At 44.2% G+C, this 243,793-nt stretch overlaps 3 protein-coding genes and 1 pseudogene across 9 annotated transcripts; 2 read left to right on the top strand and 2 right to left on the bottom strand.

Moving 5' to 3' along the window:
• The first annotated feature begins 2,416 nt into the window (after nt 1-2,416).
• Nucleotides 2,417-56,710, top strand: LOC142208869 (CMP-N-acetylneuraminate-beta-galactosamide-alpha-2,3-sialyltransferase 2-like). 3 transcript variants are annotated; one of them, XM_075277667.1, is made up of 7 exons: nt 2,417-2,540; nt 32,784-33,645; nt 38,807-39,000; nt 47,613-47,792; nt 51,160-51,205; nt 54,066-54,185; nt 56,521-56,710. In XM_075277667.1, exons 2-7 carry the CDS (start codon nt 33,352-33,354, stop codon nt 56,686-56,688), a joined length of 1,002 nt encoding a protein of 333 aa, XP_075133768.1. In that variant the 5' UTR covers nt 2,417-2,540; nt 32,784-33,351; the 3' UTR covers nt 56,689-56,710. The 3 variants fall into 3 exon arrangements, with proteins under 3 accessions (XP_075133768.1, XP_075133771.1, XP_075133770.1); XM_075277669.1 differs by lacking the exon at nt 2,417-2,540 and adding an exon at nt 20,172-20,442; XM_075277670.1 differs by lacking the exon at nt 54,066-54,185.
• Nucleotides 56,711-76,529: 19,819 nt separating this feature from the next.
• LOC142209745 (uncharacterized) lies at nt 76,530-79,395 on the bottom strand (annotated as a pseudogene).
• Nucleotides 79,396-80,063: 668 nt separating this feature from the next.
• Nucleotides 80,064-95,579, top strand: ERGIC3 (ERGIC and golgi 3). 2 transcript variants are annotated; one of them, XM_075277582.1, is made up of 14 exons: nt 80,064-80,165; nt 83,974-84,044; nt 84,832-84,919; nt 86,149-86,268; nt 87,844-87,940; nt 88,011-88,176; nt 88,526-88,583; nt 90,175-90,189; nt 90,781-90,812; nt 91,771-91,867; nt 92,614-92,678; nt 93,139-93,275; nt 93,374-93,429; nt 94,343-95,579. In XM_075277582.1, exons 1-14 carry the CDS (start codon nt 80,078-80,080, stop codon nt 94,420-94,422), a joined length of 1,170 nt encoding a protein of 389 aa, XP_075133683.1. In that variant the 5' UTR covers nt 80,064-80,077; the 3' UTR covers nt 94,423-95,579. The 2 variants fall into 2 exon arrangements, with proteins under 2 accessions (XP_075133683.1, XP_075133684.1); XM_075277583.1 differs by lacking the exon at nt 90,175-90,189 and having other exon boundaries at nt 94,343-95,578.
• Nucleotides 95,580-98,545: 2,966 nt separating this feature from the next.
• LOC142208834 (deoxynucleoside triphosphate triphosphohydrolase SAMHD1-like) lies at nt 98,546-140,342 on the bottom strand. 4 transcript variants are annotated; one of them, XM_075277584.1, is made up of 16 exons: nt 140,266-140,342; nt 132,296-132,360; nt 129,871-130,031; nt 127,443-127,570; nt 126,727-126,797; nt 126,324-126,446; nt 119,956-120,075; nt 119,554-119,654; nt 118,134-118,242; nt 116,720-116,811; nt 115,444-115,559; nt 105,380-105,519; nt 103,298-103,372; nt 102,463-102,567; nt 100,306-100,441; nt 98,546-99,054 (listed from the first exon to the last, which is right to left on the bottom strand). In XM_075277584.1, the coding sequence occupies exons 2-16, from the start codon at nt 132,326-132,328 to the stop codon at nt 99,047-99,049; spliced, it is 1,518 nt and encodes a 505-aa protein (XP_075133685.1). In that variant the 5' UTR covers nt 132,329-132,360; nt 140,266-140,342; the 3' UTR covers nt 98,546-99,046. The 4 variants fall into 4 exon arrangements, with proteins under 4 accessions (XP_075133685.1, XP_075133687.1, XP_075133686.1 ...); XM_075277586.1 differs by having other exon boundaries at nt 119,956-120,072; XM_075277585.1 differs by lacking the exon at nt 140,266-140,342 and adding an exon at nt 135,885-135,954.
• Between the last annotated feature and the right edge of the window lie 103,451 nt (nt 140,343-243,793).

Genomic DNA, 243,793 nt, shown 5'->3' with positions numbered 1-243,793 from the left:
ATAGAAGCAGCGTATATTCAACGCTATGCGTGCTATAGAGGCAGGGTATATTTAAGGCTATGCATGCTATAGAGGCAGGGTATATTCAAGGGCTTGCATGCTATAGAGGCAGGGTATATTTAAGGCTATGCGTGCTATAGAGGCAGGGTATATTCAAGGCTATGCGTGCTATAGAGGCAGGGTATATTCAAGGGCTTGCGTGCTATAGAGGCAGGGTATATTCAAGGGCTTGCGTGCTATAGAGGCAGGGTATATTCAAGGCTATGCATGCTATATAGGCAGGGTATATTCAAGGGCTTGCGTGCTATAGAAGCAGCGTATATTCAAGAGCTTGCGTGCTATAGAGACAGGGTATATTCAAGGCTATGCATGCTATAGAAGCAGCGTATATTCAAGAGCTTGCGTGCTATAGAGGCAGGGTATATTCAAGGCTATGCGTGCTATAGAGGCAGGGTATATTCAAGGGCTTGCGTGCTATAGAGGCAGGGTATATTCAAGGCTATGCGTGCTATAGAGGCAGGGTATATTCAAGGCTATGCATGCTATAGAGGCAGGGTATATTCAAGGGCTATGCGTGCTATAGAGGCAGGGTATATTCAAGGCTATGCGTGCTATAGAGGCAGGGTATATTCAAGGGCTTGCGTGCTATAGAGGCAGGGTATATTCAAGGCTATGCGCGCTATAAAGGCAGGGTATATTCAAGGCTATGCGTGCTATAGAGGCAGGGTATATTCAAGGCTATGCGCGCTATAGAGGCCGTGTATATTCAAGTGTTTGCGTGCTATAGAGGCAGGGTATATTTCAGACTATGCGTACCATTGAGACGGTATATTTAAGGCTATGCGTGCTATAGAGGCAGGGTATATTCAAGGCTATGTATGCTATAGAGACAGGGTATATTCAAGGCTATGCGTGCCATAAAGGCAGGGTATATTCAAGAGTGTGCCTACCACGTAGGCAGGGTATATTTAAGAGAATGCAAGCCATGGAGGCAGTGTATATTCAAGGCTATGCGTGCTATAGAGGCAGGGTATATTTAAGGCTATGCATGCTATAGAGGCAGGGTATATTCAAGGCTATGCGCGCTATAGAGGCCGTGTATATTCAAGTGTTTGCGTGCTATAGAGGCAGGGTATATTTCAGACTATGCGTACCATTGAGACGGTATATTTAAGGCTATGCGTGCTATAGAGGCAGGGTATATTCAAGGCTATGTATGCTATAGAGACAGGGTATATTCAAGGCTATGCGTGCCATAAAGGCAGGGTATATTCAAGAGTGTGCCTACCACGTAGGCAGGGTATATTTAAGAGAATGTAAGCCATGGAGGCAGTGTATATTCAAGGCTATGCGTGCTATAGAGGCAGGGTATATTTAAGGCTATGCATGCTATAGAGGCAGGGTATAATCAAGGGCTTGCGTGCTATAGAAGCAGTGTATATTCAAGGCTATGCGCGCTATAGAGGCAGGGTATATTCAAGGGTTTGCGTGCTATAGAGGCAGGGTATATTCAAGGCTATGCGCGCTATAGAGGCAGGGTATATTTAAGGCTATGCATGCTATAGAGGCAGGGTATAATCAAGGGCTTGCGTGCTATAGAAGCAGGGTATATTCAAGGCTATGCGCGCTATAGAGGCAGGGTATATTCAAGGGCTTGCATGCTATAGAGGCAGGGTATATTCAAGGCTATGCGTGCTATAGAGGCAGGGTATATTTAAGGCTATGCGCGTTATAGAGGCAGGGTATATTCAAGGGTTTGCGTGCTATAGAGGCAGGGTATATTTAAGGCTATGCGCGTTATAGAGGCAGGGTATATTTAAGGCTATGCGCGTTATAGAGGCAGGGTATATTCAAGGCTATGCGTGCTATAGAGGCAGGGTATATTCAAGGGCTTGCGTGCTATAGAGGCAGGGTATATTCAAGGCTATGCATGCTATATAGGCAGGGTATATTCAAGAGCTTGCGTGCTATAGAAGCAGCGTATATTCAAGAGCTTGCGTGCTATAGAGACAGGGTATATTCAAGGCTGTACATCCCATAGAGTCCAGTCCTCTCTATTCATTGTATACCACTGAGTATACCCTTTACACACCCAAACCCAAGGACGGTCTCAGTTTTTTTTTCTCTAACATGTTTGTTCCGCCTTTGGCTGTTTATCTCTCTCCGATAACACGATTTCTAGCACCAGAACAATGCTGCCTTCCTGTATCGCTGCGTCAGGATGTTTTCTGGCTGGGAGTTTTGGTTGAGGTCAGCAGGTACGACAGCTGTAGAGGAAAGCGGGTTACAACGCCCCAGTATCTGTCCGTTACATCGACTTCCATGACTGTATGTAGCAAGTTCATTACTCTCCACACTCCAGCTAGCAAAACATCTGCTAACTATGCTGATGTTTCCTGTCTGACTGTGGGGGAGGTTCTAGCAGGGATGTAAGCAGTCGCTGGTCTCCTACACACAGTTCACATGTAACATTCAGCTGCCTCTTTATTCTGCAAACAGGACTGAACATCCAGGTTTTGGTGGCGGCGGGGACCCCCAAGGTAATTGCGATTGCAGCAGAACGCAGGATTTCAGGGTGTTGCAGTTTTACAATCGGCTCTGTACTTAGCACTTGGCATTTGTGTGAAGAGCAGAGATTTTATTAGCTGAGAACATGTCTAAGCTTCATTTTATGCCGTTTCTATGGCTATGGAGAGGCAAGATGAGACAGATGTGGCTTTGTACGAGACTGTACATAAAAGCACGTTACATAGGGGAGGATGCTATATCATGGCTATAATCACGACTCTGGTATATAATCTACTCCTTACAGGCACACCTAACCTTGTCATTGCAAAGTTTTACGTAAGTTGTGTTCGCTTGATGTTGTAACTGGAAGTGTCTGTATGTTTCTAAAGTTATAGTTTGTTACTTTATCCTAAATCTATGGCAGAACCCTATAAAGTATGTGCACCCCCTCTGGATCTCAAGCAGGCTTGCTATACAGTGAATATATCAGGGCTCCCTGGAGAGAGGAAGTTGTGCAGGAGACTGGTGGTCAGCGGGAGGGTATAGGCACACGAATGCAGAAAATCCGAAGATATATGCATGGAAATCTTCGCCATTTGCTGTGAATTGTCGTATGTGTACATGTGGATTCTCACAGGTACCTTATACCTATAGGGAAACCACCGGCGTTTCCGTAGGTCTAAGTGACATGCTGCTATTACCATAACCGCAACAGTTTTGGAAACCGCCGCATGTACACAGCACGTGGTTTCGCTAGAATCCAATCCACTTTACTGTGACTGTAAAACACCACTTCTTTTCTGATACGTTTCCACTGCAGGCATACCAGGACGTTTACACCACGTGGGGACCCGGATAAGGGTGAATTCATACATGGTAGGAATTTTTGTGTTTAAAAAACAAAAACAAAAAACCCCTAAAAGTAATTCCTTACATCTAAATTGGTTTGTTTCGGCGACATGTGCATGGAGGTCTGCCAGCGCTATCTAGAGGAATGACGTTTGCAGAGTTATTCCATTTTGATGAATAAGTTGGTAGCAACTTCTGCCAGGATTCTGCTGCATGTGAATAGACTCTTACAGTTATGTGTTATTCTAAGGCTATGTTCATACACGTTTTTGTTTTCCTCTGCTGCTTTCAGTTTCAGACATCCAACAGACCATTTTATAGTCAGTAGGTTCTATTGCGGTCCATATGTAACCACTATTTTAGCAGTTTGCCTGTCCATTGTTCTTGTCCTCCATCGGACCAGAACAACGGACGGCCAACGTTAGTATGAACCTAGTGTGAGTTGTCCAATATATCATATGTAAAGCTGCTCCATGACCCTATAATATAGCGCCATCATATTCCGCAGCGCTTTACAGACATTGTCGGTCACTGTCCCATATAGGGCTCACAATCTACATTCCCTAGCAGTATGTTTATGGAGTGTGGGAGGAAACCGGAGTACCCGGAGGAAACCCACACAAAGTCGGGGAGAACATACAGACTCCAGGAAGATGTTGTCCTTGGTCTCTCTAGGACTCCAGTGCTACAAGGATAACCACTGAGACCCCGTGCTGCCCACCCATAACATATCATCAATCACTTTTGTGGCAGTCATTAAGGGGATTCTACCATTAAAACCCTTTTTTTGTGGATAAGACGTTGGAATAGCCTTTAGAAAGACTATTTGTCTGTTACCTTTAGATGTGATCTCCGCAGTGGGGAAGCCCCATCGCATTTCCAGCGCTGGAGCCCGCCCCCATCGCTACGGGAGAACTAATTTGCATACCGGTAAAAAACGGTATTTATAAAGAACGGCGCGGCGGAGATCACATCTAAAGGTAAGAGACAAATAGCCTTTCTAAAGGCTATTCCAACGTCTTATCCACACAAAAAAAAGGGTTTTAATGGTAGAATCCCTTTAAAAAAAAAATCATTAAAAAATAAGCCTCCTGCTTGATCTGGCCACATAACCTACGGTACAATACAGTCAGCTGATCAGTCCTATTAACCCGGGACTGATCAGCGGCTGAAATGCACCGCTAGGAACCGGACGGGTGGAAAATGAGGAGGAATCCATTACTGACTTTGTCACTGTATTTGGCCTTTATTGTGCAGGGTCAAAATACAAATTTTGACAAATCAGGACGCTTATGTTTTCCGCTACTGCCTCCTATTGCAATAAATTTCAGTGTGGATTCCTTTTTCGAATTCAGCATCGAGTTCCTAGATGTGAACACCGCCTAAGGGTACACGCACACAATCAGTATTATATAAAGATTTTCCACCAAGATTTCAATGTGGATAATCCTCTCTATAACCCATTAGCCTTAACAATCAATGGGAAGGTCTATTGCTAATGCATATTAAGAGGAAATCTGCAGCATGGCGATTTTTTTTTTTTTTTACAGCATGAATTTCAAAAAAATAGTATGAGGGACCCTTAACGTAGTGTAGACGCCGCCGCAAAAACTGCAGCATTTTACATTAGATGCAAAGTGGATGGGATACTGGCTAATCCCATCCACATATTGCAGAAAAAAAAATCAGCAGCGGAAATACTGCGATTTCAAAAACATTCATGTTTTTTTGTAAATTGTAGCATGTCAATATACTGATGGAATCGCTAGTGTGTTCCGTCTGGGTATAATAGGGATAGAAAGTCTGCAAAGGAAAACTCTGTGGACTTTCTATGAAAAGCGCTGACGCGTTTTCACTGCGTTTCTTTCTGCCCCATTTTTTTGGCTGCGGCTCACCAGATAGCCTAAAATTCTGTATGTCAGAATCCAACCCAAAATCAGCATGTACATGTATGGACCTATGGAGCGGATTTTAGTATCGCCAACATTTCTTGAATTTTTTAAAAAATGGTTTCATAATGGAATAGGAAACCTCTGTAAACTTTCTGTGCAAAGCGGTGCCAGAAGAACCTCAATTCGTTGCCGCCTCGTTTTTTTTTCGCAGTGCTTTTTTGCGTTGCTTCCACATCATGTACATGGATTTCTGCAAACACTATCTTGAATAGTAAGACAGCTGCAGAAATTTCTGCTTTAAATCTGCCATGTGTGAATTTATGCTAATAGAGCTCGGTGCTACCCTGCGGTATATAACTTACTAGTATATCTGCTCACTTGGCCTGAATGCCTGATGGGTATTGTAGTTCTCATGTAACACAGCGCATTCCTTTCTGTCATATTATAAATGAATAAGCAGATACGCCGCAGGCCAAGGTTGTGCACACAGCAGAGTCCTGACCCCCGGGCTAATAACCGGTGAACGTGACTGCGTGGTGGGAAACCTTATGTTCCCTATTTTGTCCTAATACATTCTTATATATACATTTATAATACTGTGCAAATGTTTTAAGCAGGTGCTGCACAGTAAGAATGCTTTCAGAAATAGTAGGGTTAATAATTTATTTTTGTCAATTAATGAAATGAAGAAAAGAGAAATGTAAATTCCATCAATATTTGGTTTGACCTTTGCCCTTTGCCGTCCATCAGTTCTTGGTACTTGTAGACAGTTTTTGAAGGAACTCGGCAGGGAGATTGTTCCAGCCAACTTGGAGAACAAAGCCCAGGTCTTCTGTAGATGTAGGCTTGGTTCAATCCTTCTGTCTCTTCATTGAATCCCAGACAGACTGGATGATGATGACATCAGGTCTCTGTGGGGGCCATATCATCACTTCCAGCCTCAAATGGATCTTTCATACTGATAACCTATCCATAAGATAGGTCGTGATTGTGTGATTTTTTTGAGGTCCTACTCTCAGACCCCGCACAGATCAGCTGTTCCTGCAGCCTCCAGGTGCTAGAAGTTGCCAATGGAAGGAGAATGCATGCAGCTCTATTCCTATTCAAGTAATAGGAGAGGTACTGCAGCCCCCTCCCCTGCATAGTGGTGGTTCTGGGGAACTGCAGTGCCAATACTATTACTGGAATAGGAACGGTCTGCACATGCACCTTGTTCGCTGTACCAGAGTCCAGCGCCTGGAAGCTTCTGGAACAGCTGATCAGAGTGGGGTCCAGGTGTAGATCTGTAGATAAAAACTTCATTTGTGGCCATAAAACCCCATCAACCCGTTCCTTATTTTTTTCTGTCTTGCTTTTGCCATTAAAGGGGTTGTCCAGGCTAAAATTTTATTTTTTAATTAGGCCGGGGAAGGTGAAAAAAAAATAAAATAATGACCTTCACTGGTGCTCCAGTGTCCTCCCAGTGCGGCCCAATCCTGCTGCTCAGCTGTTTTCCCTCACCAACTATGACGTCCTGGGCCTAAGGTAGTCACAGGCAGTGATGTCCCATGTCCTTCTCTGAGGCCATTGATTGGCCTCAGCGGTCACGTGCTGTGGGGACTTCCACCAAAAGAAAAGAACAGATCTGCAGGACTGGACCGCGCTGGTAGGATCCGTAGCACCAGGGACAGGTCAGGTGAATTATACCTCCCCAGAATGATGACATTTTAGCCTGGACAACTCCTTTAATTTGGTATTTCCATGATCAGGCAAAATATAGGAAATGTCATAAAATAATAAGCCATGGTACTTGCCTGGTAAATCACCCTGCCATTACAGCGCCACGACCTCATTGCTCCCAGTCTGTTTACTTACCGCGGGGATGATGCAGCGACCCAGTGGAGAAGACCAGAGTGTGAGAGTAAAGCTGATACTGGCTGTGCCACCTGCTAGGACGGGAACGCTCCTTACACACTCCAAGGGCTGTACACAACTGAGGGGGGATCCTGTAGCACTACCTGATGGAGATGATAGTAGTCTTGTTTCCCCTGGGGCACTTCTAGTTGGGAGAGGGAACTTCTCCTAGCTGAGCCGGTGTGATGGTGTTCAGAAGGGCCCTTGATGATGATGCGGCAACGACTCAGGAGTCCAGCGCTGCAGGGTAAACCAATGAACTCTATATTTAACAGCTTTAACAGTTTCACCAGCAGCTTGCAGATGGGTTACAGATACTGTTCAATTCCTAAAGCCTTGGTCATAGGAGAATGGTCAGGGATAACACAGACTCTGCAGGAATATACTTCCACTCCTCCTCTCATACCACTCCCAGCATCAGTAGATAGGGGCTGTAGCAGGGCAAAGAGACCTGATAGGGACCTGGGTACCAAACGAAACACTCCTGTCAGGGTCCTCTGATGCTCCTACTGGCATGGCTGGCAGATGTCTCTCAGAGACGCACCAAATTTTATCTCTGTCTCTGGATGAACTTGGTACAAGAAGAATTCCTCCTAGGGGCTGAACTGGTGACGACTGGGGACCTGTCTGAGTTCTCCCTCTGACCAGCCCAGCATGACTTGTGCAGGATGGCTGCTCACCTAGGCTGCAGACACTAGACAGCAGAAACTTCACTGCAAACGCTACACTGGACTGACTCTCAACTGACATAGGGAGACTACTGTATATACCCTCTACAACCCCACCCAGTGGCCTGTGAGTGACCAGGACTAAACCAAGGTACCATTAGAACTGTAGTGGGGGAAAAATATATCAGAAGAACACAACACAAATTACAGTGAACACAGAACATATAAGACAAGACAAAGCAAGACAACCTGCAGGTACAAGGGACAAACACAAAAACATAGCAGTTCACTCCGGGATGCTGCAATGACACCTACAGCACATCACTGGCTTCAGGGGGATTTGCTAGGTGAGTACTGCGAGCACTGACTAAAACTGCACCAGAGTTTCCGATGCAGATGTGAACCTAGTCTAATACAGACAGGAAGTCTATAAAGAACAACCACGTATAGGGATGACAGTTCTGTGACTATCATCTGTAAATCCACTTTCTCGCTATACTACAGCACTGCCACCCTGTAAGGACATGTTCAGACATTGCAGATTTGCTATGGATTTGAAGCATGGATTCTGCACTGCAATAACCTTCCCCTCCCCCACATAGCGGAAATGAATGCTGTGGATGTTTTTTCTCATGCAGAAGTCAAGTGGGAGACTCGTCTGAGAGCAGTGTGAACACAGCCTTAATGGTTTGGAACAGTAAAGTTCTATAGTGGTCATATGGGATTGTCATCGATCTCCACAATCTAGATATCTTTAAATTGGTTGGAGCTTTGTGTTTCTGATACACATCTTAAATTTCCTGCAGAGGAAAATTTTTAAGGGATTTTCTGAATTTTTTTTTAATAGACGACTTATCCTTAGGTCACCAATTGAGGCTCTGTGTGGTCTGATATTCAAGACCTCCATGAATCAGCTGTTTGAAGCACCAGTTGTGCCTGCTGAGCACCTCATCCATATCACTGGCCATGTGACATCATGTTTGGTCACATGGCCTGATCGCAACGCAGACCCATTCCAGTGACTGGGTTGAGCGGTGATATGAAGCACAGCCGCTATACAGAGAAGAGGCCGCAGTGCTAACTCCACGGTCTTATCAGCCGACCGATCGATGAGAGGTCCGTGCCTAGGATAGGTCATCAATTAATAAACCTGAAAAACGATAAAATTTTGCTTGCCTATAGTCATCACTAGGGGGAGCCCACTGCACGTAAATTAATACAACTCCCATTGAAATCTGTACTATTTGTATAAATTTATATGGCAGCGCTCCCTGGTGGTTTCGGGCATTTTAACTCTTAAGATGTGAGTTTTAACTCCTAATTGTCTGGCTACTTTTCCTCTACATTGACATCTTATAATGTTCTGTTCCTGGGCTTGGTATCTTTACCACTCGGTGTTACATTATTTACGATGACCACAGCAGTGATACAGCGTTTTCCAACCACCGCAGGGCCACATGATGCAGTATACGCTTTTCTGCCAGAATGAATAGCATATTGAATAGATTGCTGTGCATCTGGACTCGGGCTAATGTCCTCGTGAACGAAGATTTGCAAATATTTCAGTCTGTCGTGTGCTAGTCATGAGTAAACAGTCTATTTAGGGCAACGGTGAAACATTTATTAGTAGGCCTTAAGGGACAGGACAAATGGGAAGCTAAGTGAGCAGGAAGATGGTATTTAACAGGCTACAATTAGTGTAAGAGATCTTCTGGTGCGCCCCGGCAGAGAGATCTCCAGCAAAACTTTATATTTAGAATGAGAAGCGAGTGGGTACGTGATAACACGTTTTCGAAACAGGAAATATTGCTATCTTTCACATGGGTAGAGAAGAACAATTTGTTACTTTTGCAGATTCTATAGGGATTAGCTTGTTTTTTAGGGTATGTTTTCGCTGTGGGCAAAATTCTATGTATTCGAAATGTGGGACCCAGGCTAAGGTCGGGGCCCAACGTGGTGTAAACGGAGACACTGTGATTTCCAAAAGCATTGCGGTACCGAACCCAGCAGTTTCATATGCACATTCACCGAACCCTTCTTTAGTGATAAATCAAATAGGATTTTTTTCCAAATTCAAGACATAGGTATATGTTTTTTTACTGGTACACAAAATGAACCGTGCATAGGGCCTAGGGTTCGAACAAACCCTGGTTAAGAACCACTGCCCTATAGGTATGATGGAGGCAGAAAGTCCGAAGAGGAAAACTCTAAGATACAGCTTTCCTTGTTATATGCTGTTTATTGCTGCATTTATAGAGAATGTTATGGATAAAAGGGAACAAGTGTAAGGGATGAAGGAGCCCTTGTCTTCTTTTCTCTGACACGGCGCCACATCCTCACAACATACCATATGTCACCCCATAGATAAGAGAACCACGATCCATTGAGCCCTATCTATCCTTGACGGGTGCATGTAAGGCCCTGATCTACTGAAGATATAAGGGGGAGGGGGGCGCTGTGTTGAGTCATTCAGGAGGAGCCATATACTGTACTATTCCCACTGCTGTCTGTGCCCTTCCATATATGTTACACACTGCCCCCTTAACGCTTTGTTAGGAATAGCAGTGCCCCAATACGAATAATCCAAGTGGTGTGTTTTCTAAACTGTCTATCAAAAGTTTGGCAGAATAAGCAACAGTGACGGAGGAGGGGTCACCTGGATGATGGGAATGCGTCTCATATCCGAATGCCATGCACATTAAATATTGCAACAAAATTTGATAACTGTTTCTGATCTAGGAGTTACTTCTTTCTCCAGGAGCCTCCTGGACATTGTGCGAAAGTTGGCAGGTTGTATTACCAGAATTCAGTATTACAGCATCCACTTGTATTATGGGAACCTGTAGTCCAAAGATATTCCTTCTAGGCATGCTCTGTGACCTGTGCAGGGGTCATTGTGATTGGGGAAATGAGCTGTGACCATCACCTATTGTGGGATCCCAATTTCACCTTTAATTGTCCTCCGGCCTGTAATGATAATGAGATGTGTACTGAAACGTGATCTCTAGAGAACAGGGAGTGTCCGCACATAATGAGGCTCAGTACCCAGAGGGAAAGGATTTTTTTTTTTTTTTAATATGGATGGAAAATAATCAAACGTCCTATGACACTATGTTTTTTATAGACTGATGTTGGGAGCCCTGGCTCGTGGTTTGCTCCAGGAAATAGAGTCCACCTGTGTGACACAAAACCTATAGCTTAGGGGCCACACGGTGGCTCAGTGGTTAGCACTGCAGCCTTGCAGCACTGGAGTCCTGGCGTTCAAATCCTGCCAAGGGCAAAAAACAATCTGCAAGGAGTTTGTATGTTCTCCCCGTGTTTGCATGGATTTCCATCCCATATTCCAAAAAGACATACTGCTAGGGATAAAATGTACATTGTGAGCTCTATGTGGGGCTCACAATCTATATTTAAAAAAAAACAAAACAAAAAAACCCTATAGCTAAAATACATATACCACCCTGGAGCCAGTTTTACCTTTGGTGCATATGAGCATTGGAGATATGGCAGAGTTATGGAGACAATGGAGCTGCTTAATAATTATGGCGCATCTCAAGCCAATGGAGAAATTAAAGGGCTTGTCCAGGACCTGAAGGTAATTGATACTATCCACAGGATAGGTAATTGATATCAGATCAGTTGGGGTCCAACACCAACCTGGAGAGTCTCCCGATCAGGTGTTTCAACTGCCAGAAGCCGTATACAAGGTATATTCAAGTGAATGGGAGTGGGGCTGCAGTTCCAGACACCACCTTTACAGTGTACTGAGCTCTGTACACTGTATACAGCGTCCAGTCCGTACAGTACAGTGGTGGCTTCTGGAGCTGCAGCCCCGCTCCTACTCACTTGTATAGAAGAAGGGCTGTATACCTAATTTATGGATTGGAAACACCTAATTGGGATGGGGTCTGGGTTTTCGGACCCCAACCAATCTGATACTCATAGCCTTTCCTGTATCAATTACCTTTAGGTTCTGGACAACACCTTTAAGACTGGAGTAGGAATGCCAATCTTTAAGTTGTTTTACCAGGCGTTACTAGTTGATGACCTATCCTTAGGATAGGGGTCTGACACCCAGGTTCCCAGCTGATCAGCTGTTTGAAGCCTATTTAGTACTAACCAAGCATAGCACCGTACATGTGTAGCATATCGCAGCTCACCCCATTAACTTGACTAGGATTGAGCTGCAGTCAGACCATGTCACTGATGAATGTGATAGTGAAAATAGATTTTGCTGCACACACTGTTTTGTGATCGAAGGAATAGAGATGTATTTTACAATATAGTTAACGCCTTTTGACACAATGCAAAAAATTGGCATAGAAAGACAGGCTAGATCAATTGGATATGACGTTTCGGTCCTTAGACCTTCATGCCTTGAAACTTATACTGATCCTGCTACCACACTAGATCGCTTCTGATGAAGGTCTAAGGACCGAAACATCATATCCTATTGATCTAGCCTGTCTTTCTATGCCAATTTTTTGCATTGTGTCAAAAGGCGTTAACTAGATTGTAAAATAAATCTCTATTCCTTCGATCACAAAACAGTGTGTGCAGCAAAATCTATTTTCACTAGTATATTTGGGTCGAAGGACCTTTTTTCGCTAGCACCACATATAATTTTAGAGTGTGCGGTACCATTGACTTTTTTGCTACTGATGAATGTGATGGCCTGTGAAGTAGATGCCGAGTTCAAGGAGCTGATTTGTATAGGTCCCAGGTGCTGGACCCCCACAGATCTTCAATCGATGACCTATCCTCCAGAAAACCCCTTTAAATATCCCAAACCCTCCATGTACAGAGCTGCGGTTGTCTCAGTGCTTGTTCTGGAGCACCACGTCCACTTCAATCAGCCGATCCGTAGGGGTGTCCGGAGTTGGACCCCAATCTAATATTGATGACCTATCCTCCAGAAAACCCCTTTATTTTTCCCATCTCCCCAATGTAGTTATTTCAGTGCTTGTTCTGGACCGCCACGGCGACTTCAATCAGCTGATCCGTGGGGGTTTCCTGAGATAGACCCCCCCAATCTAATATTGATCATCTATCCTAAGAATAGATCATCAATACTAAAGTCCCTGAGAACCCATTTCATTAGGAACTATTTGCCAACTTTCTCTTTTCTTGTTTTAGAGGAGCCCTCGTAAATCTCTGCCTAGGTGGACGTATCCTGAGCTCGGCCTACGGTAATTTATGTGCTCCCTTTCTGGCAGAAGCAGGTTAAGTGTTTTGTTACGCAATGTAACCATTGAGTTCACGAGCTGTGCATTATCCGTCTGCTAATGAGCTGCAGAGCTGAACTTCTCTCCATAGCCTCATCCTCACATTACCATGTCTTGTGATACAGCTGGAGCAGAACTTATTTCCAACATTTCTTCATCGAGTAAGTCTCATACAAGTTCTCCGGCATTGATAAGATTTATGGACTTCAATGTGTCTGCCTGCTTTTGCTGGTGCTTTGTAGTCGCATTGACCTTTAGTTGTTTTTCCATGTTCTGTCAGTGTTGTGGGTTTTCAGATGTTAGGACATTGCAAGGTTATTCTTTGTCTCTAGAGGTTTGATCAGCAAGGCGGCAAATGTATTCGGGTTTTCTGACTTGCAGAATTAGGTGGAAAGCTGATATGGCGGTGGAGACGGATTCAATCAATGCAGATGACATTGCTTTTACTTGTATATAGGGCCGTAAACTCTTGGAATCACACTAGTATCATGGACGCTGCATTAGAACCGAGCCAGGACGGATATAATAGATACACTTGTACATTAGGGTCTGTTGGGGGTTATGTGTTTTTGGAGAATGTTTTGCAGAATGTACTATTAAAGCTTGATAAAACCCAAGTGCGCAGGTGAATTGATGCGCTTCGGTCCGGCCTTCCATCAACTTTGACAGGAAGCTGCACCATTGGCAGTCAAAATATTGGCAACCACAATAGAACCTTGACGGACCACATTATAACTGGATGGGGTCTGTGTTGATCCCTGTCATAGTGGTATGGGTTCAGTTATAAATGGAACCATGATACTAGGATGAGCATCGCCATACAATATTGGCTGTGGTGTAAACCTAATAGGGCACATGCATCAAAAACATTAAAGGGGTTCTGACATTTGCATTGGCCCGTATATATTTTTTTTCTCAGATAGTAAGTTTAATAAACCCTTCGACTGCACTGCTTACCACGGATGTCCATTGGAATCAGTTTTTAGCACTATAGACTTGGCTATAATCCACAATCATTGTAAATTTGTTTGCATCATTAATGATAATTATGTTTTTGGTCAGTTTAAAGGGAGCCTGATACCAGATCCCAGCAGAACCCAACCTTGCAGATAGATAGGTTATGGTGGCCAGAACCAGCATATCACCCACCCCAGTCCTACATATAGATAGGTTATGGTCGCCATAACCAGCATATCATCCACCCCAGTCCTACAGATAGATAGGTTATGGTCACCAGAACCAGCATATCACCCACCCCAGTCCTACATATAGATAGGTGGTTATGGTCACCAGAACCAGCATATCACCCACACCAGTCCTACAGATCGATAGGTTATGTTGCCAGAAACAGCATATCACCCACCCCAGTCCTACAAATAGATAGGTTATGGTCACCAGAACCAGCATATCACCCACCCCAGTTCAACAGATAGATAGGTTATGGTCGCCAGAACCAGCATATCACCCACCCCAGTCCTACAGATCAATAGGTTAGAGTCCCCTGAATCACACAGTGTTTCCCCATGTGAATCGCTGTCTCCATTGCTGAGATATCACTGTTTTTGTCAATATGCAAATTAGTTCTTCGGAGCAATGAGAACATTGCCATTGCTCCACAGCAGTAAATGACAACACCCTTGTTGCTCCATTGACAAAATCAGCAATATCTTGGCAACAGAGGCCACAATTCACAAAGGGCAAAACACCATCTGATTCTGGTGATGTAAACTGTAATCTGCGGGGCTGGGTGCTTGTGACACTCCCTTTAAGACGTATAATAAGGAATCAAGTCTATGTAATAAAATTATAACCTGGTAAGGATATACCTTACCCCAGTTCTTCTATGACACTTTTCGGTTGTGAATAAATTTACTGCACCATTTCCAACCATGCACAGGTAAACGTTCTAGATGAGGTGGATGTGGTGCCTTTTGGTCAAAATGTCAAAATGTCTAAGGCTGGGTTCACATCTGTGCCAGACTCTGTTTCATATAGGACTTTTCTCTCCACTTCTTTTAGATTTGAAATTACAGACACCCAGCGGACCCCCACTATACTCAATGGGGTTCACTGCTGTAACATGGTTCACACACGTGTTGTATAGACAAATCTGTCATGTAGGCCTCATCCCTTATTCTGAGTCTGAGGCCTTTCCTTACAGACTCCCAATTTTATTCATCAATATTATACCTATTAACCCCTTAGCGACCCTTGACGTAACTGTACGTCATGGGTCGCATGGGGATGTATGGAGCGAGCTCACACGCTGAGCTCGCTCCATACACGGCAGATGCCGGCTGTATAATACAGCCAGGACCTGCCACTAACAGCAGCGGTCGGTGCCCGAGCTGATCGCTGCTGTTAACCCTTTACACACTGCGGTCAAACGTGACCGCGGTGTGTAAACGGCGCCGGCGGCATGGGCGCCGCCATGTTTTGCCGATCGCCGCCCTCCTGAACGTCACATGAGGGCGGTGATCGGTTGCTATGACAGCCGGAAGCCTATTGAAGGCTTCCAGGCTTGTCTCTGCACTAGATCTATTAGGCGATGCCAGAGGCCTTGTCTAATAGAAGTGCTGGGATTTTCCTATTCACTGCAATACTGTAGTATTGCAGTGAATAGTATGAGCGATCAGACTCCCTAGGTTTCAAGGTACCTAAGGGGTCTGATCATAAATGTAACAGAAGAAAAAAAAAAGTTTTTAAAAGTATTAAAAAAATAAAAAAAATATAAAAGTTCAAATCACCCCCCTTTCCCTAGATTAGCTATAAAAGTAATTAAAGAACATTAAACATAAACATATTAGGTATCCCCACGCTCCAAAATGCCCGAACTATTAGAATATTAAAACATTTATCCCGTACTGCGAACGGCGTAGCGGCAAAAAAAATAAAAACAGCCAAAAAGCGTTTTTTTCAACACTTTGCCTCCTATAAAAAATTGAATAAAAAGTGATCAAACCATCGGATCTTTCCCCAAATGGTATCAATAGAAACGTCATCTTGTCCCGCATAAAAAGACACCACAACCAGCTCCATACATGGAAATATGAAAAAGTTACAGGTGTTAGAACATGATGACACAAATTTTTTTTTCTATTTTGCAAAGTTTATCATTTTTTTAAAAGTATCAAAAAATTTCAAATACTATATAAATTTGGTATCACCGCGTTCGTACTGACACGTAGAACACAGGTAACATGTCATTTGTACCAAACAGTGAATGCTGTAAAAATTAAACCCATAAGAAAATGGCGCAAATGCATTTTTTCTCCAATTGCGCCTCATTCTGAATTTTTTTCCAGCTTCCCAGTACATTGCACAGCATATTGAATGGTGCCATTACAAAGTACAATTTGTCCCGCAAACAATAAGCTATCATGTGACTCTGTGAACTGAAAAATGAAAAAGTTATGGCTCTTGAAATGTGAGGAGGGAAAAACGAAAATGCGAAACCAAAAAATGGCCTGGTCCTTAAGGGGTTAATATTCACTTGGCCCATCTACTACTTTTTGGGTTTGGAATGATACTGTCCAGTAAGGAGTCCTATATGGAGTTTGGGCATGTCTCAGTATAGTTAAGTCTAATATTCGCCCCATCTTATGACATGTCAAAAATCCAGCTTGACTTAACATTAAAGCTGGGGTCAAAGGATATCGCAACCTAGGCCTTGAAGCAATGTATGTAAACAAAGTAGTATACAGCACCAAGGTGATAAGGATCTGAAAACCAATATTAGCATGACAGTGGGGTTTCCTAGTGACATTAGCCCTTCGGTCTGTATTTGCAACACTCAGGAGGGCCAGGACTGATGTCATGGGTACTATGTCAGAGGTGGCCGGCTTGTAGAAAGGCCCTCGATCGCAAATGTGCACAAAGCCTTTTTGATGTCCCCGACTACCCGCCCCCATGTGGTACCTGGCAATGACAACAGACAACCAGGTCTCAGGGGAAGTCATTGCTCTTTTTACTAGAAGGACGAGGCAATACAAATATACAGATGGAGTAATTCTTCACTTACAATACTGTGATCCCTGCAGGTAGTGTCCAGTTAAGCAGGTGATGGAGAATGGAGCAAAAATAGTAGTTTAACTAGTAGTTGCTTGAGTAGTTTAGCTTGGATATGCTTGTAAAGATGGCCTGTATCCAGGGGGTTAGTCCTCAACAAATTGGGTACACGTATGTAGGAGAGGAAATAGGGATGTTGACAGCGGGAGACCCTCAAGTTATGTCAGACTAGCTATGGGCTCCTTACATATAGATTAGTCCCAAAGACTTACTTGCAGAGAAATACGTGCGGAGTTCCCAGATGTATGGATAACAGGTCAGTAGACTTTAGTACTTGTATAGAGATACGTGCGGAGTTCCCAGATGTATGGATAACAGATCAGTATACCTTAGTACTTGTATAGAGATATGTGCAGAGTTCCCAGATATATGGATAACAGGTCAGTATACTTTAGTACTTGTACAGAGATATGTGCGGAGTTCCCAGATGTATGGATAACAGGCCAGTATACTTTAGTACTTGCAGACTTGGGGCTTCAGAGGAAAACACTCTCTGAGGAGAATCTTGAGCACAGAGGAAGAGACATCTCTGGTTGAAGTGCCCTGATGCTTGGCTAACATGTCCAACTCTGCTCCACATATCCAGATCTCTGCACACACACCGATCAACAGGGTTTCCAACATTCTCCAGAGAGGGCTGTAACTCAACTCCTCCTCCAGGCCAATCAAGGGAGCTTGATTGATTCTGAAGGTCACCTGATCATACTGGACACTCCTTTACATTAACACACTAGGATGATGCAATCACAGACATAAATTAAAATGAAAAGTATAGGCAGGTGCAGTTCACAAAACGTCCACAAGATGGTGAATTAATAGACCCCCGTGTGTGCTGGCTCTTGTGAAATAAATATATATATATTAAATATATAGGAAGGAATGGGGAGATATCTCTTTACCTTATATGCAAATGTCCATACAATCTTGGTCTACAAGGACTATTAAAGGGAATGGGACGAGCAGTACCGGGGCATTACATATTAGCTACCATTACCCTCAAGGCCCCAGTTTCCTAAAAACCTGAATACATGAGAAGCCTTACTATATACCAGGGCATACATACATACATGACAATATACACAACACAACTACACAATGGACACCGCCTAGAAGAGCCTGAAGAACATTACACATAAACAATTAACAAGCACATGAATTATAGAAGGCGTCTAAGAGCTGGTCCATAGCCCAGCCGTCCTCCAGACTCACAAATGTAATACAGACATTACATGCTTACATAGGGCGATGTATCGAAGACGTCTCGAAGAATATCATGTCCTGGTGTCCAATTGTATCTCCTTATTTAATAAGATATTGTAAGAAATTGTCAGGCACTATGGATTATAGGAAGGCCTATCAATATGTCCACGTTAGTCCATGCTAAAATAACAGATTAGTGGGTCTGATAGCTGAGACCCCCACCACATAGGAGTATAGGGTAACCTCGCAGCTCTGTCTGCATTGAGCAGTGGTCATGTCGCTTCATTAAAGGGGTTTTCCAGGCTAAATAATTGATGAGCTATCCTTATCAATTAAAGATTAGCAGCGGTCTGACACCCAGGACCCCCGGCCGATCACCTAGTTGAAAATACTGCAGCATTCAAGTAAGCACTGCATCCTCTTCAGTACTTACCAAGCACAACGCTGTACATCTGTTATAACTATGGTACATGGAGCTCAGACCATTAACTTGAATGGGACTGAGATGCGATCAGCCCATGGGACAGATGAACATGATTTCACATGGCCTGTGAAGACGCTACCAATTCAAATAATTGATCCATGGAGGGTCCCAGGTGTGGACCCCTACAAATCTTTAATTGATGACTTATCCTTGGACCTCAATGGAATAGTCCTGGAAGCCCCTTTCATTTTGGTAGGATTGCTTTAGTTATTGAGAAATCCCTATTCTCGTGATTGTGCGGTTCCTAGTAGCACAGGCCTAGTCGTGCAGTTATAGGGGTGCAAAGGTCACATTTGCTATCGTATACATGTGTAGAAGGTAGGATCCGCAATGAGCAAGAGTTGCGGATCCTACCTTCTACACGTGTATATGAACTTTTTCTTCTCCGAGTCCAGAAGAATCAGGTCGTGCACCTTGCATCGGGCGTTGAGTTTTTATACCACAATTTTTTCTTCTTTTTTGGTGCAATTTGCTATCGTACCCTGGAACCTAAGTGGGCCCCAAAGGTACCTCTGCCGCATAAAATATACCACTATTCTAAATGGTACATGCTAAGTAGGGGCCCTATAATAGATTTTGCATTGGAGCCCAGGAGCCTCAAGTTACACCTCTGCACGGGACTATACACATTGCAGTGATTTTGCCTGTTGTTGCAGCCAAATCTAGTGCTGCATATAACATTGAATGGGGCACCCTTGAAATTGATGATTTTCACCACAAAATTTTTTTCTAGGGACCTCCACCAACCTTAATCCTGTTCTTTTATTGGGGCCTGAATTTTCCTGGTATTAAGGGGTTAAGATGTTTCACAGAAAAAGCATGGCTATAAAGTTTTAGTCAATAGGGTACCCGACGTGTAACTAGAAGCTCCTTGGCAATATCTGTAACTTACTATGGGCATTGTATAATAATGATATCATCTTATGTTGTATAGATACTTTTGGGACCCCTCAGTCTTCAGGGCCCTCCACCGACTGCTACCTCTGCACCCCCTATAGCTATGCCCCTGTAGGACGTTAAGTGTTGCAAAGTCACATAGGGGCCAAATAAGGAGACTTTTTTGATCTGCATATGGGAGGGGTGTTTCCTGTTTTAATTAGGAGGGCGCCATCTCGCAACTAAAGAGAGCCAGGTTGGGTGTCTCTGTTTTTGGAAGGGGAGGGCGCCTTTCTATAGTTCGCCTCGGGCAGCAGGGAGGTTAGTTTCACCCCTGGGCCACATTGTGTAGTATAGGGTGTATCTGATCTAGATGGCAGAGTATATACAGAAGTCACCAGCCTGCAACCGTACACACAGCATAATGCAGGGTTTCGCTTCCTCTATTCTCACCGCCTGCTTCTAAATCCTCCTCATCTGGCACAACACTTCCCCATTACGACACAAGTTGAGATCAGAAACCACTGATCAGGTTTCTGTCTATTCCTCCCTTAGGCTACACATTCCTAAGAAGACAGGACTTGGCATTCCTCAGCATTGTTCATGATACATCAGCAACTTTTAGGTGGCGCTGCCACTGGAGGGTTACCCCGGCATCACTGGTGCTGGGCACCTCAGGGGAGTTCTGTGGGAACCCACAAGCAAGGCTTTCACCCGCAGCAGCATGCCACAGCTGTGTAGCAGGAATGGCAGATGTCTATGTTACGTCCTGAGAGCAGGTTAGTGCTCATTTATTAAACAGGAACATGTTTAACTCGGTTGTACGTAAAGAGATATATTAACCCCCTCCTGACTTACGCCCGCAGGTTCACGCTAAGTAATGTACTGTAGGCCTGCTCTGCCCAGGCACTGTGCCATCCATGTACTCCTATCTGCATTTCTAATACTTTTTATTATCTGGTAATTTATCTGTAGGACTTTGTGCGGTGAATGTTTTCAGTTTTATGGGACATCTACCCCGCAGTGCTCGGACGTACCAGTCGTAGTGCCAGACTCACTCATGTATTTATATCCTCCATTATGTAATGCGGTCCATGTCAGATTGGGGTTCCTTGGACCCAACAGTATGACAGATTCTGAGTGTTCACCATCAAGGTCTACAGAATCTGTTCACGTGCACCCCAAAATTCATTGCATAAGAAATAGACGCAGTTCCGAGCTGAATAGATTTCCTCTAGACTATGGATACCATGTTATATTACCGTTGGTTCACATCTGCATTTGGTAATCCGTTCGGGGAGTGCTCATGGGGACTCCCCGAACGGACTACCGAATGTATTTGCAGTACTTGCCTGTCTGCATGTTCCCTGGGGAGATCTCGCGGCAAACACATGGACCCCATTATAGTGTATGGGGTCCGTGTGCTTTCATTGCACACCACTTGCAAATGCGTTCGGAAGTCGGTTTGGGGGGTCCCCATGAGCACTCCCTCGAATGGATTACGGACGCAGAATGGAACAAGGCCTTAGAGGAACATCATTGCCCACAGGTCCGGATAGGAATTGGCCCTGTTCTGAGTTTTGTGGCATGAACTCTCCGCCCGCACATGGATTTGTGGAATATACGGTTGTGTACACGGACCCATAGAAAACCCTGATAGCACAGTGAACTGGCAATCACTTGTGTGCATGGGGCCTTATAATTGGGTTTTGGGTTTGATTAACATCTGTGTTGGAGACTCTGTTGCGGTTACTGCCTAAAATCAGTGGGGAGAAGACACCTGCAAAGACATTATAGTCTATGGCAGGGGTAGGGAACCTTTGGCTCTCCAGCTGCTGTGAAACTACAACTCCCAACATGCTCCATTCACTTCCATGGGAGTTCCAAGAACAGCAGAGCCAGTATGCATGCTGGGAGTTGTAGTTTTGCAACAGCTGGAGAGCCGTACGTTCCCTACCCCTGGTCTATGGAGTCCACGGGTTTCCACGGGTAACCACTTTTTAAGCAGACAGGGTTTCTGTCGTTCAGGTCCCCAAGCGAACCTGAACGTCAGAGACCCAAACGCTAGTGTGAACCTGAAGCCAGGAAAGAAATATGCCGAAAATGTAATTGTAACCTTGCCTTGACAGCTGTAAATACTTGTACGTCCCACCTGTATGTATATGAATGCCCAGAAGCGGACACGCGCACATTTCCAAGCTGCAGCTTGCACTTTTTTAGACGCTTTCCTTTTTCCGTGCCCACACTTCTCTGCGTGCTGCTATTTTTCCAACATTTCTAAACCCCAGAGGTTTGGCTGTCGTCCACTATAAATCAGGTGCTCTGTACAGGAAGATGGGGTGGCCTATATTTGGGGAACTTAGCTGTCAAAACAGACCGTTGTTTACTTTCATGATTTTTTTTTTTTTTTTACTGACGGGTTGTCAGGGTCGTCCATACAACCACAGCACGTACAGCTGCTATTTACTGAGCTATTTTAAAGCTCTGCAGCTTCTAGACATTTCTATGCGACTCTCAGGTATCAGAAGACAGTGAGCAGAAATTGGCTGTTAATATATCTCAGAAATGTACACCTTATAATACGGGTGGCGAGCTCACAAACAGGTGAATTGTCTGGGGAGTTTGCAGCGTGGCGGAGATCTAATTTTATCTTGTGGGTTTAGCTAAAGAGTCCCTCCTGGGAATACTTAAGTAGCATTAAAATAACTGAGCAAAAGACATAGTCTAACAACTCCAACATACTCCATTAGCAGGGTTACGTTCTGCAGCAGAAATCGCCTGAAATCTGCAACTAATAATACTCCAATGCAAATATAATATAGAAAAACTTGACCTTAAAGGGGTTATAAAAAAAAAAGGGATTGTCTATGATCGAACACTCCTGCAGCAATGGGGAAAAGTGTGATCCTTGCGTGTCTATCCCCTGGGACCCCCACTTATTATGGGAACAAGGGTTTGAAAGGAGCAGTGGTCCCACATCTGTGTGTTCTACTGCTCCATTTAACTCTATGGGACTGGTACAGATGGGCAAGCACAGTATTCTGCTATCTTCAATAGAGATGAGCGAACAGTGTTCTATCGAACACATGTTCGACCGGATATCAGGGTGTTCGATGTGTTCGATTCGAATCGAACATCACGTGGCAAACTCCAAAAAAATTTGATTCCCCTCCCACCTTCCCTGGCGCTTTTTTTGCACCAATAACAGCGCAGGGGAGGTGGGACAGGAACTACGACACCGGAGGCATCGAAAAAAATCGGAAAAATTCATTGGCTGCCGAAATCAGGTGACCTCCATTTTAGACGAATAGTGGATTTCAAATCCGGGTCATATGAGAATGTGAACTTTGTGACTAAGAGACAGGGATAGCTGTACAGGCAGGGATAGCTAGGGATAACCTTTATTTAGGTAGGAATGTTATTAAAAATAACTTTTTGGGGCTCTATCGGGTGTGTAATTGTGATTTTTGTGACATAAACTTTTTCCAATAGGAATGCATTGGACAGCGCTGATTGGCCAGAGTACGGAACTCGACCAATCAGCGCTGGCTCTGCTGGAGGAGGCGGAGTCTAAGATCGCTCCACACCAGTCTCCATTCAGGTCCGACCTTAGACTCCGCCTCCTCCGGCAGAGCCAGCGCTGATTGGTCGAATTCCGTACTCTGGCCAATCAGCTCTGGCCAATGCATTCCTATGGATTCCTATATTCACACTCGACTCTGCTACATCACACACTCGGCTCTGCTATATCAGATGGGCTGACCGGCACATCACATGTAGCAGAGCCGAGTGTGCACACTCGGCTCTGCTACATCACACACTCGGCTCTGCTATATCAGATGGGCTGACCGGCACATCAGATGTAGCAGAGCCGAGGGTGCACACTCGGCTCTGCTACATCACACACTCGGCTCTGCTATATCAGATGGGCTGACCGGCACATCAGATGTAGCAGAGCCGAGTGTGCACACTCGGCTCTGCTACATCACACACTCGGCTCTGCTATATCAGATGGGCTGACCGGCACATCAGATGTAGCAGAGCCGAGTGTGCACACTCGGCTCTGCTACATCACACACTCGGCTCTGCTATATCAGATGGGCTGACCGGCTCATCAGATGTAGCAGAGCCGAGGGTGCACTAGAACCCCTGTGCAAACTCAGCTCACGCTAATAGAATGCATTGGCCAGCGCTGATTGGCCAATGCATTCTATTAGCCAGATGAAGTAGAGCTGAATGTGTGTGCTAAGCACACACATTCAGCTCTACTTCATCAGGCTAATAGAATGCATTGGCCAGCGCTGATTGGTCGAATTCCGTACTCTGGCCAATCAGCGCTGGCTCTGCTGGAGGAGGCGGAGTCTAAGATCGCTCCACACCAGTCTCCATTCAGGTCCGACCTTAGACTCCGCCTCCTCTGGCAGAGCCAGCGCTGATTGGCCGAAGGCTGGCCAATGCATTCCTATTGGTAGCAGTGCTGAGCCAGTTCTGCTGAACTACACCGTGTGCCGGTCAGCCCATCTGATGTAGCAGAGCCGAGTGTGCACACTCGGCTCTGCTATATCAGATGGGCTGACTGGCACACGGTGTAGTTCAGCAGAACTGGCTCAGCACTGCTAAGTATCTGTATTTGCATAGGAATGCATTGGCCAGCCTTCGGCCAATCAGCGCTGGCTCTGCCGGAGGAGGCGGAGTCTAAGGTCGGACCTGAATGGAGACTGGTGTGTAGCGATATTAGACTCCGCCTCCTCCAGCAGAGCCAGCGCTGATTGGCCAGAGTACGGAATTCGACCAATCAGCGCTGGCCAATGCATTCTATTAGCCCGATGAAGTATTGCTGAATGTGTGTGCTTAGCACACACATTCAGCTCTACTTCATCGGGCTAATAAAATGCATTGGCCAATCAGCGCTGGCCAATGCATTCTATTAGCGTGAGCTGAGTTTGCACAGGGGTTCTAGTGCACCCTCGGCTCTGCTACATCTGATGTGCCGGTCAGCCCATCTGATATAGCAGAGCCGAGTGTGTGATGTAGCAGAGCCGAGTGTGCACACTCGGCTCTGCTACATCTGATGTGCCGGTCAGCCCATCTGATATAGCAGAGCCGAGTGTGTGATGTAGCAGAGCCGAGTGTGTGATGTAGCAGAGCCGAGTGTGCACACTCGGCTCTGCTACATCTGATGTGCCGGTCAGCCCATCTGATATAGCAGAGCCGAGTGTGTGATGTAGCAATGCCGAGTGTGCACACTCGGCTCTGCTACATCTGATGTGCCGGTCAGCCCATCTGATGTAGCAGAGCCGAGTGTGTGATGTAGCAGAGCCGAGTGTGAATATAGGAATCCATAGGAATGCGTTGGCCAGCGCTGATTGGCCAGAGTACGGAATTCGACCAATCAGCGCTGGCTCTGCCGGAGGAGGCGGAGTCTATGGTCGGACCTGAATGGAGACTGGTGTGGAGCGATCTTAGACTCCGCCTCCTCCAGCAGAGCCAGCGCTGATTGGTCGAATTCCGTACTCTGGCCAATCAGCGCTGGCCAATGCATTTCTATGGGGAAAAGTTAGCTTGCGAAAATCGCAAGCTAACAGGGATTTCCATGAAATAAAGTGACTTTTATGCCCCCAGACATGCTTCCCCTGCTGTCCCAGTGTCATTCCAGGGTGTTGGTATCATTTCCTGGGGTGTCATAGTGGACTTGGTGACTCTCCAGACACAGATTTGGGTTTCCCCCTTAACGAGTATATGTTCCCCATAGACTATAATGGGGTTCGAAACCCGTTCGAACACTCGAACAGTGAGCGGCTGTTCGAATCGAATTTCGAACCTCGAACATTTTAGTGTTCGCTCATCTCTAATCTTCAACTGTTCCATAAAGTTAACAGGTGTGGCAATTGACGTTTCAGTGGTCAGGGAGTATCCAAGCCTCGATATTGATCCTTAAGGCCGGGGCTCCACGGACCGGAAACGCCACGATTTGCCCGCAGCGGAGACGCTGCAAGAAAAATTGCGGTGTTGTACAGTGCAGGCAAAGTGAATCCCATCTCCACTTTGTGAAAGAAATCGCAGCGCAGACACGCTGCGATTTGCAAAGCCGTTGCAGCTTTGCAAATCGCAGCATGTCAATTATATCTACGGAAACGCTGGCGGCTTTCCCGTAGATATAATGTTAAGAGAAAGACTGCAGAGGAAAACTCTGTGAACTTTCTCTTAAAGGCGCTGCGGAAAGAACCGCAATGCATTCACGCAGCGGTTCTTCCCGCAGCACTTTAGTGCTGCGGATACGGCCCGTGGGGCCTTAGCCTAAGGGTGCATTCACATGGAGGAAAATGGTGAGGAATTTGGTGTGAAATCAATGGGAGGCTTTTTTTTTCCACACCAAATTCCTCACCATTTTCCTCCATGTGAATGCACCCTAAGAGAGGTCATCAATATCGGATTGGTGTGGTTCAACACCTGGAACCCCCTCAAGTAGCCAGTGAATGGAAGCTTTAGGGTAAGTTCACACGGAGTATTTTGGTCTGGAACCTGGGGCGGAGGCTGTCTCAGGTTCCGGACCAAAAGCCGGGTAGCCGCGACTGAAAGCCAGTGCATTAACCGGCATCCAGCCGCGCACTCCACTCCGGATTAGGCCCAATGAATGGGCCTAGTCCAGAGGAGGATGTGTCTTCAAGCTGAATCGCTAGGCGAAACGGCCTGAAGAATGAGGATGTCGCTACCTGAGCGGCTCCCATTAATTTCAATAGGAGCCGTCTTTTTGGTCAGGATTTTGAGGCAGATACGGCCTCAAAATCCTGACAAAAAAACTCTGTGTGAACTTACCCTTGGAGTATGTTCACCATGTGAACTCTCTGCGCTGCTAGCCGCGACAGGATGCCAGTGCAGTGCACCGGCATACCATCACAGCCTCCTGCTCCTGATTAGGCCCGAATGATTGGGCCTAATCAGGAGGGAGTCTCGCGCTGTGGACGCCGCGGCTGTCTCAGCAGTGGAATCTGCGGAAGAAAGGGCTTGTCGCTTCTTTGTCCCGCTACCTTAAAAAAATCACTAGCAGGAAAAAAAAGCGAGCGGCCCCCATTCAATTGAATGTGAGCAGATTTTGCCTCAAAATCCGTCTGCGAAAAACTCCGTGTGAACTAGTCCTTTGTGAGGCACGACACACTGTACAGAACAATTTGCTTCTGGCTCTCAACAGCAGTTTGTGTGGGGTTACTATGTATTGGACCCCCATCTATCTGACCCATCTTAAAGGGGTTGTGACACTTATCCCCTACCTATAGGCTAGATGTGTCACTTACCCCCAGTTACAGGATAGGGGAGTAGTCTCGGATCACTGGGGTCCACCCATTGGGATCCCCAGCAATCAGGACAATAGGGATCAAAGGTTTCCCTGAAGCCTCCCTGTGAATGAAGCGCCGGTGCCCGTGAGTAACCAGTGCTCGATTCACATCTATGACAGCTGGGACTGAAATCTCTGCCAGTGCCATAGAAGTGAATGTTTCATTGGACATGGAACTGGTATGTTATTCACAGGGGGCTTTAGGCCCAGGGATCTGACATTTAGCTCGTCTCCCTCACTTTCAATATTTCTAGTGACAGTAGCAGAGATAGCTGTCAGTCATTACGACCCAGGGCACAAGCCTCAGATCTCCAGGGGACCATGGACTCCCTTAGTATAAAGTGTTGCCTTATTGTTTTATTCATAGGACATTTCATTGATATGATATTATTCTGCAGCAATCACAAAAATACGCATTTCTTTATAAAACCTCTTTCCGTCTACGGCCAGCTTTACAGAGATGACAATACATTTAATCCATTTTGATGCTGATCACAATTTTCTCCATTAGATACATTACTATTGCAAGCTGTACTGCAGTTGGGTCAAACCCTTGAGAATTCCTCCAGACGTCTCTTAGACTTGCTGTCCCTGCCAACTATCCCATTTACTTTCATACACGGTCAGCAAAAACTCTACACCTGTCAAGTCCCACATAAACACTGCTGCACAATAAAATATACACGCAGATGATAGTAATGTATTTCATATTACAAATGGAATCTAAGTCTCCCGCAGCGCTGCACATTTCCATTTAATGGAAACTACTTCAGGCAGACAAAAGACATCACATGTCATTATTGCTCCAAAAAAGGAGAGAAAAGGGGATTGGTGTTAGCAAACCCTCGATGTAATATCAGCCTAGCTGCTGAATGTTGGCAGGGGTGTGTGCAGGAATTTTTAGAGGGGGGGGGGTTCACCTGGGAAAAGGGGGAAAAGAGAACTCCTCATACATAGTCTAATGCCTTAGTGACCCCACTCTGTATAATTCCTCCTCATTGAGCCCCACACAATATAATTACCCTCAGTGTCCCACACACAGTATAAGGCCACTCAGTGGCTCCCAAACAGTATAATGATCCCTCAATGATCCCCACACAGTATAATGCCCGCTCAATGATCCCCACACAGTATAATGCCCGCTCAATGATCCCCACACAGTATAATGCCCGCTCAATGATCCCCACACAGTATAATGCCCGCTCAATGATCCCCACACAGTATAATGCCCTCTCAGTGATCCCCAACACAGTATAATGCCCCGTTTGTGGCCCCCACACAGTATAATGCCCCCTCTCTGGCCCACACACAGTATAATGCTCCCTTTGTGACCCCCCACACAGTCTAATGCCCCTTCTGTGGCCACCACACAGTATAATGCCCCCTTTGTGACCCCCACACAGTCTAATGCCCATTCTGTGACCCCCACATGGTATAATGCCCCCACTGTGGCCCCCACACAGTATAGTGCTTTCTTAGTCACCTCACACAGTATATGATCCCCTCAGTGATCTCCTCACGTTATAATGCCACCTTAGTGATACTCACACAGTGTAATCCCTTCTTAATGACCCCACACAGTATACTACCCCCTCAGTAGTGCCAACACAGTATAATGCCCTCTCAGTAGCCCTCACACAGTATAATGCCCTCTCAGTAGCCCTCACACAGTATAATACTTTCTCAGTAGCCTCCACACAGTATAATGCCCTCTCAGTAGCCCTCACACAGTATAATACCCCCTCAGTAGCCCCCACACAGTATAATACCCCCTCAGTGGCCCCCACACTGTGATGCTCCCTCAGTAGCCCCCACACAGTATAATACCCCCTCAGTAGCCCCCACACAGTATAATACCCCTCAGTAGCCCCCACACAGTATAATACCCCCTCAGTAGCCCCCACACAGTATAATATCCCTCAGTAGCCCACACACAGTATAATACCCCTCAGTAGCCCCCACACAGTATAATACCCCCTCAGTAGCCCCCACACAGTATAATATTCCTCAGTAGCCCACACACAGTATAATACCCCCTCAGTAGCCCCCACACAGTATAATACCCCCTCAATGGCCCCCACACTGTGTTGCCCCCTCACCGCTTTTGGAGCTCTCCCTTCCTTCTCTGCTCTGGGTTTTAAAAAACTCCTGTGCCTTCTGCAGAAATGGCCGATCCACTTATATAAGATATAATATTTGTGCATTGCATGCAAGAATCAGGATAAAGCTTGAATAGACTGATATACTGTTCAAATATAGTAAAGTATACTGTATATATTATTTTTGTACTCCAGCTAGGATGGAGACCAATACATAGAATTTTTTCTTTTCATAGTAGTTTAGTATTGGTATAGTTCTAATCAGGTTCACATATTGCATATTTTTATACAATTTTATTTCCATAATGTGCATTGTAATTACACAACATAGCACCGCATAATGTACATGAATGAGAGTCTATACATGCTGAAGAAATGCTTTAGTTTGCTCTGAAGCCTGACCGGTTTATTCCATCAATACCAGCAGTATCCCTCTGGGGAATGAATATGTGCACTTTATGGCATGCTAGGGTTCATGTTATATAAACCAGACTATTTGTCTCTTTTTACTTGGTAATTCTCCTTTAAATGGTAAAGCTGTGACATATCAAACTGTTGTGAACGTCTCGGTGAATAGCCCCTAAATTGTATTTAATAGCAGGATGCCAGGAATGTAGAACATTACACAGCTCCGTCCTCCCACGTCGTGTGACACCAGAAAACTCTCTACCCTTCCCATTGTGGAGTCGGGGAAAGATACAGTAAATGGCTAGAATTCTACATCCACTTGTACAGTGGGGCTCCTCTAGGGGGTTGCCTGATTCTTACAATATCAGTTTGTTAAAAGGATCCTCTAAGACTAAGTGGGTCACTAAAACCCCAACAATCTACCTAGGGGCTCATGCACACTAGCCCAGTGCCTGTACGCCTCTTTTAGTACAGCCCTTCACATCTCCATGGATGTTGTATTCCATGTGTAGGGGAGAAAACACAATATAATATGAAATTGTAGGTCTCATGTAGCTCTATGGCTTCTCAATTTAGAACATGAGCATGACGGTGCAGAAAATGGTCCGAGTTATTTCAACTAGCCCGCGGTTATCTGATCACCATCATAAGGACAAATCACTTTACCTAAAATGATGCTATTGTGCTGAATAATTGTTTCAAACCACTGGTCACTAGATGTAATTCCTGGTACCTAACTTGCTGTCCGCTGCCTGTTAGTAAGTGAAGTCTGTCTCTAGCAACAGAGACACTGAGACGGATTACAGGAGGAGGAGGAGGAGGAGGGGCTTTGCTGTCATAGTACTACTGCACTGTGAATAAAGTGGTAGTGGGAAGACTTGACTATCAATCCATTCTATTATATGAGGCTGATGAAATGTTGTGTTCTGCCATCTGTCAGTCTTTTATAAGTGGATAGATTTGTGGTCGCTCATTTACAGGGAACTTGGTGATCCCTGTTCTCAGTGGTTGGATCCCCATACTTATCATCACCCCAAGACCATTAAAAATAAAATTGTCTTCAAGTTTTAGCCACACTTATCTGATCTTTCCTGGTACTGTAAAACAATTGTCGGCAATGTGGGGCCTTAGCCTAAGGACACCAATTTCTCATAATAAATGTAATACATACTTGTGGACTTGGTAGGTCATGGTCAGACAGAAGCAGTAAAGATTCAATAATTCAGGGGTGCTCAACTTGTTTTCACTGAGGGCCACATTAGCCTTATGGATGTCTTCAAAGGTCCATTAGTAATTCTGCGACTATATAAATGTAGCTCTGCCTGTTATGTGCAGTTACATTTATAGCCTGTGGAGGCGCCCATTAGGCTGATGTTAACATGTTATTAATACACATAGGTAATAGTGTCCTAATTACCCCCCCATAGGTAATAGTGCCCCCCACACATACATAATAGTGTCCTAATTATCCCTCCTCCATAGGTAACAGTGCTCCTCATGTATAGGCAATAGTGTCCTATTTATCTCCCCCCCTACAGGTAATAGTCCGCCCCCCACATAGGTATTGGTCACCCCACAGGTAATAGTCCTCCCACATCAAGTCACATACAATTCAGGCCACACAACTCTGGTGAATTTCCTACTCCCCTCTTTATTTTCTTTGTTGAGATGCCTTGCTGTGCATCTTTCTATTATCCTTCCAGCTACCCTGTCACCTACACCCTGTCACGATTGCAAGGGTGACCAGCGCCGCACCTCCCATGAGGTGACCTGAAGCGACCGCTTCAGGGGGCGCTATGCCAGGGCCCCGGGGGGGGGGGGGGGGAGGGGGCGGCATTTTTGCTTACCTAAAACCAGTCCAGGACAAGCTGTCCTGGACTGGCTTAGCGTCACCGAGTGGTGGATTGGGGAGGCCCTGTGGACGCAGCGCTGCTCCAGCGGTCTCCACTCACGCTCAGGCAGAGAGCAGGTCCTCTCCCTGCCTGCTAACGCCGCGCTGCCACGCCTCCCTTCGCTCCACCCCCTCCGCTCCGCCCCCTCCTCCTGGGGGGGGGGGGGCGGCTTTCTGTCGTCCGCCTTGGGCGGCAAAAAAGGTAGGTTCATCCCTGAGGGTGACTGCTGTGACCCCTATAGCTGTGTGTTGTATCTTTGGCCAGAAGGTCTACAGCACTCCCCAGCTACAGAACAAACTGCCATGTTACTTACAGGACCCCAGTACAGCTGCACTCTTTGCCCTATGATTAAAGCGACCCCAGACCACAAAAAACAAGCTACAGGCTCTAATTCATTAAAATACATAGTGCTTGATTCCTATGAAAGTAAATATGTGACAAATGATGAATCTAATTAACTATAGAATATCAATAATTCTAGAATATACCCGTATATACTCGAGTATAAGCCGACCTGAATATAAGCCGACCCCCCTAATTATACCACAAAAAAACAGGGAAAACTTATTGACTCGAGTATAAGCCTAGGGGGGGGGGGGGGGATGCAGCAGCTACTGGAAAATTTCAAAAATTAAAATGGTCGGAGTTGTTGGGTGTTTTGGTCATCTGTCTGCCCCTTCCCTGAGCTTGAGGACTGTTTCTTTTTTCCCCCACTTGGAATTCAGCCTGGCTGAATTTAGGGTATCTGCAGTGCTCCTATTAACCCCTTCCCGACAGAACAGGAGCACTGCAGATCCCCTATATTCAGTAGACCGGGAACTTTCAGACACAGGGATACATAATGTGTTTGTGTTTCACAGTCATTTTCTACTTTTGTATCTATTCTAGGGAAAGGAGGGATTTAGAACTTTTAATTTTTTTTATTTTTTTTAAAGCTTTTTTTTCCCCACTATTTTATGGGAGATTCTATACATTGATATTGCGGCTGGTCATAGACACACACCCCCTAAAAAAAACATATATATATTTTTTTTGTTGCTGACTCGAGTATAAGCCGAGGGGGGCTTTTTCAGCACAAAAACTGTGCTGAAAAATTCGGCTTATACTCGAGTATATACGGTAATTTAGAATAATTAATCATTTGATTTTGATGTCCGAGTTGGTAACTTTTTTTCCGACTCCTCAGCCCTGATATAAATAAAACCCAAAGGAGTGATATTTTTTTTTATTGTTTTTCTATTATTGTATAATACACGGACAGTGTTTTATGCCTACACAATGAAGCGGCTAAATCATCCTGTTTGTTTTCATTAACCTTCCCTTACGCCCGTCTTTATTTCCGTGATTACACCCTTCTAAATGATAGGTCTCGATTTTTTTTTTTCCAGGAGTTCCAAGAAAATAACAGAGTCCACATCAAGACATGAAGGATCTCAACTCAGGACTCGAAAATTCTTTGTAGCTCAAGAACTTGGGGCCATTATAGGCTATTACTCTCGATGGTCTGCTGATCCCATATGGAATAAGTTATTAGTTTTATTTTCCATCTGACCTCTCTTCTTCAGTCTTCGGGGTTTTTTTTGTATTTATTGCACAATACATTCATTGCAAGATATTTCTGGAGCAAAGTTACTTCAATGTTTCTTTTCTATGCTGGGTACATAGAACAAGGCGTGAATTTTTGGCTGTATTATGGATTGTTCCCTTTGGAAGCTCTTGAGTAATGTTCCTCATACCTCACATGGCATAATAAGTATTGTTCACCTATATAGTACTTATAGAAGGTGGAGCGTCATTTGAGAAACTTATCAAGTAACGTGACAAGTTCATCGGGACACCTACAGTCATCGCTGGCGCATCGCACACCATTCATGGCTACAATAGATGGGTTATGTTACCCTATAATGCTATATGTTTAGCATCTTCCTGGAATCGTAGAGGACTATTGTTGTTACTATGATGCACTGTCTACGTGGGCAGTGGCGACTTGCTCACCAGAGAAGGACAGTATGGATCCCGTCACTGCTCTGTGGGGTTGCCTTCTTGATCTATTTCATCTATTTTTGCCCAGACAATCCAAATCCAGTGGATGCCATTGATGTATTTGATAAAAATGTCTGCACGTGTGGACTATGCAAGCCAAAGTCTTTAAGGACTCCATGGTTTGAGCAACATTTTAATGGATCTATTGAGCCTTTACTTGTAAGAAAGGATCAGGTCCTGCCTGACCATGTTCTGAAATGGTGGTTGGTGAGTATAACTGAATGCTATTAAAGGGGTTGTCCAGGATTTAAAGGGGTTGTCCAGGATTAGACAACATGGCTGCTTTCTTCTCAGGAAGTGACATCATGTGTGGTCACACGGCCATGTACAGTTTGAAGAGGATTGAGCTGTAGCATTGCCATGTGACCAACAGAATTGATGTCACTTCCTGAGATGTAGAAGCAGCCATGTTTTCTAATCCTGGATAACCCCTTTAATAAGTAAAAATGTACTGTGATATGGCTAGCGGAGACCCTGAGGAAGCAGAATATGACACAAGGATTGTCCTAGATGTTTTTGTAGAATACCCATACAACCATTCCCTGAGAATTTGCTTTAGACATACCGTAACTTGATGTTTTATCTGGAGTGCTACTTTAACCTCTTAAAGGGTCATTCCCATCTAGGTAAATTCTGGCAGAGACAGAGGTAACTGAGCACCAGGGCAAGACTTATGGATATAGACAATGTAACTGCTGTACACAGCTTCCATATAACTCCCTGAGGGCGGGTTCACACCAGCGTCCGGGTTTCCGTTTTCTGCTCTGAAAATTGGACAGGGAACAGAAACCCAGAAGTCAGTTTTCAAACCCATTCACTTGAAAGGGTTTGCAAGGTGACCGCCTGTGTGCGTCTTTTGCCTGACCGCGGCAAAACCGTTTTTTTAACCAGACATAAAGTCAGACATGCATGTGTGTCTGGTTAAAAAAGAAGCAGTTTTGCCACGGACAGGCACAGAATGGTGATGCATTCCCTTTAAAACAAGCCGATGGAGAAGTTCCCCTTTCTCAGGTTCATTTCCTCAATAAGTGCGGAATTACCTGATATCTATTCTATATGTCTAAATCACTGTATTTCTATCATTCTGTCCTTTCCATTATGTAAGACCCCCTGACATTTTGGGTGGACTGCACTTTAAAACTGAAACCGCTGAATGTGGCATTTTTTGAGCGCACACCCTGACTGAGTTTCAAGTGGAGACTCCAATGCAGATTTGAATGTAGCCTTTTAAGAACATACAGGAAACTCAGCACGTTCACTTTTGAAATGCAAAGAATTTTTAGTTAAGCCTGGTTCACATAAGCGTTCCGTACTTTGCTTGGGGTTCGCCCAAACGGAATACCGAACGCATTGACAAGCGGTGAGCAATGAAAGCACGGGGGGTTATGATGCAGACTCCCCGAATGCAATACCGAAAGCAGATGTGAACTAGGCATAAGGAATTGGATTATTCATAGTGGGGTGTCTATCTGGCTGGTGCAGATCATTGCTTTTGGATGTTTCTTGGAATGGGAACACAAGATAGCTCATAGTAAGCAAATTGGAAATGCGCCACTTTTGTGTTCGCTCTCTTCCTGGCCCATGTCTACTGATATGACCCCGTCATATGCTGGGATACATATTACGTGTTTCTTGTCATCTTTATTCCATTATATTTTTTATTAAAGGGGCCATCCAGCTTCTGCCAGTGAGAGCCTATCCTAATGAGGCCATCAATATTAAATCTGTAGGATCTGATAACCGGGACCCTTGCAGATCAGCTGTACTGAGATGGCTCCTGGTATTGTGTACATGTTGCTCACTCACATTGAATATGGCAACACCGCAGTACCAAAACCCACCTCTACAGTTTGTATGGCGAGAGAGCAACACGATTACAAAACCGGGAGCTGCGCTGTCTCAGAGTGCCGGACCCACGCAGATCTAATATTAATGGCCTATCCTAAGGATACAGCATCAATAGCAGAAACCGAACCTTTATTAGAATTGTGTTTCTTCATTTACTAGGCCTATTATATTTATTCAAAGTTATGTTTAAAGTATTTTTTCGCCTTCGCTGAATACGCTATGACTTGGAGCTAGACGAAAGGACGTGGCAGAGTTTTTATATTATGGAGCCTTCAATTATTTAGTTAGACATATTGGGAAAGGTTAGTACGAGAGTCTCGTAAGACGCGATGTGAACACTTTCATTAGATATTGTAATGTCACAAAATACTGAAGAGATTAATGAACTAACAGTCGCGGCTGTCGCCAAGTTCAGAGCTGAAAGAAAGTCTCAGAATAATAAGTAAGCGCTTTTAGAAGAAATACCTTTAGATTTGTTCTCTAAAGCTCTCCACGTAGCTCTGCCATGGCCAGCAAGCTTCAATAATTCATATCTGAATAGAGGAACATGGTGAGCACAATACAATAGAAACTGGGGCAGGCCTGAAGAAGGATAGATTTAGTAGCGGAACATAAAAGTCCCACAATATTGGCTTTTTAGGGTTTATTGATGAAGCTTTCTCTCTCTGCTTGGTTGTAGCAGTCCGTAAAGGGATTATTCATGTTTCCCTGCACTGATTCAACTTTATTACTAATATATACATCGGTTCTCCATTTATTACTTGTACGGAGGGCAGCTGGGGAGGCCGCAACTCTCGTTCTTCTGTCTCCCCCGCAGCCGCTCCAACTCATAGTCACATGACCAACTCCACTCTACTACTGAATGGTGCTATGGGCAGTGGCGTACCTACCATTATGGATTCTGGATGAGGGAAGGGGGCCCGGAACTGATCATCTTCTTTTGCTTCCCAACCCTGATTCAGTGCAATTTGCTGCAACCACCATTAGGGTTTAATGGTAGCTGTATTAATTTCTATACAATGAGCTCCCCCTAATGGTGGCTGCAGGTAACAAGTTGTATCACTCTTTAAGGGTATGTTCACACAGTATAATTTGGCGCTGATTTTAAAGTAGAACTATACATCAGTCTTATCAGCCCCATAATGTTCACAGTGACCACCATATGAATAAAGCATCTGCCCCAGACATAGGAAGTAACTGGGGCTCCAAGGCGCTGGGATGTATATTAGTAATAAAGTTTAACCCATACAAGGAATGGACTGCTAAACTTTATTACTCCCCGGACTGGGGAGTTTTCTTCGGTCAACCACAGGACATGATACTGAGGGCCCATCCCTCCATCTATACAGAGCACGTGCATGTCCATTTGCAATTTCATTGTAAATTGTTACCTTTGCACACACAAGAGCGCCAGTCCAACCCTGATTCCTGCTCCGTACAATGTAGTTTTTCAGTCTGTATACACAGGTGGAAAGTTAAAGCAACTGTGGTAAAGAAGATTGACTGTGCATTAGATATGTGTAGTGTACTTACCTGATGCCCTCCATGCACCTACCATTTCTTCCATTCTCCCAATCGGCTGCACCTCTGTTCCACGATAAAATGGCCACTGACTTCCTCTGTAGCCCTCTCTGTAAGACATGAGCCTGCTCCTCTGACCTGTGATACAACAGTGTCTGTGATAGAGGATATCAGTGGCCATGTTATCACAGAATAGATGCCACCCCCCCCCCCCATACATGGGAACATCATGGAAGCCACGAGTTGAGTACAATATACAGATTTTACATACCGTATTTATTATAGCAGGGTGGGGGTTTCTTTAAGAATGCTACTACATACAGCCCCTAATGATATATAATGAACCACTAGAAGCCACCAGAGACTGCGGCCTAGGCTGTCTACCGTCTGAACTCCCTGAGGGAGCCAATAATTGGATCTCATCACTGTCTCGAGGTGAGACAAAAATAAATTGTATCTACCGGTGCAAAAAATATTTCTGTAGATTCTCCTGAACATTCCTTAATAACCTATCCCAGGGTAGACGTGCACTTTATCATCCGGACTGGACACTTCAAGGGGTTGTCCAGTTTCAGGTAATAAATATTATTGTTTATAATTAGTGTTGATTCGAATACCTCGCTCCATAGGAATGCGTGTGACGCTGGGTTCACACCTGCGTCTGGGGTCTCCGTTCTATGGTTTCCGTCTTCTGCATGCCAGAAGATGGAAACCATAGACCGGGTCCGGCCGTGCGCGGCGGTGAGCGTTTTGCGCTCTCCGCCGCGAAACCGGATTTTTTTTATCCGGACACAGAGTACTGCATGTCCGACTCTGTGTCCGGATTATAAAACCCGGTTTCGCGGCGGAGAGCGCAAAACGCTCACCGCCGCGCACGGCCGGACAGCTTTCTCACCCATTCAAATGAATGGGTGAGAAAGTCTCCTGCAGGTTTCCGTATCCTGCCTGTGTTTTAGGCAGGAAACGGAAACCTAAGTACGGAGACCGGGCCGCAGATGTGAACGAGCCCTCAGCGGCCGGCGGTTAACCCCTTGGTGTTCGGCCGCTTATATGCATTCCTATGGGAGCGAGGTATTCGAAACTATTTGTTGAATACTATTCGCTCATCTCTATTTATAATCCAAAGATTGTGCAATTTTTCCATTATAGCTTTTGTATCAATTCCTCATGGTTTTCTAGATCTCTGTTTACTGTAATTCATTGTTTATTACCAGCAGGTAAAAATCAGTCCATGGTCATGTGATATACAGTCCATGGTCATGTGATATGCAGTCCATGGTCATGTTGTATACCGTCCATAGTCATGTGATATGCAGTCCATGGTCATGTTGTATACCGTCCATGGTCATGTGATATATAGTCCATGGTCATGTGGTGGACACAGAGTTGCCCAGCTTATTACAAGATGGGTGTCCTATTACTGAACTGATTGTAACAAACTGTGCTCTTGTGTGTCCATCAAATGCCCATGGACTGTAATATCACATAACCATGGATCAATTTTTATTCCTAATTCACTCCATTACATGGAGTGAATTAGAAATAGGAACCTCTTGGTCTCTTTAGAGACCAAGAGGTTCAAGCCTGGAAGCTAGTAAATGTGGCAGGGGGGTTGGGGGGGTCAGGTGGGCTTTTTGTAGTCTGCTTTAGTATATTCACTTGAACTTTTTGAGCTTTTTTTGCTATTTTACAGTTACTCCTGGCAGAATAGCATGCAAAGAAAGCAGTAGTAGTAATAATAGACGGGAAGCAGACTGCGCGGACTACCCCGCCTCAGAGAGAAATGCAAAATGTGCTACAGTTATTAATATAAAAAAAAACCTGATAGGTTGCCATATATGGAGACTTACACAGCCAGGGTATACATCGTCCATTACCTTGCAGATATTTCAACTTGAAAACTCACGTACCCTTCAACTTCCTTCTCTGCAATTGCACTATGTACTTAGTGTGTGTGTATAGAACTGTAATCATCTTTTATTATTTACATTTTTTCCAGAAACTTCAGGGGATAAACAACGCTAGTGATATCCCGGGGGTGCTAGAGCAGCTGTTTAAAGTTGTTCCAAGTGGGAACCCCTATGAAGAACAGTATAACAGGCCTTGCCGAAGCTGTGCTGTTGTGGGAAATTCTGGCAACCTCAAAGGATCGCGTCATGGAGAAAAAATTGATGCACATAATATAATTATCAGGTAGCTTCATGTTTCTTATACTGTGATATGTGTATATATAAAGGCACATAGTTATTGACAAAGAGCAAATGTCTCGATATATACAGTAAAATAATACTGATCAATAATCGCATCGTATGATTGTTGCTATGTCTTGTAACATATATCCTGGTTTGGATGTTTGTTACACAATCACGCAAAAACGGCCGAATGGATTTGAATGAAGTTCGGCACATAGATAGATTGTAACCTCGATTAACAAATAGGCTACTTTTTATCCCGGTAAATGACATGGCTTTGCGACTGTTATGAATTTATGTTCATGTACTATATTACATTGCTCTTATCTCAGTTTCTGAGTAAGCCAGGGCTGTTATCTCACTGTGTAAACACACGCTAACCCTCAGTGATTTGTGTACACACATTTGCATATTATCTGATCTGCTCCAGGCACTGCAGGCAGCTTGACATGGGCAAACACCTTTAATCCAAATTGGCAGTTTGTCAATTTTAAACATGCCTGGAAAAAGAAATTCTGATTTGTCGCAAACAACGAGAGCTATGAAGGAAGCCAGAAGTCAACAGAGTTCTCAAGCGGAACTGAGGAGGATCATCGATGCCAACAACACATGCATTACATGGCATCGCAGTGAGCTGCTGAGATGCCGCAACAATTACAGGCACAGCGCGAGGAACGAGTTCAGCAGCAGGCCAGCTTGAGAGTTGCTGAATCGCAGGAGCAGGTGGATCATCAACTCCAACAACATGCTTATTATATGGTGTCCCAGCAAGCTGCTGAGATGCTGCAACAATCATGGGCACAGCGCCAGGAAGGAATTCAGCAACAGGCCAGCTGTCAAAAACGCCAGAGCATGCATATCATCAATGCTAACAACACGCTCATTATATGGCGTCCCAGCGAGCTCCTGAGATGCTGGAACAATCCCGGGCACAGCGCGAGGAACGCGTTCAGCAACAGGCCAGCTTGACAGCTGTCAAAATACCGGAGCAGGTGGATCATCAACACCAACAACACGCTCATTATATCGCGTCCCGGCGACCTGCTGAGATGCTGGAACAATCACAGGCACAGTGTGAGGAACAAGTCCAGCACCAGGACAGCTTGGGAGCTACCGAAACGCCGGAGCAGGCAAACCATCGACGGCAGCAATTTACTGAATATAGGCGGATCATCCACTCCAACAACCCGCAGACGAAGTTGCGGGCAGATATATATATATATATATATATATATATATATATATATATATTAGAACACAAAACTTTCCACAGTACTGTAAAGACAATGCAATGGTGTAACCTCTACCCTACTGCCCCCTATTGATGGACTTAAATATCTATAAACTCTTAGTCTAACTTCAGACCATAACCACTATTCCCTTTATAAATGGAGTCTATAAAGTCAAACACGCCTCCCAAAAAAATAATAGTGCCATGTAGAGACCTTTGGTAGAAGCAGATACTTTACCTTGTGGCCACAAACTAAGATAAGATAAGATAAAATAAGATAATCTTTTAATAATCCCACCTGAGGAAATTTCAGTGTGTTACAGATTGTAATACAGATACAGGATAATAAACAGTAATATATTACAGAAGTAGACACACATAAGCTGAGGAAAAATGCTATACTAGGAATCAATATCAGCTAAGCAAGAAAAGAAAGAAAGAAGACTTCAGGATCATTTAGTTCTCTGTGCGGACTGCTCTTTGCTTGGTCTAATGTATATTATGTAGCCTGACCACGGTTGGGAGGAAGGACCTCCGATAGCGCTCCTTCTCACACTTGGGGTGAAGCAGTCGGTCACTTACAGTGCTGCCAAGTCCCATCAAGCTCTCATACATGGGATGGGAGTTATTCTCCAGCATGGCGCTCACCATGGACAGTGTCCTTCTGTCACCCACCACCTCTACTGGGTGCAGGGGGCTCAGAGATAATAATCTCTTGCAAATGAGGCTGAAAGTTCAGTGGAGGCGGACCCATTTTCCCATAGTTGCTTCTAGACAGATGTGATGTCGACAAAGTCTGATGAGCTGCCATCGGAGGTGTATGGCTCCAGCTTCCTCCCCTCCAATTCAAAACACATGACTTTTCATCAACAATTGCAGACAATGGAGTATTCTACTAACAATGACAGACAATGGGAGATTCCTTCAATAATGGCAGGCAAATTAATATTTCATCAACAATGGCAGCCAATGGAAGGTTCTATCACCAGTTGCAGACAAAGGAAGGTTATATTAACAATGGCAGACAATGCAAGATTCAACCAACAGCTATTTAAGGCTCAGTTCACATCTGTGCCTGGTCTCCATATGGGGATTCTGTTCCCCTCTCCGCATGAAAAATGCAGAGAGAAATGCGCTGCAAGTAACACTTTTATCTCCGCATTTTTCACCCTTTTTGGGTGGAAACCGAACAGAAACCACGCGGACCCAGTTATAGTCTATGGGGTCCGTGGGATTTCTTAGGTAACTGATTTTTTATGTGGATTAGATTTCCATTTGGACCTCCCCAAACGGAGACCTGTGCACAGATGTGAACCAAGACTAATATGTATGGCCAGCCTAGGGATGAGACAGAGGGTACTGTCTGTCCTAAAACATTCTAGAATTTGATGATGACAGGACAGGGACGTTTCCCTAAAATTTGCGCTCCTGCCCCTAATGTAGTACAAGAACACTAAATGTAATGGAGGGCTCTGCTATTTGAGCAGTTCTGTAATGTGTTCTCATAAATCTTCCAGAAAAAGTAAATTAACCCTATGTTCACAGGGGCGGTGGATGAAGCAGTACTAAGATACTATATATAGCTACACTTCTGTTGAACTTGGTAGAATCCTATCTTGAATGTCAGAGAAGATGTTTTATTCAGCAGAGCAGGGCACACCCTAAACTGTCGCCAGATGATTCCTGCTGCGGATGTGCTGACAGATCTCCCCATGGACTACTATTGTAATTCCATGGAACAACAATACAATATACAGCAATGTTTGCCAATCTTTTCAGATTCTTGGTACCTCTGGAAAAAAATTCTCAAGATACTTAAAGGGATCCTATCATTAAAATGTTTTTTTTTCTGACTAACACATAGGATTAGCCTTAAGAAACGCTATTCTTCTCCGACCATCAGTAGAAGTCCCAGTTTTCTGCTGTATGCAAATGAGTTCTCTCACAGCCCTGGGGGCGGTCCTCAGTACTCAAACAGCACTGGGGGCATCCCCAATGCTGCGAGAGAACTCTCCAGTGACACCTCTATTTTTTTCTCGAAAGGCCTCTCTTCACGTCTTCTTCCAGCGCTGGCTTCAAACTTTTACACATGTGCAGTCAGCTCTTCCATAGGGCCTCGGGCAGAGCCGATTGCACATGTGCACGGCCATTTTCTTGATGCTGCTTACCCCAGAGCCGACTGTGCATGCCTAGAAGTTTGAAGCCAGCGCCAGAAGAAGACATGGGGAGAGGCCGATCCTGAAGAAGATAGATGCGGCACTGGAGAGTTCTCTCGCAACATTGGGCACGCCCCCAGTGCTGTTTGAGCGGTGAGGACTGCCCCCAGTGCTGTGAGAGAACTCAATTGCATACAGAAGAAAACTGGGATTTTTATTGAACGGCGGCGTGGAGAAGACATCTAAAGGTTAGAGAAGAATAGCCTTTCTTAAGGCTATTCCTACGTGTTATCGAGAAAAAATGTCATTTTAATGATAGGATCCCTTTAATAATTTTTACCAAAAGGAAGAAACGTGTTGATGTGGTTTTTGAGTCCATTTTTTTTATTTATAGGCGACTTGTTAAATAAATTTGTTTCCCTTGTAAAATTAGAAAATCTCACTGAAACCCCATCCAAGCTCCATGCACTTTTTCTGATGCACCATGAAACCTGCACTGTCCTATATCCCCTAACCAGACCCACCCAGCACATATACAGATTCACCATTTACCTTGCCATGCTCTCATAGTAGCCCCCACATAGTATCATGTGTATAACCAGTAATCCCCAGCTCCACAATATACAGGTGGAGTAGAGTTAACTCGATCTTCTACAATTGGTTAAACCGCTGTAGTGTGATATGTTACCAGAGAAGACAACAAAACCAATGAAACAATCAGTGGAAAAACATTTTTTGGTTGTGTTGTCGTCTAAGATAAGAAGACAACTAACATAACACGCTGCAGAAGTTTGACCATTTGCAGAAGTTGTGTTACATTACAAATTTTTGTTGTTGTTGTAGCATCCCCCAAACAGTATGACACTCCCCAGTGGCACCAAGATACTTGAAGAGAACCTTTCCCACCTCCACCAACTTCAGCTCTTAGTATCCTTTAATAGCTGCTGTTCCACTGATTTCAGCACATTTGGCATTTCTTCTCTAGCCCCCACCGTTCCTGAGCAATCAGTGCAGTTAGTTTCGATACCTAATAATGCTAACTAAACTCAGTACTGTCAAGTAGGTGGGGTCAAGCAGAAGCAGGCAAGGGGGTGTCTCGGCTTAATACCACCCACTTGACATTAGAGAGTCTATTTCACATGTGCTTTATTTTTTAATTCTGTGGTCACAAAGATGAATTGTGTGTGACAAATACTAACTTAGTTTTGTGTGATAAAACAAATCCCGCATGATAAATATTTTGTTTGAAAAATCAGTTTTGTCAAAATGCAAATAAAAATAAAACGGGAAAATGATAGAGTGCCACTGGAAATAATAGATTGCCAAAAAAAATGTCATATAAAATACAACTTTATTGGTTCCAAAGATAGTAAAAAGCCTTTTACTGTCTTTGGAACCAATAAAGTTACATTTTATATGACACTTTTGTTGGCAATCTATTATTTCCAGTGGCGCTTAATCATTTTCACGTTTTTTTATTTACGTTTTGGCAATTTTCACCACCTTGGATTAAAGGGATTCTATTACTAGAATTCCATTTTAAGCTAAACCCACGTTGGAATAGCATCGAGAAAGGCTATTCTTCCCCTACCTTTAGATGTCTTCTCCACACCGCCTTTCCTTAGATATCCCGATTTTCGTACATATGCTAATTCATTTTCTAGCAGCACTGGGGGCGGTCCCCAGTGCTCCAACAGCACTGTGGGTGTCTCCAGTGCTGGGAGAAAACTATTCAGCGCCACCTTCTTCTTGTTCAACTCCTTTGCCTCTTCGTCCTTGGCCGTCACGTCTTCTTCAAAAAGCGCCAACTGCGCATGTCCGTAGGCCGAACGGGAGAGGCCACAGGAAAATGGCCAATGGACATGCACAGTGGGCACAGTCGGCCATTTTCCTGTGGACAAACAGGAAAGAAGAGGTGGAGGCAGTGAACAAGAAGAAGGCGGCGCTGGATAGTTTTCTCGTAGCACAGGGGACGCCTCCAGTGCTGTTTGAGCGCTGGGGACCGCCCCCAGTGCTGCAAGAAAACTAATTAGCATATGGACAAATACTGGGATATCTAAGGAATGGCACCCTGGAAAAGACATTTAAAGGTAGGGGAAGAATAACCTTTCTTAAGGCTATTCCAACGTGGGTTTAGCTTAAAACGGGATTCTAATGATAGAATCCATTTAAGTTGGTGTCCGGGTAAGAACTGCAACTGAGTAAAGTGGATTTTCCACTACAAGGTATCACTATGGGCGCCAGGTATTCCTCTCTGCAAATCAGTTTGTGACACAAATAGGTTTTATGACACAAGATAGATTCTGTACACCCAAACTAAACAGCTTCATAAAATGATTTCACAAAATAAATTCTGTGCACACAAAATAAACTGCATCACAAAATGATTTTTGTGCATTTTGTGAAAAACAGATTTTTTTTTTTGTGCACAAAATGATTTCTGTAGTTACAAAATTAATTCTCAACAGATTTTTTTGATCAAAAAATGGATTCTATTGTCACAAAGATCAACTTTATGCCCGACCAAATAAATTGTATGATCACAAAATTCAGTATGTCACAAAACACAGTGCGGACAAATGGCACTCCACTGTATGTATAGCTGCAGGTTCTCGGGGGTCTTGATTTGTGAAAATACCTCACTTTGATGTGCTGTGGACTCCCTGCAGTAACTGTGTCCTCTATGAATCACTTCCTGGCTGGGTGATAGGTTTTTGTTGTGTTTTTTGTGTTATCCATCACAAGTCTGTACAAGGGGAATTCCTGTAATGAAAGGATTAAAGGTAATACATGAGTCACTATATGTGTACAAAACTCTAGAACCCATTCGCACTATATAAATACCTGACACGGAGGATTATAAGGTGTTAATAAAAGGGTAAATCCAACTCATAGCAAAAATAAGATTAGTAAGCGTGTAAAAAATATAGAACTCAAGTGTTATGTAGCTATATCAGGAAAAGGTTGCCTGACATTACAACGAATATTGTGCTGCCGAGCCTGCTGAGAGAACAAACAGGATTTGTAGTTATAGGAAATCATTTTATTTTTTGTTCTGGATTGTGGGCATGCTTTATGGCACATGTCTAGTTCACTGTCCAGAGGGAGGGGGAACTAAGTTTGCCCATCATCTGTTGTTCATGGTGAGATCCTGTTTCATTTGTCTAAAGATTTTTTTAATAAAGGTGTTAACTTCCATTGTATTCCTGCCTTTTTGTGATAATGAGATGTCTTATATTTTTACATGGTGATTATCCTACTAATATTATAAATGTGAAAGTTTGTGTGTTTGGATGTTTGGATGTTTGTGAGTTTGGATGTTTGTTCCTCAATCACGCTAAAACGCCTGAACGGATTTGCGTGCAATTTTCCACAAACATAGTTTTCCCTTAGGATTGAGTCACAGGCTACTTTTGGTGCCACTAAACAACATGGCTTCCTAGCAGGAGACTCACAAAAGCAGGACTCCTAGCCCCAGCTATAGACTCACACACACTGCCTGGCATTTCCTGCCTCAACCTGCCTGCACACTCCTTACGGTCTCCTCAGGAGTAGCCCTCACTCTACTCACTCACATTTTACATATAGCTTTCCACTATATAACACATCACATTGTATCACGACATACACAATACAACACATCACATTGTCTGACACAATACAACACATCACATTGTCTGACACAATACAACACATCACATTGCCTGTATCACGACATACACAATACAACACATCACATTGTCTGTATCACGACATACACAATACAACACATCACATTGTATCACGACATACACAATACAACACATCACATTGTCTGTATCACGACATACACAATACAATACATCACATTGTCTGTATCACGACATACACAATACAACACATCACATTGTCTGTATCACGACATACACAATACAACACATCACATTGTCTGTATCACGACATACACAATACAACGCATCACATTGTCTGTATCACGACATACATAATACAACGCATCACATTGTCTGTATCACTACATACACAATATAACACTTCACATTGTCTGTATCACTAGATACACAATATAACACATCACATCACATTTGCTAGCCCACCAAACTTTTTAAAGCACTTTTACAGTTTCACACGTCTGTGTCCGCCCAATTCTCAATTCACCGCAGACGAAGTCGCGGGTAAAAGCTAGTCTGTATTAAAGGGGTATTCCCATGTCGCATACTCACCAGTCGTCGATGCTGTAAATTCTACTTTCTTCCGGCTTTGTTGCGTCATTGGTGGGCGGGGTTACATATGCAAAGCCAGCGGCGAGAAGTCATCGCTTCTATGCCGCTGGCCCTGCGTGTGCGCTCCCGATGCAGATAGGCATCGGACGTACAGCCTTCACAATGCAATACAGACCCGGCATCCGCTGTAATAGAGAGGTGGATGCTGGGGAGTGTAGATGCCGGCACAGGTTCCTGCAACATCGCTACGCTCCTGCCCTGCATGAAGCCAGCAGCAGCAGGAGCGATGCTGCTATTTCGCTCCTCCGCCCCCCTCCCCTCTGGAATAGCAGCATCGCTCCTGCCGCTGCTGGCTTCATGCAGGGCAGGAGCGTAGCGATGTTGCAGGCACTTGTGCCGGCGTCTACACTCCCCGGCATCCGCCTCTCTATTACAGCGGATGCCGGGTCTGTATTGGTGGCCCCTTCCGCCAAAGTGTAAACTACCTCCCCCTCCCCAGGCTCGCTCCCGTGCACTTAGCCCCTCCTCCCTCCCCCCTGAGAGCAGCAGATACATCACTTGACTTTTGACCAGATAAGTCAAGGGATGTGTCAACAGAGAAATGAATAGAGTAAGATAGTGGACAAATAAAGCAGTTTTGCTGAAGCAATGTATTTAGGAAAAGTCTTACATTCACATTATCAAGCAGTATAGATAGGATCCTTGTGATGGGACAACCCCTTTAAGGTAGAAGATTCTATTACAGGGGTTATACCATGAAAAATACTTAATCTCTATCTATAGAATAGAGGATTAATTGCTGAGCGTCTGACCATTGAATGTGGGGGTCAGATCCTGGGAACGTGTTGTAAATGCAGCCATGAAGGACGCAGTTGCACCCCACTCCATTAATTTCATATGGCACAGTAGAGCTAGTCAAAGTACAGAGTTTTTATTGTATTTTTTCTATTTTTGGCAATACTGCTTTATATTATGGCGCTCATACTAATGTTGAATCTCTTTACAGAATGAATGGGGCTCGCACCTCTGGCTTTGAGGCAGATGTTGGTTCCAAAACAACTCACCATTTTATGTACCCAGAAAGTGCTGTGCACCTTCTACCTGGAGTTCACTTGGTCTTGGTCCCCTTCAAACTCCAAGACCTACGGTGGATTACAAGTGCCCTTTCAACTGGAGAGATAAAGTTGTAAGTAACCATACATACAAGACATGTCGGGATATAGCTGGCCTGTAACATATGTGATTATTACATGTATTTATACACATACATTTAATATAACAGAGGGGATCATCCTGAATATGAGTAGTTAAAGCTAGCAAGCAATTATGCCATAAATATCTGATTAGATGCAGGACCCATATTTGGCATCTATAGAGGGGTCTCCTTGTTACAACTTGTACCACATATGCAGTGGATGGAGAAGTGGTCGCTTTTCCCATTCACTTCTATTGGAGTTCTGAGAACACTTGAACAAGTGTGTATGTGATGAGACTACCCATTTAAAAAGGACCTGTCACCTGTCTGAAAAGCCCAATGACATTCAACATCTGATCGGTGCTATCACCCTGAGTATTTTGGGGTTCTGTTTATCCAAATCTGTTGAGCTATTCCACAGATATAAGCCCTTGTATTATATAACCCAAGTGGGCAGTAACACTGTGGTTTCTTTGGGGGTGGGGTCTCTGTGCTGTATATCATGTAGTGTTACCGCCCACTTGGCTAGTATACCCTAATCTACATCACTACTAAAAGGGCTTATATCTTTAGAACAGCTGAACAGATTTGTATAAATAAGAAAGAAAAAGTCACCACCTAAATGTAACCATGAATAAAACAAACAATAAAAAGTAAAAGTGACTCCTTTATTGTAGCGGTGTCCTCCTACATCTAGCCTCTAGGTGTTTACCTAGCAATTGTAAGACATAGTAACCAGGTCTGCATTTATAAAGGGCGTCTACTGGCTTAATGTGGCCAAAAATAATAAAATGTACTAATGTTAAGTCTCACGCTTGTGCCAGGTATTGTTCCATCTCATAAACTATTATACAACCAATCTGGAGTTTTCTCTATTGTGTGTAAATGTTTATGCAGCAGATGATGAAGTTTAATGGCTCCGACTGCTGCCGGCCAAAGCCTAGAATAAAAGCTTTACCTAAGGCATATCATAAATGTAACAGCCACTGTACTTCATCACACTGTACTAGTTGTCGTAACCCGCAGGTCCTGGTATATTAGTGCTTGTATCAATATCGACTGGTACAACTGTATCCTGCACCTAGAAGGCACATTATGTAGCCAATACCAAGGCCGAACCCCACACTATGAAGCCAATACCAAGGCCGAACCCCACAATATGTAGCCAATAGCAAGGCCGAACCTCACGCTATGTAGCCAATAGCAAGGCCGAACCTCACGCTATGAAGCCAATACCAAGGCCGAACCTCACACTATGTAGCCAATAGCAAGGCCGAACCTCACACCATGAAACCAATACCAAGGCCGAACCCCACAATATGTAGCCAATAGCAAGGCCGAACCTCACACTATGTAGCCAATAGCAAGGCCGAACCTCACACCATGAAACCAATACCAAGGCCGAACCCCACAATATGTAGCCAATAGCAAGGCCGAACCTCACACTATGTAGCCAATAGCAAGGCCGAACCTCACGCTATGTAGCCAATAGCAAGGCCGAACCTCACACTATGCAGTCAATAGCAAGGCCGAACCTCACACTATGTAGGCAATACCAAGGCGAAACCCCACACTATGTAGCCAATACCAAGGCCGAACCTCACCCTATGTAGCCAATAGCAAGGATAAACCCCACACTATATAGCCAATACCAAGGCCGAACCCCACACTATGTAGCTAATACCAAGGCCGAACCCCACACTATGCAGTCAATAGCAAGGCCGAACCTCACACTATGTAGCCAATAGCAAGGCGGAACCCCACACTATGTAGCCAATAGCAAGGCTGAACCTCACGCTATGTAGCCAATAGCAAGGCCGAACCTCACACTATGAAGCCAATACCAAGGCCGAACCTCACCCTATGTAGCCAATAGCAAGGATGAACCTCACACTATATAGCCAATACCAAGGCCGAACCCCACACTATATAGCTAATACCAAGGCCGAACCCCACACTATGTAGCTAATACCAAGGCGGAACCCCACACTATGTAGCCAATAGCAAGGCGGAACCCCACACTATGTAGCCAATAGCAAGGCCAAACCTCACACTATGTAGCCAATAGCAAGGATGAACCCCACACTATATAGCCAATACCAAGGCCGAACCCCACACTATGTAGCTAATACCAAGGCCGAACCCCACACTATGCAGTCAATAGCAAGGCTGAACCTCACACTATGCAGTCAATAGCAAGGCTGAACCTCACACTATGTAGCCAATAGCAAGGCGGAACTCCACACTATGTAGCCAATAGCAAGGCCGAACCTCACCTATGTAGCCAATAGCAAGGCCGAACCTCACACTATGAAGCCAATACCAAGGCCGAACCTCACCCTATGTAGCCAATAGCAAGGATGAACCTCACACTATATAGCCAATACCAAGGCCGAACCCCACACTATATAGCCAATAGCAAGGCCAAACCTCACACTATGTAGCCAATAGCAAGGCCAAACCCCACACTATGTAGCCAATACCAAGGCCGAACCCCACACTATGTAGCAAATATCAAGGATGAACCCCACACTATGAAGCCAATACCTAGTCCAAACCCCTTTCCGCTGAAGGCATTTTTCAATTTTTGTTTTTAACTACCCGCCTTCCAAAAGCCATAGGTTATTATTTTTCCATTATCTTTACTGAGGGGCAAATTGTACTTCATAATGGTACCATTTAATGTTCCATACAATTTACTTGTTAGATGGAAAAAAAATTCACAATGGGGTGGAATTGGAGAACAACTGTGTTTGTGCAAATTTCTGGGCCTTCTTTTTACAGCATTCACTGTACAGTCAAAATGACATGTCACCTGTATTCTATTCTATGGGTTGGCAAGATTACAACGAAAAGAAATTTATATATATTTTTTTTACATTTCAACTTCTTAAACAGAAATCCAAAACTTTGCAAAAAAAAAATTTCACCATATTCTGACACCTATAACTTTTCTTTTTTTTTTATTTTTTTATTTTTATCCATGCACCGTGCATAAGGTGTCTTTTTTTTGTGGCGCCAGATGTACTTTTTATTTATTTCAGAAATGTCTATTGTTTCATCGCTTTTTATCAAAATTTTTATGAGAGGCAAAGCAGCAAAAAAATGGCGGTTCTGCTCTTTTTTTTTTTTTTTTTTTTCCTTGCTACAGCGTTCACTGCATGGGAAAAATATTTTTATAAATAAAGTTTGTAGACCCCCAAGAAAACTGATAATAACTTGTGGTCATAGGGGACTGTGGATGGGCAAGACTTTGTACGCAGTACCGTATACCTTCTATGTCCTGTCCCTAAAATTTTTATTATTTAACTGCATTTTGCATTTGGTAATTTGACTTGTGTCTTCTTTCCCCTTTCAGTACATACACCAGAGTGAAGCAGTACATCAAGGCGGATAAAGATAAGGTGAGATATGAAAGAACAATAATTCCTATTCTTGGATCTTGGTCTCATGTCAATCTAATCTAATCTGGACTGTTCTCTCACCATGAGGCCAGGGATAACACTACACCATGTAGCACTACTACTACATTTGCATATTATCTGATCTGCTCCAAGGAATGCAGACAAACTGACACGGGCAATCACCTTTAATCCAAATTGGCAGTTTGTCAATTTTAAACATGTCTGGAAAAAGAGAATCTAATTTGTCGCAAACAACGACAGCTATAAAGGTAGCCAGAAGTCAACAGAGTTCTCCTCAAGCGGAGCTGAGGGGGGATCATCGACACCAACAACACATGCATTATATTTCGTTGCAGCGAGCTGCTAAGATGCCAGAACAATTACGGGCACGGTGCGAAGAACAACTTCAGTGACAGGCCAACTTGAGAGCTGCCGAAACGCCGGAGCAGACAGATCATCACCGCCAACAACACACTCATTATATGGCATCCCAGCGAGCTGCTGAGACGCTGGAACAATCACAGCCACAGCCCGAGGAACGAGTTCAGTGGCAGGCCAGCTTGATAGTTAGTTGTCAATAATCAACAATGGTCCAAAAGGAAGCGAACTGGCAGGGCAATCCTCCGCTGACATCAGAGCGGACCCGCCAGCGGTCAGACCGCATCACCGCACATTTTGTTTATAACAGCAGTTTTTACTGCTATACGTATTTTTGTTATCAGCCCCTGATGATTCCATTTATTGGAAGAAACGCGTAGGAAAATTGGCCAGGAAACATAAGCTAGTGTGCGGGGTAATGCTCTTCTAGTGGCTGTTTCCTATTACTTCTCAGGTGGATTGTTCTCTCTTACATTCCCGTGTTGGAGTGGCACTAGTCCAGTAGCCTAGGGTCTGACAGTTGTGATCCTTGTTTTAGGTATTATGACATTTGTCCTTTGTGATGGATTTTAATTATTGAATTAAAAGTGAAGTTTTATCTTGTCATATACTGGTGTCACCCATAGCAATTATTAATTCCCTACTGTGAATTTATCTCGGGACCATACATCTATTTTGTGACAGTGAATAATATTCCTGAGGTTTCTAGATCTCTGCTTGCTGTCATTCATTCTGCTTACTGTCAATGGATATAAATCACTCCATGGTCATGTGATGGACAGTCCATGGTCATGTGATAGACAGTCCATGGTCATGTGATGGACACACAGGTGTACAGCTCGTTACCAGGCAGATATCTGTTTACTGTACTGTGACTGTAACAAGCCGTGCACCTGTGTGTACATCACATGACCATGGACTATATATTACATGACCTCGGACTGTGTGTCATGTGAACATGAACTAGTGCAAAGTGGATATGAAAGTGGATAACCTCTTTAATGGCAGATGTCAGGGGAGAAGGATTGAGCATGTTGGTTTTCAACATGATAATCTTGGATTTCAATGTTCGATAGACCCTCTCTCTCTATTAAAAATACATGCATGGGGATGGGGGAATAGGGAAGAATATTGTACAATGTTCATTTCATCACCTTTACCAAGTTCTACTCTTGGCATCCTTCAGTAGGTACCCTGCCTCTGATTCTGGCACCGTTTCAATTTTTTTCTCTAACCCCAAACTGTTCCTGTTCTCTATTAGTTTCAGCACACCTAAACTTAATAATAAACTGATACTTGCCAATTCAGTAGGGGTTTTCTTATCAGCAGTCACCTCATTTATATCACATCCTCAATCACGCAAAAATGGCTGAACGGATTTGAATGACGTTTGGCACATAGATAGATTGTAACCTCGATTAAAATATAGGCTACTTTTTATCCCGGTAAATGACATGGCTTCATGACTGTTATAAATTTAGGTTCACATACTATATTACACTGCTCCTGCAGCAGCCTTATCTCAGCCAGGGCTGTTATCTCTCTTTGTAAACACACTTAACCCTCAGTGTGTAGAAACCTTAGCATATTATCTGATCTGCTCCAGTGCTGACGAATATGGGCAAACACCTTCAGAGTTCTTCTCAAGCGCAGCTGAGGGGGATCATTGATGTCAACAACATGCTCATTATATGGTGTCCCAGCGAGGTGCTGAGATGCTGGAACAATCCCAGGCACAGTACAAGAACCAAGTTCAGCGGCAGGCCAGCTTGAGAGCTGCCGAAACTCCGGAGCATGCGGATCATCAACCCCAAGAACACACTCATTATATGGTGTCTCAGTGAGCTGCTGAGATGCCAGAACAATCACGGGCACAGCACCAGGAACGAGTTCAGCGGCAGGCTAGCTTGACAGCTGCCGAAACGCTGGAGCAGGCAGATCATCAACACCAACAACACGCTCATTATATGGTGTCCCAGTGAACTGCTGAGATGCTGAAACAATCCCAGGCACAGTGCCAGAAACAAGTTCAGCGGCAGGCCAGCTTGAGAGCTGCTGAAACGCCGGAGCATGCAGATCATCAATGCCAAGAACACGCTCATTAATATGGTGTCTCAGCAAGCTGCTGAGATGCCGGAACAATCACGGGCACGGTGTGAGGAAAAAGTTCAGCAGTGGGACAGCTTAACAGCTGCCGAAACGCTGGAGCAGGCAAACCCTCGACGGCAGCAATTTGCTAAATATAGGCAGATCATCGATGCCAACAACCCGCAGACAAAGTCGCAGGCAGAGGCTAGTAGAAGATAACACCTCTACAGATAAACCCACTGAGCCATCATCACATCTACTGACCATCACTGCTGATTATCTACTCCAAGCATAACTATCTACATATTTATATATACACATATACTGTATATAGTTAGACCCTCATCACATCATTTCCATGTATATTAATATGTCTGCTTTTTGCACATTTCAGGTATTAATATTTAATCCAGCCTTTTTTAAATACATTCATGATAACTGGACCAATCATCATGGAAAGTATCCGTCTACTGGAATGCTGGCGCTCTTCTTCGCGTTACATATATGTGATGACGTAAGTACTATAATACATGCATGCTTAATAGGACTGCTCAGGAGTTGGAGGAACCTGTGCAGCGGCGTGGGCTAAGTATACTTAGTTGTCCCAGGTGCTCCGTTGTCTAATGCCAGTGTCCATTCAGTCTTGTTATGGTTCTGTGTTGCCAGAAGTCCTGCCCCAGCAGATGCTGGTAAGGTGATATACATTGGTGAGGTCCCCAGTCCTTTTACAAAGACTAAGACCACTTAGTGGTCTCGGCGGTCACCTGACACTCAATGCAGCACCAGCACAAGACTGAATGGACATCAGCATTGGACAGTGGACAATAACACCTCCCCAGACATCCCACAGGTTTTTCCAATTCCTGAACACTCCCTTTAAATTTCTTTCTTAAACTCTAATAGCCTGAGGCTAGGTTCACACTATCATTATGATTGACTTCAATGAGATCTGAGCTGCAGTGAAAGTGCCAGGCCACGGCACAACAGATGGAGCATTCTGCTTCCAGCCCTCTCTTGTGTACTAGGTGGGCGCCAAAAGAGGCTCTGAACCGAGGATCAGTGTTGGCCCTCCATCGATAATATATTTATGGCCTGTCTTGAGGATAAGCCATCGAAAAATGATCCCGGACACCCCCTTTAATGAATGAGGTAAATCTACCCCAAAATAGCGCTATGACACTGCCAATTGTCTCGCAAACAAACATGCCCTACAGTGTTAATTTTTATACCCCTTATGTAAGCTTCCATTGTATTCAGGCTTAGTGGTCAGTGTGAAAATTATAAAATTTAAAGAAGTCACCAAAAGCTTTCAAAAATAAACATTTTCCTGGTGACACATCCATTAGAATCTGGCCACATAGTTCAGATAGCATTCAGTTGACGGCTTGCCCTCACATATATATGTATGATTGGCTGAGCATGCATATATTCAGAATGGCTAGCGTCCTGGACATAGACATAAGATAGTTGTCATCTGAAAGCTATCTCACCTGAGATCCTCCATATATATGCACACTATCATTCCCTACATGGTGAAAAGGAAGTTAAGTGTTGTTATACACCTATGGCAGCGGCTTACCTCCCTGAGAACGATTCATCTATCCAATCATCTCCCCTGACATTTGCTGTAGGAGTGGAGTGGTCATGGCCATTAAGGTACCGGTGCCATTTTCCTGGCCGTTTTGGGAAGGATTGCCAAAACAGTCAGGAGCCTACTGAAGGCTCCTTGGATTGTCTGGCATTAACTTCTATTACAGGCTGCTCTATACATCCTGCAATAGAACGCAATAGAATGCATTTGCATTACATTAGTGATTCGACCCTTGGGTTCAAGACCCATAGGAGAGTCTAATTATTTTTAATATTTAAAAAAAAACAAGCAAAAAAAACAAAAACAAACAAACATATCACCCCCCCCTTCCCTAGAACTCGTATAAAAGTTCAAAATTAATGTGAATGTATCCCATCGGATGAAAACACCCCAACAAACTTTTGTCCTATATGGTTAACACTGTAGCGGGGGGAAAAAAATCAAAAGAGCTGAAAACACAATTTTTTTTGGTTGTTATGCCTTTGTTAAAAATTTCCATAAAAAGCGATCAAAGCAATAGACATTCCCCAAAATAAAATAACTAAAAAGTGTATCAGGCCCCACAGAAAATGACTCCTTGTGAATTCCCATACTTGGAAAGAAGTTATGCCAGAATATGGCAAACATAAGAAATTTTTTGGGGGGGTTGAATTTTTTTTTTAAGGAGTTAAAACGTAAATAAAACTACATAAATTTGGTATCCCTGGAATCATACTGATCCATAGAATACAGGTAACATTTTGGCTGCACAGTGCTGTAAAAACCAAGCCCGTAAGAAACAAACACAAATTGTCTCCAATTACATCCCATTCTGAATATTTTTCCAGCTTTCCAGTAAATTGGACGAAATATTAAATGGTACAATCACAAAGTACAATTTGTCCCGCAAAAACTAAGGCCTCATATGGATCTATGAAAGGAAAAATAAAAAAGATATGGGGATTGGAAGGCAAAATGCCAACAACTAAAATCGAAAAAATGACTGTGGAGGGAAGGGGTTAATACATGTATGGTCACCTTAAGCAATGCAGTGTAATCTATTACTATGATGACAATGACCTTGAAAACATTCCAAGATAATAACATTTGGCCGCGCCCCATAAAGTAAAGACCTAGATAGTAAAAGTGTAGAATTTCTTGAAAGTAAGAATCAAGACTTCTGATAAACTAAGCCTACATGTTACATATAACCAGCTTTGCCAATAGTTGTGATATTGGGAATGATCTTGCCAAAAATTGGTTTGTGTTTATTTCCTAGATATCAGTATTTGGCTTCGGCGCGGACCAAAAAGGAAATTGGCACCACTACTGGGAAAATAACCGATTTGCAGGAGCTTTCAGATGGACTGGTGTTCACAATGCAGAGTTTGAGTCAAAGCTCATAGCAGCCTTAGCCCAGGAAGGAAGACTGAAATTCTACAAATAACTCGCACTTCTCCATGTCCATGAACACGTCATGTTTTCTACTTTGATAATATTAAAAAGAATTCTTCTCATGATGTATTTTATGATCGTTGTGATGTATTTTTGTTAAAGGGATCCTATCTTTTAAACACAATTTTTTCTCCCTAACTTGTCGGAATAGCCTTAAGAAAGGCTATTCGTCTCCTACCTTTCCTTTTCTTCTCCACGCCGTCGTTCGCCTGCAATCCCGGTTTTTCTCAGTATGAAGAAAATGAGCTCAAATGAGCTCTCTTGCAGCACTGGGGGCGTCCCCAATGCTGCCACAGAGCTCTCCAGCGCCGTCCCCATCTTCTTCTGCAATTTTAGCTCCGCCCACTTTCATGTTGACTCCCTCCATTCTCATTCATTTTTCATGTGCTCCCACACAGTATAGTCCTCCTACGGTCACCCGTAAATTATATTTCCCCTCTCCATCTCTCCCCCAGTTTCATGTCTCCCCTACATCTCTGCCCCCAGTTTCATGTCTCCCTTCCATCTGACCCCAGATGCAGTAGTTGCTGGGTGCTGGGAAAGGGGAGTGTTTTGGTTGTCTGTCTGCCCCTTCCCTGAGCTTGAGGACTGGGATTTTTTTTTTCCCCACTTGGAATTCAGCCTGGCTGAATATAGCGTATCTGCGGTGCTCCTATTAACCCCTGCAGATCCCCTATATTCAGTAGACCGGGCACTGTCAGACACAGGGATACCTAATGTGTTTGTGTTTCACAGTCATTTTCTACTTTTATATGTATTCTAGGGAAAGGAGGGATTTACAACTTCTATTTTTTTATTTTTTTTATTATATTTTTTAAAGCTTCTTTTTTCCCCCCCACTATTTTATGGGAGATTATATACATTACTATTGCGGCTGGTCATAGACTACCCCCCCCCCTTTTTTTTTTTTTTTCCTTTTGCTTGACTCGAGTATAAGCCGTGGACGGCTTTTTCAGCACAAAAACTGTGCTGAAAAACTCAGCTTATACTCCAGTATATACAGTACTTATATATTTTTTGGTTCTGTGACTCTCTAGCCAAGCCTCTCCCGATGTCATAGTTGTGTAGTGAATAGACGGCACATCTGGACAAGAGTAGAGACTGGACTATGGAGCCACAGAGGCAAAATCCAAGTATATGTATACAGTATAATGTAGTGAGAAATTGTATCACACTCTTCCTTCTTATCTGTATGCCAAACTGTGATGTGATGTGTCCGTGGCTTACAGATGGGTTGGTCCGAGGAGGTGCAAACAAATAAATGACTCCAGTACTTTATACGATAAGAGACATCATTCCACTGGTGTTTGGGTGCTTCAAGTAGGGGTCCATCCACTTGTCACTCCAATAGGGCGAGAAGCCAATAACTTACAGTTTATTGTATCATGCAATCCATGTAAGTCATAATGTTTAATACTATAACAAATTGCAAAAAAATAAATATAACATGCAATTGCAAAGTCTCAAATAACAAGAAAATAGTGGTACAAAAATCACGTATTCTAGGTAATTGGGAATCTATAAACAAGTGACTGCAGCATCACCTGCTTCCCATTACAACTTTACAGTATATAGTCACTTTATACAGGTAGTTCAAGGGTAAGAAACCATCCGTGGAATAATATGCGGATTGGGTTATAAACATATCTTGCAGTGCGGTAGAAGTCTAAGGTGAGGCCCAATAAAGTTTTTAACTCTATATAGAAGGATGGTGTCAAGGTAAATAAGGCAAACCAAGCCCTAGGTAAATGAGCGTATACAGTCATGGCCAAAAGTTTTGAGAATGACACAAATATTATATTTTTACATGATCTGCTCCCTCTGGTTTTTATGTGTGTTTGTCAGATGTTTTTATCACATACAGAAATAGAATTGCAATCATATTATGAGTAACAAAAGCTTATATTGACAGTTAGAATGAGTTAATGCAGCGTTGCAATATTTGCAGTGTTGACCCTTCTTCTTCAGGACCTCTGCAATTCTCCCTGGCATGCTCTCAATCAACTTCTGGACCAAATCCTGACTGATAGCAGTCCATTCTTGCACAATCAATGCTTGCATTTTGTCAGAATTTGTAGGTTTTTGTTTGTCCACCCATCTCTTGATGATTGACTACAAGTTCTCAATGGGATTAAGATCTGGGGAGTTTCCAGGCCATGGACCCAAAATCTCTCTGTGTTTTGTTCCGAGCTATTTAGTTATCACCTTTGCTTTATGGCAAGGTGCTCCATCATGCTGGAAAAGGCATTGTTGATCGCCAAACTGCTCTTGGACGGTTGGGAGAAGTTGATCTTGGAGGACATTCTGGTCCCATTCTTTATTCATGGCTGTGTTTTTAGGCAAGACTGTGAGAGAGCCAATTCCCTTGGCTGAGAAGCAACCCCACACATGAATGGTTTCAGAATGCTTTACAGTTGGCATGAGACAAGACTGGTGGTAGCGCTCACCTCGTCTTCTCCGAATAAGCTGTTTTCCAGATGTCCCAAACAATCGAAGAGGGGATTCATCAGAGAAAATGACTTTGCCCCAGTCTTCAGCAGTCCACTCCCTGTACCTTTTGCAGAATATCAGTCTGTCCCTGATGTTTTTTCTGGAGAGAAGTGGCTTCTTTGCTGCCCTCCTTGAGACCAGGCCTTGCTCCAAGAGTCTCCGCCTCACAGTGCGTGCAGATGCACTCACACCTGCCTGCTGCCATTCCTGAGCAAGCTCTGCACTGCTGGTAGCCCGATCCCGCAGCTGAAACACTTTTAAGAGACGGTCCTGGCGCTTGCTGGTCTTTCTTGGGCGCCCTGGAGCCTTTTTGCCAACAATGGATCCTCTCTCCTTGAAGTTCTTGATGATGCGATAGATTGTTGACTGAGGTGCAATCTTTCTATACTCTTCCCTGTTAGGCCATTTTTGTGCAGTGCAATGATGACTGCACGTGTTTCTTTAGAGATAACCATGGTTAACAGAAGAGAAAAAATGATGCCAAGCACCAGCCTCCTTTTAAAGTGTCCAATGGTGTCATTCTTACTTGATCATGACAGATTGTTCTCCAGCCCTGTGCTCATCAACACCCACACCTGTGTTAATGGAGCAATCACTGAAATGATGTTAGCTGGTCCTTTTAAGGCAGGGCTGCAATGATGTTGAAATGTGTTTTGGGGGATAAAGTTCATTTTATAGGCAAATATTGACTTTGCAAGTAATTGCTGTTAAGCTGATCACTCTTTATAACATTCTGGAGTATATGCAAATTGTCATTAGAAAAACTGAAGCAGTAGACTTTGTAAAAATTAATATTTGTATCATTCTCAAAACTTTTGGCCATGACTGTACATGGGGAAGGAGGGACTACAAAAAACAGACAGATCAATGCAGACGTATAGTAGGGTAGGGAGAGAGAACAGTAGTAGAGGGGCTGTTTGCAAGTAAATGTCACATTCCCATCCCATTGAAAAAAGTAAAGTTAAATCCAAAATGGCGGCTTTGCAGATGGTCATGGGCGTCACTCGGCCTCAAATATTTCCCCCCTCCCATTTACTAATATGCCTCAAACGGTGTGGTGATATCAGCAACCACTTCCATTTTATCTGGGTGTATCCATACTTGTGGCACACCCTATATAATGTGGTTAATGGTGTGTAAATAAGCAGCATAGGTATAGCACAAGTGTGAATAATGCATATTATACAAGTGAGTGGCTAACTATATGTGTGAACTGGAATGTAGGATCATATGGAAAGGGTAGACAATATGAAGGGTGTGATAATGTTGTATGTACATGGATGGTATAAATGATGGTATGGTACTTTTATTGGTATTTAACCTAACATATCATCTGCAGTTTTATGTAGTCCCTCCTTACCTATGTATACATTTATTTACCTAAGGCATGGTTTGCCTTATTTACCTTGACACCATTCTTCTTTATAGAGTTAAAAACTTTATTGGGCCTCACCTTAGACTTCTACCGCACTACAAGATATGTTTATAGCCCAATCGGCATGTTGTCTCACGGATGGTCCCTTATCCTCAAACTACATTTATACAGTCACTTGTTTATAGACTCCCATTTACATAGCACTTGTGATTTTTGTACCATTTTATTACTATGTTCACCATTAATTTTTGTGACCATTACTGTTGTATTTTCTTGTTATTTTTTATACGTAGATTGTGAGCCCCATATAGGGATCACAATATACATTTTCTTTTCCTATCAGTATGTCTTTGTAGTATGGGAGGAAATCCACACAAACACGGGGAGAACATAAAACTCCTTGCAGATGATTCGAACCCAGGACTCCAGCGCTGCAAGGCTACAGTGCAAACCACTGAGCCACCGTGTTGCCCCTTATATTTTCTTGTTATTTGAGACTATATGTATATTTTTTGCCATTTAGTATAGTCTGATGAAGAACTTACATGGATTGAAAATTTACAGGAAGTTATGGTCACTTCCACATACGATTACCGTATTTTTCGGACTATAAGACGCACTGGACTATAAGACGCACCTAGGTTTTAGAGGAGGAAAATAGGGAAAAAAAATTTTGAAGCAAAAACTGGTAAAATATTTAATATATGGGAGTTGTAGTTTTGCAACAGCTGCAAGGCCACATTGACAGGTGACCCTGCAGCTGTACGGGGATGTATAGGGCGTTTTTTTTGCGGGGCCAGCTGTACTTTTTAGTTATACCATTTTGGGGGATATCTATTGCTTAGATCACCTTGTATTGAAAAAAAAACAGGAGGTGATTTAGAACTTTTATTTATTTCATATTTTTAAAGCTTTTTTTTTTTTTTTTTACTATTTTATTCCCCCCCGGGGGCTTGAACCTGCGGTCACTTGATCGCAAGTCCCATAGACGGCAATACAACTGTATTGCCGTCTATGGGACATTCTGTGTATTAGTATTACGGCGGCTGGTCATAGAGACCAGCCGCAATACTAATACAACAGTGACAGGCCCGGGAGCCTCATTAGGCTTCCGGTTGTCACCCGAACAGGTCGGCTCCTGCGATATCGCCGCGCAGGAGCCGGCCTGCAACGTCACAGGTACGGGGCCGGTGGGGACCGGCCCCGGGGGAGAAGGGGCCACGGATACTGACCCGGCATCCGCTGTACTAGAGAGGCGGATGCCGGGGAGGGATAGACGCCGGGGCCTGAGACATCGCTACGATCCTCTGCCCTGCATGAAGCCAGCGGCGGGGGCACGGAGGAGCGGAATAGCATCACTCCTCCCGCTGCTGGCTTCATGCAGGGCAGAGGAGCGCAGCGATGTCTCAGGCCCCGGCACCTGTCATGGCGTCTATCACTTGCTGGCTTCCGCCTCTCTATTACAGCGGATGCCAGGCGCCACCTTCAGACTATAAGACGCACCCTTCTTTTCCCCCAAAATTTTGCGTCTTATAGTCCGAAAAATACGGTAATTTCTCTCTGCAACAAAGTCCGCACTCGCCGATGGGAATGGACTAGAAACTGGAGACAAAGTCCGACACGTAAGACCACATGCAATGTAGGACCGGACCAAATTTGGAGATTCAGAAAATAAGAAACCGCGCTCAATAGATTTTTTTTTTTTCCATCAACGACTTTATTGAGTGGTCTAGGCACAACGCGTCAACTCCGCCCTTCCTCAGGTGAAATTAATTCTAAAACAATGAAATAAAAACAAACCAAAGATCTGTGTTCAACAGCCCATTGTCAAAAAAAAAATATATATATTTTTTTAAATGTATAGCATATATATATATATATATACACAGTGGGGCAAAAAAGTATTTAGTCAGTCACCAATAGTGCAAGTTCCACCACTTAAAAAGATGAGAGGCGTCTGTAATTTACATCGTAGGTAGACCTCAACTATGAGAGACAAAATGAGAAAACAAATCCAGAAAATCACATTGTCTGATTTTGTAAGAATTTATTTGCAAATTATGGTGGAAAATAAGTATTTGGTCACCTACAAACAATCAAGATTTCTGGCTCTCACAGACCTGTAACTTCTTCTTTAAGAGGCTCCTCTTTCCTCCACTCATTACCTGTAGTAATGGCACCTGTTTAAACTTATCAGTATAAAAAGACACCTGTGCACACCCTCAAACAGTCAGACTCCAAACTCCACTACGGTGAAGACCAAAGAGCTGTCAAAGGACACCAGAAACAAAATTGTAGCCCTGCACCAGGCTGGGAAGACTGAATCTGCAATAGGCAACCAGCTTGGATTGAAGAAATCAACTGTGGGAGCAATAATTAGAAAATGGAAGACATACAAGACCACTGATAATCTCCCTCGATCTGGGGCTCCACGCAAAATCTCACCCTGTGGGGTCAAAATGATCACAAGAACAGTGAGCAAAAATCCCAGAACCACGCGGGGGGACCTAGTGAATGAACTGCAGAGAGCTGGGACAATGTTACAAAGCCTACCATCAGTAACACACTACGCCGCCAGGGACTCAGATCCTGCAGTGCCAGACGTGTCCCACTGCTTAAGCCAGTACATGTCCGGGCCCGTCTGAAGTTTGCTAGAGAGCATTTGGATGATCCAGAAGAGTATTGGGAGAATGTCCTATGGTCTGATGAAACCAAACTGGAACTGTTTGGTAGAAACACAACTTTTCGTGTTTGGAGGAAAAAGAATACTGAGTTGCATCCTTCAAACACCATACCTACTGTAAAGCATGGGGGTGGAAACCTCATGCTTTGGGGCTGTTTCTCTGCAAAGGGGCCAGGACGACTGATCCGGGTACATGAAAGAATGAATGGGGCCATGTATCGTGAGATTTTGAGTGCAAACCTCCTTCCATCAGCAAGGGCATTGAAGATGAAACGTGGCTGGGTCTTTCAACATGACAATGATCCAAAGCACACCGCCAGGGCAACGAAGGAGTGGCTTTGTAAGAAGCATTTCAAGGTCCTGGAGTGGCCTAGCCAGTCTCCAGATCTCAACCCTATAGAAAACCTTTGGAGGGAGTTGAAAGTCCGTGTTGCCAAGCGACAGCCCCAAAACATCACTGCTCTAGAGGAGATCTGCATGGAGGAATGGGCCAACATACCAACAACAGTGTGTGCCAACCTTGTGAAGACTTACAGAAAACGTTTGACCTCTGTCATTGCCAACAAAGGATATAGAACAAAGTATTGAGATGAAATTTTGTTACTGACCGAATACTTATTTTCCACCATAATTTGCAAATAAATTCTTACAAAATCAGACAATGTGATTTTCTGGATTTGTTTTCTCATTTTGTCTCTCATAGTTGAGGTCTACCTATGATGTAAATTACAGACGCCTCTCATCTTTTTAAGTGGTGGAACTTGCACTATTGGTGACTGACTAAATACTTTTTTGTCCCACTGTGTATATATATATATATATATATATATATATATATATATACAGTCCTATGAAAAAGTTTGGGCACCCCTATTAATCTTAATCATTTTTAGTTCTAAATATTTTGGTGTTTATAACAGCCATTTCAGTTTGATATATCTAATAACTGATGGACACAGTAATATTTCAGGATTGAAATGAGGTTTATTGTACTAACAGAAAATGCGCAATATGCATTAAACCAAAATTTGACCGGTGCAAAAATATGGGCACCTCAACAGAAAAGTGACATTAATATTTAGTAGATCCTCCTTTTGCAAAGATAACAGCCTCTAGTCGCTTCCTGTAGCTTTTAATCAGTTCCTGGATCCTGGATAAAGGTATTTTGGACCATTTCTTTCTACAAAACAATTCAAGTTCAGTTAAGTTTGATGGTCGCCGAACATGGACAGCCCGCTCTCAAATGATCTGAAAACAAAGATTGTTCAACATAGTTGTTCAGGGGAAGGATACAAAACGTTGTCTCAGAGATTTAACCTGTCAGTTTCCACTGTGAGGAACATAGTAAGGAAATGGAAGACCACAGGGACAGTTCTTGTTAAGCCCAGAAGTGGCAGGCCAAGAAAAATATCAGAAAGGCAGAGAAGAAGAATGGTGAGAACAGTCAAGGACAATCCACAGACCACCTCCAAAGAGCTGCAGCATCATCTTGCTGCAGATGGTGTCACTGTGCATCGGTCAACTATACAGCGCACTGTAACCATCCTGGATGACATTAAGACCCGTTTGGGGGAATACTTTGAGAGGGAGGAATTGTCGGGGATTGCTCCTCCAATGGTGTGGGAGGCTCACAAATGTTTTATCCGGGGTATCCTGTTGCAACATGGTTCCCGCTTAAACAAGGAACGCCGGGCTTGTATTGAATCTCTGCTGCAGCGGATCCGCTCATTGGAACTTCTTCATAAACGCCAAATCACTCCTGATGTTTATTCCCAGCTTGCCAGCGCCCGAGAAGAATTGCGTACGCTCGTCACTGATAGGGTGAAGGGTACTCTAGCTAAATGCAGACGTCATTTTTATGAGTTTGGAAATAAGAGCGGGCGTTCCCTAGCTAGGGCCCTTCGGGTTCAGCAGTCCTCCACCTACGTTCCATGCATCAGTTCCGCCCAGGGTACTCGATTACACATGCCCCTTGATATTGCAGCTGCCTTTCGGGACTACTATGCCTCTTTGTATTCTGTAAACTCTGGCCCTTCTCCTCTCCCTGAAGCGGAGTTCCGAGATCGCATTCGCTCTTATCTCTCCTCCTCTGGTCTCCCGTCGTTGTCTCTAGAGGAATTGACGGCCTTGGAATCTCCTATTGTTGAAGAGGAAATTTCTTTAGCTATCTCCAGTATGGCAACGGGTAAGGCCCCAGGCCCAGACGGCCTTACCTTGGTATACTATAAGAAACTTGGCCCTGAACTCCGCCCCAGACTGTTGAAAGTTTTCAATTCTCTCACCGATGGCTCGGCCCTTTGTCGTGACTCCCTGTGTGCTCACATAGCGGTTATCCCCAAACCTGGAAAGGACCCTCTTCTGTGCTCTAACTACCGCCCCATTTCGCTAATCAATGTTGACCTAAAAATTTTAGCCAAGATCCTTGCGACACGTTTATCGCCCTTGTTAGGAAATATTGTTCACCCGGATCAAGCTGGATTTTTACCCGGCCGTGAGGCTCGAGATAATACTACCAAAGCTATCAACCTCATGTATGGGGCTAAACAATCGGGCTCTCCTCTCATGCTTCTTTCAACTGATGCTGAGAAAGCCTTCGACAGGGTCAACTGGCGGTTCATGGAAGAGACCCTGTTACATATTGGTCTTGGAAATCGCATGATGAGTTGGATCATGGCTCTATACTCTCTCCCTACAGCGATGGTTAGGGTGAACGGTTTATTGTCCCAGTCCTTCCCTATCCGAAATGGCACTAGGCAAGGATGCCCCCTCTCGCCTCTCATTTTCGTTCTGACTCTTGAACCCTTCCTCCGCCAGGTTCGAGTCGACCCGAACATCTCAGGCGCTGCTCATTCTTCCTGTTTATACAAAGTGGCGGCTTATGCAGACGACTTGCTATTTTTTCTCTCCTCCCCTCATGTTTCTCTTCCAGCTCTGATGTCTGCCTTTCAGGTTTACTCGACCCTTTCGAATTTTAAAATCAACTTTTCGAAGTCGGAAGCCCTTAATGTGACCCTTTCCTCCTCGGCGGCCACCTCCTTGAGTCAATCTTTCCCTTTTCATTGGGCCCCCACTTCTCTCAAATATTTGGGGGTTTATCTTACTCCGGACCCGAAAGATCTCTTTCGTTGCAACTTCCCCCCACTTCTGGCGTCTATCAGGGCTGATTGTACTCGATGGTCCACTGGAGCCTTTACTTGGTTCGGGAGATGCGTGATTTTTAAAATGAACATTCTCCCTCGTCTTCTCTACTTGATGCAGGCGCTTCCCATTCACATCCCTCTGTCTTTTCTTAGATCCCTCACTTCCGTCCAACTGAAGTTCATCTGGTCGGGCAGACCCGCCCGAGTGAGCAAGGCTTTTCTCTTTCGTCCCAAGAGTTGCGGTGGTTTATCGCTTCCGGACCTGAAGTCCTATTACTTGGCTACCCACCTGACTCGTGTCGTGGACTGGTGTAGGCATGCTGTTTCTAAACCTTGGGTCTACATCGAACAGGCATTCTCTCCGATCCCTTTGCAGGTTGCCCCATGGCTGGACTCCTCCTCATTGTCATCTCTCTTTTCTCACCCTACCCTTGGTCCCACGCTTCGGATTTGCTCCAGGGGCCTTGTTCGCTCCACTCTCCTCCCTAAGGATTCCGCTCTTTTCCCAGTGCTGGGCAATCCTGCCTTTCCACCTGGAATGTTTGACCGAGTTTTTCGTAATTGGCGCCGTCATGGGATTTTCCGTGCCTGTCACTTCCAGGACGCTGGGGGATGGACTACACTTCAGAATTCCCAGGCCCCTCCTGAGCTGCCCCCTTTGGATGCTTGGCGGGGGATGCAACTTCGTCACTTTTTACATTCTCTCCCTGCTCCTACAGAGTTCCGCGTCGAACCTACCCCCTTGGAGAAGATTTGTGTTGGTGCTGGCCCCCTTCGCCACTCCCTCTCGCTCACTTACCGGATCCTGGTTGAACCTCCGGAGGACTTTGTTCCGCCGTTCTTGTTGAAATGGGAATCTGACTTATCCCTTTCCCTCTCTCAGGAGCAGCGTAGGCGCATTTTTCGCCTTTCTCATACTGCTTCCATCAGCTCTCGCCACCAGGAGGCCAGCTACAAAATCTTGTCCCGATGGTATAGGGTTCCTACGAGACTCCATGCTATGTTTCCTCAGGTCTCCCCATTATGTTGGCGCTGTGGCGACGAGGAAGGCACGCTGCTACACATTTTTTGGTCCTGTCCTGCCCTTTCGTCCTTCTGGGAGGGGGTCAAGCGGATAACCCTCCAGCTTACTGAAACTTCTCACCATTTGGGCCCTGCCCTGTTCCTCCTTAATCATTGTGAGTCTTCTGTAAAGGTCTTTAAGCGTTCCCTACTTAGATTCCTGATCCTCGCTGCCCGGGCTTGTATCCCCCTTTTTTGGAAACGAGTGGATCCTCCTCCTTTCTCCCTCTGGATTTCGAAGGTCAACGAGATAATGCGCATGGAAAATCTCACGTCTTTCCTGCATGGCACGACTGAGGCGTACATCAAAACCTGGTTCTACTGGTTCAGGTTTCAACAGTCTGCAGAGTACCGGACGCTTCTGGGCTCTGACCCCTCCTCTGATTGATACTCTTGTTGTTCGTCTCAGGTATTTGACCAGTGGTTGCTCCCGAGCCCTTCCCAACTGGCTGTGGTATGGATGACCTGGCGAGCGCTCTCACTGGTTTCCTGACTGCTCACACTCACCCCTACCTACCCTTTCACCCCCCACATTTAGTCCTCTCCCCCACTCATCTGTCCCACTAACCCCTCCCTCCTCCTCCCCCCCCTTTTTTCCTTTTTTTTCTATGTTGCTTTCTTGACTCATTGGACCCATCTATGTGTATAAAAACCCCTTTTTGGTGACTATTCACTAACAATAAAGACCATCAGAAACTTAAGTGTGGTATAAGTGGGGTAGGCCACAGCTTTATTTATACCTGATAACAGAAGGTAAATAAAAACCTCATAACGGGAACCAAAAGATAGACCGTCCATGCCCGCCTCCAGCTCTTCTTCTTCCTGTCTTCTTAATTCGCCCTGAATGCTCCGCTGCGATCCAGCGAGCATGTAGGTTACCATACTTCAAATTGGGCATGGACACCCCCGCCAGCTGTGACAACGAACCTGAAAGAAAAAGAAGACGAAACAACAAAAGAAAAAACCAGTCCACAAAACCAAAGCCAGAAGGGCAGGGTGGGCGGGTGTTCCTCTCACCACGCGTCCTGGTAGAAGGTGAGTGACCCGCCTACGTGCCCCCTTTTTATGGACTAATACTAAAAACGTCACCAATATTTTGTAAATAGAATAAGAAAACCAGCCAATGAGTCCAAAGCCCTTTCCTTAAACAGTCTAGGGCTATCTAGACTCATTGGACCCATCTATGTGTATAAAAACCCCTTTTTGGTGACTATTCACTAACAATAAAGACCATCAGAAACTTAAGTGTGGTATAAGTGGGGTAGGCCACAGCTTTATTTATACCTGATAACAGAAGGTAAATAAAAACCTCATAACGGGAACCAAAAGATAGACCGTCCATGCCCGCCTCCAGCTCTTCTTCTTCCTGTCTTCTTAATTCGCCCTGAATGCTCCGCTGCGATCCAGCGAGCATGTAGGTTACCATACTTCAAATTGGGCATGGACACCCCCGCCACACAACAGGCAGTGTACCGCTCCCTCCCTACACCTGCCTGTTGGCCCCCCCACCCAAAAGAACCAGGGCCCTCTCAAGCCCATCCTGCAGCCCAGAAAGAAAAATATCAGACCCTATGGGGTTGAGATGCACCCCGTCCCTCATTAACAACTTCTCGTTATCACCCTCCAAATCCAAGTGTCGTATGGTTACCCCACCCAAAGACCTAACAAATTTGGAGACCCGGATGTTCAGCACCCGCCGAGCCCTATCGATCGCGGCGACATCTCGCGCGCCTCTCCAACAAAGGCGAGGCACAACCTCCGACCACACCAGGACCACCTTACCGAAAAAGTCATATACTCGGCGGAGATCCTGCTTTACCATGGTAATGAGTTCGGCTAACTTCACATGACCCAGATCATTACCTCCGGCATGGACTAAAATAATTGCAGGACCTGCCGTCAAACGGCTTGCGGCCACAATTTCGGGCAGAACCTGCCTCCACTGCAGACCTCGACAACCTCTCCAACGAACGTCCACTCCGTCCAGGCCGAAATGTAGACCCCCAGGCCGAACCGCCGCTCTCCTCTCCGCCCAATACAGGAAAGAGTGGCCTATGAGCCACACCACCACCGGAACAGCCTCTACAGAGAAAACAGAGAACAACGGCACAAGACATAGAAGAAAAATGCAAGAAAAAGACATAAAGGCCCAGATCAGCACCCCATCGCACTCAGCGGACGCCGAGGCTTAGGGAGTCATCAGGTCGGGCCGAATGTAAGACCGGAAGCAGTCGGATCTCCAGCGCCCCAATCGTTTTACCGCCTCATCGCCCAAACCACAAGCATCGGCCGTCGTGGCGGCTCCGATGCGGAAGGAATGGGTGCCGAAGTCCCGAGGCTCCAGCCCCACAGCAACTAAACATGCACGAAAAACAGACAGGAATTGGAAACGAGTGAGAGGTGAACCAGATTCATGCAATAAGAGGACGTCCCCTGCGGGACGCCTAGCACAATAATCCCGAATCAAAACCACGGGGCAAAACTCAGACCCCGTGCGACCAATGGTAATCCACGTACCCCGCCCGAAAACATCCGTTTTCGAGCGGCGAAGACAAATTTTAACCTCTGCATCGGAAACAACCACATCACCCGCGCCCAAACCCCCGGGCCTAGTTTTACTGGGACTGACTAACTCCCCAATACGGAGGGCCGCGAAAAAGGCTAAAGCGAAAGCGGCCCTCAGCAAAACCAACTCAAAACCATCCGGACACACGACCTCCAGAACCCCAAACAAGCGAGTTAACAAACCAAAAGAGACCGGCCGCCGCCGATCCCCCCCACACTTCTCCTTCCTCCATCCCTTCAGAACCTGTCGGATAGCAAAGTGCTTTGTAACATCCAAACGACCAAATAACTTGAGCATAAATGCAAACCCAGCTAACCTTTTAACAACCGCGCAATAGGACAGCCCCTGGCTCCTCAGTTTGACTAAAAATTCCAAAGAAACATCTAACAACATCTGAGCGTCCGCGGGTACTGAACCGCCAGACACGGACAACCAAAGGACCCAGGCACTGTGGTGGCTCTTCCACGTAGACGCAGATACCGACCCCCGAATGAGCTCTAGCAGCTGTTCCCTACCAGGCTCCACAAGGAATCGGGGCAACTCCAACCCTCTGTCTTCGCCGACGGATGCAGGGCACGGAAGACCTGAAAACGTGAGCGAGACAAAGCATCAGCAATCCTATTCCGCACCCCAGGCACATGGCGCGCTTTAAACCAAATGTTACGCTGCAAACAAACCAGAACTAAATGCCGAAGCAGCGCCAGCACCGGGGGTGAGGAGGAAGACTGACTATTTATAACCTGCACTACCGAAAGGTTATCACACCAAAAAACTATCCTACGGTTGGACATCCCATCACCCCAAAGCTCTATCGCGGCCACAATCGGGAAAAATTCCAACAGGGCCATGTTCTTAACCAAGCCCAATTCAACCCACTGCGGAGGCCAAGACCCCCTGCACCACTCATCCCCGAAGACAGCCGCGAAACCGTCGCCCCCAGCCGCGTCCGTAAACAAAGATAGCTCTGCATTTGTAACCTCCTCCTGCTGACAAACCGCCCGACCGTTAAACTGAGAAAGAAAAACGCTCCAAACACGCAAATCCTCCTTCAGTGTACGCGTAATGCGAATAAAATGGTCGGGGTGGAGCACGCCCTTCGTAGCCAGCGACAGCCGGCGACAAAAGGCGCGCCCCATGGGCAGAACCCGGCATGCGAATGTCAGCAGGCCGAGGAGACACTGCATCTGGTGCAACGTAACTTTTTTGGCGAGAAGGAAATCCCCAATCATACCCATCAAACGGTCGAGCTTGTCAGGCGGGAGCCTGAACACCATGTCGACCGAGTCTATCTCGATGCCGAGAAAGGACAGCCGCGTACACGGGCCCTCCGTCTTCTCGGCAGAAAGGGGAACACCCAGCCGGGACATCAAGGACCTAAAGGTAGCTAACAAATATGCGCAAACAGGCGAACCGCCCGGACCAACAAACAAGAAATCGTCGAGATAGTGCAAAACTGATGGGATGCCCGATTCATAACGCAAAGACCACTCCAAAAAGGAGCTAAAAAGCTCGAAATAATAGCATGAAATAGAGCACCCCATAGGCAAGCACATGTCGACGAAAAAACTGTCCTTAACCCTACAACCTAACAAGTGGAAACAGTCGGGGTGCACCGGAAGCAGCCGGAAAGCCGACTCAATGTCGGACTTAGCCAACAGAGCCCCCGGCCCAGCCCTACCAACCAGAAAAACAGCCTTGTCGAAAGAGGTGTACGACACTGCCGCATCCTCTTTCGAAATGCCGTCGTTAACCGACGACCCAGGAGGGTAAGAGAGATGATGAATGAGCCGGAATTTGCCCGTCTCCTTCTTGGGCACCAGGCCCAAAGGGGAGACCCGTAAATTCAACAGCGGGGGATCCGAAAAGGGGCCGGCCATCCGGCCCAACATCACCTCCTTCATGACCTTCTCCCACGCCATCTCCTCATTATCCCTGACAGACTTCAAATTAGAGGAAAGAAACATAACCGAAGAAGGGGCGTGGGGAATATAAAAACCGTTGTAGAAACCCTCAAGAAGCAGGCTTGCCTCCCGCCTCCTGGGGTAGAGGGCGAGCCACCGTTCCAGCAGCCGCACGTTCACCGGCGTTCTCTGTGGTGCCGGTAGCACCCAGCTTGCCGCCTTGCCGATTACGGCGGAAGCAGCGCAAGGCAGAGTGCGACCCGCCACAGATCGAACACCCGTGCTTGAAGCGGCAGGAAGAGTGAAATCTGCAGTGGCCCTCATTGTAGAGCCAGCAGGTTCCACTCTGACGCTGTGCCGTCGCTGCGGGCTGCTGCCCCGCACCGGCGGCACCTGGCTGAAAAGGCCGCTGGGGGCGTTGGGAAAGGATCAACTGGATCCAAACGTCGGTAGCCTTAGAGGCCCAACCGACGGAGGGGGTCAGAGCCAGACGGCGACGGTACTCCTCATCGTACCGCCACCAGGCCGAACCCCCATGCAATTTATACGCACTGTAAACTGTATCCATATAAACGAAGAGCTCAGGGCCCTTCATCGGAGAAGCCTGACACGTAATATAAGCAAGAGTGGCGAAGGCCTGTAACCAGTTGCCAAAAGTTTTCGCCACTCTCTGCTTACGTTCCTAACCTTTTTCAAAAGTCCGCTCCTTATCGACGGCAATATGGTCTGCCGACAACAAGGACCAGATGTCTATGAACTCTCCCTTGACAATCTTCTCCCTAAGCTCCGCTGGGACGTGTGTCCCCAGTGGAGCGACTCCGCAGAACATAGTGTCCCGGAGCATGCAACTCGATGCCAAATCCGCGACCGGGGCAGGAGCAGCCCCCCCGGGTGCAGCGGCGGACACCGGGTCCGCCCTAACCTGAGAACTACCTGAAACTTCTAACAAATGCTTAATGAAGGAGGAAAGATCCTGGCCAGGTGCAAGTGTCGGTGTGGGTGTCGTGGTGTGAGGTGCCCAAGCCGTGCGGCAGGCGTACTCACCGGGTTGCGGCCCCGAATGGACCGGAAGAGGAGCCTGGACAGGAGCGGTCGGTAGAGGCTGTGCGTCTTGAAGTCGTAGTCCAGCCGCAGAAGATGTAGCCCTCTCCGGACGGCCGTCCACTGCAGAACCCCGACGACTCTCCCGATGCGAAGAGGCACGATGCGACCCGTCCCGCAGCCTTCGGTCTGAACGACTGTAGCTCCGCCTTGACCTGGAGGACGAACGACTGCGCGGGGTGCGATGTCTTGTACGGCTCCTGCGACTACGAGAACTCCTCCGGCTGCTGTGTCTTCGCGATGCATCCAAGTGACGCCCACTTCCGCGGCGGTACCTGTCGTCTTCTGATGAAGACTCAGAGAAAGACGAAATGTTAGAGCGATGACGCGAGCCCCTGCCCTCCCGCACCCAGTCCCCTACACCCGCAGACGCCCCGCTGCGAAGGAGGGCCGACCGAACCCCTCGGGTGACCACTTGACCCCTGTGACCTGCGGGACCCTCCCCCACCGCCGCAGAACGCGCCACCCCCACCGCACCGTCGGCCGCAACATCATGTAGGCCCGCCCCCCCGCCGACCCCGGAAGCCCCGCCCCCATGGCCCGCGCCATCCACACCCACCTGAACAATAGGAGCAGAGCCCGCAGGACGAGGAGGATCCATGCCGCCGCCCGAGGGGCCTGCGGCAGCAGCTGTGGCAGAAAAAACAGCCGGAGCTGCGTCTCCAGCAGCTCCGGCGAGGGAAACGCTAAGCCCCGCCCCTTCCGCCCCGTCTTTTCCGGCCGCTTCGGCGACGCGCGCCAGGGGCACGCCCCCCGGCGGCGCGTCATCAAAGAGCAGGGGGGAAGCACCACCCACAGCAGCCACGGCAGCGACCGTTGCTTCAGGCCGCGTGGCAGCGGCCATATTGGCATCAGAGGAGGCGCGCAGAGGCAACGCTGGGGACCCTCCCCCACCCCCCACCCGGGCACGCATAGAAGGTCTCCCGGAACGCTCACCTGTGCTGCCGCTGCCAGAGGCTGACTGCCGACCACGAACCCCGGCCTCCCTTCTCTGCCTCACAGCGCCGACACCCCCGCGCGCCGGCGGGCTGGGACTCAGCCGAGATGGAGGGTGAGATACCCTCAGCGGCCGCCCGTCCGCCCTGAAAGCCGATCCGCTGGCCCCCGACTCGCATGACCGCTGAAGGAGGCTAAGCAACCAGCCAGGGCCCTGGCTGGCCACCCTCTCCTGGATCAGTTGCTCCAAAGAGTCCGCCATCTGCAGGTCCTGTTCCTCTCACCACGCGTCCTGGTAGAAGGTGAGTGACCCGCCTACGTGCCCCCTTTTTATGGACTAATACTAAAAACGTCACCAATATTTTGTAAATAGAATAAGAAAACCAGCCAATGAGTCCAAAGCCCTTTCCTTAAACAGTCTAGGGCTATCTATGTCTTTAATTTTTTTTTTTTTTTTTTTTAATTCTTCTATGATTGTATTTTGTGTTGCACTGTGTGCTTTTTCTGTTCGCAGGGCGGGTGTTCGCCTTGTAACTTGTAATTGTTTTTTCTTTTCTTATTGTTTAAAAAAATTTTCAATAAAAATTTGAGTTATAAAAAAAAAAAAAAAAACAAACTATACAGCGCACTTTGCACAAATAGAAGCTGTATGGGAGAGTGATGAGAAAGAAGCTGTTTCTGCACGTACACCACAAACAGAGTTGCCTGAGGTATGAAAAAGCACATTTGGACAAGGCAGCTTCATTTTGGAAACAAAAATTGAGTTGTTTGGTTATAAAAAAAGGCGTTATGCATGGCGTCCAAAAAGAAACAGCATTCCAAGAAAAACACATGCTACCCACTGTAAAATTTGGTGGAGGTTCCATCATGCTTTGGGGCTGTGTGGCCAATGCCGGCATCGGGAATCTTGTTAAAGTTGAGAGTCGCATGGTTTCCACTCAGTATCAGCAGATTCTTGAGAATAATGTTCAAGAATCGGTGACGAAGTTGAAGTTACGCCGGGGATGGATATTTCAGCAAGACAATGATCCAAAACACCGCTCCAAATCCTCAGGCATTCATGCAGAGGAACAATTACAATGTTCTGGAATGGCCATCCCAGTCCCCAGACCTGAATATCATTGAACATCTGTGGGATGATTTGAAGCGGGCTGTCCATGCTCGGCGACCATCTAACTTAACTGAACTTGAATTGTTTGTCCAAAATACCTTTATCCAGGATCCAGGAACTGATTAAAAGCTACAGGAAGCGACTAGAGGCTGTTATCTTTGCAAAAGGAGGATCTACTAAATATTAATGTCACTTCTGTTGAGGTGCCCATACTTTTGCACCGGTCAAATTTTGGTTTAATGCATATTGCACATTTTCTGTTAGTACAATAAACCTCATTTCAATCCTGAAATATTACTGTGTCCATCAGTTATTAGATATATCAAACTGAAATGGCTGTTGCAAATACCAAAATATTTAGAACTAAAAATGATTAAGATTAATAGGGGTGCCCAAACTTTTTCATAGGACTGTATATATATATATATATATATATATATATATATATGTATAGGGATCACAATGTACATTTTTTCCCTAGCAGTATGTCTTTTTTGGAATTTGGGATGTAAATCCACACAAACACAGGGAGAACATACAAACTCCTTGTAGCTGGTTTTTTGCCCTTGGTGGGATTTGAACACCAGGATTCCAGCGCTGCAAGGCTGCAGTGCTAACCACTGAGCCACCGTGTGGCCCCGGTCCCTTTATAGTTGTAATGACACAAAAAACAAAACCATGAAGAGTGTGGTTTGTTTATGTGATTTGTTCATGGAACTTTTAGTAGAGCCTTTTGGTTGTGTAATCTGTTACTTTGGAGTTGTATTTTTTTACAATGGGCTGTTGAACACACATCTTTGGTTTGTTTTTATTTGTTTTAGAATTATTTTTACTTGAGGAAGGGCAGAGTTGGCGCCCAAAACGCGTTGTGCCTAGACCACTAATAAAGTCGTTGTTTTTTTCATCATCTGTTGAGCGCGGTTTCTTATTTATTGCATCTCCCAATTTGGTCCGGTACCAGTCCTACATTGCATGCTCATACACCCGCGGGGTGCCAGGAACCTAGCAGCTCTACCTACTACAGAGAGGGAGCCTCTGTTAATCATTCCCAGTGCCAGTGTAAAGTTGTATGATCACAACTTCCTAAGGTGAGCCTTCACTTGTCTTACACCATTGTTGTTTCTAGAATTACTACACCACGGGCCGCTCGGTGTCTCTCCTGTTTTTGTTTTTTGATACATAAGACCAGATGGCTTTGTCTCTGTTGCTCTAAAGCCCAACACTTTGGCAACTAGTAAGGCAGAACATAAGAGCAACTGACAAAAGATGGGTCCAGTCTATCATGGTTGTCCTGGTATGCTCTGATCTATCTGTGTGTTGAAAAAAAAATTAATTGGAAAATTAATATTTTTTTAAAATAAATAAAATTCTATAGATAACAATAACCATTTATTATGGAACACAAAAAATTCACACAATAATTTTGAATACCATTCAAAAATGAAAAACAAAAACAAGCAACATGAAAACTCCAGATATTAAAGAACAGTCCAAAAAAAAACAAAACAATTCAAATGATGTCCTCTTGCCAATCTACCCATCCAGCATCGGACAGGAAGAACTCAGCGAATTCATCTCTCATCTGGTTGACTGCAACAGTTGACCTAGGTCCACCTGAATCCAGGGTGTCTAGAGTCGAGTTCCTCTTCTTTGAGTGTATTGCATGAGGCTCTCTGGAAAGAAGGTAGTTGTGGAGGCAAACGGATGCCTTGACCACCTCATCCGCCCCCTCTGGTGTAAGGTCAATGGACGTATCAAAGACCCTCCACTTTGCAGTCAGGATGCCAAATGCAAACTCCACTTGTTGCCAGGCTTTGGAAATTCTATGGTTGAAGATGCGTTTCCGATAGTTCAAAGCACGGCCTGAATATGGCTTCAGCAAATTGCCACACATTTGGAAGGCCTTATTACCAACCAGAACAAAGGGCATTGGAGGCCCATCAGTTCCAGGAAATGATCGCGGTCCTGGAAGTCCTAATCGTCCGGAGTAAAGTTTCCTTCCCATATCAGAACTCCAGAAGGCGTCAGAGCAATTGGTTCGGCCGTATGACCCAATGCTCACAGCGAGGAAACGGTTCTTGGCATCAGCAACGCCCATGAGAACGATAGAGTAATAATTCTTGTTGTTTAAGAACTCTGACCCTGAAGGCTTTCGAATCTCTATGTGTTTCCCACCTACAGCGCCAACGCAGTTTGGGAATTGGGTCTCTTGAAAGAAGGTTTCTGCTGCATCATTCCACTGCTGGGTCGTTGGGTTAGGCATGACTTCACCTTGTAGGGCGTCCCACAGGGCTCTGCAAGTGTCTTGGACAATGCAGCGCATGGATGACTTTTCTAGCCTGAACTGAAAATGTAGAGAAGAAAATCTTTCTCCCGTTACTAGGTAACTAAAAAAAATAAAGATAGAAAAAAAAATTGAGATGACTGAAATTTAATTAGCGCACAGAATGAAATTAAATAAATCAAGAGAACTAATAAAATATAAACATAGACAATACACTATCCATTTACATTGTGGAACATATCTTTACATACAAAAATGTTACAAATAATTAAAAACATAAAAAATATTATATTCATAGCATTCAATAAAAAATTCAATAAAGCATATAATAAAAGTATGGATTAAAAGAATTCATAAAAAAATGATATGCTACTGAAGTCCTGAACAAAGTTATTTCACATCTTCCTTCCACAAGTATGTTTCAGTTTTCACTTCCGACCCCCTGCCTTCCAAGAGTCATAACTTTTTTATCGCGGCAGAATCAGCGCTGATAAAAAGACTCCCATTGACTTCAATGCGTTCCGCATGGAGAACGGAACCCATTGAAGTTAATGGGAGTCTTTTTATCAGCGCTGATTCTGCCGTGAGGTATCGTGGCCACAACTGGACCCGAAGGGGTACGGTGCTCATGGCCAGCTAGAGATGGCAGGGGCTGCAGAGCACCATGATAGCGATCGGAGAAAGCCTGATTGCCCGGCCACTATCCATAGTGTTAATTAATAAATGCATGTCCCTGGATCCCTTTCCAATAAATGCCAGCCCAGGGAAGGTGACTAAAAGTAAGAATACTTATACCTACCACTCCTGGGCTTCTGACAGTCCATAGCATCCTTTCCAGGGCTCTTCTGGCCCGCCACTGAGATCCGGCATAATAACATCAGCGCAAATCATGTGACCACTGAGACCCAATCACAGACATCTCGGGCATGGTGGCAGGTAGAAGAGGACTGAAGAAGATGCCGAAGAGAGCCAGACAGAGCAGGGGTCCCCAGGAGAGGTGAGGCAAGGTGTGTATAAGTGTGTGTTATTGTTAATCACTTACCCTGGGCCTCTACTTATTATACTCTGGGGTCTGAGGAGACCCAAGAGTACAATAATAGCAGTGAAACAGAGGGCCGAACCTTACTATTCATCGAATTTCGTGGGGTTCACTTGAAGCAGCTCTAGGGGAGAATTTTATACTGTTTTGGGGGCCACTGTGGAGTATATTATACTATGTGGGGTCCCATTACTATTCACATCACACACCATTTGTTTTATAGCAGCCATGCACTATTATTATAGGCTGTAAGAACATTACATAGTGATTATAAAACAGATTCTGTGCAATATAAATGATCAAGGAATCAGTTCTCACAAAAGCACCACGGTAGCTTCAAACCGGTGATCAGCAGGGGCAACGGGTGTCGATCTCTTACATATTTTAGACTGTTAGGATCCTGCAGATCACCTGTTTCGCACAGTACTCATCTCCCAATATTGTTGACATACCAGGTGCCGCTCACTCACTGTATTCTTGAGAACTGCAGTTGTGGGTATTACATCTGTATCCCTTTCAAGTATCTGAGATACCACTGAAGCCCCCATAACCTTGTTTCAGGGGCTGACGATCCATTCCAAAATGGTGGTCCCCATGTGTGCCAGAAAAATGGAGCAGGCGCGACTGTGGGCATTGCCCTTAGGGACCTGAGTGGGTGCCGTGTTTAAATACCCAACACCTGCAATACTATTACAGCAGAGGTCAGAATGGGTTAAAACAAAATGGAAAAATAGGAAACCCCAACAGGGCCTGAAGGGTTAAACGGATAAAGATTCCGGACTTACCGCAGCGTTAACATGAGCCGCTCTGTCGGGGACACTGATCTGCTGGAGCGGGTGTCCTGCCCCTGGATGGTGGGAGTGATGCGCTGCAGCAGATCATCAAAGCTAGAGACGGACATGTGAAAGTATTCATAGAACCAGTTCGGGTGGCGCCGCAGCTCCAGATAGAGGGTAAAGTAGACGCCATGTGACATCTGTAACGATGTGATGGGGGGTTCATCAAGCGTCGCCTTCGTCGCACTCTATCCCTTTGCCGCTGCTTTCTGTCCAGTCGCATTCGCAGGTTAAAGTACTCATACATGAAGGTGATATGAGCAGGCAGCATGGTGAGGAGGGCTACAAGCAGACAAGCACTGAATCCTGGGGTGGGTTATCCTTGGGCTGCTGCTTCCTGTTATGACATCATTTCCTGAAAAGAAAAAAAGAAAAGAAATAATTCCCCCCCCCCAAAAAAAATGAAATAAATAAATCCTCCAATCGCAGACGCCAATGAAACATTTCTAAACAATAGTCTTTAAAGGAAATGTAAAAAAACGGATTGGGGTATGCAGTGTGTAATCCGTTTTCCGTCCGTTTTTCTATAGTTCCTTTGTATTTTAAAACGGACAGCAAACGTATCCAGACGTGCACATAATGTACAATAACAATGTTAGCCACTAGGTGGCATCAGAGTCACGTTAGAGCTTAGAAGTAAACCAAAAAACCGCGCATGCGCTCTGGTCTTTCCTCCCAGCCGTCCTGAAAGCTGTGACGATTCCACTCTGGAGCTCAGGGACTTGTTCTGCTCAGCTGCGCACGCGCCAATCCAAATGCTGCGCTGTTATTGGCTGCACGTCTTGACCAATGAGGTTAGGACATATCGTAGATGGACCCGGAAGTGCAGTGCTGGTTGTCTGCTTCCGGTTGAGAAGATGGAGGCGTTTCACCGGCTCCGGCAATTTGATGCTTATCCCAAGACGTTAGAAGATTTTCGAGTGAAGACGTGCGGCGGAGCAGTGGGTGAGTGCACACAGGGAATTATAGCATGCAGTAGCGCATGGGGAGGCAGAGCTCCGTGCAGTGTGTAACAGCTGTGATATCTCCTGCATACTGACAGGCTCCCTGTCACTGACTGACAACACATAGGGATAGTGTGCTCAGGCTCCTCACAGTGAGACTCCCCCTGCAGGACACTCCAGGCAGTTACTATGCGTGGACTAGACCTAAAGTACTGACAACTACTCTGAATGAGTTACTGCAGATTTCTGTCTGACAACCTCTCTGTATGGGCTGACACTGTGTCCTCACTGACATCCACATATTACAGACTACTAGTCCTAATGTTCTCACTGACATCCACATATTACAGACTATCAGTCCTAATGTTCTCACTGACATCCACATATTACAGACTACTAGTCCTAATGTTCTCACTGACATCCACATATTACAGACTACTAGTCCTAATGTTCTCACTGACATCCACATATTACAGACTATCAGTCCTAATGTTCTCACTGACATCCACATATTACAGACTACTAGTCCTAATGTTCTCACTGACATCCACATATTACAGACTATCAGTCCTAATGTTCTCACTGACATCCACATATTACAGACTACTAGTCCTAATGTTCTCACTGACATCCACATATTACAGACTACTAGTCCTAATGTCCTCACTGACATCCACATATTACAGACTCAGTCCTAATGTCCTCACTGACATCCACATATTACAGACTATTAGTACTAATGTCCTCACTGACATCCACATATTACAGACTACCAGTTCTAATGTTCTCACTGACATCCGCATATTACAGACTACTAGTCCTAATATTCTCACTAACATCCACATATTACAGACTATTAGTCCTAATATTGCCACTGACATCCACATATTAACATATTACAGACTACTAGTCCTAATGTCCTCACTGACATCCACATACTACAGACTACTAGTCTTAATGGTCTCACTGACATCCACATACTACAGACTACTAGTCCTAATATTGTCACTGACATCCACATACTACAGACTACTAGTCCTAATATTGTCACTGACATCCACATATTACAGACTACTAGTCCTAATGTCCTCACTGACATCCACATATTACAGACTACTAGTCCTGCTATTGTCACTGACATCCACATATTACAGACTACTAGTCCTAATATTCTCACTGACAACCACATATTACAGACTACTAGTCCTAATATTCTCACTGACAACCACATATTACAGACTACTAGTCCTAATGTCCTCACTGACATCCACATATTACAGACTACTAGTCCTAATGTCCTCACTGACATCCACATATTACAGACTACTAGTCTTAATATTGTCACTGACATCCACATATTACAGACTACCAGTCCTAATGTTCTCACTGACATCCGCATATTACAGACTACTAGTCCTAATGTCCTCACTGACATCCACATATTACAGACTACCAGTCCTAATGTCCTCACTGACATCCACATATTACAGACTACCAGTCCTAATGTCCTCACTGACATCCACATATTACAGACAACTAGTCCTAATATTGCCACTGACATCCACATATTAACATATTACAGACTACTAGTCCTAATGTCCTCACTGACCTCCACATACTACAGACTACTAGTCCTAATATTGTCACTGACATCCACATATTACAGACTACTAGTCCTAATGTCCTCACTGACATCCACATATTACAGACTACTAGTCCTGATATTGTCACTGACATCCACATATTATAGACTACTAGTCCTAATGTCCTCACTGACATCCACATATTACAGACTACTAGTCCTGATATTGTCACTGACATCCACATATTATAGACTACTAGTCCTAATGTTCTCACTGACAACCACATACTACTACATACATAAATACTACTACATACTATAACTACATACTACTAGTAGTACAACCACTACTAGTCCTTGTTCCCTGACTGACAACCACAGATTATGGGCTAGCCGTCCTTTTGTCCTCATTTCTGTGGTGAGGACATGAACAAGAGCAGCACTGGCAGTATTTGTGTATTTGTATCGACACTTGTCCAGGTACACTCTCCTGCCTGGTCTGACATTGGATGGGGACAAACCCCACTTTGAGCCTTGCGGTCTGGTTGCCAAGACAGCTCTCCCACACTCTGCTAGTATTGTGCAAGGCTTCTATTCCAAATAGTCTAATATTAGGGGTGTGATATGTGGAATGTTGTCTATAAGGAACTTTGACAATTTTTGCACCATTCTTAATAAAGGGACCCGAGAGGCGCAGGGCACGGCTGATTTATGAAGAGGCTCTGGCCTTGGAAATCTCTGCACCAGAATGGAGGTTTATGGCAGTTAGGCCCTGGTGTAGTTGTCCATAATAACTCACTCCAGAAAACTGGCATGAGTTATAATGAATATGGTGGGCCAAGGTGTCCCACACCTGCTCGAGACCAAAAACAGGGGTTGGGGCACACGTTAGGTGTAAGCGAGAGCCTTAAGCCAAATGTGAGCCACAATATCATCCTTCTATGCCAGAACAGTGATGGAGAGGGATTGGTAAATTCCTTGCAGTGTCTCCTACTCCCCAGCTAAGTAAGAATATAAGTGTTTCACAAATACACAATATTGTACTAACAAAGACAAGTAGTGAGAGGGGATAGATCCTGTGTAAGGTGATACCGTACACGTACACCAGGAACAGGTAGTGTAACAAGCAGCTTACTGTGGTAAGGCGAGAACACTGCCACAAGTTCTGCTTTGTTGTCCAGTGTTTACATAAGCGAAGACTCTCCTGTATTGGATCCTGCTTATCAAATATTACGTTTTTCTTAAAGGAGCCTGTCCCTAGACCCCAGCGTATCATCCTGGCCCTGAATATAGATATTCTGGGTTCTGATGATCCTAACCTATCACCACAGCCTCATAGATGGATAGGTTAGTACAGGGTTAGGGAACGTACGGCTCTCCAGCTGTGGCAAAACTACAATTCCCAGCATGCTTACTTGCTCTGCTGTTCTTGGAACTCCCATTGACGTGAATGGAGCATGTTGGGAGTTGTAGTTTCACAGCAGCTGGAGAGCCGAAGGTTCCCTACCCCTGGGTTAGTATCATCAGAACCCAGGATATCAACCCAGCCCTGCAGATAGATTAGGGTCACCAGACTCTCCAACAAATCTTGACAAGAAGGGAACTCTCTTTCTTTGAGCACCAATCAGATTTTAGATTTCAGTTTTGTAGTGCAGGTTAGAACATGTAATCTGTTATGTGATTGGTTAGCTCTATGCACTCAAAAAAAACCAACAACCGGAAACTCCATGTCTGCGACAATAGAATGACTGTGTTTGGAGAGAGGAGGGTGAGTACATAATTGCTTTGCCAATTGCAAACAGACACTATTGGAGCGTATAGCTGCTGTCCTCGTGGCATTTAACTATTTGTTTGCATTGCAACTATTAACTTATTTCACTGAGGATTTGGAATAAGTGAATGGTAGAAACAAAAATAACCGTGCATGTAATTGGCAATGAAATGATGTAATGTTGGGGAGTGTGAAACTACATAGAACCAAGTGTGAATAACCTCATGTATACTCTGGGAAGATTTACCTGTGTATACCTCAGCTGGAAAACTGTAACATGTACAACTTTGTAAATTTTTTTTTTTCTCTACATTTTTTAACATGGTGGCTCTTCTGGTATATAAGAACATACATACAGCAGCTGTGGCCTTATAGATATGCATGCTAGGTACCTGACAGCGACATCTCTTGTATTTTTTTCTTTACATAATTTTTTTTCTTTCTGTTTTCTTCTAGTTACCGTGATCAGTGGACTGATAATGCTGATATTATTTTTCTCGGAGCTCCAGTATTTTCTTACAAAAGAAGTAAGTACAAAAGTTATAAAGATGGTAATTGCCTTAAGGCTGTCCATACATGCGAGATACTCCCCCTTCCCTCATGCACATGTATAACCAAGTCGTTAAAGAGGACCTTTCATGGTTTGGGGCACAGGCAGTTCTATATACTGCTAGAAAGCCGACAGTTCACTGAATTCAGTGCACTGTCGGCTTTCCCGATCTGTGTCCCGGGTAAAGAGCTTTTGGTCCCGGTACCGTAGCTCTTTACAGTCAGAAGGGCGTTTCTGACAGTCTGTCAGGTACGTCCTTCTCCACAGCAGCGCCTATAGCGCTGTACAGTGTGAGCGGGGAGGAACGCCCCCTCCTTCTGCTCACAGTGCTCGTCCATAGACGAGTATTATCAGTAGGGGAGAGGGGCGTTCCTTCCCGCTCACACTGTACAACGCGATAGGCGCTGCTGTGGAGAAGGACGTACCTGACAGTCTGCCGTTTTTAGCTTCTTGATATGAGTTAAAGGGATTGTCCAAGGGCACATCAGTATGTGACCTGTCGGCCTCCCCTGCACAGATCAGCAGTTGCAGCAGCCTCCAGTTCCACTCGCTCACCATCCACTAGCAGCTTGTGGCACCCAGAGGCTACTGCAACAGCTGATCTGTGTAGGGTCTCTGTGTCGGACCCCAACAGATCACATACTAATTTGTACCGTGGTTTAAATACAAGGACTTCCACTACCGTACAGCAGTCACCAGTTTATTCATCGGTGCCAATAACACAAGCTTTCATGAATTTTTAACCTGTGTTTCTTCTCTTTTAGATTTATCCAGAATTATTTGTTGACAAATCTAGAGGAGACAAGTTAAAGATTAACATCGACATAGTATTTCCACATATGCCTTGTGCCTGTGAGTACTCTCTCCTGTACCTGTTTATGGTTATTATACAGGTCATGATACTCTAGCCGATGGTGGGCCGCAAAAATTTTCTGACCTTGACCTCTAACTGTATAACAAACTTGGCGTAAGTCAGTAGTACAGGGAAATGAACATCGGCGCATAAACATTGAAATATACCGTATATTATCGGAGGGAAATGCTTCTTTCTCCACTTATCAAACTGTTTTCCTTCCTACACACACTATATATATATATATATATATATATATATATATATATATATATATATATATATATATATATTATATACTTCTAAAGTGACATTTACTTTGAAATCTTCCCACAATCCATCTTGGTCTCCCAAGATAGACTGCAAACTATAGAAAGTATCAAATTACATGTGTCTATATGAATCAGGAAGGCGTAGGAGGGAAAAGGGGAGAGACAGATGAAGCGACTGCTACAGCTAATAGTTTTCTGTTTTTCTTCAAGTCTTTTAGTTGGTCAGAACTCTATAGTGTCCTCCATGATGTGTCTGAGAGAGCTTATGAAGGAGATTCTCTATGGTAGACATTATAGCAGCTAGTTTCCATCCAGCAGCTCAGGGAGAACTACGAATTAGAGAGATCCTGCAGAAGGGAAACATGCAGAATACAAATCCTATAATGGTCAGAAATGAAGTTATACCTAATGCAGATACAAGAGAGCTTAGCCTGAAAACATATCCAATAGCTTAGATACACTGTTCTCTGTCCGGCTACAATGCTGTGTATTTGTTCCCTTGCCAACGGTATAAATGTATTGCAACAGATCCGGCAGCATTTTGACCAGTCTCTCCTCTTGGCTACGAGGTTGATCCTTTCCAATTTGCCCAGTGACAACATGTTCCAGAGCATTCCCTGCTATAGTCAGTAGACTCTCCTGTATCTGCACATACACTGGACATGTCCACTTATCATTCAGCTAAAGTAGATGTAGTCAGGGGCAGCCCAAGGAGTTGATCCAGTTGATAGACCATGTGCCAGCCACCATCTTGTATCCTATGGGCATGGAGACTGCCAGTGTTCACACTGGAAATGCCAACTTAGCCTGTCACTAGCCCAGTGGTGGTCTGCCTCAGCCGTTGATTCCCTGTATGGTAAAATTGGTAGCCGTACATGATTTGTCATGGCTACAGACAGGTTTGTTACGGTTTTTACTATAGGCAAGGCTAATCTAGTAATGTGTTTGTACGGCAGATCTGAGCATAGATGCCATGGATGTAGCTGGGGAGCAGCAGCTGGATGTCGAGCATAATCTATTCAAGCAGCGGCTGGATAAAGATGGGAATCCAGTGACTTCAGAAGCCGAGAAGCACGGTAAGTGGCCCGCTCACATGGCTAGTTACATGGCTCTTGATGGAATTGCTGACCTTGATCTCTGGTTAAGAGTATCTTCTAAAACCTACTGCAACAGATATACAGTATTTATACCTTTGTAGGGAATATACAAATACTGTAAGTAGCCAATATTTCATGTGAGTGTAACACGTATGTGCAGGATACATCATGGCGGTTTCGAGACGGGTGCATTTGATCAATCCAAAAGTGTCCAACCCTGAGGTACAATGTGAGAGGAAAGGAAGACAGTCTAGACCTCAGTTCCTTGTAGACAACTGTATTGTTTGTGTTATTTGGCCTTTAAGGGGTTTTACAAAATCTCACAAACTGAGATTCCATGGAATAGTACAATCTATAAAAAATATTGCTCTCCTCTTGTTTCTTCAACTTTTATGATGTTTTCTGTTACTGACTGGGCAGCTGTGACATCCCCCGACAACCCCATGTGATCACTGAGCGCTTAAGGAGGGGTTGGTGATGTTATCGCTGTAATATTGGGAAAAATATAGAAGGAAAACCTAAATCTCATTGCAAGGGGCAACGGGTGACACTTTTTTTTTTTATATTGTGTGGGTTTATCTAATTTTTTAAATTTCTGCTAGAATGCCTTTAAAAAAAGGACCTTTCACCACCTCCACCAATTCCAGCTTTTTTCATATATTAATAGGCATCGCTCCACTGATTCCAGCACAGTTGTAATTTTTTTTTTTTTCTCTATCCCCACCTTTCCTGAGCAATCATTCCAATTGGTATTGTAGATGGTGACTAGACTCTGTAATGTCAGGCAGGTGTAGACAAGGGGTGTGATTCTGAGCTCTGACACTGGCTGCCCCTGATTGGAGCTCTGAGTTACACCCACTTGACACATTAGAGAGTCTAGTTAGAATATCAGACGCCAAAACTGAATGCTTGGAAATGGTGGGGGCTAGAGAAAAAATTCCCATTGTGCCAGAATCACTGGAGCAGTGACAACTAAGGCCGGGGCCTCATGGGACGTAAATGCCGTGATCTGCCTGCAGTGGAGATGCTGCGTGAAAAATCGCGGCGTTGTACAGTGCAAGCAAAGTGGATGGGATTCATGTGAATCCCATGCCCACTTTGTGGAAGAAATCACAGCACGGACACGCTGCGATTTGCAAAGCCGTTGCGGCTTTGCAAATCACAGCATGCCAGTTATATCTACGGAAACGCCGGCGGCTTTCTCATAGATATAATTGTAACAGAAAGTCCGCGGAGGAAAACTCTGCAAACTTTCTGTTGAAAGCGCTTCGGAAAGAACCACAGTGCGTTCATGGCGCGATTGTTTCTGCCGCGCTTTAGCGCTGCAATTAAAGCCCGTGGGGCCTTAGCCTAAAAGATGAAAAGAGATTGAGGAGGTGAAAGGCCCTCTTTAAGGTTGGAGCCACATGACCCAAACACTCTGCCGAATTTCCATAAGCAGTGAGATCTATTGTTGTAAAGTACTGTATACTGTATTCATATGCAATACACAGACTTGTATCTATAATACTGCTACAGTGTCATTTCATTGCGTATTATTTTGTTGGCTTTCAGATCTAGGACTAGCAGAGGAACATGTAGTGTTTGACCCGAAAACGTTAGACCCAGATCGCTGTGAAAGCTGCTATGGTGCAGAAACAGAAGATATTAGGTATTTACATAGAATATTTTTTATGTAATATTTTTGTAGGCAGTCATAACAGCCTTTGTATTCCCGGCAGGTGTTGTAACACATGTGATGATGTGCGAGAGGCTTATCGGAGGAAAGGATGGGCGTTTAAGACTCCAGATTCAATAGAACAATGTAAACGGGAAGGGTTCAGTCAAAAAATGCAGGAGCAGAAGAATGAGGGATGCGAGGTGTATGGATTCTTAGAGGTCAATAAGGTAATGTATTTGCAGAAGCCTTGTTTGGTCTGTCTTCACTGTATGCTCACTGTTCTAAGAACTTATATCTTTCTGATTGGCTCCATTCATGGATCCGTATGTCCTTCTCCTTTCTTTTTTTTTTTTTTTTTTGCATTGATTATATGGATCTAAATTGAGCCTTAGGTTTCACATAGTGAATCAGATTTTTGCTGAATGCAACCAAAAATAATTATATAATATATATAATAGGTTTTTGGTTTTTTGCTGCACCCGGCAAAGTTTCAGATTCCCTGTCTGCAATGTATACTGTGGTGTAAAAGCAACCTGTATATGGCTAGCCTTAGTTGACTTTTCTCTTTTTATGTAGGTGGCTGGAAACTTTCATTTTGCCCCTGGTAAAAGCTTCCAGCAGTCCCATGTCCACGGTAAGCATTATAGCCGACTCCTTCATCAGGTCTCTATTTTGTGATGACACTTCAGTTTTGGCTCGCACTCCTTTATTGTATATAGCACACGTTACGGGGTTGAATACTCCGAGCACACTAAAGGTTAAGCAGGATGTGACCAGGAAGGTAAACAAGAGACTATGTGGGCTGGGAGAATGGGGACGTCTTCTTTTTCTTCAATATCTCTTTTTCCTTTTCTTAAATTTCTGATAGAAAATTACTATATGATCTGTTGGCTTGCTTACTTTACTGCTTTTGCCTGCTGAACTCATGGCTTAATATTTTCTTAGCAGTGTTTGTTTTTTCTGTATTTTTGCTGCTTTTGTGTATCCGCTCTTGTGGTGTGTCGTTGTGTTGTGTTGTTGTGTTGTTTTGTTATAGTAGTTATATAATAAAATACCATGCTCTCTAAAGCAGGGGGTGCGTACAATACAGAGCATTCTGCTCCCTTATCCATTATTACTACTACTGGTTTCTTTATATTGTTGTTCTGAAAAAAGTAACCATTTAATTCAAACTTCACTTTTTTTTTTTCTTTGACGAAATCTGCCAACTTTAGACAAATGCACATTTAGGGTGACGATATGCTTTCTAATTTTTATTTTTTTTTTTTTTTTTTTCTTTTAGCAAAATTTTTTTATTTATTTTTTTTGTGCTAGCAGAATAACAAGCATCATGCTCTATCTTCAGGCGAATAATGCCTGGCATGTGTGGAATTTGGATAAGTGGAAAAATCAGCTTCAAGTTGTTGACGCTGAATTTTCAGCTAGGAAAACTTCCGCTGTGTATACTGCGCCTTACTGCGTCTCATGTAGAGGAATCTACTCATTAAATTTCATTCGAGACTCCTTGCAGAACAGTAGGGGCGGTAAGAACCTGGACAGGAGACGGAAACCCGGCAGTCAGTGTCCGCCTGTGAGTGTCTTCTGGTCTCTGCGGAGAAACCAGGTTTTTTTTTTTTTTTTTTGTTTGTTTTTTACCGGGCACAAAGTCCTGCATGTCCGACTCTGTCCGGTTAAAAAAAAAACAAAAAAAAAAAACAGTTTCCCCGCGTAGACCAGAAGACGCACACAGGCGGACACTTTACAAACCCACTCAAATGAATGGGTTTGAAGACTGACTTCCGGTTTCCGTCTCCTGTCCAGTTTCTCGGGCAGAAGACAGAAACCTGCAAAGTGGAGATCGGGTGCAGGTGTGAACCTGCCCTAAGTGTACATTTTAGATCAAGGGTCAGCAACCATTAGCACTCCTTCGCTGCTACCACTTTTTAGCTTTAATCTTCATTCACATAAACAATGAAAAAAAAAAAAGACAAATATTCTATTTATTTTTTTTCAAAGATCCATGAAAATGGGCAAAAATAGGATTTTTTTTCTTGTTGTCTTTGACTGCCATGTAGCTGTGTTTTAGACTCTTTCTAGCAGCTTCTGTACCTCTTGGCTGTTTTTGATGTTTGTGTGAATAAGGCCCTAGACAGTAGGGTGGGTGAAGCTCTGTGTGCTGGTGGCGGGTCCTGCTGTATATTAAAGAAACCTTTCTCTCTTCTCTTCCTGCCTTCTCCTCTGTGCAGTACACGCTGTGGAGAGTAAGTTATTATAACTCTTGTATACTTCATTATTACACCAGTCCCAGTTGTGTTGGTCCTGCTCTGTCTTGTAGCTCGTATTCTCTCAGTCCACATAGTCTACCAGTTTACAGTGTTGTATATGAAGCATTATAGGATTATTTTTTATAAGTTATAGAGCAATGATTTGTGACCATAATCTATTTGGTAGTAAAGGCTGCCAAATAATGTTACTTCAATTCCCGGTTATGTTGTGCGGGTGCTACCTGTTCTCTGTCTTGTCCATGCAGAGCCTGTTCACATTGTGATCCCTACATGGGGCTCACAATCTATATCTTAAAAACAATAAATACATACATGGATCTGCTGCAGCAGTACTGAGCCAGACTTATTGGTGGTAATAGTCTGTTGTCAGTAGAAGAAGGACCAGGTATTGCAGACAGACTCTGTAATGCCCCTGTATTACAGCCATCTGAAGGCCGCCTTTTTGTCAATCAAACCCCTATGAACAAACTTTGATGCTCACGATTGATAAGAAAAGTTAGACAAGGAGCATTGAGTTCTGTCTTTCCTTATAAATGTGCTAATATTTACATTTTTCCTCTTTAACAGTCCACGACCTGCAAAGCTTTGGGCTTGACAATGTAAGTACAAACTTCAGTCATTCAGACTACAGACAGACTTCACTGAGCATGGATTTATGGCAGTGTGTGTATGTGTGTGTGTGTATATATATATATATATATATATATATATATATATATATATATATATATATATATATATATGTATTCATTTTTAATTAGATTATTAGTTATTAATATAATTGTACACACTAATGATATGCGCAATTGTATTGGGACACACGTTACATCTTCAGGAGCTTTTATGACGACCCATTCTAAATCAATAGGCATAAAAGGGGTTATCGAGTTTCTATGATTTCTGGCAAATGACCATAGACTTCCATGATGCAGTGTTGCAGTACCTACACTCGCCACTAGACAGACCTCATAGCATTATTCTCCAAACTTTACAGCTGGCATTCTGCAGTCAAGCGTGTAATATTCTGGCATTTGCAAATTCAGACTGCTCCATCAGACTGCTAGGTAGAGAAGAGGGATTTGTCCCTTCACAGAATACATTTCCATTGCTCCTGAGTCCAGTGTGCATTGTGCTTTACACCACTCCATCTGATGCTTGGTGATGTAAGTCTTACATGCAGCCATCCCATGAAGCTCTCTTCCCTGCTGATGTTATTGGCAGAGTGGTTTGGGCTCTCTAACTTTACATGGTCTTCCTGCACGTCGCGGTGTCCCACTACAACCCAGCCTGCTCTTTACAACCAGCCATTCTAGTCCTAGTCTTTGTAATGGTGACTACATGGCCAGGGGCTGATTTTATACACCAGGGGCAATCGGACTGAATGAAACCAGTGACCAATACTTTTGTCTCTATAGTGTGTGCATATTTATGTGTTTTCCATTTTTAGTGGATCATGAAGAATCTGCCTGCCAGACTGATAGAAAATGACATGTATCACAGTTGTAGGTCATTTTAGTCAAACTGGAAGATCTTAAACATAAGCCATTGTCCCCACAGATTAATATGACACATCATATCAAACATCTCTCCTTTGGAAGAGACTATCCAGGTCTAGTAAACCCTCTCGATGGGACAAGTGTGTCTGCTTTACAAGGTAGGCAACTGTGTTTTTGTTTTTTTTTACCTTTTTGTGTTTCGGTCTATTGCTGTAGTTGCCCCCACATAAATGACATTTCCAGCATGGCTCTACAACCAGTCACTTTGGTCAGTACCTTAGAGAACTCCGCGTAGGGTGTTTGTAACTTGGTGTAGAACCTATGTTTTAAGCTTGTTAATTTCACAGTAAGTGTTAAAGGGGTGGTCCAGGATAAACTTTTTTGTGTATATAGATTTATATTTATTAGGGGTTGGGGGCTCATCTGTTCCCGGTGCGTCCCAGCAAAGTTTCTGCCATACTGTGACGTCCCTTGTCCCTTTCCTTGGCCTCAGCAGTCACATGACCATGATCCACCATGGTGCCTGGTGTTAGACCTCCACTGATCTCTTACTGATGTCCTATCCTGAGGATAAATCATCAATAAAGCTGAACTGGACACGTTCTCCCCACATCAGTAATGGCGGCATTATTTGTTTCTGGTGTTGTACAGTTGTTTAGGCTACAGGACCACCTGCTTTACAGGCTGAACGTAGAAATGCCCACTATACAATCTTGTGGGGACGACTAGGGAGAGGCTGTTGGCAGTGGCCCTTTAGAGATGCCCCAACCCGAGCAAATGTTTATCCTTGTTTTATTTCTTTTTGCATACTGTATTTATCCACATTTCTTTCCTAGTCTGTGACCAAGCTAATTTGTCTATACAATTAAGAAAAAAAATTTATAAGAATTTTTTTTTTTTCTAGCTTCTATGATGTTCCAGTACTTTGTGAAAATTGTGCCTACAGTTTATGTCAAAGTCGATGGAGAGGTAAGAAAGGTTCTCTTATAATGTTGTTGGAAGTGACTGGCGCCCACGTGAGCACTGCTTCTGCTGTACATCTCAGTCACATATCAGTCACATGGCCCGTTTGTTGCTCCGTCCCCTTCAAATAAATGGGGCTGACCTGCAATACAAAGGACATCCACGATACATTGTATGGCACTGTGGTGCAAAAGAAGGCAACAGTGCTCATCCGAATACTGCAGCCTGTTCAAACAGCTGGTTGTTGGGGGTGCCGGCCGTGAGACCCTCATCGATCTGATACTGATGACCTATTTCAAAGATAGGCCTTAAATATTGTCATCAAAGATACCTTTACTATTCATGTCCTTTACGAAGTGTGAATAAAGCCTGAATAACCTCTTTAATGTTCCAGCTGACTTGATAGATCTCTTATTACTTTAATGGAAAATACATTTTCATATTCTATTAACCTTTTTGTTCCCAGGTACTACGCACCAATCAGTTTTCAGTGACCAGACATGAAAAGATAGCGAGCGGTCTGATAGGCGATCAGGGTTTACCGGGGGTATTTGTCCTGTATGAACTTTCTCCTATGATGGTAAAGCTCACAGAGAAGCACAGGTCAGTAACCTTCTGGGCTGTCTCCGGTTTACTTTCTGCCTTGCCATCTGACATGTACTTTCTAGAATTCTCACATATATATTTATTCCATATTTTAGATCATTTACCCACTTTCTGACAGGGGTGTGTGCCATAATTGGAGGAGTGTTTACAGGTAAGTGCTGCAATGACTGAATGGGTCCTAGTAAAAGGGGTGTGGGTTTTTTTTTTTGGAGGGGTGTTTTTTTTTTTTTTTTTGTTTTTTTTTTTGTTTTTTTTCCTAAGTGTGTCAACATGTCAAGTAGTATTCCTTTTCTGTTACATTTCTTGAGCCATAAGTTTAATTTTACATTTGATTCAGTTGTATGAGGGCTTGTTTTTTGCAGACCTGGGAGTTTTTGTAAGGTCGTCATTTGCTAAGGCTTCCTACCACCATTCCCCAATCACATTGCGCTAATGGACAGACAGGTAGCCTCTACCCTTTGACTTTTCCCAGGTCTGAAAAGCCCAATAACCCACATCATATGATCGGCGCTATCACCCTGAGCATAGTGATGTTTTGTTTATCCAAATTTGTTTAGCTATACCAAAGTTATAAGCCCTTTTAGTAGTGAAGGAGCTTGGTGTATACTAGCCGAGCCGGCAGTAATACTACATGACATTCAGCACACAGACTGTCCCAAGAGAAACCACGGTGTTACTGCCCACTTGGCTAGGATACCATAATTTGCCTAATGACTAAAAGGGCTTATATCTTTGGAATAGCTGAATGGATTTGGATAAACAAAATGCTCGGGGTGACAGCGTCGATCAGATGTATGTCATTGGGCTTCCTAGACCTGGTGACAGGTCCTCTGTAACATCTGACCTCAAAGGTTTTGCTGATGCCCACTATCATGTATCCCAGCCATGCCCCTTCCATTGATTTCATGGGCACAGCCATGATCATGTCACTATGACGTCTAGCTACACATTTGTACTTTAGATGTTAAAGCTACAGGTTCCAATCCGCCCCCGTTTATGCTTTGCTATGTCAGGTTGTATAAATTGTCTTCTCTGATCTCAGACTCTTTACTTTGACAACACAGTTGCAGGACTTATCGATTCCCTCATCTACCACTCCACACGCGCCATTCAGAAGAAAATCGAACTGGGCAAAACCACATAACGGGGGGAAGCCATACCTCTTACTATCTCCAGGCCAGAGACTGGGATGACTGCACAATGGAAATCGGGAAGGGGACATGTTGTCTTTCTGGGAAAAACACCATGAAACGGATCATAGACGCCTTTAGCTGGAGCCTGCGTTGTTTCCCACGGAAACATATTACGCCTGACACGCCATGTTCTAAGGCGGCTTACAGCGAGGCCATTCTGTATCAGTGGTGAGGTCTTCTCTTCTTTTAGTTTCATCTTCCTTGGTGCTGCACCAAGGAGGAGGTGATATCTGGAGATGTGACGTCTTTGGTGGATGATAACATTGGTTTTCTGTAACTGGAAGACTCCACTGCTATTGTCGTCCAGCCACCCTGGGAATCTCTACCTCTGCCCAGGGTTGACATTGGCGCCGTGCACCCGCTACCTTTCTCAGTGGGTCACAAGGAGCATCTGTTCTCCACACAAAACCACATGTACTGTATTTTTTACACCAAGGACTTACATGAAGGTGACTGTCATTGTGGATCACATTATTTCTGTACAGCCATTAAATTAACACAATGAATGTTTCTTTTACCTTGGCGTACGGAGCGGATTCTTTTACTGACATGTGCAATATTTGCAACAGGGCTCTCTATGCTGATGTGTTTGAAATGCTGCATTTTTTGGAGATAACCCAGGTATGGTTGGATATTACAGAGAAGCTAATAGAAAGCAACAGATCTGGTTATATTTTATTGTGTTTGTCAGTCCTGTGCTCCACTAATCCCATGTTCTTCCATCTTATGATTTCTGACATCACCAGCTAATCTTAAAGTGGGACACCTATTCCTGTCCATAAGATAGGGGATAATTGTCTGACTTCTGGGACCCTGCCAGTCAAGAGAACAGAGGTCCTATCCATTTCAAAAAAGTGAGTGGGAAGTTGGCCATGTATGTGCCCCACTACTCCATTTAGTTAGGAAACTGTTCTCATGATCGAAGACGGTCTCAGCAGGCTGATCTCCACACATATCCTCTGTCCTATGGATAGGGAAAACTCTTTTAAAGGGGTTGTCCAGTTTGATTTTTCATAAATACTTCTGCTTGTAGGGCCGTAGACTTAACAGACCATTAGAGATGAGCGAACACTGTTCGGATCAGCCGATCTGAACAGCACGCACCCATAGAAATGAATGGAAGCGCCTGTGACGCTGACTTTGCCGGCGGCCGGCCGGCGTCACAGGTGCTTCCATTCATTTCTATGGGTGCGTGCTGTTCGGATCGGCTGATTGTGTTCGCTCATCTCTACAGACCATTACTCGCCTCTCCCCAGGCCTCCACCTTCAGCAGCGGCAGCTCCATATGTCTGTATACAAGCTTCCCTGCTGATATCCTGTTTGTATGAGGAGAGGCGAGTACTGGCTTGTTATATTTATGACCCTGCTAGCAGCAGTATTAAATATTAAAAAATAAAATAAAAAAATGATCTGCACTAAAAATGTCAATGTGTACTGGTGTGACCCGAGATGTTAGCATTGATCGTGTTATCCAGGGATCTCCAGGATTGCGGCTGCTGCTACCCAGGTCTTCCATATGACATTCTCGATTTAAAATTAAATTTTTCTTAAGTTTTTGGATAGAAAGTCTGCTTATTTTGCAGCAGTTCAACCCTCTCAACCATATCAGTGTGTGTCTGAGCAGTTACACTAGTCAGGAGACTAGGAATGCTGGGTGACTGACTTTTTAGAGCTTTAACGGTAAGCATTGAAGGAGAAGAAAAAAAAGATCTTAAGGCTAAGGCAGCTTTTTCGTTGCAGATTTTGTTGCTGTTTTTTGTGCTGAAGCCTAGCTGGCTTTGGTTAAAAAAAACTGCAACAAAAATAGCTTTGTTTCCGCAACGTGGGGCTTTAGCCACAATGTGTTTTCTTTGCTAAAAATATTGATGAACTATTCTAAAGATAGGATCAATAGCGGAAGGTGGGGGGGAAACAAGCCACACCCCAACTGAACTGTGATGATCCCAATGGAGTAGGAAGCAAATGGCTCCGTTCTCTGTCCTAAAATGCAGTACCTCCGTTCCACCACTACACAGTACACAGCGCTGTCTGCTTCCTGCTCCATACTCTGTGTATCAGCTACTGAGTTAGGACAAGTTTTCAATACTTCTAGTGCGGAAAACCCCTTTAACTCCTACAGAATCAAAGATGGTGCCTAAAGGTCCACATCAAAATTCCATCACAACAATACATTTTATTGCCTCGTGCATTAGGCTTTTATACTGTACTGATACAAATCCAGCATCTTTTTATCTTCAGCTTTAAAGGGGCAGAAATGGCCTACAATTCTGATGTTTTTCTATTTGTAATTCAATGTAATAAAGGTGATGAAACAAATTTACACAAAATAATCTTCAAGTTCTCCCATGTATAGGGGTAATAGATGTGAGTGCAATCTGGCTCTGGTGTTCACAGGTTCCAAACATACCCCTGGCTACTGAAAAGTTCACTTTTATTGTGCAAGCCTGTGATAGATAGATAGATAGATAGATAGATAGATAGATAGATAGATAGATAGATAGATAGTTATCTCTATACCAGATTTATTATGGAGTAAATGATGCCGAATTCTATGCTAACTATAAGTTGGCGTAGTTTCCGTACAATGCAATGCCTTCCTGGAGCGTGCGTTAGAAAATGAGGTGTTTTTTAACTTACTAAATGATCTTTTATTTCACACTTCTGGTGATCTTGCTTTATGGTAGTCAGACATTTTTTCAGCAGTTGATCTAAGGCCTATAAGACACAGACTGTGGTTTTATGGCTGCTGCTAAGTCTTGAGCTACAGCTCCTGCTTTGAAAATTCTTTCTTCATTCAGAAAGTTCATCTGGTGACGGGCTCTGATATCCTGATGTCAATGTAATCCTTCGCTCAAACAGATGTCTATAGATCCTGCTGCTGCAGAGCCACATAAAACCGTGAATACTAAAGAAGCAATCTAGGCAAAACTGATAATGTGATCTTACTGACACTGATGGGGAGATGCGTGTTGTGTACACGAGGAGTAATATTATATATTGGTCATTATAGCACTTAAATTCTGCAGTTCTTAGGCTAGGTTCACATCTGCTCTCGGGTCTCTGTGGTTTGTGTCCTCCTGCTAAAACATGGGGGAAAAAAGGCAGTTTTGGGGGGAGGAAAGAAGAAAAAAAAAAAAAAAGAGCAAAATAACTTTCACTAGCTTCACACTAGAGCTGACTCTCTATTGTTTGATCTGCCTGCTCTAAGAGCTGCTTAACACCTATCTTGTTCAATCCTCCTCAGCTCCGCCTGAGGAGAAGTCTGACATCTGGCTACCTTCATAATTCTCATTTTTTGAGAATTTTGTGACAAATTAGATTTTCTTTATCCCAGGATGTTTAAATTTGGGAAACTGCCAATTTGGATTAAAGGGTTTTTCCCCATCTCAGCATGTCAACACTGCCTGGAGCAGATCAGATGATATGCAAATGCTGTACACAATCCACTGAGGGTGAGCGTGTGTTTACATACAGAGATGACAGACCTGGCTTTATCAGCAAAGTGCAATTAGCAGTCCTGCAGGCAAGAGCAGTGTAACATAGTATATGAACATAACAGTTGTGAAGCCATGTCATTTACCAGATAAATGACCAGGTTACAAGCTTTCTACAGTATGTGCCAAATTTCATCCAACTCCATTCAGCCGTTTTTGCATGATTAAGTAACAAACGCACAAACATCTAAACTTTCACATTTATAATAGTAGGATCTGGCTATGATGGGAAATGTTCTGAAGAGTGAACAACTGGAAGGTCAGGCCTGAACACAGTCATGCAGACTTTAGCATCCATAAGGCCCTTTCTTGCAACAAACATGCTCTTTGAACCCTGATCCCCCGCCTCACCTGCCACGTTTTGCTAATGTGGATGTTGTGGGCTGGGGGAGTGGTGCTGATCGACTGTTTCCTTGTGTGAGTGACAATGGAAATCTACACACCCATTCTGGCGCTAGGCCCTCCGACAGCACAACCTGTTCATAAATCTCTTCCCCTGCGCCAGTCGGGCTGTTCTAATAACTTTGCCCCATTGGGCTCTATCCAGTAGGAGTAGTAGAGGACACAAAAACAACAACCATTACTGGGTAAGATAATTGTCTTGTTTTATTTGCTTTCAGAAAAGTCCTCCAGTGTCTAGATACTTGTAATGGCTCCCGGGCTATTCTTTTGATTTCCTATCAGAGATTCTACCTAATGTATTAATGGGATTGTCCTTCTCCAAATTAATTTTTGGCACTGATGACCGCTCTGTTCACTGTGTCGTGTCAGCACTGGGAGCTCAAAGTCTGGTATTGTCTGACAATGGACTTCTCTGAACAAACAAATGTGAATAAAACTCTCTAATCTTTCTTAATACACCTATAAAGTATATATATATTTTGCTACCCCATACAGTATATATTCTCTGTCTACACTTTTATGTATATATGTATGTATTTTTTTTTTTATAGCATTACATAGCATTAAATTTGGTGCCTCAAGTGTTGCACTACATGAAGCAGAATAAATGAAGATAAGTTGCGGCAGACATCTTTAGGTGATTCATGTGACGCACCGCCGTGTCCAATCTGGATCTTTTTTACCATCCTAAAACAGAAATGTCCAGACATTATTTCTAGGCAGAGAGATCATGTATTAATCATTATATTGGAGTGGTTTAAAAGTATGACGACACCTGAGTAAATGTAAAAACGGGGGTACATCTGTGTAAGTCTTTTCCTAACACGGTGGCCATATTGAAAGGTGCCCAACTGAAACCAAGTTGACTTTCAAATGGGAAGTGACAGAAGTATCTGAAGGAGATACTTACACGTTCATAACCCTAGCCACACATGGTAGGCTTCCTTTAAATGTATAAATTTGGTATCACTGTAAGGTGACATGACATGTCATTTTGGTTGCACAGTCAAAAACAAAGGCCTGTAAGAAAGGTACACAATTTTTTTCTCTCTAATTCCACCCCATTCTGATCCCCCCCCCCCACCCAGATTCCTAGTACATTGTAGGGAATATTAAACTGTACCATTATGAAGTATAATAATAATAAAAAAAAAAGTTATAGCATTTGCCAGGTGGGGAGTTGAGAACGAAAAAAAATCAAAAAATGGCTGCGGCGGGAAGCGTTTGAAGGGGTTGTATAGGAACTTAAATTTACCTTGAATTATCCAGCAGATGCTTTATCATGCAGCTTGGTTCCGACCTCCAGCTCACGTGAACGGGACCAGCCCCGATCCCTGTATTGCTCCACCCCCTCCATCTTTTCCTGATCTGACTGGTAATTTACCTGTGCTAGGGTACTGTATACACAGCTATGGGAGTCGCTATGTTGTGGTTCCCCACTGACCCGGTGGTCATATGATCTGCCAAGGATCACAGACTTCTAGAGCTGCTGGGTCCTAGAAGACCCAGATCAGCTGAGAAGGAGGCTGGATTTTTTCCTGTAACTGCGGCTAAATGTATCAGCCCCAGTTACAGGGAAAATCGGCCTTCCCCCACCAAAAAAAAAAAAAAAATAGTGGTCTGTTGTCCCCAAAGGTCTGTTATGACCTTATGGGGACTCAATGTAAGAAAAAAAAAAAATGAATAGAAAAGTGTAAAAAAAAATAAAAAATAAAATAATAAAAAATACGCCAATAACACGTCCTCATCACAGTTTCTAGTCCCACCCCTGAAGAGACAATACAAAATAAAAAATACCGAAACGCCTCAACGGAGAGGAAAAACTATTTTATAAAGGTTTTTAGTAGCACTTTCTGTTATTACATTTTTTTAAAAAACTGAAAAATGAAGGACACACATGTTTGTGAACAAAAGGGCCTTGAACCTGAAATAACAGACCTGATTTAGTGAAATTTTTCTTCCTACACCACGTGTTAAAAGCCTCTTTAGCGGCTTCAATGCTTTCGTCATCAGTTTTTGTACAGTAGACACGGATGAGCTGCTCTTCAAAAAACCTTGGAAGGATCCGTGAAACCTGAAGGGAAAAATATATGTAAATCCATTTCCTTTATGTCACTGAATATTATCTGCTATATTAGTTTTATATCCGGTTTATTTTTCTTTTTGAAAGGTAGAGAAAGATGAATGTCCCTGTAGTATACATGAAATAACAGTGAAGATACTGTAGCTATTTATCTCTTCCTTGGAGTGGAGCAAGTCACACCCCACTCACCTGCTACAGACATGGCTGTATTTACCACTAGGCGCTATAGTACGTAGGGCAACCAGTTGAAAGAGGACGGTGCCAGGAGATGGAGGTTTAGTTGTTTTTTTTTTTTTTATTTTAATGTATTTATTTTACCTTATTGCACCACCAATCAGAGTGAAGTACAGAAGCTTTATCCTGGGAGAGTGATTCGCATCCTTCATAGAGTGATTCGCAAATAACTGATCGTGGGAGTGCGGCCAACCCCATATAAAATCAAATCCCAGATTGTTACTGGTTAAATCTTTATGGGGCAGATTTCTTATGCCTTGCACAGCCAAGAGCTCACCTTCCCCAGACAGTATAATGTTCCACAGTAGCCCAGAATAAAATGCTTCACAGTGGCCTCACACAGTATAATATGCTCCATAGTGACCATTTATAGTATAACATGTTCCCAAGAACATCCAAACAGTATAATTCTGCCCAGTGACTGAAAGCCTTGAACTGCATGATGAGCATGCATACAGGCCATAGAGGTTGAGAGCATTACTTGTTGATTTCTGTGGCTCTCCACACTCCACACTTTTCACTCCTTTGTCTGAAATCTTGCAGAGAGCACCTTGTCATGAGCCTGTTTATGGTGAAATTATGTTCCTTCCACTTCCAGATTATGGCCCCAACAGTACTCACAGGACCCTGCAGTAGTTTAGAAATTCTTCTGTAACCATTGCTATTAGTATGTTTTGTAACTAAATGGAGATCCATGGATGGCAGAAGGCTTTGTTGGCGAAGAAAGCAAATAGAGATATAAAGAGAGAAGAGACAAAACAACACACAGCGGGGCCACACGGTGGCTCAGTGGTAGCACTGCAGCCTTGCAACGCTGGGATCCTGGTGTTCAAATCCCGCCAAGGGCAAAAAACCAACTGCAAGGAGTTTGTATGTTCTCCCCGTGTTTGCATGGATTTCCATCCCATATTCCAAAGACATACTGATAGGGGGAAAAATGTACATTGTGAGCTCTATGTGGGCTTACAATCTACATTAAAAAAAAAAACAACACACAGCAAGTGAAACATAAAAAAGATGAATTATACCATTTCAGGTATTGTGAATAAGGTGGTTTAGAAGAAGCAGAGGCCAGGAGCTGCATAGTCAGGCGACCGTTTGACGTCCATGCCAGGCACCTTAGTAATGAGACATCTTTTTATAGGTCACCAGTTGGCCATCTGCTGTCATGACTTTCATGGCTTTTTACACCTCTCTTTCTCTTTATGTGTTCAATCTTTTTTTCCCCTGTATCATTTCTCAATATTACACATAACTTCATTCATGGACATCTATGGTTTGATTTCTTTGTCCGTGTGGATTGGATGGGTTGGTACCGACATTTGGTGACAATTTCATGTCAATAGCACCTTTAGAAATACATTAACTTAGAAAATTGGTGACGTGTTCCGTAGTTATTTCACCTGCTGTATCGTTTTCCAAGTTCTCTATCTTTTGAATGGATAATAAAATAAAACACTAAATTGATTAGAGACACAACAAGAGTTTTATATATATATATCTATATATATAGATATATATATAGATATATATAGATGTATAGTGATTTAGTATTGTGTACTCGGTAACAGGTCGCCCTTAATTTGAAGGCATATAAATATGGATGTAATTCTATCTGTACGTGTTGTTTACAAGGTGGGCACCGTACAGATGATCAGTCCAGGAGCCAGGTGTCAGGCCATAACTATATAATCAATAGGGGCCAAGGATGGGCCATTAAAAAATTAAGCCCGGACAACCCCTTTAATTTTAAAAGCACATCAGGATTATTGATTTACCTGTTTTCCTAATATTTCTTTAGCATCATCTGGATTTGACTTCTCATAAAACCACACAGAGTCAACTGGATTCTGATCTTTCTTTCCATAATTCATGCAAATGATCTGTATTGATAAAGAGCATAAATATACATCACATAACCTGGGATTTACAACTATTGTGCATAGACCATATATTTCACCTGTTCCCACACTATGCTGTATTCTAATAGTCATAGAAACAGAAGGTTGAAAGACTGATGCCCTTATATTATCACCATTCTACATTTGCCATAAATGTACAGCATGGAGATGGTTCACGGGTGGAGATCAATTTATAAATTACTATTGATACATATATATGTATAAGAAGCCCAAAAACATATTTGATATTGTAAAAACTATAAAACTTACACATTACCTAGTAAATACAGTATAGTGTACCCTGCTACACTGTACATTGATACTGTTGTGGGAATGGGATGCCATTCCTGCACAACACCATAGCTGTACACTACTAGCACGGACGCTGTACTTTGCCATTTGAGGATATCCGCTTTACCGTACATCTGACATCCTGCTTTAAGTGTTCTCATTTATATTGCATAGGGAACACTGTAAAACAAAGTCCAAAGACTATTTCAGAATTGTCTCAGTACATTATATACACTCCAAACGTATCGTTAGAAGATACAATTTGTCCGATTTCCAACACAGCCAAACCGTGGCGTTTACGCAATGTGGGGTCCCGGCCTTAGGGAGGTTATACAGTAAGCACAAAACTAGAAGCAAGTGACCAAGTCATGCTATGGTTGTCATTGCTCCATTGTTCAAAGTATAATAGGTGAGGACTTACATCCACTCGAAAATCTTCTTTTGTAAGCTTTAGTGTCAAATCTGCCAGTTCAGCTTCATATTCGGAACTACCCTTCTGTAATACACAACAGATTATTATTAACCCCCCGAAACTAACATTAATGTCTTACACCTTATTAACTGCTATAGGCACTTTCTGGCCCTTGTGTGACAAGGGGCAGCTGTTATTTCCAAATAGGTGGGGCCAAACCACTGTGCGCCAAAAAAGGCTCTTTTTTTAAATTTTGCCAGTAACTAAGCCAAATTATAAGCAAGGCAATAACAGACTATAAGTCTAAAGATATGCCAGACTGATCCTGCAGCTTCCATATAGTATTGTGTTTAGTATATCTCATTGAAGAGGTTGCGTGGTCAAGACATCTAATAGGAATAAAAAACCTAACCCTTATACATTGTCTTACTAATTTGATAGTTCATCCCACCCTTTGTTCATGTAGTCCTAAGTACTCTAAAATTCTACCAATGAAAACTACAGGTCGTCCTGTAAAAACAAACAAACAAACCTTCAAAAGTATAAAAATAATGTACCAGCACTGTAAAAATGAAGCTAAAAACATTTGTGGAATTGCAATTGTTTTTTTTTTTCCTGCATTGCTGGAGTTTGCACCTAATGTCTGCATTCTGGCATAAATGATTTTAAATCTGATTGGCTCACCCTTATGTCCTCTTTGAAGAAAGTGGTGTGGAACTTTTTAACTGACTTTTTAACTGAGTCATGCATGATGTTAAGGATGCTGCCCTCTAGAGGGTGCCGTACAGAGTGCACTGTTCTCCTAATTACATCCTGGAGAATAGATTTGCATATTTTTTACCCAGAATCCCTAGCGGAGCAGGAATGACTTGTAAGTCTCCATACCGCCTATGTAGGCAAACACTCTCCCTGATGTGTATGATTATCTCCTGACCCTGGCCTATAGGCTCTCACTCTGCCAAATCAGTATCCCTGCGCTATGCTGAGGATGGCCCAATAGGCCGAAACAGCATTGTCCATAGCTGGGAATCTGTTCCTTTTGGGATAGAAATACTAATTTGGCAATTAAATCCACATCGTTATTAACTGAGTCATGCATGATGTTAAGGATGCTGCCCTCTAAAGGGTGGCATACAGAGTGCACTGTTCTCCTAATTACATCCTGGAGAATAGATTTGCATATTTTTTACCCACCTCTCCCTTAATGATCCATACCTAGTTTTGGCTGCAAAAAACATCCAAAAACCTGAATGTGGAAACAGAACCTTACCTTAGGTTCACACTAGCACCAGAGTCTCTGTCTTCGGGTATACATGGAGACCGGCGGACCCCATTGACTACAATGGGGGTCTGCTGTTTAAAAACTATAAAGCAGCAAACAAAAAAGTCTGTTGGAGTCTAATGGAGACTCAGATGTGAACCCAGCCTTATCTTATATTTGAGTTGCATGGGAGCTTTAAAATTATTAGATTTTTTTTAAAGAGGACCTTTCATGGTTTGGGGCACAGGCAGTTCTATATACTGCTGGAAAGCTGACAGTGCGCTGAATTCATTGCACTGTTGGCTTTCCCGATCTGTGCCCCGGGTAAAGAGTTAGCGGTCCCGGTACTGTAGCTCTTTACAGTCAGAAGGGCGTTTCTGACACTTAGCCAGGGACGCGCTTCTGCACAGCAGCACCTATCACGCTACACAGTGTGACTGGGGAGGAGCGCCCCCTCCCCTCCTGATAATACTCGTCTATGGACGAGCACTGTGAGCAGAGAGAGAGGGCGTTCCTCCCCGCTCACACTGTACAGCGCAATAGGCACTGCTGTGGAGAAGGACGTACCTGACAGACTGTCAGAAACGCTATTCTGACTGTAAAGAGCTACAGTACCGGGACCGATCGCGCTTTACCCGGGAACAGATCGGGAAAGCCGACAGTCGGCTTTCCAGCAGTATATAGAACTGCCTGTGCCCAAATCAGTGAAAGGTCCTCTTTAAAGACGTCTCAATTTACATTATTTGGTTAATTTTATTGAAGCAATGTTACTGTAGGGTATTCACTAATATATAACCAAATCTATGAAATAAAACCTAAATACAACTCACCATGGTAATACCAGTGGATGCAGTTGGCTCCGTCTGTCCCACAATCTTATACAGTTGTCTTTTTTCCAAGTTACTCAATATTTTTCTTGCAGGTTCAAGGTCTTCACCACTGGAGTGTAGAATTTCCTGAAGGATATTATCTAAGATGAAGAGATAAGGGCATGAGGCTGAGGGTCCATTCACACGGAGGAAAATGGTGAGGAATTTCAGCACTGAAAAAAGCATCCCATTGATTTCAATGGGTTCTAGCAGAAAAAGTCAATGGGTGTTTTTTTTATTCAGTGCTGAAATTCCACACCAAATTCCTCACCATTTTCCTCTGTGTGAATGGACTATTAGGCTGAGACCCCATGTTGCAAAAATGAGCTTTTTGTGTTGCAGATTTTGCTGCGATTTTTTTGAGCCAAAGTCAAGAATGGGCTGCAAAAGAAATGAGAAATATCTAGTAAGTAGGGTTGAGCCGATCTTGACTTTTCAGGATCGATTTTAAAATCCGATTTCTGATCATTTTTCATTCGAACCCGATCTCGATCCCAATTCCGATCCCACTGCGAGTCAATGGGATTTTTTTATTAATCGGAGATCGGATTTTAAAAGCAATCCTATTCACTATACAGCATGGAATCTAACAATTGTTAGAATCCACGCTGTGTAGTGAATCACTAAAGTAGCCAGAGGATTTATTTTTAATCCTCTGGCTACTTAGTCCCCCCTGGTGTCCACTTACCTCCAGAGATGGCTGGTCCGGTGCCCGGTGCCTTCTTCTTTGCTTCCCCGCCGCTCCACGCTGCTCCCTGCCCCCTCCCTGCCAGCAGTGGCAGATCCAGGGTTTGCAGGGCCCTGGGCAATTGACTTTGGCGGGGCCCTACGCGCAGTGCGCCGCAGCAAATTAGGCCCCGCCCACTTTTATGTTGACTCCGCCCATTCTCATTCATTTTTCATGTGATTCCACACAGTATAATCCTCCTACAGTCACCCATAAATTATATGTCCCCCCTCCATCTCTCCCCATTTTCATATACACCCTTCATCTACCCCTAGTTTCATGTCCCCCCCTCTATCTGTCCCCAGTTTCATGCCATTCTCCCCCTTTATCTGCCCACAGTTTCATGCCCCCCCCATCTCTGCCCCAGTGTCATGCCATTCTCCCCCCTTCATCTGCCCCAGTGTCATGCCATCCCCCCCTTCATCTGCCCCAGTATCATGCCATTCTCCCCCCTTCATCTGCCTCAGTGTCATGCCGTTCTCCCCCCCCTTCATTTGCCCCAGTGTCATGCTGTTCTCCCCCCTCCATCCACCCCAGTGTCATGCTATTCTCCCCCCTTCATCTGCCTCAGTGTCATGCCGTTTCCCCCCCCCTTCATTTGCCCCAGTGTCATGCCATCCCCCCTTCATCTGCCCCAGTGTCATGCCGTTCTCCCCCCTTCATCTGCCCCAGTGTCATGCCGTTCTCCCCCCCTTCATCTGCCCCAGTGTCATGCTGTTCTCCCCCCCTCCATCTGCCCCAGTGTCATGCCGTTCTCCCCCCCTCCATCTGCCCCAGTGTCATGCTGTTCTCCCCCCCTCCATCTTCCCCAGTGTCATGCCGTTCTCCCCCCTCCATCTGCCCCAGTGTCATGCTGTCCCCCCCCTTCATCTGCCCCAGTGTCATGCCGTTCTCCCCCCTCCATCTGCCCCAGTGTCATGCCGTTCTCCCCCCTCCATCTGCCCCAGTGTCATGCCGTTCTCCCCCTCCATCTGCCCCAGTGTCATGCCGTTCTCACCCCCTCCATCTGCCCCAGTGTCATGCTGTTCCCCCCTTCCCTTCATTTGCCCCCCAGTTTCTTTGGGCCCCCTCCATCTCTGTCCCCAGTTTCATGCCGTTCTCTCCCCACCCCCTTCATCTTCCCCAGTGTCATGCCGTTCCCCCCCTCCACTTCATTTGCCCCCTTATGTTCCACCTTAATATTTAATACAAAACAAACACTTACACTCACCTTCTATCACTCACCTTCCATCGTTCCCCCGACGCTCCTCTCTCTCACTCCAGTGCAGTCACATACGCGATGCAGGAGCTGTGACCTCAGCTCCTGCTTAGCTGCGGCCCGGCTTGCGTGTGTAAGCGTGATGACGTCATCGCGCCTACACACGCAAGCCGGGCCGGAGCTTTAAAGCAGGAGCTGAGGTCACAGCTCCTGCTTTAATCGCGATTCAGCTCATCGGCGAACGCCGATGAGCTGAAATCGTGACAGGCAAGTGCTGGGGGGCCCCCAGAGGCTCTGCGGGCCCCGGCACTTGCCCGACTATGCCGAGGCTGACCGGGACCATTTTGTTAGGGCCGGGTTGCCCGGCTCGCCCGGCCCTGGATCCGCCTCTGCCTGCCAGGTTAGGAGAGTGTGGGCGGGTTAGGAGAGTGTGGGCGGGTACTGGGAGGGGAGACGTCACGTCTCCCCGCCCCATACCCGCCCACACTCTCCTAAGCCACAAGCCCCGCCTACCTAGCGCTTTAAACACTAACCTGGGAGGCGGGGCTGCGAGGCAAGAAGAAGGAGGGCACCGGAGCAGCCATCTCTAGAGGTAAGTAGCTGCTACAGATGTTAGTTTAGCCTCCCATTCCAATGAATGGAGGGAGACGGCGCGCAGGGGGTTAAGACTGTGTGCCGGCTGCTTCCATTCATTCCTATGGAACTACAGCGGAGCCTTCACACTGAGTATACAGCATATACTCAGTGTGAAGGCTAAGCAATGCATTGTGGGAAAAGATCACTGATCTCGATCCCACATAAAAAGATCATGTTCGGAATTCCGATGGCGATCGTGAAATTTTCTCGATCGCCGATCGGAATCCGATCTTTTCCGAACACGATCGCTCAACCCTACTAGTAAGCCCTTATACTTCTGCTCAATCCATTCTTGGCTTTGGCTCAAAAAAAAACCGCAGCAAAATCCGCAAACAAATTTTTTGCATCTTATTGCAGCTCTTTTTAGATCAAGATCAGCATATGAAGCAGCAGCCTTTGTAAATTGCCCCACATAGTGTAGAATATTCATAATATTCATGATTAGGGGGGCGTGGCTTGGCCATGGAGGAGTGAGGACGTGTGTTGCCTCTGCTCCGTCTCTGGCCCTCGGTGAAACGCCGTTTTGCAGCTGACCAACGCGACTTTCACTCACCTAGAGATGGGGAAGAACCGTAGGACTTCCCAGCGGTCCTCTTCTACCCCTCCTGGACCTTCTGGACCGTCGTCTATTACCCGCTTCCTCCGGGTACCGCGCTGTGATGAGGTTTCCTCCCTGGCCGGATCCAAGATGGCGCCTGGCACTGCTGCTGTTCCACGCGGCCGGCCCACCGCATCGCCGACTCGCGCTCCGGCTGCCTCCGATGACGCTGGCGGCTGTTCTCCTGCCTCCCACGATGGTCCGGTCGTCTCGCCTGCGGATGAATCCCGTCCACCGGTGCATCTCTCCTGCGGCCCTGCTCTCCTCTCCCCTGGAGGGACTGATGTGGGTCAGGTAGGCTGCGATTCTCCTATGTCCTCCCTCCTGCCTGCACATGGTGCGGATAGCTCCTGGCCGTCTCTGCCGCCCTCTCCTGCTGCCCCACTGCTGTCCCCCACTCTGGAGCCTATGCCGGCAGCCCCTGGGGCCCCTGCTTGGAGTGAGCTCCGGCCTGCCTGGCTCTCTACTGTGTCCCCCCCTCACAGCTGGACCCTGTTTTTCCCCCAGGCTCTGCTGATCTGTCCCTGGATCCTGGGACTGTACCCCTGTGTCACTCGGCCCTGGACTGTGCCCCTTCTGCGGACTATGGCCTATCCCCCTTGCCTGCTGGCCCCAGGGGTTCTGGCTCTCCTCCTGTTGCTCCCTCCCGGCCTCCCCAAAGTCATCTTGCTTCTACTGCTCCCTTGCCGGTCCCTCCTGGATTATCTTCTGTTGATGTGGATTGTGGGCCGCGTTCTTGTTTTGCTGATGGGCCTGCTGGTGCTTCCCCTGCCTCCATTGCTGATACTCTTGTAGAGTTACGCCGCCTTAGTGCCCACTTGGCGGCTGTTCCCACTAAGTCGGATATGGAGGACTATGTGGTACGACTCGAGCAGTCTTACAAATTGGAACTCTCCGCTGTCCGTTCTTCTGTACAACAATTAGAGACTAAAGTGGATTCTCTGGAGGCGGCCTCTGCTTCCCACGATTCTCAACTCTCCACCCATGAGGCGACCATTGCTTCTCACACTCAACAGCTGCGGTTTCTGTCCGATATGTTGGATGACCTGGAGAATCGCAATCGGCGTAATAACATTAGAGTACGGGGCCTTCCTGAATCCGTTGAGTCGCAACACCTGGATACTACCCTGCGCACCATTTTCAGTTCCATTCTGGGGGCCCCCCCTGATTCGCCCATTGAACTTGATCGAGCGCACCGCTCCCTTGGTGCACGCCCTCCTGATGACAATAGGCCTCGAGATGTTATTTGCAGGGTTCACCGCTACCAGCTGAAGGAGGCAATTATGCGCAAAGTCCGGGAAGCCCCGAAGGTTCTGTTCCAGGACGCGGAGATACAGTTACTTCCGGACTTGTCTCGCCTTACCCTTGCTAAGCGGAGGGCACTGAAGCCTCTCTTGGATGTTCTCAACCAGCACCAAGTTCCGTATACCTGGGGCTTCCCCTTCCGTCTGCAGGTCCGTCATGGCGGTCGTGTTGTCTCCATGTCCCATCCGGATGAACTTTACAATTTTGCCTCTGCCTTGGGCCTTCCGTCGGTCCCTGCCCTTTCTTGGCCTCCGTTCCCTGGTGATCTCCTGTCGGCTCCACCTGCTTGCCCCCAGAGGCGCTCTAGGAGGCGTCGTAAGACCCGCTCCAAGGAGGGGGCGGATCGGTCTCTGGCTGCTTCTGGTGCTCCCATCTGATTGCTATAGCTGCTGGTGTCGTTCCTGTTTGTTTGGAGGGGACTCTCTTTCTGTTTTTGGGACATTTGTGGGGGGGTACTGGGATGTGTCCTGTTTGTGATTTTTGAAGCCTCTGCGGTCATTCCTGTTCGCTAGAAGTGGACTCTCTTCCCCCCCTTTTTTTTTGGGGTGGTCATCCGTGGGAGGGTTCTGGGACATGTTTTGCTTGTGTCTATTATTTTTTTTTTTTTTTTTTTTCTTTAGGGTTCCCGCCCTCTCTACGGATTTGTTGTTTTGTTTGGTCCGCCTGTATTATTCCTTCTATTTTTGCAAAGATGCCCTAGGTGGTGTCGTGCGGACCCCTGATGCTCTATTTTGTTGGTCAGCGTTTTATTTTGTGTTAGAATATTCATGGTTTTGGTGTTTTCGCCTGGGGGCCTGGGATGGGGTGCCGGCTTCTTTATTTGGAAAAGCCCGTTTCCCACCGGGGTCTCCACGCTTTCTGTTTGCGTGGTCTTTGGCAACTCTTTTCTTTGCCGTCTCCCCACCTTCTTGTGTGGAGTTCTTCCCTCCACCCCACTTAGTTGGTCTTGTTTGTCCATTTTTTGTTTATTTTCTTTCCCCTTTTTCTTTTCTCATTAGTTTTCCTTGTTTGTTCTTCGTTTGTCCCTTTGTTGTCTCGTTCTTTTTTTCCTCTTCTTTTTTTTTTTCCTTGGCCATGTCCTCTGTTAACTTTTGTACTCAATGTCCCCCAAAAACGTAATCAGATTTTGTATCAGTTGCATAAACAGCGCTCACATGTCCTTGTTTTGCAGGAAACCCATTTTAAGACGGACCACGTCCCGGATATCCGCAGCCGTTACTTCCCTAAGTGGTTCCACAGTGTCAACCCCGTTGCTAAGTCCAAGGGAGTCTCGATTGCTATCCACTGTTCTCTGCAGCATGAGGTTCTGGACACCTGTATCGACCCTGAGGGTAAGTTCCTCTTTTTGAAATTGCGCACCGGTGGTACGATTCTCACCGTGGCTGGTTGCTACCTCCCAAATCAGGGTCAGTTGGCGTATTGTAGGTCCCTTATCCGCAGATTTGCAGACTTTAGTGAGGGGGTCGTGGTTTTGGGTGGTGATTTTAACTTTGTCCTGGACCCTCAGGTTGATTCCTCCCCCCCCGCGCCCCTCCCACGCTCCCTCGCAATTGCGCCGCTTATTGTCAGCTCTTCATAACTCCCAATTGGTTGATGTTTGGCGCATTCTAAATCCTCAGGGTCGAGATTATACTTATTTCTCCCCGGCTCATAACTCGCATAGTCGCATTGACTTTTTCCTGACTAGCCATCATGCCCTTTCATGGTCCCCGGTAGTTCGCATTGATTCGGTTCTTTGGTTGGATCATGCTCCTGTTCATTTGTCCCTGGACATTCCTGGCCTGTCACGGCGCCCCTTTAACTGGCGCTTGAATGAGGGCCTTTTGAAAGACATCCCTTGTAAGGAGGCTGTCGGGGAGACCATTCGGAATTTTTGGCTCGATCATGCTCTTGATCCTACTTCTCTCCCTATGCAATGGGAGGCTATGAAGTGCGTGGTGAGGGGGGTTCTTATCCAACACGGCGCTCGTCTTAAGAGAGAGCGAGCCGCTGGGGTTACCGCTCTTTTAGACCGTATTCATGACCTTGAGCTGTCTCACAAACAGTCTGGCTCCCGTTCCACCTTTACGGAGCTTCTTAATGCGAGGGAGGAACTTCGCGCCCTCTTAGACGGGAAATATCTGCGCTTTAGGGACCACGTTAAGAAACATTACTATGAGTTTGCTGATAAATGTGGTCGCTCGCTGGCTCGTCGTCTTCATCCGCGAGATTCCCCTGCGTATGTCCCGCGCCTGCGTACTGGGTCGGGTGGTCTTGTTCATAACCCCACTGATATTGCTGCGGAGTTCCGCTCGTTTTATTCAAACTTGTATGACATTCACGGTCATTACGCGGATTTGGACCCGTCGGTGCTTCGAGACAAGATCCGACAGTATGTAGCCGACACTGCTCTTCCCTCTCTTTCTAGCTCTGACGCGGAAGCCCTTGAGTCGCCTTTTACGTTAGAGGAAGTCGCCGCAGTAATTCAGTCTACACCCGCGGGTAAGGCTCCGGATCCAGACGGGTTCTCTGCTCGCTTTTATAAATGTTTCGGTTCCCTCCTTTCCCCGGATCTGGCGCGGGTGTTTAATAGTGTGGGGGACTCGTCTCCGTTCTCTGCGCAATCTTTGTCTGCCCTGATCACAGTGCTTCCTAAGCCTGGTAAGGACCCTGTATGCCCGGGGAGTTACCGGCCTATTTCCTTAATCAATGTTGATGTGAAATTACATGCGAAATTGTTGGCGAATCGCCTCTCTTCCTTCATGCCCGCTTTGGTTCATAGTGATCAGGTCGGCTTCATCCCGGGTCAGGAAGCGAGTGATAACGTTTGCAAAACTGTTCTGGCCATCTCTATAGCCCGCTCCTCTAAGGTTCCTCTTTGTTTGCTTTCGCTCGATGCCGAGAAGGCGTTTGATCACATTCATTGGGGTTTTCTCCGAGAGACCCTTGCGCAGATCGGGGTTGGCTCCGGTTTCCTGGGCAAGATTTTGGCTCTTTATGGGAATGCGTCGGCGCGGGTCCGGGTGAACGGAGTGATCTCGGATTTTTTTTCGGTCCGCAATGGTACCCGCCAAGGTTGCCCCCTCTCGCCTTTGCTCTTTGCCCTGGTGATGGAGCATCTGGCGGTGGCGTTGCGTAGTTGCCCCGATGTCCACGGTATACAGTTGGGTTCCCGTATGGTCAAGGTGGCGCTATACGTGGACGATCTTCTGTTGTATGTCTCTGAACCACGGGTTTCGTTTCCGGCTGTCTTACGTGAGTTCTCCCGCTTTGGTGCCCTTAGCAATTTTAAGGTCAATTTATCTAAGAGCGAGGCTCTTAATGTCTCACTTCCCCCTTCTGAGGCTGAGTTCCTGTCTCGGTCTTTTCCGTTTCGGTGGCAACCTTCCTCCTTCAAATATTTGGGGATCCGTATTTCTCCTGATCCTGCTTCCCTGTTCCAACTTAATTATCTCCCGCTTTTGGACACTATTACCTCTGATCTTCGTTCTTATGGAGCTCGCCTCCCCTCTTGGTTTAGTCGCATTCATGCCCTTAAGATGGATGTCCTCCCTCGGTTCCTGTACCTGTTCCAGGCCTTGCCCATCCCTCTTCCGCGCGCTTTTTTAGCCAGGGTGCAGTCGTTGTTTGGGAAATTTGTGTGGGGTTCCTCTCGGAGCAGACTGGGGTTCAGTACTCTTGTCAGGCGTAAATATAGAGGTGGCGTCGGTCTCCCGGATGTGCGCCTTTACTGTCGTGCCTCGGTTTTGCTCCGTCTGTTTGATTGGCGGTTCCGTCGCCATGATAAGCAGTGGGTTTCCATTGAATTTGATCTGATTTCGTCTTCGCTATCCTCTTGGCCATGGATCCCTCCGCACTTTCGTCCTAAATCCCCTGGCCTCTACGTTCTCCCTTCTCATTTTCTGAAAGTATGGGATCTGGTCTGTTCTTCTGGCCGCTTGGCCTGTGTCCCGGGCCCTTTGACTCCCCTCTTCGACAACCCTATGTTCCCTCCTGGCTGCTCGGTTGACCGGTTCCTCTGCTGGGACCGAGCGGATTCTACTTGTCTTCAGGAGGTGGCGGGTGACTCTCCGCTCCTTCCGTTCGCCCAGCTGTGTAGTTCTCACCCTGACCTGCGCCTCTCGTGGTTGGAGTACGCTCAACTCCAGTCCTTTCTGAAACAGTTTTCGCTCACTCCTCGCCTCTCTTCTCCTTCTTTGGCCCTTGAATCCTATGTTGGGCGTCAGACCCCCCCCCTCGTGCCCTTTCGCTACTTTATGATGTTCTCCTCTCGGATGTCACTGCGGAACTCCCTCCCTACGTTGCCGCTTGGAACGCCGACCTTCCTGTGGTTTTGTCATCTGCGGATTGGGACCGGTCCTTTTTGCTATCTCACAAGCTGGCCCTCCCGTGTAGCGCTCAGGAGAGGAATTATAAGATTCTGTCCCAGTGGTATAGGTGTCCAGTGCTTCTCCATAGGATTTTTCCCGCTGTTCCGGACTTATGTTGGCGCTGTGGCTCTGCTAGGGGTACTATGTTGCACATATGGTGGGACTGTGACGTTCTGCGCCCCTTTTGGGATGCGGTGTTTTCTTTGTATTCCAGGGTCAGTGGGCGCTTGGTGGCTGTCTCTCCCCAGCTGGCACTTCTGTCGGTTATCCCTGGTAAGTTGTCGGAGATTAAGAAGGACCTCCTGGGGCACTTTCTTGTGGCCGCCAGGACAGTCATCCCTAGACACTGGCGCAGCCCTACCCCTCCCTCCTTGATTGAGTTCCTCCAGGAGTTCCTTCTTATTCAGCGGATGGAGACCTTGGTGGCGGAGGATTCCCCTGACTATTCCAAGTTTGAACTCCGTTGGCGTCCCTGGGTTATGTTCCAGGAGTCGTCTGCCTTCTCTTCTGCCTTTGCTTGAGTGTGACATGGCCGTCTGTTTTCTTCTCCTTTTCTTCTTTTCTTCTTTTGCTTCTGTTGTGGTTCTTTTAGTCTTCGTCTTGTGTTTGTTTGTTTGTTTCTTGTCTATTCCCTTTCCCTTTTTTCTTTTTTCGTTGGGCTATATTTGACTTGTGCGGAGGGGGGTCTTTTTGGCCTCCCTGCCCGCGGACTGTTATGCTTCTTCTTAATTGCTCGACTTCATGTTTGTTGTTTTCTCTGTGTTATATTGAAAAATCTTTAATAAAACCCGTTTAAGCATAATATTCATGATTAGGGAGGGATAAGCTTATAATACACATGTATGGAAATTGCTGATGCCTAACGGTTAATCATGAATCAAGTATACACCCATATACGCCTACTAAACACCTGTATACACCTATTGAAAATTGCTATAAGAAGAGATGATCTATTCAATAAACTTATGCTTTAGCTCAGATTCATCCTGTTTCGGTGTTTATTGCATCATTGAAACTCCGGGGTGTAAGCATAATTTGGAATCCATCCAATATACTTATAGGCTGACTTCAGACTGCCTTCACAAATTCTTTATTTTTATATGTAAAAATTCAAAGACATCAAATATTTTAGTTTTTTTGGAAAGCATTGCTATGTCAGTTGTAAAAAACGTACAGTGGAAAAGTTTTACCAATGTTCATATACAAACTTACCTGTAAGCTTGGTATAGGCAGCCATGTCATTCATAGACTCGGAGATCTTAAAGAGGTTTCCTCCTGACCCTTCTATCTTAATATATGGATCAGCTGCCAATAAAGCATCTGTAATCCTGGACAGGAAAAAAAAGAATTTTAGGCTGATACCCCACGTTGCAGAAAAGCAGCTTTTTTATGCAGATTTTACAGCGTTTTTTGTGGCTACAAAAGGAATCGGAAATATATCGGACGTTCTTATATTCTCCCTTCTGATCAATCCACTTCTGACTTTGGAGCAAAAAAACGCAACAAAATCTGCAACATAAAAAGCTGTTTTTCCACAATGTGGGTCCTTATCTTTCAGCTACCAAATTATAGTGGCACAAACCCCCCCCCCATAAACCATTGTTCTCTTCAGTACCCTGTAATTGGCTGTGCAAGAAAAGTTTCCTTTTGCAAAATGTAACCCTTTAACCCCTTAGGGTCCATTCACACGGAAGAACATGGTGAGGAATTTAGTGTGGAATTTCAGCGCTGAAAAAAAAGCCTCCCATTGACTTCAATGGTTTCCTTTTTCTGCTAGCAAAAGAAAAAAGTTCATTTGTGCAATTTTCTTACGGGATTCGTTTTTATGGTGCACATTCTGCAGCCAAAATGACATGTCACCTGTATTCTATGGGTTACCTAATTTTTTACTTACGGGAAAAATATTTTTATAGAGTTGTAGAGCGGCCATTTTTGGACACAGGGATACCTAAAGTGTAGGTGTTTCACAGTAAGTGTGTTCTAGAGAAAGGGGGGTTGACTTGAATTTGGAATACGTTTTAATTTTTTTTAGAGTAGCCTGCAAAAGAAATTCATTGCAGACAGGCCTGGAAACCTTCACAAGGCTCCCGGCTATCATGCCAACGTGACATCAGCCACGAAGCTTGCTCCGGGTGCCCACGATCATCGGCAAAATGGCGCTTCGGTCAGCTTTGTTAAACAATTTATCCAAAAACACGGTAATACCCCATTTGTGGTTGTAAACTGCTGTATGGGAACATGGTGGGGCTCAGACTAGAAAGAGTGCTATTTGGCTTTTGGAGGGCAGATTTTGCTGGATTAGATTTTGGGAAACCCCCAAAAGTGACCTCATTTTAGAAACTAAACCCCTCAGTGAATTTATCAAAGGATATTATCATTTTGAGTCCAAGAGTGCATTTCTGGGTTCTTCAAAAGTGTAATGGTGTCCAAAAACCAAACCATCTAAATCTGTGCTCCAAAAACCAAATATCGCTCCTTCCCTTCTTACATTATTTCAATTCCGTTAGCAACTTTATGCTGGTAGGCTCTTTGGTGCAGACAGTATCTTGTGTAGAACAAGTCGTACATATTCCAGACTTCCTAAAAATAAAGAAAGGAAAGTAGGTCAGTTTAGTGATTCTAGTAGGTAACTATGATCTAAGATATATTGGGTTACACAGTAACATTTGCCCATAATACTTATATATTAGATGTTTTAAAGGGATCCAATCATTGGAATCCCATTTTTTCTCCCTAACACGTAGGAATAGCCTTAAGAAAAGCTATTCTTCTCCTACCTTTAGATGTCTTCTCCGCGCTGCCGTTCGGTAGAAATCACGGTTTTCATGGTAAGCTGGTGTAAGTGGCCACAAGAAGATGGCCGCGGGCATGTGCAGACAGCTCTGCCCGAGGCCCAATGGAAGAGCCAACTGCGCATGCCTAGAAGTTAGAAATCCAGGATAGAAGAAGACGCGGAGAGAGGCATTCCAGACAAAGATAGAGGCGATACTAGGGAGTTCTCTCGCAGCATTGGGGACGCATCCAGTGCTGTTTGGGCAAGTGGGGACGCCCCCAGTGCTGCGAGAGAACTCATTTGTATACTGAAGAAAACCGGGGTTTCTACCGAACTGCGGCGCGGAGAAGACATCTAAAGGTAGGGGAAGAATAGACTTTCTTAAAGTTATTCCGACATGGTAGGCCTGAAAAAAGGGATTCTAATGATAGAATCCCTTTAAGTGTAAACTGTTAGAAATCTCATAATGTTTGGTAAATACAAAGGGGTAAATTTATCTTGAGGGGAGGTCACTTTTTCTGGCGTTATAGGAACATACACTAACGTTGCAGAGGGTTTGATAATTTTGGCACATTTTCAGTCTAAGGGGCCATTCACACGGAGTAACGTGACGCTCATTTTGTGCTTATTTTGGCACGGAGCGCCGCATATACGCCGCGTTTGAGCCACGCACTTACGGCACAGCGTTTACGGGCGCAAACGCGGCGTATACGCGGCGCTCCGTGCCAAAATAAGCACAAAATGAGCGCCGCGTTACTCCGTGTGAATGGCCCCTAAAACTTCTGTCCTGAGACGTTATTACATTCTCTGCCCCCCACCCTACTTAAGTGAGATTTCAACAATTTTCAAGACCCCTGAAAGAGTTGCATTATATAAATCATACATATAAAAGGCAGAAAATAGTAAAACTTTATTTTTGCTACTTTTTGGTGCCATAATATGAGAGTGCAGGGCTTGATAAATTCCTCTCAAACACTTTTATGTATGATGATCCATATTACAAGGAATGCCTGTAGGAATGCACTGATTCCAAGTACAGCATATGCAATTGTAATTCAGCGGTCACACAACAAATAAAGTATGATATTTGTTTCGACAAAAATAATTCTTTGTAATGAGAAGGGCTTACCTTGTCTCTGATACAAATGTGCTTTCCGTCTTTAGTTTGACAGATTCTGGCAAATGCAAGAAATCGCTTCACATCAAAGTTATTTTGCATACCCAGATGATGGCAGTCCCTATATTAAAGAGAGAATATGGGCATGTCATTAATGATGTAACGTACACGAAAATATATATTGTCTCCCTCCAGCTGCCCCCAGTTTCTTGTCTTCTTCAGTAGATCACTGAGAGGTGTCATATTCCTTGCGTATGATTCTATTTGAACTTTTAATATTTCTTGTTACATTCACTTGGTGTTAACGTATGCTCTCATGTTTCCTAATATATCTATTTCTGTTGATTGTAAACCATTCCTATTGAAAACATTTTTTATTAAAGCTTTGAATTAAAATCAATTGAAGTTAGGGCAGCCCAAACCCACTCCCCAGATCAGCACTCTAAATGCAGGGTTCTCCCAGTTTCTCCAAGATGGCGCCACGTGAGCAAGCTGAGAACGACCTTTATCTTTCCTTTTTCACTCTTTTTGTCTGTACCGTCAAGAATCCTCTACTCTAGTTCCCTTGCACTAAGAATGGCTAACTATTTAGAATGAAAAAAACTTGCATACTATTTTCAAAGGTATTCTTTTTGTGTCTATTGTTTATGCTTGGAAGATGCCTGCAGTCAGTTGAATGGAATTTCCTGTGTACATGTAGAGGCTTTGTTACAGCCTAGGAATCTACCATCCCTCCACGAGGTAAGGGAGCATGGACAATGAGAGGCAGAGAAAGTATGGAGGAGAAACTTGCATGAAAATTTGTTGACTCTTTCTTTCAAAGAAATCTTTCGGTGTCTATTGTTTATGCTTGGAAGAGGCATGCGGTCGGCTGACTGGAATTTTTTTTTTTCCTGTGTACACGTGGAGGCTTTGTTAAAGCCTTTGTTACCATGAGCTAAGGAAGCATGGCAAGAGAGGCAGATAGTTTGTAGGAATAATCAGCCCCCTGGATGGCTTCACACTCCTGCAGGTGGATAGAACACGTGACAGCGGTAAGAAGAAAGGAGGAGGGCTTGGGATGAAAGATGGTGCACTTTGGGGGCATTTTGCAGTTAAGGAACAAAAGTGCTCATGCAAGATAGCGACTTATGTCCCCTACCTCTGCAAAAAGTTGATTCTGCCTTTTATATCTACATGCTATGCCCCTCCCCCCCTCGTGTTCTCTAGCGACAGTCAGGCTATATTATCAACAACACTTCATACAGAGAACTAAATGATCCTGAAGTTTTTTTTCTTTCTTTTTTAGTTGCGATGACTCCTAGTATCTTTTTTCTATCTGCTATGAGCTTGTATGTGTTTCTCGCTTGCTATATACTACTGTACTATCCATAATACTGTAACACACTGAATTTCCCCATTGGGGGTCTATCAAAAATCCAAGATAAGTTACCTGGCAAAGTAGTCCATTTTGTCCACATCAATGCCGCTTATTTTGTTGGCCACAATCTCATAAAGAAAACTTTTCTCTTTTCCACGCCCTTCATAAGGCCACTGCAAAATGAAAGAAAATAGTCAATGAAAATAACCAGACAGTCAACATGACAACACAAAATGCCTGCCCTCCAGAGACGTAGCTAGGGATTCAGCGCAGGATGGGGGAGCAGACAGGTGTAAGTGGGCACCTAACTCATGTATAGTGATATTATTATTATTATTATACATTGACCTATAGTGGTAAGTGCAGACAATTTAGGTAAATTCAGCACAGGATAACTTGCTGTTATCAGCCAGTTTCTGTTTTGGCTGAAATTTGCTCCTGGAACTCAATCTTAACACATAAGTTCTGACTTACATCTAGATCCTTCTTGTCTTTATGATATCCAATTATCATCTCCTTGATAAATATTAGGTCATCATATTGCTCCTCAGATGCTTCGTCCTGAGAAGCCTTGTCCTCAGATGCCTCTCCCTGCTGAAAATATGTTTATATCAGTAACGTTTCCATTGATTTACATAAAGTCTACGGATTAATTCTTAATTTCAGGATATCTGTAAACATAGTTATAAAATCCATATCAGGAATCTGTTTTCACAATAGGGCAGGTTACAACTAAAGTGTATAAAAAAAAAAAAAAAAAGAAGTAAAGCACCCCTTTCTTAAGGGTATTCTTAAGAGTATTGGGTATTCCAATATTGGCATTTATGGCTGTATCTAACAGATATGGCAGAACTTCAGGTCCATGCATATTCACTCGCCTTTCTCTGCAAATGGGTCCCATTCTCAAAACAGTTGTGGGCCTTAGGAGGTGGAGATCACATCCATCAGGCATTTATTACATATTCTCTGGAGACAGTTATAAATGCCAAGATGGGAAGACTCCTTAAAATAAAAATGTTCCATTACTAATGTAAATAATATTCATTATAAAATGACCGTATCAAATAACCACTTACAAGTTCTGAGTATTAACGTCCTTACTTACAGTTGGCTAGCTTACAGCACAAGTGTTCATTCAGCAATAGTCAGCTAGCGTTGATGGATTCCAGTAGCCTTGATAACGCTTTTCCATCATGGCAATATCCTGGTGAAACCGTTTGCCATGTTCTTCACTGACTCCACCAAGATTTGCAGGGAAAAAATCCAAATGAGAATGTTGCACTTCATCACTTTGTAAGCTTCAAGAAGGTTGTCAGCCAATTCAACGTAGTTTGGTGCTCGATAGTTGCCAAGGAAATTCTCTGAAATATCCTTGAAAGATTTCCAAGCAATTTTCTCAGGTCCTACCAGCAGCTCATTTGTCTCAAATAACAACAACCTTCTGCTTCATTGTTCATTACATACACAAAATTTTTCATCAGCCCAAGTTTTATATGAAGGGGAGGCAGAAATATCATTGCTGGGTCCACAAGTGCTCTATGTGCAACACTTTTCTGTCCAGGAGTCAACTGGTTACGGATTGGCCACTTTCTTCCACTGTAATATGACTTTGTCGGGATTCTCTATCCGGCTGCTGCACCTTTAACATTACCTGGACAACCTGGGAAGCTTTTGCAGTTCCAGAGGCTTCCTGGCTTGGTCCAGTGAGCAGAAGAAGAGGCCTATATAAGGCCACGCCATACCTGACTCATGTGAAGACTATTTGGTATATTTGTGGCCTGCTAGTTTGCTCCTGACTTGTATTGATTCTCCTATACTTACTACTGGTTTGGATTTTTGGCTTGTTTCCTGGACCTCCCGCTTGGATTGTGATTCTGCTACCCTCCTCCCCTTCAGCTTCCGACCTTTGACTATGTTCCCTGGATTCGCCTCTGTTTCCCATTAGTTTACCTTGCTGCCACCTCCATTGTTAACCTGCCTGTCGACTATTCTCCCTGGTGAGTCTTGTGTAGATCTGGTATTTGACTTCTGCTAGTGGCGTGCCAATTTGTGGTACATTTCTCTGTGGTATCAATTCCAGTCAAAGGATTCTGCAAAGTCCAACTCCTCCACATGGAGCTCTGGTAAAGGCGTCTGGAGTCTGGTTTTGACTCGCTCTAGGTTTGGTGCGTTTAGGTAATATTCTACTGCTCGGAGTTGTCAGCTCATTTCTGCTACCACTCTCCTTAAGCCTGTTCTTAACCAATCTTGTTACTGTGGCCATGCATCTGAATCCTTACAGACTGCTTAGCACAGCTGTCCCATTCGCAAATGAAACGGCAATACTTGGTATATCCAAGCTGCAATCCAAGCAGCAGGGCCAATACTTTAACATCTCCACAGATGTTCCAGTTGTAGTTGCTCTACTTGATGTTTCAACAACAGTTCCATGTTCACGTATGTTTCTTTCATGTGTGCACCATAGCCAGTGAAGGAAGAACATTACCTTTGTGTAACAAGACAGCCTTGAGACTTAACACTGATGAGTCTAAAAAGAGACGCCACTGATTCGGCTCATGCACATAACCCAAAGCTGCGAACAAACCATCAATGTCTGCAGAAACACAGGTTGTCAACCTGTTCAAAAATCTGTGTTAAGTCATCTTGGCAGCTTCAAAAGACAGAAACTTTTGTACCAGGTGACAGCAAATGTCATCCTTGAAGACAGTAACTCTGCATTTGCTTTTAATAAACATAAGTCCCAGACCAAGTCATTCAGTTCTGGCTGTGTTATACGATGAGGCTCACCAGACATATAGTGGGGCAAAAAAGTATTTAGTCAGTCACCAATAGTGCAAGTTCCACCACTTAAAAAGATGAGAGGCGTCTGTAATTTACATCATAGGTAGACCTCAACTATGAGAGACAAAATGAGAAAACAAATCCAGAAAATCACATTGTCAGATTTTTGTAAGAATTTATTTGCAAATTATGGTGGAAAATAAGTATTTGGTCAGTAACAAAATTTCATCTCAATCCTTTGTTATATATCCTTTGTTGGCAATGACAGAGGTGAAACGTTTTCTGTAAGTCTTCACAAGGTTGGCACACACTGTTGTTGGTATGTTGGCCCATTCCTCCATGCAGATCTCCTCTAGAGCAGTGATGTTTTGGGGCTGTCGCTTGGCAACACGGACTTTCAACTCCCTCCAAAGGTTTTCTATAGGGTTGAGATCTGGAGACTGGCTAGGCCACTCCAGGACCTTGAAATGCTTCTTACAAAGCCACTCCTTCGTTGCCCTGGTGGTGTGCTTTGGATCATTGTCATGTTGAAAGACCCAGCCACGTTTCATCTTCAATGCCCTTGCTGATGGAAGGAGGTTTGCACTCAAAATCTCACGATACATGGCCCCATTCATTCTTTCATGTACCCGGATCAGTCGTCCTGGCCCCTTTGCAGAGAAACAGCCCCAAAGCATGATGTTTCCACCCCCATGCTTTACAGTAGGTATGGTGTTTGATGGATGCAACTCAGTATTCTTTTTCCTCCAAACACGTAAAGTGGTGTTTCTACCAAACAGTTCCAGTTTGGTTTCATCAGACCATAGGACATTCTCCCAATACTCTTCTGGATCATCCAAATGCTCTCTAGCAAACTTCAGACGGGCCCGGACATGTACTGGCTTAAGCAGTGGGACATGTCTGGCACTGCAGGATCTGAGTTCCTGGCGGCGTAGTGTGTTACTGATGGTAGGCTTTGTTACATTGGTCCCAGCTCTCTGCAGTTCATTCTTTCTTTCTTTCTTATTTTCTTACTTTCTTATGGTAGAGTTGGAAGGGACCTCAAGGGCCATCGGGTCCAACCCCCTGCGAGTGCAGGTTTTCCTAAATCATCCCAGCTATATGTTTATCCAGATTCCGCTTGAAGATTTCCATTGATGGAGCGCCCACCACCTCCCGTGGCAGCCTATTCCACTCTCTCACTACCCTCACTGTCAGAAAGTTTTTCCTAATGTCTAATCTGTATCTCTTTCCCTTTAGTTTCATCCCATTGCTTCTTGTACTTCCTTGTGCTAATGAGAATAGGGTAGATCCCTCTGCACTGTGACTACCTTTCAGATATTTGTAGACTGCTATTAAATCTCCCCTCAGCCTTCTCTTCTGCAAACTAAACAATCCCAGTTCTTTTAGCCGCTCCTCATAGGACATGGTTTGCAGACCTTCCACCATTTTGGTTGCTCTTCTCTGGACTTGCTCCAATATATCGATGTCTTTCTTGAATTGAGGCGCCCAGAACTGTACACAGTATTCCAGGTGTGGTCTGACCAGGGAAGAGTACAGCGGAATAATGACCTCTCTTGATCTAGATTCAATGCTTGTCTTAATACATCCCAGAATTTTATTAGCCTTTTTTGCAGCAGCACCGCACTGTTGGCTCATGTTGAATTTGTGATCTACTATTATGCCCAAGTCCTTTTCCCCTATGCTATCACTTAGTTCTATTCCTCCCATACTATATATGTTTTTTACATTTCTGTTACCCAGATGTAGAACTTTGCATTTGTCCCTGTTAAATACCATTTTGTTCGCCTCAGCCCATTGTTCCAGTGTGTCTAAGTCCTTTTGAATACACTCTCTCTCCTCTCTAGTGTTGGCTATTCCTCCTATCTTCGTATCATCTGCAAATTTTATGAGTTCCCCAATAATTCCATCGTCCAGATCATTTATAAAGATATTAAAAAGTACTGGGCCCAGAACAGAGCCCTGCGGCACCCCGCTTTTGACGTTCTTCCAGTTTGATGTGTAGCCATTTAGTATTACTCGTTGTGCCCGATCATTAAGCCAGTTGTGAATCCACCGAACTGATTTTTTGTCAAAGCCATACTTAATCATTTTTTCAATAAGAAGGTTATGTGATACTTTATCAAATGCCTTACTGAAGTCAAGATATACTATGTCCACGGCATTCCCTTGGTCCAACCATTCAGTGATTTTGTTGTAGAAGGAAATCAGGTTAGTCTGACAAGATTTATTGGTCATAAAGCCGTGCTGGCTCTGGTTAATTAATGCCTTCCCATCCAAGTACCGAAGTAAATGTTCCTTGACAATTTGCTCAAAGATTTTTCCTGCTATCGAGGTCAGACTTACCGGCCTGTAATTTCCTGGATCGTCCTGGATTCACTAGGTCCCCTCGCGTTCTGGGATTTTTGCTCACCGTTCTTGTGATCATTTTGACCCCACGGGGTGAGATTTTGCGTGGAGCCCCAGAGCGAGGGAGATTATCAGTGGTCTTGTATGTCTTCCATTTTCTAATTATTGCTCCCACAGTTGATTTCTTCAGTCCAAGCTGGTTGCCTATTGCAGATTGTCTTCCCAGCCTGGTGCAGGGCTACAATTTTGTTTCTGGTGTCCTTTGACAGCTCTTTGGTCTTCACCATAGTGGAGTTTGGAGTCTGACTGTTTGAGGGTGTGCACAGGTGTCTTTTTATACTGATAACAAGTTTAAACAGGTGCCATTACTACAGGTAATGAGTGGAGGAAAGAGGAGACTCTTAAAGAAGTTCTTACAGGTCTGTGAGAGCCAGAAATCTTGATTGCTTGTAGGTGACCAAATACTTATTTTCCACTATAATTTGCAAATAAATTCTTACAAAATCAGACAATGTGATTTTCTGGATTTGTTTTCTCATTTTTTCTCTCATAGTTGAGGTCTACCTATGATGTAAATTACAGACGCCTCTCGTCTTTTTAAGTGGTGGAACTTGCACTATTGGTGACTGACTAAATACTTTTTTGCCCCACTGTACATGGCTCAAAGTCTGAATCAGCGGTGTTCCCTATCTCTGACCTATCGACTGCAACATCATCGGTTGCCTCCTCTAGGCTCCATGTCTCTGGTGGCTTTGGACACGGAAGAGTGTCCTCATGTGGTACTGGTCTCAAAGCTGAAGACAGATTGGGATATTCAGTACATTTTTTTATTCTTAGCAGAGAAACCAGAGGCATTGGTTAGACAGAAGTAACAGTCGGTCACATCATCCTTCAGTTCTTGCCATATCATTGGGACAGCAAACGGCATTGACTTGCAAGAACCTCTCTGCCAACCTCTAAGATCAACAGCATATGTTGCACAACAGATGTGAGGAGCCCAGGATTTGTCTTGATCACTAATTTTGCATCCAAAGTACACCTCATAGGCTTTCATGATAACAGCTGTCATTGTGCGTCTTTGAGGCTTAAGAGTGTCCTGACCACAAATGTAACAGAAGGTATTGTGACTGTTCCGACAGTGACGAGACATTTTGTATAACAGATCATACTGGAGTAGTTTATAGCTGCTTAGATTTGAAATAACTTGCAGAATCTTTGCAAGCAGATATTACAGCCTCTGCAGGAAGCGACCAGACATGTCTAGACATATGTAGGTGTGCCTAGTCTAACAATTCCACTGAAGTTTTGCAACTTCAATGAAATGCAAGGAATTTATGCATTTTCTTGCCTTTGATTGCCATAAATTACATAACAGCACAGCACATATGGTGTGGATAATACTTGAACAGCCTGAAAATATGAAAAAAAATAAAATTGCTAAAACAGAAGATCTCAGAAAAACGGTACCTGACAGGAAAATTTTGAGGTGATTTTCATCAGTAGCAGCTCAACTTACACAAGAAACACTCAAAAGTGTTCAGGAAGTGAAGTCTTCATTGTCCATTGTTATCAGCCACCTGCTGTACTACAAGGAAAGCTGCCTTTTTTGACCCTATATTGACATTGTGGTTGCTGCAGTGAGCAAACCCAGCCTTATAAGCCAACCTTATAGAACAGCAAGCTTTAGTTAGAGATCCTGAGTTGTGCCTTACCTCTTTGTCTGTAGAAGTCTCGTCTTTTCCCTCCGTGAAGACCAAACCATATTCTTTCATTACATCTTTCAAATTATTGGATTCAATAAGATGGTCAAGCATGGCCACAGACGCCTGCTCGTGCTGAAATTACAATGATATCAGGGACAGATTTACATTGAATTGTGTGAAGCATATGCATCAGACAAGTTTTGGACATATCTATAAACATAATTGTGTTCCAGGTAACTGTGCAGCAAGTAATGAACTGATAAATCCTTTACATTCACCAATGCAATTGTGAGGACCTGCTGCCCTCAATACATTACATACACAAAAGTATCACAGCAACATTATTTACAGTATATCCGCATGAGCACCACTGAGCTCCCTGCGCATGCGCAGTGATGAAATTATGTCAGACCTTAAACTTTTTCTCCGGATCTGCTATAGGCATGAACCTCTGATCAAACAAATGAGAAAATGGTCCATGACCTGAAACAAATAGAAATATGTGAGCATTAGAAAGAAGACAAATTGTTTGCAAACCTTAAAGGGGTTGGTCACTTTCAGACCAGTATTGACAAACAATTGTACAATAAAAAAAGATATACAATTTTCCAATATACTTTCTGTATCAATTCCTCACAGTTTTCTAGATCTCTGCTTGCTGCCATTCATTCTGTTACTTCTAGAGGATAAAACTCTGACCATGGTCATGTGATTTACGGTCCATGGTCATGTGATGAGCACACAGGTGCACCGCTGATTACCAGGCAGATGTCTAATTACTGTGCTGTGACTATAACGAGGGGTGCTCTGGTCTCGTGGAAAGAAGCCATGGATGGGTACATGAGTGAAGTAGATGGGGCGGTAGTAGTGATGATCCATTTCTGGAAATGGGGAAACGGATTGTCACCGGATTATCAGAATATGGGTAAATATACCTTTTTTTATTAATAATATTATATAAAAGGTAGGAGGGGGGAGAGTGTTTAGATTAGTGTAGGGTTTTTTAAATATCACGGACAACCCCTTTAACTGTATACCAAGATTTTTAGCAATATGATATTTCTATCTAGGAGCAGTTTTTTGGTCAATGAGTGTATATGTACATTAAAAGTCTGGGTGAATATTTACCTAAGTCGTGGCACAGGCCTGCAATCTGGACACACAAAATATCTCGTTCATCGATGGTGTCATCTGGCATCTTCTCTGACTGCTTCTTCTTTATCTCTTTTACGAGGCATCCCGCCAGGTAAGCCACGCTATTATATTAGAATGAAATAGATATATTATATCACCTCTATGGCAAAGTTTTACCAAATCAATAATAGTCGCTATAAGGCTGAGGCCAAACGGGGCGAAGATGGTGCAGAATATTCACTAGAGAAATTTTGCAGCATGTTCCTCGGCAAAGTTGAATCTACCTAAAATCATGGGGTTTTTGCTTTTGGTCACCTGCAGGTTTTTCTGCAAGACCCCCTTGCAGATTTTAACCATTTTTATGCAAATGAAACCTGCACCAATATACTCTCTGGGTGCCTACTAGGAAGGATTATGTTTTTTGGCAATTACAAATTAGCTTTGGCTCCCAAATTTTTCAGTTTAAAGGGATCCTATCATTACGATTGAATTTTTTGTCCCTAATACGTGGGAATAGCCTTAAGAAAGGCTATTTGTCTCCTACCTTTAGATGTCTTCTCCACGCCGCCGTTCCATAGAAATCCCGGTTTTCACCAGTATGCATATGAGTTCTCTCACAGCGCTGGGGGTGGTCCTCAGCACGCAAACAGCACTGGGGGCATCCCTAATGCTGCGAGAGCACTCTCCAGCGCTGCCTCCATCTTCTTCAGGAACGGGCTCTTCACATCTTGTCCCGGGGGTTGACTTCAAACTTCTAGGCCTAGTGCAAAGCCGACTGCGCATTCCAGCCGGCCACAAGAAAATAGCCACTTACAATACTGTGTAAGCGGCCATTTTCTTGTGGCTGATGGGCATGCGCAGTCAGCTTTGCCTGAGGCCTAGAAGTTTGAAGCCAACCCCCAGAAGAAGATGCGAAGAAGACCCGTTCCTGAAGAAGATGGAAGCGGCGCTGGAGAGTTCTCTCGCAGCATTTGGGATGCGCCCAGTGCTATTTGAGCGCTGGGGCCTGCCCTGAGTGCTGCGAGAGAACTCATTTACATACTGGCAAAAACCGGGATTTCTACGGAATGGCAACGCGGAGAAGACATCTAAAAGTAGGAGACGAATAGCCTTTCTTAAAGGGATCCTATCATACAAACACATTTTTTTCTTAGTAACACTTCGGAATAGCCTTAAGAAAAGCCATTCTTCTCCTACCTTTCGTTATCTATTCCGCGCCGCCGTTCCGTAGGAATCCCGGTTCTTGTTGGTTTGGAAATTAGTTTTCTTGCAGCACTGGGGGCGGGCCCCAGCGTTCAAACAGAACTGGGGGCTTCTGCAATGCTGCCAGAGAACTCTCTCCAGCGCCGCCTCCAATACTGTGTAAGTGGGAGTTTTCTCGTGGCCTGTGGGCATGCGCAGTCTGCTCTGCCCGGGGCCTAGAAGTCTGAAACCTGTTCCGGAAGAAGAGGGTGAAGAGAACATTCCTGACGAAGACGGAAGCGGCACTGGAGAGAATTCTCTGGCAGCATTGGGGATGCCCCCAGTGCTGTTTGAGTGCTGGGGCCCGCCCCCAGTGCTGCGAGAGAATTAATTTGCATACCGACAAGAACCGGGATTCCTACAGAATGGCAGCATGGAGAAGACAATGAAAGGTAGGAGAAGAATAGCCTTTCTTAAGGCTATTCCGACATGTTACTAAGAAAAAAGTGTGTTTGTATGATAGGATCCCTTTAAGGCTATTCCTACGTGTTAGGGACAAAAAAATTTTGATCGGATTCCTTTAAGAGCCAGTGGTTCCTAAGTATTTCTATTTTGCCTGCAGCAATTGCAGGCCTGAAGATATTACTGGTGGTATTCAGTTTATCTTTCACCTAAATATTCCCTTGGATGAAGCTTTAAACGGCAATCTATAATTGTGGATATTCATTTTATTTTGAGCACACATTGGAATAGCCTTTAGAAAAACTACTCTACTCCTACCTCTAGTTCAGTCCTAAGTGCCACCATTTTTTAAATAAATCACTTTTTCCATATATACAAATGGTACTCAGGGAGCACAGGGAGCGCTCCTACTGTTTTCCGAGCACAGCTTCATCATAGCTTCAGTGCCCGCTCCCGGGCCGTTACATTACACCCCTTGAGATGACCTAGTCTTCATCTTCGCTGTGTAAGCAGCCATCGCTTTCGAAATCCCGTGTACGCGTTGTCGGCACTGCCACTGTGGGTTAAAGCAGAGCCGACAGCGCATGCACGGCGGCCAATTTTATTCTATTCCTGCATGAGCATATTACAGTGCATGCGCAGAATTTTCTTTCTTTTTTTTTCGTTCCATAACAAAGGTGGTTTTGTGTTTGGGTATGTGTAGTTTTATACTAGTTTTATACTAATAGAATATAGTACAGTACAAAATACAGATTGAGATACAGAAATAGTCACATACCCGAGGGAATGCTCAAATCTGTTGTGTGAAGCTCCTGGAAAAACGTAATATTTCCCACCAAGCTGTTTAATGTATCGCAGACGCTGGAATTCAGGCGTGTCTATAATGCGGATTAACAAGGGGTGTAACTCAATATGTCCATGTATCGGATCATTGAAGATCTATTAAGGGAAAAAAGTCAGAATTTCTAATATGTTTAAAAAAAAAAAAGTTAAGATAATGGATTTGCAGTAGTCCTTTGAGACCCCACAACCTGCTTCAGTATCTCACACTTTCTAACATTGGGACTCTCTCGTATACAAGTGAAAATCTGTGGTTTTCATCCGAAGAATGAGCATGTGGCGCATGTTAAGATTTCCTGGTGGATTTTTTACCTCTATATATGGAAGGGGTTTTGATAGCCCTGTTCACTTCGCATTGTACTTGAGTATTCTGTGAATTTGTGATGTGGATTCTATACCCTACGTCTACTATCTGTTAGCAGGGCCGGCATTAGGTGGGGGAAACTGGGCAATTTCCCAGGGCCAAAAGGGCCCCAGGATCCGGAGGTTCAAGCTTTCAATCTGATGCTCTGGATCCTGGGAGCTCCACAGCTGTATTGGCGTGCTGTGCATACTGTTAAATTCTATGGCAGAGCAGGGAGCTGAAAGAGTCCCTGCTCTGCTATAGAAGTCTGCCAGTAATGCACAGGACATTGTGGCGCAGCTGGCATGATGACGTCACGCCAACTGTGCCACTACTACAGGGAGAGTCTTCGGCTGCTCCACCCATCATGGGAGCGTGGTAAGGTGAGTACAAGATTTATTGTTTTTTGGTAAGGGAAAGGGATCACCTTCTAAGGGGACAAACTACTACTATAGGGGGACTAATATTTATAGTGGGGGAACTATTAAATATAAGGAGGTTGCTACTTATTATGGAGGAACTATTATACATAAGGGGCACTATTATAGGAGAGATTATTATATATAAGGGGGGCTATCAAACATAAGTGGGCTATTATAAGGGGGAACAATTATATATAAGTGGCTATTATGTATAAGGGAGGAACCGTTATATAAAGGAGGTGTCTATTATACATAAACTGGGAACTGTTATTCATAGGGGGAGTCTAATATATATATATATATATATATATATATATATATATATATATATATATAGCTATTATAGGAGAGGAATTTGGGATTTGTTTCGGGTGGAAAAACAGTTTCCCCTTATAGGTTTTGTGTCATTACAGACACCGTGATACCAATTCTGTAGGTTCTTTTTTTTGTATGCAATGTTTTCTCTTCAACTAAACCATTTAAATGTCAGCATTATGCTCACTCCCTTCTGCAAACCTGTAAGATGTTTGTATGCCATTTCTATGTTTTATAGTAATTCCAATCTTGATGCTATAAAGAAAAAAAAAATTTTTTCCATGAATGGACTGGTTTAATTTTTAGGATATCTTTGAATTCCCATTGATCACAGCATCAGAATTTGGGCTAACTCCCACCCCACCTATTACAGCACAATATCAGCTGACACCAACTGTCCTAAGCCTGTGTTGTCCCTATGAGATATATGTATGTCTGTTTGTGCTGAATACCTGCCTGTTACAGTGTACTTATCCAGCACCTTGTTCACACTAATGTTGGGGTTTCAGTTCCTCAGACCCAAAAAACCCAAACCCAATCCACGTAAAAAGCGGTTATCCATGGAAACTAGACCTTAATGGAGTCCGCTGGGTTTCTACCCAAAAAATACAGAGAGAAAAGTCTTGCTTGCAGGAATTTTCTCACCAAATTTTTCCAGCGGAATGGGGGACAGAATCCCCGAATGATCACCCATCGCAGGTGTAACTGAAGAATGAGAGGGGTTAAAACATTTTTGTTGCAGATTTTGCTACTTTTTTTTTAGCCAAAGCCAAAAACAGTTACAAAAAGAATAAGGAATATATAGGAAGTTCTTAGGGCTTATTCACACGGAGGGGCGGTGGGGTGGATTTTGGCACGGAGAGTGACGCGGGGAGCCGCATCACTCTCGGGTCAAAAACCGCCTGCCACGACCGTCGCGGTCGCAGATTCCCCCTCCGGAGTCGGTTCAAATGAATGGTGCGACACCTGTGAAACGGCAGCTCGCTAGTGGTCTCCATAGACCACCATTGTATGGAGGCGGATTTTGAGGTGAAATCCGCTGTCAAAATCCGCCTCCTTGTCCCCGTGTGAACTAGCCCTTATACGTTTACCTTCTACTCAGTCCACTCCTGGCTTTGGCTCCGAAAAACCACATCAAAATCTGCAACAAAAAAATGCAGCGTTTCCAGACCGTGCGGCTTCAGCCTTAAGTTTAAAGGAAAGTCTTTCCTGTACTCTGCACACAGGTGGTGGGTGAACCTCAAAGTTGGACAACCGCACAATAATTGAGTAATATGACATACCTTTGTTGGTGTGCTAGGAGCGTTCTTAGCCATTTGTATGTTTTATAGTAATTCCAATCTTCATGCTACAAAAAATAAAAATTTTTCCATGAATGGACTGATTTAATCTGTAGAATATTTCGGAATTCCTCCGATAGATGCAAATATTGATCCATAGATGGTCTGACCTGATATCAGTCATATAAGGTTCCCTTTGTTCCCTGAGTTGTCTTGCTACTTACCAATGTATACAAGTTACTGGAACTGTTGTGTTGCTAGATTGTTATCCTTAGAGGTAAATAGGTAATGCAAGTGTGACACAATGGTTAGTAATAAATATAGATGTGTGACTCCTCCCCCATACGTTGCTGAGTAAACAGGTTTGTTTTCCGTTCTGGTATCCATCTCTGTACCTATCTCATGTATGAGAAATATGCATTGAAGTAGGGTTTTTATACAAATTTTTTTATTATTTTTTACAAAAAAAATGCTTCTTGGCATAACCTCTGGCATAAATCAAATAATGGGAGTATAAGCGCACTTTGGCTGCTGCCGTGTTTTATCATGCTAAATCCTGATTATTCTGTAGCTATACTCAACAGGGAGGATTTATTAAGCCTCTTGTGTCTATTTTCTTCTATTTCTGCCCAATGTATCCCCTCCTCTAACCAATTCGGTTATGTTCCTCTTCATTTTCTGCCACCAGCATTTTCGCCCACCGCGACCAAATGCGGATGCAGGGCAAATGCTGATGTTTAGGCCCAGATGAATCTGCAGGATGTCTCCAGCCGTGGACTCCGTGGCCTCGGAATCTGTGGCAATGCGCGTATCACATTGAAAGCAATAGGGAAAACTGCCTCCCATTGATTTCAATGGGTAGCGCACGTATGCCGGCACCCAGGTAGAATCTGAACCGACTTGCGGGTAAAATCCGTGGCAAATTCTGCCGTGTGAACATACCCTAAAAGCTGCCCATATATAATACTAATAATACATTTTATTTATTTCTAAAACATAATCACTCTACATATCATAGGGCTCACGTAGAGACAAAAATGAGACAGAGTAATAGGAGTGAGGGCTCACACGAGCTTACAATCTATGAGGTAGAAGGGGTGACGTAAGAGGTAGCAGGGGCGGCATTAGAGGTAGCATTGCTTATACAGTGGTCCAGGCATTTTTGTCATAAAGGTTATTTTCATTACACATAAATAAAGCTGTAGGAGCCGTCACCAGTCATGTTACTTTACTGTGCAGATGATGCCTGGACATAAAAGGTTACAGTCTGATAGGGCATCATATCCTGTGGGATAATGCGGGAGCAGTGGAGGGTTAGTTTTAGGTAGCCGAACTGCAGAAGGATTTACGTAATAATAATTTATATAATAATAACTTTATTTACATCGTACCAACATATTACACAGCACTTTGTAAATCAGAGGGGAAATGAACAGACAGTATTTGACATTACAATGTGAAAAAGAATTGACATATCAAACTTATTGTCTCTCTGATTCACTCTCGCCTTTACTACTGTAACTCCTTACTAATCGGTCTTCCCCTCACTAAACTCTCTCCTCTACAATCTATTCTGAATGCAGCGGCCAGGCTCATCTATCAGTCTAGACGCTACAGCGATGCCTCTGGTCTGTGCCAGTCACTACATTGGCTGCCTATTCATTATAGAATAAAATATAAAGTTATCACTCTCATCCACAAGGCTCTCCATAATGCCGCACCTCCCTACATTTCCTCCCTCATCTCTGTCTACTGCCCAACCCATGTTCTCCGCTCACTCAATGACCTAACACTTACATCCTCTGTTATCAGAACTCCCACGCTCGTATACAAGACTTCTCCCGAGCTGCTCCACTTCTCTGGAATGCTCTACCCCGGACAATCAGATTAACTCCCAATTTCTACAGTTTCAAACGCAAACTAAAGACGCATCTTATCAGACAGGCCTATCACAATTCCTAATGTTAAACCTTTTGTACCATAATTAGAATCCCTAAAACAAACCTTTCTCTGTTCCCACTCCCACATTATCCCACATGATATGATACCGTTTCAGACTAACTTTATATGTCCAGGCACCAATTGCACATTAAAGGACACGACTGGTGATGGCTCATATAGTTTTATATTTGTGTAATGGCAGTAACCTTTTACAAAATTTGAGGGGGACATCATGCTGTGGGGGCAACGGAAGGAAGACATTAAACTGTAGTGGTAGCTGGAGAGGGGGATATTATATTGTATGGGGCCACTAGGGAAGCCGTATACTGTGTGAGGGCCACTAAGTGTACATTATATATTGTGCAATTCAAGGATTCTAAGTGGTGGTGTTGGGGGGGGGGGGGTCCACTTATGAAATCTTTTTACTGGGCCCGCCTATGTATTAAAACGGTCCTAGTCCAATGTTTCTGCAGGTCAATTACCGAAGTTGTATAGTTTAGCAAGGGATAAACTGACAATAAAGCTGTTTTGTTAATAAAACTGATGTTTTCAGTTCTCAGTTGAACAGTGAACCCCCTGGAACCCAATGGATGTGGATAGGTCAACAATATGAAAAATTACTTTGGGGCCTGGAAAACCCCTTTAAGTGATCACAATAAGTAACTATTCACACATCAGTGTTTTGTATCAGTGATTCCCAATCCAGGAGCAGGTCAGCAACACTGATCAGGTACAAATCCATCTACCTGATCCCTGTGTAGTCTCCACTCCTGGTTTTGGCTTATAGTCATTGGTCCAAAAACACTTATGTGTGAATAATAATAATAAAACACTTAATGCCAACATATTCCGTAACACTTTAAAAATCAGAGGACACATGAACAGAAAATATGAGACAATACAATGTGACAAAGAAATAAACATATAAACAATAGGAGTGAGGGCCCTTACATTCTATGAATAATTTATGTGTGACTAAAACCTTAGGGGTCAGGGGCGTAACTTGAGGGGGTGCAGATGGTGCAGTCACACCGAGGCCCAGAAGCCTTAGGGTGCCCATAGGCATTGGCATCAGTATTGAGATTGCATCTTCCATCTGGCCCATAAACCAAGGAGACCCACAGATCCCCCTAACCACACTAAGGTTGGCTCTCGTAACCATTACTATCAAGGCTTCACTGTAGGGATGAGATAGGGAGCCCTGGAGAATAGATTGTACCGGGGACCACAAGACTTTAGTTACTCCACTATTAGTGATTATCCTTGATAATAATCCATGGAAACAGTATTGAAACGTGCTCTATTTTGTCTTTTTAAGGAACAAAAAGTAGATCAACCACGGATAGAACATGACCTGGTAATGGACATCATACAATCGCAAAATGCTGACTTATCAATAACCCCATATCCCGGGGATACATGGGGCCCCTCACAAAACATGTAAAAGTGCCTGCAGATTTTATTATAAAAATGTATGCATTTTTTTTTTTGAGGAAAAAGGAACCTGTTAATCCATCCTTAAACATATAGTAAATGTGATGCAAGAGAGGGAGAGTTATGGCACATTTAGATTACTAATGGTATTGATCACACTATCAGAAGTGATGTAACTAAAGTCCTATGGGCCCAGATGTGAATTTTAAGCCCCTACCCCTGAAGGTGAAGTTCAGTTCTGTACCCTGCATACAAGCTTCTTCTGCTCCGCGGGCTGTTATGTGCAGTGTCGGCTGTGTGGGCCCCCCTGTTCTGCTGGGCCTAGTCGTAGTCGCACCCTCTCCAACCATGATCATTACGCTCCATATTTGTCCATTCCAATTGACTATAATGTAAAAAACATGACATACCCCGTCGCCTGTCATCTTTGTTTACTTCATGTAGATCTTTAACAGAAGAAAAAGTCCAGCGTGTATAATGGATGAGTGAACCCACCTATAATCTGTCCCGTGTAGTTAACATTACTCAATGAGAGGTCATGTATGTGAGTAGAGGATTCTCTCCAAGCTTTTGTTAAAAGATGCCAAGTGACAATAACAATAGTGAAGATGTTCGGGCTTGTCAAATAATCACAGGCTTCTGTCCGCTCCCCTGTGAATTCCTCTCACCCTGATATTATATTCCTCCGGGCCTGGTAATTGTAGTGGTGTCCAAAACAGGTACAGACGCCATACCATATAATAGCTACACACCCTGTACTGAGTATGAGTAGAGACTGCAAATCATACACAGCATATAGAACAAGAGAAGTGGTACTGTGCACTGTGTATGTATATAGAACAAGAGAAGTGGTACTGTGCACTGTCTACGTATATAGAACAAGAGTGGTACTGTGCACTGTCTATGTTTATGTATATAGAACAAGAGAGGTGGTACTGTGCACTGTCTATGTATATAGAACAAGAGAGGTGGTACTGTGCACTGTCTATGTATATAGAACAAGAGAAGTGGTACTGTGCACTGTCTATGTATATAGAACAAGAGAAGTGGTACTGTGCACTGTGTATGTATATAGAACAAGAGAAGTGGTACTGTGCACTGTCTGTATATAGAACAAGAGAAGTGGTACTGTGCACTGTCTATGTATATAGAACAAGAGAAGTGGTACTGTGCACTGTCTGTATATAGAACAAGAGAAGTGGTACTGTGCACTGTGTATGTATATAGAACAAGAGAAGTGGTACTGTGCACTGTCTATGTATATAGAACAAGAGAAGTGGTACTGTGCACTGTGTATGTATATAGAACAAGAGAAGTGGTACTGTGCACTGTCTATGTATATAGAACAAGAGAAGTGGTACTGTGCACTGTCTATGTATATAGAACAAGAGAAGTGGTACTGTGCACTGTCTATGTATATAGAACAAGAGAAGTGGTACTATGCACTGTCTACGTATATAGAACAAGAGTGGTACTGTGCACTGTCTATGTTTATGTATATAGAACAAGAGAGGTGGTACTGTGCACTGTCTATGTATATAGAACAAGAGAAGTGGTACTGTGCACTGTCTATGTATATAGAACAAGAGAAGTGGTACTGTGCACTGTCTATGTATATAGAACAAGAGAAGTGGTACTGTGCACTGTCTATGTATATAAAACAAGAGAAGTGGTACTGTGCACTGTCTGTATATAGAACAAGAGAAGTGGTACTGTGCACTGTCTACGTATATAGAACAAGAGTGGTACTGTGCACTGTCTATGTATACAGTTGGTACCCCTTGTTTAAAGAAAAAAAAAAATCCACAATGGTCACAGAAATAACTTGAATCTGACAAAAGTAATAATAACTAAACTACATGTTGACAAGCCACAAAACTTCTGGGAGAATGTCCTATGGACAAGAAAAGAGGTCTAACTAATATACAGTGTTGACCAAAAGTATTGGCACCCCTGCAATTCTGTCAGATAATACTCATTGTCTTCCAGAAAATGATTGCAATCACAAATTCTTTGGTATTATTATTTTCATTTAATTTGTCTTCAATGGAAAATCACAAAAAGAATTGTCAAAAAGCCAAATTGGATATAATTCCACAGCAAACATAAAAAGGGGATGGACAAAAGTATTGGCACTGTTTCATAAATCATGTGATGCTTCTCTAATTTGTGTAATTAACAGCACCTGTTACTTACCTGAGGCACCTAACAGGTGGTGGCAATAACTAAATCACACTTGCAGCCAGTTGAAATGGATTAAAGTTGACTCAACCTCTGTCCTGTGTCCTTGTGTGTACCACATTGAGCATGGAGAAAAGAAAGAAGACCAAAGAACTGTCTGAGGACTTGAGAAGCAAAATTGTGAGGCAGCATGAGCAATCTCAAGGCTACAAGTCCATCCCCAAAGACCTGAATGTTCCTGTGTCTACCGTGCGCAGTGTCATCAAGAAGTGTAAAGCCCATGGCACTGTGGCTAACCTCCCTAGATGTGGATGGGAAAGTAAAATTGACGCAAGATTGTGCGGATGGTGGATAAAGAGCCTCGACTAACATCCAAACAAGTTCAAGCTGCCCTGCAGTCCGAGGGTTGAACAGTGTCACCCCGTACTATCCATCGGCATCTGAATGAGAAGGGACTGTATGGTAGGATACCCAGGAAGACCCCACTTCTTACCCAGAAACATAAAAAAGCCAGGCTGGAGTTTGCCAAAACTTACCTGAGAAAGCCAAAAATGTTTTGGAAGAATGTTCTCTGGTCAGATGAGACAAAAGTAGGAAAAGGCATCAACATAGAGTTTACAGGAAAAAAAAAAAGAGGCCTTCAAAGAAAAGAACACGGTCCCTACAGTCAAACATGGCGGAGGTTCCCTGATGTTTTGGGGTTGCTTTGCTGCCTCTGGCACTGGACTGCTTGACTGTGTGCATGGCATTATGAAGTCTGAAGACTAACACATTGTGCAGCATAATGTAGCGCCCAGTGTGAGAAAGCTGGGTCTCCCTCAGAGGTCAGGGGTCTTCCAGCAGGACAATGACCCAAAACACACTTCAGGTCAGCACTAGAAAATGGTTTGAGAGAAAGCCCTGGAGACTTGTAAAGTGGCAGCAATGAGTCCAGACCTGAATCCCATAGAACACCTGTGGGGGAGGAGAGATCTCTTGGTGGCAGTTTGGAGAAGGCCCCCTTCACATCTCAGGGGGGACCTGGAGCAGTTTGCCAAAGAAGAATGGTCTAAGATTCCAGCAGAGCCTTGTAAGAAACTCATTGCTGGTTACCGGAAGCGGTTGTGCGCAGTTATTGTGTCTAAAGGTTGTGCTACCAAGTATTAGGCTGAGGGGGCCAATACTTTTGTCCGGCCCATTTTTGGAGTTTTGTGTAAAATGATCAATGAGTTGACTTTTTTTCATTCTCTTTTGTGTTTTTTCATTGCAAGCAAAATAAATGAAGATATTAATAGCAAAGAGTTTGTGCTTGCAATCATTTTCTGGAAGAAACTGAGTATTATCTGACAGAAGTGCAGGGGGGCCAATACTTTTGGCCAACACTGTATCAACCGAAAGAGTTCCATAAATTGGATGGCCAAATGTACTCTAATAAAGATGAAACTCAACTTTTATTGATTAATATTTTAAATACCCCATATAGCATATAATATATAATTAAAAGAACATTAGAGCCCCAAAATTACCTCCTCTCTAATCTAGGCACTGATATTGTGTAGAGAGGAATCTGTTGAGGGTTGCACTAATCCTGAATAGACAGATAGATATTTCTGTCCGCAAGATAAACAGAATTAATTTACAACAGATGAGCCTGCATGATATTCCAGCAGGCTACTGTGTAACGATATAACTAGAGATGAGCGAGTAGTATTCGTTCGAATATCGAATTCTATTATAGTCTATGGGAAAAAACGGGAATGTTGTTCCGCTTTCCATGGAAACCAAAGTTTGACACCTTGGATCCTCCAAGTTCCGGAAGTAGCAGGATGAGGAGCACGAGGAGGTTTTTGCATTGAATTCAATGGAATTTTCCCACGTGGTATTCGACCAATACGAGTATAGATCGAATAGTAGTATTCGATCGAATACTACTCGCTCATCTCTAGATATAACCCAATGATTAACCCTCTGGTCAGCGGAGACTGGTTACTCCACCCTAGTATGTTGGGAATTACCATGTCAGACCTGGGGTATACATCCCACCCCCCATATCTCATGTGTTCTGACAGGCTAGGATACCTAGACAGTCATAGAGTAATGCAGTTATGCAATAGCATGGCCATGGAACACATAGAGCTCAGCTGTATGGGATTTTTTTTAGTAGACGCCTCTATTTCAACTGTAGGTCATACTACACATGTTATAGTCACCATTCTTATATTATTAAAAATTTATCATTTAGTTTCTCTTCATAGATATGAGCTTAATTTTCCCACTTTATGACAATTGCATCATTTTTGGTAATACTGCTACTGAAACCCAGACAAACAAGAGTTAATTTATCTTCCTGTACCATACTCAAGTGTATGGGACTCTATACTGCTGCTGAAACCCAGACAAACATGAGTTATTGTATCCGATATGTAGGTTAGACTTACCATGTGTTAGCAATCGATAAACCTTCTGAACTTGTATCAAAGCTGCTGAAACCCAGACAAACATGAGTTAATTTTCCTTGATGCATGATGTGTATGGGACTATATATTGCTGCTGAAACCCAGATAAACATGAGTCATTTTATCCGATATGTAGATTAGAGGTACCATGTGTTAGCAATCGATAAACCTTCTGAACTTGTATAGAAAGCTGCTGAAACCCAGATAAACATAGGTTAATTTTCCCTGATGCATAATGTGTATGGGACTATATATTGCTGCTGAAACCCAGATAAACATGAGTTATTTTATCCGATATGTAGGTTAGACTTACCATGTGCTAGCAATCGATAAACCTTCTGAACTTGTATACAAACATGAGTTATTTTCTCTGGCACTTAGGTTAGACGTACCAGGTATTAGCAATCAACAAACCATCTGAATTTGTATACAAAGTTTTTTTCTTGAAAAAATAGGATGCAAGCTAGGTTCACACTAGCGTTCTATCCGTCCTGTCCGTTCTGAGCTTTCCGTCTTCTGCATGCCAGAAGTCGGAAAGCTCAGACCGGGTCTGGCCGTGAGCGGCGGTGAGCGTTTTAGGCTCTCCGCCGCGAAACCGGATTTTTTTTTATCCGGACACAGAGTACTGCATGTCCGACTCTGTGTCCGGATTATAAAACCCGGTTTCGCGGCGGAGAGCATAAAACACTCACCGCCGCTCACGGCCGGACATCTCTCTCACCCATTCAAATGAATGGGTGAGAGAGACTCCTGCAGGTTTCCGTCTCCTGCCTCTGTTTTAGGCAGGAAACGGAAACCTGAACTACGGAGACCCGAACGCTGATGTGAACGAGCCCTAAGCTGTTTCTGGTTTCCTTATTTAATCGAGGGTTATGAATGATAACCTGTTTCCCTTAGTCCAAACAGCAGCACAACAGATGGGGTATCCCTGCCCGTGTGCAGTTTAGGAGAGGTGGAATTTTAATCAAGTCAAATTAAATGCAGCCGTTATCCCCCCTATAAGAAGGTAAGAGGAACCTCCTCCCCTTGTGTTAATTATAAAGTAAAAATAAAGATAATGCTAGTAAATATAGGGAGGGAAAAAACTTGTGCTGCTGTTTGGACTAAGGGAAACAGGTTATCATTCATTCCCCACGTCCAAACTGCAGCACAACAGATGGGGATGTAGCGAGATTACCCCTAGGGAGGGCCCCCTCGGCATACAGATGACAATACATTATGACCGAAGGTGGTAGCCTCTGACCTTTGCAGGTCCAAACGGTAATGCTTGACAAAGGTGAAGTGAGACTACCAAGTAGCAGCCGTGCATATGTGCTCCAAGGAGACAGAGTGCCTCTCTGCCCAGGAAGTGGACATTGCCCTGGTGGAATGGGCCTTAAAAAAATCTGGGGGAGTGAGCCCCTGAGACACAGTCCTATGAAAAAGTTTGGGCACCCCTATTAATCTTAAACATTTTTAGTTCTAAATATTTTGGTGTTTGCAGCAGCCATTTCAGTTTGATATATCTAATAACTGATGGACACAGTAATATTTCAGGATTGAAATGAGGTTTATTGTACTAACAGAAAATGTGCAATATGCATTAAACCAAGATTTGACCGGTGCAAAAGTCTGGGCACCTCAACAGAAAAGTAACATTAATATTTAGTAGATCCTCCTTTTGCCTCTAGTCGCTTCCTGTAGCTTTTAATCAGTTCCTGGATCCTGGATGAAGGTATTTTGGACCATTCCTCTTTACAAAACAATTCAAGTTCAGTTAAGTTTGATGGCCGCCGAGCATGGACAGCCCGCTTTAAATCATCCCACAAATGTTCAATGATATTCAGGTCTGGGGACTCGGATGGCCATTGTTCCTCTGCATGAATGCCTGAGTCGCTTTGGAGCGGTGTTTTGGATCATTGTCTTGCTGAAATATCCATCCCCGGCGTAACTTCAACTTCGTCACTGATTCTTGAACATCGGTGAATCCAAACTTAGAGGGCTGCGGTTCCACCTCTGTAGGACCTCGCTCTGGAGCGGGCGCATGTGCCAAAGGGCCGAAGGGACTGCGTCTGCAGCCGCTGACATGAGACCAAGGACTTTCATGGTAGTTCAGAGATGGTTGACCGCTATTCTGATTTTCTCTTTCCTCTGAGGAGGAAGGGACACGGTCATTTGGATGGAATCCAGGATGCATCCTAGGAAGGTCTTTCTTGTGGAGGGTACAATGTCTGACTTGTCCCGGTTGATAATCCATCCGAGGTTCTGGAGGAAGGAGGTGGTCAACCGTATCTGTCTTACCAGTAGCTCCTCTGAGCGAGCTTTCAGCAGCCAATCGTCCAGATAAGGGACTACAAATACCCCCTGCAGCCTGAGATAAGCAGCAATGCGAGCTATGACCTTCGTGAAAACGTAAGGAGCTGAGGTGATGCCGAACGGCAGAGCCGCAAACTGTAGATGGCGTAACTGGCCGTCCAAGAGAACGGCTACCCTCAGGTATTTCCTGTGAGCCGGGCAAATCGGGATGTGGAGATAGGCATCTCTGAGGTCCATTGTGGCGAGAACGTCGCCCGGTTGCAGGAAGGCGACCACCGACTTGATGGTTTCCATCCGGAAGTGTAGTTTGCAAATAAACTGGTTTAAGTAACAGAGGGCGATTATCATCCTCCAGCCCCCTGATGCTTTAGGCACCAGGAAGACTGGAGAATACATGCCTGAGCCCTCCTTGGCCGGTGGCATCGGTTCTAATTCACGAAATCTATACGGTATCCGTGTTGAATTAGTTGGAGGACCCAAAGGTCATGGATATTTTGTTGCCGAGGTGGCGAGCTGTCCACTGACAGGCTGCAGTAGTTGTCAAAAAGACTTTTTGGGCTCTGCCTTAGAGAACCGACAGCCAAATCCTCTGGCCTGAAATCCGGATCTTCTGGAATACTTCGCCCTGGATGAAGGCTGGCGATATGAGCCCCTACCATGAGACAAAGTCCCGGGTCTATTCCTGTACGACTGAGGAAGAGATTTTCCTTTACTGTCAGCAAGTCCCTCCATGGTTTCGTCCAGATGTTTGCCAAACAACCTGCCAGGCTCAAATGGAAGACCACAAATATTATATTTGGAGGCGTTGTCTGCCTTCCACGGCTTAAGCCAGAGAGGTCTTCTGGCTGCAGCAGATAAGGCCATGCCCTTGGCGGCCGCTTTTACTTGGTATGTGGAGGCTTCCACCAGGAAGTCTGTTGCCAAGAAGAGCGATGAAAAAGATGCCAGCAGGTCATCGCGGGGAACCCCATCATCTATGTCGCGCTGCAGTCTTGCCAGGTCTGACCATAGCTTGTTGGAGACTTCGGAGGAGGCCACTCCGATGGAGGCTTGAGATGCAGCAGCCGAGTGTATACGTCTGAGGACGCACTCAGTACGCCTATCCATAGGATCAGATAAATTAGAACCATCCTCTGATGGCACGAACGTACGCCTTGAATAGTTTGGCTACAGCAAAATCCACTTTTGGAGGAGTCATCCAGCCAATTCGTTCACTCCCTTCCAAGGGGAACATTAGTTTGAACTTCTTAGATTGATAAAACACTTTGTCAGGGCGTTTCCATTCGGCTTCCATAGCCTTGGCCAGGGCTGAATCCACTTGGAAGGCCCTGGGCCTTCTATAGGTGGAATCCGAGGCTTCCGCCTCGTCAACATCACGCCCGCCTGGACGGATGGACTTAAGCAGCTTTGGCATTCTTTCCACAGGAAATGCGGACCCAACGGACTCAGGATCCTCATCAGAGGAGGAGACTTCCACAGTGTTAGATCCTCCTTCCGAGGGATATGATAAAGGCCGCGACTCTCTACGAGGTCTTTTGGCGGCATGGTAAAGAGAATCTTTCATCTCGTGCATGGTATCTGAGACGAATTCTTTAACCGAGGCGATCATGTCGCGCATAGCGGGTTCTTCCGGGGGAGGGGCCCAACATTGACGCACCTGTTGAACTCATAACCGTCCAGAAGAAGAATGTCGCAGCCTCTACAAGCGAGATGTCTACGCTTAGCCATCCCCTTTCGTCTCGGCGGTTCGTCGTCCTTGGGAGAGGAAGACATCTGTAAAAGACAGAAACAACTCTCAGTATTTAAAGATATGAAACCATAGCCTAGCTAGGTTAGAACCAGTACCGTGGAATAACCACAATCAAAAACCATAGTTTGTAAGGAACCAGGTAACACACGCCAGGCACAGCGGAGCTTGATCCTAACAGCAGAGCAAGAACCAGTGCTCTGACCAAGGGAGAGTTATATAGCCCAAAGGAAGAGGGAGGAGAATCTGGCTCCTCCCCACAGAGACCTATATGGCCAATATTTATTAGTATAAAATTATAATTACCAGGGGGAGCCTGGATGAAACCCAGGCACCCCCCCCCCCATCCCCTGCTTCTCCAAAAAATAAAAAATACTCTTTTTATTTTCCTCTTACCCCCAGTAAGGGGGGAAGGGATTTCAGAGGAGATCCGTCCTCTGGAGACGCTAGACACGCGTCCCTAGCGACGAACGGAAGCCGGCCGGCATCGGGACCGCCTTCAGAGTTCGCGCATGCGCAGAACGGGCCAACGCGCAGGGAGAGAGAAACGCGCGCCGGCCCCAGAAGCAGCCGGAGCTCACAGCCGCAACAAGGCCCTGACCGCAGCGACATACAGCCGCCCAGCCTCTTGAGATCTTGGGAGAAGGTAAGACATCCAGGGGGGGAAAAAAAGCACGTAAGGAGGTAAGAGAAACCTCTTTCCACCTGTCCTGCCACAGGACAGAAAAAAACACAAGGGGAGGAGGTTCCTCTTACCTTCTTATAGGGGGGATAACGGCTGCATTTAATTTGACTTAATTAAAATTCCACCTGTCCTAAACCGCACACAAGAGCAGGAATACCCCATCTGTTGTGCTGCGGTTTGGACGTGGGGGAATGATGATATATAATTATAGAAGTTTGTATGAATTGTTGTTTGTAAATTTGCAATAACTGCACTTTTATATATGCAATAGGATTCTTTTTCATGCACAATGTGTATGGAACTCAATACTGCTGTTGAAACCCAGACAAGCATGAGTTAACTTTACCTGCATTCAGGTTAGACGTACCATGTGTTAGCAATCAATAAACCTTCTGAACTTGTATATAAAGCTGACAGTTAGACACACATATGCTTTGAGAAAGAGATGTAGGTGTCTCGAAACGCGTCAGTAGCGTGTTTTATGGGGGGTGGGTTCCGTCATTTTTTTCTTTTTGTCACTTTTTTGCTATGTAATATTTTCACTTATTTAAATTAAAAGTTATATTTTAATCATCTTCGGAGAGCTGGCGGTTTTCCTTTTATCTATTTGTTGCATCATTCTACTCTCCTAAGTCCAGAGTATCCGTGCACCCCGAAGATTCAACGCCTGGGAACCAACATTATAGAAGGTGAGCCTCAGTGTATTTTTTTCTACCTATATTTCACTATTTTGGACTTTTTTTGAGACCACCTTCATATGCGGAATCAGCTGTTTTATTTATAGTATATCAATTCATCCCAAGGACGTTGTTGCTATATAGATATACGTTATATGAATGTTCAGAAGGATTCACGATTAAGTAAAATTGCATCTATATTTGGTAATGACACCTGTTCCAGCTCAGAGGATTCCAAAACCATCAAGGAACTTCTGTTCAGAAAAGAAAAATGATCAACACAAGAGTTAAAACTCTTCTGGGATCGATCCACTCTTGAACAATATGTCAATAAACAGATGATCCCACGAGGCCTACGATTGAAAAAAATCCCCACTTTCTCCTATGATGATACATTCATAGATCAATGGAATAACATTTTATCCAGCTGCTCCATTAAACTTATGGAGCTCATGATTCAATATGAGGAGGAAAAATTAACAAAAATACAGCAAGAACTCACTTCTATACAAACGAAGATTGATAACACACAACTTTCAGAATATTTGAAAGGCATAGATAGTAAAATTCAAGATAAGCTGGCAACCTTGGAAACCAAAATGATGTCAAATAAAAAGAGTAAATTCGATAGAGACTTGGAGGACTATTCCACTGGCTACATATACAGAGGTAAACATTTTGAATGTCAACAACATCCAAGACCTATACTTAAACAACATAGGAGAGGGGGTGCACGGGCCAAGTATCCAAGAAGGGTTTCTTTCTCTGAGACCGAATCAGACCTCTCTAGTATCTGGAAATTCAACGGATTTTGCAGAGGACATATCTGACACTTCCAGCAATAATACATCAAGAAGAAGTTTTTCAAAAAACGAGGACGGCGAGCGGGCAAAAAACATCAACGGAGGACCGCAAAGGAGATATCAAACCAGGAGGTATCCTCTAAGGCAGGGGTGCCCAATATGTCGATCGCGATCTACCGGTCGATTGCAAAGGACGTATGGGTCGATCGTGGGATGCAGCCAGGGATCCCCGGTGTCTGCTTGTTCACAGTGCAGGCTGAGAGTCGACTCAGCCTGCACTGTGAACAAGCACTCCGGACACTTGTAGGCCGGGGAGCAGCAGCTCCGGGGGATGACACGCTCCCCGCTCTTAGGGATGGAGGGAGCCGGGGCGCTGCTTGTTCACAGCGCAGGCTGAGAGTCATCTCTGGACACTGGTAGGCAGGGCCCCGCCCTGCCCACAAGAAGTGGGTAGTAGATCTTTTGCCTTGTTCAGGTTATAAAGTAGCTCACATGCTGAAAAAGTGTGAACACCCCTGCTCTAAGGAAATGAATTCTATCACCTTATCTTCAAATTCAAGCATTGTAAATTTGTCATCCATCCAACTAACTACCTTTCAACAATCTGTTCTTGAGAAAGGTCTCCATTTTGTGCTGACAAAGGATTTTAGTCTTTTCCAAACAATTATGGACGTCAATAGGTTTGTCAGGCTACTTACCGTGAAAATTTTTTTGCTACACATGACTTAGAATGTGGTAGTGATAGCGCAGATAAGGATATGTTCACACCATGTGATAATACCAGTGATCTTGATGTCAATTGTGAGTTTTCCTCTGCGTTTTCAGGACTAAACTTTAAAGAGCAAATGTCTATTATCAATCTAACAGAATTAGAACAAACTAATAGCACATCACAAATTAAAAATATTGACTCCATTAGGGTAAATACATCTAATCCTTCTTTCGACCCGATAAAATCCAGAAGTAACCAATATACACTCACCGGCCACTTTATTAGGTACACCTGTCCAACTACTCGTTAACACTTAATTTCTAATCAGCCAATCACATGGCGGCAACGGCATTTAGGCATGTAGACATGGTCAAGACAATCTCCTGCAGTTCAAACCGAGCATCAGTATGGGGAAGAAAGGTGATCTGAGTGCCTTTGAACGTGGCATGGTTGTTGGTGCCAGAAGGGCTGGTCTGAGTATTTCAGAAACTGCTGATCTACTGGGATTTTCACGCACAACCATCTCTAGGGTTTACAGAGAATGGTCCGAAAAAGAAAAAACATCCAGTGAGCGGCAGTTCTGTGGGCGGAAATGCGTTGTTGATGCCAGAGGTCAGAGGAGAATGGCCAGACTGGTTCGAGCTGATAGAAAGGCAACAGTGACTCAAATAGCCACCCGTTACAACCAAGGTAGCCAGAAGAGCATGTCTGAACGCACAGTACGTCGAACTTTGAGGCAGATGGGCTACAGCAGCAGAAGACCACACCGGGTGCCACTCCTTTCAGCTAAGAACAGGAAACTGAGGCTACAATTTGCACAAGCTCATCGAAATTGGACAATTGAAGATTGGAAAAACGTTGCCTGGTCTGATGAGTCTCGATTTCTGCTGTGACATTCGGATGGTAGGGTTAGAATTTGGCGTCAACAACATGAAAGCATGGATCCATCCTGCCTTGTATCAAAGGTTCAGGCTGGTGGTGGCGGTGTCATGGTGTGGGGAATATTTTCTTGGCACTCTTTGGGCCCCTTGGTACCAATTGAGCATCGTTGCAACGCCAAAGCCTACCTGAGTATTGTTGCTGACCATGTCCATCCCTTTATGACCACAATGTACCCAACATCTGATGGCTACTTTCAGCAGGATAATGCAATGCCGTGTCATAAAGCTGGAATCATCTCAGACTGGTTTCTTGAACATGACAATGAGTTCACTATACTCCAATGGCCTCCACAGTCACCAGATCTCAATCCAATAGAGCATCTTTGGGATGTGGTGGAACGGGAGATTCGCATCATGGATGTGCAGCCGACAAATCTGCGGCAACTGTGTGATGCCATCATGTCAATATGGACCAAAATCTCTGAGGAATGCTTCCAGCACCTTGTTGAATCTATGCCACGAAGAATTGAGGCAGTTCTGAAGGCAAAAGGGGGTCCAACCCGTTACTAGCATGGTGTACCTAATAAAGTGGCCGGTGAGTGTACAGTCCAATGAAAAAGTTTGTGCACCCCTATTAATCTTAATCATTTTTAGTTCTAAATATTTTGGTGTTTGCAGCAGCCATTTCAGTTTGATATATCTAATAACTGATGGACACAGTAATATTTCAGGATTGAAATGAGGTTTATTGTACTAACAGAAAATGTGCAATATGCATTAAACCAAGATTTGACCGGTGCAAAAGTATGGGCACCTCAACAGAAAAGTGACATTAATATTTAGTAGATCCTCCTTTTGCCTCTAGTCGCTTCCTGTAGCTTTTAATCAATTCCTGGATCCTGGATGAAGGTATTTTGGACCATTCCTCTTTACAAAACAATTCAAGTTAATGACACCAACACCTACAAAAAACTCACTTCCGACCGCTCAAAAGATTTCGAAATGGAATTGAACGCTTTACTTGCTGAGGGAGTGTCTTTAGGTATATTCACTGCACAACAATCTCAGTATCTATTGAATAGCAATCCAATCATTCCCATTTTTTATGGATTGCCAAAAATTCATAAGGGGGTAGTTCCTCTCCCCTACTCTCCATAATATCGAGCGTAGGCTCTTTGAACATAAAATTAGCCTCCTGGTTGGACCACATATTACCACCTCTTGTGCTCCGCCTCCCTGGTTTTATTAAAGATAGCAAGGAGGTTTTAAACTTCTTTAATGATTTCAAGTGGCAAAAGGATATGATGTGTCTGACTTGCGATGTGTGTATAACTTGCGGTTCTCATACCGTGTTAGACAGTGGGTAGGAAATATTAAAAAAAAAAAAAAAAACTTGATAGTCTTCAGTGGTTGATACCTTTTTAATGGCTAACTAATAATGATGACATATTACAAGGTATTGGAACTCTCAGCTCCTTTCTCAAGTAAATTTAAAACCATTTCTGAAGGATGCATATTTATGTACAAAAGGGCATATAGGGATAGAATTCCAGGAGGAAGGGGGGGGGGGGGGTTATTAGTAATTGGTAGGCCACATAGGGTTATATACGGTAATGCTATACTTACCTGTGGTGATCCGATACAATTTTGTATTTGATGTTATATTCGCCCTCTTTTTACTTAGATAGAAGCAGATATACGCTTAGGATTTATATAGGTAGGCTTTACCCCTCTACTACTTCACAATCGATCTTATTTGTTTTAAATCTTCAGGGTGGAACTAGAAATTACAGCTATACCCTGACGCTGGGTTCACACCTGCGTTCAGGGTCTCCGTACTATGGTTTCCGTCTTCTGCATGGCAGAAGACGGAAACCATAGACCGGGTCCGGCCGTGCGCGGCGGTGAGCGTTTTAGGCTCTCCGCCGCGAAACCGGATTTTTTTATCCGGACACAGAGTACTGCATGTCCGACTCTGTGTCCGGATTATAAAACCCGGTTTCGCGGTGGAGAGCTCAAAACGCTCACTGCCGCTCACGGCCGGACAGCTTTCTCACCCATTCAAATGAATGGGTGAGAAAGTCTCCTGCAGGCTTCCGTCTCCTGCATCTGTTTTATGCAGGAAACGGAAACCTGCAATAAGGACCCTACAACGCAGATGTGAACGAGCCCTGACAAATACATTATTCCAACTCATTAACCCCTTCCCGCCGATGGCACTTTTTGACTTCCTGACCAAGCTCAATATTTCAAAACTGACGTGTGTCACTTTATGTGGCAATAACTTTGGAACGCTTTAACTTACCAAAGTGATTTTAAGATTGTTTTTTCGTAACACATTGTACTTCATGTTAGTGGTAAATTTTGGTTGATATGTTTTGTGTTTAATTATGAAAAAATTTTAAATTTGGTGGAAATTTTGAAAAATATGCATTTTATAAAGTTTGAAATGATGTACATTACATACAGATAGTCAGACCGCCAAAATTATATCCTAAAACTCACGTCCCAGATCTCTGCTTTATGTCGGCATCAAACTTTAGTCACCCTTTTAATTTTTACGGATATTATAAGATTTACAAGTGAAACAACAATATTCAAAATTTTCAAGAAATTTCCAAAACCCATTTTTTAAAGGGCCTAATCCAGTTATGAAGGGGTTTTGAAAGACCCTTGTATTAAAGCCCCCCATAAATCACCCCATTTTCAAAACTGCACCCCTTAAATAAGCCAAAACAACATATACCTAGTAGTTTAACCCTATAAGTGCTTAACAGGAATTAATACAAAATGGAGGTGAAATTTTCAAATTTGAATTTATTTTACTAATATTTTAGTTTAGCCCTAGAATTTGCACATTCACAAGGGGTTAAAGGAGAAAACGCATCCCACAATTTGTTAGGCAAGTTCTCCCAACTACCATAGTACCCCACTTGTGGGTGTAAACTAATATATGGACGCACAGTGAGACGCAGAAGGGAAGGCGCGCCAAAGAGCTTTTAGAGGGCAGATCTGGCTGCGATCACTTTCAGGAACCATGTCGCATTTACAAAGCCCTTGAGGTGTCAAAACAGTGGAAACCTCTAGAAAGTGACCCCATTTTGAAAACCGCACCCCTCAAAGAATTTATCAAGTGATGTAGTGAGCATTAGTAACCCCGAAGTGAATGTGTAAGCTGTGTGGAGTAAATTGGGTACACTAAATCCTATTTTATTTTCCCACTAGCTCCTATGACACGGACGGGGAAGAGGGGCATTCTGGGGGTTCAGCGCTGGTGTATTCTCTCTCATAAGCTCTAAATATGGGGGGTCCCCTGAAAACACTCGCACCGCTTACACATTTCCTTCTAGTCGCAGCCACTTATGTCCTAATGATTTGGCGAATTTTGGGGTTTTTGTCTTCACATTGTACAAGGTAGATTTTTATTTTCTGGCAATGTGGCCATATGAGGGCTTGGTGTTTGCGGTATTAGATTTGCTTCTCAATGCCACCATTTTGGGCCCTGTAACTTATTGACTACATTTTATTAACTCTTTCTGGGTGGGATGTAAAAGGAAACATCAATTCTAGCATTGCTTTTTAGCATTCATTTTTTTTCCCGCGCAGCGTACAGCATAAGTAACATGTTACCTTTATTCTGCGGGTCTCTACGGTTATGGCGATACCTCATTTATATGATTTTTTAATGCGTTGCTATTTGTGCAGAATAAAATTCAATTTAGGGAAAAAAATCATTATTTTTGCATCGCCATCTTCTGAAAGGCATAACATTTTTATTTTTCGCTAGACAGAGCTGGTTGGGGGCTTATTTTTTGCGGGAACACCTCTTCTTTTTATTGGTACCATTTTGGTTTTCATCTGACCATTTGATTACTTTTTATTGAGCATTTTGTAAGGGAAAGGTGGTGAATAATCATTATTTTGTGCGGTTTTCTACGGGGTTTTTTTTCGCCGTTCGGGTTAAATAATGTTTTAATTTTATTGTTCCAGTTATTACGGACGCGGCGATACCAAATATGTAATGTTTTTTTCTATTTTTCTTTATTTTACATAATAAAACATTTTATATGGGGAAAATGGGATTTTTGGGGCTTTATTTATTTATAATTTATTTTAAACTTATTTAAACTTTTTTATTTTTACTTTTTTCTAACTTTTTTTTCTGTCCCCATGGGGGATTGAAGCAGTGATCGGCTGATCACCGCTTCACTACATATACACTGCAATACACGTGTTACACGTGTATTGCATTGTATAGGAAGCTGTCAGCCTGTGTAGACGCACAGGCTGACAGCTTCATTTACGGCAGGATCAGCCAGGAGCGAGGACGGGGTAAGTGATGGGGCAGACCCGGGGTCACTGATCAGACCCCGGGCTGCCCCCTATGAACACCGGCACCCCCCGAAACCGGCGCGGGGGGTGCCGATCGGCACCATACTACACTGTAACCCCAGAGGTGCCGGCGGTCATGTTGACCGCCGGCATATCAGGGGTTAACACTGTTAAATCTCATAATTTGCTGAACTTAGAGTGTGAGTGGAGAAGGTCATGGAGTAGCATTTGTGTCCAGCATGTCATCCTTGACAGATGAAGGGGCTAGTGGAATGTTGGGTGGAGGTAGAAGAAGTCTCGTTACTAACAACAATACGTCAGTGTAGCCAAACTTAGGGCTATGGTCAAACAAGGAACGATCCGGAGTACATGGAAGGATCATACCTACACCTTTCCTTATGGGGAAAAAACTTGGATGAGGGTAAAGCATCCTCAGCCTTTATAAGCAGGCTTTGGTAACATGGAGGTAGAGCACTAACTCCACCTTCATACCAGCTCTCACTCTCTTCATATTGACACTTGTTATTTGTCATGCATATTCTATGTTCTTTTAACTTTGTTTAATTTTTGGACTGTAACCTATCTATTCGTTTGAATTAAACCTTCGTTTGCTGTTTTAACCACAAATTGGATTGGACTCCAGCTGCTTCTTGGTATCACCGAAGTACACCTCTTGTCTCATCAGTCAAGTGGTGTGGGACGTTATTTAACAAACACCCGCGATCGGACCCGGTTCCGACCGCGGGTGTTACAGGGCATTGTCAGCCGTGTATTACGGCTGACACCCGCTGTGCATGGTGCGCACACAGTTTCTGTGTGCGCACCATGCATCCTCAGTAATAGTACGGCGGTTTGCGGGAAGCCCTTCCCTGCAGCACCATACTATTACGGCGAATGTCGGGAAGGGGTTAAAGGGAACAGTAATACAGTATATATGCATATGCATACAGAACGTTCATTGGTAGATCTTGATTATTTGGTTTTGGCCATGGAACACATAGAGCTCAGCTGTATGGGATTTTTTAAGTGGACGCCTCTATTCCAACTGTAGGTCATATTACACATGTTATATTCACCATATTATTAAAAATGTATTATTTAGTTTCTCTTCATAGATATGAGCTTAATTTTTCCACTGTATGACGATTGCATCTTTTTTGGTAATACTGCTACTGAAACCCAGACAAACATGAGTTAATTTCTCTTCATGTACCATACTAATGTGTATGGGACTCTACAGTCATGGCCAAAAGTTTTGAGAATGATACAAATATTAATTTTTACAAAGTCTACTGCTTCAGTTTTTCTAATGGCAATTTGCATATACTCCAGAATGTTATAAAGAGTGATCAGCTTAACAGCAATTACTTGCAAAGTCAATATTTGCCTAGAAAATGAACTTTATCCCCCAAAACACATTTCAACATCATTGCAGCCCTGCCTTAAAAGGACCAGCTAACATTGTTTCAGTGATTGCTCCATTAACACAGGTGTGGGTGTTGATGAGGACAGGGCTGAAGATCAATCTGTCATGATTAAGTAAGAATGACACCACTGGACACTTTAAAAGGAGGTTGGTTCTTGGCATCATTGTTTCTCTTCTGTTAACCATGGTTATCTCTAAAGAAACATGTGCACTCATCATTGCACTGCACAAAAATGGCCTAACAGGGAAGAGTATCGCAGCTAGAAAGATTGCACCTCAGTCATCAATCTATCGCATCATCAAGAACTTCAAGGAGAGAGGTTTCATTGTTGGCAAAAAGGCCCCAGGGTGCCCAAGAAAGACCAAGCGCCAGGACCGTCTCTTAAATGTGTTTCAGCTGCAGGATCGGGCTACCAGCAGTGCAGAGCTTGCTCAGGAATGGCAGCAGGCAGGTGTGAGTGCATCTGCATGCATTGTGAGGCGGAGACTCTTGGAGCAAGGCCTGGTCTCAAGGAGCGCAGCAAAGAAGCCACTTCTCTCCAGAAAAAACATCAAGGACAGACTGATATTCTGCAAAAGGTACAGGGAGTGGACTGCTGAGGACTGGGGTAAAGTCATTTTCTCTGATGAATCCCCTTTTCGATTGTTTGGGACATCTGGAAAACAGCTTATTCGGAGAAGACGAGGTGAGCGCTACCACCAGTCTTGTCTCATGCCAACTGTAAAGCATCCTGAAACCATTCATGTGTGGGGTTGCTTCTCAGCCAAGGGAATCGGCTCTCTCACAGTCTTGCCTAAAAACACAGCCATGAATAAAGAATGGTACCAGAATGTCCTCCAAGATCAACTTCTCCCAACCGTCCAAGAGCAGTTTGGCGATCAACAATGCCTTTTCCAGCATGACGGAGCACCTTGCCATAAAGCAAAGGTGATAACTAAATGGCTCAGGGAACAAAACATAGAGATTTTGGGTCCATGGCCTGGAAACTCCCCAGATCTTAATCCCATTGAGAACTTGTGGTCAATCATCAAGAGATGGGTGGACAAACAAAAACCTACAAATTCTGACAAAATGAAAGCATTGATTGTGTAAGAATGGACTGCTAGTCAGGATTTGGTCCAGAAGTTGATTGAGAGTATACCAGGGAGAATTGGAGAGGTCCTGAAGAAGAAGGCTCAACACTGCAAATATTGACTTGCTGCATTAACTCATTCTAACTGCCAATATAAGCTTTTGTTACTCATAATATGATTGCAATTCTATTTCTGTATGTGATAAAAACATCTGACAAACACATAAAAACCAGAGGGCAGCAGATCATGTGAAAATAGAAGATTTGTGTCATTCTCAAAACTTTTGGCCATGACTGTATACTGCTGCTGTAACCCAGATAACCATAAGTTATTTTATCCGATATGTAGGTTAGACTTACCATGTGTTAGCAATCGATAAACCTTCTGAACTTGTATACAAACATGAGTTATTTTCTCTGGCACTTAGGTTAGACGTACCAGGTATTAGCAATCCACAAACCATCTGAATTTGTATACAAAGTTTTTTTTCTTGAAAAAATAGGATGCAATAATACACATAAGCTGTTTCTGGTTTCTTTATTTAATGATGATATATAATTATAGAAGTTTCTATGAATTGTTGTTTGTAAATTTGCAATAACTGAACATTTATATTTGCATAGACGTACCATGTGTTAGCAATCAATAAACCTTCTGAACATGTATATAAAGCTGACAGTTAGACACACATATGCTTTGAGAAAGAGATGTAAGTGTCTCGAAGTGCGTCAGTAGTGTGTTTTAGGGGGGGGGTCCGTAATTTTTTTTCTTTTTGTCACTTTTTTGCTATGTAATATTTTTATTTATTTAAATTAAAAGTTATATTTTAATTATCTTCGGAGAGCTTCTGGTTTTCCTTTTATCTATTTGTTGCATCATTCTACTCTCCTAAGTCCAGAGTATCCGTGCACCCCAAAGGTTCAATGCCTGGGAACCAACATTATAGGAGGTGAGCCTCAGTGTATTTTTTTCTACCTATATTTATCTCCAAAGAGACCCAAAAATGGCTTCCACCGATGGCCCCCATTCAGTCTGACAGGCTGAGCTTGAGAGGATCTCCAGAGAAGAATGACAGAAAATCCCCAAATCCAGGTGTACAGACCTTATGGCATCCTACCCGAGAAGATGGGAGGCTGTAGTCACTATCAAAGGTGCTTCAACAAGCTCTATATGAAAGGTCTAATTACTTTTGGCAATCTTAACCCCTTAGTGGCATATTGCATACTATCATGTCCTGGGTGCCAGGCGCTTCGTGCAAATGGACGTAATAGAACATCACAGGTCAGCTAACAGGTCATCGACACCTAACACCCACTCAATTAACTCCTTCGGGGTTTTAACCCCTTGGATGCCGCAGTCAAAAATTACCACAGCATCGAAGGGGTTCCACCATGTTAATGCTCCCCCTTAGCAACCCCCTGTGGCAAAATGGGGGGGGGGGGGTGTCGTTATGTATTTTCTCCAGCCCAGGGGCTGCCCAGTGAACCCAGGCTGCTAGGATCCCCCAGTACCAGGTTGATCCTGCCTGCAATGTAGGAAGTCAGCATATACGTCTTTTTGGGGACTTCCTATTGATTGGCACCTCCAGGGCTTTGCAAAAACATGACATCCAGAAAAGTCCCTCTAAATCTGTACTTCAAAAGCTAAAAGCAGACTGCTCCTTCCCTTCTGAGCCCTGCTGTGCGCCCAAGCCTCACTTTACACCCACATATATAACTTTTTCGTACCCGGGATAGCCTACTTAATAGTTTTAGGATTGCACATCTCTGGGTACAGCATACTGGGCACTGAAATTGCATGTTTCTTTAAAAAAAAATTTTAAAAAAAGGAAATTTTCACTTTGTACAGTTGTGCTCAAAAATTTACATACCCCAGCAGATTTTGGGGGTTTTTTTGGCCTTTTTTCAGAGATATGAACAATAACACAAAAACTTTTACTCCACTCATGGTTAGTGGTTGGTTGGAGCCATTTATTGTCAAACTTCTGTGTTTTTCTTTTTAAAGAGAACCTTTCGCCTCGTGGGGCACATGCAGTGTAATACACCGCTAGAAAGCCGACAGTGCGCTGAATTCCCGGCTTCCCCGTTCTGTGCCCCCGCTGAAGAGATATTGGTGCCGTTACCGTAGCTCTTCACTGTTAGAAGCCAGTCAGAAACGCCCTTCCACACAGTAGCATCTATAGCGCTGTACTGTGAGATTGGGGAGGAACGCCTCCTCCCCCCCTGATATTGCTCATCTATAGACGAGTACTGGGGGGCGTTCCTCACTGCTGAGCATCATCGCTGGGCGGTAAGCAACGCCCCCTCTCGCAATACAGCGCTATAGACGCTACTGTAAAAAGTTCTCCAGTGTCTAGATACTTGTAATGGCTCCCGGGGTATTCTTTTGATTTCCTTTCAGAGTGTCCACATAATATATTAATGGGGTTGTCCATCCCCAAATTGATTTTTGGCACTGATGACCGCTCTGTTCACTGTGTAGTGTTGGCACTGGGAGCTGAAAGTCTGGAATTGTCTCACAATGGACTTCTCTGAACAAATGAATGTAAATAGATCTCTGTGCATCTATATCTTTCTACACCTATAAAGTATATATATTTCTCTACTTCTACACTGATATGTATATAGGTATTTTATACATGTGGATTAAGCATTATAGAGCATCAAGTTTTGGACTACATAAAGCAGAATTGAATAACGGAAGAGAAGTTGCGGCAGACATCTTTAGGTGATCCATGTGAAGGCACCGCCGTCTCCAATCTGGATCTTTTTAGCATCCTAAAACAGAAATGTCCAGACATTATTTCTAGGCCGAGAGATCGTGTCATAATCAGTATATGGGGTGTTCTAAAAGTATGGGGACACTTGAATAAATGAAAAAGCGGGGGTAAATCTGGGTAAGGCTGAGGCCCCATGTTTTGGAATTGTAGCATTTTTGTTGCATTTTGTGGCCAAGAATGGCTAGAAAAGGAATGGAAAATATACAGTATAGGAAGTTCTTATACTTCTATCTTCTGCTCAATCCACTCCTGACTTTGCCTCAAAAAAAAAAACCACAACAAAATCTGCAACAAAAAAAAACTGTGTTTCCACAATGTGGGGCCTCAGCCTTTGGCGGGGTAGCGAGTAGAAGAAGATGGCAGCTGGACCAGCAGCGAAGCGAAGAGCAGTGGGCCAGCCATCTCTGGAGGTAAGTAGCTTTAGTCTCCCATTAGAATGAATGGAGGCAGCCGGCGCGCAGGGGGTTAAGGCTGTGTGCCAGCTGCTTCCATTCTTTCCTATGGAACCGCAGCGGAGCCTTCATGCTGAGTATACATTATATACTCAGTGTGAAGGCATTGTGGGAAAAGATCACCGATCTCAATCTCACATAAACAGATCGTTTATTTTCTCAATCGCCGATCGGAATCCGATTTTTTCCGAACACTATCGCTCAACCCTAGTCACAGGCATTCAATGTCGGCTTTCAGCTGCTTACGTACAAAAATTTGCCCAGATTCTTTGAATCTTTTGATGATATTATGGACTGTAGGTGATGAAATCCCTAAATTCCAGGGGCCTTGCAGTGCTAGAGTCCTGGTTTCGTATCCCGCCAGGAACAACATCTGCAAGGAGTTTGTATGTTCTCCCCGTGTTTGTGTGGATTTCCTCTCATTCTACAGAGACATATTGATAGGAAGGGGAAAAAAAAGAAATCCCTAAATTCTTTGCAATTGTATATTGAGAAACGTTCTTCTTAAATTGTTGGACTATTTAGTCACGCAGTTGTTCACAAAGTGAAACCTTGCCTCGCCCCATCCTTGCTTGTGAACGACTGAGCCTTTCGGGGAAGCTCCCTTTATATACCCAATCATCAAGACAAAAGGGAATACAGACACCGAGCAAACCGTAGTGTAGTAAATTCAGGAGATAGGATTTGGAACTAAAGAGTGCCGCTCACCTTAAAGAGTTGTGAACCTAAGTCACAACTCTGTGATCGCAATAACTATATACTGTAACTGGACGACTCCTCCTTGGGTAAAGCAGCAGCGTTCCCAACACCTCGCAGGCGTACGTATATGAAGTAAAAGGACCAGCAACTCAGATTCGATATGAATCTGGTAATAAGGAACTACGCTCCCCTTCTGGTTTAGTAAATACGGTTTTATTGGCAACAAACTCACACAATGCGTTTTTGGCGTCTGACTACGCCCTTCTTCAGGTGCAATAGTTTCTTTTACCGCTGGGCTGCCCAGCCATAATAACATAGGCTTCTGTTCCAGAAGCATTCCAGGTTTCAAGGCAGAGATTTGGGATGTCAGTTCTCTAGAGATGCCGTTAATAGAAACCCCAATTTATTTATTTTTTATGTAGATTGTGAGCCCCATATAGGGATTAGAGATGAGCGAACACTAAAATGTTCGAGGTTCGAAATTCGATTCGAACAGCCGCTCACTGTTCGAGTGTTCGAATGGGTTTCGAACCCCATTATAGTCTATGGGGAACATAAACTCGTTAAAGGGGAAACCCAAATTCGTGTCTGGAGGGTCACCAAGTCCACTATGACACCCCAGGAAATGATACCAACACCCTGGAATGACACTGGGACAGCAGGGGAAGCATGTCTGGGGGCATAAAAGTCACTTTATTTCATGGAAATCCCTGTCAGTTTGCGATTTTCGCAAGCTAACTTTTCCCCATAGAAATGCATTGGCCAGTGCTGATTGGCCAGAGTACGGAACTCGACCAATCAGCGCTGGCTCTGCTGGAGGAGGCGGAGTCTAAGATCGCTCCACACCAGTCTCCATTCAGGTCCGACCTTAGACTCCGCCTCCTCCGGCAGAGCCAGCGCTGATTGGCTGAAGGCTGGCCAATGCATTCCTATGCGAATGCAGAGACTTAGCAGTGCTGAGTCAGTTTTGCTCAACTACACATCTGATGCACACTCGGCACTGCTACATCAGATGTAGCAATCTGATGTAGCAGAGCCGAGGGTGCACTAGAACCCCTGTGCAAACTCAGTTCACGCTAATAGAATGCATTGGCCAGCGCTGATTGGCCAATGCATTCTATTAGCCCGATGAAGTAGAGCTGAATGTGTGTGCTAAGCACACTCATTCAGCACTGCTTCATCACGCCAATACAATGCATTAGCCAGTGCTGATTGGCCAGAGTACGGAATTCGGCCAATCAGCGCTGGCTCTGCTGGAGGAGGCGGAGTCTAAGGTCGGACCTGAATGGAGACTGGTGTGGAGCGATCTTAGACTCCGCCTCCTCCAGCAGAGCCAGCGCTGATTGGCCGAATTCCGTACTCTGGCCAATCAGCGCTGGCCAATGCATTCTATTAGCCCGATGAAGTAGAGCTGAATGTGTGTGCTAAGCACACACATTCAGCACTGCTTCATCACGCCAATACAATGCATTAGCCAGTGCTGATTGGCCAGAGTACGGAATTCGGCCAATCAGCGCTGGCCAATGCATTCTATTAGCCCGATGAAGCAGAGCTGAATGTGTGTGCTAAGCACACACATTCAGCACTGCTTCATCACGCCAATACAGTGCTGATTGGCCAGAGTACGGAATTCGGCCAATCAGCGCTGGCCAATGCATTCTATTAGCCCGATGAAGTAGAGCTGAATGTGTGTGCTAAGCACACACATTCAGCACTGCTTCATCACGCCAATACAATGCATTAGCCAGTGCTGATTGGCCAGAGTACGGAATTCGGCCAATCAGCGCTGGCTCTGCTGGAGGAGGCGGAGTCTAAGATCGCTCCACACCAGTCTCCATTCAGGTCCGACCTTAGACTCCGCCTCCTCCAGCAGAGCCAGCGCTGATTGGCCGAATTCCGTACTCTGGCCAATCAGCACTGGCTAATGCATTGTATTGGCGTGATGAAGCAGTGCTGAATGTGTGTGCTTAGCACACACATTCAGCTCTACTTCATCGGGCTAATAGAATGCATTGGCCAGCGCTGATTGGCCAGAGTACGGAATTCGGCCAATCAGCGCTGGCTCTGCTGGAGGAGGCGGAGTCTAAGATCGCTCCACACCAGTCTCCATTCAGGTCCGACCTTAGACTCCGCCTCCTCCAGCAGAGCCAGCGCTGATTGGCCAGAGTACGGAATTCGGCCAATCAGCACTGGCTAATGCATTGTATTGGCGTGATGAAGCAGTGCTGAATGTGTGTGCTTAGCACACACATTCAGCTCTACTTCATCGGGCTAATAGAATGCATTGGCCAATCAGCGCTGGCCAATGCATTCTATTAGCGTGAACTGAGTTTGCACAGGGGTTCTAGTGCACCCTCGGCTCTGCTACATCAGATTGCTACATCTGATGTAGCAGTGCCGAGTGTGCATCAGATGTGTAGTTGAGCAAAACTGACTCAGCACTGCTAAGTCTCTGCATTCGCATAGGAATGCATTGGCCAGCCTTCGGCCAATCAGCGCTGGCTCTGCCGGAGGAGGCGGAGTCTAAGGTCGGACCTGAATGGAGACTGGTGTGGAGCGATCTTAGACTCCGCCTCCTCCAGCAGAGCCAGCGCTGATTGGTCGAGTTCCGTACTCTGGCCAATCAGCGCTGGCCAATGCATTCTATTAGCCCGATGAAGTAGAGCTGAATGTGTGTGCTTAGCACACACATTCAGCTCTACTTCATCAGGCTAATAGAATACATTGGCCAATCAGCGCTGGCCAATGCATTCTATTAGCTTGATGAAGCAGAGTGTGCACAAGGGTTCAAGCGCACCCTCGGCTCTGATGTAGCAGAGCTGAGGGTGCACAAGGGTTCAAGTGCACCCTCGGCTCTCCTACATCAGAGCCGAGGGTGCGCTTGAACCCTTGTGCAGCCTCGGCTCTGCTACATCAGAGCCGAGGGTGCGCTTGAACCCTTGTGCACACTCTGCTTCATCAAGCTAATAGAATGCATTGGCCAGCACTGATTGGCCAGAGTACGGAATTCGGCCAATCAGCGCTGGCCAATGCATCCCTATGGGAAAAAGTTTATCTCACAAAAATCACAATTACACACCCGATAGAGCCCCAAAAAGTTATTTTTAATAACATTCCCCCCTAAATAAAGGTTATCCCTAGCTATCCCTGCCTGTACAGCTATCCCTGTCTCATAGTCACAAAGTTCACATTCTCATATGACCCGGATTTGAAATCCACTATTCGTCTAAAATGGAGGTCACCTGATTTCGGCAGCCAATGACTTTTTCCAATTTTTTTCAATGCCCCCGGTGTCGTAGTTCCTGTCCCACCTCCCCTGCGCTGTTATTGGTGCAAAAAAGGCGCCAGGGAAGGTGGGAGGGGAATCGAATTTTGGCGCACTTTACCACGCGGTGTTCGATTCGATTCGAACATAGCGAACACCCTGATATCCGATCGAACATGTGTTCGATAGAACACTGTTCGCTCATCTCTAATAGGGATCACAATGTACTTTTTTTTTTTTTTTTTTTCCTATCAATATGTCTTTGTAGAATGGGAGGAAACCCACACAAACACGAGGAGAACATACAAACTCCTTGCAGATGTTGTTCCTGGCAGGATTCAAACCCAGGACTCCAGCACTGCAAGACTGCAGTGCTAACCACTGAGCCACAGTGTTGCTTCCTCCTTCAGTGAACGACTTTCCTGTCAGAAGATGCCTATTCCCTTATTTGGCAGCCTGGAAGGAACACAAACATAATATATACATGTGTGTGCAATCGATTTCTGTTGTCTTACTCAGGCAAGGTTTATACAGACCCATTTACTTTCTGCAAAAAAGCAGGCAGTCCTGGAAGGATCCATCTTAGAGAAACTTCAAAAAGGTGCTTTGGAGGAGATAGCTAATCTCAAAGAAAGATTAGGGTTTACTCTCCAGTTTAACTAGTGCCCAAACCATCAGGAGACTGGAAGATGATTTTGGACCTAAGGTACCTCAATCGCTTCATCTACAAAAGGCAGTTTCTTATGGAGACCATAAGATTTTTTAGCTCCTTTGTGCAACAAGGCGATGTCTTTGCTATGCTAGATTTGAAGGACACTTAGCTGAGAATATCTGTTATCATTTCTCGGCACAGAAAGCACCTACAGTTTATGACTTTACCCTTCGGCATCTCCTTGGCCCCCACACCTTCACTCCTGTAACAGCTGCACTCAGACTTCAAGAACTCTTCATCGTTCTCTACCTAGATGACTGGCTTATAAAAGCACAGTCAGAGGACATCCTTATAAAACATCTTCAGATGACCGCCATCCTCCTCTAGCATATAGGTTGGATGAGAAATTGGGAAAAATCAGACATCTTAACATCCACTCGGAAGACATTTTTAGGCTTCATCCTAGACTTAGAACATATGATTACCTCATCACAGCAACTCAGTTTCTAAGCTCATCCATGTCTGATTTCCATCTGAACAACTATGATGGTCTTGGGTGTTATGGCAGCTGCTGCAGAGGTGATCCCATGGGCATTATGGAACCTCCATCCCCTCCAGAAGCAGATTCTTGAGGTGTGGAACCGCAGCCCACTGGGCCTCAACAAGACTTTCTCCCTATCTCTCAAAACCCACCTTTCCCTGAGATGGTGAATATGTCTGAAAGACTGGGATGTCCACAGTCCAACCTCGTTGGACCCTATTGACTACCAACGCATCTCTCTTTGGATGGAAAGCTCACTTGAACGAGATGCCAGTTTAAGGGACCTAGGATTTCCTAGAGAAGAATATGTCATCCAACTGGAGAGAACTCAGAGAGTTCTCAATGGGATACTGAGCATGCTCAGTTCTCCTTAGAACTACCATTAGAACTGCCATTGAGAAAAATGGTGCTGGAGCCTGCGCAGTGCTACTGCGCACACACCAGATTTGAACCAATCCTGCCAGAAGAAGAGGACAATGAAGCCGGGGAAGAGCCAGGACGGAGGGCGTCGCCGAAAGAAGAGGAAGGCGTGCCAGAAGATGACGTTGGACAGTGCACGACCACCCAGCGTGCACAATAGGTATAATTTCCATATATGTTTTTATGATTTTATTTTAAAACGGGGGGTTAAATAACATTAGCGGTGCCTGAATAGCCTTTTTAAAGGCTATTGACGCATATGTGGGGCTCATACAGCATAATTTTGCTGATAGAGCCCCTTTAAAAAAAACAGAAAATCAGTTTGTTGCTGAAGCAACTTTAACTCATTCATGTGGATACCCAATAAGTGCTAAGACCTGCAGAAGTTTTTGCATTTATGGCTGTGGCTTACATGCAGGTTTTTTCTGATATACTCCCTTTAAAAATGGTAATAAAATACATTGTTAGGGGGAGTTCACACGGAGTTACGTGCCGCAAGATTTGGCACGTAGACGCCGCGTGACCCTTTGCGTACCGTACACGCTCCCATTCATTTCAATGGGAGCGGGGATCGTATGCGCCGCGCTATTTTGCGGCCGTGCATTTATTCATGGCCGCAAACTAGCACGGCGCATACGATCCCCGCTCCCATTGAAATGAATGGGAGCGTGTACGGCACGCAAAGGGTCACGCGGCGTCTACGTGCCAAATCTCGCGGCACGTAACTCCGTGTGAACTCCCCCTTAGAGGCATTTTCCCACAAACATAACCAGATATAGGTTTGTAGAAAATTAAAAGTTAAAGAGGTTGTTCAGGCAAAAATGAACATCCTGTTTAATGTTTAAATCAGCAGGGGGCAGTGAATGGAATAATAAATGTCATACTCACCTTTCCACGGTGCTCCAGTGCCTCCCAGTGCTGGTCTGCTCTTCTCAGTCCAGAGTTGACGTGTGGCAGAAGTCCCAGCTACATGTGACCACTGAGACCAATCAGCAGCTTCAGTGGAACTCAGGAAGAGACTTGTGAGAAGACGCCGAAGCAGAAGGACCCGACTGCGCTTGCGGACAGGGGCCCTATTCAATTGCCCAGTCTGCCCCCGCCATGCTGGACCTGCCTAAAGGCTCTGTCCGAGCCTTATACAAGGAGTCTCAAGTAAAATAAAGCCAAGAAAAAGATGCACAAGGGAACAGTGAGTATTAAGCATTACTGTGGATGTAGTTGGAGATAATTTTTGGAAACTGTATTAACCCTTTAAACATTTTCGCAAATATAAATAATTAGAAATTTTGCGAGTTTTAAAGATTTTCTCTAACTATCTTAGTAATGACCAATCTGTTGACTTAATCAGTTTCCAATAGATAAAACCATGAATGCAGGAACTTTCTTTGATCTGGGACTTGTCAGAAACCCGGCCATGATGTCCTTATTGTAGCTGGCCTATACGGCAGGGACACTACATATATGAGAAGATATCCCGACACAAGAAGGACTTCATGGCTGGTTATCAGGAGGACACTACATGTATGAGAAGATACAATAAGGACATCATGGCTGAGTTTCTGACAAGTCCTAGTTCGTAGACAGTTCCTGCATTCATGGTCATATCCATTGGCATCCGATCAACACAATAGATTGTTAGAGAAAATCTTTAAAACGGCAACAATTTTTTGGATCCATTTACAGTTTGGGAACACAAGCTCCTTTCTTAATTTTATTTTTCTTACCCAAAAACCTGCAGTAATCTGTTTCTTGTTTTCTATCAAATGCATGTTTGTGAACAAATGAACAAACCTTATTCAGGGAACTCCTTAGCCCACCAGTCAGAAAAACCCTTTTTAACGGCTTCCATTACTGTGTCATCAGTTTTTGTACAGTAGACGCGGATGATATTCTCTTCAAAGACTTTTGGAAGCATCGGTGAAATCTGAAGGGGAATATATATATAAATCCATTTCCTTTATGTCACTGAATATTATTTGCTATATTAGTTTTATATCCGGTACAATCATCCAGGTCGCAGCACCAAAAGAGTTGCATAAAACTTTGTAAAAATTTTTTCTGACAGATGGCAAAGTTCCGTCAGTCAGATAACACATTCCTTACCCATTGATTGTCACCATATAAAATCCCATTTTTTGGCAGCTTTCAGATGGGTGTTTTGGTTTTTAATGCACCCACAGTACAAACTCAATACCTGCACTTTCCAGTAGGTCATCAGACTCTCTCAGGCCAGGTTCACATTGGGTTTTTGGGTCAGGATTTTGACGTGGAATCCGCGTCAAAATCCTAACAACAAAAAAAAACCACCTCCCATTTAATTCAATGGGAACCGGTCATTTCCTTTTTCTGCAAGCGTTTTTTTCCCGCTCCCAGTAAAAAAGAAGCAACATGCCCTTTCAATTGCTGGCTAGATCGGCTGTGGAGGAGGCAGTTCGGCACTCCTCTGCAAAACGCCAGGTGCTGCCACATCCATCTTCAAGCAGCACCTGGTGGCATCCGATGCTGCAAGAATTTTATGGGAGCCGGATGGAAAAACGCTACAGATAGCATTTTTCCATCCTGCTGAGGCACAGATCCGGCACCAGAACCGATACCTCTTGTGCCATAACTGATCCCATAGAAAACTATGGGATCTGTCCTGGCATCATTTTCCCTCTGGCCGTACAAATGTGATGCATTTTTGCAGTTTTGCAACTGATATTTGTGAACCTGCCCTAACACATGAATATGTTAGCGGACTTCCCGAACGGAAACTCAAATGCAGATGTGAACCGGGCCTAAGTTTGTGGTTGTAAGGTGACAAAATGTGAAAAAGTTCAAGGGGTATGAATACTTATGCAAACCACTGTATGCTACCTCACAAATTTATGCTATCCACGTGTCCTACTATATCTCCAGAAAACTTAAACTATACAATCCAAGTCCTGACAATAATTGTTTTTGCTGCCATCATGAGAATGCAGATATGCTCCATATGTTGTGGTAGTGTACAAAGTTGGTAAAATAATTGGAGCAAGGAAAATGCAAGAGCTGTATACTGTAGCAATGGTGCAAGGAAACAGCTTCCAGCAGTCAGATCAGCTTATCAGTAAGAACCCTACCAATTAGATACTGGTGACCTATTTACAGGATCTCTATGCTATACATATTGGGTCTTGGACAAGCAGTTTAAAGAGGACCTGTCACCAAGTACAAAATGCTTAATGTAAACATTATTTGATTGTCGCTGTGCTCCATCTACCCATTCAAAACATACGACCCCTGGAAACTTATGGTACATGTAAATTTGCTCTGTTTTTCCATGTGTAGTTCTTGCCTACATGGAGAAAATATGCTAATTTTCATATAATCTTCCAGGGGCTGTATGCTTTGAACAGATTAATAAAATAATAATTTCCAGGGAATGGCAACAATTAGAGATGAGCGAACACTGTTCGGATCAGCCGATCCGAACAGCACGCTCCCATAGAAATGAATGAAAGCACCTGTGACACCGGCCGGCCGCCGGCAAAGTCAGCGTCACAGGTGCTTCCATTCATTTCTATGGGAGCGTGCTGTTCGGATCGGCTGATCCGAACAGTGTTCGCTCATCTCCAGCGACAATCACATGATCTGTGGAGTGGAGTGTTTTCTACTTAGTGACAGCTCCCCTGTAATTTGAAAGCATATTGATCTAGGCTAAGCATTTCTAACCACTTATGGTTGCTATAAGTGAGGGCGGGTTCACAGCAGCGCTTGATCTCCGTTTTGAGGTTTCCATCTTCTGCCGACAGGAGACGGAAACTCGGCAGTCAGTGTCCGTCCGTGAGCGTCTTCTGCTCTCCGCGGTGAAACCGTTTTTTGGTTTTTTTTAACAGGGCACAAAGTCCTGCATGTCCGACTTTGTGTCTGGTTAAAAAAAAAAAAACTGTTTCGCCCCGGAGAACAGAAGATGCTCACGGGCGGACACTTTGCAAACCCATTCAAATGAATGGGTTTGAAAACTGCCTGCCGGTTTCCGTCTCCTGTCCAGTTTCTCGGGCAGGAAGCGGAAACCTGCAAAACGGAGATCGGGCGCTGGTGTGAACCCGCCTTGACTTTTATTGTTACCTTTTCACAAGCCTTTAATAGAAATACTGAAACAGAAAATACAAATTTTGCTCTTACTAAAACCCTTAATTTTGAAAGCACAACATCAGGATTATTGACTTACCTGGTCATTTGTAATTTTTTTAGCAACATCTGGACTTGACTTCTTATATATGCACACATCATTAATTGGATTCTTATCCTTCTTTCCATAATTCATGCAAATGTACTGTATTGATAAATAGCATAAATATACATGACATAACCTGGCATTCACAGTTATTGTACATCCTATCCTACTAATATTATAAATGTGAATTCTTTTACGCAAAAACGGCTGAACTGATTTGGATGAAATTTGGCACATAGATAGTTTGTAACCTGGATTAACACATAGGCTACTTTTTATCCTGGTAAATGACATGGCTTCACAACTGTTATCAATTTATGTTCATGTACTATATTATACTGATCTTGACAGCAGCTTATCTCAGCTAACTGGAGTTTGCTGATAAAGCCAGGTCTGTTATCTCTCTATATAAAGACACAGATAACCCTGAGTCCATTGTTAACAAGCATTTGCATATTATCTGATCTGCTCCAGGGCTAACACACTGGATGGGAAAACATCTTTAATCCAAATTGGCAGTTTGACGATTTTAAACATGCTGGGAAAAAGAAAATCTAATCCGTCGCAAAATTCTAAAACAACGAGAGCTATGAAGGTAGCCAGAAATCACAGACTTCTCCTCAAGCGGAGCTCAGGAGGAATGAGTAAGTTAGGCATCAAGTGGCTCTTACAGCAGTCGAAACGCTGGAGCAGGCGGATCATCGATGCCTCATTATATGGCGTCCCAGCAACCTACTGAGATGCCGGAACAATCACAGGCACGGTGTGAGGAACAAGTACAGCGGCAGGCCAGCTTGAGAGCTGCTGAAACGCTGGAGTAGGTGGATGAACAACGCCAACAAAACACTCATTATATGGTGTCCAAGTGAATTGCTGAGATGCCGGAACCATCACAGGCACGGCACGAGGAACGAGTTCAGAGGCAGGCCAGCTTGAAAGCTGCCGAAATGCTGTAGCAGGTGAACCATCGACGGCAGCAATTTGCTGAATATAGGCGGATCATCGACATCAACAACACACAGACGAAGTCGCAGGCAGAGTCTAGTAGAATATATATTTAACCTATTCTTGCACCATGCTGTACGTTTACTCATAAAAACATAGAAGAGTGACAGCAGAAAAAGACCACATGGTCCATTTAGTCTGCCCTTGTTTTATCTTCATTTTTCATTTGCCATGAGTGTATATGGAGATGATGCCAGTTCATGGTTGTAGGGCTTTACATAAATCACAATTGACTAACCTATAAGATCTGGAGATGACATTATTTCAGCTTAAATAAATAAATAAAAATGCAGTTAATTTTTATTTAAGAAAAAAAAAAATAAATCATGCGCGCACCCAACCTCAAAAATGCGTTATTACATAAAAGAACCCCCCCCCTCCCAATATACTAGTGTGTCTCAATAAACTAGACTATCATCAAAAAGTTATGGACTGTTGCTCAGTGGTCAAAGGTGTTTTCAGATTAAAGTAAATTTTGCAGTTCATTTGTAAGGTCCCAGAGTCTGAAGGAAGAGCGGAGAGGCCGCTGTACACAATCCAAGCTTGTGGCTTGTGGGCATGCGCAGTTGGCTCTGCCCGAGGCCTAGAAGTTTGACTCCATCTCCAGAAGAAGACGCACAGAGAGGCCTTTCCTGAAGAAGATGGAGGTGGCGCTGGAGATTTCTCTCGCAGCATTGGGGACGCCACCAGTGCTGCGAGAGAACTCATTTGCATACACACGAAAACCGTGATTTCTACTGAACGACGGCGCGGAGAAGACATCTAAAGGTAGGAGAAGAATAGCCTTTCTTAAGGTTATTCCTACGTGTCAACGACAAAAAATGTGATTTTAATAGTAGAATCCCTTTAAGGCTTTTCCTACATGTACTTAGTTAAAAAGGGTATTCTAATGATAGAATCCCTTTAAACAAAAATGGTCGTTTCTAATAACAGACAATAAATTATTATTTTTTTTAATTTAGCGCAGGCTGCAATACTGTATATAAGAAAAAATACACAAATGCCAACAGGCCACAAACGTACATGTATGGTACATTCAATACTAACAAGAAAGCACGCTGTCAGAAGACAGAACCACCATTGTAGGGAGCCTTCACACGATGTAACGCTGCGCTCATTCTGATCGTAAAAACACGTTCAGAATGAGCGCGTAAAAAGCAGCTCCCATTGACTGTAGAAGTACAAGAACTTCCTTTATATTTCTTGGCTTTGGCTCAAAAAAATGCAACAAAGTCTGTAACAAAAAAATTGCGTTTCAGCAACGTACAGCCTTAGCCTAAGAAATGCTTTTTTGAGATTAACCCTGTCATTGCATGCTTGGTGAACAGAGCTGAAAAAAAAACCTTTAATAACAAAAGTTATTTTTCAGATTACTCAAGAATAGACTGAATACAAAAACACAAAAAAACACACAAAAAATGCTTAAAATAACATTTTTTTTTACATTAGCAGCGGCTGCAATACTGCATTTATGTGCAGCAAAAAAAAGCTTAAGAAATTATTTTAATATTTTTTTCAGATTAACAGCACTGCGCCGTCACACTGTGTATTTGGTAAGCAAAGCTGTAAAAAAAAAAAGAGATTTTTTTTCAAATTATTGCATTCTAAACTGTATATTAGGGGAACAACAAAAACTGATAAAATAACCGCTTTTTTCAGATTTGTGCAGACGGAATCAGCACTTTACTGACAGAACAGCAGTTGCTATGTATTTCATAAAAACAGAAACTCTTGCTCGAAAAGTTTGCCCTTAACAAAAGATTTTTCACTAACAGGATTGTTTTGCAAGGGAAAAGTATGTTTAACGACTTTGTATACAGATGAAACTGCTCGATTGCATAACAGACTTAGACAACGTTAGATGATTGGTATTGACACAGTTACCTGCCCTGTTTGTGTGTCTATATTAGAGCAGGAAAGCAGCAGTCCCAAGCTCAAACAGCAGCACAGATATGCCCTCACTGCTTTCTGTCTATTGCTTTCTCTCACTAATCTGCTTGTGTAGTTGCTTGAATCTGTCTAAATTCTCCTATTACAACTATTGCTTGTAAGCTTTTCAGAACTGTGCTCTGTCTGATGCAATGAGGTGGTTCACAGACCCTACTCTATCTCCACCATTACTGCAACTAGCTTCTGATCATGCTTAAAGAATGCTTAAGAAAAAATATATCTTTGTACTGTATTAGCCAGTGGATATGAAAAGTAATGATTGAGAGTCCTCAGTAGTTGATACCTTTTTTAATGGCTAAAAAAAATGACAGATTGCAAGCTTTCGGGACTGCTAGGCCCCTTCATCAGGCTGGTATAACACAATATCCGAAGGCAAGCACATTAATACAGGAATACAGTGTTTGGTGCATAATCAGGGCTGGTGTCAGCACACGGCATAGTCGGGCAAGTGACGGGGCCCACAAAGCCTCTGGGGGCCCCCGGCACTTGCCCGCCCCAGCACAGAACGCAGGTGCAGCGTTCTATGCTGATGCATACCTACCAACCGTGGGACATTCACGATTTCAGTGTCCTGTCCCGCGGTCCCGGTTGGCGTGAGGTATGTCCTGGAGGATGCAGATCTGAGTTGAATACATACGCGACAAAAGCAAGGAGCTGTAACAGCTCAGCTCCTTGCTTTACCGCGGCGCTCCGACTAGTGGCTGTGTAAGTACGATGTGATGACGTCACAACGCGCCTACAACTCTGTTAGTGACACTGCGGAGAGAGCGGCGGGGGAGCGTTGGAAGGTGAGTATACGGGGGGGCCTCGACATTACATACACATGTAGTAGAAATGGGATAAAGTACAATAATATAAAGTACTGCACAATAATCAACCATAACAAGGCGTGTACCACCCATAGGTCATATATGTGTATAGCACGTATGATGTTATAAGATATTGGGGTCTATGTAAAAAAATGCATGTAACATCACTAGATATGGAAATAATGCCAATGAGGTTAACTATCAATCATAGCATGGCGTGTGCCAAAGGGATTCACTCAAATAGTAGTGACAGTATGGATAAATCCAATAATGATATACCAGAGCAAGTCTCTTAACCATGTTAGCATGTTGGAATCCAAGGAAAAGGGAGATGCAGGGGTGCAGCTGTACTTTATATTATTGTACTTTATCCCATTTCTACTACATGTGTATGTAATGTTGAGGTCTTTGTTACACAAATGTGGAAGTTATTGTAACGGTTTGCAGGGATGATTTGTTTGCAGACTCTGTTGCCATAGTATGGTTACTGCATCTTTTATTCTTTTTGCATATGACTTTGCATGTATTGTTACTTTAATAAAGATTTACTATTTTACAATACTATACACTGAGTATCTGTTGTACCCGGTCTTTTCTTGTTTTGTTGGGTTGTATAATTGTGGGTATAAACAGGCTCTTATAAGAGGACCATAGTTACATTTGGGTAATCACTTGATATTACTCTTTGTGTTTTCCCTTGGTTCGTTGCTATGTTTTTTGTTTCCACATCTGAATGTACCTGGGATATGGGCCTTGCCCAGCCTTGTGGTTGTTATGTGAGCTGTGAGTCACTCTGTCACCTCAATTCCGTCCCCTGTGAAAGGGCAGGAATGGTCTATTTGTGATGACTTTACATATATCTGGGTCCTGTCTCAGTATGTTCCAATAAATTTTCATAATGTCCAGAAAGTCCGGGATTTGGAAATATTGTCCAGTGGAGCATGCCACAATCTCTGGACCCCTTTGGATATAGCCACATGCACGGCGAGACCCACATCTGAGATATGAGCCTTGCCCAGCCATGTGGTTGTTGAGTGAGTTGTTTCCAGGTGGCTGTGAGTCACTCTGTCACCTCGATTCCGTCCCCTGCGAAAAGGCAGGGATGGTTTATTCGTGATGTCTTTACATATATCCGGTTAATCAAAAAATGTTGTCGCACACACAGGTTTTGTTGCCAAAAAGGGAAATAAATTTATTTACAACACCGTGTACATCATTTGTTGTGCCTTTGGACATAGGGGTCGCAGTAATATGAAAAAGACTAATAGATCACAATAGTTGACGTTTCGGTCGTGTAGACCTTCATCTGAACTGAACTTTTTTTTATATTTCATACAGACTGTGTTATTGTTTCCATGACTTTGATTCGGTGCATATTTGTTTTATGTTTTCCACTATTGTTGTGCATTATCACTATATCTCCTATGATGAATAGTTTTGGTAATAGATACCTTTTGCTTGTTACAGATCAGTTCAGATGAAGGTCTACACGACCGAAACGTCAACTATTGTGATCTATTAGTCTTTTTCATATTACTGCGACCACTATATCCAAAGGCACAACAAATGATGTACACGGTGTTGTAAATAAATTTATTTCCTTTTTTGGCAACAAAACCTGTGTGTGCGACATTTTTTGATTAATCTGATTGTGGGGTCGAAGGACCCTTTGACGTCTGCACCACACTTTCTAAATTTGTGAGTGTGCGGCACCATTGCCTTTTTTTCATTTACATATATCCGGGTCCGGTCTCAGTATGTTCCAATAAGTTTTCATAATGTTCAGAAATTCCTTAGCATATCGGTCATAAGTCCCATCATCCGAATGGATTGTGGGTCATGCTCTTTTTTCTTAGGGACCAGTAGTGTCTCCCTTGCAGTCAATTTAGCATGTCCGCGGGCATGGGGAAGAAGGGTTCTCAGGTAGCCCCGGGCTGCAAACTGGTTCATTAATCTTTCACTTTGTGTATCATATTCTTCCTCTGAGGAACAGTTCCTCTGTTCACGGAGGAACTGTCCCTTAGGGATCCCACGTCTGAGGGTAAGGGGGTGATGATTATCCCACCTCAACAGCGAGTTGGTTGCTGTAGTTTTTCTGAACAGTGTGGTAGTGAAAGTGCCTGCCTCCATCAGACTAATTTGTATGTCCAAAAATGGGACCGAATTTTTATGAAAAAAGGATGTAAAGCACAAATTCAGATTGTTCTTATTCAAGGCCTTGACGAAATCCTTAAAGGGGTATTCCCACGTTGCATACTCACCAGTCTTCACTGCTGTAAAATCTTCTTTCTTCCTGGTTTCTTGCATCATTTGGTGGGCAGGGTTTCACATGCAACCTGTCGTTTAGCTCCACCCCCAAATTGGTGTGTAGCTCCGCCCACCCATATTGGACTATGAAGTACAGGCAGCAGCAACTCCATTCTGTGTTACATACAGAGACTGCCTGTCTCTGCCATAATGAACACAATTGAATTAGCTAGCCTGATAACTGGGAGAACAGAAGAAATGAAAGCCGCTCCTCTTCCCTATCTGAGAGCAGGAAGCTAGGTCTCGTGGTGTAGACACAGGAATAGCTAGAAACACAGGCTCGCTCCCGTGCACTTAGCCCCTCCTCCCTCCCCCTGAGAGCAGCAGATACATCACTTGACTTTTGAGCAGATAAGTCAAGGGCTGTGTCAACAATGAATTGAATAAAGTAATATAGTGGACAAACAAAGCAGTTTTGCTGAAGCAGTGTATTTAGGAAAAGTCTTACATCCACATTAACAAGAGGTATAGATAGGATCCTTGTGATGGGACAACCCCTTTAAAGGAGTCACAAGTCCCTGACCAGACAGTTAGGGGTGTCATCAATATAACGGAGCCACAACACAATGTGCTGGGCCAACGTCTCATGTTGTTCTCTGACTACTATTGACTCCTCCCACCAACCTAAATAAATATTAGTGTAGGTCAGGGCGGCGGGGCACCCCATAATGGTACCCTGCCATTGATGGTATACCCTACCATTGAAAAGGAATACATTGTGTAAGCAAAAAGTGGAGGAGTTCAAGTACTAGTTCGTTATGGTACCAAATTGTGTCCCCCAGGTCCCCAGGTAGTGCTCTACAGCTCCACACCCCAAGTCATGGGGGATGGAATTGTAGAGCGCCTCTACGTCCAAAGTGGCAAGGGCCACCCCAGATGGAACCAGAATCCATTATGTCCCAGACATAGGATGAAGGGATGCAAAAGGAGATCTAAGTAGTTGCTGACTTCCTCCGTCACCCCTCCCATGCCCAAGACAATGGGACGGCCCTTCAAGGGCAAGTAGCCCTTGTGCACCTTGGGGAGGACCCGGGGATGAGTTGGACACAAATATTGATGTTCCTTATTCGAAATCAAGCCATCACTCCTGGCCTGGTCAAGGATGCCTCTAAGAGTGTCGGCATAGGAGAGTGTAGGGTCTGAGGAGAGGACCTCATAGTTCTCATCGTCACTCAGGATGTGCTTACACATGGAGATATAGTTGGCTCTGTCCATGATAACCACATTTCTGCCTTTGTCTGAGACTTTGATGACTATTGAGTCATCTGACTCAAGAGTCCCGAGTGCCACCAAGTGTTCTGAATTGAGGTTATTCCTCTTGGGGACCACCGTCTGGCCAAAGCATACAGGCTATCAGTCACTACCTTCTCAAAGATATCAATACATTTTGAGTCACAGGGTGGTGGATTATTTCAATTTCTAGGTCGTAAATTTGCAAGTTGTAATGTCCCTGTATGCACTTACCCTTCAAGAAACAGACTTTCTAGTGTTCTGAGTCCCTCTAAGTCCTCAACCTCAATCCCTAGTTCCCTAAGATCTACGAGCCTCAGTTGTACACATGAACTTAGACCATCTGAGTTATTACACAAGTCCAGTGAAACCTCTTAGAGATGACCATCCAAGATTAAAAAGTGTTCTTCTAGTGTGTGATTTTCTCAAAAATGACCATTATGCACAACATACAATAGAACTGAATCAGTCACAGGAAATCTGGTCTGGAGAAGAGAATCTGCCTTCTCAAATAGGAGGTGTCTGAGGGAGGTTTCAGAGGATACAAAAATCTAGAAGCAAGTGAACAAGTCATGCTGTGGATTTCATTGCTCTATTTATCACTGTGTAAAAGGTGAGAACTTACATCCAGTCTGAAATTTTCTTCTTCTAGTATTGCAGACCTTGCCACATAATTTTCAAATTTGGATATCTTCCTCTGTAATAGACAACAAATCATTATTAACTTCTTGTGTTCCCTCCATCTACTAACCGTCAAAAACCCTGATATCTCCATTTCTGTCTTTGGTCTTACTATTACACCAAGGCAGTACGCCTGCTGTCTGGCGGTTGTATTTGACTTGGATCTTACCTTTACCCAACATATTCAGACACCTTCGCGCTCTTATTACATGCACCTCAAAAATAGCCCTAGAATCCACATTAACGATGGAATTCTGTTATGATAAGGTCCGTTAAAAGAATCCCAAAATTATCAGTTAACATTCGTTTTTGTCCATTATGATTTAATCCGTTCTTTTTTTTTTTTTTTTTTTTTTGGGGGGGGGGGGTTGCCATAACAACATATTCAAGACAGATAATATCAAAGCAGGAAGTAATCTGTCAATTCAGCCTGGAGCCAATTTTGGAGAGGAGAGTATTGTTGTGGTGTTTCAGTTACTGCATATTTCCCAACCATCCAGGATTCAGCAAAACAGTCCAGGATTCCAAGTTCTGTCCCACTGTCCCGCTCGGTGCGGAGTATGTCCCAGTTTAAATCACTTCTACAGGACGCAGATGAGTTGAATACAATGATGAAGCAGGAACCGTTTGCGGACAGGTCCTGCTTCACAACTGTGCCCCTGTGATCTCTGGCCCCGGAAGCGGCAGAAGCGATGTGAAGATGTCACTCACATTGCACCTACGGCTTCCTGAACACTTTGGGAGAAGAGATGGCTGAGAGAACAGCAGGGGAGCAAGGAGAGGTGAATATCAATGTTTTTATGATGTCAAATTTTGAGGGCAAATAGAGGGGGAACACTAAACTGGTGGCAGATAAAAAGGGGACATATTCCATACCTTTTAACTTAAGAGTAAACGGGTTACCCCATGAGCCCCCCCAGACATGATTGGCACAGGTGTATCAGCCCAACGAACCACGTCCCTTACATGGTCTAAGACCTATCTCCTGAATTGTCTACGGGTTTTACCCACGTAGTTCAGTGGGCAGGAGATAATGTACACAACACCTTTGGTCTTGCAATTGATGAAGTCCTGGATTTGGAAATATTGTCCAGTGGAGCATGCCACAATCTCTGGACCCCTTTGGATATAGCCACATGCATGGCAAGACCCACATCTGAATGTACCTGGGATATGAGCCTTGCCCAGCCATGTGGTTGTTGAGTGAGTTGTTTCCAGGTGGCTGTGAGTCACACTGTCACCTAGATTCCGTCCCCTGCGAAAGGGATAGTATATTCGTGATGACTTTACATATATCCGGGTCCGGTCTCAGTATGTTCCAATAAGTTTTCATAATGTCCAGAAATTCCTTAGCATATCGGTCATAAGTCCCAATCATCCAAATGGGTTGTGGGCCAGGCTATTTTTTCTTAGGGACCAGTAGTGTCTCCCTTGGGGTCAATTTAGCGTGTCCGCGGACATGGGGAAGAAGGGTTCTCAGGTAGCCCCAGGCTGCAAACCGGTTCATTAATCTTTCACTCTGTGTATCATATTCTTTCTCTGAGGAACAGTTCCTCTGTTCACGGAGGAACTGTCCCTTAGGGATCCCACGTCTGAGGGTAAGGGGGTGATGACTATCCCATTTAACAGCGAGTTGGTTGCTGTAGTTTTTCTGAACAGTGTGGTAGTGAAAGTGCCTGCCTCCATCAGAATAATTTGTATGTCCAAAAATGGGACCGCGTTTTTAGGAAAAAAGAAAGTAAAGCACAAATTCAGATTGTTCGGATTCAAGGCCTTGACAAAATCATTAAAGGAGTTACAAGTTCCTGACCAGACAGTTAGGATGTCATCAATATAACGGAGCCACAACACAATGTACTGGGCCAACGTGTTATGTTGTTCTCTGAATACTATTGACACCTCCCACCAACCTAAATAATCATTAGTATAGGTCGGGGCACCCCATAATGGTGCCCCGCCATTGATGGTACACCCTACCATTGAAAAGGAATACATTGTGTGTAAGCAAAAAGCGGAGGAGTTCCAGTACTAGTTCGTTATGGTACCAAATTGTGTCCCCCGGGTCCCCAGGTAGTGCTCTACAGCACCACACCCCAAGTCATGGGGGATGGAATTGTAGAGCACCTCCACATCCAAGGTGGCAAGGGCCACCCCAGATGGAACCTAGATGCCCTCCAAATGACGGAGGACTTCCATTATGTCCCAGACATAGGACGGGAGAGACAGGACGAAGGGACGCAAAATGAGATCTAAATAGTTGCTGACTCCCGCCGTCACCCCTCCCATGCCCGAGACAATGGGACAGCCCTTCAAGGGCGAGTAGCCCTTGTGCACTATGGGGAGGCTATAAAAAGTGGGGACCTGGGGATGAGTTGGACGCAAATATTGATGTTCCTTATTTGAAATCAAGCCATCACTCCTGACCTGGTCAAGGATGCCTCTAAGAGTGTCGGCATAGGAGAGCGTAGGGTCTGAGGAGAGGACCTCATAGTTCTCATGGTCACTCAGGATTTGGTTCCATATGGAGATATAGTTGGCTCTGTCCATGATGACCTCATTTCCGCCTTTGTCTGAGGCTTTGATGACTATTGAGTCATCTGACTCAAAAGTCCCGAGTGCCACCAAGTGTTCTGAATTGAGGTTATTCCTCTTGGGGACCACTGTCTGGGCCAGAGCATACAGGCTATCAGTCACTACCTTCTCAAAGATATCAATACATTTTGAGTTACAGGGTGGTGGATTATTTCGATTTCTAGGTCGTAAATTCATGAGTTGTAATGTCCCTGTATGCACTTACCCTTCAAGAAACAGACTTTCTAGTGTTCTGAGCCCCTCTAAGTTCTCAACCTCAACCATGTAAAAATGAACTTAGACCATCTGAGTTATTACACAAGTCCAGTGAAACCTCTTAGAGAAGACCATCCAAGATTAAAAAGTGTTCTTCTAGTGTGTGATTTTCTCAAAACTGACCAGTATGCATAACATACAATAGAACTGAATCAGTCACAGGAAATCTGGTCTGGAGAAGAGAATCTGCCTTCTCAAATAGGAGGTCTCTGAGGGAGGTTTCAGAGGATACACAAATCTAGAGGCAAGTGAACAAGTCATGCTGTGGTTTTCATTGCTCCATTTATCACTGCATAAAAGGTGAGAACTTACATCCAGTCTGAAATCTTCTTCTAGTATTGCAGACTGTGCCGGATCTTTTACAAATTCAGATATCTTCTTCTGTAATACACAACAAATCATTATTAACTTCTTGCGTTCCCTCCATCTACTAACTGTCAAAAACCTAGATATCTCCGTTCCTGTCTTTGGTCTTACTATTACACCAAGGCAGTACGCCTGCTGTCTGGCGGTTGTATTTGACTTGGATCTTACCTTTACCCAACATATTCAGACACCTTCGCGCTCTTATGACATGCACCTCAAAAACAGCCCTAGAATTCACATTAACAATGGAATTCCGTTATGATAGGGTCCGTTGAAAGAACCCCCCAAATTATAAGTTAACATTCGTTTTTGTCCATTATGCTTCAGTTCGTTCATTTTTTCGTTTTTGGGGGGAGGGGGGGTTATTGCCATAACAACATATTCAGGACAGATAATATCAAAGCAGGAAGAAATCTGTCAATTCAGTCTGGAGCCAATTTTGGAGAGGAGAGTATTGTTGTGGTGTTTCAGTTACTGCATATTTCCCAACCATCCAGGATTCAGCAAAACAGTCCAGGATTCCAAGTCCTGTCCCGCTGTCCCGCTCAGTGCGAAGTATGTCCCTGTTTAAATCACTTCTGGAGGACGCAGATGAGTTGAATACAATGGTGAAGCAGGAACCGTTTGGGGACAGGTCCTGCTTCACAACTGTGCCCCTGTGATCTCTGGCCCCGGAAGCGGCAGAAGCGATGTGATGATACTCACATTGCACCTACGGCTTCCTGAACACTTTGGGAGAAGAGACGGCTGAGAGAACAGCAGGGGAGCAAGGAGAGGTGAATATCAATGTTTTTATTATGTCAAACTTTGAGGGCAAATAGAGGGGGAACATTAAACTGGTGGCAGATGAAAGGGGGACATTAAACTGTGGCAGGTGGAGGGGAGCATTAAACTGGGGACAGTGGGAGGGGGGCATTAAGCTGCGGAGTAGTTGGAGGGGGACATTATATAGTGGGGGTTGCTGGACAGGAATGCTAAACTGGGGGTAACTCCTTGGGAGTAGCAGGAGGGGGACATTTTTTGGACTCATGGTTTGGACTCATCTGGTTCAAGATCCATAAGTGAATAAGGGATAATTTTGCAAAATATTGCAGGATGTCGGTTGGGTGGATGGCAGTATGGCAGGGTTTAATTTTGGACATTGCTGTAAAAGCCTCAATGATTATAGTCATGAATGCGCTAAAAATGAGAGACTTTACTCCTCCAATTTTTATTTAATGCCTTCACCTGCCACAGTATTATTCATCTTTACCTCTGCTTTTCTTCTGTACATAGTTTCTTTAAGGGTACATTTACATATAAAAATTTGTCATAGATTTGGGGTGGATTCTGTCCCAAATCTGCCACCTATTGCTTTTAACTGGAGGCATAGATCATAGCAGAACGCTACACAATCTTGTTACAGATTTGCCCACTGAGGAGGTGTCTTTGCCTCTGCTTGTCAGACGAGAACCCAGAGTATAATAGATTTTCTTGGGTTCTGCCAAACCTCAAATTTTTGCAATATTTGCAAGGAACACCATAGGAGCCACTGTGGGGCTTTATACTGTGTTGAGGGGCCACTATTGGACATCATATAGTTCTATGTACTCAGTGGTGTAACTAACTAGGAATTGCGGGGCCCCGTGGCGAACCTTTGACATGGGGCACATCCTCCAAAGACCCCGACCGACCGCTCCTTTTCCCTCGCGTTCCTGCCTGCACTATTATACCCCATAGTGGCCCCTTTACACACTATTATACCCCATAGTGGCCCCTTTACACACTATTATACCCCATAGTGGCCCTTGCACACAGTATTATACCCTATAGTGGCCCTTGTACTCAGTATTATGCCCTATAGTGGCCCCAGCACACACTATTATGTACTGTAATAACCCCTTCATCCCTAGGCAGCAAGCAGCTGCCAGCACAATACTGTGTGCTGACAGCCTGCCCTGCACACATGGGTTAAACTCACTAGTCTGCACTCACTCTCCATAAGTCCTCAGCGCTGTTCACTCCATCCACTGACTCTATCTTCTTCCTGCACGATGTCTCCGGCCCTCCCCCACTGTCAGAACATGCTCCTGAGGCTCTCCACCATCTGGAACCTGACACCTCAGGTGGCCTTGGGCCTCAAAAAGTAAAATTTATTGTTTATTTATTTTTTTGTCATATTAATTAGTGAGGGGGCCCGGGCCCCCTAAGGTGTCAGGCTCTGTGGCAGCTGCTACCACTGCTACCGTGGTAGTTACGCCACTGTATGTACTCTAAAATGCTACCAATGAAAACTATAGGTCATCCTGTAAAAAAAAAAATTGTAGAATTGCAAATTTTTTTCTCATTGTTGCTCCCCCCTCCCAAAAAAAAAGTATTATAAAAGGTATTTAATATCTCTATATCAATATATCACAATAATTAAATTTATAAAGGGTACATGCTCCTAAACAGAAATCTACACGAGTTCCTTGCTGGCATAGATTTCTGCCACATTTATTCTTCAAAATCAAAAACTAGCAAAAAAAAAAATTTTTGCAACTGTTTCATAACCTGTACATGATCATTACCAAGTTTTATTAAGGGCATTGTTACTGTAGGGTATACACTAGTATATAATCAAAACATAGAAAATCCAATATTAATACAACTCACCATGATATCATCAGTTATTTTCTTCTCTGCCACCAACTTATACAGTTGTCGTTTTTCTAAATTAATCAATATTTCTCTCGCATTTTTAAGTTCGTCATTTTCGGAGTGCAGGATTTTCTGAAGTATACTATCTAGAATGAAGAGATAACAGTTGAGATTTGTGGCAGAAAATTTTTGTTTTTAGATAGATCTGCCCTTTTAATGTCCTTTTTAACACAATCATCTTATAAAGTTTGATGAACTGTTTCATCCCTTATAGTTACAATGTAAATCCATCCCCCATTGATTGATGATTTTTTTTTTTACCTTAAAAATAGTCCTTTTTATTTAGATATGCCAAAAAAATGTAACAGTGTTTTTTTATGTTTGTATTCCCCTGGGTCTCTGATTAATATTCTTGGCATCAGTCGGGGGGCCCCATGCCAAAAGTTCGCCACGGGGCCCTGCCATTCCTAGTTATGCCACTGTATAGACTATAGCAGGGGTAGGGAACGTTCGGTTCTCCAGCTGTTGCAAAACTACAACTCCCAGCATGCATACTGACTCTGCTGTTCTGGGAACTCCCATGGAAGTGAATGGAGCATGCTGGGAGTTGTAGTTTCACAGCAGCTGGAGAGCCAAAGGTTCCCTACCCCTGGGCTATAGGGTATATGCTATATACTGTTGTATATATTATATTCTACTGTATTACAGAGTATTGTCATATCAGTATATTACTAATGACACCTGCCACAGACTAAGCTCATTGGTAATATTCCTATGGTAGGTCTGGTTGTCTTCAGAAGGTTCCTAGGTGTCATAAATTTCCCGGTGTGTGGGTAGGTGATGACAAGTAACCAAGCTTTGATGAAGAAACTTGCCATAGCACCAGTCCAGGTAAGCCAGAACTTGAAAGTTACCGTAAATGCAGGACAGGTTACAAGAATTTTGAAGAAAGCTCGTCTCCCACTAATGTCATTATTCTAGACCATCCCGGAGGCAAAGATGAAGAACTAAAGTGCATACTGACCCATAGTCATGATGCTCTGACATAAACCAAGCTGATACAGCAATGAGATTTCACCATGTTCTTTGAAAGAGTGTAAAAAGTTGTCAGAAATATTTGAAGAATAGTAGTTACTGGGTTTGGTGAAGAATTGCTGTCTCATGCCAGCTTTAAAGAAACATTGCATATTGGAGACAGAAGGATGATGCCAGCAAGGAGAGGCAGAAGTGGAATAATATACTAGTGGACTAGTCACTATATCATGTATATAGGAAATATGGCCTCCAGAGCTGGACAGATTTACTATATTTAATGCTGGTAATTGTTGAAATTACAGTGCAAATCTATACCAGCTAATAGTTCACAGGCAAAAGATGTGACCGATTTATTAAGAGGCCTATGCCTTTAACACATTTTTTGCAACTGCAAAAAATTATTGCAACTCTGTTTGGACTAAGACCTGCATATGAAGGAACAGCCTTTATAAAGAGGGGCTCTAGTGTATCTTTATGTAATGCTTAAAGAAAGACGTATCAGTTTTGTTTTTGTAAAGCATTGCCAGGTCAGTTGTACCACTAGAAGTGACAGTGGAAAGTTATTCCCAATGCTCATATAAAAAATTACCTGTAAGCTTGGTATAGGCAGCCATGTCTTTTACTGACTCCGAGATCTTCTCATGTGAATCAGCTTTCAGTAAAGCATCTGTAATCCTAGACAGGGAAAAGAGAGTTTTAGAGAACTGCATAGCCTACCAAAAATCCTATCCTATCCTATCCTACTAATATTATAAATTCCTATCCTATCCTATCCTATCCTACTAAGATATATAAAATACTATATTATTATTTTTTATTTATATTTATATTTATTTATATTTTTTTTATATAATAAATATTATAAATGTGAAAGTTTGGATGTTTGTTCCTCAATCATGCAAAAACGGCTGAACGGATTTGGATAAAATTTTGCACATAGATAGATTGTAACCTCGATTAACACATAGGCTATCCCTTTCATCCCAGTAAATGATATGGCTTCACTACAATACGCTGGGGTAAGAAGCCAGAAGAAAATGGCCGCGGGCATGCGCAGTCGGTTCTGTCCGAGGTCCGACGGCAGAGCCGACAGCACATGCCTAGAAATTTGAAGCCAGCTCCAGAAAAAGACGCAGGGAGAGGCCGTTACAGAAGAAAATAGAGGCGCCGCTGGAGATTTCTTTCGCGAGCTCATTTGCATACCGAAGAAAGCCGGGTCTTGTACCTGACGGCGGTGTGGAGAAGACATCTACAGGTAGAAGAATAGCCTTTCTTAAGGCTATTCCTACGTGCTAGGGACAAAAAATAGCATTTTAATGATAGAATCCCTTTAAGAGGTTGAAATTACTCCTAAAGTTGGCATTTACAATGACCATTTATAAGTCCCAGCGACAAACGCTGAAAGTGGCAGGAATTCATTTGCTTATTCATTTCATCAGCTTTATGTTGGCTGCCCAAAACTTACACGTACTGGCGGAAGATAATAACTCATACAATGTCATCTATAGAAGTATATTAAATTAACACGTGTGTAAAAAAAAAACAAAAAAACAACATAAATTTTGAAATTACCATAAACCATATCAAATACCTAATCACGTAAACGCAAAACTACATCTATTTGTTTCTATTCCAGCACAAGCGCTATGACTGGTTTATTCCATTAATTTTTTTATTATTCACACATTTTTCATTTCTTTCTGGACCCAGTTCTGAAGTCCACACAGACGAAGTCATGGGCAGAAGCTAGTAGTGACATAAAGCATTAGTGGTATAACGATAGTGTTTGTGGGGGGTGCAACCATGACCGTGTCCGGAGAGTATGGGAATGGCTGGGTTCCTCGAGTTTGGGCCCCACAGCACATCCCACATGACTGCTGAGGCCCAAGTACGACATCTGGGGAGCATCACGTCTCAGTTACAGGCAGAAGAGAAACAAAGAAGATGCTAAAGACAGCCAGATGGAGGGAAGATGCCCAGGAGAGGTGAGTATAAGTGTTTGTTATTTTTATTCAGTCCCCCTGAATCCACTTAATATACTCTGGGTATAGAGTCTAATAGTAATGAAGCAGAGGGATAAACCTCACAAATATTGGTGGAATTATACTGTGTATACTGTGAACCATTTTATATTGTGTGTGGGCCACTGTGGAGTATATTATACTGTGAGGGGAGCATGGTGGTGTATATTATACTGTGGGGGGCACTGTGGAGCATATTATACGGTGTGGAGGCCCTGTGGTGCAGATTATACTGTGTGGGGGCCACTGTGCAGCTTATTATATTGTATGAGGGGCCACTGTGGAAAATATTACACTGTGTGGTGCCCCTTCACTATTCACATCATACGCTATGTGTTGTATAGCAGCTGTGCACTATTATTGCAGGCTGTAATAATGTTGCATGGCGACTATAAAACAGATACTGTGCAGTGTAAATAGTGAAGGAGTCACGGCATTCACAAAAGCACCACAGTACCTCCAAACAGTTGATCAGCAGGGAAGCTGGATGTAAAGACACCCACACCTGATTTTGGAGAACAAATACGGACGCAAAATACACAAGTGTGAAAGAGGCCTCAGGTAATTTTTTACGTCCTTATAGAGGGACTTACATTGTTTCAATTATTTTACCAACTTTATGCTGGCAGGCCCGTTGGTGCAGACAGTATCGAGTGTGGAACAAATTGTATATGTTGAAGACTTCCTAAAAATAATGGAAGGAAAGAAAGTCAGTGTAATGATCCAAGAAGGTAACCATGATATAAGGATATATTAGGTTACACAGTAACATTTAACCAATAAACTTACATATCAGATTCTTTAGATGCAAACAGTTCTAAAACTAAGTTTGGTATAGACAAAGGGGTAAATTTATCATGAGGAGCGGTCACTTTTGCTGAAGTCTGCACAACAGTAACATGCACTAAATTATCAAAAGTTGTAGAGGGTATGGGGAGGGTAGCTCGGTAACAGCAATGGTGCGGACCCAACCGGTCAGAGACAAGGACACAATATCTGGTGGAAACAGGTTTATTTATAAAAACAGCAAAATAAGTAAACCTTTACAAAATGAACAAAATAGAAATGTCAAACAAAGCCCTGCTCGTCTGAGCACTAAACAGTATGAAGTTAACTTTATATGCGGCTTACTACCAACCACAAGAACAAACAAAGTGGCACAGTATGGTCTCACCAGTCTCTCAGTATTTCAGGACAGACCTAGGCGCCCCCTCTCACTCCCAGGATCTGCCCTGAAGTGTAGGCTCTGCAGCCTTTTATGGCCCAATATAGAGCCTAGGACCCACACATGGGGCTGAGGTTTACTCAAGACCCGCACTGGACCACAAATATGTCAGTAACCTGAGGCTGATCTACCAAGACTCTGGCACTCTGCCTGTCACCTTCTCACATAGCCCCACCTATGGATTCCCCTGCAGCTTATCTGCCCTGTGTTCCACAGTAAATCTAAAATTTTGTATGGTTAGAAACCACCTGGTGACCTGGGGCTCTTGGTCCCAGGTTTCCTTAGGTATGTCTAGGAGAGCACGTGGGTGTCTGATATACACCAACTCAAATGGGGAAAATCTGTGGAGGACTATCGGCTCTATCGGCTTTCCCGATCTGTGCCCTGGGTAAAGCGCTATGGGTCCTGGTACCGTAGCACTTTACAGTCAGAAGGTCGTTTCTGACAGTCAGTCAGGAATGTCCTTCTGCACAGCAGCGCCTATCGCACTGTACAGTGGAGCGGGGAGGAACGCCCCCTCCCCTCCTGATAATACTTGTCTATGGACGAGCACTGTGAGCAGAGGGAGGGGGCGTTCCTCCCCGCTCACACTCTACAGCTTGATAGGCGCTGATGTGCAGAAGGACATTCCTGACTGACTGTCAGAAACGACCTTCTGACTGTAAAGCGCTACGGTACCGGGACCGATAGCTCTTCGCCCGGGGCACAGATCGGGAAAGCCGATAGTGCGCTGAATTCAGGGCACTGTCGGCTTTCCAGCAATATATAGAACTGCCTGTGCCCAGTCTGATGAAAGGTCCTCTTTGAGTTTACATTAGATAATCATATTGAGCACAGTGCAAGATCTTCACCAGTTGAATTTGTGACTGTTGATGGGTCCCCTTTGAATTCTGGTTCCATTACTGATGAAAGTACCGAACTGGAAGTATTGATTGATCCTGGTCATCAGGAGAGGATTTGTTTCCAATTAATCTCTTCACCAAAATTTCCAGTAACTTTGGGCATACCATGGTTCAGTCCCCGTAATCAGTAGATGAAACTTCTGAATATTGTCAACTAAAGCAGTCAATTCTCTCCCAGGTGGGAGCTACTGAAAGGCCTATCATTAACCCTGCAGAATTACCTAAACTGTATGAGGAATTTAAAGATGTCTCTTTCTCTGACTGGTTGGGTCCAGACCACTGCTTCTACCAATCTACCTTCCCCACAACTATTAGGGAGCCTTCACACGACACGATGTAACGCTGCGCTCATTCTGATCGTAAAAACACGTTCAGAATGAGCGCGTAAAAAGCAGCTCCCATTGACTTGAATGGGAGCCGGCATACGTGCGCTCCCCATAGAAATGAATGGGCTGCTTTTTCCCATTCATTTCTATGGGGAGCGCACGTATTCCGGCTCCCATAGAAAGCAATGGGACCTATTTTAAACGCCGCTGATTCGGAACATTTACACGTTCAGAATCAGCCAGCGTATCCTTCGTGTGAAGGGGCCCTCCGGCTGAAAGTCTCCCAGAGCCCATGTTCTATGTTTGTTCTATTCATTAGGTTTTCACAGAAGGTTTTCAGCAGAATTTGGTCTGCACATCAAAATGCTACAACAATACCAAATATATCTATATTGGGAATGCTGCTGTAAGGGATTAGGACTGCAGTAACATGTTTTTCTTTCTACATATTTTTGTTCTAATAAAAAAGGCTTACCTTGTCTCTGATACAAATGTGCTTTCCGTCTTTAGTCTCGCAGATTCTGGCAAATGCAAGGAATCGCTTAAAATCGAAGTTATTTTGCAAACCCAGATGATGGCAGTCCCTATATGAAAGAAAGAATATGGGCATGCATTTTATATAACACACAAGGCTACAAGGTCATTGTCTCTATGATCATCATTGTAGATTTTTGCAAATTTATTAAAAAAGAAAAACTGAAATATCACATGGTCCTAAGTATTCAGAGCCTTTGCTCAGTATTGAGTATTTGCACCCTTTTGAGCTAGTGCAGCCATGGGACTTCTTGGGAATAATGCAACAAGATTTTCACATCTGGATTTGGGGATCCCCTGCCATTCTTCCTTGTAGATCCTCTCCAGTTCCCTCAGGTTGGATGGTGAACGTTGGTGGACAGTCTTTTTCAGGTTTCTCCAGAGATGCTCAATAGGGTTTATGTCAGGGCTCTGGCTGGGCCAGTCAAGAATGGTCACAGAGTTGTTCTGAAGCTGCTCCTTTGTTGTTATAGCTGTGTACTTAGGGTCATTGTCTTGTTGGAAGGTGAACCTTCGGCCCAGTCTGAGGTCCAGAGCACTGTGGAAGAGATTTTCTTCCAGGATATCTCTATACTTGCCCACATTCATCTTTCCTTGAATTGCAACCAGTTGTCCTGTCCCTGCAGCTGAAAAACACCCCCATAGCATGATGCTGCCACCACCATGTTTCAGTGTTGGGATTGTATTGGGCAGGTGATGAGCAGTGCCCGGTTTTCTCCACACATACCATTTAGAATTAATGCCAAAAAGTTCAATCTTCGTTTCATCAACCAGATAATCTTATTTCTCATATTCTGGGAGGCCTTCATATGTTTTTTGGCAAACTCTATGCAGGCTTTCATATGTCTTACGCTGAGGAGAGGTTTCCTTCAGGCCACTCTGCCATAAAGCCCTGACTGGTGGAGGCTGCAGTGATAGTTGACTTTGTGGAACTTTCTCCCATCTCCCTACTGCATCTCTTGAGCTCAGCCACAGTGATCTTTAGGTTCTTCTTTATGTCTCTCACCAAGGCTCTTCTCCCACAAATGTTCACTTTGGCTGGACGGCCAGGCCTTCTTCTTCTTCTAATTAAGGATTATGGAGGCCACTGTGCTCTTAGGAACCTTGAGTGCTGCAGAAATTCATTTGTAACCTTGGTCAGATCTGTGCCTTGCCACAATTCTGTCTCTGAGCTCCTTGGGCAGTTCCTTTGATCTCATGATTCTCATTTGCTCTGACATGCACTGTGAGCAGTGAGGTCTTATATAGATAGGTCTGCACCTTTCCTAATCAAGTCCAATCAATTTAATTAAACACAACTGGACTTCAATGAAGGAATAGAACCATCTCAAGGAGGATCAGAAGGAAATGGACAGCATGTTAGTTAAATATGAGTGTCACAGCAAAGGGTCTGAATACTTATGACTGTGATATTTCAATTTTTCTTTTCTAATAAATTTGCAAAAATATCTACATTTTTGGCCTTTTTCTGTCAAGATGGGGTGCTGAGTAGGGTTGAGCGATCGGGATTGGAAAAGATCGGATCCCGATCGGCGATCGAGCAAATTTCATGATCGGGATCGGCTGGAAAATGATTGGAAATCGGATTTTGAAATCGATCCTGAAATCTCAAGATCGGCTCAACCCTAGTGCTGAGTGTACATTAATGAGGAATAAAGTGAACTTTCTCGATTTTAGTAAATGGCTGCAATGAAAGAGAGTGAAAATTTAAAGGGGTTTAAATGCTTTCCATACCCAGTGTATACTGTATTCTGCAGACGAGCACCAAACAGTTAAAATAACATGTCAGGATCTAGTAATTTCTCTCCTGGGTTATTGTAATTCTGTACTTATTAGCATTTCACTAAGGCTCAGTTCTCACGGAGTAACGCGGCACTCATTCTGACACGTAAACATGTGTCAGAGTGAGCGCTTCAAAACAGAATCCCATTGACTTTAATGGGTTCCGTCTTACGCACACTACACATAGAAATCAATGGGAGGCTTTTTAATCCATTGATTTCAATGTGTTACGCGCATAAGACAGAACCCATTGAAGTCAATGGGATTCTGTTTTGAAGTGCTCACTCTGACACGTGTTTACATGTCAGAATGAGCGCCGCGTTACTCTGTGGGAACGGAGCCTTAATATTCTAACACCACTTCACCCCATCATGAATGCCGCAGCCAGGATGATCTTTCTGTGTAGCTCATATACAGATGTAGCAGATTAACTTCCAAACTTCTGCAATTTGTGAAATTGTTGCAGTGTGATATTTTATCACAGAAGAAAGCAAAAAAACAATGAAAAGTCAATGGAAAACCAATTGCAGTAGTTCAAGTTAACTCTACTTTTGCCTGCTGCATATTTCCTTTCTTATTTCCATCTACTAACCTACATCTCTTCATTTGAGCAGGGACTTATGTCTTTCAGCATCCTTTATTATAACATCTCACGCACAGATTCTCACCTTTTCTTTAGAATTTACTGTTCTGGACCATTAAAGGGGCTCTATCACTGGATTTTCGCTATTTTAGATAAACATATGCCTGATTAGCCTTCAAAAAGTCCTGCTAATCGTTTGTTAAAAGACCCCTCCTCCCCCCCTGAAGAGTGCACGGGAACGTCCACCGTGCACGGAGGGCTCATTTACATATACGTTTAAAAGGTAATTCATTAAAACGGGGCGGGGGGTCTTTTAAACTAACCATTAGCTGTGTTTGCACCCACTCAGGCAAGTGTTAGGATTGGGTCCCGCAGGTTGCTCTCCCGGCATACAATGCCACCTGCGGGTCAGTCTAAGACCAGTTTTCACCCTACTGAGCATGCGCAGACTTTTGGAGCTGCTCACAAGCTAAGTCTCATTTCTCCCCTACTGAGCATGAGCGGTGAGGTCATGATCACCGCCCCTATTGGGCGAGGTCTTCCCTTTAAATAGTGTGAGTCAACGCCCGGCCGGCGCTCACACTTTGGTTGAATTTTGACTGAAAGTCCACGGAAGTTGTTTATAACAGTAGTACAGGGACAGGCTCCAGTATTAAGGCAGGTTGTCAGACTAGGCCGCTGTGTGGGGTTACCTCTGTTTCTGTCTGGGTGCTGTTAGGACCTGTAAACCCTGAACTGTCAGCTCTGCACCAGGGCTAGGAGCGGTAGACACTGTTCCAGCCTGTGGAGCTGCAGCAGGTTTGGTCTCTGAGATAGCCTGTGTAGACTGTCAAACTTCTGTGGTGACTCCTAGCTGTTGCAGGAGCATGTGTGTTTGCTGACCTGGGGTGAGTTTACCCTTGGCAGCCTTGTTTGTTTCAGCTGTACTGTGTACCTGGCCAGTGAGCTTAACTGGCTGGGTTTAGTTGCACCCTGTTCACATTGAGTACTGCACCGCACCACTGCCCGTGTTTGTTGCACTTTGTTCACACTGAGTACCGCGCCGCACCTCGGCCAGTGTTTGTTGCACCCTGTTCACATTGAGTTCAGACATACAGCCGCCCACTGGGCCTGTGGATCTCGCTGCAGTGTTCTGCAGACTAGAGGTTCTGTTGTTTAAAAAAATATTTATATATATATACACAGAACCGTAACAGCAAGTTAGTCGGGCCCACAGCTACCTCTAGTGTGCAAGGCAGGGTAGGAGTATCACACATTAGTTATTCCAAACAGCTCATTACTCTTGTTTTTTTATGTTTTTTTTTTTATTTTCTGACTGAGAAGTTATCAGTCAGGAGCCAGTCCATGGTACATATATATATATATATATATATATATATATATATATATATATATATAATTTGTACTTTCCTTTGCAATTATCTCCCTCGGTCTTTGCTGCCTTTGTCATCTATACAATTTAGTTTTCTCCTTAGAGTTTTTATCTACGTCTTGCACAACAGTATGCACTCTCAGATGGCTGCTCAAGTCGAGCAAACATGACACAAGTACACTGGACCACATTGGTAAGCAAGGAGCACATTTTACCTAAAGGAGGTATTACACAAAAAAATACAAATAAAAACCAAAGCGTTAAGATAAGCAAATGTGTATAGTATATGATGTGTATATAGAGTATAGTTTTCACGTGTGTCATCACTATATATATGGTTTTAAATATTTCCAATAAAGAATTGAAGTTTTATTTTTTATTTTTGCCACGTTAATGCGTTCAAAAACTAGACCCGCTCGTGTCTTTTTAAGCAAATGTGTATAGACAAATGTCTCCCTTCTAGATCAGCAGTTTGGATTATGAGCGTATACGTTCCTATCGGAACAGTTTTTGCATATGATGCTACATTGATAAATTGCATGTGGTGTCTTGCTATGCCAGGCTGGTACACAACTCTCGTCATCATAAGTCCCTTTAGTCATCAGGCATGAAACATCTGGCTGAACATAGCCCCTGAATTGTGTGTAGCAGTAAATCCAAGATAAGGTACCTGGCAAAGTAGTCCATTTTGTCCACATCAATGCCACTTATTTTGTTGGCCACAATCTCATATAGAAAATGTTTGTTTTTTCCTCGCCCTTTATAAGGCAACTGCAAAATGAAAGAAAATGGTCAATGAAAATAACCAAATAGTCACCTTGACAACACAAGATGGCTGCCTCCCCTCACCACCTTGTCTCACACTTAACCCCTCTCCCACGTCCTGTTTCTATTTATACCTGCTCTGTTAACAAGTTATGTTTATTGAATCAGTAATTACTAAGAAACTAAATGTAACTTGAAGGGCACAGACCCAATTAATACCTTATTGCTTTTATATAAGGGAAATGTCAGTGGGGTAACTGGCAAAGACTGGGCCCCATAGCAAACTTTTAATTTGGCCTCACCGCAACACGGTGTAGTATGCCCTTTCCTGTCCCTCACACAGTGAAACACTCCCTTTGCTGACACCCATATAGTATAACGCCCTTTTATACACAGTCCCACAGTGGCCTCTTCACTAAGCAAAATGTCCCACAGTGGCCCCTCCACGCAGTATAATGTCCCATAGTGGCCACTCCACACAGTATAATGTCCCATAGTGGCCACTCCACACAGTATAATGTCCCACAGTGGGCCCTCCATACAGTATAATGTCCCATAGTGGCCCCTCCACACAGTATAATGTCCCACAGTGGGCCTTCCATACAGTATAATGTCCCATAGTGGCCCCATCACACAGTATAATGACCCCAGTGGGCCCTCCACACAGTATAATGTCCCATAGTGGCTCCTCCACACAGTATAATGGCCCATAGTGGCCACTCCACACAGTATAATGTCCCATAGTGGCCACTCCACACAGTATAATGTCCCATAGTGGCCACTCCACACAGTATAATGTCCCACAGTGGGCCCTCCATACAGTATAATGTCCCATAGTGGCCCCTCCACACAGTATAATGTCCCACAGTGAGCCCTCCATACAGTATAATGTCCCATAGTGGCCCCATCACACAGTATAATGACCCCAGTGGGCCCTCCACACAGTATAATGTCCCATAGTGGCTCCTCCACACAGTATAATGGCCCATAGTGGCCCCTCCACACAGTATAATGGCCCATAGTGGCCCCTCCACACAGTATAATGTCCCATAGTGGCCACTCCATACAGTATAATGTCCCATAGTGGCCCCTCCACACAGTATAATGTCCCATAGTGGCCACTCCATACAGTATAATGTCCCATAGTGGCCACTCCATACAGTATAATGTCCCATAGTGGCCCCTCCACACAGTATAATGTCCCATAGTGGCCACTCCATACAGTATAATGTCCCACAGTGGGCCCTCCATACAGTATAATGTCCCATAGTGTCCCCTCCACACAGTATAATTTCCTATAGTGGCCTCCATACAGTATAATGTCCCATAGTGGCCTCCATAGTGTATAATGTCCCACAGTGGGCCCCTCACACAGTATAATGTCTCATAGTGGCCCCTACGGTGTTTGTTGCAAATATTGCAGACATTTTGGGTTCGGTATAACCTGAAATTTTTGGGATTCAGCACCCACAAACTATCACTTAACTCTGGGGTTTCTTCAGTTCCCAAAGTATAATGTTTGGAGGCCCAGGAGAGATGAGTGAACATAAAAAAACATTGTTACTCTCCTCTCCTGGACTCCGGCTCCTGTATTTGGACCTCAGCAGTCAAGTGGGTCATGCCAGGGTCATTATGTGCTGTGATGCCAGTGTGACTTGTGTGAATGCCAAGCCCTGTTTTGGGGTCTCTGGAACTTGTGCCTTTGACACTACCTGAGCATATGAGCACAGCAGACCATCACAAAATGGCCGCTCGGACATGCGCAGCTGATTCTGCCCAAACCCACAGTGGCAGGGCTGAATCCACATGCCTGAGACTTTAGATAGGTACAGCACAGCGTCAGAGGCACAAGTTCCGGAGAAGAGGAGGAAGGGATGGAGTACAAGCATGAAAAGGACAGTGGGCAGGTATGATGCGGGGAATCCTCGGAGCGCTGGGGAAAGGGGGACGTTTACGGTGCTCCGTGAACCTCATTAGCATATGAGAACAAAACGTATTTTGCCAATGATAGACTCCCTTTAAGTCATCGCCCCTTTGTATTTTAACTCAGGCAGCGTATCTCTCTCATCACAACAGCATCAGGCATGTTGAAATCCAACATGTCCAAAAGATTGTCTACCTTAACATGTGCCATCATGCCAAATCCATGTATGTGACCACTCTTACTTTATTGGCATGTTGTTTAGACATAACATAAATATGTGGTTGGTTAGAGCTCAACCTCCTGGACCTGCTGATTCTGAGAAAATGATAGTCATGATTCCTGATCTGTATGTACTGTATATGTGCACACGCTCCATTATAGTAAATTAGAAATACTTACATCCTTACCATCACTTCCTTTACCAGGTCCAAATATCATCTCCTTGATAAATACTAGATCGTCATTCTCATTTTTAGAAGCCTGAAAATACATTGACATCACTCAGTTTCCATTGATTTGTGTATGGACAGCATATGGACAGTCCCGATTTTACACTGGTGTCTCATAGTCCCGCACGTCCCACTCTGCCCCTGAAGTGTTTTACTTATTAACAAGCTTTCCCCCGATCACCATCCGCTCTTATAACAGTTAAAAGCTTGTGACTGGGATAAGAGCGGGTGGTGATCATGGTAAAGCTTGTATTACTGTACTCAGAAGGAACTGTGTTTTACATACCTCTATTATAAGACTTTCCAGGCGGATTTGATCCCTCATATGTGTCGCCTTTTTAATTCTTTTCTGGAAGGTGCCCCCATCCCCCAATCCATGCTCCATTCCCACATTACCTTAGTCCCTAAACCCCATAAGGACCACCAAGAGTGCTCCAACTATCGTCCCATAGTATTGCTTAACACGGACTTGAAGCTCTTCACTAAAATCTTGGCGAATAGGCTTAGCGTTTGGCTCCCTTCTTTGATACACAAGGATCAGGTGGGTTTCATCCCCTGTCGTTGGGGGGGGGGGGGGGCAACACCAGAAGGACTGTGGATTTAATTGAGGTAGCCAACAGCTCTGCCACCCCTACTATCTTACTGAGCCTTGATGCGGAAAAGGCTTTTGATCGCCTTGGTTGGTCATTTATGTGGGCCACCCTTAGTAGCTTTGGTCTGTCTGGAGCTTTTCTTACGGCTATCGAGAGGCTGTACTCTTGCCCCTCCGTGGTAGTGAAACTTAATAATTCAGTCTCTGTTCCATTTCCTATCCGCAATGGAACTCGTCAGGGTTTCCCCTTGTCTCCCCTCATTTTTGCCCTCTGCATCGAACCCCTGGCAGCTCGAATTAGGATTAACCCCGATATACAGGGGTTCTAGTTAGTGACAAGCCCTTTAAGGTTAGCTTATTTGCAGATGACGTCCTTCTGACCCTCACTAACCCCCACATTTCGCTTCCCAACCTTCTCCAGTCCCTTAAGTTATATGGTGATCTTTCAGGTTACAAGGTTAACCCCACTAAAACTGAGGCCCTCCCTCTTAACATCCCTGAGGCTGATTTGCAACTGTTGCAGTCTAACTTGGATTTTCAGTGGAGAGAGCGTTCTCTCCGATATTTGGGAATCCAGCTCTCCCCATCCTACTCTACTCTATATGCAGCTAATTAGATAAATGGCGCCACCTCCATATTTCGCTTTTAGGCCGTGTTCATGCAGTAAAGATGTCTCTCCTCCCTAAACTCCTTTATTACTTTGAGACGCTCCCAGTTGCTGTCCCTCACTCGGAGTTGCGTTCCCTTCAGAAATCAATTTTTAAATTCATTTGGAATGGCAAGCATCATCGCATACCTCGTTCGGTGATGCTTTCTGGTAAAGAGGAGGGGGGGGGGGGGGTTGGCGGTGCCGCATATCCTACATTACTATTGGGCTACCCATCTGCGTTGTTTACCATTTTGGTCAGCCCCAAAGGCCTATACAAAATGGGTTGAGATAGAGAAGCTCTGGCTGGCACCGATCCACCCCAATGCGTTTTTGTGGTCCCGCCCCTCCCCCCTCCCTCCAACTCCCCTATTGGGCCCTATACATTTTACAAGGTCTATCTGACTCACCTGCTCTAAAATTTCCCCCCTGGCCACCAAGTGTTCATCTATGATTTCCTTCCTGTACAACCCCCTCCTCCCGGAGGGACTTACTTCAGCTATGGTGAAACCCTTGAGCAATCTGGGTCTTTTCTATATCGCTGACCACGTCAACCCATTGTCCCTAGAGATCAGACCTTTTGACTATTTTGTAATAACTTGCACTTACCCGCTTCTGAATGGCTACACTATCCGCAGATTGTTCATTTTATTCATACTCACTTTGGCTCCCTGAAGGATACCTTCGGCCGACGTCATTTGAAAGACTCTGTTGTGCTGGTACATATATATATGGAGAAGTGGTCTAGGACATTGCATAGGCAGATCTCACCCTCCCAATGGCAAATTATCTGGTCTCGTGCTGCTAAGTCCTCCACCTGTATTACATTCCGTGAGACCCAATACAAGTTGTTGATGCATTGGTATCATACCCCTGCCTTACTTCATTCTCTTAACCCAAGTATTTCCCCTTACTGTTGGCGATGTGGGTCGGGGGTGGGCACCTTGTATCACATTTTCTGGGAATGTTCGGGGATTCGCCTCTTATGGTCGGAGGTTAAATCCCTTATGGATGCTTTGTTTAACTGTGAGGTCCCGCTCGATCCCCTCGTATATATCCTGAACTTCCCGCCTGCACGGCTTAGCAAACAGTCTTCCAGACTGTTCCTTCATATATGCACTGTGGCTAAGACGCTTATCGCCCTCTATTGGAAGAAAGTTTCTCCTCCTTCCTGCCCTGACCTTATTGCCCGGGTGAAGGATGTGCACAGACTGGAGAATTTGACAGCCTCACTTAATCATACCGCTGAGGCTTTCCAAGCTATATGGTTACCCTGGGACACATATTGTACTTTGAATGGTCTCTGAATCCCGCCCCTCCCCCTCTCATACTATCTTAGACTTGTTATCTGTACTTTGTATTTTTTACTGGGTTGACTCAGTGCTATTTGCCTGGTTACTTTTTACCATATGCTCTCTGTTTGTCATTTGTTTCTTTATTGTTTTGTAAATTTTAAAAAAAAGTTTTTTCAATAAAAATTACACTTAAAAAAAAAAAAAGAAGGACCTGTGTGACATCAGATGGTCACGTGACTAGGTAGGCGTGTCTTTACATCCCGTGCAGTTCAGCAAGAGATGGAGAGATATGTGGTCTAAGGTACTGTGGGAGCGGGGATGTGAGATGCATTCAAAATACAATCCATGAATACCCTATTGTAACACTTTCCTGCCAGAGGCATTTTTCAATTTTCTTTTTGACTCCCCACCTTCCAAACCCCCATAACTTTTTTTTTTAAACTTTACTTATTAGACAGTGATGACAATGATGGCGAACCTATGACATGCGTGCGAGATGCGTACTGAGGAGCATATAATACTGGGGGAGCGTACTAAAGAGCATAATAATACTGAGGGGAGACATACTGAGGAGCATATAACATGGGGAGGATGTGTATTGAGGAGCATATAATACTGTGTGTGGGAGGGAGCGTACGGAGGAGCATATAATACTGGGGGGATGCGTACTGAGGAGCATATAATACTGTGAGTGAGGGTACTGAGGAGCATATAATACTGGGGGATGCGTACTGAGGAGCATATAATACTGTATGTGTGGGATACTGAGGAGCATATAATACTGGGGGAGCGTACTGAGTAGCATATAATACTGTGTGTGGGGGTAGTGAGGAGCATATAATACTGGGGGGCGTATTCATAAGCATATAATACTGTGTGTAGGTGCCACTATGGAGCATATAATCCTGTGGGGGGGGTACTATGGAGCGTATAATACTGTGTATGTGGCCTACTGTGGAGCATAAAACACTGTGGGGGGCTACTGTGAAGAATATAATACTGCGTGGTGGGCCTACTGTGGATCATATGATAATGTAGGGGGGGGGGCCACTGCAGAGCATATAATACTGTCTGGGGTCCCCTCACTATTTATATCACACAGTATCTGTTTTATAGCAGACATGATATTAGTACAGGCTCTACTAACATTACACGGTCACTATAAAACAGATCCTGTGCGATGTAAATAGTGAACATTAATTGTTCAAAGTACTAAATTCAGATCGCTTTACATTACAGTACAAAGTTGTTTGTATTATTGAAAGCTCTGTAAAGCCCCATTCACGTGACTGTAATTTGTGGGTCCGTGACTGTCCATAATTGTGGATACGCACAGTATTAAGTTTAAATTGCCGTGTTGGCCCTTCACAATAATTTAGTTTTGGGTTGCAGTTTTGGCACTCGGTTTCTAAAAGGTTCGCCATCACTGCCCTAGAAGTCTTGAGCCCCAGGTAATCTGATTACTAATGCAATGCAATACATTCCAAAATACTGGCACTTCTATTACAGGCTACATAGAGCCTGTAATAGGCTTTCAGCTGTCATGGCAACGGATCACTGCCCCAGATCTCATTCTAAGTGCTGGTGATCCTCCCCAAAATGGTGGCACCCATGCACCACCTGAAAAAAGGGCCGTAATGCCTACGATCAGTGCGGGCACTACCTGAGGGCATTAGCACCGAGTCTTTGCTGTATAATCCTGAGCGGCCGCTATATTTAAATACCTGGCCATCCCAAACTTCCATTTAAGGATTGTGGAGGCCACTGTGCTCTTAGAAGCTTGAATGCTGCAGATATTCTTTTGTAACCTTGGCCAGATCTGTGCCTTGGCACCCACAATTCTGTTTCTGAGCTCCATGGGCAGTTCCTTTGCCCTCATGAGTCTCATTTGCTCTGACATGCACTGTGAGCTGTGAGGTCTTATATAGACAGGTGTGTGCGCGCCTTTCCTAATTAGGTCCAATCTGTTTAATTAAACACAGCTGGACTTCAATGAAGGAGTAGAACCATCTCAAGGAGGATCAGAAGGAAATGGACAGCATGTGAATTAAATATGTGTCACAGCAAAGGCTCTGAATACTTATGACCATGTGATATTTCAGTTTTTATTTTTTAATAAATTTGCAAAAATATCTACATTTCTGTTTTTTTCCCTTCAAGATGGGGCTGAGTGTACATTAGTGAGAAATAAAATGAACTTTTTTGAATTTAGCAAATGGCTGCAATGAAACAAAGAGTGAAAAATTTTAAGGGGTCTGAATACTTTCTGTACCCACTGTAGGTAATTCCACTGAGGTGCCCAGCATACATGACAACAGTCTCAATTTTGTGTGGACAATCTCAAGAACTGGGTTACAAAAATGGAAGTGTTTTATGGATACCCCAAACCAAAATGGGCATTCTTGGGGTGTTTCCAGGCAGGCATTAAAGCTCAGATTTTGGCCTATGAAATGCCAACAAGCATGTTCTGGATTAGCAATGAAGGGGGGAAATGGAAAAAATGGAAAGGGGAATCTTGTCGGGGTCTAGCAATGAGGCAGGAGGCATGTTAAGAGTCATAAGAGGGGAGCCATGGGTTCAGGAAGGAGTAGAAAGTTTTAAAGCATATCCTGCTGGAAACAAAGAATGAAAGAGAAAAATGTCAAGGACTGAGATATAACGGGTTGCCTTTCTAGGGTCCAGAAATGAGAAGGCTTGGGACCAAGATTTAGAGAGATGCCATACTAGGTAACAAAAAATAATGGAGCCATCTTGATACATGAAATGAAGCTGGCCCCAGGGGAATACCAAGCATAAAACATGAGTTTTGTCTTTTTCATCATTCGTCAGGGTTTTGGCACGACTATATACAGTATGCTTGTTCTCTCCATTAGACGCATTTATCTACATTCTGTATAGGTTTTTCTTTGCGAGGACCACCCCTATAAGAGATACTTTTTCTGTGTAACTTTGGGTGTCCGGCTCATAGTGGTATTTCAAGAACTCTTTTTGCTTCTTAGATCTGTCGAGTCACTTTCTATTAGACTGGGTTTTCACAGAACAGCAGCCACATGTAACTGAAGCCCTGATCACAACAGAATGCCAACTGGCCAGTTTTGCCAAGAACCTATGTGACCATTAACAATCATGTTACCAGCCGTGCAGTACTGAGGGTAAACCTGCTGTAATACCAGGACAGCTGCCTTTTTGACATTCTTTTGTCCTCATGTAGTTGTCACAGTGTAAGGGGCCGTTCACATGGTGAAAAATGAAGAGGAAGCGCTATTTTCTGGCTGTCAGCTACCCACGACAGGATACGGCTGTAGGGCATTGGCGTTCCATTGTGGCTTTTCTTCTACTAATTAGGCCTAGATGTATGGACCTAATCAGCAGGGATTATTGAGCTGCGGCATCAACGGCAACATCAAGTAGGACACTTATTTACTTACTGTATATACTCGAGTATAAGCCGAGTTTTTCAGCACAGTTTTTGTGCTGAAAAAGCCCCCCTCGGCCTATACTTGAGTCAAGCAAAAAAAAATAAATAATGATAATTATTTTATTTTTTTTTTATTTATTTTTTTGGGGGGGCTATATGAACAGCCACAATAGTAATGTATAGAATCTCCCATAAAATAGTGGGGGGAAAAAGAAGCTTTAAAAAAATATAATAAAAAAATAAATAAAAGTTGTAAATCCCTCCTTTCCCTAGAATACATATAAAAGTAGAAAATGACTGTAAAACACATTATACACATTAGGTATCCCTGTGTCTGACAGTGCCCGGTCTACTGAATATAGGGGATCTGCGGTGCTCCTGGTCCATCGGGAAGGGGTTAATAGGAGCACTGCAGATCCCCTATATTCAGCCAGACTGAATTCCAAGTGGGGGGAAAAAAACCCAGTCCTCAAGCTCAGGGAAGGGGCAGACAGACAACCAAAACACCCCCTCCCCTTCCCCAGCAACTACTGCACCTAAAAACTCCAACCATTTTAGTTTTTGAAATTTTCCAGCAGCTGCTGCATCCCCCCCCCCCCCCCCCTCGGCTTATACTCGAGTTAATAAGTTTTCCCAGTTTTTTGTGGTAAAATTAGGGGCCTCGGCTTATATTCGGGTCGGCTTATACTCGAGTATATACGGTATACTGTAATCTCTGCCTCTCATTGAAAGCAATGGGAGGGAGAAATGGCGACGGAATCTGCCCCCAAATCAATGTCAAATTCCTACATGTGAACGGCCCCTAACAGCCCTATAAACCAACAGCTTTCAGTTAGAGATCTTGAGTTGTGACTTACGCCCTCGTCTTCTATCTGCTTGAAGACCAAATCATGTTCCTTCATTACATTTTGCAATTTATTGGCTTTAATAAGATGATCAAGCATGTCCTTAGACGCCTTCTCGTGCTGAAAATACATTGATGTCAGTGACAGAATTACATTGAATTGTGTGAAGCATATACATCAGATTAGATACATCAGATTAGATACATTAGACATGATTTGGGGATATCTAAAACCCCATTGAAATAAACGGGTTTTTAAACTGACCGCCGGCAAGCCGTCCCTGAGCAGTTTTGCTTGGCTTTTCGACGGACTCACAAAGGGCGGACAGCGGCGCTAGTGTGATATGTTATTTATATGTTATTTAAGGTTGATATTTGTATTTTTTCTGTGGCCTTTTCTTCCAACCTTTGGTGTCAGTGTAGTTATTGGGAAACCAGGTTAGTGAATGATAGGTTGGGAACGGGCACCAAGCATATCTAGACAAGTTTACAAGTCAAGAAAAAGCATCAAAAGCAGCAAATTTTTGTCTTAAAGTGGATGCTTCGTGTATTCATACATCTGATTGATCTGGGGTGTTTCTGTAGCTATAAATTATAAATTTTATTGATGCAAAAAAACAAAGAGATTGTACTTTAACATGAAACTAGAACTCTGTTAAGATTTTTTGAGTTGGAGGGAGGTTTGTTTTAGTTAAAAATATATATATTTTTTGTGGCTATTAGATTTGGTTAAATCAAGTACCCTCTCTGGCCTGATGAAATCCTGTGCATGTGCTGTGCATGTCAAGTTTAGCACTGAAGCTTCATTTCCTCATGGCGCATGCGCTGTAAGTTCAGTGACACATCTCACCTGAGGCCTGGTTCACATCTGTGTCGGTAATCTGTTCAGGGGAACAGGAAAGAACTTCATGATCTACTTTCCTGTCCTCTCCTGACTCGTGCGGAAAGCACACGGACCCCATTATAGTCTATGGGGTCCATGTGCTATCACTGTACACCGCTTGCCAATGTGTTTGGTAGTCCGTTGTGGGGGGGTCCCCATGCGGACTCCCCCAAACGGATTACTGGCGCAGATGTGAACCAGGCCTGAAGCTGCGCTTCAGTGTTGAGCTAGACTACCATTGCACATGTGCACCACTCAGCAATAAAGCGCCCTGTCTGAGATGTATCACCACTCTGAGCACTTTCAACTGGGCAACCAGTTTATGTTTTATGGTGAAACCAGAGGCCCCAAAGGAAATGTGAGGAAAACGTATATCTACTAATATATGTAATAATTGCATCAATGAATCACACCTCAAACTTTTTACCCGGTATTGCTCTAGGCATGAACTTCTGATCAAACAAATGAGAAAACGGTCCATGACCTGAAACAAACAGAAATATTTGAGCATAAGAAAGAAGACAAATTATTTGTAAAGCTTAAGCTCCAGACTATAAAACGTAGACAACTTCATATGATATAATACACTCACTGAAAGAAAATACTGAACAAGGAAATAATTGTTGGTATGTAATGATCAGTATTATGGGGGAAATTTTTATAAGTGAGCAGAGGTTTTAGAACCCTGTTGGACTTCCTATAGCTTGGATACAAGATGAGATACAGTTGGGCATGGAGGCGTACAGGTTCTGCGCATTTGTCCCCACATGTTACTGCTGGGCTTGTACATCCGGCACACTTGTAAGTTGATGAAGCTGGCATCCCAGCTGGTCCCATAGTTGCACAATTGGCGGTAAAGCTAGCAACCGGGCAGGCCAAGGAACTGTTGCAATCTGGTGGAAAAATTCCTGGGGAATCTCTGTATGTGCGGGCAAGCATTATCCTGCTGAAAAATGGCAGTTGTCTGCCCTGCCATGAGGGATAACACATGTGGCCGCAGGATGTCCAGCACATATCACTGAGGTGTTAGTGTCCCTCATATCACTACTAGGGATGACCGACTTTTGTATGTGATGGCACCCCAGATTATCATACCAGCAGGGGGCAGAGTGTCACTCCATAGCAAAGGCAGGATTGAAGCGCTTACCATGTGGCCTCCGCACTTGAACCTGACCAGCATCAGATCCCGAACAGAACCTGGATTTGTTACTAAAGACAATTATGTTCCAGTTCATAGCAATCCCAGTGTCTTGTTTTGAATCCGCTGCAAATGACATCATATTTCCTTCTGCTTGCCCCGGAAAAATGGACTGGGCAGAAACAGTGGAGGGTAATAAAGATGTCAACTATGTCAGGTAGTGGGCAAGGAAACTGTGCTTGCTGATTGTGCTTGTAGGATCAAATAATAATCTTTCCTGGTGGTCTGTCTGGCCTGCCTGGAGCTTATTTCCCATGTGTGCATGCGCTGACATAATCAATGCAGGCAATTGTTCTATACAACCATCCTGCTTCTCAGTCCAATGATACCCCCCTCTCAAAGCCTGTCAGCTGGGCAAAATGTACCAGTCGAGGATCTCTCACCAAGAGGCACACTAAGCAAAAGCAGCCTCTGAGAGCATTTTTTTATAGGGCAGCACCCAGGAAAGCAGTTTTACGGCCTCTTGTGGCAAAACCAAGTCACTAATCAATTGCATATAACTGAGACATAACAGCATGCCAAATTTTGCAATCCAATATTATTATCTAGGAGCGTTTTTTTGGTCAATGAGTGTATATGTACATTCAGGGTCTTAGTCAATATTTACCTAAGTCGTGGCACAGGCCTGCAATCTGGACACACAAAATATCTCGTTCATTGATGGTGTCATCTGACTGCCCATTGTTCTCTAACTGCTTCTTCTGTAACTCCTTTACGAGGCATCCCGCCAGGTAAGCCACGCTATTATATTAGAATGAAATAGATATATTATATCACCTCTATAGCAAAGTTTTACCAAATCAATAATAGTCGCTATAAGGCTGAGGCCAAACGGGGCGAAGATGGTGCAGAAAATCCACTAGAGAAATTTTGCAGCATGTTCTTCTGCAAAGCTGAATCTGCCTAAAATTATGTTTTTTTTGCAGCAGGTCACCTGCAGGTTTCTCTGACATGCTGCAGGATTAAAACCCAGGGCTCAGGTTACTTTGCACTACTGGTTTTAGCTACATGAAAAATTGATTTTGGTGGCTAACCTGCTGCAATCCCTGCCCATGAGTTCACATATAGTACATAGGCTACAGATTTTATGTTTCTGAATCGTAAGCGAAAAATATAAACTTTTTAGAAAATGGGCAGCATAAATCTGGCTCATGGTGCCGATTATAAATCCACTGCATAGGGTGAAATCTGATGCAGCAATTTCACTATGAATTTTGCATCAAAAGGTTTTCTGCCACTGGGTATTTTACTGCTGATTTCCGCATCAGAAGATCCACAGTGTACCATGGACATATTCCAAAGCAGCATGCAGAACAGTGGCTCAGTGGTTAGCACTGCAGCCTTGCAGCGCTGGAGTCCTGGGTTTGAATCCTGCCAAGGACAACATCTGCAAGGAGTTTGTATGTTCTCCATATGTTTGCATGGATTTCCTCCCACACTCCAAAAAAACATACTGATGGAGAAAAAATATATACCGTATTTTACGGACTATAAGGCGCATTGCCCATGAGCGCCTTATAGTCCGTCTCGGTTCATACATAAGGCGCACTGGACTATAAGGCACAGTCCGGTGCGCCTTATATGTTATTGAAAGCGGCGGCACGCAGACTTTGCCAGCGGCCGCTTAACCCCCCGTGTGCCAGCCGCTTCTATTGGAAGCGCTCAGCAGGCGAGGAGTTAAAGGGGCTCTATCAGCAAAATCATGCTGATAGAGCCCCACCGTAAAAGTTATATTAAACTACCCCCCCCCCCCGTTTTAAAATAAAACCCTGAAACAGAATGTGAAACTTACCGAACGGTGCAGGGTGGGCGGGCATTCAGGCCTCCTCTTCCTCCGATGTTCCGTCCTCCTCCTCCGGCGCTCGCGAACTGATAATGGCCTGGGCGCATGCGCAGTAGCCGTAGTAGAAGCATTATGATATTGCGCATGCGCCCAGGCCATTATCAGTTCGCGAGCGCCGGAGGAGGAGGACGGAACATCGGAGGAAGAGGAGGCCTGAATGCCCGCCCACCCTGCACCGTTCGGTAAGTTTCACATTCTGTTTCAGGGTTTTATTTTAAAACGGGGGGGGGGGGTAGTTTAATATAACTTTTACGGTGCCTTTTATGTATGTATGGAAGCGGCACGCAGACTTTGCCATCGCTTCCATCCATATATAAGGCGCACCGGACTATAAGGCGCACTTACGATTTCTGAGGAAATCTTAGGTTTTTATGTGCGCCTTATAGTCCGGAAAATACGGTATATATTCTAAATCAACATCCACAAAAGAACTTATTGCAGATTAACTGGCACAGACATGTACCTTATACAGTGTAGCGGGTCACTGAAGAGAGCATTATACTGTGTGGGGGTCACTAGGGAGCATTAGGGCCCGTTCACACGGAGTAAATGCGCATGTATTTTGGCAAAATACATGTGTAAAAATAAGACTCTCTGCCTGGAAACAGTTTTTTTTGCACAGACACAGTCCTTCATGTACAACTTTGTGTCAGTGCAAAAAAAACTGTTTACACGTGGGAAAACTTGCAAAATCGCCAGGGTATCGAATACTTATTTTCCCTACTGTATAAATATATATATATATATATATATATATATATATATATATATTTATATATACCGGTGTGTGTGTGTGTGTATATATATATATATATATATATATATATATATATATAGTAATTCTGTTTTAATGATGTGTGTTGTTTTATACTAGAATATAGTACAGATTGAGATACAGAAATAGTCACATACCCTAGGGAATGCTCAAATCTGTTGTGTGAAGCTCCTGGAAAGACGTAATATATCGCACCCATCTGCTTAATGTATCGCAGACGCTGGAACTGAGGAGTGTCTATGATGCGGATTAACAAGGGGTGCAACTCAATATGTCCATGTATCGGATCATTGAAGATCTATTAAGGAAAAAAAGTCAGAATTTGTAATATATTTAAAAAAAAATGACATCATTGATTTACAATAGTCATTTGAGACCCCAGGTTGTGCTTCAGTATCTCACATTCTCTAATATTGGGACTCCCTCCTACACATTAAACAACTTTGCATAAAAGCATAAATTAGAAAAAATTGCCATTAAAAAAATTTTTGTTTACTACTTGTATTCACCTTCTCTGGGCCTCTGATTATTATACTCTCGGGTCTGAGGAGAAGGATATAATACTGTGTGGGGGGCACTGCTGGGCATATAATACTGTGTGGGGAGCACTGCTGGGCATATAATACTGTGTGGGGGGCACTGCTGGTCATATACTGTAATACTGTGTGTGTGTAGGGTACACTGGTGGGCATATAATACTGTGTGTGAGGGACACTTCTGGGAATAAAATACTATGTGTGTGGGGGGGATATCACTGGGCATATAATACTGTGTGTGGAGGGGGCACTGCTGGTCATATACTGTAATACTGTGTGTGTGTAGGGTACACTGGTGGGCATATAATACTAGGTATGGGGGACACTGCTGGGAATATATTACTGTGTGTGAGGGACACTTCTGGGAATAAAATACTATGTGTGTGTGTGGGGGATATCACTGGGCATATAATACTGTGTGTGGAGGGGGGACAATGTTGGGCATATAATACTGTGTGGGGGGGCACTGCTGGGCATATAATACTGTGTGTGGGGCACTGCTGGGCATATAATACTGTGTGGGGGCACTGCTGGTCATATACTGTAATACTGTGTGTGTGTGTAGGGTACACTGGTGGGCATATAATACTGTGTGGGGGCACTGCTGGTCATATACTGTAATACTGTGTGTGTGTAGGGTACACTGGTGGGCATATAATACTGTGTGTGAGGGACACTTCTGGGAATAAAATACTATGTGTGTGGGGGGGATATCACTGGGCATATAATACTGTGTGTGGAGGGGGCACTGCTGGTCATATACTGTAATACTGTGTGTGTGTAGGGTACACTGGTGGGCATATAATACTAGGTATGGGGGACACTGCTGGGAATATATTACTGTGTGTGAGGGACACTTCTGGGAATAAAATACTATGTGTGTGTGGGGAGGGGGGATATCACTGGGCATATAATACTGTGTGTGAAGGGGGGACAATGTTGGGCATATAATACTGTGCCTGTGGGGGGACACACCACTGGGCATATAATACTATGGAGGGGTGGAGGGGGACACCGCTGGGCATATACAGTAATACTGTTGGGACACACACACACACACCGCTGGGCATATAATACTGTGGACCACAAGACTTTTATTACGCCACTGCCCTAGGCATAGTATTTCATTACAAACACAAAATTTAGGGCAAAGATTGGCAGAACTATATAAATACAAACTGTGCTTAAAAAAGCGCACTGCCACACAAATATATATTTTAAATATTAAACTTTATTAAATTTGATAAGCTTAAAAGTATATAGAAAAGTAATACAAGGGATAGTACAAACCATGAAATACATGGAGGTTATGCTGTAGTATTCTATGAAAACCTGTAAGTGCCACTCTAGTTATTTGTATATAGTAGATATGATGCAATATAAAACAAAGTTATATCAATTCAACATGGTCACAATTAGAGTGCACATACAAGAACAGGGTTTGATATAATATTAAGAGTGTTACATTACTTATAATAGGACCTCCATGTAAATAACGTGCCCTGACGCGCGTTTCGCCACTATGTGGCTTCGTCAGGGGGAAAGTTGCATTAATTTTGCATTGATTTTTCTGGGGTTCAACCAAACCTGAAATTGGTCTTGTCACACCCAAACTACATAGATACTTGGAGGGTCTCTTCAGACCATCATAGTGTAAGGGGCTTGTGGAATAACTGTGTCATTTGTCTGATCTTCTGCTGCCATCTACTGCCGAAAGACTAAATTGCAGGGCAAAGCTATTCACAAAAGAACCCCCCTACAGCTCAGAGGAAAATGGTGTGTTCCAGGGAGGAAAAGCGTGTGAATAGAGGAAGCTGCAGGCAGAAGGAGAGACATGTCATGCTAGGAGGACCTGCTGCAGGTGGCTGTGCCCATTAAGGACTTTCCTTTGATAAACAAGGGCCCTGAGAGACTTCACTATTCCTGCCTTGTGTCAGCTTATAAACAGAGGTATGTTGGAGTGTGAGTAGAGTGAGGGGCCATACAGCTCGGTCAAGCTTTAAAGCAGCCTTATGTGCTGGAAGACAAAGCAGGCCCTGCCTGGAAGATAAAGTAGCTGTTACGGTTCTATGTAAATATTTAAAAATAATATTTTTAAACGACAGACCCTCTAGTCTGCAAGGCACTGCAGTGAGGTCCACAGGCCCAGATGAGTGGCTGTATGTCAGAACAGTACACTACCAGTTAAACTGCACTGGCAGTGATGTGGTGCAATGCTTAATGTGAACAGGCTGTAATAGAACCTTGCCAGTTAACCTCACTGGTAAAGTGCACCTGTACAGTTTAAACAGCAAGGCTGCCTAGGGTTAACCGTCACCCCAGGTCAGCAACATAACATGCTCCTGCTACAGCTAGGAGAAACAAAGGAAGTATTGACAGTTTAAGGGGCTACCTCAGGGACCACACCTGCTTACAGCACCTCAGGCTGGAACAGAGTCCACTGCTCCTAGCCTTAGTGTAGGGCTGCCAGTTCAGGATTTACAGGTTCTAATCTAAGTACAGACAGAGGCCTATTCTACAACCTGCCTCAATGCTGGAGCCTAGCCCTCAACTACTGTCATTAGCGAACTTAGTCAAAGTGTGAGCACCCGGCAGGCGTCGGCTTACACTATATAAAGGGAAGTCCCCGCCCAGCAGGGGCGGTGGCCATGACATCACTGGTCATGCCCAGTATGGCCAAAATGGGACTTAGTCTGTGCGCGGCTCCAAAATGTCCGCGCATGCTCAGTAGGGGAGAAATGGCATTTAGTCTGTGAGCGGCTCCAAAATGTCTGAGCATGCTCAGAAGGGAAAAAACTGGACTTATACTCCAGTCGCCTCACTGCATGAGGGCGAGAGTCGGATTGACCCGCAGGTGGCGCTGTGCACCGCGATGGAAACCTGCGAGACGCGATCCTAACAGCAGCCTTGTGTGCTGGAAGACAAAGCAGGCCCCTGCCTGGAAGATAAAGCAGGCTCCTGCTTGGAAGATTGATACGGTGCACCGTGTTACGGACTTACTTTAAGAGAGGCCTCTCCTAGTCAATGCATGCAGGTTCTAACTAAGGACACTAGATGGGTAACTACCACAATCTGTTGTGTGCACTGTCATATTGAAGTTATACCGTGTTTCCCCGAAAGTAAGACAGTGTCTTACATTCTTTTTACCCCCAAAAGTCCCACTATGTCTTACTTTCGGGGTATGTCTTGGGAAAACCAACCACCCTCCCCCCCCCCCCATCATCATCATCATCAATCATATGGATTGAAGAGGCGGCACGGGCGGAGTTAAGAGGCGGCCGCCGGCAAAGTCTGCCTGCCGCTTCCATACATTGCAATGGGAGCGTGCTATTCAAATAGTATTCGTTCATCTCTAACTTCAATGGTAACTTCTTACAATTGAAGTTAGAGATGCGCGAAAACTATTTGAATAGCATGCTCCCATTGCAATGTATGGAAGCGGCAGGCAGACTTTGCCGGCGGCCGCCGCTTAATGGGATTCTACCATTAAAAGAAGTTCTTTCCTCTGACCACGTCAGAATAGCCTTAAAGGCTATTCGTCTCCTACCTGTTGCCATAGCCAGCGCCGCCTTCTTCCTCAGCTGCGTCCGCCCCGTCTGTGTCCCCGTCTGTCTCTTCTTTGGGCCTCATGGATGACGCATGCGCAGTCGGCTCTGGCTGCGAGAGCCTGTTAGAGCTGACTGCGCATGCGTCATCCATGAGGCCCGACGGGGACACAGACGGGGCGGACACAGCTGAGGAAGAAGGCGGCGCTGGCTATGGCAAAAGGTAGGAGACGAATAGCCTTTTTTAAGGCTATTCCGACGTGGTCAGAGGAAAGAACTTCTTTTAATGGAAGAATCCCTTTAACTCCTCGCGTGCCGAGCGCTTCCATTCATTTCAATGGAAGCGTGCCATTGAAATGAATAGAAGCGGCTGGCACGCGGGGGGTTAAGCGGCTGCCGGCAAAGTCCTTCTTCACAGCGCTGTGCTGTGAGAGCCAGGGGGAACGCCCCCTCCCTCTGCTCACAGTACTCGTCCATAGACGAGCATTATCAGGGAGGGAGGGGGCGTTCCCCCCGGCTCTCACAGCACAGCCGAGCCCCGTGTTTCCCCGATACAGTAGTAACACCCCCCCCCCAAGTAAGACAGTGTCTTACATTCTTTTTCCCCGAAAGTCCCACTATGTCTTACTTTCGGGGTATGTCTTACATTAGCCGACCTCCCTAAAACCCCCGCTACGTCTTACTATCGGGGGTGTCTTACTATCGGGGAAACACAGTACATTCTGCTTAGCTACTGTATACTTATTTCTTACCTTCTCTCCCGTTCTCATTCCCTTCCCCTCCTTTCTTTATTAAAGGGGTATTCCCACATCGCATACTCACCAGTCTTCACTGCTGTAAAATCTTCTTTCTTCCTGGTTTCTTGCATCATTTGGTGGGCGGGGTTTCACATGCAACCTGCCATTTAGCTCCGCCCCCAAATTAGCGCGTAGCTCCACCCACCGCATAGTGTGATCCTATAGGGCGGCTAAAGGGCCTGTGATGTCATCAAACAACACTATATGCACAATATTGGACTATGAAGTACAGGCAGGAGCAACTCCATTCTGTGTTACATACAGAGACTGCCTGTCTCTGCCATAATGGACACAATTGAATTAGCTAGCCTGATAACTGGGAGAACAGAAGACGAGTTCAGAAATGAAAGCAGCTCCCCTCCTCTATCTGAGAGCAGGAAGGTCACGTGGTGCAGACACAGGAATAGCTAGAAACACAGGCTCGCTCCCGTGCACTTAGCCCCTCCTCCCTCCCCCCTGAGAGCAGGCAGCTACATCACTTGACTTTTGAGCAGATAAGTCAAGGGCTGTGTCAACAATGAAGTGAATAAAGTAAGATAGTGGACAATCAAAGCAGTTTTGCTGAAGCAATGTATTTAGGAAAAGTCTTAAATCCACATTAACAAGCAGTATAGATAGGATCCTTGTGATGGGATAACCCCTTTAACCCCTTAACGCTAAATCACGTACATGTACGTCAGGGAACGTGGTTAGTTCCCGCATTCCCACGTGCATGTACGTGATGGAGATCGCACGGGCTCAGAAGCAGAGCCTGTGTGAACTCCATGGGAGGCCGGCTGTATCTGACAGCCAGACTTCCCCTGTAGCAGCAGGGATGGTGATTGCACCGACCCCCCCCCCCCCTGTTCAACCCTTAAGGTGCCATGATCCATAGTGATCATGGCACCCTAGGGGTTTGGCCGGCTATAAAGCATGCTGCCGGCTGCATAAGGAGTCTGTGCTAGCTGTAATTTACAGCTACACGCTGCTCCTTAATCCCTCCCCCCATCGGAGCTCGCGATGGGGGGAGGGTTAACCCCTTGGATGCTGGGACGAGAGGAAGCTAGTCTATGCATCTGCATAGCTAGCTTCCTCTATAGACTGCAATACACATGTATTGCAAGTCTATAGTTAGTATAGAACCAGCGATCCTCTCTGATCGCTGGTTCTAGTGTGCTTACAGCACAAATGTAAAAAAGTTTTTTTTAAAAAAAAATTATAATAATAAAGTGTGTAAAACAAACAAACAAAACAAACATAGTTACATTTCTTGTAAATCTGGAAAATCGCTGTTACACTTGTAAGACTTGTAATGTCCAAAATAAATTAAAATACAATCAAAAGATGATGCCGATATAAAGCAGAGATATGGTAGATAATATTTATTCATGTATTTGGGTGATATGGTTATCTTCTTGAAAAGCAGAGAATTTCACATTTTGAAAATTGCAATTTTTTCCAAATTTCCATCAAATTTCCTATTTTTTTAATAAGTAAATACAAAAATATTGATTAGTGTTTACCACTAACATGAAGTATAATGTGTTACGAGAAAACAATCTCAAAATCACTTGTGTAAGTTAAAGCGTCTCAAAGTTATTGCCATTTAAAGTGACACATGTCAATTTTGAAAAAATAGGCCTGGTCCTTAACATACTTTTGGGCTGCGTCCTTAAGGGGTTAAACTGTGTTATATCGTTGTTCTGTGGCTCCGTGCAGTTATTGCGTATATTGTCACCTGCTCCCCATTACAATAGTATAATTAGAAGAGGCCGAGGTGAGATAATCAAACAATGTTACTTACCTCCAGTGCTGCTCCTTGGGCATACAGAGATTATGTCATTACACTACGAGCCCCAAGTGATTGCCTGATGTCATCTCTGTAGATCAGAGGAGCACGGGCGAGAGCGCAGTACCGGTAAGTAGCCCTATTTTTATACCCTCAAATAGTTTGTGGGTGATGAACCCCATATCCTACTGGGAGGGGTACTCTCATCATGGCGTGTAATCCGGAGGATAGTTGGGCGTACCCCCAGGAGTATGTGTACCCTGGCTTGAGAATCACTGTTGTACACTATGTTTTATATATAGGTTCCTAGGGGCACTGACATTGTTTACCTTAACTAGTCGCAGGAGCAGGGCGCAGCTTCACTTAGTCAGCATTCTTCTTACACCCCGTGAGATTGAACTGACACGTCGCTCCCTGTCTGGCATCAGTCTGATACCCAACCTATGTGCTGGCCTCAGTGTGACGACTACATGACAAGATGAAGCTGCTCCCTGACTCTCGTGACTAGTGAGTTTAAATTTGGATATGACAATGTTACGTAAGTTGACATTTAAGAAACAGAAAGCATAATAAGAGACACAATATAAAAGGTCATGCTGGGATTTGTTTAGGGTGGAAAAACAGGTTCCCCTTATAAGTTTTGTGTCATTACAGACACAATGATAGCAATTATAAAGATTTTTTGTAAACAACATTTTCTCTTCCGCGAAAACATGTCAGCTTTATATGCTCACTCCCTCTGCAAACCTTTAAGATGTTGTGTTTGCTATTGATCACAGCGTCAGAATTTGGGCTAGCTTGTACCTTACCCATTGCAGCAGAGTATCAGCTGACACCGACTGTCCTGAGCCTGTGTTGTCCCTATGAGATATATGCATGGCTGTTTGTGCTGAATACCTGCCTGTTACAGTGTACTTATCCAGCACCTTGTTCACACTAATGTTGGGGTGTCAGTTCCTCAGACCCGAAAAACCAAAACCCAATCCATTAAAAAGTGGTTATCCACAGAAACTAGACCTTAATGGAGTCCGCTGGGTTTCCACCTGAAAAATGCAGACAGAAAAGTCTTACTTGCGGGACATTTCTCACCAAATTTTTCAAGCAGAATGGGGGACGGAATCCCCGAATGATGACCCATCGCAGGTGTGACCGAAGAATGAGGTGTCAAAATAATAAAGCTCAATCAGAGAAGCGTTAACTACTCCTGCCCTTCATAGGAACGTTGTGTGGATGGCGACACCCATAAAATTAGATAAACTACATAAACTTTATTAATTACACCGTAATTATGACACAAGAAACAAATAATCCATTAGCAAAAACAGATTGTAATATCAAGCCAAACTGCCATGAAAAAGTGAGCAAAAATTAAGAAGGTTTTCTGGAATTTATAATCCTTAAAATCAGCAGGGGTCTCATACACGGGACTCCAGCAGATCAGCTGTTGGAAGAGGCTGCAGCATTCACATGAGCAGTGCAGCCTCTGCACTACTTACCAAACACCACATTGTATATTGGTGCAGCGACTGTGCTTGTTATCGGAGCCTGACCACACAATATGACCAATGAACATGACTTTTCTCCAATGCTGCTTCAGACAAGTGATTCATGGGGTATCAGACCCCCAAGGATCTTCAAAAAAATCACCTCTCCTAAGGAGAGATCATCATTTTGCTGCGGTTTTTTTGAGACAAAGCCAAGAATGGCCACAAAAGCAATGGGAAATATATAGGAAGCTCTTATACTTTTACCTTTTGCTCAATCCACTCCTGACTTTTTGTTCGAAAACCTGCAGCAAAATCTGCAACAAAAACGCTGCATTTTCACAAACATGGGGCCTTAGTCTTAAGCTTTTCCATACTCTGCACACAGGTGGTGGGTGAAGTTGGACCACCGCACAATAATTGAGTAATATGACATACCTTTGTTGGTGTGCTAGGAGCGTTCGTAGCCATTTGTATGTTTTATAGTAATTCCAATCTTGATGCTAAAAAAAGAAAAAATAAATAAATTTTTCCATGCATGGACTGATTTAATTTTTAGAATATCTTTGAATTCCTTCAATAGATGTAAATATTGATCCATAGATGGTCTGATCTGATATCAGTCATACAAGGTTCCCTTTGTGAGAGTTGTCTTGCTACTTACCAATGTATACAAGTTACTGGAACTGTTGTGTTGCTAGAATACAAAGCGTATGAAGAGTGTTTTGCATAGAGGTAAATAAGTAATGCAGGTGTGACACAATGGTTAGTAATAAATATAGATGTGTGACTCCTCCCCTGATCTTACCTTTTGTATTGCAATGATGCCGTAAATTGCAGAGTAAACAGGTTTGTTTGCTGTTCTTATATCCATCTCTGTCCATATCTCATGTATAAGAAATATGCATTGAAGAAGATTTGTAGGGATTTTTTTTGTCTTTTCTATTTTTTTCAAATGTATCATGCATCACTTAGAAAAAATTTATATTTAGCTAGATCTTGATTATTGTGCAGCTATACTCAACGGGGGGGGGGGGGGAGATTTATATTCGTGCCTATTTTCTTCTGTTTCTGCCCATTGTATCACCTCCCCTAACCCATTAAAGCTATGAGGAAATACGGAGACACAAGTGGTAAGAGTCTTCGGCTAGGATGACGAGGCTCCAAGAAAAAAAGCATACAGCGCAGGTCCAATGAAGGAATTTTTATTTGTAGTTTTATGTTTGTGTAATGACAGTAACCTGTATTACAAAATTGTCTGATCCCTGTATAAGCAATGCCACCCCTGCTACCTCTTGTGTCACCCCCTCTACCTCATAGATTGTAAGCTCTTGCGAGCAAGGCCCTCAGTCCCATAGTGTGAAATGGCTATCTCTTTGTAATGTATCTTTTTGTCTGTACTTGAACCCTACAAATTGTACAGCACTGCGGAATATGTGGGCGCTATATAAATAAAATATATTATTATTATTACTGTATATACTTGAGTATAAGCCGAGTTTTTCAGCACAGTTTTTGTGCTGAAAAAGTGCGCCTCGGCTTATACTCGCCTCAATACGGTATTTGAAATTGTCACATGACTGGTCCGCAGTGAAAGACATCTGTGGGAGGCCGCTGGATCAGCGATAGGTGGTCAGTGAGGCAGCGACCAGGACTGCCCCAAGATGTTTCCAGAGCATCTTCTCTGCCTTGGAAACATCTTAAGGCGGCCCTGGAGACAGCGCTGCCTCACCGACCACCTATCGGCAGCAGTACTGTTCCAATGGCCTCCCACAGCTGTCTTTTACTGCGGGCCAGTGAAATTACCACTCAAGTCAATACGGTAATTGACTTGACCGTATTGACACGGCTGCAGCGGGCCTCCGCTCCAGTCCCGGCCCCCTCCCCTGGCTACAACACATGTCGGGTGACGTGGCCACATTAGCTCAGGCCGGCACCCGGCGTGTGTCGATTACGTCTTACTGCATCTCAGCACAGGCGGCGTCATCACGCCCCCTACGCTGAGACGCAGGAGCAGCCACAGGAGAAGATGAGCAGTGGCGGCAGAAGACGAGCAGTGGCGGTAGCGGGAGCAGCAGCGCGAGGTCGGTAAGTATGAGAACTTAATGTTTGTTTGTCCCCAGGCCTGCTCACTGCCGACCCCACGTCAACTTATACTATGGGCCCTGGAGGCCGGCAGTGAGTAGGCCCGAGCCCCAGCCGCGATCCCACTGCCGCTATTATTATACTCAGACCCTCAGATATTATAATACAGGCCCAAAGCCTGTGCTAGCAGTAACAGGCTATTACTACTACCACAGGCTTTGGGCCTATATGGTAATATCTCAGACCACGTGACATATGAGATATTACCATATAGGCCTGAAGCCGGCTAGGATTAACATGAGCACAAACAGAATGTCATGCATTCCCCCCCCCCCCCCCCTCGGCTTATACTCGAGTCAATAAGTTTTCCCCGTTTTTTGTGGTAAAATTAGGGGGGTCGGCTTATATTCGGGTCGACTTATACTCGAGTATATACGGTATTATTATTCATATTCTGATGTGGGATCATTTTGGTGTTTATAGAAGTCATGGCTAACCCTCCTTGATCACATATTATGTTTAGCTTGTAAGATACTTACCCATATTTTTTTTAGCATTATAATGATGTATGATGTATAACCACTATGGCATCTACCATAATTATATCCTCTGTATTGTTGCTGTGTGGTCACTTGTATTATGATAGCTTGGTGTCTCTGTAACCAAAGGGTGCAGCTGTGTATCTACTCATGTACCGAGTCTCTCCCAGTGATATAACACACATGGGGTAGATTTAGGCTAAAGCCCCACAATTCGGAAATGCAGCTTTTTTTGTTGCAGATTTTGCTGCGGTTTTTTGAGCGAAAGCCAAGTATGGATACAAAAGGAATGGGAAACATATAGGAAACTCTCAAACCTCTACCTTCTTCTCAATCCACTCCTGGCTTTGGCTCAAAAAAAAACGCAGGAAAATCTGCAACAAAAAAAGCTGCGTTTCTGCAATGTGGGGCTTTAGCCTTACTAAGCTTAATGTGCCCGAGCTCTGCCTGTGCTGCACTACATTTCTTATGTCTTTTAGGTTATTGCGATCACCTAAAGTGTACCGGTCACTACAGTGCCTTGCGAAAGTATTTGCCCTCTTGAACTTTTCAACCTTTTGCCACGCTTCAAGCATAAAGATATCAAATTGAAATTTTTTGGGGAAGGATCAACAACAAGTGGGACACAATTGTGAAGTGGAACGAAATGTATTGGATATTTTAAACTTTTTTGACAAATAAAAAACTGAAAAGTGGGGGGTGCAAAATTATTTGGCCCCTTTACTTTCAGTGCAGCAAACTCACTCCGTTCAGTTCAGCGAGGATCTCTGATTGTCCTAAATGACTGATCATGATAAATAGAATCCACCTGTGTGTAACCAAGCCTCTGTATAAATGCACCTGCTCTGTGATAGGCTCAGGGTTCTGTTTAAAGCGCAGAGAGCATCATGAAGACCAAGGAACACTCCAGGCAGGTCTGAGATACTGTTGTGGAGAAGTTTAAAGCTGGATTTGGATACAAAAAGATTTCCCAAGCTTTAAACATCCCAAGGAGCGCTGTGCAAGCAATCATATTGAAATGGAAGGAGTATCAGACCACTGAAAATCTATCAAGACCCGGCCGTCCCTCTAAACTTTCATCTCAAACTAGGAGAAGACTGGTCAGAGATGCAGCCAAGAGGACCATGATCACTCTGGATGAACTGCAGAGATCTACAGCTGAGGTGGGAGAGTCTGTCCATAGGACAAGAATCAGTCGTACACTGCACAAATCTGGCCTGAATAAAAGAGTGGCAAGAAGAAAGACATTTCTCAAAGATATCCATAAAAAGTCTTGTTTAAAGTCTGCCACAAGCCACCTGGGAGACACCAAACCTGTGGAAGAAGGTGATCTGGTCAGATGAAACCAAAATCAAGCCTGCTTTTCGTCAGCAGGGACAGGGAAGATGGTTAAAATTGATGGGAAGATGGAGCCAATTACAGGACCATTCTGGAAGAAAACCTGTTGGAGTCTGCAAAAGACCTGAGACTGGGAAGCAGATTTATCTTCCTACAAGACAATGATCCAAAACATAAAGCAAAATCTACAATGGAATGGTTCACAAATAAACGTATCCAGGTGTTAGAATGGCCAAGTCACAGTCCAGACCTGAATCCAATCGAGAATCTGTGGAAAGAGCTGAAAACTGCTGCTCACAAACACTCTCCATCCAACCTCACTGAGCTCCAGCTGTTGTGCAAGGAAGAATGGGCAAGAATTTCAGTCTCTCAATGTGCAAAACTGATAGAGACAAACCGCAAGCGACTATATATTGTGCAATTCAGGGATTCTAAGTGGTGGTGTTGGGGGGGTCCACTTATGAAATCTTTTTACTGAGCCCACCTTTGTATTAAAACGGTCCTAGTCCAATGTTTCTGCAGGTCAATTACCAACGTTGTATAGTTTAGCAAGGGATAAACTGACAATAAAGCTGTTTTGTTAATAAAACTGATGTTTTCAATTCTCAGTTGTACAGTGAACCCCCTGGAACCCAATGGATGTGGCTAGGTCATCAATATGGAAAATTACTTTGGGGCCTGGAAAACCCCTTTAAGTGATCACAATAAGCACCTATTCACACATCAGTGTTTTGTATCAGTGATTCCCAATCCAGGAGCAGGTCAGCAACACTGATCATGGACGCATCCTCTACAACAATGATCATTATGCCCCTGGGTGTTATGGACCATTGCTGTCATCCATTATGGCAATGAGAGCAATGGACATTAACTATATTTATTTATTTTTCTTACTTGTATACCAGGATAATATTCCACAGCGCTTTATAGTAAAGTAATGGACACAAACAGAGCCCCCGCCATATTTGTCCATTCCAATTGACTATAGTGTAAAAAACATGACATACCTCGTCTCCTGTCATCTTTGTTTACTTTGTGTAGATCTTTGTAACGGAAGAAAAAGTCCAGCATGTATAATGGGTGAGTGACCCCACCTATAATCTGCCTCTGTGTTTAATGTTACTCAATGAGAAGTCATGTGTGTGAGTAACTGATTTCCTTTTGTTAAAAAGATGCCAAGCGACAATAACAATAGTGAAGATGTTCAGGCTTGTCAAATCATCACAGGCTTCTGTCCGCTCCCCTGTGAATTCCTCTCACCCTGATATTATATTCCTCTGGGCCTGGTAATTGCAGTGGTATCCAAAACAGGTACAGACGCCATACATATAATAGCTACACACCCTGTACCCTGTATGAGTAGAGACTGCAAATCATACACAGCATATAGAACAAGAGAAGTGGTACTGTGCACTGTCTATGTATATAGAACAAGAGAAGTGGTACTGTGCACTGTCTATGTATATAGAACAAGAGAAGTGGTACTGTGCACTGTCTACGTATATAGAACAAGAGAAGTGGTACTGTGCACTGTCTATGTATATAGAACAAGAGAAGTGGTACTGTGCACTGTCTATGTATATAGAACAAGAGAAGTGTTACTGTGCACTGTGTATGTATATAGAACAAGAGAAGTGGTACTGTGCACTGTCTATGTATATAGAACAAGAGAAGTGGTACTGTGCACTGTCTATGTATATAGAACAAGAGAAGTGGTACTGTGCACTGTCTACGTATATAGAACAAGAGAAGTGGTACTGTGCACTGTCTATTTATATAGAACAAGAGAAGTGGTACTGTGCACTGTCTATTTATATAGAACAAGAGAAGTGGTACTGTGCACTGTCTGTATATAGAACAAGAGAAGTGGTACTGTGCACTGTGTATGTATATAGAACTAGAGAAGTGGTACTGTGCACTGTCTATGTATATAGAACAAGAGAAGTGGTACTGTGCACTGTCTATGTATATAGAACAAGAGAAGTGGTACTGTGCACTGTCTATGTATATAGAACTAGAGAAGTGGTACTGTGCACTGTCTACGTATATAGAACAAGAGAAGTGGTACTGTGCACTGTCTATGTATATAGAACTAGAGAAGTGGTACTGTGCACTGTGTATGTATATAGAACAAGAGAAGTGTTACTGTGCACTGTGTATGTATATAGAACAAGAGAAGTGGTACTGTGCACTGTGTATGTATATAGAACAAGAGAAGTGGTACTGTGCACTGTGTATGTATATAGAACAAGAGAAGTGGTACTGTGCACTGTCTACGTATATAGAACAAGAGAAGTGGTACTGTGCACTGTCTACGTATATAGAACTAGAGAAGTGGTACTGTGCACTGTCTATATATATAGAACAAGAGAAGTGGTACAGTGCACTGTGTATGTATATAGAATGAGAGAAGTGGTACTGTGCACTGTCTATGTATATAGAACAAGAGAAGTGGCACTGTGCACTGTCTACGTATATAGAACTAGAGAAGTGGTACTGTGCACTGTCTATGTATATAGAACGAGAGAAGTAGTACTGTGCACTGTGTATGTATATAGAACAAGAGAAGAGGTACTGTGCACTGTCTACGTATATAGAACTAGAGAAGTGGTACTGTGCACTGTCTACGTATATAGAACAAGAGAAGTGGTACTGTGCCCTGTCTATGTATATAGAACAAGAGAAGTGGTACTGTGCCCTGTCTATGTATATAGAACAAGAGAAGTGGTACTGGGCACTGTCTACGTATATAGAACAAGAGAAGTGGTACTGTGCACTGTCTATGTATATAGAACAAGAGAAGTGGTACTGTGCCCTGTCTACGTATATAGAACTAGAGAAGTGGTACTGTGCACTGTCTACGTATATAGAACTAGAGAAGTGGTACTGTGCACTGTCTATGTATATAGAACAAGAGTGGTACTGTGCACTGTCTATATACAGTATATAGAACAAGAGAAGTGGTACTGTGCACTGTCTACGTATATAGAACGAGAAGTGGTACTGTGCACTGTCTACGTATATAGAACTAGAGAAGTGGTACTGTGCACTGTCTACGTATATAGAACAAGAGAAGAGGTACTGTGCACTGTCTATGTATATAGAACGAGAGAAGTGGTACTTTGCACTGTCTACGTATATAGAACAAGAGAAGAGGTACTGTGCACTGTCTACGTATATAGAACAAGAGAAGTGGTACTGTGCACTGTCTACGTATATAGAACAAGAGAAGTGGTACTGTGCACTGTCTACGTATATAGAACAAGAGAAGTGGTACTGTGCACTGTCTACGTATATAGAACAAGAGAAGTGGTACTGTGCACTGTCTACGTATATAGAACAAGAGAAGTGGTACTGTGCACTGTCTACGTATATAGAACAAGAGAAGTGGTACTGTGCACTGTCTACGTATATAGAACAAGAGAAGTGGTACTGTGCACTGTCTACGTATATAGAACAAGAGAAGTGGTACTGTGCACTGTGTATGTATATAGAACAAGAGAAGTGGTACTGTGCACTGTGTATGTATATAGAACAAGAGAAGTGGTACTGTGCCCTGTCTATGTATATAGAACAAGAGAAGTGGTACTGTGCACAAAATTGTTGGTCGCCCTCGTTTAATGAACCCCCCTACAATGGTCACAGAAATAACTTGAATCTGACAAAGTATTAATAACCAAACTACATGTTGACAAGCCACAAAGCTTCTGCGAGAATGTCCTATGGACAGATGAGACAAAAATCTAACTTTTTGGCAAGGCACATCAGCTCTATGTTCACAGATGGAAAAATGAATCATATTTTGAAAATAACCCTGTCCCTACTGTGAAACATGGAGGAGGCTCTGTAATGTGCTGGGGCTACTTTGCTGCATCTGGCACAGGGTGTCTTGAATCTGTGCAGGGTACAATGAAATCTCAAGACTATCAAGGGACTCTAGAGAGAAATGTGCTGACCAGTGTCAGAAAGCTTGGTCTCAGTCGCAGGTCATGGGTCTTGAAACAGGATAATGACCCAAAACACACAGCTAAAAACACCCAAGAATGGCTAAGAGGAAAACATTGGACTATTCTGAAGTGGCCTTCTGTGATCCCTGACGTAAATCCTATGAGCATCTTTGGAAGGAGCTGAAACATGTTGTCTGGTAAAGGCACACTTCACACCTGAGACAACTGGAGCAGTTTGCTCATGAGGAGGGGCCAAAATACCTGCTGAGAGGTGCAGAAGTCTCATTGACAGTAACAGGAATCGTCTGATCGCAACGATTGCCTCAAAAGGTTGTGCAGAAAAATATTAAGTTACAGGAACCGTCACTTCTGTCCAGGCCAGTTTCATAAGTTTTATTTAAAAAAAAATAATTCTGTTGAAGCGAAAAAACAATTTCTGACTTTCATTTGTTCATTTTCATAGAATTTCTGTTAATTATTACTTTTGTCAGAATCAAGTTATTTCTGTGACCATTGTGGGTATTACTTTCATTACACGAGGAGTACCAACAATTTTGTCCACGTGTGTATATATTAATTCCATGGCACTGGACTTTAATATATTAACCCTTTCATGTCTTTGTCAATTTTTGTTTTTGCATTTCCGTTTTTCCCTCTCCCCATTCAAAAAGTCATATTTTTTTTTTTTCATTTTTCAGTTCCCAGAGTCACACGATGGCTCATCGTTTGCGGGACAAATTGTAACTTTGCAATGGTACCATTCAATATCCTGTACAATGTACTGCGAAGCTGGAAAAAAAATTCCTGAATGAGGTGGAATTGGAAAAAAATGCATTTGTACCAATTTCTTATGGGTTTAATTTTTACCTGTATTCTGTGGATCACTATGACCACGTCGATGCCACATTTGTATAGTATTTGTAATGTTTTGATGCCTTTAAGAAATTTTTTTTAAAAAACTTTGCAAAATAGAGAAAGATCGCCATGTTGTCACAACTGTAACTTTTTTATATTTAGTTGGAGTTAGGTGCGGTATTTTTTTATGCGGGATAAGATGGTGTTTTATGGATACCATTCTGGGGAAGTTCTGATGGTTTGATCTCTTTTTATTTAATTTTTTTTATAGGAGGCAAAGTGTTGACAAAAATAGCCATTTTGATTATTTATTTTTATATGTGATTTAGGGAAAGGGGTGATTTAAATGTTTATATTTTTGTAGTTTTTTTTTTAATACTTTTAAAAACTTTATTTTTTTTACTTTTATTTTCAGACCGCCCTAGGGACCTTGACTCCCGGGGGGTCTAATCGTTCGTGCTGTTCACTGTAATACTAATATATTGCTGCGAATAGTAAAATGAAGGTGAGGGGAAAGCCTATTTTGATGTATGTGTTACATCTGATACGACTTCTGGAAAGATGCCAAGTTACCTGTATTGTGATGCCTTCATTTTCTGGCTTATGCAAAAGGATAACACTTCAGAAAATACACAATGTCCCTGTTTCACCTGTTTTACCTGTTTACAAAGTGAGATCACCTAAGATCCGTAATCCTCGAGTTTAGGTAAAGTAAACATAAATCCGCTGCCTATTGTTACTGGCTTGTGGGTCGCATACAGTACATTATATGTGACCCCTCCGATTCAAGGTAAGAGAGATATAACTGGGGGATATTTATCTGGCGCAGAATTTATTTTGTAGCTCACAGACAGTGAAAGATCTCTCAAATTTTTAAGAATCTTCGCTTTGGAACTTGTCGCATCATACTTGAGAAAACTTTAGACTAACACCTATGAAATGTCTGTTTTAATAAATTCCCCCATGTATTGGACAGTTCACTTCAGCTGAGCAACTAAGTAAAGTGACTAAGTAGAAATGACAGTAACTAGAGATGAGCGAGTAGGTATTCAATCGAATACTAAGGTATTCAAAATACTCGTACTTGGTCGAATACCACGCGATAAACGCAGTAAAAATTCAATTCCCCTCCCACCTTCCCTGGCGTTTTTTTTTTTTTTTTTTACACTAATAACTGTGTAGGGGAGGTGGGACAGGAACTAGGACAATGTAGGCGTTAAAAAAAAACAAAAAAACCTATACAGTAGAGATGAGCGAGTAGTGAAATATTTGAAAATTCCATTCAAGTAGATCTCAATATTTGACTATTTGATCGAATACCTGCTCGATCGAAAATACTACACGCTCATCTCTAACAGTAACCATTTAAGGTCCAGTTCACATCTGCATTCAGGATTCCCAGACCCCCCCACTATATGCATAGAAAAGCCATTACCTGGGAAAACATGAGGTCCCCATACACTATAATGTGGTCCATGTGGTTTCCGCATGAAACATGCGGAGAGAAAAGTGCTGCTTGCAGGAAATCGAAGGGAAACCACACGGACCCCATTAAAGTTTATGGGGTCTGCATGTTTTCCCAGGTAACTGCTTTTCCCTGTCGTCCTACCAGCGGCACAATATGGTCTTGTGCTGCTGTTAGGACTAAGGGAAACAAGATTATCTTCATAATCCTTTGTTCCCTGTCATCCTACCAGCGGCACAAGACCATATTGTGCTGTTGTTAGGACTAAGGGAAACAAGATTATCTTCATAATCCTTTGTTCCCTGTCATCCTACCAGCGGCACAAGACCATATTGTGCTGTTGTTAGGACTAAGGGAAACAAGATTATCTTCATAATCCTTTGTTCCCTGTCATCCTACCAGCGGCACAAGACCATATTGTGCTGCTGTTAGGACTAAGGGAAACAAGATTATCTTCATAATCCTTCGTTCTATGCATATAAGTTTCAGTTTGGGGGGTCCCCAAGCGGACTCCCCTAACAGATTCCCAAACGCAGATGTGAACTGGCCCTAAGGCCACCAACTGAAGATGGAACCAAACATTAGAAAAATAGCTAAACTGGTAAAGTGGGATAGACGGCCCTACACAGAAGGGCTTACAGTCTGAGGGAAGAGGGATAGAGACAGCAGGTGAGGGTAGAAGGTGTTCAGATGGTGGTGTGGTGGCAGTAGTGTTATTAGAGGTTGTAAACTTTCTTGAGGAGAGTCTTGAGTGTCATCTTTAAAGTAGTGATTGTAGATAACAGTCTTATGTGTCATAGTAGTAAGTTCCAGAGTATGGTGACTGCATGGGAAAAGTCTTGGAGATGGTTGTGTGAGGAGCGGATAAGAGCAGGGTGGAGTAGAAGGTCTTGAGAGGATCTGAGGTTACGTGTGGGCAGGTAGCGTGAGATTAGGTCGGAGATATACGGAGAGGACAGGTTGTGGTTTGCTTTGTATTTCAGTGTTAACATTTTAAATTCTATTGACTGTGTTTTCTTGAAGGCATGGAGAAAGTTGTTGTAGTCTAAGCGGGAGGTTATGAGGAAGTGGACTAGCAATTTTTGTAGTTTCAGGTGTGAGGAAGGAGCAGATATGATGGATGTTCTTGAATTGGAGGCGGCAGGAGGTGTCGAGGGCTTGGATGTGATACTTGAAGGATAAGGCAGAATGAAAGGATACTCCAAGGTAACGGACTTGTGGGACCGAGGTAAGTGTGGTACCATTAGCTATGATAGACAGGTCAGGTAGGGAGGCTGTGTGATGTGGGGGAAAGATGATGAACTTGGTTTTAGAAAGCAGGAGGAGAGGAAGAAGACTATGGTAGCTAGACACACTGGAACTCTGTCTGGGCCAGAGAGTTATATCTGAGTGTTGTCGATATAACAGTAATATTGACACCCATGAGATTCTATGAGTTGGCCAACGCTGAGGGTGTAAATGGAGAACAGGAGGGGTCCCAGGATAGAGCCTTGAGGGAAACCTATACAGAAAGGGGGCAGTGAGGAGGATCGATAGATTAGTCTTGTAGCGGATATATTTTTCCTCTAGATAGTTTGGTTTACCTTGGAGAATGTCTTGTATAGAGCTCCCATGAGAGTTAACCAGATACTGGCATACTGGTCATGTACACTGCAAGGCTTCAGATTGAGGATCCGTAGAGTGAACACCAAGAAGCTAGTCTTTCTCTGGCTATTTTATTCTGGGCTACTGTAAGACATTACGCTGTGTGGAGAGGCCACTGTGGGACATTATTCTTAAAGAGGTTGTCCAGGAATTGTACTAACTCTGGAGGGGCTGAGGCAGATGTGCCATAAAAAAAACAAAAAAAACAACTTACCTCTCCTTGGCACTCAGGTATTCACCACTGCAGCCTATTTGGACATGCCACCATTGGCTTAAGCAGTCACGTGAGGTGGAGGGCTTCTGGGGGCTGAGTAACAGCTCATATCTGAACAAGCTGCTGCAGTGATGGACACTGGAGTTCCGGAGACATTTTCTTTTTTAAATACAGGTTTGTTACACCTGTCCCAGGTCCCTCTGGAGTTTGTCCAATTCCTATACAACCCCTTTAAGCTGAGTATATCTTTCAATCACTGTACATGCACCACAGGTTCAGTGCTGAATAGTGGCTGTGCACAGTGGCCAAGACTGGTTTTCTAAGCTAGGAGTGGGGATAGAGTGCCATTTCAATTTTTGCCTCAGGCAGCAGGAAAGCTAGAATTGGTTCTGCTTGCAGTACAGAATCGATCACTATGCGCCATTCTTCTAATCATGCACACCTCACACCATCATTCCAATTCAATGTTGTTCTCCCGACCACTGAGACACATATGGAACAGCGCTGACATCTTGGCCAAGACATAAAGTGATCTGTCAAGGATTTTGTCCTACTCAGTTTGAAACAAGTGATGATATCTGGCATGTAACTGAACTAGAGGCATCGCACAATCTTCCTACAAGCCTTGATCTGATATTTGTCCTTGATTTGTACGACCTTATGGCTTGTTGTTCTTTGTGTTGTAATGTCACCGTTACGGACAATGAGGAGTGTACAATTCTGATGGAAATCAATGATGAAGGGTAAGTAAACCCGTACAGACATTCTGAACACATGATGTGTTGAGGAAACACTGGTGCAAAATGTTATTTTAGGCTCTAGGACAATGATTCGGTTAATCTGGCTGCCTACGTGTTAGCTTTTGTTCTTATATCACCATTGTTGTCGCTATTGTCTGACGATGTGACATTACAGTTGTATACGCCTCTTGTATTTGTAACAATGAAGGTGAGTGGACCAAAAAATATTTTGTGTACGTACATTATATATATAATGGGGTTTGTTCTTGGTTTGTTTTGTTGCCTAAGATACATTTTTGGGAGGGGTGCATTAATAAGACAAGTTACCAGTCTTGTGGCTAAAATGATTTGGCTTATCGGAAAGGGTAACGCCACAGAAAATACACAATGTCCCTGTTGCAGTTTACAAAGCGATGTTACCTAAGAAACATAATCCTCGAGTTTAGAGAAATGCAAACATAAAGCAAATCAGCTGCCTATTGTGACCGGCTTGTGGTCGATGGCAAAAGATGCCTACAAAAGCACAAGTCGAGGGTATATGATAGTGCATGGTATCTGCTCCTTACATCTGAAGCTGTGAATTGACCTTTCTGACTTCTGTAACAAGTAGAAAAATCATTTCTGGGCACATCTTGCCATATAAAATGAGTTCCTATAATGTAAGGCACGCAGCCTGTGGCTCTAGCACCGCATGCAATGTCATCATGTGTGACCCCACCATTCAAGGTCAAAGATGTTGCACCAGTTCTGGAGTGAAATGTATATTGTAGCTCGCAGACAGCCAAAGATGGCTAATATTTTCAAAAAGCTTAACCTGGTCACGTGACGCATCGTTTCAACCAGCTCATGTGGATAAGTCCAGCAAGCGGATCCTTGGTGGTGGTGGACATGCTGCATGGAATTTGCCTTCTTTCCAGGTTTTGTGGCGTTCAACCAATTTTATCCAGCTACTACAGAAGACTTATTCCTAATGTGGAAGCCTGTCGTGGAGACTGTAGGGATCGGAAACTCGCTAGACTTTGAATAGTTATTAATTAACTTATGTATGAACTCAATCTTTACATAATTAGGTATTAGCAACAAAGCTGATATATTGTTCAAGCTGTGTTGTATACAAATATGGTGTATACTGTTCGGGTGGTTAGCGTACAAAGCCTGAGAGGGAGCGGTTTGACCTAGAGAGTAATTAAAGCGGGGGAGGTGTCTTCAGTGAGTGAGTAACACAGAAGGGTCAAATGTAGGTCCCCAAGTGAGTACTGCAACCTGCCCAAGCTCATTGGTTCACAGGGAATGATGGTCAAGTATTTCTGTACTACAATTTTTGGTTCGATATCTTAGAAAGTGCCCCATTTACAGGTCCCCACAAAATATACTGCCCTCAATACGGTGACTTTAGGGTAAGTTCACATAGCGGAAAAGATTTCCGCCATGTGGATTTTTCGTGGCTAGCCACGACGGGATGCCTGGATGAATAGGCCTAATCAGGAGTGAGTCTCGAGTCATGGAATAAGCGTGAAGATGGGTCATGTTGCTCCCCCCCCCCCCCCATCCGATAAAAATCGTTAGTCGGGAAAAAACTGCTAGAAACTCCCATTGAAATGAATGGAAGGAGGTTTTGCAGGTGGGATCCACGTGCAAAAAACCTCTATGTGAACATACCCTTAGGCAGGCTTGCTTGGGGGACACATGGCGCCACAGTACCTAATAATATATGATTTTACTAATGACATTTGATTTTTTTCCTTGGGTTAAGATATTTCAATTTAAGTCAATATGGTCTATTCTATTCATACTTTCCCACCTAAATTAAATCACCTCAGATAGGTTAGGGTCACTCTCAGGTCACCTGTGACAGATAGGTCATAGTTCCAGAATCAGCTAATCAGCCAGAGTCTGCTACCCCTACGCCCACTTTAAGTAGTCTCCCAGTATTGGAGAAGGGCAGTGGGGTGGCGGAGACGTGCGCCAAGGAGGTCATAGTATGTGAGATCACACCTTAGGTTTTCATTTAACTAACGTTATTAAAGAAAAAATCTGGAGAAATGAGTTTATAGATTTGCTGTCCTTGTTGCCATCTGCAAAAGAAACCATTTTGCTGGGTGGCAAGAAGAACGATAAAGAGGATGAGCGTAGACGTAGCGTTCCTTCAATAACTGGCTACAAGCATTTTGCATTTATGCAGCAGTATTGGAGGAAAAGTTTCCACATAAATGTAGTGGTTTGTTTCAACATGTAGACAGTTTTAGAAGCTTAGAGGAATATTGGAGGCATAGCTTGGATTACATACAACAAGCTTGTATTGGGGAGTAAAAGATGTTGGTCTATAGATCAACCTTATGCTACCTCAACAATCAACACCGACTAGACAGCCCAATGCAAATCAGGCTCCTTTCAAAAGAGGAGACGCTTTGCATTTAATGATACAACATGCAAATGGATTCAAAGATGTAGATACCGGCATGACTGCTCATTCTGTGCGGGCACTCATCCGGTGTCTAGGTGTTCCAGAAGAGCCCAAGCAAATCAACAGCAACCTAGTACCAAGTACCAAAAGTATTGATGCCGGTGAAGCTGGAAAGAATGCTCACATGGCTAGACCGGTACCTTGACAGACTGAAGGCTGAAGTCTTATTCAGGGGTTTTTCCAAGGGTTTTATGGTACTGGAGTTTAGAGGGAAAGGTTGTCTTTGTTTTAAAAATTTAAAGTTGGTCAAAGATTACAAAGAAATTGTAAAAGAAAAATTGTTTAAAGAGGTTCAGGCTGGTAGGATTGCCAGACCATTGTTATCTCCTCCATTTGCGAACTTTAGGATATCCCCTTTAGGAATTGTACCAAAAAAAGAGGTAGGCGCTTTCAGACTTATCCACCACCTATCATCTCATTGAATGATGAGGTTGATTAGGCAATTGCATCGGTTAGGTACACTTCATTTAATGAAGTTGTGCCATTATTGAGACAGTTTGGACAAGGTGCATTATTGGCAAAGGCGGACAAAAAAATCTTCTTTTCGGCTTTTACCAGTGCATCCTTCAGGTTATAATTCTCTGGGTATTCAGTTTGACGGTTATTACTTTTATGACAAAGAGTTATCTATGGGCAGTGGCGTAACTAGGAATGGCGGGGCCCCGTGGCGAACTTTTGACATGGGGCCCCCCCTCCCCAAACCGATGCCGAAGACCTCGACTGACCCCCTCCTCCGCACTCTATTATGTCCCTTAGTAAGCCCTGCACACAGTATTATCCCCAATAGTGTCCCCTGCACACACAGTATTAACCCCTATAGTGTCCAATGCACACAGTATTAACCCCTATAGTGTCCAATGCACACAGTATTATCCCCCATAGTGTCCCCTGCACACACAGTATTTACCCCTAGTGTCCCCTGCACACACAGTATTATTAACCCCTATAGTGTCCAATGCACACACAGTATTAACCCCTATAGTGTCCAATGCACACACAGTATTAACCCCTATAGTGTCCAATGCACACAGTATTATTAACCCCTATAGTGTCCAATGCACACAGTATTATTAACCCCTATAGTGTCCAATGTACACACAGTATTAACCCCTATAGTGCCCCTGCACACACAGTATTATCCCCCATAGTGTCCCCATATGTCCCACTGTGGACACCTATAAACATTTATTATACTCTGGGGTCTGAAAAGACCCCAGAGTATAATAATCGGAGACCCGGGGGATTAAAACCATTAAAAGAACTGAGACAGTTGCTTACCTGTTCCTGTCGGCTGCCGCTCTTGTCCAGCTTTAATGACGTCAGACATCACATGACCCGGGAAGCTGGCCTGACGGAGGCCTGGCAGGATCGCGGAGAGGTAAGTAACACTGTTTTTTATGTTACCTTACCCCTCCCGGTGCGACGATCATTATACTCGGGGGTCTGCAAAGACCCCCGAGTATAATGATAGCCTCTGTGGGCCCCGCAGTGTCACTTGCCGATCCCGGCCCAGCCAGGATCGGCAAGTGAATGGGGCCTGTAACGGACTTTTAAAAAAAAAAAAAAAAAAAAAAAACGCAGCGGTAGCGGCTGTCACCGGGCCCCCTAATGGCCCGGGCCCTGTGGCAGCTGCTACTGCTGCTACCACGGTAGTTACGCCCCTGTCTATGGGTCTCTTGTTATCTTGTTTTTATTTTGAGTTTTTTGCATTGGGTAGTGCAGGATATACTACAAGCTTTCAGGATTATTCAGATCCCTTCCTCAGGCTTCCTATGAGCATAGGAAGCCTGAGGAAGGGATCTGAAATATCCCGAAAGCTTGCAATCTGTCATCGTTTTTAGTTAGACATTAATAAAGGTATAAACTACTGAAGACTCCATTTAACAGAAGGCGGCATTTTACATTACCTTGAGGTTATCTCATAGGTTGTTATGTAGATTCATAAAAGTATGTGAGTTTTTCAAAGTTCCTTTAGTTTTTTGATAAAACAGTGTTCCCATGTCAGGAATTAGAATTTTTAGGCAATATTATAGATTCTATTAGGATGGAATTTTGCTTGCCAGAGGAAAAATGATTGAAGATTAAAGGGAGTTTGGTTGAGATGTTAGCAAAAACAAAAACGACTCTAAAAGAGATGCAATCGTTAGGTCTGTTAGAAAAATAATGCCAATAGGTAGGGTTTTTAGTAAAAGTTTATACTTTTCTACTAGAGGCATGAAATCCCAGAGGAGTCATATTAGATTGACTTGATCTATTAAGGACGATCTTGGTATTTGGCTTGAATTTATGGATCAGTATAATGGTAGAAGTTGCGTTCAGGAAGAATTTGTGGAGGCAGATGCCCTCAATCTTTTTACGGATGCAGTAGGGAGCCTAGGTTATGGTGCCTTCTATAACAAGCAGTGAGCGTTGGCCTGTGTCTTGGGATTTAAGTAGAGTGACAAAAAATATAGTGGTGTTGGGGTTGTTTCCTGTTCTTGTTTCAATTGTTTATTTGGAGCTCTTAATTCAAGAATAAAAGGATTTTGTTGCACACAGATAATAAGGGAGTTATATTTGCTATAAATGCACTGTCAACAACAGTCGCGGAGAGGGCGTTCCAGAGGAAGAAAAGGCCGTCACTGGAGAGTTCTCTCGCAGCACTGAGGAAACCCCCAGTGCAGCGAGATAACTCATTTGCATACAGATGAAAACTGAGATATCTACGGAACGGCGTCGCGGAGAAGACATCTAAAGGTAGGAGAAGAATAACCTTTCTTAAGGCTACGTGTTAGTGAGAGAAAAAAATGCAGTTTTAATGATAGGATCCCTTTAAGAGAATTGGTAGATGCAATTCTCAGAGATTTAATTTATATGTGCGTCCTGAGTTATACTTGGATGACTAATTCTATTTTTCTTGATTAGAAAACAATCTGTTCATCTGGATATTAGGGCACTCCTTTATTTATTGTGCGCAGAAACGAGCTATGAAGAGAAGTTATTCTGAGAATTTATTGTTTACAAATACACTTTCGGTTTTCTGGTGAGGTTTAAGAGGCTTAACATGGAAGAGATTGTTGTTGGAAATGAAACCATTAGTTCATTCTTGGCCCTCCCCGGATTTGTTAATCATCATTCATTGCAGGGGAAACAATGTTGCTAAGGTGAAACCTATATCATTGCTCTGGGAAATGAGAAGGGATTTTCCCCCTACGCCCAACAGCAGCACAACTGGGGTATTCCTGCCCCTATGAGCTGTTAGGACAGGTGGAATTTTTAATTACCTAACAGCTTTTGACCCCTATAAGAGGCCGGAAGACCTGCTCCTCCCTTGTGTTTTTTTCTGTCCTGTGGGACAGGACAGGTGGACAGGGGGGAGCAGGGGTTCTGGCCTCCTATAGGGGTCTGTTCTCCCTCTCCCCCCTTCTGTTGTTACCTGCAGCGGAAGACCGTGTTTTCTTTTTCTTTCAGGCCGGCTCTCCCCCCGCCGGATGGGTACTCGTGCTGCGCACTTGCATCTCTCCACTGCGTGCCGGGGCTCCCTGGTAGGGGGGAGGGGGGGGTAAACTTCGGGCCTAGGCACCTTTCTTCTGGTTCCTGGGTCCGCCGGCTGGGCCCTTCCCCTAGAGGACGAGCAGTAGCACCCTTTCTGGGCTGGAGGGGAGTTTGTTTCTCCCCTAGGCAGCCTACAGCTCCTCTGGCGCCGGGGGGGGGGGGGGGGAACCCTCCATATCCTTGTTTTTTGGCTGCTCGTGCCGGGGGCGGTCCCTCCAGGGAAGCCCCTCCCCCTAGGCCTTTAAATTCCTCACCTACCTTTCAGTCATTGCTTGTCGCTCCGGTTGCAAGCATCACGAAGTAACTCCTTGCAGTGATTCGTGCCTGTAGAAAAGAAGTGTTCCTTTCTGCATTACTGAGGTTTGGTGGAGGTGGCCAGGGGAGGGGACCAAGTTATGGAGGGACAAATTTTGTTAGTGCTGTTTTTCCTTTTCCTTAGAATGTCTTCTTCGTCATCTTCGGTTAATCCACCTCGGAGAAAGGCGGTGTCCAAGAGAAAACATCTTGTGTGCGCCACCTGCAGGATGCCGCTCCCAGATGACTCCCAGTACAGATTCTGTCTGGGATGCAGAGCGCCCTCCTCTGAGGCCACATCCTATTCAGGGGTTTTATGGTACTGGAGTTTAAAGGGAAAGGTTGTATTTGTTTTAAAAATTTAAAGTTGGTCAAAGATTACAAAGAAATTGTAAAAGAAAAATTGTTTAAAGAGGTTCAGACTGGTAGGATTGCCAGACCATTTTTATCTCCTCCATTTGCGAACTTTAGGATATCCCTGTTAGGAATTGTACCAAAAAAGGAGGTAGGCGCTTTCAGACTTTTCCACCACCTATCATTCCCACTTAACAACTCATTGAATGATGAGGTTGATAAGGCAATGGCATCAGTAGGTGCACTTCATTTGATGAAGTTGTGCCATTATTGAGACCGTTTGGACAGGGTGCATTATTGGCAAAGACTTTTACCAGTGCATCCTTCAGGTTATAAGTAGAGATGAGCGAACACTAAAATGTTCGAGGTTCGAAATTCGATTCGAACAGCCGCTCAATGTTCGTGTGTTCGAACGGGTTTCGAACCCCATTATAGTCTATGGGGAACAGATACTCGTTAAGGGGGAAACCCAAATCCGTGTCTGGAGGGTCACCAAGTCCACTATGACACCACAGGAAATGATGCCAACACCTCTGGAATGACACTGGGACAGCAGGGGAAGCATGTCTGGGGGCATCTAACACACCAAAGACCCTCTATTACCCCAACATCACAGCCTAACAACTACACACTTTCCACATTCAAAAAAACCTCTATCAAAGTGGGAAAATACCTGGAAACCTTCTTTACTCCCCAAATGGATGGACACAAACCCCAATTTAAGCTCAACAAACAGTAACAACCACCCCTTTAAATCACGTTCCCCATGACAACCACGGATGGAATAGACAATGGGAAATCCAAAAGCCCTCACCCTTAACTGTCATTTTGAGTGTGTGTGTGTGTGTGTGTGTGTGTGTGTGTGTGTGTGTGTGATATGTGGTAAGACCTTCCAAAATTCACTTTTCTAGCCCTTAACATGAGCCCTTCCAAACAAAGTTACATGACCTTAAGCTGAGCTACCAGCAGAGATTGAGGCCCTTGGCATGAGTAGAGCCTTGCACCAGCAGTGTTTTTGGCACTTAGGGTGAGTTGAGCCTTGTACCAGCGTGTGTCCCTTAACATCAGGCGGGCCCTAAGTTCTGCGCTTTGCACAAAAGTTCCACATTAACTAGGCTGAATGGTACAAAGATTAGTAGGCCCGAGAACCAGGAACAGGTCTTGCAATGGCTGTCGGATAACGCTTAAAGCACATTGTCCACCAGCCAGGCAGCCTCTACCTCCTCTTACCCAACAGTCTTGTCCTCCTTCCACCCAAAATTCCCAATCTTCCCAGAACAATAACCCCAACTGTCCCTGCTCCCCAGAGCTGTTCTCCCTTCCTTTGACTGTACCGCAACCTGCCCCTCCATTTCGCGATTCCACGGACCTAACAGACGAGTATCTGTGTCCAGATGCTCAAACACTAGAGTCTCCTCCATTCCATCTCCGGTCCATTTGGTGGCGGATGACCAGCAACCCACCCTCATCGACGACGATGAGACGCAGTTGCTGTCAGGGCAGCCAGTTGACATGCGCATTGTGCAGGAGGAGGAGGCGAGACAGGAGTTGGAAGAGGAGGTGGTGGACGACGAGGACACCGACCCCACCTGGACAAGGCAGATGTCAAGCTGGGAAAGTAGTGTGGATGTTGAGGCAGGTGCAGCACCAAAAAGGGTAGCTAGAGGCAGAGACATGTCCAGAGGCAGAGGTCAGCTGCTTTGCCGAAGCCAGGCCAGACCCGGAATGTCCGAAGATGTTCCCTTTTGTACCCAGCCCAGAAAAACTCCCCCATCGAGGGCACGTTTCTTGAAGGTGTAGAGTTTTTTCAAGGAATGCGCCGAGGACAGATATAGTGTCGTCTACACAATTTGCCTCTCGAAATCAAGTAGGGGCCCTGAGAAGAGCAACCTGTCCACCACTTCAATGCACCGTCATTTGGAATCGAAGCAATGGAATCAGTGGCAGGCAGCAACGGCAGGACAAACGTCGCCCGCCGTTCATGCCACTGCCTCTGCTCACAGTGCTGGCGATGCACTCCAGAGGACGAGCCAGGACATCACTTCATCTGCCTCCGCCACTTTGTTGACTTCTCCCTCATCCTCCCCTGTTTCTGTCTTATCTCCTTCTCCTGCACCATCAAAGGCACCATCAGGCGCTTCTTTACAACAACCCACCATCTCTCAGACATTGGAGCGCCGGCAGAAATACACCGCTAACCACCCACCCACGCAAGCCTAGAACGCCAACATCGCTAAACTGCTGGCCCAGATGAGGTTGGCGTTCCGGCTTGTTGAAACTCCCGCCTTCCCGGACCTGATGGCAACTGTGGCACCTCACTATGCCGTCCCTAGCCGTCACAACTTCTCCCGGTGTGGCGTCCCCGCCTTGCACCAGCACGTGTCACTCAACATCAGGTGGGCCCTTAGTTCCGCGCTTTGCTGCAAGGTCCACTTGACCACCGACACTTGGACAAGCGCCTGTGGTCAGGGATGCTGCTTATCTTTAAGGACAGGCAGGGTGAATGTGGTGGAGTCTGGTCCCGGGGTGCAAACTGAGGTACCCTATCTCCTCTCCCAGGCCAAAATTCATGGCAGGAGTAGACTGAAACCCTATGACGCTGCAACCTCCACCCCAGCTACTAGCGGCAAACGCTAAAACACTGGTGTGGGGAGACGTCAGCAGGCGGTGCTGAAGCTCATCAGCTTGGGGGACAGACAGCACAGTGCCTCCGAGGTCAGGGATGCCATCCTGGCTGAGATGGCATTTTTTTTTCCCTGCTACACCTGGGGCCTGGCATTTTTACGCCTGTGATAATGGCTGGAACCTGGTAGCGGCTCTGGAGCTTGCCAGCCTCCAACACGTTCCATGTTTGGCCCACGTCTAACCTAGTGGTGCAACGTTTTTTGAAAACATACCCAAATGTACCGAAGCTACTGTTGAAAATGCGGCGCTTGTGCGCCCACTTTTGCAAGTATACAGGAGTCGCTGCTAGCCTAAAAACACTCTAGCAAGGCCTACATCTGTCCAAACACAGGCTGTTGTCCGTCATTCACACACGCTGAAACCCTACAATACCATATCTTGAGCAGGGTGTGTGAGCTGCACAGACCTTTGATGGAGTTCCATCTACAAAACCCAAGGGTTCCTCAAAGTCAGCTCCCAAAGTTTCTGCACCATGAGTTTCCAGGGGTGGCAGAGTTATGGCTAGGGGCAGAGGCATGGATAGGGATGATGTCTAGGGGCAAAAGCAGTGTGGATGTGGAGGCAAGCTAAGCAGCAAAAACTGGGGGTACAAGCTAAGGCATGGACTGGGGTGATGTCTAGGGGCAAAAGCAGTGTGGATGTGGAGGCAAGCTAAGCAGCAAAAACTGGGGGTACAAGCTAAGGGATGGACTGGGGTGATGTCTAGGGGCAAAAGCAGTGTGGATGTGGAGGCAAGCTAAGCAGCAAAAACTGGGGGTACAAGCTAAGGCATGGACTGGGGTGATGTCTAGGGGCAAAAGCAGTGTGGATGTGGAGGCAAGCTAAGCAGGGAAAAAGGTGGCTAGAGGCAAAGGGATGTCCAGAGGCAGAAGACAGCTGCATGACAGAAGCTAGACCTGAGCCAGCAAGGCCCAAGATGCCCTCTTTTCTAGCTTCCTTAGAAAAATTCCCCCATCGAGGCCACGTTCCTCGCTGGGGGAGATAATTTCTAAATGTATAGGTCGAGGACAAACTGAGTGTGGTTTACACACTTTGCAATGCGACTCCCCATCTCCCAGGCCTTTCATTCCAGGCTAAAGTACAGCACAACCCACCCACATGCCCAAGGCTTCAACGGCCTCATCTCAAAAATTCTGGCCCAGGAGATGTTGGGGTCCCAGCTTGTGGACACTCTGCCCTTTTTGGGCCTGCTGGCTACTGCGCCACCTCACTGTGCCGTCCACACCAGCACTTTTCCCCAAACATGAGGCGGTCCCTAAGTTCAGCGCTTTGCCCAAAAGATCCACGTGACCAGCTACGAATGGACAAGTGCATGCGGACAGGGACGCTACCTTTCAATCTTGGCACAGTGGTTGCATGTACTTGAGGCATGGACCGGGTCGCAAAATGTGGTGGACTGACTTGTCTCCCCACACAACATTCCTGGGAGGAGGGCTGTAACACCACCCTCCTCCTCCGCTGTTAGATTGACCCCAGCTACGAGCTGGAAACGCTGCAACACTGGTGTGGGGAGACGTCAGCAGGCTGGGCTGAAGCTCATCAGCTTGGGAGACGGACAGCACACTGCCTCTGAGGTCAGGGATGCCATCCTGGATGAGATGGCAATTTGTTTATCCCCGCTGCCCCTGGGGCCAGGCTTTTTTGTCTTGTTGGAGGGCTCTGGAGCTTGCCAGCCTCCAACACGTTCCATGCCTGGCCCACGTGTTCAATGTAGTGGTGCAATGATTTTTAAAAACATACCCCAAATTAGCTGAGCTAAGGGTGAAAGTGCGGCACTTGGACACCCACTTTCCCAAGTCTACAGTACCTGGAGCTAGCCACAATACACTCCAGCAAGGCCTACATCTGCCTGAAGCACCTACTGTTGTGCGAGGTCACCACACGCTCAAACCCTAGATACCGTATGTTGAGCAGGGTGTGTGAGCAGCAGAGACCTTTGATGGAGTACCAGCTACAAAACCCAAGGGTTCCTCAGAGTCAGCTCCCTCACTTTCTGCACCATGAGTTTCCATGGGTGGCAGACTTATGGCTAGAGGCACAGGCATGGATAGGGGTGATGTGTAGGGGCAAAAGCAGTGTGGATGTGGAGGCAAGCTAAGCAGCAAAAACTGGGGGTACAAGCAGCCGGTGGCATCATCACTGACAAGCACAGCTGTCTGTCAGCTGACAGGCTGACTTTCACCAAAATGAACAGACAATGGATAGACTCATCATATACATGTCAGTTACATGACAAATTTAGTGCAATTTGCAAGTCCAAGATGGGTTGGAGATCTGCAGAGAGGAATCTCACCACCTCTTGCGGGTGCCATCATTTGGAAGGCAAGCTCTGGGCTCAGTGGGTGAGAGCAAGCGCAGGATAATCGTCATTTGGCCTGGCGGCCACTGCCTCTCCCACTGTTGACAGGGCTGGCGCTGCAGTCCAGACCAGCAGCCAGGACACCTCCACATCTGCCTCTGACACTTTGGGGAGTTCACCCTCATCCTCACCTTTTCTCCTTTTGCCCGCGCCATCATGCGCCTCTTCCCAGCAACTCCCCATCTCCCAAGCCTTTCATTTCATGCTAAAGTACAGCGCAACCCACCCGCATGCCCAAGGCTTCAACGGCCTCATCTCAAGAAATCTGGCCCAGGAGATGTTGGAATCCCGGCTGGGGGACACTCTGCCCTTTTTGGGCAGAGTGTCTACTGCGCCACCGCACTGTGCCGTCCACACCAGCACTTTCCCCCAAACATGAGGCGGTCCCTAAATTCAGCGCTTAGCCCTAAAGTTCCACGTGACCAGTTACGAATGGACAAGTGCATGCGGACAGGGACGCTGCCTTTCGATTTTGGCACAGTGGTTGAATGTAGTTGAGGCGTGGACCGGGTCGCAAAATGTGGTGGCCTGACTTGTCTCCCCACACAACATTCCTGGAAGGAGGGCTGAAACACCACCCTCCTCCGCTGTTAAATTGACCCCAGCTACGAGCTGGAAACGCTGCAACACTGGTGTGGGGAGACGTCAGCGGGCCGTGCTGAAGCTCATCAGCTTGGGGGCCAGACAGCACACTGCCTACAAAGTGAGTCATGCCATCCTTGATGAGACGGCAATGTGGTTTTTGCCACTGCACCTGGGCCCAGGCATGTTGTCATGTGTGATAATGGCCGTAACCTGGGATCAGCTCTGTAGCTTGGCAGCCTGCAACATATTCCATGCCTGGGCCACGTTTTTAACTCATTGCTGCTAATCATTTTAAAAAGGTACCCCAATGTTCCTGAGCTACTGGTGAAAGTGTGGCGCTTGTGCGGATAGTTTTTAAAGTCTATAGTTGCCGCTGCTAGCCTCTATGCACTCCTACAACGCCTGTACCTGGCCTGTACCATGTGTTGAGCAGAGTGTGTGAGCAGCACAGACCTTTGATGTAGTTCCAACTCCAAAACCCTCGGGTTCGTCAAAGTCAACTCCCTCAGTTGCTCAACCATGAGTGGCCATGGGTGGCAGACTTATGTGAAATCCCATCCCATCCATTGCACTGGACACGAAACATTAGCATGCGCTCAGCACAACTTCGGATATGGCAGTTGCGTTAAGCAGGGTGCAGGGTACAACACAGACCAGGCCCGAGCACCAGGAACAGGTGTTAGAAATACTGCAGCATCCGCCATTTCCTTCCAATTTTGGGGTTTTGGACCCCCACCGACTTGTCTGGACCTAAGTGGGGATCATGAGACAGTTGCCATCAGGGCAAGCTGTGGTCATGTGCGGTTTGCAGTAAAGGGGCAGTGCGCAATTGGAAGAGGAGTTGGTGGATGACGAGGCCACCGACCCCACATGGACAGGGGTGATGTCTAGGGGCTAAAGCAGTGTAGATGTAGAGGGAAGCTAAATCAACAAAAAACCTGGGTAGAAGCAAAGGCATAAACTGGGGTGATGTTTAGGGGCTAAAGCAGTGTAGATGTGGAGGGAAGCTAATTCAACAAAAAACAGGGTAGAAGCAAAGGCATAAACTGGGGTGATGTTTAGGGGTGAAAGCAGTGTAGATGTGGAGGGAAGCTAATTCAACAAAAAAACAGGGTAGAAGCAAAGGCATAAACTGGGGTGATGTTTAGGGGTGAAAGCAGTGTAGATGTGGAGGGAAGCTAAGCAGCAAAAACAGTGGGTAGAAGCAAAGGCATGCAAAACTCTACCCTGTTGGAAGACTTATTCCTAGGTCTGGAACACGTTAATGGCCCCCCTGGACAAATTACTGCCACTCAGGGGCCTAGTGTCACCAGGAGGGACAAGTATAGGCGCATGTTGTGGGAATACCTGGCCGACACCAGCTCTGTCCTCTCCGATCCCTCTGTGCTCTACAGCCTACACTTATTTTCTCATCTTTTTTTCTGCACTGCACATCTCTTGCCTGCTTCCTTTGGGATCTTACAAGTGGTGGTCCACTTCCACAGATGGTAACTTCAATAGACAGTGTAACGGGAGTAGCTGAGGGATCGCTGTCTTAACCACTTTTTGGCACAAAATTAACTTCCAAAGCCAAATATGGTGCAAGTATATGATGCAAGGACACCTACACACCTATCTCTGACACATTGGGGAGTTCACCCTCATGCGCCCTTTTGGCCTGCACCATCATGCGCCTCTTCCCAGCCACTCCACATTTCCCAAGCTTTTCATTGCAGGCAGAAGTACAACACAACCCACCCCCATGCCCAAGCCTTTAACAGCCTCATCGATAAACTGCTGGCCCTGGAGATGTTGGTGTTTGTTTATGCTTCTGGAGACCCAGGCCTTCCGTCAGCAGATGGCAGCTGGGGCACCTCCCTATGCTGGGCCTAGCCGTTACTACTTCTCTTGGTGTGCTGTCCCTGCCTTGCGCCTGCATGTGTCCCATAACATCAGTCGGGCCCAGAGCTCTGCGCTTTGCTGCAAGGTCCACTTGACCACCGACACATGGACAAACGCCTGTGGTCAGGGATGCTGCAGTGCTTATCTTTAATGACAGGCAGGGTGAATGTGGTGGAGTCTGGTCCCCGGGTGCAAACTGGGGTGGCCTATCTCCTCTCCCAGGCCAAAATTCATGGCAGGAGTAGACTGAAACCCTACGATGCTGCAACCTCCACCCCAGCTACTAGCGGCAAACACTGTAACACTGGCGTGGGGAGATGTCAGCAGGCCGTGCTGAAACTGATCAGCTTGGGGGACAGACAGCACAGTGCCTCCGAGGTCAGGGATGCTATCCTGGCTGAGATGGCATTTTTTTTTCCCTGCTACACCTGGGGCCTGGCATTTTTGCGCCTGTGATAATGGCTGGAACCTGGTAGCAGATCTGGAGCTTGCCAGACTCAAACACGGTCCACGCATGGCCCACGTTTTTCAACTTGTTGGTGCCATGTTTCTTTGAAACCTACACCATTGTGCCTGATATACAGGTCAAAGTGGGGCCATTTTCGTAAGTGAGAACTAGCCTCTGCTAGGCAGAAAACATTCAGAGCACACTCCTCTCATCTTCGCACTGTTGGCTGGCGGAGGAAGACGAGGGGGTTGGAGTGGCATCTGATGTCCCTGTCCCACACGAGGCTAGAGGGTGCACTTCAGTGCATCCCATTGCTTCACCACAAATGGTGTGAAGGGGAGTGGAAAATGGAGGAAATGGAGAGTGACCCTTACAGTTGGGGCCAGCAAAGGCATGCCAAGTAACACACTGGTACACATGGCTGACTTCATCTTGGGTTGCTTTTCAACACATATTTCACATCATGAAGAACAAATAATACTGGATTTTTACAAGCCTCGAACCCCGGTCTAGGTCTAATGTCTGTTCCTTTCTTATATTAGGGGAGAGGGAAAAAAAATTACTTCAGTGATACATTTAGCGTACATAGACTGACTATTAATGTGTATCCCACTTAGTGTTGTTAGGGTTACACACCGTCACAACCTGGCTAAAGCTTCTATAGCTGTTAATAAAGTCAACATAACTTTACGGTATCCAAAAAGACAGCTGGTACCGACAGAGAGCAAGACAAATGTCAACCAAAGCTGTGAGCTCTGAACACCCACAGTGACTTTGGCGTCATCATCATTATAAGGGAGCGGGTGGTAATAAATAACTTGGCAGTGCCTAAAACCCAAAAAGCTTATACAACTATATTTACATTAAGATACACAAATGACACTTTTTAGTAGCATGTCATGAGACAAGCTGATAAGATCTTCCTTTGTGCAGTGCTATTTGAAAGTTAAACGCTGCCTTTATTTTAATTCTGGAGAAGGTGCAGACATTAGATTTAGAACATGTTGTCTTCATTGTCCAAATCCTCTATATAGGTAATGTGTTTTTCGGGCCGAGCTGTCTGGGAACGAGCTGGTGCAGCACTGACAACCTGGGTGAATATGGCAAGAGCCTGAGATGTAGGGTGAATGAATCCCCAAATTATTTGGGGAATTTCCACTCAGAAACTGGCACTATATACCAGTAGCAAAAATTGTGGGTGCACGTAACCCCAATATATTCTTTGAATTCCCAGTGAGACAATGGCACTATATACCAGTAGCAAAAATTGTGGGTGCACGTAACCCCAATATATTCTTTGAATTCCCAGTCAGACAATGGCACTATATACCAGTAGCAAAAATTGTGGGTGCACGTAACCCCAATATATTCTTTGAATTTCCAGTCAGACACTGGCACTATATGGCAGTAGCAAGAAATGAGGGTATTTGTAACCCCAATATATTCTTTGAATTCCCAGTCAGACAATGGCACTATATACCAGTAGCAAAAATTGTGGGTGCACGTAACCCCAATATATTCTTTGAATTCCCAGTCAGACAATGGCACTATATACCAGTAGCAAAAATTGTGGGTGCACGTAACCCCAATATATTCTTTGAATTCCCAGTCAGACAATGGCACTATATGGCAGTAGCAAGAAATGAGGGTATTTATAACCCCAATATATTCTTTGAATTCCCAGTCAGACAATGGCACTGTATACCAGTAGCAAAAATTGTGGGTGCACGTAACCCCAATATATTCTTTGAATTCCCAGTCAGACAATGGCACTATATACCACTAGCAAAAATTGTGGGTGCACGTAACCCCAATATATTCTTTGAATTCCCAGTGAGACAATGGCACTATATACCAGTAGCAAAAATTGTGGGTGCACGTAACCCCAATATATTCTTTGAATTCCCAGTCAGACAATGGCACTATATACCAGTAGCAAAAATAGTGGGTGTATATAGCCCCAATTCTATTGCTAGGGGACTTGCAGTGTATTTCTGGGGTGAAGGTGGGGGGGGCACACCGTTGGAACGGGGATTTGGGGTGTATATATGGGGTATACGGGAATACACTGTCAGTGTGTTCCAT

The sequence above is a fragment of the Leptodactylus fuscus genome, chromosome 6 (genome assembly GCF_031893055.1).
Source record: "Leptodactylus fuscus isolate aLepFus1 chromosome 6, aLepFus1.hap2, whole genome shotgun sequence".
Lineage (NCBI taxonomy): Eukaryota > Metazoa > Chordata > Amphibia > Anura > Leptodactylidae > Leptodactylus > Leptodactylus fuscus.
Note: the sequence above shows the minus strand (reverse complement) of the source record. Positions and strands in the feature narration are given on the sequence as shown.

What these genes read in the sequence shown, in the direction of transcription:
- ERGIC3 (XM_075277582.1), top strand. Translation starts at nt 80,078, where the DNA reads ATGGAGGCGTTTCACCGGCTCCGGCAATTTGATGCTTATCCCAAGACG. An exon ending in TCCACATATGCCTTGTGCCT is followed by an intron (nt 84,920 to 86,148) that starts GTGAGTACTCTC and finishes TTTGTACGGCAG; the next exon opens with ATCTGAGCATAGATGCCATG. An exon ending in AAGTGTGTCTGCTTTACAAG is followed by an intron (nt 91,868 to 92,613) that starts GTAGGCAACTGT and finishes TTTTTTTTCTAG; the next exon opens with CTTCTATGATGTTCCAGTAC.
- LOC142208869 (XM_075277667.1), top strand. Translation starts at nt 33,352, where the DNA reads ATGATGCACTGTCTACGTGGGCAGTGGCGACTTGCTCACCAGAGAAGG. An exon ending in GCACATAATATAATTATCAG is followed by an intron (nt 39,001 to 47,612) that starts GTAGCTTCATGT and finishes ATCTCTTTACAG; the next exon opens with AATGAATGGGGCTCGCACCT. An exon ending in CGTTACATATATGTGATGAC is followed by an intron (nt 54,186 to 56,520) that starts GTAAGTACTATA and finishes TTTATTTCCTAG; the next exon opens with ATATCAGTATTTGGCTTCGG.
- LOC142208834 (XM_075277584.1), bottom strand. Translation starts at nt 132,328, where the DNA reads ATGGCTAAGAACGCTCCTAGCACACCAACAAAG. An exon ending in AGGCCTGTGCCACGACTTAG is followed by an intron (nt 126,798 to 127,442) that starts GTAAATATTCAC and finishes TATTTGTTTCAG; the next exon opens with GTCATGGACCATTTTCTCAT. An exon ending in AGACTTCTACAGACAAAGAG is followed by an intron (nt 120,076 to 126,323) that starts GTAAGGCACAAC and finishes ACATATTTTCAG; the next exon opens with CAGGGAGAGGCATCTGAGGA.